Raw genomic sequence first — 243,793 nt, forward strand, 5'->3', positions numbered from 1 at the left:
AGGCATCCGCACATCCAGCACGCCGCAAGAATCCACAATGGCTCGATAGGATCACTCGACATCTTGCGGATAAGGACGAAGCTAAATTGGTTCTCAGTCAGCAGATGACAGAAGCAAGCAACATTTGATTGCGTTGTGAATATCAGAGCATGACACGTTTCTTTGCTAATGTTTTCTTTTCAGTCTTGCTGACATCCCCCAGATATTTGATGTACGCGACGAAAGCGTGTTCCAGCAAGTCGAGCCTCTGATCATCCACATCACTGAACGGACGGCAATCATCGTTGTTACAATGAATGTACTGCTGGAAATTGCTTATGTTCATTAGGGTAAACCATTTCTGCATCGCTTCCAGAACGTGGATTGTAGGCACTGCCGATGCTAACTCAATGTCCGTATTGTGCCCTGCTTGGCTTTCAAAGATTTGAGGGCTCCAATTACTGAGGCCGATAGCAACTACACGGCTAGTTTCATGTTTATATTTTCAATATTGGACGGGTCGATGTGCTTTCGTGTGAGGAACCTGACTGATAATGTAAAAAAAATGAGTAAGGCTTGCACAAACGGACACAAGTGTCCACTTCTCTTGTGTCCGTGCCTGCACGCCTTACCCCCTTTTTGCATTATGAATCCTCACCAACTAGCTCTGCTTTCTGTCGTTCTGAACCTGATTGGCCTTACTACACTTCACACTTTTCTAGCCCTCTATACAGCTAGCTGTGTTATATCTACGCTTTGGAATTCACAGTCCTTGCACCATTGAGAGCTTATTACGATTGTCTTGGCGCTCTGTGCAGCTCCCGCCTCAAAACGTGAGTGTCGGCAGTGCAGCGGGCCTGACAGGCGGCGACGAGGCAAGGCATCAAAGTCCCCTCATGGAAGACCTGATCCGGGGTCGTTAAACTTTGCCGGACGTACAATACCGAATTACCCAGAGGCTGGGTAATTTCCTAGCTGAAAATCAAACACAGAGGCATCCCTCCAAAATATTTGAAGACCTTCCTTTAGCTGCGCAGTTTTGCATCTAGTTGGACAAGTTCCAAAAGGAAGCCATTATTGAGTCGCACTGCCAGGTTCATGCGTAGGGTGCGTAGGCCATCATCAGCAGTCATTCCTTTCTTGATCATCAAGTAGGCAATGGCTATGGTTGCAGACCGCGTCATTCCCATGGGGCAGTTAGCCAGCACTTTACCATTGTGCTGAAGGCAGTCATTGATAAAGTTAGCACATTTGGGGAAGTGTGCTGCGATGTCTTCCTGTGGTATGTCAACAAGACGTACGCCAAAGTAAGAAATGCCATGGCTATTATAAACTGCCTGGCTCGTGTCTACCTGCCCAAATTGGGAACCGTGTGCTGTGTTGAGAACATCGGTCACTCCTAGGCCACGTAGGTAGTGCTTGTTGCATGCGGCACCTTCGTCACCGACGACACAAACGCACAGAAGGCCTTGTACTTTGGCACGATTTATTTTATTCGCCGTGTTCGACACCAGAAGCGTCTATGTACATTGGCTTGCAGGCAAGCAATGTCGTTAACATTAGTTATTTGTGAATAGATGGCACAGTTGTGTGTACACATGCATCCTTTCGCAGAACATATTACCAAGTATACAAAGGAGACAGAAGTTCAAAGGCAAATAGCACCTTGAAATGACTAGTAGTGGAACCTAGCGACGATTCTCCGCGCCGCTATCGCGATACCTAATAATAAGCAAGCTGGCTGTTTCTATATGCTTGAGAAAATGTCTGAGGTTGCCGTAGGACTGCTCACAGCAGATATTCTAGGTGCGCCTATTGTGTCAAGCAACAACACGCCTAACGTGCAACTATCAAAATTACTAAATCATAGCCCTCTTCGCCCTGTTTTCCCTACATCATAACCTGCCACCATGCCCTCTGCCGTTCCGTTCTTTATTCAAGATGCACCTGATTACCATCTAATTATAGATTCCGATATAATAACACAAACTTCCTTGTCAGACCATCTTTGTAATTTTGATTGTCTGAGCCCCGTACACGAATGTACCTGTACTGAATGAATCGAAACGGTGTCGGAATTATACAGATCGCAAGCACGGGGAACCCTTTGACGTCTACCTCTAATTACTCGAGGTAGACCTTACTGTTAACTATTCGGAAATCAGTTCCACCTGCTAATTAGATTTTCGCCACTACTATTTAAAGCCCTTTTGCGACAATACATACATATCTTTATGGGAAAGCAAGAATCAAAAATATTTAAAAAAGAACGAATGATTCTAGAAGCCGCGTGATTACGCATTCCGGTCTGTCGCCGGCGCGCTTGAGCCGTGCCGACCGACTGTTTGTCTAGATAAGTCTCGTGTTTCGCAATGACGTTTGTCGAAGTGTTTCCCTTGTGGGCAAGATATTTCTGTAGGGGCACCGAAACATCCATTTCCTTGTTTGTTGATCAGTGACAACAATTAAAATTATGTATGGCTTTACCTGGTGGCAAGTTGCTCAGTCAAACCCTTGACTAAATAAGAAGCCGTTAGGTTACGGGATTAAGGCATGTTGGAAACAAGAAATCTGGACATTAGCGCAACTTGATAGAAAAAGAGTCATTTTTTGTAGTGTCTCGTCACCCTTCAATGAAAATGTTTATGGTGAAAATTATGCTTATATTAGGAACTGAATGAAGTATGTTGTGATCACTTTGGCGTCTCATTAAGGCTCTGCAGCATCTCTTCCCCACGCAGTCATTTCTACAGCCAGAAATAGGTGACTTCAACTAACTGGAATAACTTCCGCAATATATTTGGATGAGGTAAATGCATATTAGCCTCAACTTCCTTCGCACCTCTGTAAGTTCTGATACTCGCAGATCAATTGAGATCGTAAACAGACTCACTGCGGCATTAATTTAATCCATCAGAGAGAGGTCTGCGTCTGTGAACAGTCGGGGTGCCGTTGAAGGTGTCAAAACGGGGCCCCACGATCAAGCAAGATGTCGGCAAATAGGAAGACAAGAAACCTGCAACACGCAAAACGAGCTATGTATGCTTAGTGAAAACACCAGTACATTTTGGTCAATCGTAACTAGATAAGGGCATTAGGCTCTGAGTTGGCATGTGGTGCAAAAACTCAAAAAAGAGATTCCCTGCTGCTTCGAACGAGACCTTCGATCGCTTGCTGAACTTCATTTCTCACGAGAGCAGAAATACGACCTAGTGCGCTGAAGGTGGCAGCAGAGCCGTTGAAGCTCATCACTCACTACAAAGCGGATAATGTCTCGAAGAAAGTCAATGTTTCCAAACGGAATCGGGTCTGTCGTTGACGCAGCGTTCGCTTGCCCGTCATACGGAGCTCAGCGCTGGTCCGTCGGAGATACAGCGTTCACTTGCCTGGAATACAAAGTTCAGCGCTGCTGTAGCATCTTCACCATCGTGGTAGGTTCGGTCAAGAATTCAGTCACGGTCTTCAGCGGGTTTTGTACAAGGCCAGCGAATAACTCCTCGCATAAGATCGACGTACGACAGCACGCTCTGACGTCACGACGTAGGACATCACGCACATAGATGGACGCGGGAGTGAAGCGCGCGTTCGGCTTGTTCGCGGCCATCAGCAATGGAGTTGTTCTCCAGCACGGACTGTGGAACTCGACTCAAGATTTGATAAGCCTTTCTCGGTTCTCGTACCAAGTACTAGCACCGTCCTCCAAGCTGATCTACACGTCTCTCAACTTCGCCGCGCCGCTCCACTCGTTCATCTATACAGCGCGCTCAGACTGAGCCAACCAGTCTTCTACATCTTCAAAGGCGTTTGGTGTGTTGCGACACCACGTACCCGAGCACACGAGGGTTGGACCCTCCCGCGTGTAGCCGTGCGCGGCTTAGCCGTGTCCGGAGAAAAGGGGATCCTGGGGGTTGAGCCAATGCCGGGTGTTTGGACCTTTACGGCCCCTCGGCGGTGGCAACACATCCCTTTGGCCTCGGCTTCACGTAGACTGCACCCTCGGACTGACCCACCCGGGGGAAATCGGTAGTTGCCTTTCCTGTCCCCCCTCCACTCTTCGTCTTTCTTTTTCACTTTGAAATCTTTCCTGTCTTCTACTCACTTCAGTTTACTTCTCATTTTCTAGGCAGCAAGGGTTAACCGTGTGTGTCTACCCAGCCTTGGGTACATATATTAGGTTGTAGCGGCGTTCTATAGCTGACGTCTACAGGTATGTTCCTAACTTCGTAGCGTCACCTTGTTGGGCTCGATGGTGGGTGGCTACTATCGCTGCTGAATATTCTAAGAATGACATGGCAAATGCGTTCCCCTCCCCCCATTTCAGGTCGTCCTAACAAAATAGAGCGCACCGAAGCAATTTTTTATTTCACTATAAAAAGCAACGTAGAAACATTCCCACGCTACCATGTGATGCATAGTGAAGGATCTGTGCCAACTAGAAAATTATCCCCATTCATAGTAGCAAAATGCCTTGTACAAAAACCCGTAAAACAATACAAAGCTTCAAAGATTTCAAGTGGGACCTCCTCCTTGAACTCAAAACCAAAGACCTAGTAGAAGAGCTCGCTGATCTCGCCAGTGTCGGTGACATCAAAGTGACAATCTCAGCACACCGTTCGCTTAACACAAGCAGGGGCGTAATATCAGAAGAAGATTTCTTAAACCTGAGCGATGAAGAACTCCTGGAAGGTTTCCAAGAACAAAATGTAATCAAGGTTCAAAGAATATCTCTCCGAAGAAATGACGAACAAATCCCGACAAAACACGTGCATCAAGTGTAGTAGGTACAATACTGGTACCTTAGGTACCAGTATTATACCTACTACACTTGATGCACGTTGTACGGTCGATATACGGTCTTACGTTGATCTTAAGATCAACGTAAGACCGTATATCCCAAACCCGAGGCGATGTTTCAAGTGCCAGAGGTTCGGAAATGCATCGCAAACATGCAAACGTAAATCGACATGTGCAAAGTGTAGTGCCAATGACCATCAGTCGGAGAACTGCAATACTTCTCCACACTGTACAAACTGCAAAGGAGATCTTCCAGCATATTCACGATCTTGCCCTTGCTGGATGAAAGAGATAATTGCACTTACGGTGAAAGAGAAGCTTTCCTTCTATGAAGCAAGAAAGAAATTAGCACACTTACCTCAAACAACCTACGCCAGTGTGGTGCGGCAGGGGACAGCACCGCAGTGGTCGCTGGAGTCTACAGGGACCGCAGTCAGTGGCCCAGTAGTAACTCCATCCGTACCCTTGGCGGCAGCAACCAGTGCTGCTCCATCATCACCATCACAGACGGGCCTGCAGACCCCGGTTCCACAGGGCCTCAGGCTAAATCCAACTCCCAGACCTGAGACGCGCGTCTCAGCGACTGGTTCTCGATCATCCAGCGCCCCGGAGAAGGCTATGGAGGTCGACACCAAACCTCCGACGTCATCGACGCCAAAACATCAGCGCTCTCTGGAGCGCACTAAGAAAGACAAGCTCACAATAACTACGCGAACTGAACGGTTACCGTTCTTCCAACAGTAGATTTCCGCTAAGAAATGTCACCTACGGTTACTTAGTACATATATATAAATTAACATGCTCAATTATGCCACTATGGCTGTTATCATGCATTGGAATTGTAGAGGACTGATTCACAATTTAGGTGACCATTAAAGACATAACAAATAACTTTTCGTCAGTCGCATTTTGCCTTAGGGCCCACAAACTTAGGCCCTAAACACAGTCAACTCCTTAGAGGCTTCACCGTTGTCCGAAGGGACCGCGAATGTTCCAGCCGTTTGTCTAGTGGAGTGGCTATAGTCGTGCAGGGCGGCACTCCTATCCGATATGTCCAATTAAATACATCTTCAGAGGCCGTAGCTGTCACCATTGTATCCTACCATCCCCGTTTGCTCATTATATATTCCACCCCACACACATTTTACTATTAAAGACTTAGAAAATCTAACAGATCAGTTAGCGGAGCCATTTGTCTTGGTAGGAGATTTTAATGCTCATTGTACTCTTTGGGGCAGTGTCAAAACTGACCAAAGAGGGCAACTCGTATAAGATTTCATGCGAAGCATACTAGCCGCACTACCACGCTCTTCCTTGCTGCGCCGCGCGCGGCCGCGTAGCTACCATATGGCGTCATAACAGCTGCAAAACGCCTCCTCGGCACGCCAATGGGCGCGCGTCTCCAGCAGAAGCGTGGTGTGTTGTCAGGAGCGCCTCCCCGGCGCAATAATGGGCGCGCGTCTCTCGCAGGGGCCAGTACGGTTGTCTGGAACGCCTTCCCGCTCTCCCATTCGGAGGCTCAACTCGTGCGCTCGCTTGCGGCCGCGTAGCTACATAGCCGGGTCTCAGCTAGTGCGCTCGCCTGCATGAGTTGTTTATTCGTCTAGCCGAACCAAATATAGCCAAGCAACAGCAGTTCACCAGGCTAAACAGTGGTTCAACAACTAAAATAAAGGCTAGTATGCTTCGCATCCTGGGCTTAACCTTAGCTAAGCCACAGCCATTTTTATTCTGTCTAATGATATCTGTCTTTTAAACTCAGGTGCGCCAACTTATTTCTCATCGACTTCACGCACATTCACTTGTTTAGATTTAGCTTTTTGTTCGCCCTCTCTTTTTACTGATCTTAAATGGGAAGCTCTCGACACGTCATATGGCAGCGACCACACATCAAACTCCTACTATCACCACAAACATTAGTAACTAGACCACGCCGATGGAAATTACAGCTCGCTGACTGGCAGGTTTTTATGGAGAACGCGAAACTGGAAAATGTCTTCGCCAGAACTCAGTATTGATGAACTTAATAAAAAAATCACTGAAGTCATAATAACAGTGGCAGGAAAGGCGATACCGCAGTCATCCGGTATCGTGCGCAAGAAGCTAAATCCTTGGTGGACAAACGATTGTACTGAAGCCAAAAAAGAACAAAATAAGGCCTGGGGAATCCTACGGAGGTACCCAACTTAAAACAATCTGCTAAATTTCACACATGCCAAAGCCAAAGCATGATTTATCGAAGAAATCCGGAGAAACTATCATGGCGAAAATACATAACTTCAATCAATAGTTTAGTAACATCAAAACGAATGTGACAGCAGGTGAGGAAATTTACAGGAGAATACTCGTCATACACAATACCACTACTTACATGTCCAGGCACACAAACAACACTACAGGATCAGGCCAACTTATTAGGTGAACATTTTTATAACATATCCAGCTGAGCAAACTATTCAAATTCATTTTTATATATAAAGAATCGGCTGAGAAAGAGAGACTGCCTACCACTGAAATGTACAATAACCCGCTCACAATACGTGAACTGAACAGTGTTCTCTCTGCTGGTAAAAAAAACGGCAACAGGTCTTGACCGTGTGCACTATACAATGCTGGCACACCTATCCCAAGCATCGGTAGGTGCACTTAAATTTTTCAATAAGATTTGGGAGTCTGGGGTAATGCCCACAGATTGGAAAAAAGGGGTAGTAGTGCCTTTTCTAAAACCTAGTAAACCCGCAACATCCCCTAGCAGCTATAGACCCATTGCACTAACAAGTTGTCAAGCCAAATGCTATGAGAGCATTATAAACATAAGACTCACATTCAACCTTGAAACAATAAGCCTAATAGACAAGCACCAGTGTGGTACAAAAAGAGCTGCTCCACCACTGACCATCTCGGGCGACTAGAACATGAAATACGTGACGCGTATAAGCAATACTGCCTCGCGGTTTTCTTTGATTTTGAGAACGTGTATGATACCACATGGCGATATGTAATTTTGAGAGACCTGGCTGACATGGGAATTCACGGAAGAATGCTAAATTGTCTATGCGATTTCATGTCAAATCGAACATTTCAAGTACGTCTCGGCACAATACCTCGCGCATATTCACACAAGAAAATGGCGTTCCACGAGGTTGCATTCTGAGGACGACGCTCTTCATAGTGAAAATGAACTCTGTAAATAAGATCATCCCACCATCTGTTATGAACTCAGTATATGTCGACGATTTGCAAATGGCTTGCCGTGCCTCAAACTTACCCACCTGCGAACGACAACTAGAAATAATGATAAATAATCTTACACAATGGGCTGACAAAAATGGTTTCCTGTTCTCAACACACAAAACTGTTACAGTTCTCTTTTCGCAGAAGCGGAGGTTACACTGCGCTCGAGGTCTCACATTGCATGGAACAACGCTGCCGGTCAAAGAACACTATAAATTTCTAGGCGTAACGTTGGACACTGAACTGAACTTCGTGGCCCACAATAACGCAACTAAAATTAAAGCAAATAAAGCGCTAAATATCCTCAAGATTTTATCACATAAGCACTGGGGATCTGACCGAACATGTCTACTACGTATATACCGGTCCCTTGAACGCAGAATCCTCCACTACGGCAGTGTAGTTTATGATGCAGCTAGGCAGTCCTACATTAAGCGACTTTATCCCGTTAATAATCTCGGCCTACGACTGGCAAGTGGTGCTTACAGGACATCGCCTGTACAAAGTTTATACGTTGATTCCAATGAGCCTTCATTACAGCACCGCAGAGCACAACTTACACTTTGCAATGTATTAAGAATTCGGTCATCACCACAACATATATGCTACAACATCGTAACACAGTGTAAATCACGAATACACTACACAAATAAACCAAACATGATTCGGCCAGTCATCTTAAGACGCGAACAATACTGTCAGACTTATGATGTCTCTCCTGAAGCCCTTCAGGTTGCCGAAAGGCCACCAAGATTGCCCGCGTGGTGCACTTTTACACAACTATGTGACTGGACGTTAACACATGTAAAGAAAAAAGACATTCCACAAGAACACATAATACAAGAGTTCGGAGCTATTCAAGAAAAATACAAGAATTACACTGAATTTTACACTGACGGCTTAAGACACAAGAACACGTAGGTGTTGGGATCGTGACGAAAAATTGGGAAAATAGCATTCGGATAAATAATTTTTCTTCAGTGTTTACCGCCGAAGTTTATGCGATATGGATGGCAGTTAAGAAAATTACTTATGACAAGCAGAAGAATGCTATTATTTATACCGACTCGTTAAGTGCTCTAACAGCCCTAAAGTTAAACTCCGCGTCTGAACCCCTGCTTGGCGATATTTTAAACATAGTACTTAAGAAATACGAAGGAACCATACGATTCTGCTGGGTTCCAAGCCATGTTAGGATACCAGAGAATGAAGCAGCAGATAGGAGCGCGTCCATGGCAGCGCAAAAAAGCATAACACACATAACACTTCCATACAAAGACAGTATCCGAGCGGTTCGTAAGGTCCTAGCATAAAATGGCAACAAGAATGGAGCTTGTGCTTAAATAGCAAGTTACATATCACTAAACCCCTGCTTCGCGAGTGGAAATCATGCATTCACCAAGAACGGTTCTATGAGGTAATGTTATGTCGACTTCGAATTGAACACGCGCATCTAACACAATTGTTTACTTCGAAACGAAAACCCACCAACATGTCAGAAATGGCATGAACTGCTTACAGTAACCCACATCATTATATCATGTCCACATACTGAAACGCAGAGGCGGAACAATCTCAAAAATTTGAATCACTTAGGCATACCATTGCATCCTGCCTTAATATTGGGAGACGATCCACTAGTGCCAATCACTAACTTGTTCGAGTTTTTAGCTGAAACCGGTTATCTGCAACGACTTCATGATGATGCTGCAGTAACAATGGATCTTATACTGTCTTGTGACTGGCGCAGCATAGCCTTATTCGCCTTTGCGCCATAAAACCCGAATTACCTAACTAACTAACATCTTCAAAGATATCTCCGTGGAACACTTTCGGCACTCGTTTATTTTGAAGTAGACATTGAGTTGCCGTTGTGCCTGTACTTTGCATAACGGTCGGTGCACACGTACATGTTCCTTCAAAAAGAAGCCCTTCCGTGCGGGCCCCTGCGGGAGCCGATGTTCTTGGGAGATATAAATCCCACTCTCGAAGCAATCCTGGGTTTCGCCTGCTGACTCGTTGGAAAGGTGTGTTCACTAGTGCATGGCTGGTTGGTAGACCTGCTACCAGGAAGGGTTTGTGGCATCTGATGAACTGTACCCCGTACCTCTACCAGTAATGTCGCAAAATGACACTTGAGAATGTGCACAGCGTCGGCAAGACAGGTAGCTGGACCAGATGGCGTGGATACGCCGTAGCTTCCATTCTCAGTTGCTATTTTCTCTTTTTGTGTGCCTGCATCTTGCTTAGCGCGTCTTAGTCGCAAGTTCTTTCTGAGTGCTGGCTCGTGACACGTAGCTTGTGGCAATATAGGTATAGGATCACTCATTTAGAAACACCTTTATTCTTCTGCGCATACCTGCTAATGTGAATGAAGCGAATAGTCAATTTAACATAAGCATCAAAACCCGGCTACTCTTTTTACACAGGCAACGAAAAAATGCCTGCAACACTTGCAAAGTGTGGTTCCTGAAAGGAGACAAAATAAGTGAAGAGTGCACATTAACACTCTGAGGCTTTGAAGTTAGTTGATCCAGTGAGGGCAGGCTCTAACTCAAAAGCTTCTAAAAATGTCATCACAAATTAAGTTCTGAAGGAGGTGCTGATAACATGGGCAGTTTTATCTACAGCTATCGTATTGAAATGGTGGACTCGCCAATGTGCGCTAAGTGCAAGTGTGAAGAGTCCATCAGTCATCTTTTTTCTGTGCCACTGTTCTCGCTTTGATAACCAACGTAAGACTCTCCAGTGTGCCTTGAATGAACTGGATGACAGGCCATATACAGAAGCAAAGATCGGGGGAGCCTGGCCTCAGTTCATTACCCCAGAAAGCAATTAGAGCGCTTCTTCACTACCTGAAGGTAACAGACTTGAGTGCCAGACTCTAGACATCTTACACCTAACTTAGTGCATGTGAAAGTGCAGTGTAGACTCATGTTTTCTCTCTCTCTCTCTTTCACTGCCTATTCCCCTCCCGATCTGTAGGGTAGTAAACTGGACTTAGTCTGGTTAACCTCCCTGCCTTTCCTTCTTCCCTTCTATCTCTTATCGACAGCAAGGAAACATAGCACATTGAGTTACGCTAGGGATCTCTAAATTACGCTATTTCTTAGACGCCAAAGAGTTTGATAGGGTGAATGGTTAAAACAGACGTTACCTTCATGAATTCCGCAATGCAGCTATAGTCACCACGGGTCGTGCCAGCCAACCGCAAAAACCAGAATGAAGGCATCTCCACTATTCTCCTTATTGGCCGCATGACGGCGAGTTTATTGAAGCTTCACAGACTTATCACTAGAGCAAAACGAACTAGCCGTCTCCTGTGCTCTAGAACACGAAGTGACACTGGTTTCCTATTTGGCTGACCAGCCGTGCCCTTTGCTTCATCCCACGAAAAAGGGACTGCGAATAATTTTGACCTCGACACATTCGCAACACACATCCGATGGGCTAGATGTTGACCTAAATCAAGCCTGTATGACCAACGCCTCCTGTGAGGCGTTGGTATGACTCGCCGGCCAAGATTTCTGGTGCGACAAAGCTTAGTGTCCCGCAAAGAGTTCTTTATCCTGCCGTCCTATTTATTACATGGGCGTTGATAACCCGAAGTCGGCCACTTTAAGCTCCATTTGTTCGTTGAGCAGAAGGTTCTGCAACTTCACGTCTTGGTGAATGACCTTCTGCTCGACCTGGTAGTGACAGCCGGAGAGGAGCTGGTGCAGGAAGCAACGCGTTTCACGTTCGGTCAGCATCTAAGGAAGACAATCGTCACATATGTGGAACGCGACAGTTTAGTATGATATTTATTTCGCACCAATTTCGGGCCAATAGAGCAAACGGGTCCATTACGTCAAATAAAAACACAAAAAAATTTCTTTCCTCACGCATGAAATAAACTATACTGTGCGCAAGAAAGATTACCAGAAGCGAAAGCCTCAGTCTTAAAGGGACACTAAAGAGAAGAATGATTTCTTCTGCATCAGTACATTACTTTTCTACAAAGCCAAAAACACCACTCTTACCCTAATAACACGCTTGGTAAGCCAGAAAAAGCGCTAGAGCTAAATGCGGGTGGCCACACCTCCTTGATGTTCCGGCACCTGGTCGCTGGGACGTCATGGATTTTGATGGCATCTTTTAGGACCTACTTATATATCTCGGTACAGAGTGATTATATTGTGTTCTACAGGAACCAAACATTCAACAAAGTTCCGGGAACCTTCACTCAGCCAACACGGCCAGAATGCAAAAACATACTTTGGAATCCCTGACGTCACACTGACGCACCGGTGTCAGGATTTCGGCGCGAAATTCAAAGTCTGGTATATCGATTTTCATTTTCTCATCTAATAATTAAGCTAATATGTCGAAACGACCGCCTTCAGGGTTGTCAAATAATGGTTTATTAGTCTTGATTAGTTCGCTTTAGTGCCCCTTCAAAGATAATCTTAGACTTCGTGCTCAGGATAATGTTATTGCGAGACGCGTTCAGCTTAATATACCGCTGTGCTAATGCCAGTTTTGAGGTAATGTACAGTCGTACATTTATAAAAGGCACCACTGTACATTCTAGAGATAGATTATATTCAAATTACGGACTGTCGAATACAAGATAACGTAGTCGAAAATACGCGGGCGGAACGTTTTTCGTGGACATCAGCGTGAATGTTTATAACGAACATCGGAAATAATGAAAGTATTTTGGTGACGAAGTTTCCCTGCATCTTATGACAAAATATTTGTCTAAAAATTTGATGGCCGTCTTCCAAGTTGTAACAGTTTAGCGCTTCTTATCATAATTAATTGTACTAAATACCCTAGGGCGACAAAGTTTAGAGGAACATCGACAGACTAGATAAGCTTATGCATGTGGCGCGCTGAGCATATTTGCCTTAATATGGCAAAATAAGTGTTTGAAAACACAACTTGTGCGATACTTCTGGCGTTTGCATGAAAATGTCTATTTAAAACATTTCTTTCCATCAGATATTGTTTACGAATAATGCGGGATTGCACAAAAATGCACAAAGAAATTGCCGCGTGACTGACCGCTCGGGGTACTTTGCGTGCACTCACGGGCTTCTTTCGTGTAGCCGTGCGCGGCTTAGCCGTGTCCGGGGAAAGGGGGATCCTGGGGGTTGAGCCAAGGCCTGGTGTTCGGACCTTTAAGGCCCCCCGGCGGAGGCAACACACCCCTTTGGCCTCTGCTTCACGTAGACGGCACCTCCAGACTAACCCACCTGGAGGAGATCGGCAGTCGCTTTTCCTGTCCCTCTATTCAATCTTTTGCTTTCCCTCTCGCTGTCTCTTCTTTTTTGTCTTCTTATCACTTCTCCTCACTTCCGAGTTTCAAGGCGGCAAGGGTTAACCTGGTGTATGTATCCAGCCTTGGGTATATTATATTAGGTTATAGTAGCTACGTACAGCTGGCGTCTGCGTTTCCTCGCGGACTCGTGGCGTCCCTTTGTTGGGCTCGGTGGTTGGCAGCTGGCGTAGCTACCGAAATTAAATTATTCTGCATGGCTAAGACGTCATTCCTCCCCCCTCCCCTTTCCCATCATCCTCTTTCAAAAAAAAAGGGCGCACCGAAGAAACCTTTCAGCTATTCAGCCAGCGCAAAGAAACTTGCCCCCGCTTTCATGTAATACTTAGTCAAGATTCCGAAAAGGCAGTCAGAACTATCTCACCTTTCATCGTAGCTAAATGCATTACCGACACACTAGGTGCTGGCTACAAAGCGACAAAAATGAGCAGTGGCGACCTTCTTCTTGAGGTTCACGACACTCAACAGCATGGCAAACTCTCAAATCTCCTAGGATTCCGTAAGGTGGCAATCACCGTTACCCCCCCACCGACCACTGAACACATGCAAAGGAGTCATCTCTGATGAAGATCTGTTGAGCCTAAGCGAGGAAGAGCTCCTGGAGGGCTGGAAAGAACACAATGTGATTCAGGTGCAAAGAATAAAGATCAAGTGAGACAAGCAAGATATTCGAACTAAGCATATCATCCTTACCTTTGCATCGAGCGTGCTACCAGAGACCTTAGAAACGGGATATACCAAAATTAGAGTCAGGCCTTACTTCCCAAACCCCCGAAGATGCTTCGAGTGTCAGAGATATGGCCATGGTTCGCAAAGCTGCCGTGGCCGACTTACATGTGCAAAGTGTGGCGAACACGAACACGAATCCAACAACTGTAATCGCACACTTCACTGTCCCAACTGTGACGGTAGACACGCAGCATACTCTCGAACCTGCCCCACATGGAAAAAAGAAAAAGACACAATCACAATGAAAATCAAAGAAAACATCTCATTTCAAGAAGCGCGGAAACGTGTTTCATTTTTTCATACCTCAGGGTATGCTGGTGCTGCGCGCAATGGGGCAACGTCGCCGCAGACTCCGGCCTCAGCCCAGCCCACAACGAGTGTGGTTGCGGCCTTGCCACCAGCCCCCCTGGCGTCAGCAGCCGGCGCTGCTGCGCCGTCCCTAAAGGAGGGCCCATCGACTTCCGGGTTGGTGGCCTCCAAGGCCCTGCTTTTCGAGGCAAGGCCTACGGTGAAAACATCCCGCTCGTGTGAGCGGAAGTCCAGCGGCACCCAAGCGTCGATGGACACAACCCCGAGCGAGACAGTGCATGCAGCGCCTCGGGAGCGGCGTGAATCTCGCGACGGCTCCAAAAAAGACAAACCGTACCATAATCACGGGGCCTGAAACGGCTCCGTAAGTCATTTCTCTAACTTAACTCCTCTTGACACACAGCATAAAAACACGAATAATATGGCTACACAAATAATACACTGGAACGTTAGAGGTCTTATCCACAACCTCGATGACATTAAAGAACTCTTAAACAAATATAACCCAAAGGTGCTGTGTGTTCAGGAGACACATCTTATTTATTAATACTTTCAACCCTCATAGAGGGTCATAACAGAGAGGACAATAAAATTACATACATCAAATATGTACAATGGAAATGTACGTAAAGTAGCTCAACACATGTCAATTCACAGTGAATAAGATGTTCACTTGAATGATGTTCAGCACACTTCTGACCTCTATCAAAGTACTTACAATGAACATCAAGTCGCACATATCACTTGGCACTTCAAAGCTAAATTGGAAACTCCCGTAAATACGCCTCAGCAGCATTTTCAAAGTTGGTGGCATCTTTTAGGCTAACAATAGCGTTTGGCAATTGGTTCCACATTTCTATTGCATCCGGGAAAAAAGAGTATCGAAATGTATCTGTGTTGGTACGGTACGGCTTTATGACATAGTCATGGTTAGTTCGCGGGTTTCTTTTGCCTGGAGCGTGTAGATATTTGAGCTTATCAATCTCAAGTTGACCCTGCATTATTTGATAAAGCATCTTCAGCCTATATTTCTTTCTACGTACTTCAAAAGATCCAAGTTGCAACATTGTAACATAAGCGTGACTGATTCCTTCCTTCGGTACGTCGAACAAATGAAACGCGCCGCCAGTCTCTGTATCCTTTCCAATTTTCTCTTAAGCGTCACTTGATGGGGACTCCAAACAATGGCTGAATATTCTAGTATCGTCCTAATGAAGGTGGTGCATGCAATAAGGTTTACATTGCGCGATGCATGTTCCAGTTTTTTTCTCAGAAAGTATAACTTTTGATAGGCAGTCGTGCAGACGTTATCTATATGTTGGTTCCATGTCAAATTTCGTGTTATTGTTACCCCTAGATACTTGAACTGGTGCGCATTCTCCAATAAATGTCCTCCAATGCTATAAAAAAAGGAATAGACAGTTTTCTTTTTGGTGATGTGTGTGTATGTAGATTTGGGATAATTTATTTCCATTTTCCATTTCCTACACCAATCGTCTAAATTTTGCAAACATTTTTGAATTTTAAGCTGGTCATCAAGTTTAGTAATTGTGGTGTAAATTAAGCAGTCGTCTGCGAAAAGCTTAACCTGAACACCCTCTTCTGCCACGCTAATAATGTCATAAATATAAAGGAGAAATAATAGTGGTCCCAATACTGAGCCTTGGGGCACTCCTGAGAGTACAGCTAATGAGTCTGATACATAACCATCCAGTTTAACTACCTGCGTACGGTTGGTTAAATATGCTTCAATCCATTTTATTATCACTTCATTTATTCCTGCATTACGTAATTTGAAGGTTAATTGGACATGAGGTACTTTATTAAAAGCCTTCGCAAAATCCACGCAAACCACATCAACCTGTTGTCTTATATCTACTGCACCCGCAAAGTCATGAATTGTTTCTATTAACTGTGTAACAGTTGATAACCCGGTCCTAAAGCCATGTTTATAAGGATATAGTAAATTGTTCTGATCTAGAAACCTAAGTATGTGTTTTGCTATTATATGTTCGAAGACTTTGCAGGTAACTGAAGTAAGTGACACTGGACGGTAATTTGTTGCCTGTCTTCGATTACCTCCTTTAAATACAGGTATCACGAATGCGGTGCGCCAGTCTTGCGGCAATGAGTGAGTTGTATAAGATTTTCGAAATATGACAGTTAGATATTGTGACATCCATTCTGCGTATCGTTTCAGGAATACTGCAGGTATATTATCGGGTCCGCTCGATTTTTTCGTATCTAATTCAAGTAGTTGCTGAAATATTCCTTGCTGGGTTATTTCAAGGGTCTCCATTGGAACAGTAGGGGAAATATGTAAGGCCTCTTCCAAATTCACATTAGCTTCTGGGACGTTAAATACAGATTGCAAAAATGGTTAAGATTGTTTGCTATTTCACCCTTTTCTCTTATAATGTCGCTTCCATCATGAATTTCGTCAATCGTTTCTTTCCTGTCGCTAAAATATCGCCAAAATTTTTGAGGTGAGGACCTAAGGAAATCGCTGAGGTTTTTTTTCAAAGAATGTTTGTTTAGATTTAGCCAAAGTACGTTTGAGTTCAGTTTTTAAATTGGCCAAGACCACTGGCGACTTGCTCCCTTTACGCCATCTCTTAATTTTTCTTTTCATATGAATTATATCTCGGGTGATCCAAGGACTAGTCTGCTTTGTTTTTTTAACCCGTGATGTAACATATTTGTCCATGCAATGATTTATAATACATTTGAATTCCTGCCATAATTCTTCTACTGTTTTTAGACCAGCGGTACTCTTGAAAGTATCAAATTGAATCTCCAAAAAATCAAGAAGCGAAGTGTCATCAGCCCTAGCATAGCCCTTAATTTTTACTGGCACATAGCTCTTTATTTGCCTAGTTGCTCGGATAGGCACATCGAGACAGATCATCCTGTAATCCGATATACCATCTTCTACCGTCACATTGTAATCATTTAGTTTCTTTGATAGGAACACCAAGTCTAGTATTGACCTTGAAGTCGGCGTAATTCTGGTATCTTCTAGCACTACTTGTTTCAAATTGTACGCAAAGATAATGTCTAGTATTTTTTCAGCGCTTACTGATTCCACACCACTATACGAAAAATTTTTCCAATTTATGTGTGGTAAGTTAAAATCTCCAGTCATTACCAACCTAGTGTTCCCATTTACATGAGAATATAAAAACTTGTTCAGGTTTTCGAGAAACTCAGGGGAGCTTGAGGGTGGCCGATATACAACTCCGATAAGGAAAACAGTACTTTTACAAGTTATTTTACACCAGAGAGTTTCTGGTACTTCACAATCAATCAACGAAGCATTCAGAGAATTTTTAACTATTATACACACCCCACCTCCACGTGAATCTCTGTCGTTTCTGAATATGTTGTAACCGGGAGGAACAGTGCAATCATTCGGTACATTTTCATGCAACCGTGTTTCAGTTATAGTGGTTATGTGAGGATCATGCAAAAGCAATAAATACTCAAGATGCGTAGTCTTATTTACTATACTGCGCGCATTAAATGAGAGCAATCTTAGCTATTTTTTTGGTGTCTCAAATGAGGTGCATGAGCTATCAGATTCATTTGACTTAGTTGATACAACGCGCTCACTTCGCTTCATTTGATCAGTATCACGTTTGCTCGAGTGCAAGTAACGCTTGTCTCTGACGTCATCCCATGCGTATAACTGATCGTTTATCCGAAGTTTATCGTGCACAAGAACTACTTTTGCACCTGCGTCCCTGTCCAAGGCAGCACTATCCCATAATTTCTTTCGGATCTACACTGTTTCCTTCGCATAGCCATTGCTTATCCTGATTGAAGTTCCCTTTCGCTTTGCGCCGCTTTTGAGGACGGTATCCTTTTCCTTGTAGTCATAAAATTTCAAGATCACAGGCCTTGGTCTATCAGGATTTACTTTGCCAATCCGGTGAATTCTTTCCACTGTAGAGACTTCTGTTCCAAGAACTTTAGAAAAAATATCATTTACGACGCGTTCTTTTAACACTTGTGCAGACTCGTTGGTGCTTTTAGTAAGACCGAACACCATGAGATTATTTCGTCTGCTTCTATTTTCATAATCGATTGATTTTTCAGATTGTTCTCGTACGGTGGTTTCCAATTTATCGATTCTATTTTTCATTTTGTCGAACATGGCTATTACACTTTGCATCTTATCAGTTTTAGCATTCACTTCAGCAATTTCTTTGCTAATATCATCAATCTTGCGATCCAATGCATCTTGATTTTCAAGAATTTCCTGCAAGATTTCAGCATTTCTTGGGCCTGGATTTTCCTCAACATCCCCGGCCATTAGCAGCAGCAGCAGTATTGACCAGCAATCCACCAAAATAGGACAACATCTACGAGGGCATGGCAGGACTAACAAGCATCTATTATCACTACGATACGTAGAGCAGTAACTAACCTGCAATAGCAGCAACGGCGTTTTAGGCATCATGCTTGTCAGCCAAGTGCCATGCCCTCTGAAGGCGATGTTCTCGCGTTGTCCCTTTTGTAGACTGGTCGCTGGTGACGTCACACCCGTGGCAGCGAGTCCGGAAAATGCGCACTCCAAGCTTGCATTTCTGCAAAGTTGCGCATCGACGATGAAAACGAGGCATCCGTCGTCCCTGTCCGACATTCCGACGAGAAACCACGGCAACATCTGAAATAGCAGCAACGGCGTTTTAGGCATCATGCTTGTCAGCCAAGTGCCATGCCCTCGCTTAAATGTACACAAAGACACTTTCTTCGTCAGTACACCTTATACCGCAAAGACCGCAACGAGGCGAATACCTTGTCTGGCGGTGTAGCAATAGTTGTGGACAAGTCCGTAGCTTGTCACCATGTCGCCCTTCAGACGTCCCTCGAGGCAGTGTCACTTCGGGAGATTCTTTTTAATAAATTGACCACTGTATGTTGCTTATACATGGCCCCTAATTTTAATCTGGAAAAAATTGATTTTTATAACCTAATTGATCAGCTTCCGGACCCTTACATACCCGCAGGCGATTTTAATGCCATGTGGGGAGACTCGCGATGTGACGCGAGAAGTCGTCGTTTCATTGAAAATTTTCTTATGAACTCCGGTGCATGCCTCTTCAACAAGGAGCCAACTTATTATAATATTCATAATAATTCGTATTCATCAATAGACCTGTCTATTGGCTCGGCTTCAATTTTCCCGGACTTGCAATGGCATGTAATCAAAAATCCCTATGGAAGTGACCACTTCCCTGTAATGTTAAATTGAATGCGTCAGCCGAATGCCCCCCACATACCCCCCGGTGGAAACTAGCCTCCGTCGAATGGATTCATTTTAAAGAATCAACGTACTTATCACGAGATCTTATCACTGATTTCAACATGGACAATGCAGTAGCATATTTAATTGTTTTATAATCGACGCAGCTGAAAAGTTCATTCCCCGAACACAAGGTCTGTCTTGTAAAAGACGGGTACCCTGGTGGAATGAGCAGTGCAGACTGGCACGAAAAAACCAAAACAAAGCGTGGGGTTTGCTGCGTCGCTCCCCGACTGCAGAAAACCTCACTGAATTTAAACTGGCAAAGTCACAAGGGAGGCGCACGCGGAGACAGGCAAGGAGAGCTAGCTGGGAGAGGTTTCTCTCGGGCATCACTTCCTTCACCCAAGAGTCCAAAGTATGGAACGGCGTACGAAAGATAAAGGGGTAACAAATCCACCCTCTGCCCTTAGTGGACGACCAAGGGACTACCTTGGAGCACCAGGCGAACGCTCTGGGCGAACACTTCGAACATGTATCAAGCTCCACACATTACACAAAATCATTCCTCAAATATAAACAATTAGCTGAGCTTGAGACACTTGATCGTAAATGCCGTCCGGATGAACCATATAATCATCCTTTTAATATTGCCGAGCTTAAAGCTGCATGAGCACATGTAGAAGCTCTGCGCCGGGAGCTGACAGAATCATCTATGACATGATTAAGAACTTGCACGAAGACACACAAATGACACTTCTGGCACTTTTCAACTCTATCTGGGCTGCCGGATACCTCCCGTCCTCATGGAAGGAAGCTATAGTTAATCCCGCCTTGAAGCTGGATAAAGACCCTTCCTTGGCGGCAAGTTATAGCCCATAGCTCTTACAAGTTGTCTTCGTAAGTTATTCGAAAAAATGAATAATCGTAGACTAATACATTTCCTTGAACTTAGGTTTCATTAGGTTTCTGGCCCCCTGTAACAAAATCATGCCGCACAGATGCCCTATTCTGTCGTCTAAGAATAGGACATGCATTTGGCACGCATAACTTTTGACTTAGTGGAAATGAGCCTCCAACCTGTGGGAGATGCGGGGAGAGGCTGACCGTCCTCCACGTCCTCCTGGAGTGTCGGGAAGCCGAATATGAAAGAAACATTTTCCCTTGGCATACCGGCAGCATATCCCCCTTTATCCCGTTATGTTACTCGGTGCAGAACCGTTCTTTGATACCAACGCAGTCCTAGGTTTCCCGAAAGATGTTGTGTTACATGTAATTAGCCCCACACGTTCGTAGCGGCTCCTCTCTCCAGAGGATAGCGCTGTGATAGTTGTTTCGTATAGCACATGCCTCTCGGCCCTTGGGTTCAAGGGCTCTGGTGAGGCAGTAGTGCTCTTAGACAATTTTAGCATGTCGCATATTTTGTATATTGCATCATTTTTCCCAATGCATTTTAGTGTTCATAGTACACGTCATCAATCATTGCCATAATTTTATTACGCGCAGATATTATGCCATGTGCAGCAACATCTCTTAGGCCCCTTTACAGCCACGTCACACTAGCTTCACAGATCCTATTAGACCACTACAAACTCATTAACACTAGACTCGCGCTCTTTGGCCATACCTGGCCCTTTCGTCATTAAACATCAAACATTCATTCATTCCGCCCCGTACTACGTTCACATGTCTGTGCTATATTTTGTGATCCCGATGCTAAGCAGCTCCAGGTTGCACGTTGGTCCCCGAGGGACGCCGTGGTGATGGGCTCAGTTTGTTTTCGCCACCCGTGGTTGCTTGAGGCATTTATTTAGGGTTCCGGTTATGGTTTAGGCTAATACATACATACATGCGTACACGCATACATGCATGCGTACATACATCGTTACGCTGCTAAGCACGAGGTCGCGGGATCAAACCCCGCTCGCTGCAGCCGCATTTCGATGGGGCAAAATGCAAAAACGTCAGTGTATCGTGCATCGGGTGCAGGTTAAAGGTCCCCTCCCCCCCCCCCCCCCCCCCCCCCTTCAAACTACCTAGCGTGTGCCACCTCGCGCCGTCGGTACGTTGTTGTCGCGATTTGGTACGGTTCATTCGAGCGTCAACTCGCAGGGAACCAAGCCATAGGTTTTGAAGGAGGCCGAGGTGCCTTCTCTTTTAAAGAGGCGGAGAACGTTTCGTATTCTTTTGTCTTTTCCCTATAATTTGGCACTGCTGCTGGCTGCAGCTGCGGTCGCTGTCTTGCACGCTGCGTCGCGGGGTGGTCGAGAACGCGTATAATGTACATACATACGCGGTGGAGACGCAGTAGAGACGTCTGAGCCTTCGTGGGCGTCGCCAGAATACCCTCTCTTAAAGAATGGGTGTTTGATAGGGTGGCTCGGTGTTGTGGAGGTGCGCATTGTGCGAGAAGCGACGGAGGAGGCGCGGTGGATGGATGGGGGTATGGATGGATAAGGTTCAACCCTCTAAATCCGGTGCCGGCTCGCGCCACCTAGCCGTGACCAGTAATATCAATTTGGAGACGCTCGACTACTTGCTACCTCATTGCCCTGCCTTCGATGTGGAGCGCAGGGACTTGTGTACAGTCTATCGCCGACTGGGAGTGACTTGCGATACGGCGACCGCGCTGCTATTCCCTGCAGCACATTCGTCCATCGTGAAGCACGCTCTTTCGGCACTGCTAGACTACTGCAATGCGACGCACTTGAGAGCGCCGCTCTGAGCTCCGCACTCACATTTTTTTCCCCTTGCCACGTTCGTCCTGTCTTTCTCTCCTTCATCTTTTTCTTCCCATTTCCCCTTCCTCGTGCAGTGTTGTTGAGGTGTCCTCCTGTGACAGAGTTACGGCACTGCACTCATCTCTTCCGTCTCCTTTTCTAAAATGACTTGACAAACACGCACACACCAGTAATATCATTTGTACTTAGAGGAAAGTGAAATTTCACTCTTGCCTTGATTTTAGCCACCATTCAGATAAGCTCTGTTTGGTTATTTCTACCCGTTTCAAGTCTATTTTGACTGTCTCTAAACGCCATTGCTTTGAGAAAAATCAGCCCCGTTGCTTTGACCTGTACGGCGAAGCCCTTTACAGAAAAATATCGGGTATTCAGCTGTTTCCTCCTCCTATCCACACGCACCGCATAACGTGCCTATCCCTAGTTGTTGGACTCGGTACGTCCTAGTGCGCAAAACTCCCGTCCTGGCTTCAACCAACAAAGAGCTTCCCCTAGATATCGCGGATATGTTATTACGCAATTTTCTGCTGGAAAGTTCTGTGCGTTCCTAGTGCTGATTTCGTCTGCATCCCTATTTTCCACAGACCCCTCTGTTTCTTTAACCTTTTTCTTAACCGATGATTCTTAACTTTTCTCGAACCTGTGATCTCATGCCCAGAACCGCATTGCCGAAAGTCAGACAACGAACCATCACCCATCTCAATATCTCTCTCACCACTTCGTACCTTTTGTAGTTCCACGCCGCCCAATTTCTCATAATAGCTGCACTCCTGCTATCCTCAATCGTTACATATTTTTTATTGCTCATTTAGGTACTCTTCCCCATTGTTTATCCACGCGCCAAGATATTTGTACTTATCCACTCCTTCCAGCGTAACCTCCTGTATCGTATGCTCGCCGCCCTGATTATCATTAACCGTCATGACTGCCGAGTTTACTGGGTTTACTGGGCCACACTAATGCCCTCTGGGGTTCTCTGGTCCTTGTCAGACTGCTCTCTGAAAACTCCCTGGCCATCGCCCGTTATATCTATTCACCCGTTAGCCCCGGGTAAAAGCATTGCAGAAGCTGCAGCGCTTACATTTGTACATATGCAACAGCCCAGAGGGGAGATAGTACGGTAAAAAGATCAGACAGAGAATTTGTAAAGCCAACGCCCCAATGAACCGATAAATAATAGCCGCTCCTTGCTCGTGGCAGCTTGCATGCCATGCTCGCGGGAGAAGGGAAAGGCGCCGTCGGAAAGTATGCTTTGTTTCGGGTCTCGTCATTAAAAAAAACGCTACTACTAGACATGGCAACAATTGCGGACAAACGGTAAGAAATTTAATTCAACCTATCATACGGACGCCTCTGCCGCTATTTCTGAAATATAAACGCCTCGCATGTTTGTACATTCGGACAACTGACGCAGGGCGCGCGGACGCGAAGCTGCACTGAAACACGGCAGCGTCAACAGTCAACACACAAGCGGCTGTGCAGCAATTCAACGCTTCAGTCAAGGTGCGATGAGCCCGTGCTAGCGGGGGCATCGCGGAATGACAGTGTCATTTTCTCGCAGGCTACGAATGATGCCGCATAACAATGTCTCGAGCAAACACGTCTGCTACGTAGATAAACGCAATCAGTGCACGCACGGTAGCATTTCTCACCACATCACGACTGTCGCAGGACGTCAACATCACCGCCAAATATCGTCAATGAACGCAAACAGCGCAGAACGCTTTGCTTACATCTGTTACCACCGTGCGTGGGATCTGCGCAATTCTTGAAAGCCTATTTCTCCATTTATTATATAACGGATGATTCAAGATAAAAGTGATCGTTCTTGGAATGCATGCCAGCATTCAGAGCAATGGCGCGCGTGAATAAATTGTCTATGAATCGTCTTGACACTTCGTAGCAGCCTCCAGTATCCGCAGTACCTGACTGCATCTTGGTTGCAATGGCTCTGCGTCAATCGACGGCGCTCGACTGTTGCGCAGTCTGGTGTGGATGGGCGCTCGCAGCCCTTGCGCGCGTCATCCTCACTATCCTCATCCTTCGGCGCACTGCGCGTTCTCCCTCTGCACTTTGCTCTCTTCCTCTGCTCGTCGCTGTCATGTTTTCTTTTTAAAGGGGATCCCACGCGCCGTGCCAGATCGCCGCCCACTGTCCAGCCATCCAACGTAGACGAGGTAGCTGAAGGAAGCTGTCGCTAGAATAAATAAAAGTTAACAAACATCGCTATGTATTTTCTGCGTCTAAAAAGCGCCTCGAATCTTCACTTCATCAGTGACCACCGCTTAGGTGCCTCGCGCTTGTCGCATTTGGTCCACACTTCGTTTTTGATCATCCACGGGCAAGCACCCTATTACCGCTGCCTTTCTCCCTTATTATTATTATTATTATTATTATTATTATTATTATTATTATTATTATTATTATTATTATTATTATTTATCGACCACCCGCATGCAGCCTTTCACTGTTTTTCGTAGAGCTTGATGAAACTGCGGCAGTGGAGCTCAGTGGACCAATTCTGTTTGATCGGAGACTTTATAACAACATGTTGTGCCCCGAAAAAGTGTCTGTGTGTGATTGTCTATCTATGTTGTCCGCTTATGGCCTGGAATGTACAATTAGAGCTCCTACTAGAGCGGAATTATTAATAACCTAGTCTATCCTGTATGGATCACATGGCGGTCAGAGCTCCCAACTGTTCATTTAGGTCATGTACTATTCTACAAAGGTTGGCTGACCACTGCTTTGTAGTATGCCGTCTTGTATCACCAGACGCATCTGGAACGCCGTCGGTCAAAACTGCATCTGGGCAGTGCAGGGGGGCGATTCTGCAAGAGTCCACCTAGTGGACTGTCCACTTCGGCCTGACGTCATCAGATGCGCGTTCTGTTGTTCTGAACTTCGGCGAGTGCTGACGTCATCAGAGGGGAATCCGAAATTGCACTAAAATGAAGTGGAAGACCGCGTACCCGAAGAGCAGAGTGCCTGGGGCGCCCTGGAACTCACCCGTGACAACGTAAATCGAATGAAATGCCGTTCAGCCGTTTGCTATTAGTTTCGGTTGTGGTTTGCCGAGTGAAGATATGAGACGGGCTTGGCTGCGTGACTGGTAACAACGTAATGTGTCTGAAAACTTTATTTTCATCATCTTTTCGTACGGTATAGCGGCGTTTCACTTTTTTCTGGCATTGTAAACTGCAATTGCTAGTTTGCCACCAGAGGGCCACGTATCGAACCGCAACTCAAGATGGCAGCTGTTTGAAATGAATGAAACAGCTGACCGCAAACCGTCGCTTACCGAGCATCCCCGTAAACTGACGGCAGCAGTATGTCTTGTTGGTAGTTGCTGTCTTGGTGCACTCGCTGACACTAGTGTTGGAACTGAAGCGCAAAGTGACAGCGTCTACGCTTGCAATGAATAGTTGAAGTAGGATCGTCGGCTACTGAGCGTGGGTAATCCCTGTAATGTAGCGGCGGCAGTATTTCGTGTTGATGGTTGCTGTCTCGGAGAGTTCCCTCATAGTAAAAGAGTCCAGTGGCGGTCTGTACGTTTTCCTGAATATTTTCTACCCCTCTGCAGTCAAGCTTCCAGACGACAGTGTTTGTCCATCACAGCGCCATGGCACCACGAGACATTGGCCCTCACATAGACCATCGGCAACAGGAAATTATAATCAACTTTATGGAACGAAATCCCCGCTTAGTTAAATCATCCGGAAGTCTGGACCCAAAATTCACCGCTCAAAGGAAAAAGGAAATGTGGGAGGAGCTCGCCAATTTTCTAAATGATGCCGGCCCTCCCACAAAGCCCGTGGTGCAGTGGCGTTGCTGGTGGAATAGGCTCGTAAGTCGGGCCAGGGCGAACGCAGGCAACCTCTCCGCCGAGATGAAGTAAGTAAAGCAGACGTGCACGCTTTGCGGTAACGTCTGTTTCGAGTGTTTACGCAAACCACATTGCAGGTCTACCGGCGGTGGACTTCTTGGGGGCGCCAAGGGCCGAGTGCTCGCCCTACTCGGCCCTGCGAGCACCGTACCGGCGCGGCCTGCGCCCTTCATGAGCAGCCACTGTGAAGTGAGAATCTCCTTTGTATATTTGGATTCCTTTAAGGCCAGGATTGGCAGTTAGAAACCTTCACCTGTCCTGTTGCCTTGTGTAACTAAACAGTAAGGAAGGGCGTAATGAGATTTTGTAAATAAAACTAGTAGGTAATAAACAATGCTGGAGCACAAGTTTCCATTACAAATGAAAGCCTTGGAGGCAATGCTGTACCTAAAAGTGCAAAGCCTACTGCATTGCACAATATGCTTCACGTTTTGTAACTATTGTGACCAGTGTCTGCATCTCTTAAGCTTAACAATTTGTTTTTTTTTAAACGCAGAACGACTCCCAGCAACCACACACCTCAGCTGTGACTGAGGTGTCACAGCCAGGCGACACCTCAGCCTCTGAGCAGCGACCACCATCTGCGAGCACCGGTGTTACAGGAAGAAGGTGTACTGCCAGCCGTAAGTGTGTGGTGTATGAACGTGTATGAAAGTGTGTGGTGTATGAACGTAATTGCGACCTCACGCCAAAAATGTGTGGATTGAATGTCAACATAGCTGTAATAGTGATATAGAAGTTCCTTGTACTGGTCACTACAGATGAAAGGCACCTTACAGTACTTTATGCATGTGAGACAAACATGTCAAGTGAAGAAAGCAAACCACACTGAGAAGGTATACTCAAGAGAGGTACTACAACCAACTGATTTTATTGCTGCTTGGTCAGTACCAGTGTACACACAGAAGCACAGCAAGGGAAAAAAGAAAGTAAGCACAAAAACCCTGAGCATGTGTTGGTGGGCTAGTTGGTTAAGCATGATTACAAAGACGGCGCCAAATAAAACAACACACGAAGGGGGACGTGCTGTCTCGTGTCCCCCTTCTTCGTGTGTTGTTTTATTCGGCGCCGTCTTTGTAAACGAAAACCCTGTAGATCACCAAATAAGTTAACGTGGCATTTGCTTCCTGCGTGCACATGTTGACATTTTTCTAGCTAGGAACCTATACCTCATGACACGATTAAACTACGCAAAGGTTCTGTGTGTACTGTGTGTGCACAGCAAATGTGTACTGATTAGGGGTATGTCAAAAAATTGCAGTAACCTTCATAGCGGTGTTGTGATGAAGAGACTACGCAAAACCTATTTTTTTAAAATTCGGGACACGATAGATTGCATGTAATGCCCTGAAATAAAAGATGCAATCGTTACAAAAATGAGAAAGGAAGACACACTTTTCACATGTGTATAATGTTGCTTGTCCCCGTCTCCCACGGTGTTATCATACATTACTTACCGATATGGCCAATTATACACGCTTCATAGCAAGTGTTTAAATGTGAAAGGCACGTAAAGTTCATTTGTCCACGTGGCGTATTGGTTAATACGAAAACCGTACGACTGAACAAGGAGCACTTGTTCGGACAGCACTGTAACCTAGTGGAACTGCTCATGAACGCTATACACACAGACACCGAAACAGCACTTAGGAAAAGGTGTGTCAGCAAGGCATGCCATACATTTTCAGCACGTATATTTGCTATTGCTTTCCTGAAGCAGTAAGATGTGCACCTACTTGTAACGATGCATATGCGGTACGTCGTTATGCTGCAATATCAGAATTTCCCACCATGGCAGTGATTTGATAACCCAGTCTTTTGCCTTTTGGGGGATCAACTTTATGGAACAGGACATGTATTAACGCACCACTGTAAACTGGTTGATCACTAGACGCTTGGTAAAGGTCCAAGCATTCGCATTGACAAGGCAGTTATGTTTGGAAATTTCACCTGGAGCCCCACATGCTTTTTTCATTTAATGTAATTTCCTTACAAACCGCAGAGTAGGAATATTACGTAAAGGGCAATAACATTTGAACAAATCAAGCCTGCTCATATATGAACATGCTGTGCGATGGAGGAGCTCATGTGGATGTAAAATGCAATTGGGTGAGGCGTCTGAGTAATGCATGTAAGAGTCTTGGTCATTTGTGGGTATGTTATATGCTATGCGTGGGCTTGAGGCAACTTCATGTTTCACCTATTCGCAGCTGTGCAGCAGAACGTTTAGCTTTCAGTTTTAATTGGAGTGGTGAAGAGTCAAACAAACTAGGATATAACTAGGAACAAACTAGTTTGGATATTTAGTAATGAGGCAATACATGAATAAAGAACTTGTACAGAAAGGTTTTTAACTTTGAGCAGAACAAAGGCCACTGTGAAAAACCGTTTCGAATGTATGTAGTATTATTGTTGGGTAGACAAACCTAACGCATGGGAGATGCCCACAAAAAGGTAACAAAAATTGAATGAAGGCAACAACGACAGCACACTGTGAATGTACACCTGCATGCTATGCATTCGTTGTATGTTTGAAAAAATATTGCACACTTTCAGTCATGCATGTGCGATTACCTAGTGGCTTGCTAACAAAGCTCGCCTATGCATGAAGCTAGGAGTGTATTCTAGGGGGTCAATGTCAATTCTGTTAACTGGCAGAGCTTCATATGGAAAAGTAATTTTGGACAACTTGCACAAATCTGAAGTGAAATTGTCAAGACTGAAATGCAACAAATGTAATTATGCAAATGCCATGTCACACAACACATTAATACAGTCCAGCCAAATGAATACTTGCATGACATCATGTAATGTGGTTGCTGGCTGAGCATTCGTGAAAGGCTGTTTCTCTCTACGAGGGGTACGGAAAATAAAGATTAAAAAAGAACTAGAAACTTCCTATGTACCTGAACTGTGCATGCTATTATCGACTGTTGGGGAATAGGATTTTGTGGGAAGTCGACATAACACAAGAAAGGTTAAATGCACAATGCAAACACTGCACTCCACATAAAAGAAACGATGAGCTGCATTAGTAATGTGGCTGTACAAGGAACTGTAATTTCCAATTTAACACGCTTCTATAACGATTCCTAGGTTTATGCTCCTCAAGTGAGACCATGAAGTATTCCTGTTTCAGGTATGAAATGTATGCATAGTGAAGTACAACATGGAACCTGGTGTAGATGAATACTTGTATTGCGTTTTGCTAATGCTGCCATAATTGCACCGCTATTCCTTAAACAGCATAGTTACATTTTTATAGTCGCGCAGCTTAGAAGCTAGTGTGCTTCCAAAATTATGCAGGGCCTCCAAGAGCTACTTTAAGAGGCCGCCTGCTGCAGCAGGCTGTGATTGACACAGCGAAAAGGCTCACCCTTGCAGGTGCACGAAACGAGCTGTCAGAAAAATTATTGGAGGAGTCCCGCAAGGTGAGATGGTAGTGCTGATAGAGTGCGTATGTGTAATTAAACCCGAGCGAATGAATTTTTGCCGCGGCCGAGTACAGCTGTGTAGTTGGTGAATAGAAATGAAATCAGGGAAAACGTTCCTACAATTTAGCATGTTAAGCAAACTAGTAATTCTCACAATTCACACTAGTAACTCAAATGCAGAGGCAAAAATAATGTATGTTACGAATGTATGAATCTTCATTATGTACGTAACATTTGACATGAGAAGTATTATTGACCATTGCCTAGGGGATTCTGGAACGTGTTGCGCTTTTCCAGACGGTATGAACATAATGTGCAAAACAAAGTTGCTCATCACATGCAAGTTTATGCCCTAAAAAGTGGGATTGAAGTCTTGCAACAAGCAGCTTGTAGTGCTTAGGCAGCCGCAATACCTTTTGTCACATGTAGAGCTGTTCAATACATCGTTATTCATGTACGCATAGCTAGCATAATATGTACTGATTTTTGCCATACAAAGTGATGAACCCTTTAATTGTTGTTTTCCCCTTCGGGCATGAAACACCCCGAGCGGTTTTTCTTTCTTAGATATTGCAAACAAAATGCCAGTTTATTTTTGCTTGTGCAGAAAGAAAAAAATATGATGCCACCTACAATGGCAAATCCTCCATTTCTGTGGTCCTCAAATCACTGTCACACAAAAGCAATGTCAAAGCAACTCTTGTGGGAAAGAAACGCAGAAACACCTCAGTACGTCGACGGCACTGAAAGGGTAGAGAGGAGTTCATGCTGCGTTCCTGAGACTTCAACCAATTCAACGTACACTGCAGCCATCGGCGCAGTCTGTGCGACTCTACGAACCTGCCTCAACTCGCTGGCGAACCGTGTCACGTGACACTGCCTGCAAACATCGTTTGGATTTTGATCGACTCTAAATATGAAGCGTGTCTTTAATCAGTTCGTCCCCCGAACCGCACCGCTACTCCAGGCTTCGTATATGTCGCAAGCTGCTCTCCTGTAATCGGGGTTACGCGCGGTCTGCCTTGTACGTTGTGCTCTTGTCGACAACAAGTTCGGTCTTGAACGTGGCCGCACAAATAATTCCTTCGCGAGCACTGGCCACGCGTAGCCCTCGAAAAGTACCTCGACTTTCTCCACATATTTTAGCGCGAACGAAGGAAAAACTAGATTTTCCACCGGGTCTACTCCGTGGTCTGATACTGCCGAAAACAACAAATCGACATCGTTCGTGTCTAGACTGGAGACCCGCCCGCGCTGTCCTTGGTGCTTTTTAGCTGGATTTAACGCTTATCGCGCGCAATGGTACCGCATCAGGTAAAAAATAGCACGGTATTGTCAAGCGGAATCAAGCTAGGAGCAAAAAAGTGCAACGACGTATACGCCAACGTGTACGTGGCGTATACCTTTACACTCGTTTTTTTTTTCATCCAGATGCAGTGCGGCAATAAGATTTAGTTTAACTCAGGATTATCCAACTTGTTCCATTCTTTATGGTAAAAAAAAAAAACAGAAAGGATACGTTTTCACTTAGCGATCTGGTGCCACCAGACCGGATCATGTTGGATTTTTTCGTTTAACAGCCGTGCCTTCTCGCACAAAATTTTCGCGGCGTTTTTCGAAATTGAACCATGGTCGTCAAAAGTTGTTTCTTAAAACATAGCTAGCACTTACGGTTCACAGGAAAGCGGCGCAAAGTTTTCTGGCATTTACTACAACAAGCGTACGTATACTTGCCCGAGAAGTGCGCATATTTACTCGCCAAGGCAGTCATGCGGTGCGTGTATGGGGCGATATAAAAGGTGCGGCGCACCTGCCCTCATGCAGGTAACGATCGAGCAGTTGGGTAGCGTGTTCTTGCAAGTCGGCTGCTCGCTGGCTGTGGCCGAGCCCGAGTTCGAGCACCGGGACCTCCACTGCGACAACGTGCTGGTGAAGCCCACGGAGCAGGAGCTCGCCGAGTTCGTGCTGCACGGCCGGAAGATCCGGGTGCGCACTGCTGGGGTCAAGGCGTCCGTCATCGACTACACGCTGGCGCGGACACGCATAGGTAGTCCACCCTGGGCGAACGCTTCGGCCGGCTTTGCTTGCGCTGTGCCGGGATCTTTAAAGACCGAGGCGACCCTCGCTGGCTGTGGCCGAGCCCGAGTTCGAGCACCGGGACCTCCACTGCGACAACGTGCTGGTGAAGCCCACGGAGCAGGAGTTCGCCGAGTTCGTGCTGCACGGCCGGAAGATCCGGGTGCGCACTGCTGGGGTCAAGGCGTCCGTCATCGACTACACGCTGGCGCGGACACGCATAGGTAGTCCACCCTGGGCGAACGCTTCGGCCGGCTTTGCTTCCGCTGTGCAGGGATCTTTAAAGACCGAGGCGACCCTCGCTGGCTGTGGCCGAGCCCGAGTTCGAGCACCGGGACCTCCAGTGCGACAACGTGCTGGTGAAGCCCACGGAGCAGGAGTTCGCCGAGTTCGTGCTGCACGGCCGGAAGATCCGGGTGCGCACTGCTGGGGTCAAGGCGTCCGTCATCGACTACACGCTGGCGCGGACACGCATAGGTAGTCCACCCTGGGCGAACGCTTCGGCCGGCTTTGCTTGCGCTGTGCCGGGATCTTTAAAGACCGAGGCGACCCTCGCTGGCTGTGGCCGAGCCCGAGTTCGAGCACCGGGACCTCCACTGCGACAACGTGCTGGTGAAGCCCACGGAGCAGGAGTTCGCCGAGTTCGTGCTGCACGGCCGGAAGATCCGGGTGCGCACTGCTGGGGTCAAGGCGTCCGTCATCGACTACACGCTGGCGCGGACACGCATAGGTAGTCCACCCTGGGCGAACGCTTCGGCCGGCTTTGCTTGCGCTGTGCCGGGATCTTTAAAGACCGAGGCGACCCTCGCTGGCTGTGGCCGAGCCCGAGTTCGAGCACCGGGACCTCCACTGCGACAACGTGCTGGTGAAGCCCACGGAGCAGGAGTTCGCCGAGTTCGTGCTGCACGGCCGGAAGATCCGGGTGCGCACTGCTGGGGTCAAGGCGTCCGTCATCGACTACACGCTGGCGCGGACACGCATAGGTAGTCCACCCTGGGCGAACGCTTCGGCCGGCTTTGCTTGCGCTGTGCCGGGATCTTTAAAGACCGAGGCGACCCTCGCTGGCTGTGGCCGAGCCCGAGTTCGAGCACCGGGACCTCCACTGCGACAACGTGCTGGTGAAGCCCACGGAGCAGGAGTTCGCCGAGTTCGTGCTGCACGGCCGGAAGATCCGGGTGCGCACTGCTGGGGTCAAGGCGTCCGTCATCGACTACACGCTGGCGCGGACACGCATAGGTAGTCCACCCTGGGCGAACGCTTCGGCCGGCTTTGCTTCCGCTGTGCAGGGATCTTTAAAGACCGAGGCGACCCTCGCTGGCTGTGGCCGAGCCCGAGTTCGAGCACCGGGACCTCCAGTGCGACAACGTGCTGGTGAAGCCCACGGAGCAGGAGTTCGCCGAGTTCGTGCTGCACGGCCGGAAGATCCGGGTGCGCACTGCTGGGGTCAAGGCGTCCGTCATCGACTACACGCTGGCGCGGACACGCATAGGTAGTCCACCCTGGGCGAACGCTTCGGCCGGCTTTGCTTGCGCTGTGCCGGGATCTTTAAAGACCGAGGCGACCCTCGCTGGCTGTGGCCGAGCCCGAGTTCGAGCACCGGAACCTCCACTGCGACAACGTGCTGGTGAAGCCCACGGAGCAGGAGTTCGCCGAGTTCGTGCTGCACGGCCGGAAGATCCGCGTGCGCACTGCTGGCGTCAAGGCGTCCGTCATCGACTACACGCTGGCGCGGACACGCATGGGTAGTCCACCCTGGGCGAACGCTTCGGCCGGTTTTGCTTGCGCTGTGCCGGGATCTTTAAAGACCGAGGCGACCCACTATGGCGACCTTGGCTTTGCGACAGCCCGTCGCGTGTTCCGCCAGTATTCGTGCGCCCGTAGGAAAGTGGTAGCCGCTGGCATCTAATCCCGGCCGCGGAGGCCGCATTTCGATGGCGGCTAAATGCGAAAATACTTGTCTGCTTAGATTTAGGTGCACGTTAAAGAGGTCCGGGTGGTCCGAATTTCCGGAGTCCCCCATTACGGCGTGCCTCATAAGCAGATCGTGATTTTATTTGCTTTGCGGGCGTTACAAAAAATAAAAATCGCTGCGTGCCTTATGGCGACTGCAAAGGTGCCCGCATGTGTCTAGGGTGAGGGTAAGCCGGTGTTTCTCGCCAATACCAATTCGTCTGGCACTGCGTTTTCGAATTTCGCTCCGGAACAACAGCGCCGGTGAGTTGGTGTGACGTCACGTACTTCTAAGGATTTTCGCAACTATGGGACCACTACTTCAGATAGTCTTTGGTTACTACTAGGTTAACTCTTTCCTTTATTCACGCGGCAATGCAGTCCTTCCTCGTACAGTCTAGCGAAAAAAGATTAGCACCAGTGAGTGGTGACAGGAGTGGCGAAATTGCCGCGCGCGGCGCTGTTGTTCCCGAGCGCGCCGATGGCGGGAGTGCGAGGCACATTCCATTTTGCAAGGGAACGCGCTTTACTGCCGCGGCCGGCAGAAAGTGTATGAATAAAAAAAAGGGCAATCGTCAAGAGAAGACTGTACACATAACGAAGCGCACGGTAAATATAAAAGGAAGAGAAAATGCAGTTGAACAGTGTGTTCGTTTCCGAGTTTGCGTTCTTGTTTTGTAGTTCTACATTGACAGCGAGTTATGAAAAATATCGAGATCATGAAAATTAGCATTGTTATGAGATCAAGTGTTCCTGGACAGCTGAGTGTTGATGACAGGCAGGAAACATGGAAAGGTCTATATTCCATGGTGAACTTGCGCGGAATGCCAAACATGATGCAACTTCAGGAGTACGAGGCAGGAATCCCATGATGGAGTATGACAAGAAACAAGGTTAGCGCGATTAATAATTATTCTCGCCACTTGCACGGCGCTCTCGGGCCATATATGGCCCATACACCACACATAATCATTAATAATAATAATAATAATAATAATAATAATAATAATAATAATAATAATGTGCACATACAATGCACATTTTCGAATCTGTGCAGAGCGAAAGTTATGTGAAGCGGTTAATTAAGTGGTTCGAAGCTGCTTTCATTCAACACGTCTTGCAGCATAGCGAATACGTGCCTGGTGGGGAAGTTAGCATGACATGTCTAAGCTACGTTCGTCAAGACAGCAGTAGCAACGGACAGCAAATTTCGGGGGGTGCGGGGTTCGCAAAGTAAGCTTCGCTTTGAAGCGTTGTAGAAGACTGGTTATAACTGGTTTGTCTAAGCCAAATTATCGCCTTTGAGGCTAGAACCCTAACGAGTGATTTGATCTAATTTTCGTGTCAAGTCTCGTTCCCGCCAGGTAACGAAAAATATGCACAATCAAATATGCAGTTTCGTTTTTAGACACAAATCAATGATTCATTCTTTCATGGGGCTTATGTGTCCCGAAGCTACACCGGGGTTGCGAGGAGTGTCGTTAAAGGAGTAGTCTATACAATAGTTTTTTTTCTCCTCACTCGAAATGCGGCAGGGAATGTCGACGCTCTTGACCGCCTTTGCGGGTTGCTAATACAAGCGACGTTAAAATGAGTACTAAGCAATACGTGTGCGGTTTTATTTTGCTTGTTACAGTGCACAGCAGGCAAAACTGTTTACAGAAGCTTGGCCAGAAGGTTTGCAGCCATAGTGGTTCTGTAGACGGGGAAAACTGCAAGCGATATCGAACCGTTCTAGACCCATTGGTAAAGACGATTGGGTCTAGAGCATTTGGTGACCTAATACGTCTTTCTAAAATTTATTTATTCATACCGTAAGCCTTCTAAGGCTCATACAGGAAGTGGGTACAGATAATAGATAACCGTAGTGGGTACATGAACAGTGTCAGCACAGTGCAAAAAATTGATATACAGAAGAGCATAAAAAGTAATAAAAAAACTTAATGCTGACAGCGCAAACTGGTCGATGCAATAAGACATGGAAATCGTGCCCACAATAAAACCAATTCACCAATCTCGCAGTGGTTAGAGAAGTATTTAGACATGGTCAAAAACACGCCAACGTTCAGAATATTTGGGAAATAGTTCTTCCAAGTGTTACACCGTGCGATAGATGCTCGAATGCACTTGTCGTGGTTGTTTCGACCAGAATTCCGCCACGGTTGCTTCGGGTAGTCTTCCTTATCAATTATGATGCTTGCGTCATAAGGTACAAAGGAAAAAAAAGCTTCATTGCAGCGATATTCTGCCGAAGGGACAAATGCATCCCTTCATATGTAAAGCAGTCGCACTAACGTGACGTGAATACTTACCGCACTTAAACGTGAGTGCTTTATTTTGTACTTTTTCAAGCTTTTTGAGAAGCTCGACAGGAGTCCCAAACTATACTTGCATACTCAAGAATTGGCCCTACTAAGGCTTTGTAAGCTACTTTCACCCGTGGTGGTGCCACTTCTAATTTGCGGAGTGGAAATCCTGATTGTTTGAATGCCTTGGTGCATGTGGTCTCAGTGTTCTCCGCCCGTTTTAGGTACTGTATAATTTACTTCTAAATATTTCAGTCCGTACGCTTGTGTTATATCAGTACCCGATATTTGGCAACTGAAAATAAAGGCGCTTTTTTTCTGGTTACTCTGAGCAACCTTGTTTACTTGACGTTTATTTCCATGTCCCAAGCCAAATACCAGTCAGCAATTTCGCGTAATGAAACGTTGAGCCTTTCCTGGTCCTTCACGCTCGAACAGTAGAGTAGATCACGCAGTCATCGGCTAATAACATCAGCGTCACCCCTGGATCTACGCATGAATAAATAATAACATAAGTTAGGAACAAATGAAGGTCCCAAAATCGATCCCTGTTGCACACCTGGTAAAACATTAAGATGGCTAGAATGGACATTGTTTATTGAAACATACTGCACTCTGTTCGAAAGATATGCTTTAATCCACGTGATTGTTTCGGGCTGAATATCTGTTGAATTCAGCTTTTCGATTAACTTGCAATGTGTATCGTGGAAGCAATATCAATCAAGATTGCGTCGGCTTGCAGGGTGGGGCTAATTACCATGGCAAGCCATGCATAACTTCAACCAATTGGGTTACATGTTTCCGGGTATAAAGTAAGTTATTAACTTCTAAGTAGCGTATGATTGCTTTATTGATGGCATGTTCTAATATTGTACACTTCCTTAAGGCTATAGGCCGATATGTCTCTACCAATAGTTTGTCGCCGTCTTTGTGAATAGGTAGGAATTTAGAGCATGGAAATGGCCTGCAGGAAGAACACCCGTACCTAGCGATACTGTGAAAATTACATATGTAACACTGACGAACGCTTTTTTCTGTGTATCTTTTAAAAGAAATCTTTTGAAATATTTGGGACGTGGGTCTTTTTTACGCCAAAAAGTAATAGGAACTTCGGATGCCCGGTCTTGTAATCTGCACAGGTTGTATAAAGCTGCGTAGTGGTGAGAAATCAACATTTGTTTGTGGAACACGTGTGAAGGCAATTGACAAACGAATTGAAAATGGTACACGCGTATTCTAACACATGGTTTGCGATCTTTAGCTTCGGTATCGAACTATATGCATCCGATATTTATCGCCACAATTTCTATGGTTTTTCTAACAAAGTATGTCGGTGTTCGAAATTTGTTTATTTATTTATTTGGCGCATTTGATGTCTGTCTTCAATTTACGAGCAAGTTCACTTATTCCCGTGAGATTTCTGTTGCTTTGCAATCGCTTTATGACATGAAATGTGTGTGTAGTAGTTCACGGCGTCTCACGCTTTGTTGTTTTGAATTTTCCTGAGGTGAGAGTTTCCTCTCACACTGCGCAATCGCTGCCTCGAGTTTGATCCAGCTAGACGTCGTTGGCGTTAACTTTATAAGCTGGGAAAAATGTCCGAAAGGTCTTCGAGGCAATAAATGACGCTTTCATCATCGGCCCTGTTAAAGTCTTGAATGGCAATGCGCGAAATAACACGACCATTTCTAACGTATTTATCTATTTGGTGAAACGTTAACGACAGCCTCTTGGGATGCCATCACCCGCCGTGGTTGTTCAGGGGCTATGGTGTTGGGCTGCTGAGCACGAGGTCGCGGGATGGAATCCTGGCCGCGGCGGCCGCATTTTGATGGGGGCGAAATGCGAAAACACCCTTCTGCTTAGATTTAGGTGCGCGTTAAAGATCCCAAGGTGGTCGAAATTTCCGGAGTGCTCCACTACGGCGTGCCTCATAATCAGAAAGTGCTTTTGGCACGTTAAACCCCATAATTTTTATCCTTGTGTTTGTGGCAGTTGCGCAGAACTACCATTTTTCTGTGAAGGAAAAGCAGCGCAATATGAGGACACGCATCCTGTTGATATTTTTTCGGCGAAGAGGGTGAGTACGCTCAACTGTTTTACGTAGACATCCGACCATACCCTTGAAGATATCGTTCTCGACTTTTTATCGAAGCTGAGTGGCGGTTACGCTTCCCTCTTCCTTTAGCCCAAACATATCAACGTTGTTGCGAAGTCCCCTATTTGCCAAGTCATTTACTTTCTCGGTCGTGAGTGAAAGTCCTTTTTGCATGGCATTAATATAACTTTCACAAGTCTGAATTTTCGCTTGGCACTGTTTAAGAGAGTCATGTGAGCTTTCAATGTCGGAAAACCTCAGTTGAACGCCTTCAATCTTAGTCTGCGGGCCAAGTTGGGTGTCTTTAATTTCTTGAAGAGTGCTCGGAATATAGTTGTGTATCTTATCGTTAGGGCCCGGGTTTTACTCAACGCAGTCACTGAGGTTTCGCAGCAAAGAAACCGTTCAGCGATAGCATAGCAACATAGTATCGGATCCCGGCCACGGCGGCAGCATTCCGATGGGGGCGAAATGCGAAAGCACCCTTGCACTTACATTTAGGTGCACGTTAAAGAACCCCGTTAAAGCTCCCCGGATGTTGACGTCACGCCGAGGGCGGAATCCAATCTTATTGCAGGCGACCATCGTCCTCTGCTCGATGAAACTGTTCTGTTCGGCTTAAGGAGCATGGAGGGGACATGGAGGAAGGACACGTGCTGATGTCACCAAGACAGATCAATGGACTTTGCTCAATGACGCTGCGCACTGCAATGGCTTCACGCGGGAAGGGTGGCTCGCAGTTCGCGGTGACCAACGCCAAATACCGATGCCTTGCCACTTTCACGTGGCAGACGAGTCAGGCGTCGAGCAGAGTTGATTCCTCAGAGTAGCGCCTGGCCCCGTTGGTGTCGCGGCGCGCGGACGCGTAATCGTGCGGCTATTTTCGCATTTCGCGCGTTTTCCTTATAAGGCGGAAAAAAAAATAATTACGGGAGACATAGCGCACCGAAAACAACTGAATGGGGTGTTTCTAAAAGGCAATTGTTGATCTTCTATGAAAATCCGCGCCCTCCATCCAGTAATTAAATGGTTCGTAAATAACTTATTTATCCATAGTTATGAAAAAAGAATCCTCCTGTTGCGGTACGTCACTGCTGACGGAATACCATTGGTTGCGTCCTAGTTGTATTCTACATCTTATTTTTAAGAGCTTGGCTAACGTTAGCCTTGTATCTGCTGTCATAAGGTGTTCCCGCGGATGCCGGACTCGCGTAGACGTGGACAAAAAAAAAAAGGCGCCTAACTTGGCTAACGTAGGTTGCTGCGGTCACCGCGTTCGCTGTCCCATGACGACTTGATCTCGATTTGCGCTCATCGGAGGCAGCCGCAGTTACGCGAGTCCGATGCATTGCGTGTGCGGTCGTGTCCAGGGTACGTAATTGTATGCGTACGTATGGTTGTGAGAACGCACTGAACACAGATAAAACACCACCGTAACTGCGATTTTCTTTGATTTTGCTTGAATTATCTACCCGGCATATATTATAGTTAACGCGCGAATGCTGATGAACGCACTTCAATGAGCACAGCTTCGATCCTGCTGCTTTCATGCGTTGTGAAAGTGTGCTATAAGCTATCCACGCGTTCGCATTTGCACAGCCCGCTGTGGCGCAGCTTTTTGTCAGAGCTGCGCCACAGCGGGCTGCGCAAATAGTTCAGCTGGAGCAGTGGTGATTCCCGCAGAGTGCGTCACCCTCAAGTTCAAGACATATGACATTACATCATCGACGGCTGCAGAACTCGCAGCTATCCGTGCTTCTCTGGAGTTTATTGTTCACAAACCATCACATTCATGGTCCATCTTATGTGACTCAAAGGCAGCTCTTCAGTGTCTGATGTCCCCTTTCAACCATGGACCAAATGAGCAACTAGTCGCAGACATCCGACTACTCCACCATCACGCAATCAGCATGGGACACAAGATGATCTACCAGTGGATACCGGGTCACTGCGGAATTTCAGGAAATGACAGTGTGGATGACGCTGCCCGGTCGGCTCTTGATGGTGCCCAGATTATACCCATACCGCTGTCAAGAACAGATGCAGCCACAAGTCTTCGCTCCCTCGCCCGCGAGCTTACACAGAATCTGTGGAACACCAGTGAATTCACGAACGCACGTCTCCACAAATTGGATCCACGTCTGCGACTCCGCCTACCACCAGGGTTGCCACGAGTGGAAGCAACACTTCTGTGCCGCCTGTGGCTCGGCGTGGCATTCACGAACTCCTATTCATTCCGCATTGGAATGGTCGACAGCCCTACTTGTGACACCTGCGGCTGCGAGGAGACGATTGAACACCTCCTTTGTGACTGTCCCCGTTACGCAGTGCGAAGAAAAGTGCTCGTGACCGCTCTCGCAAAACTGGACAATCGCCCCATTTACAGACGAAAAAGTTCTAGGACATTGGTCCAGACGGGCTTCGGCACTCAAGGCCTTAAGGGCTTTGTTGAAGTTTTTAAGGACATGCGAATTGTGCGACCACCTTTGAACGTTGTAGCGCGTAGTTTCGCGTTACTGTGTGAATTTTCTTCTTGCCATTTTTTCCTCCTCTTCTTTCTCCTTTTATTCCCTTTACCCCTTTCCCCAGCACAGGGTAGCCAGCCGGTACTTACACTGGCTAACCTCCCTGTCTTTCCTCTCCTTTGTCTCCTCCTCCTTCTTTTCGTCACAATGCATTTTCTTTCTTGCAGCACTGCTAATCATACAGCAACGTGCGAGAACTCCGTGGCAACTAAACCACTGAAGAATCCGAGCCAGCAGAGCGCCTGCTGTGGCGAAGTCAGCACTTACTGGACGTCAGGACGTCCAGTTAGTGGACGTCCTGGGCAGACGGACGTCTTGGACATGCCAGCTGGCGTTTCCAACCCGAATGAAAACTGACACGTGCCTCGCTTTATTGGATGCTAGAGGCCGGGCCTTTGCCCGCTACGCGGGGTGCTCCGTCTTTTCAGGTGCATTCGCACAGACGCAGAATCCCTCTTCATTTAACCACTGTCGTAGGCGCCTACAACTCTGAAGGCCGCCAAACTGGAGCCGCTAAAGTTCCTGAGCTGCGCCATGTCGCAACAGTCGACTAAATAGCGCCGCCCATCGTCGGACCAGTCGAGTGCGACGACGGCTTCGGCGATATTCTGAGCGCTGGCAGCGCTCTTTTTTTTTTTCACACTAAATATTTTCTGGCAGTTTGACAACTTTCAGTGCAATAGATTTCAATATCCGAAGATGTGAAAATACAACCATGTGCTCGAAACTTGTTCTCAATAAGCGTAACAGCATGTGCTTTATTGATTGGCCATGGATAACAATATGGCGTCCTTCAGCCATCAGAGCGCAAATGTTGACAGGCATGGACGTCGATCAGCGAATCTGATTATTAGGTCAATAGCTCCATCAATGAATGGACGTATAACGTTTAGTTCAGGTAGGTAGATTGAAAGCATTTCCTTCCTGGCTGCTTCATTTCACTTTCGTATGGCCCGAAACGCTGATGAAAATAACTCAAAATAAGGAAGAAAACTGTACTGATAGGCACTGAAATAAATAAAAATGAAAATTTGAACGTGCATCTTTCCGATGTCAGAAAGGTGATAAATGGCGATGCAAGGAATAGCGCAAATAGAAACACGAACGGAAAAAGCAGAAGGCAAACGCGCTAACTTGAAAGTATCGCATGTCGGTGTGGGTTTATTCGTGTACCCTGCCGCCTGCTTTGTTTTTGCGCTGCGCCTAAAGAACTTGTTTTTTGCAGACTGTCCATTTTCAAGTTTAGTAAACGAATCTACGACGCACACCTTACTCGCTCTATTGCTTCTTTTTTTTTTCTCCCAGTGATGATTGGGAAGCCTTTCGGCAGGATACCAACGTGCTGCGGCTTCATTACTAGCTGAAGAAGTTACTCCAGAAGCTTCCCAAGACGAAGCAGGTCGCGGAGGTCGTTGAGCCGTCCACTTCTCGCGGCTGACTTGCCGCCTGGATGGACGTGATACTGTCTTTCCCGTCGGCCGAGCAGGTTGTGGTCGAGCAGGTCCTTCCACACATCGAACGCGACGCTGAGGCACCGCGCAGAGCGAAGCGGCCGCAGACTGAGGAGCCGCACACCATGAACCTTCGGGCGCAGCGCTAAGTGCGACATCGTGCACTTAGCGATATATAAATACATAATATGAAAAAAAGGCTACAAACTTAAAAAACCGTTATCTATCTATGTATGTATGTGTGTATATATATATGTATATATATATATATATACATATATATATATATATATATATATATATATATATATATATGTTTTTTTTCATGCGAAACTGCATGGTTGTTTAATTTATCGGAAAAGAAGGTTGATATCTCTTTGTTAATTCTATGTAGAACCACATAAACTTATTTGTTTCAAAAATTGCGTGCCGCAGTTCAACTTTGCGACCTGTACTTCTTTAATTGTTTCGTCGAGTAAAGATGTTCTTCTGTTGTTCACTTTTATGTTAATTTTATGTTTTAGTTATTTAAATATTGCGATTTTATTTATTCATGGAATAAAAATCACATGGATGCTCCGAGTGCTTGGGAAAAATGACCGTTGAATATCGAATCGAACATTTGCAATTTCTAATAAGGTGAAACTTTTTGTGGATTGCGTTCAGCAACGAAAAAAAAAAAACTTGTTTGCATTATTTGGTACAGGTACACCGCGACGCAGTACGATTACATCAGGTTAACGATGACCAATATAAGTAATGAAAAAGAAAACTGAAAAGCGCGTGCCAAATGCATTTAGTAGATTGTAGCGCTCGTTTAGAAAGCTAATAAGTGCAGTGCTAAAGTGCCGCGCATCGCTTTGGAGGAATCCAAACATGGTGAGATAGGTCACATGATAAATCGGTCTGTCTAAATCGAGACGGCGAATACATGGGCTGGCCAAGACGAGACATGCTTGCCAACGGCTGGCTGCTGCTGTGCATAAGCGACCTGCTCCGCGCATTTGTTCAGAAACTCGATAATATGCGCGCAAGTCTTCTGCTAAAGCAGAGTGATTCGGGCGAGTCTCCATTTGCATCAGTCTTTCTCCCTGCACGCAGCAAGGACTGTTGCTGTCCCTCTTAACACTGGAGCAGACAGACAGTCGCCTACTTAGTATAGAGGATTCTCGAATCGAGTAGGAATAGACTAGCAAAAAACTATTCAATCGGTATTTAATAGTTGGAACATTTGCGCAACTCTATTAGTATAAGCGCCTGGATTTGTGAGCACGAATTGTCGCGGTCATAACCTAATTTCCGTGCTAGCTGCACTCGTTCAAAGCGCGACGCGCGCCGCAATTGGATAAACTGTTCGCGCCGCCGCCGTCGCCAAAGTCGCAGTTACGGCGGCAGCGCGAAACGTTTATGCAAGCTGCGCGCATCGTGCTTACAAGGGGAGCCATCGCAGCGATCTTACCGGCGTTTTGTTTTTTCGAAGGCGTGCTATTCGAAAGCAGGTGAGACGGCTTCGTACGAATGAGTAAAGACGTATTTCCTCTACAACGGGCAGCTTAAGATTCGATTGCGCCGATACGGAGAAATTTTCGTGCACACTTATCGCATAGCTAAGTAGCGAGATTGCCTGTGTACGCATGGGGTGGGCTTAGCTGCCGCACCTCGCCAGCAGTATCGTCACTTAACTTTCCTTTCAATTAATTACTACTGTATTGGTGGTAGCAAAGTAGCATATGATAATGCGCAGGATGACATTGTATTACGTAAATTGCAACTCGAAACTTCTAGTAAGAAAGAGACCAGCGAGTGATACATTGCTCGGGTTTCCACTATATCTTTTAATATAAAAGCAGGTGCTATAAACTATTGATGCCTATAAACTATGGGCGACAGCAGGTGGTACTAAACACAGCTGCCCACAAAAGCTCTCCACAAAGTTTGTGTAGACAGTTTGCTTGAACATGTGGAATTCCCGAAGCCTTTCGTTTCGAAGCCTTTCAGGAAGAAATGTTGCATTGGAGAGCGCACTCTGCTAACTTACTGGATAATGAATATCACTATTTCTGGAGGTTACGCGTGTTCTCGTACATGTCCATACGCAGTTCCACCCGTTCCTTTCTTCTCTATCCTCTCCCCTCATTGCGCTTATATACCCGCCATGTGAACAATAAATTGCATTGTGCGCTGTGACCTCGATCTCGCCTGCTCCCTTCCACGTTTTGCGCGCCAGAAAGAATTTTTCCTTGTTTAAATATTGTGTGACGATCTTACGCAACCGCACGTGACGCATACGCTTGCGCGTACGAAGCGCAGATTAAAAAAAAAATGTCGAAATCGCGCATATCGTGCCCAGGAATCATTTGCAGAAATTTAGGAGCGTTGTATACTCTGCTTGTATGCGCCGAACGCAAGTTGAACCATGGCTCGTAAGAAACAAAAATATTGTGCCGTTTACAGTCATTGTTAGCGCGCATTGAGAAGGTAACTACACCCGGCGTGGTGGCGTATACTGCACTTCGGCGTTTCGCTGCTAAGCCCGAGCGGGCGGGATCGAATCCCGGTCGCGGGGGCCGCATTTCGATGAGGGCGAAATGCAAAAACGGCCGTGTCCCGGGCATAGGGTGCACGCGTTGAACCCTAAGTAGTGAAAATTAATCCAGAGTCCCCAACTACGGCGTGTCTCATAATCATACCGTGGTTTTGCCACGTAAGACCCCAGAATATAAGGTGGGGACATTTATTAGCGACCGTGGTGTAGTTAAAAGAAGACATGCTGACGAACTAGTTGGGTTTCCTTTCTTCCCTTCTCCGGCACACCTTCTTTCTTGCTTTGCGTGTGTCCTGGCGCCCGCGTTTCAAATTTAGCTGTAACTATAGCGAGCTGGTTTGACGGCCGGATTGGGATCTTGAAGAGAAACGGTTATTCTACATAGCCCTCGAAAAAAAATTTCAGCGGCGGAACACAGGCCGCATATGGATGAGTTAAGTGCAAGCATCTCTACCTAGGTGGTCGTACAGTTGCCAGCGCACACGCCAATTCTCGTACATAACCCAACTAGTTAGTCGTAACGATGTGCTAGTGGCGTGCAGCGACTAAAAAAAAATCTAGTTTCGATAAATCGCTGATTCATTGAGCGCCCGTTTGCGCCCTTTATACTTGAACCGTTTCGTGCCGAAACTGTAACCGCTTATTTTTTTTTCGGTACAGTTCGGGTTCAGGTACACTATAAGAATATGGGTTAGGGATCACTTCCCGCAAGAATTCAGGTACGGTTTTTGGTTCGGGTTGAGAAGACAACCCGTTAATACAATCGAAAGCTACTTGTCGAACCGTACTTTCCGTTGAACTGATCTCTGTAGAACACCAGTATTTACCAACAACAGTGCACAACTGCAATATTGACAAGCAAACTTTGTTGTACTATTATGGGATCTTACATTCCAAAACCACCATATGGTTACGAGGCACATTGTCGTGGGGTATGTTGGATTAATTATGACTACCTGTCATTCTTTAACGTGCACCCAATGCCCGGTACATGACCATTCTTGTATTTCACTCCACCTAAATCTGACCACCGTGGCTACGATTTGATCTCACACACTCGGGCATAGCTGTGCACAATGCTTCAGCATGGCTATGGTGTTAGGCTGCTGAGCACGAGGTCGCGGGATCGAATCCCGGCCATGGCGGCCGCATTTCGATGGGGGCGAAATGCGAAAACACCCGTGCACTTAGATTTAGGTGCACGTTAAAAAACCCCAGGTGATCGAAATTTCCGGAGTCCTCCACTACGGCGTGCCTCATAATCAGAAAGTGGTTTGGGCACGTAAAACCCCATAATTCATTCATTCATTCAATGCTTCAGGAGAAGACTGGCCAAATCGGACATGTAAAACTCATACCATAGAGATGTGCTTGCTCAAGTGGGTTAATTCAGTAATGAAAATTCGCACTACAGATTTCATATATGAAAGCTGCAAATATAGAAATTTATAGAAATGTAGCAAGTGAAAAAGTATGTTTTATGAAAGTAAAATATCTTCCTTGTTAAACTCAAGTTTGACAGAAACATCATTTCAGACAAGAGAAGGCATGATTGTAATAAACTTCATCAATGAGTACAGAGCGAGGCTTTGCTACTTTCATTACTCCCTAGCTGTGCTGGACTGTCTGATTGATGCACATGTGCGGATTTGCTAAATGCCTTTTAGCAGCAGAAATCGCGAAAGGAAGTGTGCCTCATTTTCTTTCCATTGCTTAACCTGTAATTAAAATACAAATTGCTGGGCACGTGAAGTGCTGCATGCACTGCCGGCTTTGTGAGTAACACGCCATTTGCTCCTATAGGTGTTTTTGTTACCTCTTCGCATAATGGTAGTAATTATAGCCTGTATACTGCAACCTATAGATAATTTAAGGCCACTCAAAGCTAGAAGACACCTGCCAGGTTATGTCTGTCTGCCAGAACATACCATGCAACACCTACAGCTCCATGTAACATGGTTTTGCTGCAACAAGATAATTTCTTTGACACAAGTGGTTGCAGTGTTTGTGACATGCACAGTTGCCCACAAAATTTTCTGGATCACAGAATTTGACAAAAAAAAAATTAATATTGTGATGCAGCAGTTATCATGACGTTTATTACGCGTTGGAGATGTGGCAAACCGACCACGCCCAAACCACGGATCACACACGGGCGAGCCCCACAAGCGATGATGAAGAAGAACCCCATATGAATCTCACATGATGATGATCATGTACAGATGACAAAGTATAGCTTATAAATTCCCACACTTCATGTTTTTGGAGCAAAGCAAGCAACTGTTTTGACTGCGAACGTGTCAGGTCGGAACTGATGGCAGCTGCAAGGGCTGGAGGAGATGCGTCCTGTCCAGTACAAGGAATTTCAGAGGAAGCTGCTTTAAAGGAAACAACAGAGATAGACTCCGATTCAGTGGCACAAGCCAATGTGGTGTATTTAGGGATGAGAATCTTTTCGGATGTTGGGTTTGTAGCGCAGAGCCATGATCAAACCGAACCAGCCCTGATGCAAAGGCTATCCTTCTTGCGAGACAGCGTGCAGATGGTAATACGAGCACGTCGCCGCAGTCAATGACATCAGAAGCGATATTAACAATGCTTTGATGGCGAGGTAGTAGCGCGGTATCTTCTCCAGCAAGCAAGTGAATTGGTGCGTCATCTGTATGAAGTGAATAGGTTTTGTCGGTCATGTGGAGAACGCGTTGCCTGCAGCAGAGGGAGGCGGAGGCCGTAAAAAGGAAATTCCATCCCAATATGAGCTATTGGGCACACGAACTTAACACTGCAAATTGCACGTAATGCAGAAGTCCGTCCATAGAAATACGAGCAGTGCGCATGGCGGTAGGTCGAATGGCGGCCCCTTCAGCAGCGAGTAGCGTAGGTCCATCGTAGGGGGGTTGTAACTTTCCGGAGTTTCAAACACAATGCACTATGAATAACTGAAACACTAGCACCAGTGTCTGTCAAAGCTTCGACTTGTGCACCTTCTACTACAACCAATATCATATCGCACATACGTGATGGAGGAATTCCTGTCCTGTCATTCGATGCAGCTTTTCCTCCAAAAGGTGCATAATTCAGTTTTCTTGACGACGCTCAGCGAATTGAGAAGCTGGTCGAAGTGGGCGTACGGCGGCGAAGGGGTGACGGCGAGCGGCATCTCGCAGGACGATACGTCGGAACCGTCTTGGATGCTACAGTAGGTGATGGAGAGCAGCCGCGCGGTGGAGCATACGGACGGCATTGGTAATGCAGGCTCCCTAGACGTTGGAATGTAGCTCCGGGCGAAAAGTCATCCCATTCACATGCGTCATATCCGGGACGCTCGTCTTGCTGGCGCTTGCGGCAAAAACGTGCTATGTGGCTACTATAGCCGCAGTAGTAGCAGATGGGACGAAGAGGACGCCACTGCGGATAGCTGGTTTGGGTAGGTGCGCTGGTAGTCATGGAAGCCATGTGGGCCGGCGTCAGTTTTTGAGGCATCGGTGGAATGATGACTGGAGTGACTGCGGCTACTTGTGCGTACGTTTGTGGGGCCCGAGGGGTTAGAGGGTCCGTGTATGCTGCACCAGCCATGGACGCCAATTCCTCCTTGACGTCTCGCAGGTTGGTATCCGATACATGAGAAGGCATAGGCCCTGCGGCGAAGCCAAGATACTGTAGCTCTTCACAAATTATTGCGCGGATCATTGCTCGTAACGTGGGGTCGTAGGCGGTAGTGGTTGCAGTGGTGTCTGGCTGAAACCGTACTTATTCGAGTTCGTCGACGCGCTGGCAAGTAGCAATGATATCAGCGACGGTAGCAGGGTTCTTGATGGCTACGGCATTGAAAGCGACAGCTCCGATGCCTTTGAGGATATGGCGAATCCTGTCTGATTCGGTGATGGCCGTGTTCGCGCGTCGACAAAGAGCAAGCAGATCCCCGAGCAAGATTCCCCGAATTGTAGCTTGCGAGTGTCGAGCGTCTTTTTTGCGAGGGCGGAACGAACAGCCGGTGTGCCGAAGATTTGGCGGAGCTGCTGTTTGAAAGCACTCCAGTTCGTGAAATCAACCTCATGGTTGAGAAAGTCTTCGCTACTCCTGTGAGATAAAAGGCGACGTGACGTAGCATGGACGCATCGTTTCAACGGTTAGCCGAACTCACTCGGTCGTAGTCGTCCAACCAATCCTCGACGTCGTCTCCGCGAAGTCCAGCAAACAGATGGGGATTACGCTGGTGCCCACTGACAATCCAATACCGAGAGGCTGGGGTAGCCGAGGCCGAGATGGTTGAGGTAGAAGTGCCCGTTGGCTCGTCCTGCGACACACTGGCGGACAGCTGGCAAAATCGGCGACCTGATCGAAGCTCCAGGAGGTTGAGCGGGGAGTCGGAGGACGGAGGACCGAAAAGCACACTCCACTACTTGTGATGCAGCAGTTATCACGACGTTTATTACGCGTCGGAGATGCGGTGAACCGACCACGCCCAAAGCACGGATCACACACGAGCGAGTCCGGAGTAGCATTTCCGCGCCAGGGTGGAAGCACACAACGCGGTGAGAGTCATCGTAATGCTGTTCGATGTACATAGCTAGCATGTCTGATAGCGTGCGATGAAATCGCTCTGTTAGGCCGTTGGTTTGCGGATGGTAACTGGAGGTAGTCATGTGGGTGGTTCCGGAGGCCACGAGTACTCGTCTACTAGTTACGAGAGGAATGCTTTTCCACGGTCGCTCAGGAGGACGCGAGGAACACGGTGACATTAAGGCTTGAAGTATGAATGCAGCAGCTTCAGACGCTGAGGCAGAACTCACACAAGCTGTTTCGGCGTAGCGTGTCAAGTGGTCAACGGCTGTCACAATCCATCGTTTACCGGTGGGAGTCACAGGAAGAAGACCATACAGGTCAATGCCAACGACTTCAAATGGTTGCGACGGACACGGAACCAGTTGCAGTTGTCCGCTTGGAGCTGATGTAGGGAGCTTTGGACGCCAGCATAGGGCGCAGGAAACATACCTCGCTACACTGGCGGACAATCGCCGGGCCAGTAGAAGCAACCTTTGGTGCGGTCAGAGGTTTTCTGGAAACCAAGGTGACCAGCAGTCATGTCGTCATGAGAAGCCTGCAATATATCTGCATGCTCACAACAGAGCCTGGTGTTTGCGTTTCCAGCTGCCACTAGTATATGCGAGCAACAAAGTGATGTATGGTTTCAGCATCATCATCACCATCATCATCATCAACAACCTATGTAGGACGAAGGCCTCTCCCTCCAAACTCCAATTAACCCTGTGCTGCGCCGACCGATTCCACCTTGCACCTGTGAATTTCTTAATTTCATCACCCCCCGAACCCCCTTCTAGTCTCTTGCCATTCTCGACTGCATTTCCCTTCTCTTGGCACCTCTCACCGTCCACCGGTTATCTAATCTATGCATTACATAACCTGCCCAGCTCCATTTCTTTCTCTTATTGTTGATTAGAATATCAGCTAAGCCGTTTGCTCTCTGATCCACACCACTCTCTTCTTGTCTCTCAACGTTGCACCTATCATTCTTCGTACGGTCGTTAACTAGTTTACTAGCTTCATTTTCAGTCTCCAAGTTTCTGCCCCATATGGTAGTACCGATAGAATGCACCGATTGTACACCTTTATTTTTAGTGATATAATGGTAAGCTTCCAGTAGGGCTCTGATTGTGTCTGCTGCATGCACTCCAACCCAATTTTATTCTTCTGTAAATTTCCTTCTCCTGATCAGGGTCCCCTGTAAGTAATTGTCCTAGGTAGACATATTCCTTCGCATACTCTAGAGGCTGACTGTATGCGAAATTACTCACAGGGGCTCCTGACTATGAGAAGAAAATTTACGGAAGAATAAAATTGGGTTGGAGCTGGATGTATGCAAAGGAATACATTTATACCTAGGACAATTACTCACAGAGGACCCTGATCATGAGAAGGAAATTTACAGAAGAATAAAATTGGGCTATAGCGCATACGGCAGACACTCTCAGATCCTTACTCGAAGCTTACCATTATATCACTAAAATGAAAGGTGTACAATTAGTGCATTCTAGTGACGCTAACATATGGGGCAGAAGCCTGGAGTGATTTGACTTGCTACTTTTACTTTTAAAGGCTGCTAGGAAATCCAATGTTTTATGCGATCTTGTGATCTGTAAACTTTTGTGGGTGACTGTACTATACCTTGAGCACATGAGCTGTGATCTGAAGAGTAAGGTTAAGTGTGTCAAATCAACACGGTGAGTGGGCTTTAGTCCCTGAATCAATGGGTGTGTAAGCCAAAGTTCAACCAGTCAGAGTTAGAATCAGTGAGTCCTAGAGTCTGAGGGGCATTGAGTCCAGTGATTTTATACATATGAGTAAGGTCAGCGTCTTCCAGCAACGTTAAGTTTTGGTGTGAGTAAACCTGATATCCAAAATATATTTTGTGACTAAGCCTGGTTGTGCTTCGTTCATTTTGCCAAACAATGGCTTTATTTCCAGCCTTATTCAAGTGTAAGACGAAATACATGCACAACAATTGTCTAATCTGTTCATGCGGACAAATAAGTTACTTCAATGGTTTTGTTTAGCCAAGACGACAGCAATAGGCTGCACCTTCCAAGGTTAAAGCACCAATTAACAAAACACAGGCTTTGGTATCACTGCACTTCAGGATTAGTCAGTAATGAGAAGGTACAGTAAAAGAGTAAAGTACATACACAGGTGAGTGCGTTAGACATACATAGGCATATATAATACAAATTTCACTACACAATAATAAAGTGAAACAATGCAACATATCTAAAAGTACACAACACAATACTGCAGCTTCAACACTTATTATACTGGCATATACAAGGATACAATGCCATCAGTATCACAAATCAGTACAGAACAATGCAGTCACACAATATTATATACATTTAAATGGTGCATGTTCGTTAGGCATTTCAAAAAAGTGTAGCTCAGGTACATATGTATAAGAGAAAATTGTGAGAAGATACAATCTAATGCACAAACTAGTTCAATGGTTTATAAATGATGTGGTGTCATTGCAATTGGCTCACCAGTTCTCCCATTCAGGAACGATGTTGCCATTGCCATAAATGTTGAGGAGAGGGTACTGAAACTTATCTGCAGGAGTGTGCATCGTAAGCTCATTGGACCTTTTGACACAGTAGCAAAACCTGTGTCGATCAAAGCCCTCTATTATTAAATATCTCTCTAAAATATGAAGACTTCCCTTTGGAACAAAGATAGCTTCAATTTCGTGGAACTTAGGGGCATCACCACTTTTCTCAACGAGTACGGCTCCATAACTGTAGCTGCAATGGTTAACTGTTGCACGTTTCACTTGAAAAACTGATTCTGGCAGGACATCTTTTGCGCATTGTAGTAAGAACGGCAAGAAGTTTATGCACACCTCGCTTAGCACCCAAGAGATTGACAACTTCAATTTCATCTGAATAAAACAAAAGCATAATTGTGTTTGTGCTGCTCTCTGATATGAGAGATTGTAGGTGCTCTCTATATAGAAGACCATCAGTGTAGTCTATAAAACAGGCGCGCCCGGTTCAAACTTAGGAGTTGTGAAATGGGAGGCAATGTCGGGAACATTGCAGAGTGCACGGAGAAGCTTTGGCACAGGTACATAATGACACTTTGCACTTTTTCCAACTATATGTTGCTCAGGCGCAACAAAAGGAAAGTTCTCCTTTGCATATCTCTCACGCTTGCGTTTGTCACTAAGATCCTTGAAAATGTCATGCAAAAATTCACATGTCAATAGATCATTTACCACTGATGATACTTCTGCCGTTTTCTTAGAGTGCACAATCTCATTTGCATAGGCCTTTAGCACAATCTCAGAAACGAAGTGAAGTTCTGAAAAAAGCTTTTCTACAGCCGCATGTGGCAGGTTGTGACACTCGGTCACATTGAAGAAGAACCTCCATATAGCAGATTTTACTTGCTGAACGAAGGAGCAAAACCCATCACTTGGGGAATCAGTCTCCTGAAGCATTGAAGTTCCTTCATGATCGAACAGGGGACTGCCAATAGGCGTTGAGTTCTCTTCCACCATGATGCTTTCTACCAACACTGGATCATTTTCCAGTGGTGCCAAAGATTCTTCACTTTCCTGTGATTGGTGCGTCCGCTGGAGGCTTGTGCCTTGCTCCTCAAGCACACTTCTGTGCTGATGGTACAAGTGCGAACGGTATGACGAAAAGTTGGTGTAGGTATTGGCACAACCATCAATGCCACAAAATATTCGAAAATTTGGCTCCCCACTATGTGTCACAGCTATGTTTGTGACCACTTTTGTAAACTGAAATGAAAAATATGGGCACCTTGGACAGTACTTAGCTTCCATTACTACATGTGCTATGTCAAAAATATATTCCTGCCACTAACACGCAAGCATATGCCCAGGAGAGCAGTCTGTGAACTGAGGGTCATGCATTATGTGCATCCTCCTGAGATCCGGCTATGGGGATTTGTCCAATATATTGGACATTCAGAAATGAGGCAGTACTCCTGTGGCAAGGCTTTCATCCTCCTAGAACCGCGCTGTCCAGCTTATTGGACACCTGCTTGCGCCATCTATGCAGCATTAATGAAAATACATTGTTGAAATTCCCGCCGAAACAGTTCCACAATGGCGGCATTCTGCGGCGCGGCGTTTTACGGCAACTGCCGGAGAAGCAAGCACGGTTACTCGTATTTCTACCTGCTTTCAGGGCATATATTTGATTTTATATTAAAGTTAATACAACAGCGTACGCGCAGAATACGGAATTTAAACTGTTCGCGCGCTTGCTTTATCTTACGCTTCCTTTGATTTCGCGTGTCCATTACGTTGGACGCTAGGACTCAACCCGGTTTCTTTTACTGCGCTTTTGTGATGGCCTTGTTATGAACAGCAGACGAGTACTGTTAGCATTTAGTGGCCTGTGGACAAAATCGCGTCTCTTTTTTTCTTTAGGGGACCGGCCTCGCGTGTCTGATGAATTAAGCCGATACTTTTCTTTTTTCATTCCGTGGCTGGGACCCACAAGACACCTGTCGCAGGTGGTCTCGTGAGGGAAAAACATATCGGTATCCCTCTACCAGATATTGTGCGCATGTACAACGTCAACATGGGCGGTGTTGACAAGGCAGACCGAATGAAAAGTTGCTACAGGATAAAAGCACGCCTCAACAAGTGGACAATGAGATTCATCTTTCACCTCTTCGACATTGCCCTCATCAACTTCTGGGTGCAGTACCCGCGGGACATACGCTCCCTAAAGAAACAGTGGAAAGAAATACTCAAATATATGCAGTTCTGCCAATCTGTTGATGTGACTCTCGTGGCTCACGGGAAGAAGCAGGATAAAACGGAGAGAGAGAATGAAGCCGAGTGTCATCCACCATCAAAGCAGGCTCGACTGTCTCCTCGAGAACCCTAAGAAAAGAGCACTACCCACTGCTCAATGCTGGCACACTGCAAACGCTGCCCATCGCAGACTATAGGCCTGCGACATGAAAACACAGTTTTTTTGCACCAAATGTCGGCTCTTCTTCTGCTTCACCAAGGACACAAAGGTGTTTTGAAATTGCCCACAGGAAGTGAACACAAGAGCAAAATTTTCGTTGAGCAGAGGAATGCTGCTTTTATGTACTTTATTCACTACTTTGCCTTTCGAGTTATTAAAATATTTTTGCACACGAGTTTGAGCGCAATATCTGCGGTATGTCATTACATGCGCGCTGGGTGAAAAAAAGACCGGGTAGCATCCCAGTGTCCAATATATTGGACATCGCGTTGAGCTGAAACTATCAGGGCTGTTGAAAAAATATTTAACACTTTTCCCCTTCTCCACCTTACTGACTTATTCTGGAAGTTTGGGAAAAATCCGTGCACCAAAATACATCCCGGGTCTCAGGAGGAGTGCAGTAATGCATTTTGTGACGGCCAGAAAGATGGTGTAAAAATGGCGCACGTGCCCACACAAACTATGTCCGCACGCGCGTCCTCACAGACACGCACACGAATTTTTCGGCGAAGTCTTATGCACATAACCATGCGCTAAGGCGGCAAGAAGAGAATGGTTTACACCGAGCGTCGTTTTCGTGTGCTTCGCGGCCCACGGCTACAGCTGCAGCCAAGTGCAGGCACGAACACGGGAAGTCGAAGAAATAGCGGAAATAACTTTATTTCATTCGATCATCGCGCAGTTGGCGCAAGCAGATGAACAAAGCGAAACTAACTAGCCGCGTGTAAAACTTTATTATACGCACCATTATACGTTGGGAAATATGTTTAAAAATATGAAATATTGAACACATGGTTTTTGTGTAGTTTATGGTGCTGCGATACAACAAAAAACGTGAAGAATTAGTGCATCACAGACGTTCATATATCGTGTGGCGCCCCGGTTCCGTGGTGAGCCAACCCCGCAGGCCCGGGGGTGCCTGGGATAGCCCGCCTAAATTTCTACATTGCCAGCACGGTACGCATGTCGAGTTACCGTCCTGCACGCTTCTTTGTGTTTGCGCGCTTTTGGCGCATATGTTCTTCAGATCCTCCCATGCACTGTCAAAAGATCTGCCTCTTCAGCTGGCAGCGTCACTGGGTTACCATCGTTGGCACATTAATAACTTGTAGGCAACAATGTAAGCATGATGAAGCACGTCACTGGCATTGCCTCTGTAGCGTGACGTGGTCAGGGGGGAACATGCAAGCACCCACCGTGTTTGCTCAGTGGCTATGATGTTGGCCTGCTGAGCACGAGGTCGCGGGATTGAATCCCGGCGACGGCGGCCACATTTAAATGGGGGCGAAATGTGAAAACACTCGTGTACTTAAGTTTAGGTGCACGTTGAAGAATCCCACGTAGTCGAAATTTCCGGAGTCGTCCATTACGGCGTGCCTCATAATCAAAAAGTGGTTTTGGAACGTAAAACCCCATAATTGAATTTAACATGCAAGCAATGCTCATATCATGCCTGAACATGCGTACCACCATACACAATACACATATATAGAAAAGCTAAATGCCGACTGGAAAACGGTAGCACTGACTACCGCTAGACAGCTGAGACCTCTCGCGTGTGTGAGTGATGATGATAACCATAATTATAAACAAGCGGTGCTCTTCTTTAGTTGGGTGCTGCAATGTAACAGTGAAAACCGTGATGTAAAGGCGCCTTCAATCACGGAGGGGCCTATATAACAGAGCCTATAATTGCGGCCTTTGCTGCGGCTGCTGCGCTGCCCACATGGCAAACTCTCGGAGCTGGCATCTGTAGGCAAAGACAGCAACCAAAATTTTGGAAATAAGCACGTCTTATACGAGACAAAATATGGTGCACAGCAAACTAGTCGTACATATCGCATTGGGACACATTCGCACCCTTTCCACCTGAACTCGGCATGTTCAAGAGATTTTATTTGAACCAAGGCCCATGCAATAATAATTCAGCAGATGTTCTTGAGCCTCGTCAGAATTAGTTGCTGCCACACATAAAATGCTGCAGTGTCTATAAATATGATGAGCTCATGCTTGTTTCACCTTGCAGATATCTTAACATGCGAGTTCATTTACTTGCAAGGGTATCTTCACTTATTGCTATTGCTTTTAAAATCAGTGCATCTAACAAATTGTGTCACTCTGTATTTGCAAATTCTTTCTTCGCAGGTTAAGAGCACTGCGCACGGAGTGCCTACTGTGATATGCAGTGTTGATGCATGGGACTCGACACCCTTTACGGTCTCTCTGGAGGATATTGCGATTGAAGAGAACACGCTGCCAGAAGCCCTGTCAACATTGTTCACCCTTTATTGGGCGTTCGACATCGTGTGTGCAAAAGGGGTGCACAAAACGCTGGAAGTCATCGCTAAACTTTTGGATGTACCAAGCAACACGCACATGTCACCCCTAGCGCGTGTTGCGTACACCGTGTTAAAAGCATGCTTCAATTGAGAATTAAGCATGTCATTGCATACATTCATTTATTTACCTACTTCGTGGCCAGGCGTGCATTTTAATAAGGCTCTTTTATTTTTTTTGCCTGTCTTGTATATTATGTATCAATAAAACATATTTCATTGCATTTTTCATTATAGTCACTTCTTGCCTCCTATTTCCGGTGTGTGCCGAAGTAGCAGAACACTTTGCAGATATTCATAGCACATTTTTAATGCAGAAGTTGCATTGCACGTCGTCGTATACAAGGCATGCCGAGGGACAAAATGGCAAGTTTAGTCCTCTAGGTGTAATTCCTGAACTTGATCCCTGAGGATGGACAAATCATCCCAAATGGATCATGCTCGCTGTTGATCTGTGTGCACGAACCGTTCATATCGTGGGGTGCAATGGCATGCGGACTAACCGTTCATCTCTTGAGGTGCAACGGCATTGAGACTAATGGTTAAACCTGGTACTGTTAGTCCATTGAGACTATCGATTAGACATGGCCCCGTTAGTCCCAAAAAGGATTAATGGTTGTGGCAGCTCATTTAGTCCCTTAAGGGATGAAGCACACACCCATTTGACTTTCTTTCGCCTTAGAGTGTAGGTATAAGTACCACTGGGAATATCTGCCGCTCTACAATGACGGAAAATATCACCCCGTACAACACCACAATGCACTGTACAGTGTTTATTCGGATGCTGTGCCTGCGCTGATGTTTGCGTGATCTGCGCATGTCACGTTGAACATCGTGTGGCATGTTTCGCGTTGATGTGCTTGTGCTTTGTGTTGCATAGATCATCTGCGTAATTTTTAAAGAAAACAAACGTACCCTATGAAACAATAACATTTCCTATATCCGTATCGTGCAGTGTATTTGTCACAATTTGTACAATGCTGGTTTGTGATGCCTTTATCGCAGTATGCTCTACGCACGAGCCCGTATTAAAGAAGTAACACTACTCGAATTGAATGTGGTTAGAACATTTCTGTAATCTCTTCACACGAGAATATTGCATAATGCATTTGGTTAGGCTATACATACGTCGTTAACTTCCAATTCTATACATAAAAATGTTTTGGCGTTGCCATGCCTACAATATTCATGTACTGACACCTTTCTGACGGTGTAGAAAAATATTCTGGTGATCATAGTGCACAATGTTCCTGGGACAGCTTTGCGAAACGTTTCAGCCGATCTAAAACTGAGTAAGCCTCAGGCCCAACGCGTAAGTGTGATTTCTCTGGGCGCTTTCCAGACACATCCTTGGACTCAGCGCAAATGCGGGACTGGCGCCGACTACAAACCCGTACATACCCACACCTACTCCTACTACACCACATACACCCCACCCGGTATCCCAACACTTGCCCTTGGTGCGGAGGGCGACCATCTCTTGACCATATCACATGGTCGTGCCAGAGTCGGCCACAAGAAATCCAATCACCCCTTATGGGGCAAAACTCCAACAGTAGGCAGTGGGAGGTGTGGCTAGCCAGCACGGTGCGGGAGGACCAATTGGCCCTTCTCGACCAAGCCCGGCGTGCCGCGATCGCCAGTGGGGCCCTGGACTGAGGGACCCACCCACTGGACCTGAATGTGATTTTTTTTCTTTTTTTTTAAATAAAAGTTTTATACTACTACTACTACTCTCTGGGCGCTTCAGTGATGTAAGTGTTTGTGAGCAAATAAAATCTACAATATTTCTCTCGCGAAAATTATTTTAAATGTGAAATAGTCTAGTCGCTCATACTGTGAAATATTTATGCATGCAAATTCATCTGATGTAATGCTTCTTTTTAGTACACACTAGACACGTTTTTAGGCTGCCAGTTAATTCTTGTGAAAAAATTGGAGGACGCTTAAGCTTCGCCTTCACGAGTGAACGCGACAGCGTTCCCGTCGACCCGCCGAGAGGTATAAGACAATGGGCTACGGCGCAGCGACTACGCGCCCCGCATCGGACGCGGTGAGCGTCGAGCAACGCAGCGTTCGGCGCGGCAACAAAATGTGTGCCTGAGCAAGCGACGCACGCCTGAGCCTTACCCCCGAATGCAGAGACCTAACTTGAATCGGGCTTGGACTTGACTTGACGAAGTCGGCCCGAAGCAAGAAGCGTACTTCAAAACGCCCAAGTCGGCTTCCGCGTTTCATAGACGCTCAAGCTGACTTCCTTCGTCAAGTCAAGACTGTGCTTCAATGTAGAAGCCGGTTGCTCGTCTGCGTTCGAGGTTAACAATAAATTTATTAGTATAAGGCACGTTGTACAGTAAAAAAGTGTGTATCTTTCCAAATTTCTATCAGGGCATAAGTGCTGAAGTATAGTTTGGGTGATCTGACGGTGTCCGCCGCCGCGATGCGCAGTGTTGCTTGCAGAAAGCGACCGTTACCCGCGGGTTTAAGTGGTCTTCACGTTTCGGTGTTCCGGCGCGCTTTTTGAGTTGCAGGTTTCACCATTTCTCCAAGTCGGTGCTCCGCTTTTACGCGACAGTGTACTTGAGTGCAAATTAAGAACCTTTATAGCCACATTTATTTCGGTTTTAGCTTTTTTTTAACCAAAAGGTCTTATTGCACGTTTGTAGGAATGGCCATAGAGAAGCGAACGAAATGGTTGGTTGGTATGGTGGTCTTTCAACGGCTTTTGTTCTCGGTTGCCGCAAGGCGTTCGTGCGCCGTCTGGGCGGGCAACCGGATGCAACAGGCCGAGATGAGGCCTATGGTCGGTTTCGGGGGAGCTCGCGCGTCCCTTTTCGCCTATAGGCATTCCAGCAGAAGGGCAACGGCCCTTGTTCTGGTCCGGCTACGTGACCCTTTGAAGAAAAGAGCAATCTATTCGAACGCGCTAGGCTGGAGTCATAAACAAGAACAAAACAGCAACATGCGCTGCGAACGAGGAGTACCGAGCGCCGTAGAGTCCCCTGTCCGGACCCATATGGGTGACAACACCCGATAAAAAACTAAATAAATAAATACATAAACAAAATGACACGTGCAAACGATTTGCCGCATGGATGGTTTGTCGAGAACAACGAGAGGGAGATTGTGGCACAGTGATGGACATAGCAAATCGCCAACGCGTGTCGTCTGCTAGGAAAGTGTCGTCTGTTAGGAAAACAAGTGGGGCTCGCGCGCCGCATTTGCTACGAAGTTGTTGTCCTGTCAACAAGCTCACGTCGCACTCACGTACGCTCATGTCGCACTCACGTACGCTCTCCTCCGAAGAGAATGCACCGCAACGCAAGACGGCACCTCGTTTTACTGAAGACGACAAAAGCCTACTGACCGCACTTGTCAATGACTGCAAGCATATTGTAGAATGCAAAAAAAAACTGATGTCGCATCATTGGCAAAGAAGAACGAAACATGGAAAGAAATAGCTAAACAGTATAATGCGAACCACGGGATTAAGCGGCGTGACCACCTCCAACTGAAGAAATGTTGGAACAATCTCAAGCAAAAGTGGGAAGAGGAAGCTGCGAAAGAAAAGCGAGAGCGCCACAAAACTGGTAAGCGCACATGTTCTGTATGACTGGCTCATTCGGGCTACTTTTTATTATGCTCGCGCACTTCTTTTGTGTTCGGTGGATTAGTGCGTGACAGTTTGGCATGCTGAGCGTAAATATGGTTGTGAGCGCTAATAACTAGTGATGGCATGTGTAATCATTGGAGATGAGAAAATACACTCGTAATCACGTTTTCCGCAAGCTGTTGTCTTATCACGAAAATTGCAGGCACATGTAACCTGCCTCACACGTTAAAACAGTCCTCGAGTAGTTTCTCGCGCCAAAGCGACTGCTAGATATGCAAAGACTTTAGCACAATTCAAAAAGACAGTGCCGTGACAGAGACACAGGACAGCGCCAACTTTCAGCTGACCTTTATTGAAACACAGAGACAGATATATAGCGAAGCAGGTATGAAAGATTTGTATCTTTTGCACCTTTCCATACCTGCTTCGCTATATATCTGCCTCTGTGTTTCAATAAAGGTCAGTTGAAAGATAGCGCTGTCCTGTGTCTCTGTCACGGCGCTGTCTTTTTGAATTGCGCTAAAGGCTTTGCCATTATGAGTAAACCGTACCAACTAGCTCAAGAATCAGCTTTGTTGGACTGCTAGACATCTTTGAGCAGGACTTTAACTAAAGCAGCGCATATGAGGTCGGGCAGGCGTGTTCTGCGTATTCCTTCGTTATTATTCTGGTTCCGGTAAGCCAGTTTACACTCCAAAGATAAAAAGTGGCGGAGTACAATTATTTATTGAAGCAGCTATTGAAGAGTGCGTCTATTTTGTGCTGAAACTACTTTATTTCTCGTTAGGATGTGGACCGGCACCTTCGACTATGGCCCCCATCCACCAGTTGGTGGGATCGATTGCTGGCCACATAGCAACGCGGGTAGATAACCCTTTCGATTCAGATGGGACCCAATACCAGCCTCCCGTCGAAAGTCTAACTGTGGTGAGGCTACTCCAACCAATGGTCGATGGGCAAAATGAGCTGGACTTTGACTTTCAAGGTAGGGTGTTTTGCATGTGAAATGCACTTGGGTCATAAGAAAGGAATTTTCTTTGCTGCGGAATGTGATTTCTACGTAGACATAGAGCGATGTACGCTGCATTTCGGGCGGGCACTTAACCCCAAGGTGACAGGAAACACTACTGTAAAGATGCACTGTAGATACGGCTGTGCGACTATGAAACTATAGAATGACTGCATTGGTGGGATGTCAGAAGGGTGACCTACCTCAAGCTGTTTCTGTACTGGGTAGCACATTGCACATGTTTGTTTTTTTCAACCGACATGCGTGCATTTGGCGTGAAGTTGTTTTGCAGCAGAAGGCATGGGCAAAGCTCTTGTGAGGTGGTAGTGAGCGGTAAAGAATGATGTATAGCTCAAGATCGTCAGAAGGATACAAGAAAAGACAGATCGTTAACTTCCAACAACCTTTATTTAAAGAAACAATGGTTCATGTACATTTAGGCGACATCACGTGACAGCGCAAATCACCTTTTTATGAAGTCATTCTCATTATTAGTCAGAAGCAATGACGGAGTTCACAGAGTTACGGCCAAGACCTAAAATCACATTGGCTTCCATAATTTAGGGTTTCAACCGTTTGCGATCCTTGCAGACAACAGTACATGTGTCAAATGAAGTCTTGGATCCACAGCTTGTACAGTTAATCACCATCCAGCCATCACGATTATTTTTCACCCAATTTGCATACTCACGAACGCGATCGTTAAGGCAGTGACCCATCTTATCTATATACAGCTTACGATATCAAAGCGAAGCCTTGTAAACCGCATTGTAGATACAATTGGCAAACTCCACTCTGCGTTTTTAATTATACCTACTCATACAATCAACACTATATCGTAAACGACACAAATTACTTTGTTTGCATGGAGCAAAGAAGTTAGCTTTGGAATGGTTGCCTAGCTTTCTGAAATTATGGAAGAAATTGTGAAGGTGAGGAATCACTGGTACATCGGCACATGTGTTCACAGCCCTAGGGCTCCGCGGAAACTAGTTTGGAATCCTAGGAATCATTACCATTTTAAGTGCACATGCTCTGATATTCTCATCTAATTGGTGATTGTTTTTTCACGTTTCTAGCATTCTCAACTTTAAAGTTTTTCCAGCTGTGAACAGTTTCAATATGTAGTTCCCAGAAATGTATAACTTTTCTCTGCATGCAATGATGGACATCACTGCCTGCGTCATATAGTGCTTCCTAATTAACGTTACACCACCTTTCGTTTATTACAGATGATCAGTGGGATGCCGCGAGCCTTGCTGAGCAGTCACAGCCACCAGCAGGTACTGAAGCAAATGAGGACAACACCTCCTCTTCGATCGTGCAGCCCAACACCGAGCAAAACGCTCCTGCAGCAGGCCACACCGACAGCTCCAATGCTTTTGGAGTTGCTGTTAGCTGCAGTTTTGCTGCTGCAACTGCCACTGGGGACGTCTGCAGGACTCCAAGGGGGCGGTTGGCCCTTTTGGAAAAGACGTTGAACGCTGAAAACGACGTCCGTTCAGAGCTCCTGAGGGAGGAACATGCTGTCCGTGTGCGGCTGCTTCAGGATAACCACGCCGCCATGCTGCAAGAACGAGCAGAAAAGAGGGCATTTGAAAAACAAGTAGAAGAGCTTGAGCTTATGAAGCAATAAAATGAGCTCGAGAAACAAAAGCTGGCCATAGAGATTCTTCAAATAGAAAAAGAAATTAAAAACGAACAGCTCCGCAGGCTGCGGTGTACTGAGACACATGAAAAATAAAAGAATCTGTCAGCAAAAATGTGATGTGCTGAAACCACGCAACAGTACGTTTAGATGCGCCCATTGTTCAAAAGTGCATGGCCGGGTGTAGCAGTCTTGAGAAACTTTTGCATGCCTGTCAAGCAATCAATTGGACCACTGATATGCACGGTGATCAGGCAGCACGTTTTGGAACAGTAAAGATCAGGGAAAATGTGATGCAGCTTCGGTAGCCACAGCAGCAACAGAGAATGGCGGAAGCAAATATTTCCTCAATAGCATTCACTTTCTGGAAGATCAATACAGCATTCTCGAAGAATTATCAAAGCGAACGTAATAACAAATGCAGCAGCTTGAACTTGATAATTTTAAAGGAAAAACATCTCTGTGAGGTGCAACTGGTTCGTGATTCAACAGCCTCCCAAACTAAGGAGAAAATAAAACACGTTCTAAAAAATGATAGGATGTCGGTAGTCGTACACGTAGGTGCACTTCGCAATTATGCTTGAGTTCAGATGTATGGCACACTGTGGAGAAATCTACAGTCTTTACCTAAGTGAAGCTCTTCTGGATAAGTAGCTTCCGTGCTTGCATTCCTGAAAAGCTGTCAGTGAGGCGATCAACTGGTGGCAAGTGCAGTGTTGGATTTGCCGTTGTCGTGCTGGAGGGGCTTGGGGGAACTCTCTGAACAGGAGGCTGCGGCTCCTTCAGCAGACAACCCAAGTTGTGCAGTGCTGCACAGGCTGTTATAATGCGGACGACGTTGCAGCCCCATATCCAGGCAAGGAAAGCGGCGCTTCCAGACGCCAAACGCCCTTTCAACAATGTTGCGTGTCGTTATGTGGGCTTTCTGGTACCTGTTTGTATAAAGGTTTATTGCACGTTATGCCACAAGCATTACGATTCGATGCCACACCTCAACAACGTGGTCCCCATGTTTCCGTCATGCAACGTCACCGACATGTTAACTTACCTTCCTTGTGGTGTAAACTTTTTTAAAACAGGGTTGAAGTGCCTCAGACAGCCTGTCTGAGGCACTTCAACCCTGTTTTAAAAAAGTTTATACCACAGTGTGCCATTCCATCTGCCAGCCCCTTTCTTGTTTTTGGACTTCCTTGTGGTGTGTGTGCTGGGCCAGGATCTGAGGGCGGTGTCAGCAAGAATGGCTGACATGCATACCCCGCATCTTCCAGCAACACTCCAGGCACCCTGCTCTCCTCGTAGAGCACCCGCAAGCGGGAATTGTCAAAAATTAGGCTATCGTGCACCGAGCCTGGCCAGCCGGCAACGATGTCAAAAAATTGCAAGTGTGGTCCGGCGGCAGCCTTCATCAAAGCAGCAACATATCATTCAGTAGAATTAAGGCGCATATACTTCGTGAGTTCGGGATAAACTACCCGTTTAGTACGGATGCATGTTGTTGCACACAATCACTGTCGATAAAATCTTTCGATCACAAACCGCAGACAGTAGTCCTTCTTTAAGAACCCCCGCGAAACCCGCATTAATGGGCAAGCAGAAAACAAAAAAAAGAAAGAAAATAAAGTGTTACTATGTTCTAGTCATGCACATTATAGGAAACGAAGGTACATTCTAATACAATCACTGGGTTTAAAATAAAATGACGGACCTCGAGCGCAGCAGAACATGCAACGAAGGTACAAGCTCCGAGCCCCTACATATTAGCTGCGTTAATATACTCCGCTTGCGCTCGATACAAGCGAGCTATGAATGTACGTCCCGAAAGAATAATAAAAAAGAAAAAAAAAGCACAGCACATGCAGTACACGAAATACAGGCGAGCTAAACTGTCAGAGTGTTTCAATTTTCATTGCTTACCTGCACATTGATGGAGAAAAAGCCCTTGCGGTTACGGAAGACCTCCGCGTCGTCACCGCCGGGGCTTTTAATGCGCACGTGTGTGCAGTCAACGCATCCGGTTACGCCAGGAAATTCAGCCACTTCATAAAAATCCCGCATCACTTTGGGAAGTCTGGCCGACAGCGGGAAGCGCACCAGCATCGGGCGCAGGTGCTTCGCGATGAGCGGAGTCATCTTTCCAACTGCGCGGCGCACTGTTGACTGAGGAATGTGGACCAGATCCCCGGTGACTGTTTGAAACGTGCCAGCACCGTAAAACCTCAGAGCCATCAGCAACTGCAGCACGGGAGGCACAGGCTGTCCTCTGTTGTCTCCGCTTTCCCGGATAGGCAACATAGCGAGAAGCTGTCGCACGGCGTTCTTCGTGAATCTGTAGCGACCGAGGAATTGTTGGTCGTCGTACAGCTCCATCGGATTCCCTCGGTCACGTAGGGCGGGTCGCGGAATTCTCGGCAAGGAATGCGCCTCTGAAAATGCTGTATCCATGGCGTGGCAAGCAAACTCGTAAGCAGCTAACCTCCGCGCTACATCCGTTCGGGAGTCTGCCATGTTGGAATACCGCACGAAGTCAGTTTCAAGCTAGCCCGAGAGCAGACTTGAAACGCGAGCGGACTTCGACCCAGCCAAGTCGTTCGCAATTCGTCCGCAAGATCGAGAACGATTTAAGACGCGCGGCGGAGCTGTCTTGAGACTGCCAGAAGTCAAGTTCGAGCCAAGTTAGATCTCTGCATTCGGGGGTTAGAAACAGCCCGTTTCTAAGGCAACACCGCATTCACTAGAGGCGCTTTTGTACCGCTTTGAAGCATCGAACTCGTGGCTCAGTCACTTCCTCTTCAGCCACCGAGGTGAGCGGACGCGGAATGTCGCGCTCTTCACGAGCGGTCTCAGCGGCCCACCCGGGACGCGGTAACAGGATGGTAGCAGACGACGACCAGGATTTTGAGATTATTTTGCCGCATTTGCCAACGGGACGCGTCGTTTTGAACACATTGTTCTTGCACGGAGATGTACGAGCGCGGCCATTCAGGGTCGAAGATTTCCGGGACGCCTTGCACAAGGAACGGCTGCTCCCTGACGTTGTGGCTTCGGGTGCCTACCAGATCAACCATGTGTGGGCCGTGACATTAAACAGCCCAGAGGCGACGAAGCAGTCGGCTAGATTGAAAGAACTTCAGGTCAAAGGGCGACGCTGTCTCGTCATCGACCCGCAGGAGCAGCAGGTGAGGCTTCGGCTTCATTGGTTGCTACATGGCGTGGCGGACGACGACGTGCGTACTGCATTGGCGGCGTTTGGCAAAGTGACCGAGGTTACTCGGGAACGCTGGCGTGTGGAAGGAATGAACGAGAAAGGTTCGACTACTCGGACTGTGCTCCTGAAGCTCAAGAGTGGTCTAAAGGTTGACGACCTGCCACACCAGATTCGTGTTGCTGGTGAACTAGCGCTGTTGGTTGCACCAGGTCGGCCTATGCAGTGTTTGCGCTGCCATGGTTCGGCACATGTGCGTCGCGAGTGCAAGGTGCCACGTTGCTCACACTGCCGGCGTTTCGGTCACATCGACGCCTAGTGCGTTCGTTCCTACGCCGCAGTGACCGCAACAGCCGGTGATGAGGATTCAACGGTGCACATTATGGATGTCACCGAGGCGGAGGACGCAGCGAAAGGTAGCGGGGATGTGAGCACAACTGGGCCACATTGCGACGCCTCAACTCCAGGAAGACCGGTCAGAGGCAGTACACAGCCCGCCGGACTCTGCGGCAAGAACGACTGAGGGAACAGACGACTCTGCAAAAGAAGTAAGTACTCAAGTGGCCGAAATTCCCACACACGAAGTGTCTAAAAGGGGGGTCGTGAAAAGCGTCCCTCGTAGTTCAAGTGCGGACATGGACGCTTTCGGCGAATCGCCGCACGCCAGTGGCGTCGCGGGGAGTACTGGCGTCAGCTCGGCAGTTAAAAGACCCCTGGAAGACGCCACAAGCCAAGGAGACAAGGTCGGCGCGCGAAGCATCGAGGGACCGCCTGCGAAGGCACCAACGGGTAGACGCACGAACCTCAGGGCAAGACCTGGGGGCACGACGGATAGGAAAGTTGACGACAAGCCACTTTCACAAAGTGGTGAGACCGTCGCACCGGGCGGTCCCGGAGGCGTCTAGCATTGTGCTAGACGCGCAATGTAAGCGCAGCGCTCCGGGCCTACCGTTTCCAGAAATCAACGATGGCTTCTCCAACGTCACTTACACTCGCCACTTTAAACGTTCGAGGTCTCGCCTCTAGGAAAAAACAGTCAACTGTACCGGTTGTTAATGGAAGAAGATCTGGACGTTTCGGATGTGCAGGAGACGAAAGTGGAAGGAGAAGAGGAGACGGCGAACATGCTGCGGGGGTTCGCAGCACGGTACCACGCCGTTGTGAGCCACGCTATCGGCAGGTCTGGTGGGTGCGTCCTCCGTGTTCGACGGAATCCAGGACTGTCAGTGCAAAACGTTTCTTCGTGCTCTTCCGGTAGATTTGTGCTGTGCGATTTCACATATAGTGATACCGCATGGCGTGTTATGTGTCTATATGCTCCAAGTGTGGCGCAGGAACGCGTTAATTTCTTTTCTAACCTAAGACAGTATTTGTGCATTGATAAGCAGCTTGTTTTGGTTGGAGATTTTAATTGCGTTTTGAACTCAAGTGACAGGTCAACTGGAAGAATGGTTAGAGACAAGAGCAGTGATGTGTTGTCACAAATAATTGCAGATCATGAGCTAGAGGATATTGCAGAGTGCCTGGAGGGCTCCCAAGCTGTGAAGTACACTCATTTTCAGGGCAACAGCCATGCCCGCTTGGACCGACTGTACCTGTCAGTGGATACGATCCCAAAGTGCCGCAGTTATGGTGTTTCGCCAATTTCTTTTACTGATCACTGCCTTGTAAAATGTCAAATAGAATCAAGGAAAGAGAGCAAGAGTTTTTCATGGGGCTAATGGAAATTGAATTTCAATTTATTAAGGGATGAATCTTTCAATGCAGCTGTGATTCGTGCAATTAAGAATAACCATGAAGATAGTGGGGAAAGAATACGAGAGCAGTGGGAAATTTTTAAACAACAAATAAAAATTAAAGCAATAGAAAGATCCAGCATTTTATTGTTTGAAGCCAAAAAGAAAGAGAAAGAGCTTAAGATGATTTTTGAAAAGCTAACAGAGCTTGAATGCGAAACGCCAGGTGTGTATGCCGAAGATCTGCGTAGTATCAAACAGAAACTGGAGCTTTATGATGAGAACCGTTATCGCGGAGCGCAAGTGAGAGCAAGGGTAGACGCGATGGCTATAGATGAATGTCCAACAAAACGCGCACTTGGACTCGAAAGAAGTCGTGCCCGGCGGAACCATATAGATGTCATTGAAGATAACGGGATAGTAATGACTGACAATGACAGCATAGGACGTGCTTTTGCTCGACATTACGAAGCGCTTTTTGCTTCTAGACCTGCGAATGCAGAGAGGTTTAAAGAAGAATTTCTTGAGAGAATGCCACGACTGCAAGATGACACCAGAACAGAGTTGGAATCGCCCATATCACAAACGGAAGTAGAAAAGGCTGTAGATAACCTGAATCTCGGCAAGTCCCCAGGGCCTGAGGGTCTGAGCGCTTCGTTTTACAAGACGTTTAAAAAAGAATTGTCTCATCTGCTTACAGTCCTTTTTAATGAGGCTTACGAACTAGATGTCCTGCCCCGGTCTTTTGGGGAAGCACATACTGTATTAATACCGAAGACAGAAGAGACAGAGAAGTTAAAATTCGTTTCCTCATACAGGCCTATATCATTAACTAATTGTGATTATAAAATCTTGATGAAAGTGCTAGGAAGGCGGCTACAGAAAGTAATTAAGGAATTGGTTGGTCCTCACCAAACGTGCAATTATGGGGCGTTCGATTGTGACTAATATACATAAGATGCGGTGCGTGATGGAAAGCTGCGACATTATGCAAGCAGGGGTGGCAATTCTACAGCTCAATCTCGAGAAAGCGCTTGATCGTGTACCTCATGGTATTTTCCTTGACATCCTAGACCACAATAATGTCGGATCCATCATTAGAGATGGGGTAGCTTTGGCGTACCAGAACTGCACTACGTGATTCATTGTTAACAAGTCAGTGGGGGCACCCATTAACCTAAAGCGTTCTGTACGCCAGGGCTGCCCACTGAGTCCCCTTCTGTTCAGTATATACATAGAAACAATGTGCCTAGCGATCATTGAAAGCAGCAACATTCACGGCTTCAGAATAAATGCATCGGAAGTTAAAATTCTGGCGTATGCGGATGACGTCGCAGTTTGTTATACAGATAAAGAGAGTGTAGCTGCAGCTATCGCTGTAGTGAAGGGCTTTGGCAAGGTAACTGGAAGCATGGTAAACTGGGGAAAGTGTCTTGGCTTCTGGCGCGGAGAATGGCCTTCCACCCCGGTCACTTTCGCCAATGTCAAGTGGCTGACGACACCCGTTAAATATCTAGGCGTCCCGCTGGAATATTACAAAAATAACGATGAGTATTGGCAAGATCAAACAAGAGACACACAGATAAAAGCGAAGAAGTGGAAAGCTGGACATCTGTCCATGTTTGCAAGAGCTACAGTCTGCAATCTATTTTTTGTCGCAAAATTATGGTATGTCATGCAGGTATTGCATTGTTCAAGGGTACATATACAGAAGTTGCACCGAGTATTCGCAATATTTGTGTGGGCTTCGAATTGGGAACGATGCAGTCGAACGAATTTGTTCAGGCGAGTTAAAGACGGAGGTTTGCGAATGACGCACCTTTTTATACGACAGGTAGTAAACCGGTTTTTATTTTTCCGCGACTTCAGCGATCCTTTCTTGCGCACGGTGTGCCAAGTGAGGCTAAGGAGTGCGTTACCTGGCTATGTAGTCTGCACAGACAATATGAGCGGTCCTGTTTGTGGATTTCTTAAAGAAGTTATTTTGAGTGTACGGTTTTTGTCCGTTAGATGTTCAAATGAGTACCTTTTTTCAGTGAAACGTAAAACATTGTACAAAGATGTATGCGATGTAGTTCTCCCTGTACCAATGTACAGGGCCATATACAGTGGAGGTCAAGGGCAAGACGTGCTTAAGCGGGTGACAAGAATGCAAGTAGCGCCAGAGAACAAGTCTTTCTTTTTTAAGCTTCACACGGGTACGTTGAATGTCAAAACCTTTTTAGAAGAACGTGGGTTTTGCTTACCCTGGGGCTCGCATTGCTTGATCTGTAAGAAACCAGAAACTATAGATCATGTATTTCTAGATTGTTGGGCGGGTGTCTTCTTTTGGGATGTACTTCAGAGGACTATCAAAAAAGACTTTCCTTTAGATCCACAGGGTATTAGATATTTATCTATAGAAAACGATGATGGACTGCCATTCGACCTTATTATGCTAGTTGGCCGTCACTGTCTATGGCGCGCCCGTATGGCGGGGTATCACTGCGACCCGGATGCTCGGCCTGCACGAATGCTTTTCCCAAATGCATGTCGAGATTTGTGGAAATTCATAAAGCACAAGATTGTGTACCTGCGTGGCTGTCAAGGGTGGAACCCTTGACCGCGCTCAAAGAATTCTAAAATAGTCAGCCCTATAAGGCTGACACTTGGTGCTGAAAACTTGCAAATTTTTCTTGTTTTCTCAAATGTCATTTGTTGTTTGATATAGAAGTACAAAACAGGCAATAAATAAAAAAAAAACTCGTGGCTCAGTGGTAGCGTCTCCGTCTCACACTCCGGAGGCCCTGGTTCGATTCCCACCCAGCCCATCTTGCAAGTTGTTTTTTATTCATGAAGTGCCTGCTGGGATTTATCGCTCACGGCCAACGCCGCCTACGCCGACACCGACAACACCGGTTTTTCTGCGACACGAGCTCCTTAACGCTGTCACGTTAATATGGGGTTTTACGTGCCAAAAGCACGCCGTATTAGGGGCGGGCGCTCCGAAATAATTTGGACCACCTTAGGTTCTTTAACGTGCGCCTAAATCTAAGTACACGGGCGTTCTCGCATGGCGTCGGAATCGAAATGCCGCCGCCAACGCCGGGATTCGATCCCGCGACCTTGCGCTTAGCAACCCAACACCATAGCCACCAAGCAACCACGCCGTGTTACTACCATCCGTTGGTATTCGCTCTGCTGAGTTGTTATGCTTTGAATAGGAAAGCTAGATTTATTTATTTATTTATCTATTTATTATTGTGCCCTCAGGGCACACAAAGCATTAGAGAGGAAAGGCGCTAACATCGCATATGTAAGGAGAAAAAAAGAAAGAAAATAAAACAGGATAACACAATGAGAAATTAAGCAAAAATGTCATAAAATAAAATCTTAGCACAACTGAAATGGTGTTTTCAGACATACAAAAGCACAAAAACAAACAAAAGAATACGTAAACTGAACAGATATAAGTTTTCAGCTAGCCTGTGGTTGTTTGTATCGGTGTCAGTTCCTGTCGTGTGTTTTTTTTTCTTTTTTTTTGGTGCCATACTTCCTTCCTCACATACATTTATTGGCATTCGTATTTTTATTCGCCTACTGGTATTTTTCTTTACAAAACAATGCATGCGCCGTGCAGAATGTGGCATATATGTGCCACAATCGCCCCTACTTTTTCTTGATATCAGTCTATGACGGTTAAGCTTAACGTAATTACAATGAGAATTCAAAATTCAGAAAAATTGAGATAATTCACAATAATACTTTCCAAGAGTGGCTTGGATACCTCGATATTCGGCGCCATGGCTTCACTCTTGTCATGCATAGATGTTCGCTTGACCTTTTTATGACGACGAATTTCCGCCAATGGCCACCTGAATCTTATCGGCAAATGGTATGTGGCACTGTTGTGAAATTGTGGTTTAAACAGTGCTTTACGCGCAACTTAGATCTTCGTTAAAATGCTTTCCCTTACCTATCTGCTATTTATGACCAAAGAAGCGGAAATAGCGCGGATAAATAATTTATTGGTGGTTTCTTGTAGGTCGGATCCATGTGCAACAGCAGTTTCAGCGTAAACGAAACTCAGCCAGACGCAAACAGGAATAATTGGCTTCTGGCACAGTCTTTTCTTCGTCGCATTCTTGTACATTATGAAAGGAAGTGTAACCAAGACATCGAAGAGTTGCGAAGTCATTGATGCATACAAGACAAATTACTAGGGCATTGAAATCCCGCTTTGCAACGCCAACAAGCCGCAGTTGCTTCTGCTGCAAAATTTTTCTACGCTATACCCGAAATCAAGAGAATATAGATGGCCCGGTAACTTCTGGAACTTCATTGCGGCACTGTTGAACTGTTGATTCAACAAGAAGTAACATATGGGCGTCCGCACACCAAGCTTCATCCTAGACGCCAGCGCTCGTCCATTGTAAACAAACAAACGAACAAAAAAAACACCCAGATGGGCGTTTTTTGCTTGTCCTCTAGCGCATTCCCTTTTGTACAGGCTCGTCCACTCTTAGGGTGAACACGGCTCACCGTGGTTGCGCTCCGCGGGGCGCCAGTGCTTCCGGCGCATCGAAGCGAAGCGGGCGCAGGCGCACATGCACCTAGGGGACGTCGTCTGCTAGAGCTGTAGCGCGCCGCTCTGGCTTTGGTGCGAGTACACGTTACTAAAGACCTTAAACGTTACCAAACGCAGGCGATCGAGGTGGCTTGGTGGGGAAGCGCGCCTCACTTACTGGCGCATTGTCCCGCTTGTTTCCTCCACAGCTTGCGAACAGCCTGCTTAGGCAATGTGCATGAACAGAAACGAGCTTCTCACCACATAAATCACCTAGTATTTTCTTATAAGTGGTGAGGGTAAAAATGCAGTCATTTCTCGCGCTATTTATTAGGCTGGGGCAGTTTTATTTTAGTCTCACAGCACTTTGGTGTAGTGCATACCGAGAAACCTATTAGGCGCGCTCTTCTTCGTTGGGGTCATCGCGCGATGAGCCTAGCGCGCCGTGTCGCGCATGTCTTGATGCAAGAACGAATTTGCTTAATTGACTTAAAAAAACGACCGAAACCTGCAATAACTTTCGCAGAAAATTAGAGAGCGATTGTTCAATCATGCATAATCATGTCTGCCATTGATTTTACCATTAAAGAGGGCAAGAATATTACTTCGACAGCAACTAAGAAGTGACGTCATCTGCTTCGCGACTTTCTTTATTGACGCGTTAATGTCACTGGTAGAGGTGCCTGGAGCGCTTTACGCGATGTAGGAAAGTGCTCTCCCCGGCATTGCAACTGACTTGGCGGCAACTTTACTCCCCCTTTTCATCTTTCTACATCACATAAAAAAAAAATCACTTTTCTTGTCACAGTTTGGATAAAATCACCGAAGCGGTGCCGGTCCTTTGACGGCTACCTGACGCGAGAAGTCGCATTCTTATTTAGAGGAATCGTCGGCTGCTCAACTGAGTGAATGGCCGCTATTCTCTACGCGTTATATCGGAGATGACAAAAAGGCCTATGGAAACTATGAATGACAGCCACTGAAAACTGTGAAGTGAGATGGTGACTTCACTGAGTTTGTTTTATGACTGAAATATTCCTCCCGTCTACGTGGAACTTCGCCACATGTTTTCGTCAAAGTTTTCTTTCATGTCTAACTTAGCAGAAATGTTTTGGTTAATACGCTGTTACGCCGTAAGCAAGAGTGACGCGAGTCAGAAGACGATTTGACTTGTAGAGGTGGAATTGTTCTCGGCAGCCATCTTGTTTATGCATCGTTGTCTTTTTCGTAAATATTATAGCGTAAAAAGTTGTCCGCTACTTCTTCCGCGCCGGAGAGATGAAGCGAGCACACTGGAGATCCGTAGACATTTCCTGATTTGATTTATTTGAACTTGGGTTAACCGAATATGAGCATTTACGCACTTGTACAATTCATAACTGCGACATCTCAGCAGCACTCGCTGCGACCTCGTCCCTCGTTGTCTCCGGCGCGAACTGCCCTGGGACCCTCGGGAAACGTCACAACATCCCGCCCGAGAGCAAACAGATCACCAATACCAACTCTTCGTTGAGCAGGGCCAATCAGGCCGCACAGATTCAAATCCTCACAGCTAATCGTTGGCGGACTTCGCCGAGTTTGAACTTGACGACAGCCGCTTGCCTGAAGAATTATGACCCAAAGAAAAGTAAAGATGTACAGAAAACTACAGATACATCCGTTGGGCTTTAGACGAACTAGCGGCGTCTACAAACAGAAAGCGCACAAAAGAGTCCAGAAGCATCCCCAAACAGTTTGAGGAATTCGGAGGCGCCGCTTCCGTCGCCAGTACAAGGGGGGGGGGGGGGCGTTTTTCTTGCCGTGCAGCAAGAAAAACGGAGTGAAGCCGGTTGTCTCCTGTTGTGAAGAGTTGTAACCGAAAACAACATAAGGAAGGAATTCGTCCCAATCCCGGTGGTTTGCAGAAACATACATGCTGAGCATCTCTGCAAGCGTGCGGTTGAACCGCTCGCACAGGCCATTTGTCTGTGGATGGTAGGCGGTAGTTGGGATGTGGTTACTCCCCATTACTTTGAATATTTCTTCGATCAAATTGCTGAGAAAATGCTTGCGCCGGTCAGTGATTATCTTCGCCGGTGCTCCTTGTCGCAGAACCACTTCCTCCACAAAAGCTTGGGCTGCCTCAGTGGCCGTTGCAGCGGGGCAGGCGACCGCTTCTACCCATTTTGTGTGGTAGTCTGTCATCACAAGGACATAGTGATTGCCGCCTTTACTCTTCACAAATGGCCCCAGAAAGTCCATGCCGGTTTGCTCAAATGGCCGCCCCACAGAGAGATAGGTTGTAGAAAACCCATAGGTTTGCCGGGTGCTGGTTTTCTCGTCCTGGCAGTCTGGGCAGGTCGGTACATATTTTGTTACGTGCGAAAACATTTTCGGCCAGAGGTAGCGGCTCCGCACCTTCTCCCAAGTCTGCCGAACTCCGAGGTGACCTGCCGTAATGTCATCATGACAATGTCTTAAAACGTCAGTCCTCAAGCTTTTCGGGAGAACAAGCGCCGAGCGGTCTTCGTCGAAGCCCTTGGCTCTTCGGTACAGCACTCCATCAATGAGCCGGAAACAACGCGCGGCTCTTTTCATTGTTCTTGCGACGGGCCTGTCGGGATTCTCCAAATGCTCTATTAACTGCCTGATCCAAGTGTCATTCCTCTGCTTTGCACCGACGTCCACATAATCCAGCGCAAGTAGCGGTAGTGCGTTTTCTTCGCTGGTCGGCGGAGGTTCATGGGGCAATCGGGAAAGCGCGTCCGCGTTGCCGTTCTTCAAACCTGGACGGTGCCTCATTGCCATGTCATATTCCTGCAGCAGCAACGACCATCTCATGAGCTGTCCATTTGGATGCTGGACTCTCATCAGCCAAGCTAGACAAGCCTGGTCGGTCACTACGGTGAAGTGGCACCCGAAGATGTAAGGGCGAAACTGTCTGCAGGCATAAACGACGGCGAGACACTCCTTCTCTGTCATGCTGTAGTTGCTTTCAGCTTTGTTTAGGTGGCGACTGGCGTAGGTAACGACGCGTTCCTGGGAGCGCTCCTTCTGAACGAGCACCGCACCGATTCCGTAATCGCAGGCATCTGTGTGAATTTCAATTGCTTTGCCCGGTTCGAACTGACGAAGCACCGGGGCCATGGTTAATTTGGCTTTGAGCGTTCGCATAGCCTCCTCACATGCCATATTCCATTCAAAAGTTTCGTTTTCTTAGTTAACGTTGTCAATGGCCGGGAAATCTGCGCGAAGTCCTTAATAAAGCGTCTGTAATAGTTAGATGCCGAGGAAGCTCTGCACCTGCTTTTTACTTTTTGGTGTCGGAAATTTCTCGATAGCAGCTATTTTTTGTGGATCACGGGTTATAGTGTCTCCAGTGATCACGTTTCCCAGGTACCTAATCTCCTCGCGGGCGAAGGTACACTTCTCAGGTTTTAGCCTCAAATTAGCTTCTTCGAGGGCAACAAATACCTTTTTCAGATTGTCCAAGTGGGCTGCCATTGTCTTTGAGAAAATAACTTTGTCGTCAAGGTACGCCAGGCATACCTTCCAGAGGAAACCACTTAGCACTTTCTTTACCATCCTCTGAAACGGAGCCGGAGCATTACACAGCCCAAAAGGTACGACATCGAATTCATAGAGTCCTCGCCCGCATGAAAATGCTGCTTTATGCTTATCCTCCTCTCTAATTCCGATTTGCCAGTAGCCTGATGTCAAGTCCGATGTCGTGAAGTAGCGGGATCCCTGCAGCACATCAAGAATGTAGTCGATTCTCGGCAAAGGGTGCACGTCTCTTTTCGTGACGGCATTGACTCTTCTGAAATCGACACAGAAGCGCCAGCCGCCGTTCGGCTTCTTTACTAGAACCACGGGGGACGACCAAGGGCTGTTACCCTCGTATTCATAAACGCACCTTAACTTGAAGCCACGACTTGACTTGATCAAGTCCGCCATAAGGCAGCGCCTGACTTGAACGCGACTGAGACGAGCATTGCGTTTCATAGACGCACCAGGTGCCTTCCTTCGTCAAGTCGCCAAGTCACGGTGCGGCGCATCTGGGAGCGAGAGTACAATACTAACTCGAGAAGAATATCTTTACTGTAGTCACAGAAAATTACGCTAACCAAAAAGCGTTTGAAGTGCGCGTTTTGACCACCCAGAAACTCGAAAAGAAAGAAATGACCTCAGAGAAAGTATAATTCAACGTGCGCAAATAGTCTCTAGCATCCTAGCCAATCCACACCAGCTCCCGCAAGCACAGAAGCAAGCATGGAGTCAGAACTCGACGTTGCGTCCTATGCCTCTCGGAAACCGGCGCCGCGATTCACGGCAGAAGAAAAATCGATGTTGATAAGCTGCGTTAATACGTACAAGAAAGGGATAGAGTGCAATAAAACAGATGTCGCGTCTCTGAGTGCGAAGACACAAGCATGGAAACGGTTGTGCACGGAGTACAACGCCCAGCACGGCGTAACTGCGCGCGACTTCAAACAATTGAAGAAGTGCTGGGGAAACCTAAAACAGAAGTGGAAGGAAGAAAGGTCAGAAGAGAAGCGGAAGATTTTGAAGACAGGTAAGCATTCTCAAAGCAATATACTACACAGTTATTGCATAATTTTTTTTAAAGTGGAAATCCACAACAGCTTTTGTACGGTGACTTCATTGAACGTATCAAACGCCGGCAAGCAACGCGTTCTGCGTCGGAGTCCTGAAGCGGCAGTATGACGGCGTTCGTAGGCAACACGCTGTTGGACGCATGGCGTCGTAGAGTTGTATACACTTCAGGTGTTATGAAAACTTCGCAGAGGATATAGTGAAGCTTTTGAGAAGTCTTGTGTGTATTTAAAACGGTGCATAGCAGGCCCCTGGGACTTCGGAAGCATAGAGTTTCCTACAAACATTACTAGAGGGAACTCTGGCACTGCAGTCGTTGTCCTACCATGGGAATGATGGGAAGTACATGGATTTGTCTGATCTTCGTGCTTGTGAATTCAGACGTTCTTGTCGCTTTGTATATTACGCTATATAAATGTTATTGTATATTTCAGCGCACTCAATATTCTTCGAAGTGCAGAAGACGCTGGGAACGCGTAGAATTGCTATTAATTGCAACGATTGAGCTTGTCCAGGTGGCCATATCGAAACGCGCCAAGCTTGTCAACGCACTGGCGTGTCCACGATAAATTCATGAGGGTGTTTCATTCGCTTGTCGATACATGCGTCCGCGGCTTAATTGTTTCAATATCAGGCTTTTGTGCTAGAGTCCCTGTGTTGTAATCCTGCCGTAGGACGATTCTAATGATGTTTATTTCATTATTTATTACGCTGCACACTGCTGAAAATGACGTGTTTACAAAGTCACAAGGCCGTTTGAGGCCAGAGGGACGAAGTTTAGGCAAATTCATGTATTTACATAATTCCCGTGCTGGTACAGCCGCTCCCATTGCAGCTCCCGCGGAAACTAGCGCCAGAGTTCCCTCTAGTAATTTTTGTAGGAAACTCTATGTTCAGAAGGGTGTGAGGATCCCCTCATAGCACCTCAATGTCGTTGATGTATGAGTCGCACAAACATGTAAAGATTTATTCCATAATGACGTGTATCTGTACTAAAAGAACACGTTTGTGTTTAGGAGGAGGACCAGCCCCTGCCGGCATGACTACAACGTCCGTTTTGGTGGGAGCTGTTGCGAGTCATATGGCCACCAGAATACGAAATGACGACGACTCGGACGGAGCAGTGTACCTGCCGCCGGTTCAAAGCGAACCAGTCATCCGGCTGCTACAGCCGATGATTACTGGCAACGACGTGCCTGTTTCGCAATACTACGGTACAGTAATACCTACGTTGTGTCACTACGTATTTGAGTCATCACATTCCTGAGCCCAATGTCAGGTGGTTGCGATGAGCAAAAACCATAAAGAAATTCACTCAATTTTGCCTGGCATATGTCGCATACGCTGCTTCTGTTATCTGACTAGTGTATTTTAGTTCTAATTGCTTTTCAATTAAAAAAAAATGTGTACCAAAAACCGGTACTCGTACCATATTTACGTACGCATCCGAATGTTTCACAAGTATTACATCAACTGCAAATCTCTTGATTAGTGATTTAGAATGCAAGCACTTGTCATATGATTATGTGCCGCACTTTCCAGATAGAGAATTACGAGCTTTGAAACACGTGCAGCTTGGTGAACATTTCATTTTTATTGCCTTATCCTTACGCTTAGCTACCACTTCTTTACAGAAGAGCTGAGCAATCCTGACAGCCGGCTGCAAGATGCAGTAATGGAAACAGGAGATGACGGCACAACCACCCCGCAGCCTCCTGATTCAAATGAAATGCCTGGTGCGTGCGCAGCCAATGATGCCTCAAGCCAGCCACCCCATGCTCCTTGCAGTGCTGGCGCAAACTCCACCAGGAAAGACAGTGCGCCACTCGACGCTGTGCAGATTCCAGTTGCTACTACAAGACCATCTAGTAGCAGAATGGCGCTATTGGAAAAGACACTTTCGGAGGAAAACGACATTCGCGTCAATTTAATGCGCGAGGAGCATGGACTCCGAATGAGGATTTTGCAGGAGGACCACGATGACGTATTAAAAAAAATAAATGAAAAGCATAAATTAGATATGGAGATTTTGCAAGCGCGAAAAGAAGCAGAATTGCGTAAAGTGGTGGTGTTACGCGAGCAATAGACGTGGAGTGAAGCGAGTGCCGTGCAAGGAAAACGGGGGGGGGGGGGGGATGCACTCCCGCTACCTCGGGAGGAGAGGGGAGCAAGCAGGTGCTGGCGCGAGTCTTTCATGCCAGATCGCGAATCACACAGAAATTACTGTGGGCTAGATGCGCTCCTGCGTCGCAGTTCTTACTTTCGAGGCCGTGTGCCGAAGTGCAATCAATCCAGCGAAAACACGGGGAACGCGGTAGGTGTAAATTTAAGACGATGAGCAAAACGAAAATATAAAAAAAGAGAATTGCGGGGAGGGGGGGGAGTTATACAGTAGAGAATCCTGCACTCTCCGCGTTGTTCATGCCTCTTTCACGAAAAGGGAAACCTACAGCGACACGTGAACCGGATAACACCACGGCGCTACCTTACATTCCTCCACAGACATTCAGTAGCACACCTATGTTTTCAATTCTGCAAACTCGCCGCTAACAGACTCTCGATTGTTGCTAACCCCCTGTCCATTTTGAAAGCACCATACCTATGTGCACTGTGTCAAGAGAGCATATGTCACCTTGAAAAAATATAAGTCCACTTGTCGGAACGTTGGCTCCTGTTGTTATGCTGTTACCGAGTTGTTTGGGTCGTTGAAGTCAATGAAGCTTTTCATGCTATTTTTTTATTGGAGGAGATCACTCGTTTTTACATTTCTTGACCAGAGGTACCTTGGCGGATGGTACAGTGTACTACCTGTTCTCTCGATTTAATTTTACTGCAATAAAGATAAAATATATTATACGACTATTTCTTGAGCAAAAGTACGCTCATTTGTGCCAGTTATTACACGGTGCGTGGGACAGAATGAAAGAAGGACCAACGAAGTGCTTCGTTTTCCTTCCTCTCTCTCTCTCATCCAATCCCACGCACTGTTACTCAGCTTGCTTCTGGAGGTTCGGAAATAGCTGCAGTGAAGCGTATGCCCTTTGCTGCATACGCAAGGTGCACTTATAATCTTCCTGCTGCACGAGAGTGGAGAGCTGGACTAGTTCATACCGTGAATATGTGCGGCACACCTAGCCTGCACTATATGAAGTTTACGAAATGTTTCGAAAAATAGTAGCACTAAGCACATGTTTCTGTAAATCGTCACAGCGTGCACCATACTTCAGGAAAAGCTTCTGTCTAAACAAGTTGCCGCGCCCGCATGCCGGACACATCGACTGCCACACGATCAATAGGTGGGAAATGTTCTTCACAGGTGTTTCGTCCCATGCGTCTGCATCGACTGGTTGACGGATGATGCTCCGGTGGTTCGACTGGCTCGGGTTCTCTTAGAGACAGTGCCAAATTATGTAGAGCTGCACAAGCGGTGATGATGCTTGTAGCACTGCATGGCTTGTGTTGCAGTTTCATGTCCAAGCATGGGAAGCGTCGTTTCCAAACACCAAAAGCCCTCTCCGCTGAGTTGCGCGTCTTGATGTGGGCCTTGTTGTACCTGTAATAAAAAAATAATGCAATTGCTTACTTGCACAGTGTGCGTGCTCAACACAATCAGCAATTTAATTAGTATACCTCTGTTTGTATTTGCTGCGTCAATATTGTGAGAATAGCAGTGTAGATTAGCTTTCTGATTCAGTTAACAAACGTACTCTAATTTTAAAAGCAGCTTTTGCATTAGGGCGAATTTGGATTTAGTTACTTGCCTTCCTTCTGGAGTATCTGCTGAACCTGGGTCTGCAAGGGGGGTCATTAGGAATGGGAAACACGCATAGTCCATATCTCCGAGAAGAATTCCTGGCACCCGATGTTCTTCGTAAAGAACTCGCACCCGGGAGTTGTCAAATATCCGGCTGTCATGTACAGACCCTGGCCAGCTTGCAACAACGTTGAAGAACTGTAGCTGTGGGCCCCCCACAACCTGCAGGAATGTTGCGCTATTATAAGAAACACCAACAGTTTGAAGTACCGCCATCATATATCATGCACCAATGAACATAAAATCACGTATAAAACCTTAGATAGTTGCACATTTAACATATTTGAAGTTAGGCTATCTCTACAATATCGTTCGCAGTTCCCACACTAACTACAGCGAGCAAAAATAATTGGAAATTGGTAGCTATTTGAGCTGGTAGCATATGAAATTGGTAGCTATTTATTATAATAATGTAGCACTAACAAAACAAATGAGGACAGAAGTCAAAGGTAACACACAGGCGCTGTGTGTTAGCTTGCATATACGGAGTTTCATAAATAAAGGCAAGAGCTTTGAGCGACATCGAATAATCACAGCCCTATCTATAGTGAAGCTGTTCCTTTAGAGCTGTTTGAGAATTCCATTTGCCTATATATGACCTCGGTAACCTTCGCGATATAAATTTCTTTACCGCTTTGGTTCTTGTAGTGAAGCTGGAAAAATGAGCAAGTGCTCATTTTTCCAACTTTTTCCAGCATTTTTCCGGGTGCGAGTTCTTTATGAAGAACATCGGGTGCCAGGAATTCTTGGAGATATGGGCTATGCGTGATTCCCATACAGGCACATAACGAGTGTTTAGAAATTAGTGTTCGGCTCCTACTAAACTCATACGCTTACATCTTTTTCTGCGCATCACCCCTACGATGTCCTACATTTCTTCTAATGGTCAGCTTTGCGAATGATTTTTTTTTAGTTTTCTTTTAGAGCACCGTGACAAAGGCATGAAATATTATTAAAAACTTGTAGTCGCATTAACAGTGTTGATGTAAAGTGTTCTCTTCGAAAGTAGAGCGGTATTAGGCAAACAATCTTTATTCATGTAATCGCTACCTTTCAGGTTTACTCATGGCCTCCGTAAAAGATATGTACTATTTAGGTGAAGATATCCGCCAGCCGCGGCCGACCAGATAAATTAGCAATGGCGCGCATCCAGCTGTCCGGTGGCGGCAGTGGATACCTATCGGCGGGACGACGCCACTTGAAAATACATGCGGGAGCTTGTGCATACAACGAACGCGCGATAAACACAAGCAACCACAAAACAGCATCTGCAAGCGGCGTCGCGTCGCCGTATCTGCTTTGTCGAAGCCGATAGCCTGTTCGCCACGCTGTACCCTCACCACGGTGACCTGCATGTCACTCAATAATTTCGTATTTCCCGCGGAGCGTCCGCCGATGTATCAAGGGGAGATAACCTTTTCTGTCTCGAAATTGCGTCGTGCCGCCAATAGGTAGCCGCTGCCATCACTGGATCGAGGGACATTCATCGTTGCAAATTTATCTGGTCGATCGCACCTCGAAAGCAAGCTGAGAACTATCCCCGCCGAAAGAGCATATGTATCATGCTCAGGCTCAGACGCGTCTGGAACGCGGAGATCGTTGTTATCGGCCACTCGATGTACGGCGTCCGTGTATAGGGCCGGAGGAAACGCTGACGAAATGTATCGCGGAAAAAAATCTTGCATAACGCCGGTTACTGTACTTTTTCCTCCACATTTATATTTCTGCGCAGTGCACATTCATCCTACTCGCGAAACTTTGATACTACAATAATTGTTGTGAAGCACATGTTTAGTTGACTCAAAACTATTATATTCTTACAATGAATCGCTTGCGGCCAAAAAGCAGTGCACTTACCTGAACATTCACAGAAAACACACCCTTGCGGTTGCGGTACACTTCAGCATCGTCACCACCGGGGCCTTTGATTCTCACATGTGTGCAATCAATACACCCGGTCACTCCGGGAAAGTGAGCAATCTCGTAAAAGTCCCGCATCACGCTGGACATTTGGGAGGCTCCTGGGAAACGAACAACCGCTCTGAACAGATGTCTGGCGATAAGCCGGGTCACTTTTTTCACGATGCGACAAACTGTAGGCTGCGACACGTTTACCAAGTCTCCAGCGACAATTTGGAAAGTACCAGCACCGTAAAACCGCAAGGTGACCAACAATTGCAGCACTGGTGGCAGCGGTAGTCCCCTATAGTCGTCGTTGGCTTCAATCGGCAGAAACGCCAGTAGTTCTCGGACTGTTCCCTTCGTGAAACGATATCGTGCGAAAAACATGTCGTCTTCATAGAATTCCATAGGGTTTCCTCTGTCGCACAACGATGGCCTTGGTACACAGGGCAAAACATACGCAGCCCCGAATACAGCATCACAAGCTCTGCACGCAAACTGAAAGGCTGACAGTCTCTCCATAAGGCCGCGTCTCCTGAAGTACGCTGCGTCTCTGCGGAACGCTGCCATGCTTACGCCTTCGAAGACTGATTGAAGACTGCTTTCGACCAGACTTGATATCTTCGTCGACTTCACCGAGTCAAGCTCGCCGCGAGGGCGCGTTTCTAGTTAAGGAGGATCTCTGAAACGCGTTTGCGCTGTCTTGAGTCAATCGCAAGTTCAAGTTAAGGCGCGTTTATGAATACGGGGCTTAGACTCTCTGATCACTCCGTCACGAAGAATCTCATGAACCTGCTCGCTTATCACTTCTCTTTCGAAAGCGGAATGTCGGTAGGGATGCTGATGAATTGGAGCCGAATCACCTGTATCTATGACATGCTCCGTTACGTCAGTTCTTTGAATTGGGCTGTGTTTTCCGGTAAACATATGGCGGAACTTATTGACAAGTGACAGCAGCTCATCTCTTTCAGGAGGTTGTAAATGGGAGCCAGTGTCGACTTCGAAGTCGCTGCTACCGGCTGTGCAGTGCGGCGCGGCGACGCCCAGCTGCGCGTCATAAATGGACGTAGCCCAACCAAGCTTTGTGCCGCAATGCAGAATCACTGGGGACATAGTAGGGTTGGCCACGCGGACAATGCCGCCTCCACTCAACACATTGGTTATGGTTCGTGCAACTAGCAACCCGTTTCTCAAAGTCACATTTGGTGGTGGTGGAAAAACTTTATTAATTATTGAGAGGGAAGAGGGGAGTAAGGAGGGTAGGGTGGGAGGGAAGCGGTTGGGTGGGTCCCTATTCCAGGACACCAGTGATCCTGGCTACTATCTCCGCCTGGTCCAAGAGGCCCCTTTGGACCCCCAGCCCCGGCCGGGCGAGGAGGATCTCCCACGGCTCCCTATTGTAGGCAAGCATCTCAGGCGAGTTCGCTTCTCGTGGTCTTTTTGTACATTCCCACGTCACATGTGGCACCGACTGCCACGCACCGCACCATGGACAAGCGCTGGCATGTAGTGTGGGATTTATGTGGTGTGCTCTTCCCAAGTGGGGATAGGTGTGCGTCTGTATTCGTCTGTATGCGCGGGCTTCTTGTACCCCCAGTTGCCGATGCGGGGGGGCAAGGCGCTCTCTCGTGCGACGTTGGTGTTTGAGGATGTCTCGGGCTGTAAGTGGACAATCTTGGAAAGGGCTGTGGTTCCCCGCTCGGTTTGTTAGTTCTCGAGCTAGGGAGTGTGCCCTCTCATTGCCTGGGATGCCCTCGTGTCCTGGACACCATATGATTGAATGCTCTTCTTAGAGCGCGTCGCCTAAGATTCTCAGCGCGATTCGTGGCAATCTGCCTTGCACGTACATTCTGCATGCTGCTTGAGAGTCGGAGATAACCAGTGCCGAGTGCCCGGTGCTGTCGCTGTGTTTGATTGCCATCGCGATTGCTGAAGCTTCAGCAGTGGCTGTGCATGTTGTATTTATTGAGGCCGTTATTTCGGCTCTTTTCTGCTGGGTGTTGCGAACTGCTACAATGACGTGTCCTCTAGCAGTCCGAGCGGCGTCCGTGTATTGCACTTCTTGATTATTCCCAAAGGTTTTGATGAGTTGCTTGGCTCTGGCTTGTCTTCGGCCTTTGTGGTATTCGGGATTCATGTTCTTTGGTATCGGTGGTGCTTGTATTTGCTTCCTGATGTGGCCTGGTATCTGATGGATTTGGTCACTGCAATATTGCGGTTTCACCGAATATCTTAGTTCAGTCAGTAGTTGTTGTCCGGCTTGTGTGAGACACAGGCGCTCTGTCTGATTTATCATAACCGCTGCCTTGAGCTCTTCAAAGGTGTTGTAAACTCCTGTGTCGTGTAGTCTGTCATTTGCGGTGTTCACCGTTAATCCTAGCGCCACCTTGTACGCGCACCGTATGATCTGGTCCACCATCTTGATTTCTGTGCGATTTAAGTTTTGATAGGGAAGAGCATATGTTATCCGGCTGATGACAAAAGCTTGAACGAGTCGTATCGTTTCGTTTTCGTATAGGCCTCTCCCTTTCTTTGTGATTCGTCCTATTAGTCTTGCTATTTGCTTCGTTGTCGCTTTCAGGGTGGCGATAGTGTGATCCGCTCGCCTGTTGCTTTGGATCCAGAGGCCCAACACACGAACCTTGGTGTTTTCTGGAAGCATTCGGTTCTCTAGTTGGAGGTGTAGGTTCGGCCTGTTACGGTAGTTTCGTCCATGGACTCTGACCCATTCCGACTTTTCTGGTGCACAGGCCATGCCGTGTTCTGCCACGAAGTTTTGAACGGTGTTGATGGCTTCTTGTAGGGTGGTTTCTTTGTGGCCTAACGATCCCTTGTGCATCCATAAAGTGATATCATCCGCATAGAGCGCGAATTTGAGATCTTGGATTTGATGCAACCTTCTTGCCAAATTGTTCATGCCAATGTTAAACAATAATGGTGAGAGTATAGCTCCCTGTGGAGTTCCTTTGTTGGGGCGATTGAGCTTGGGTGATCGCATATCTTCTAAACATATCGTGGCAGTCCTACCAGTTAAGAAGGATTTGACGTAGGCAAAAATTCTCTTGCCGCATCCCATTTTTTCTAGTTCCTCCATGATGAGCTTATGCGACATAGTGTCGAATGCGCTCTTTAGGTCCAACGCCACCACTATGTTTTCTTCACCAGTCGCCACGTTGTTTATTACTTCGTCTCTTAGCCCAAGGAAAACATCCTGTGTTAACAGATGTTTGCGGAAACCATACATGTACACCGATAGGAGGTTGTGACTTTCGATATAATAAGTTAACTTGGTGAGTATCACTTTTTCAAACAGCTTCCCGAGACATGACGTTAGTGAGATTGGTCTCAAGTTCTGAATAGTTTTCTGTTTTCCCGGTTTAGGGATTAGGACTATGGTGGCTTCCTTCCACTGCTGTGGAATGGTACCAGTTTCCCATATGCCCTTGTTGAAGTAGTCGACTAGTCGTCCGAGTTGCTCATTGCTGAGGTTGCGCAGCATTGCATTGGTGATGCCGTCCGCTCCGGGTGCTGTGTTTCGTCTGATGTCCTGCGCCGCTGCATACAATTCGGCAACCGTAACGGGCTCATCTAGAGGTTTGTTTGTCAGCCCTTTGTAGCTGAGAGATTCGACACTATCGCCCCCTGTGTTAATGTATTTCTCCCTGAGCGCTTGGATCAGTTTATCGGTGTCACCTTTGTATTCACCTACTAGGGTGCGTATCGTTCTCGCTGTTGCCCCTCTTTGTAGAGTCCGGGTCTATCATGCTACGTAAGATAGCCCATGTCTTAGCGGTGGATAGCGTCCCTCTCAGTGAATCACAAAATTGGAGCCAATTTTCCGCTTGCAGCTCTCTGGCATACTCATTTGCTTGTTCTGTTAGCGTTGCTATTCTTGCCCCAAGTTTTCTGTTCAGTCTTTGAGTTTTCCAGCGCTTGGTTAAGCTGCGCCGGCCCTCCCACAGGTGCAGCAGATGTCGGTCTACTGCAGGTGTTTTCGCGTTAATGGATATGTTTCGTGTTGTGGCTTCGTGCGCGACTTTGAGTTCCTTTGCCCAGTCCTCAGCTGTGTTGGGGGGTGTTGTGGACTACTGGATATTTTCTGTATGCCGTCCAGTTTGTGATTCTAGCCTGCTTTGGTGGAAGTTTGAGCCGGGGTGTGGTCATTGAATAGCTAATAATATAGTGGTCACTTCCCAGATTTTCGTCTAAATTTCTTCATTGCCCATCCGCTATGTTGAGCGTGAAGGTTAGGTCGGGGTAGGTGTCCCCGCACACGCTATTTCCTAATCTAGTGGGTGTTAGTGGGAGCGTTACTAGTTCTAGATCATATTTGTCTGTAATTTCTACCAGGCTTCTGCCTTTGGGGGTATCTCGTCGGTATCCCCAATGGGTATGGGGAGCGTTGAAGTCGCCTAGGAGTACAAATTAGTCTTTTCCTTTCAGGTGGCCTAATGCGTATTCCATAATTGCCGCAAAGTCCGGTCGACGTTCTTTGGGAGGACTGTATACGTTGCAAATAAAGGTATTTGCTCTCCCTTTCTTCGATGTGTGTATTTTGATGATTTTGTGCTCGGTTGCGCATTGAGCGACATAGTGTGAGCTCACCGCTATTCCTTTGTGCACTAATGTAGCAACCCGCGGGTACTGCTGATTCGTAACTTTGTAGTAATCCCTTAGCTTGACTGTACCCTTTCCTACTTCTTGGAGGCATATAATATCAGGTTTGCTGATGGCCGAATCGATGAAAGTCTGTAGCGCTGCCGCTCTTCTTTGGAAAGAGCGGCAGTTCCAATGCCATATCTCAGCGGTGTCTACGATTCTGGGCGTTTTACTGGGCATTGTTGATCACGCTTTTGACGTCTGTCGAGTCCGAGATTATGCCATTCTTGGCTTTTCTAGCGGACGGTGCGCTGGGGTTGCTATTCGCTCTTTTACGCAGTGGTCTTTGTCGGGCTAGCGTTTCTTCCACGTATCCTTTAAGTCCCTGTAAATCAGCGTATAGTTGTTCTTGGAAGTTTTGGATGCTTTGCATCTCTTGCACTAGGAGTTGTAGTGTTTTGTCCTTAGTGGGTGTCGCTTTCGTGTGTTCTTGTTGTGCCACATGTGTGGGTTTTGCTTGTTCCGCCTTAGCTGTGAGTTGGCTTTTAAGAGCGGCGATTTACAGCCTAAGTTCTTCTAAGCTTCGCTTGAGTTGCTTATTTTCTAATACAATTTTTTGGTATTCTGGGTTCGATGTTATGGGAGCCGTGGTACGAACCATCCCCGCCGAGCTCACCTTGTTGTCGGTGGGTTCCTTCTTCCTTGTTGGAGTGGGAGATCTTTGCCTGGACCCTGTAAGAATGGGCTGGCGGTGGGAAGTGGGGTGGTCTGAAGAGTCAGAGTCCTTATGTCGCCTTCGTCGCTCTCTTTCTTGATCGGGATCGCTGTCGTCGTGGCGACGCCGCTGGTAGGTCTTCTTGTCGCTTTAATGGTGGCCATCCGTCGTCGTCCGTTTCATCCGTGTCGTACCACCGTGGCCTTGGTACAGACTCCTTGATCGGAGTTTTGAGTAGTCTGGAGGAAGACTTCCTATGCGTTTTGTTGTTCTGCCGTGGCTGTTTGTACCGTTTATTTCAGTCCTTCGAACCGGCAAGATGCTCCTCTCCACAAGTGGAGCAGGTGGGTTTACATTCGTGCTCTGGCTGTGGCTCCTTAGTGCCACATTTGCTGCATACTGAGGTATGGGGTTGAGGGCACACGTCCGTTCTGTGGCCTGTTTGCATGCAGGCGTTGCAGAATTGTACGGTGTTCTTGAATGGGTAACAGGGCATTTCTCCTCCCATGTAGTAGACAAAGCGTGGTATCATGGGGCCATAGAAAGTAATGACCGCTGTCTTTGTTTCCCCAAGCATGCGCGCTCGTAGTATCTCCACTCCTTGCGTTCTGATGCGCAGGTTGGCTTGGAGTGTTTCCGGACTCGTGTGCGGTGCAAATCGGTGTACTACACCTTTCTTTGTGTCTTCTCCGGCCGTCACGTAAGCGTTCACTGCGTGTTGTTTGCCGTTGATAACGAGCGTCGTTATCTTCCTGACCATATCTGCTACCTCTTGTTTGGGGGTAGATATGATAAAGATGTTTGATCCTGGCTTTAGCCGTAAAAGGAAGTGTTCCCCTCTCACCTTCCTTTGTGTGGCCATGATGACCGCTTCGGAAATCTGCGGAGCCGTCAAGTCTTTAATTGGTAGCCCTTGATGTGGTCGGACTATTATTTTGAAGTCTTCCTTTGGTAACGGAGGTAGTCTGTTGACTCGTGGCTTTTTCTTCATCGGCGGCTTCTTGGCTGGCCCGAGGTGCTGGCTCGACGAGTCGTGGGCACCCCCTGCTCCCATGGTTTTTCTTCCAACTCTAGCGAGAGCCTTCTTCTGGCGAACAGTTACCACCGTTTGCCAGTCTCCTTTGTGCTCCTCCTGCCCGACGCGTGTGACGGGCGTATCGGTGTCTTGTAGGATGATACTATCCCCTTCGTCGGTGTCTTGGTACTCCATTTGTTCCCGGTCCTGGTCCGAGAGCGTCGCTCGTACTTTTAGTGGTTCGTGCGAGCTTGAAGCTTCAATGTAGTTTGGTTTAGGCGTGCTCGTCGTAGCGTTCGTCGCCCCCGTGGGCGTCGCAGCTCCGGATGCAGCCGGCGTCTCCATCTGTTGCGGCAGCGCGCACGGCGTCTCCCGCGCAGCGGCCACCGCCGCCGTAGTCGGCGTTAGTGTTAGCAATCCGCACACGTGTGGCCGGCGCGTCCTGGCCCGTGTTTACGAAAATACGAAGCGCTCACCGCTAACGCTGGTGTGTGCAGAGTCCTCAGATGTTCCCGAGTCACGTATTGCACACGAAATTCAGCACATCGTAGGAAAAACTGGTCAAAAGATAGAAAACCACGGAGCTCCATGCAGAGCCAACCACTCCGCTCGGCTCCACCTTGGCGTCTTATCGTCACATTTGGCTCGACAATGTGGACGCCGTCTATAGGAATTGCTACAGCCACAACAGCCTCGGTGCGCGGCTCTAATCGGATCTGCTCTTGGCATCGCGCTGGAACATCACCATGTGTGGCACTCTTCGACTCCACTTGAAGATCGAACACTTCCTTTCCAACTTGCAGTTTCTCCGCAGAAAAATCTACAAGTAACCGAGCTGCTTGGCAAAATGGGAGGCCACCGTGCAGCTCGTACGGGCAGTCCTTTACCATTAGAAATTTCTGAGAGATTTGTGTGGCGCCGAATTGAAGAATTATTTCCGCTTCCCCCACGGGCGAGAGGACATTTCCTCCGATTCCTCTTATTAAAATTCCACTCTCTCTCAATTTTTGAACTGAAGCGATCTTGAGCGCGAGATCTAAGGAAACGACATTTACAGAGGAGCCCGTGTCTACAATTAGTTTGCCGCTTGTTCCATTCGCCCTGACAGGCACAGAGATTAGTTGGTTTTCTGACTGTGTGCATATTGAACGGCCAGGCGGGCCCCCTATGCCCGGCCGTTCCCGTTTCCCGAGTCAAAGTGCCGCTCCCCGTTACGACTCCCCTCGTAGCTTTGCTGCCGCTGTTGGTCTTCGTACTGCCTCTGGCATTGACGCGCGATGTGGCCGAGACGATGGTAATATTAGCACCGAGGGCGCCCATCGTCGCCGCGGGACGTCCTGAGAGGCCATGGTGCAGGCGGCCGGCACACCTGTGCCTCTACAGCTTTTAGTCGGTCGGCAAGGGAGCCAATAGACTCAGCGATGGCCTTCATGTCCATGTTACCCGTCGAAGCGCCTTGTCGGTGATGGTGGGTGTCCGCGCCGCGCATGTCGACACGGAGTGTTGGTGCTCGTGAACGGGGAAGCTTACCAGAGAGTGCTGTGCTGCGGCGGCGACGACGGCTGGGCCGTTTGGCTCCCTGGGAATGGTCGCTGTCCACGGCTGCGGGCCAGTGGGAGGGAGGGTAGCCCTTCGAAGGCGTCAAATGGGCACGGGCCATCAATGCAGCGTGGTTTATACGCTGGAGAGATTGCATAAATTCTGCACAGGTTGTGGGATTAGCAAGAATCATCTTCTCCAGCGTATCGGCCCGAAGACCGCGCAAAAGATGACGCAAGCGCTCTTCCTCCTTCATGGCTGGGTCCAGTCGGGCACAAAGTTGCAGCACATCGTAGTGATATTGCTATGGGCTCTCAGACGGCAGCCGCACTCTTTTCCAAGCGCAGGTACGCTATCTCTGCTGCGTGGCGGCTACTGAGGGAAAATTTCAGCAGCGCAACCCACTTCTCCCATCTATTTGGGGCACCGGTGAAACTGTTGGTGGTGGTGTACCATTTTTTCGCGTCATCCTCCAAAGCCAAATAAAAAAATTTCACCTTGGTGTCATCGTCCCAGGCGTTGAGTGATGAGACGTGCTCACAGCAAGTTAGCCACTCCGAGACTGATTCTTCAGGGGTACCCTTGAAGAGTGCGGGTCCGATGAAGGGTCTTGATGTCGCAGCAGTTGGAAGGTGGGCCATTGTCGCAGCGTTGTTCGTACCGTTCTGGCTTCTCAAGGTTGGGCTTATCACCGTACAGGGAGTCTTTGGTACCCCGCACCTCCACCACTTTGTAGCGTAAAAAGTTGTCCGCTACTTGTTCCGCGCCGGAGAGATGAATCGAGCACACTGGAGATCCGTAGACATTTCCTGATTTGTTTATTTGAACTTGGGTTAACCGAATATAAGCATTTACGCACTTGTACAATTCATAACTGCGACATCTCAGCAGCACTAGGTGCGACCTCGTCCCTCGGTGTCTCCGGCGCGAACTGCCCTGCGACCCTCGCGAAACGTCACAACATCCCGCCCGAGAGCAAACAGATCACCAATACCAACTCTTCGTTGACCAGGGCCAATCAGGCCGCACAGATTCAAATCCTCACAGCCAATCGTTGGCGGACTTCGCCGAGTTTGAACTTGATGACAGCGGCTTGCCTGAAGAATTAAGACCCGAAGAAAAGTAAAGATGCACAGAAAACTACAGAGACATCCGTTGGGCTTTAGACGAACTAGCGGCGTCTACAAAAAGAAAGCGCACAAAAGAGTCGAGAAGCATCCCCAAACAGTTTGAGCAATTAGGAGACGCCGCTTCCGTTGCCAGTACAAGGGGGGGGGGGGGGGGGGGCGACGGCGCAGTCGGCCGGCCGAACCATCAGGCGGAAGGGGGGGGGGGCAGCCGCGCGTGAGATTCCCCCCCCAACCGGCCTCCCGACTCGTGGGCGAAAAGGCATTTTGAGAGAAAAGCGGTAAGAAAGAAAGGAACACTGCCACACAGCACAGACAACGAAAAAAACGTAAAGAAAGCTACGCGACAATATTGTGAATACGCATTTGTATGCGACTTCTTCAATGAAGCAATGTGTCACGCGTTTATTTCCTCTATAGCTTCCTTGTCTTGCATCTTTCTCAAAGAAGAAAACCTAATGTATGCTAGGAAACTGACGCGTCGATTATAGATGTTTTACTAATACCGTCTATCAAAATTTGACAGAAACAGCATTCGCATGTTGCGTGCTGTTTCTCTAAGGGTACACAAAAGAAAACGTCGGCGCCACATGTTTTACTCCACCTAATCAATGTAATCAAATAACTGACAGACGATACCTCTAAATGAGCATGGGACTTCTCGCGTCAGGTAGCCGTCAAAGGACCGGCACCGCTTCGGTGATATTATACAAACTGTGACAACAAAAATGAATTTTGTTCTATGATGTAGAAAGATGAAAAGGGGGAGTAAAATTGCCGCCAAATCAGTTGCTATGCCGGGGAGAGCACTTTCCTACATCGCGGAAAGTGCTCTTTGCACCCCTACCAGAGATATTAACGCGTCAATAAGAGTCGGGAAGCAGATGACGTCACTTCTTAGTTGCTGTCGAAGTAATATTCTTGCCCGCTTTAATGGTAAAATCGATGGCAGACATGGTTATGCATGATTGAACCACCGCTCTCTAACATTCTGCGAAAGTTATTGCAGGTTTCGGTCGTTCCTTCAAGTGAATTAAGCAAATTAGTTCTACGATCAAGACATGCGCAACACGGCGCGCTAGGCTCGTCGCGTGATGACTCCAACGAAGAAGAGCGCGCCTAACTGGTTTCTCGGTATGCACTACACCAAGTGCCGTGAGAGTAAAATAAAACTGTGCCAGCCTATTAAAGAGCGCGAGAAATGACTGTATTTTTACCCTCATCACTTATAAAAATATGCTAAGTGATTTAGTTTTTTCCCGTGATTTGCTGGGAAACGTCACTCCCATTGCCACGGCAATGGAAGTGCAGTCGGCAGAATGCCGAGGCGACGCGACTGCTTCGGCAAGAACCAGCCCGAGGAAGAGAAATTGCCCTCCTAGTCAAGCTGACAGCGAGGACACTGTGGTGTACTCCTGCTCAAGCGACGACGCCTCACCTAGAATATTTTCGAACCGCAACAAATTATTAGGCAGGAAGTCAACAACGTAACGTAGACGAAGATGAAAACAGACTGGAAGGAGAAGCGGCAATAAATTACACCCGGAAAATAACAGCCGAATTTTTCCAAGGCAATGACGAGGTTGTACTTGAAGGAAAAAAAAGAGCATGAAAGAGATCCAAGTGGAAAAGGAGCTCGTGCTGACAAATTTCAACTGGAAGAAAGCGGAAGAGAAAATTCCTAAGCGCACAGCCACAAAGCTAGACGAGGTTCCGGTGAACTAGGACCAAAAAGTAAGGAAGCTCTGGTGAAAGCAGTGGAACAAACTTTAAAGGATAGACGAATACCATACAGTTGGCGACAAACGAGAATGAACTTAATTTATAAAGACAAGAGGGAGAAAGATAGAATTCACTCGTATAGAACGTTGACCATTACATCGGTAATATACAGGCTAGCAATGCAGGCAATCAAATTAAAGCTTCAAGCTTGGGCAGATAATAATGGCGTTTTGGGCGAACTTCAGAATGGCTTCAGAATATGTAGGCGTTTAGATGATAACTTATTAGTTCTTACTCAGTGTATTGAAATATCAAAAGTAGAAAGCAGACTGTTATATGTGGCCTTTTTAGACATTACAGGAGCGTGTGACAACGTTGACCGCAACATTTTGTGGAATATTCTGAAAGGGGAAGGCTTAGGTGACGATTGTCTACAGCTTTTGAGAGAGATTTACCTAGAAAATACCGTTTGCGTTGAATAGGAAGGGACGAGAAGCGAGGAGAAAGTTCATATCAACAAGGGACTGAGACAGGGGTGCCCTTTATCCCCGCTGCTGTTTATGATGTACACGGTGAGGATGGAGAGGGCGCTAGAAGGAAGTAATATCGGGTTCAATATCTCATACAGAGAAGCGGGTACAGTAGTAGAGCAACAGCTCCCAGGTTTATTTTATGCGCATGACATTGTGTTGGTAGCTAACAAGCAAAGTGAGTTGCAACGTCTGGCTAATATTGGTGGACAGAAAGGCAACAATTTAGGTTTTAAATGTAGTGTTAGAAAATAAGCTGTTATGGTATTCAATGAAAACAGTGAACAGACACTGGAGATACAGGGCCAGGAAATACCTCGGGTAAGAGAATATAAATACCTTGGTATATGGATAAACGAGGGCAATAGATATATGGAAACACAGGAAAAAACAATAACAGTGAAGGGGAAGAGAAATGCAGCCATAATGAAGCACAGAGCGTTACGGGGATACGATAGGTACGAGGTCGTCCGAGGTATTTGGAAAGGTGTAGTGGTTCCAGGACTTACTTTTGGAAATGCGGTTGTTTGCTTTAAACCAGGCGTACGATCAGGACTCGATTGGAACCAAAGGTCAGTGGGTCGCCTCGCATTGGGCGCTCACGGGAAGACTACAAATGAAGCTGAGCAGGGTGATATCGGCTGGACTAGTTTTGAAGGGAGGGAAGCTCGCAGTAAAATTCTGTATAAAAAACGGCTGAGGAATATGGAAGATAGTAAATGGGCTGGGAGGAGAGTTCAGGTATCTGTACAGTGAAAACATTGATTCACTGTGGAGGAAAAGAACTTCGGAGCTTACCAGCAAGTCTGTGGCCTGTAGGGTGGGCAACACAGCAACAAAGACGGTCAAGCGGAAAGTCAGAGAGGCTGAAATAATCTCATGGGTGGCGGCGATTGAAAGGAAACCTGCCATGAGTAACTACTTAAGAGGAAATAACGAGATCAGGAAAGAAACAATTTATGTTAACTCAAAGGGAAGCTCATTACTTTTCGAAGCGAGATCGGGATGCCTTAGAACACGCACCTATAAATCGCGATATAAGAAGGAACAAGAAGCATGTGCTTGCTGCGGTAAAGCTAGGGAAACTATGGAGCATGTTTTATTAGAATGTGAGGACGTCTACCGAGCGGTCGATTTAGGCACCACTGGCCTCCTTGAAGCCCTTGGGTTCAGCGGGAGCAGTGGAAAAGTAAACATGTCCGCAATAGGCATTAGTAAGAGGCGATTGGAGGATTGGTGGACGAAAAGTAGGGAAACTACAAAAAACGGAGACGTACAAAAGGCACAGTTACCAATAGGGGATCAGAAAATTTGAGTGTGGGAGTTCATAGTGTCTATTATTTTTTATTTTTTATTCTTTAACTTAGGTAGGACATTAGGCAGTATAATAGCAAGAGCTTGGTGGCGCAACCCACCGCCCCGTTCCAAAGGGAACGCTCATAACATCCATCCATCCGGAAGCCTGTTCTTTTTGGGCAAATTTCAATATGGCCGCTTTTTGCCGGTAGTGCACGCTGGTACGCGCCGTGCTTGCCCTGCCGGCTGTGCGGCGTGCCTCAATGCCTTGGCTGCCGCGTAGCTGGTGCGTTCTAATTGCCAGGAGACCAAATAGCCTCTACTGACGCCCATACAAACAAGCCACAAGTGAGTGAACGGAACGTGCGACTTTATTGGCAGAAGACAAGCTGTGTACACTCTCGTGCAATAGCAGAAATAAAATTTGCATTTGAAATACGCTGGAATCATTGACGCGAGCTCGTAAATGGCTCACCGTCGTCGTCGCACATGGCAGTCTTGTAACGAGCGACAACCAGCGGCGCAAGCAGATAGGACAGTGTTCCGCCTGTTTGCAGCGGCAGTCACCATTATAGATGAGTACCTTGCAATTAGTACATGACCGGGGTAGTTGGAGAAGTATGGGAGAGGCCTTTGCCCTGCAGTGGGCGTAACTAGGCTGATGATGATGATGATGATGATGATGATGACCTTGCATTGGGATGCTATCGGGTGATGCAGGCATCTGCTGCCGCAGCCAACACAGTGACATGGACTGCGCGGCATTTTAGCGTTGACTCCTTTCCAATCTGCACGTTTCTTTTCTTTCGCGGGCCACTAATGTGTGGCTCACACTTGGTATCCCACATTGTCTCAATATAGACAAGTCGCTTTCGTCGGCATCGTCTTGATCACCGAGTTTTGCGAGCCTGCACGTCTCCGTTCGTGCTTAATCGCAGCCGAGAAAGGCCACAGGTGCAATTCTCCCATGACTGCAGCAGGAAAAGGTGAACGGGGAGCACGAATCACGGCGTGCGTAAATTGAGAGTCTATGTCGCTGTGCAGACTGCAGGAGCAAATGCTTACTTCGAGAGACTGCTTCCCAATGCAACTGACCAGGCCGCAATATTCGAAAAACACAACACGGCGACCGTAAGCAAGTGAGATAACAGCAAAATTAAACAGCAATCTATCACCCCATGAGGTTCAGACAATACTATATACATTGGTTACGGACCACATGGCAACAGTGAGCATTCACATAGGATGCATTCAGCCGCCTACTTACAGGCGTAATGCCTGCCTTCGTCGCATGTGGTGGTCTGGTAACGAGCTACAACCAGCGGTATAAACAGATTGGACAGAGCGTCGCACCTGTTTGAACCGACAATTGCAGTTGAAGATGCGCAACTTCCATTGCGAAGCAATCAGGCGACGCAGGCATCTGCTGCCGTAACCAACACAGCGACATGGACTACGTGGCATTTTTGCGTTAACTTCTTTCCAACCTGCATCTTTATTTTCTTTCGAGGGCCGCTAATGTGTGGCTCACACTTGGTGTCCCACTTTGTTTCAATGTGGAAAAGTCGCTTCTGTGGGCATCACCTTCCGGATCCATTTTTGCGGGCCTTTCGACCAATGCGGCTATCAACTTCATACACTTCGAAATATGTAAGCACATATGCTGGTCTCCGTTTTGAGCAAATCATGGCCGATGTAGGGCACAAGCATAATTTACTCATGGCTGCAGCAGGAAAGAACGAACGGGGAGCACCAGTTACGGTGTTTGTATTCTGCGAGTCTATGTCGCTGTGTGAGGAGCAAATGCTTACCTCGAAAGACGGCGCACCAATGCAACTGACCAGGCCCCCACATCCGAGAAACGTAACATGGTTACCACAACCAAGTGGGGCAGCAAAGCCAGATTCTCCAATCAATCACTTCAGTGTACCTTGCGCAAAGACCCAGGACATCGAGGAAGAAGAACAATCATCAACGAGACTAGGAATATGGAAAATGAGAAAGCTTTCATTCAAGAAAGAAGCCACTCTGCTCTGCAGGCATTGAAGGCTAAAAACATCAAGAAAAGTAAAATGTTGCATAGGTTAATGCAAGACACATGCCGATGCTGCATGAGCTATTTCAGGAGAGGAGTTGTGCATGACAACGTGCACTAGAGTATACTGCTACAGATATGTTAGGCTACTAGACATTGACTAGTATTAAGTATCAGCGAATAATCGGCTGACCATTATGTTTGGATGAGGATGAATGATCACTAACGAGAATGGGCAATGAAAAAGCTTGCATTTATAGAAGAAAAATTAAACTTGGCACAAATGGAATCGACAAGGCCAGGAAGCTGATTAAGGGCAAACTGACGGAACTCTTTTGGCCAGCGTCGTCCGTGCTTGGTCAAAAGTTGCAGGTGCATCTGAAGACGAAGAATTTCTAGAAGGTCCTTTTTGAGTTACCTGGATGACTCAGCCAAATGTCTGTGCTGGTAAAATGGTCGCTGAACCTCTTTTCAGTTCTGAAACAGACCTCTGCAGACTTGATATCTCATCCAAATTCTTCTGCAAGCGCTTCTTTCTTCGTGGTGTAAAAGCCTTGCAATTCGGCGCCAGCCCTTTCCTTTTGGTGTAGAGAGGAGCTCCTGTGATGACCAAGATGTGCTTGGCATAGACTCTGTTGGGGCAGAACGGTGACACATGCGATACAGTAGAGATTAGCCAAACTCATCTGTGTTTTCTCTTATGTTCGAACCAATTATACTGAGCCATAAATATGAACAAACATTCATATATGCTGCAAACAGCAAGCCAGTGCAGCATATATCAAACATATTTATTTCTGAACAAGTGTGTTGTTTACCTTGTAGTAGCAACCAACGTCCACAGAATGGCGTTGTTGTAGCAGGCAGCAGCTTCTCTTTAGTGCGTGGAGTGTGTTGCTTTATACTGGTGCCGTCCTCATTATTGCATGTCTGGAACAGAAATTTTGACTGAATCACAAATTTAAAAAGCTAAATTTTGCAGTATAATACGCAATAAGTGTGACATATATGTTGTATAGGTTTGCGACTGCAGAACACATGCAAATGTACACTGTCTGTTCTAGGGTGCTTAAGCAGCATGTTAAGTAAATATTGCTATTGTCCGTAAAATTGATGTCTGCCTAACTACAATGCATGTCAACAGCTTAAGTATTAATAGGATAACAAATGAGAACATTCGTGCGTTGATTTATACACTAGAAGAGATCACACTGCTGGTTCCACAAGCAAATTCATGAAAGTCATGAAGCTCTTAGAACTGATGCATTATTTTTCTGCACGAACGTGATGCACTGCTTCATTACTGCAAAAATAAACGCCCTACTGTTAACCAAACTGAACAGAAAGAACATTTGGAACGAACAGGTACGAAATATGGGTGAATTATCATGCTTGCAACTGGGGAATACATTAAATTCTGTACTTTCACTTCATTTTACCGAATGATTATTCGATTTTGTGGGCGAGAGAAGTTGCCGGCGGACTCGAAAAAAATTTTATATGTATATTGATAAGGCTACTCAGTCACCTACGACCACAGATACAATAAGATGAAAAATGAGACGCGCGTTCCGATATCGCTCTTTCTTTCCTGATTGTGTGTGTATAACGACAGCCTCGCAAGTAAAGGTTTATTTAGGCGGCCATGGCGGCCGCATTGCGATGGGGGCAAAATGCGAAAACACCCGTGTACTTAGATTTAGGTGCACGTTAAAGAACCCCAGGTGGTCAAAATTTCCGGAGTCCCCCACTACGGCGTGCCTCATAATCAGAAAGTGGTTTTGGCACGTAAAACCCCATATATTATTAAGGTTTATTTAGGAAACAGCAACTGAGAACATGACTGCCCATATGTAATGCAGGTTCTAGTTCGTGAACTTTTCCCCGCCTGCAAGTTACTGTGACGACCATTATATAACGATTCAAGCAGCGGTGTGAAACGAATCACCGTTATCGCCGTTGTCAGCCGCAGCAAAAACCAGCTCCCGTTTCGATGCAGACGTGTTCCGAATGGCTCACGACCGAAACCCGACTTTCGGGCTTACATGTCCGCTTGCAAACACGTCACTTCACCCCAAGTTAAATAACGCGAGACATCGAAGCGCAATAAACTAGTTTTAGAAACAAAGAAGCAAACAGTCTAAGTGTACGAACGAATGAATCCCGGCCGCCGTGCACTCGAAAATACCGGTAAAAATTTTAAATTCAGGCCAGAGGTCACGTCCATGTTCGGTGATGCTAAACGCTATTTGCGCTTATAATGACTAAGAAACAATCAGCTTACTAAGAAATGGTACAATACCTAATTAGGAATGATAATTCTGCCTTGTTCTTTATGTAACAAAAATGCTTCGGTAATTGTAAGAGAAAGTGTGTAAGATAAAATGGATGGATTTTATGAGCGTCCCCTTTGGAACGGGGTGGTGGGTTGCGCCACCAAGCTCTTGCTACTATACTGCCTAATATTCTACCTAGGTTAAACAATGAAAAAAGAAAAAAAAAACACTGTGAACTACTACGCCCAAATTTTCTGATCCCCTATTGTGAACTGTGCTTTTGTACGTCTCCGTCTTTTGTCGTTTCCCTACTTTTCTTTCACCAATCCTCCAGTCGCCTCTTACTAATGTCTATTGCGGACATGTTTGCTTTACCACTGCTCCCTCTGAACCCAAGGGCTGCAAGGAGGCCAGTGGTGCCTAAATCGACCGCTGGGTAGACGTCTTCACATTCTAATAAAACATGCTCCGTAGTTTCCCTAGCTTTACCACACCAAGCACATGCTTCTTCTTCCTTCTTATATCTCGCTTTATAGATGCGTGTTCTAAGGCATCCTGATCTCGCTTCGAAAAGTAATGAGCTTCCCTTTGAGTTATCATATAAAATTGCGCTTAAAACGGCGCCTCTAGCGGGAAATGTTGGAACTAACGGAAGCATCCCGAAGTGATTCTACTATGCTGGTTTTGTTAGCAGTGGCGCGCGGTCGATCTTTTCGCCCTCTGTGGCCATTTGTTGAACTTGAGAGTGTGCTACCCCTGAGGCCGGTACTGGCCGGTGTCGGCAGGGCAAGAGCGCCCTAGCAGGAAATTTAAGCCCACTAGTTTGAACAATGGCGGACGTAAGTGGCTGAATTTCCGGGCATCTGCCAAGCTGCTCTAGGCTATCTATGTCGCGTTGGTCGTAAGAGCGGATGAAAATTTCCTCTCAGAGCCAGAAGCAGAACGTTTACAGCGATAGAACGAAGGCTGAAGGTAACTCCGACAAGAACGCCCAGTCAAGCACATGATTCGTTTTGTTTGAGAAGTGTCTCAGAACTCCTTTGGGAGCGCCGCGAATAGCTGGGATAGCGGCGCTATGCCGTGCTTCATAAAAGGTTTGAGGAGACAGCTTCTTTTCCTCTGCAGAATCATTGTCTATCTTGGACAGAATGAGCGTGATCTTTTGATATTCCCCATATAATTTCTGATACATTTCCCAGTTGATGTCGCTCATAATGGCACCCGCTTGAAGCTAACCTTGACCCTATGACACTTATACGTCGACACTAAACACTCGTAGCCAAACTGAAGTCCCGGTCACGAACTACAAACACAGAGATACGTTGATTCTGCTACTGGAATCATGCCGCACAACGCAGTTCCAACTATCCAACATTGTTCCAATATATTTTGTCTCAGACCACGACGCAATACGGCCGATGAGGGCAGCATTGCCATCGTTGATATTTGTTATCACCTGCAAGCCATGACAGTCTGATTTATATCCTTTGATTGTTTTTACGTTTGAAAACCTAATAATAATACTTCCGCACTATCGTCGTTCATTAACTGCCATAGCGCAAATTCGTGTGCAACTCGGATGCGCGCCGCCCACGAAGTGGCCATCGTAGGAACTCAGTGTGCAGGTTGCATCAAAGAAATCCCACTTCAAAATTTAGTATTACCTTTAAACAGCACTACTATTCTCTCCCTTGGAGCAACAGTCTTGGGATACAGCCACAGGAACATATGCCTAGCCATTTGTAATTTTCTATGTGGCACAAAAAGAATGCCTTGTTAATAGTTCTTAGTTTCCACAAGTGATTTACTTCTACTTCGGTCTACGAAATTCAAAAAATTTAAAAGCACAAATACACAGTTTAAATCCTTCTAGTATTGTTGTTCAAAGATTTATCTTACCCAAGTTTAAGTATATGTTTCTTTTATTAATTTAGTATTCCTATCAACGCAAGGTTTACTATAGTATTGATAACTAGTTTTACTCAGGTATTCACAGTTTATTTTTCATCTTGGATAATATATTTATTTTACTTTTTGTGTTAGTTATTTATTAACCAAATTATTTTATTCATTCAATCATATTACCACCCGATTCGTGGCCTATCCCCCATAGTGGATTTGTGCCATTTGTTGAGGATTCATCATCATCATCATCATCATCATCACAATCCTATGTGAAAGAAGAAGAAGAAGCAGATACGCGGTAGCCTGTGCCTTTTCACCACCTTTGACGATGCGCAAGAAAAATAAGAAGACCAAGTTGCCTTCGCCAAAGACCAGGGCGACGTCACCCCAGCAGCCCCCGCTTATCACAGGGGGGGAAGCAGCGGGCGCCCTCCCTCAGGTTCCCCCCTCTAGTCCGACGCAACCCTCGACAGGTGCCGATGACAATCCTTGGCGACGGTTCCTGGCGCTCGGAAAGGGCCTGCCCACCGACACCGGCAATGCGGTCGCGAGTCCTCCGGTGCTGGTAAGTCTCGCAACACGGACCTAGTGGCTGTGTATTCACCTTCACTTGAAAACGGCGCGATGCTAGTTGAGTACCGAGGAGGAGGATGAAAAAACTATTTAAGGCTTTAAGGCTCAGTAAAGAAGAGCGCGTGCTCCGCTAAGGATCGTTGTTGGTACGCCGAGTCCGAGTGAAGCCGAGGCAGTGGCCGCTCCCAACTAAAAAGTTTTAGTGATTCCATTTATATGAAAGCGACCGTCCATGTAGCGACCGTCGTATAATTACAGTGTCGCAATGTTTTCCCTAGGTAACCACCTTCCTCGTTTCTCCGAGATATGCAGCATTGAAAAGTAGACGCTAGATAGTTTTCTGGTGGCCGGCACATTAAAAATAAATGTATAGAGCCTTAGGAGAAAGTTACAGGACATGGCCTAAAATTCACTTCTCTGCTAGCCCAGCTTTACAAGCATGCGTGTAAAAGTGCATGAACGTGATTACACAGTGGAATACAAGGCAGGGCATGACAAATAGGCATGATACAAGATTATTCCGTTCGCACTACTAGTTCGTTTCATCGTACGTGACTTTACTATGCTGCATCGCGAAGTCATGTATTATATGGCCAAACCCAGTATCCTCATGAGTACACGACACCATTGGCATCGTGCCTGCTTGGAATGCTGTGCCTGTTCGTTATTATTGCCATAGAAATTACAGACTCAAGCCGCGTTCGGGCCTAGCGTTGTCGTCCGTTCCCTATCTACGGCGCATGCAAGGTACGCGCGCGGGAGACTGAAACGCCTACAGAGACGCGAAGTGTATTTGGCTGCAAGTTCTAACGCGATAGCGTTAAGGAGCTGGTGTCGCAGAAAAGCCGGTTTCGTCGGGTGTCGGCGTCCGCGGCGTTGGCCGTGAGCGATAAATCACGGCAGGCACTTCATAAATAAAAAGCAACTTCCAAAATGGGCTGGGTGGGAATCGAACCAGGGTCTCCGGAGTGTGAGACGGAGACGCTACCACTCAGCCACGAGTTCGATGCTTGAAAGCGGTACAAATGCGCTTCTAGTGAACGCGGTGTTGCCTTAAAAAACGTGCCGTAGAAAGTTATACTGCGGTGTATATCGGTAATTATGAGCATGTAACTTACAGAAGTCGCATTTACACGAGTAGCGAAGTACGTTTCCGCAACATTTCTTCTGCGCTTACCGCACACGCAGAGCCATCTTGCGGCAAACACAGAAGACCCCCTCCTCTCAATGTACGGCGCTGCCCCGACAGGTGGCGCGCCATGCGCGAATTGGGGCTGTGCTGTGCGCGGACCGGTGCCAGGCGCGTTGCGGCTCCGACTCCCTCTCCCCTGACGACGCTTCGCCGTGCTCCCACGCGGGTTGCAGAATCAAGCGCCGTTCCTTTCTTTAGATTACTATCTGTCTATCTCTCTGCCCGTGCCGATCACGACGTTTGGCTGGCGTAGATCGTTTCCCCCTCCGAGACACCGAGTTCTTTGGTTCGTTCCGTTTGCTCAGGCGCACGTTTCGTTGCCGCGCCGAACGCTGCGTTGCTCGACGCTCTCCGTGTGATAGGTGGGCGCTAAGTCCGATGCGGGGAGCCTCGTAAGTGATCCCTGCGCCGTAGCGCTTTATCTTACACCCCTTGGCGGCTCGATGCGAACGCTGTCGCGTTCCACTCATGAAGGCGAAGCTTAAGCGTCCTCCAATTTTTACTTCCACGTACCTAAACACTTTGCGAATGGAAGCGCTCACGTGCCAGCGGTGCGCACGCGCAGAACGCAACGGGCTTGCTTGAGTCCTGCGTGGGTATGTGATACTGGAAAGTTTGCGTGTGTTCCTGTGGCACCTAAAAAATGGCTGTGGCTTAGCTAAGGTTAAGCCCAGGATGCGAAGCATACTAGCCTTTATTTTAGTTGTTGAACCACTGTTTAGCCTGGTGAACTGCTGTTGCTTGGCTATATTTGGTTCGGCTAGATGAAGAAACAACTCATGCGTTACTCTGCTTCGCCTTCAAGAGTGGAACGCGACAGCGTTCCCGTCGACCCGCCAAGGGGTGTAAGACAATGGGCTACGGCCACGGAGTAAGACATATAGGAGGTGAAACTCCCGTCAGCGCGAGCGAGCGCGGGCGACCAGATAAAGTCACAATCGTTGCATGCGCCGACGCTACCCTATGCAGTGGCGGCACCATGCGGCGCGTCGTAGAAGCCGCAGCGGGAAAAAAAAAAGCAGCGCCCGGCAGGCGGCTCGGCGGCTTCGGCAGCTCCGGCGCTCACTCCGACGGCGCCCGCTCAAAGCAGACGACAACCAGAAGCTACGTATCATCTTATAGCTGTCATGGAGAACGCGTTTCATTTTTTACTGTGCTCAAATGGCTGAAGCGTAGCAGCAGTTGCTCTTCGGGCTACAAGCGGTAAAGAAGCGCGCGAGAGTGCCCTCAGTAGAAGTCAGGCGCGCGCGGCCGAACGGGAGCAACATGCTCGACCGGTTGCCCTGGCAACCGAAACGGCGGTAATTCCTTCCCATGCCGCCAGGTGCCGCCAGCATGAAAATATATCCGCGGGCGTGTGACATTTTCTGGTCGCCGCAAACAGCGGAGTTTCCACTCCTAAAGATTTCTTGCTCCGTGGCTACGGCGCAGCGACTACGTGCCCCGCATAGGACGCGGTGAGCGTCGAGCAACGCAGCGTTCGGCGCGGTAACGAAATGTGCGCCTGAGCAAGCGACGCACGCCTGAGCCTGAAACAGCTCGTTTCTAAGGCAACACCGCATTCACTAGAGGCGCTTTTGCACCGCTTTGAAGCATCGTACTCGTGGCTCAGTGGTAGCGTCTCCGTCTCACACTCCGGAGACCCTGGTTCGATTCCCACCCAGCCCATCTTGCAAGAGTTGAGCCAAAGCCACCTAGAAAATCAGTCTCTGTAGCACGCCGCAACCTTCGCTTCTCATTCCAACGAACAGCTCTGTCTCCAGGAGGCATCTCACCTCGTGAGTGTCTAGCAGAGGCAAGCGCAGCTGCTTATATACCGCCGCGACGCCGTGAGCGACGGGGTGAGTTGGAGCCCCGTTTCTCCTCTGTCGTGACGTCACGGTGTCACGTGGTATTGAAGGCGACACCGCTGCGCCTGAGGAGCTGGGTTGAGCTCTCGTAATATGCTTCGCATAATAAAAAGAAAACTCCGCGCGGATGCCTCGCGAGATCTCGCAACAGAGAAGATCGCCATTGCAAGATTGCAGTCAAACGTTGACAGAATGAGTACGGCAGCTCCGCGCCTTCGTTTTTTTTCCAAAATATGACGACTTGCGTTTGTTGCGGGACGTGATAAAGTACAACGCCTTCGAGCACAACGTGCAATATACTGCTCGGTGGGCGGAAATCTTTGTGCGCTTGTCAGAGGCAAGACAAAAAATGGCTGTGGCTTAGGTAAGGTTAAGCCCAGGATGCGAAGCATACTAGCCTTTATTTTAGTTGTTGAACCACTGTTTAGCCTGGTGAACTGCTGTTGCTTGGCTATATTTGGTTCGGCTAGACGAAGAAACAACTCATGCATTACTTCTTCGCCTTCAAGAGTGGAACGCGACAGCGTTCCCGTCGACCCGCCAAGGGGTGTAAGACAATGGGCTACAGGGCAGCGACTACGCGCCCCGCATTGGACGCGGTGAGCGTCGAGCAAAGCAGCGTTCGGCGCGGCAACGAAATGTGCGCCTGAGCAAGAGACGCACGCCTTAGAAACAGCTCGTTTCTAAGGCAACACCGCATTCACTAGAGGCGCTTTTGTACCGCGTTGAAGCATCGTAATCGTGGCTCAGTGGTAGCGTCTCCGTCCCACACTCCGGAGACCCTGGTTCGATTCCCACCCAGCCCGTCTTGCAAGAGTTGAGCCAAAGCCACTTCTCCTCTGTCGTGACGTCACGGTGTCACGTGATTTCATGGTCACCGCCGCGCCTGAGGAGCTGGGTTGAGCCCTCGTAATATGCTTCGCATAAAAGTGTTGAGCTAACGCAAGGACTTGCTGCTCGCGTAGTTTGCAGACAGAGATAAAAACTTCCGCGGGTAAGTCGCTTTGTCGGTTCACGTCAGTGCAGAGCACCGTATCTAAACAGGAATGCACAGTACAAACTTTTCCTTGGTGCGACCTCTTTTAAGTCTGGGCCGACGAAGAATACACTGAGCTGGACCAGCTTCTTGAAGAAATAATCACCATCGCCAATCAGAACGGTTGTGAAATACCACTGTCCCAGAAGTCACCAGTGAGCTCCGGCAGCCGAAGGGCATCCACTGCTGGACGACGTGGAGAGGCGCGTGCGAGAGACGTCGCAGCGGAGGCATACGCTGTAGGGCGAGCCTCGGCAGCAATGCCGATTTAGGTGCAAAATGTAGGCCTGTGCCATTACGTTTTTCTGGTGTCGCCCTTCTTTTTTTTTTTTTCGTCGACGTCCCTTGATTTAGACACGCTTTCGTCGTGTTTAACTGTTTTTATTGGCGCGATTTTAGGCGCTGGCGTAACAACGCCCACCCAGTTGTTCGCGCACATTCTAAACGGATACGATCATGAGGACACCGTCCCGGAGGAACATCCACTGCCTCAACTCGGCACGGGCGATAATCCGCCTCCGCTTATCCCACGTTCGGCCACGGAGAGCAGTGGAGCGTCTTTCTGGAAAGCGCTAGCAGCCCGTTTCCCCAACTAGTCAGTTGTAATTTATTGGCTGCTCATATTCGACGGCTGGTCTCTTTTTCCACTTTAGTGCATTTTGACTTCAGCAGATGCTCTTAATGAGACAAGTTGACTCGAGGAGCGGTTCACAAGGGAGCTGCTCAGTAAGTAGTTTGGATTGAAACTGAGCTCCCTATCGAAATCTACCTCGGTGTTGTATGCTATATGCCGCGTTAGAGCTTGCGCAAAAAGCTTACGTGCAACATTATTTTTCGTTGATTTTGTTAGAGACTTCTCATTTTATTCTTTACTTCATCCATTGCCTTTGCGGGCTCACACACACAAACGCTTTAGGGCCCTTTCGTTGCTTTTAGTCAAGACAACCGCTCACTCATAGCGCCTGTTCTTAACTTGTCTGGAGAAGGCTCGCAGCACCACTGGCTCCTTTGTTCTCTGCGTGTTCTACAAAGTGCAATCCCCTACCTTGCAACACTATACCGTAAGGGCATTTCAAGCTCTTTGTATTCCGTTTCGGCGGTCAACCCTCCATGATTGGTCAAACAACTTTTTGGGCCACTGTCACTTCACCTGACTGTCACGCGACGTGACGAAATCCGTGAAACTTCCCAATCTGATATGACGTGTACACACTCAGTACCACGATTACACCAAACAAAAGAAAAGTATTTCCAATGCTAAGCCTTTTTCACCATTAGGCCTCCGCTGTTAGTGAAAAGCCTTCGGGCGGCGCTCACTTCGCCTGTCTCTCACGCGACGTCAAAAAACCACAAGAACATGCCACGTCAAACTGACATGTACACATTAAACGTGCATTATTGTGCCGAACGAAATAGAATATTTTTCTTAATAGCCAGAGACTGCCTCAATGCGAAAGGAAGAGAAAAAGGCTGCCCACCAATCGCTCTGGCACTGGCTATTCGGAGCTGCCGGGCGAATGAATTTTTCTCTTTGCGCATAACTGAAATTTTCGCGTGGCACTACCTCGTTGTCCAGCCGTTTTGGCACGTAGGAAACATCGCTTTGACAACTCTTATTCGCCAAACACGCGTTTTAGCCTGCAATAATTTTGGTTATAGCGGCCTTGGTCAGTGACAAGACGATTTTGGTCACCATGGTTTTATAGTTCGCAATGCCACAATGGCAGTGTGAACGAGGAACACGCATGAGTAATTGTCAATAAGATTTTCACGTTGTCAGTGACCAGAAGTTTTTTTTATATTTTAGAAGATGCAGCATCACCGGCGGAATTTTCACCGAAGTCCACTATGTAAAGTTCAGGAATGTCGACGGTAAACGTGTCTGTACAACATACTGCAATTCATATTGCAATTTATATACGTGCCGTCAGTGGAAGCTGCAGTCAAGTATCACCTGGGCCTCAACCCAAGTTCTGCTCAACGAGAACATTGCGAATAAAAGAACACCGTATGGTTTCTGAAACGTCAATAATCTGGGTAACATTACGATACCTGACAAACAATTTTCGTTGAATTTTTCACATTGTCCAGTTTAGTAGTCTCCGACTGTGCCGCTTCAACTTGAACGAGAACGCGCCTAATTTAGTGGACACCCGCCACGTAATTCGGTTTCAATTTGAAATAATTGCTGGAAGCAGTGTTTAATTTACCGGCGTTCTACTCTGACGACGGGTGCGTGTGGTGGGACCGCGCGGGCCCTCTCTTGACAGATCTGCGATGAGGACTGTGCGGCAAATGATGATAGCTTCGTGTGCGCTGTTTTCACCCCGTAGTTCGCGCTGAAAGGAGAGCCAGCACGAAGGTCAATTCGCTCGCTGTTGCCGCGATTGATGTTTTGCGCGCGTGACACCATGCTTGTAAATTTAGTTACTCAGGGAATGTTTGCAAGCTTGTGCGGTCGTAAAGCTGCTATGCTTACTTGATGCAGCCGTCTACCCATTTGCTGTCGCAATCGATGCTTCGCCTTTCGGGTGAAACTGCGACTTTTCTTTTTCGCACGGTTTGGAGTTGAGGTGCGCATCAGGAAGCCCTGCTGTTAATGGAAGGCTCGATAAAGCGCCCCCTTTTATGATCATTGTGCAGCCTGGAGACAGGTGGATGTGCAGATCCATCAGCCTGAGAGCCAACCAATATAACTGTTAGCACTCCTGCAATCTGTTGGTCGCTTTCAACCGCTCTGACGCCGTGCTTTGCATTCAAGTTATGTAATTACAATTCCCCTGGGGGCGTGACCCAAATATGGTGGTATTGAGATTGTGTGGCAGCAGCAACTTACATAATTGTCTTCGGCATCTGCCGTGCCTGGTAGGCGCCTCGATTGTCCGTAATGTTCCTTAAGAAGCAAAATGGACTGACCTCTTTCCGATTCAGGTCATCAGTTAATCTAGCTAGCAGCTCTACGCTGAGCTCGGGTACACTTTCTGTAGCTGCTATCTACATGGGGCTCCTCATCATGGCAATCGAACGCAGTAGCAACCAGTTGAATGTACTATAAGTGAGTATGTAAAGGTAAATCTAAGGTATGTAGCACGCTCTGTGTCTACGCCCTGAGGTGTCGGCACCGTCAAAAGCTTGTAAAACTCATTCTGTTTCAGTTTGGTTTCGTGCACGGCATAGGTGATGTCGTGAGTAAGGAACCTGTAGGCCAAAGATGCACTAGACTGGCGCAGTATACGGTTAACTCGAGATCGCTTGAAGATGCCTTGGTTGCGCAGTGGATATATACTTGGATTATAGTGATGAGGATCATGATGCTAAATATGGAATTTGTCGCATGAGCGCGTGCCTGTGTCCACTGCATCGCCGCTCGAAATCGAGAAGAGGCAATTTTATTGCTGGAAATTACGAATTCACAGGTGAAGCTGCATGAGACGTCAGGACGCAGCGCACGTACCTTTTCTTTATACTCGTCCTTCTGTGCAGTCCTTTTTTTCCCGTCGACTACACACCAAGTAGCGGACCATAAATTTATTCACTTATTTGGCAGGACATACCGAAGTTGGATGGCACAATGTCGCCCCGGGCTTTGGTGTCACCCAGCAGTACCGAAGGCGCCACTCCAGCGCACAGAACGCCGGATTTCGTGGCGTCACCACTTCAGTTGGAAGGCGCGTTTCCGGCCGGCTCCACGGGCTTCACGCCGCAAAGCCCCAGTTCGCTCCAGTGGGACTCGTTGCACCCCAGTGGCTGGAGTCCCGGGCGAACAACGCAGCCAGCAACCGCTACTTCGCCGCTTGTACGTTGCATCATGCACTAGCGCAGGGCTCAGCGAATGCAGAATTTCGTTGAACAGCGGTGTGCAATAACAGGCCGTAAGCCGGTTCATAACCCCGTGAAACACAATACACCAACCCACTACTCATTACCCGAACCATACTCATATTCTTAAAGTAAACGTATAGTACTCGCCTGTACCCTCTACCAGTACTAGCCTGTAGAGCAGAAGAATACAGGACAACAGCGTAAAAGGAGGCTGAAGATTGCAGGACCCCCTTTATAGTAATAAAAAGAACAAGCTGGAAGTTAAGAGATACAACGCTGAAGTCTGATAACACCGGGAAAGTCTGGTAATGAGACTGTGTAGGTGAGACTTAGAAGTTCAGTTTCGCAAGTCATTAAGGTGCAGATAAGTTTAGCGGTGGTCCGTGAAAGTAGAAGAATGGATTAACTGGAGATGTGCACGTACTCGCGAGTGGCAAGAGAAAGAAGCAAGGACAGTATGAAATTTCCTGGCGTAGGATGGCTCTTGCTAGTGTCTAGGAATAGGCTTGTTCCGCTGTGAGCTTATATGTGTGCTTTTCGCCGTTCGCACCTCAACAATATAGCTTCTGTGTATAACGAAACCTCCTTCGCCTTGAAGGCATGGGCAATCCCGGAGGTAGCATTGGGTCGTACAGATATGCTGTTCTCAGACATTTGCGAGAATTTTCCAGAACTCCTTACTGAGTCTCCTGCAGAACATATCGGGAATGATATTCATGACGTCACCTAATGCGAACTTAACTGCATGAACCGCGACTAGCAGCACACAAACACGTGTAAGGGAAGAGCGCACAGCAACAATTCTGGCGCTAAATTTCGAACTGATGTCTTAATAGAATGAACAATACATGTAGTATCTAGTGTTAATGGGAGCCGTAAGTATACCCTGAATAGTCGACTCGCTCGTTCGCAGTAAAATTGTGCAAAAGGTAATACATGGCGTGTTGCGGCTTGAGGTACGTTTAGGCCAGGAATTTTCCCGGGACATTGATGAGTACGGTCGGCAGTAGGAATGAAGTAAAATGGGTATATTTTACATTATTTACACTGGCTACAGATCACAATGGCCACTTCGTGTAGCGGCATGTTAAGCGTCTGCGTTCACGCCAGGGCACGTCAGTAGACCTCTGTGACTGCACCAAAGGACTGCGCCTTTAATACAGTCGTCTGGCATAGGAGACTAGACTAGCGAATCTGATGACTGTATCTTGACCAACCGCAATGGTCGAATCGGTCGCAATATTCCTCCCATGATGTGACACCGTTGCGCCTCCTATGTTGCACCTTCGCCCCCGCATATGGCGCCAGCGCGTAACAATCGTGAGAAACCGAGGTCGAACCTGTTCCCACGGTACCTTCGACGTTGGCCTCTTTAGTCCATTAGTTTAGGTTGTCAGGATCGGGTTTAGGTAGATTGACCTTCGTGACAGTTGTCTCTTCGAATTGAGCTCCTCTGTTAGCGCGTCGCAAACTATTCCGGATGGTGCGTTGAATTTTCACGGTTGGTGTTTCCGTTTGGACGCCGGTTAATTTCCATTTAAAAGTGAAGAGAGAACCTAGCAGTTTTTGTGACTTTTCACCAAGCAGTAACGATCACGGCCTTTGATATCACACTGACGTCATGGGTGTGGCGGTTTGGAACTGCAACTTAGGGTTGTGATTCCACCCTTGACTATCCCTGTTAATTAGTGAGCACTCACTTCCGTCGAATAAAAAAAAGTACTGCTGAGAAAATACGACGCTGACACACACTAACATCTTTTACTGTATTTATTGTTTGTGTCAAAGTATATTATCAGAAAAGCTTTATCACGTGGCTTCACATGAACAGGGACACAAACACTCACGCATATATATATATATATATATATATATATATATATTGACAGAAGATACTGTGGACATTCTAGTGAGGCTCTCGCTTAGCTGGTTGTCGGGCACAAGTTCGCCCAACGTACAGTTATTGAAGTAGCGTCACTCAACTGTGCGTTACAATATATATATATATATATATATATATATATATATATATATATATATATATATATATATATATATATATATATATATATATATAATCTCATATCATGTCTATACTTTATATAGTGATTGGTTGGCGCGCTTGTATGTGCATTGCAAATTTGCTCGCTTCATGCCCTTAGGGTTGAGCGAAACTCAAGATAAGCTTTTCAGCCGCATCCTCCGCTTGCCTGTGTAATGGTTACAAATGATTTGTGATTAGATAAATGTAAACTAGGTTGAGATATGGAAAACGTGTGCAATTGTTTCTAGGCTACATAGTTCTGGAAAGCTTTATAAACGGCTTAAATGCGATTAAGCTCGCTCTTCCTTTGTTCACTTACATTTGTGTAAGATCGCGTCTGCAAGGTTTGAGTGGCAGCCCAGAACCTATAGTTAAATGTTTGGTTCAAATTTGGGAAAGATAGGTCTTCCGCCCCGAGTACGTTTTAAATCTGCTTACTAAATGCATTTTTGTCGCCTTATATTTTGTCGTACACAAATTAGTAACATGTGTGTCCTATCGCCGGAAACTGAATATGTATATCATTATTTTTTAAGAATGCTTGTAGTTCACCTATACTGAAACAGTTTTATTGAACTCCATGTAGGATCAGTACAGACCGCAGGAAGGAAGATATCGAAATATATTGTTTTCAATCTCTTCATTATTCATTTTATCCATCCGACTCAAATCTCAAGGCGATGTTTTCCCAGAACACCAGTCATTTGTGAAAATGCAAGCAAAATCAACTTGAGCACTTTTGTCGAAGAATCCTTTAGGATACTTCAGTGCTAACAGGACTCCGCGCGCAGAGCTCACCATCGTCGCCTACTGAAGATGGCGCTGCCGCTGCCTGTGCTACCAGTGCCAGAGATTCCGAAAAGACAAAGACGATGCCGCACCTGAGTCTGATGTGGCTTTCGGATGGCACCTGGTCTGTCGCTGTAGTAGTGGCCTCGGTGGCGCTGCTGACGATGGTGTTGCTGTACGTGGCATGGGAACTGAACCGGACCCGTACCGTCCGCAAGGAGCAGCGCTTCTCAATGACGGTGTGCAGCACTGGTGACTGCAACCTGCACGCCACCAGTCTCATGGACGCCATCGACAGGTACCCGGATGCGCATTTTTCTAGGCGCTGAAATGGAGACTAAACGGTAACACTGAAACAGTCTCGCGCGATGAATGAATCCCACAATGCAAACAGGCAATCTAGACCTTGGCCTGTGTAAGGAACTCGCAGAACGAGATCATTTGCTACGGAAATCTGTCATGTCACGACGAGCCAGGCCAGGAACCTTGCGGTGTCGTCGCCACCTATTTTGTCTTGGTGCGCCTGTTGTGGCGTATGGAACTACCTCTCTCGTTAATCGTGGCTGCTCTTTTGCTGTTGCGCAAGCGTGCTCTACTAGTAAGGCCTAACTTACTGAGCGTACCTTTAGCGAGCCCATTAACTACCTTCGAGAAGCACTGTTTAAGTAAGCAGGTGCATTGCGTGCGGAATATTGTGTCGATCATTTTTGGCGAACATGGCAGCACTAAGTGCCTAAGGAAAGGGACAAAAAACGAAAAGAATACCATACTCACCACCCGGGCTTTTCATGTCCCGAATTCACCGGGGCCATGCGCGTCGCGTCGCCACTGCAAAAGCTGTTGGTCGGTCGCTCGGTGAGTGACGACAGCGCCAGCATGACGAGAGGCGTCTGTGTGCTATAAGCACGGAAGCTCACTATGCACTAATGATCATTCGGCGAATCTGACATTCTGTTGGCGTTGTGCGTTGGGCGATTGGAGGCTATCTTGCGGTGGGGCACGCAGTTGGTGAGAGTACGCGGCGAGGAGGAGAGAGCACCTATGTGGAAGGTAACGGAGTCGAGCGCGATGGCGCAGCGGTGGTGTAGTCGTTCATCGAATACCATTAGCATTGCTACTGCGCATCATTTGTAAAGGTATTGCGGCTGTGTTGTACTGCACGCTGCTCATTAGTGGTCACTATAAAACAAATTTACGAGTTATGAGTAATGTAGCGGCCTAAATTACCCGTAGCTCCTTCAGTTAGACTGTCGAGTGCGAAGCACGTGCATTTTGTCATTCCAGAAAGCGATACGACGTAACAGGAAATTAGCTTTCAGTAGCAATGCAATATCTCAAGAATATGTTTTCGTTGTGCATTCTCCATTTTCTGACAAATTTTGTTTTCATCGACATTTCTCGCAAACAGCAGCGCCATGTCAGTCTTGCGGCTAAAACTGAAGTGTACAGGCTTGTTTAGTCAACTTACTCTACTGGAAAAGTTCTTAAAGTTCGTAAGGGTTAGGGTTAAGGTACCATACGACGCAGTGTAATCTTTCTTGTCTATAACGTCCAAATTAATGTGATGCAGCTGCTGTACAGATGCGTGTAGTCACGAGCAGTCAGTATTCAGTGCACCAATTACAGTATAAATTAACATCCTAACGTGGCTTCACTGCAGGGCGCGTCGCCTCAAGCAAGGCGACCTCGAGAAACCCCTATTAGTTTGTGACTATTGCGTTATTTTTGCTTTCGCGCATTCCTTGCCATAATATCTGTTGGAGCAAAGAAAGAACAGCGTTGAACTTCTCAATAGTCCCTATTTTAACCAAATGCTTTGAGCACGAAAATTTGTGCTCCTGGGTTCGATGATGGAACCCAGGTTTAGGGCCCTTACAGGGAAGCGTCCGACAGACTCTCGGTAAGCGTGTGAAAGTTAAATTTAGATCTTACAGATTAGATTCTAAAGACTCGTATATTTAGGATTCTAAAATTGGAAGGAGGCGCAATGATAATTTTTTGCAATATTTGCATATCATTTCACGTCATCACATCGGTTTATATACACGTCACCGACGTTGGCGAAGACATTCTTGTGTTCAAGGTGCGCCAAACGTATGAGTTGAACAGGCGCCTGCGCCTTTTCGCGTGCCAAAGGCTGTTGGCCGGCATAGGCGGCTTGGACGGGTGCGCCTTTACGACACGTTGTGACGAAAGAGCGACTTTACGTTGTGTAAACGTTGTGATCACGTTTGCTTTTTTTTTGGCTACCAACATCGCCAATGACCTTGCACATACTCTCCACTGTTGAATACTTGGAAGCAGAGTTACGGTCTGTGGGTCTTCAGAAAGAACGAACGACGATGCTTGTCGAGGCGTCGGCCCGTCGTAGCGGTTCAGCGTATTGAGGAGGAAGAGCTTTTTTTATCAAAGACAAGCAGTGTCTTCCACGACTGATAAGTTGATGTTGTGGAATATTCTGCACTGGACTTAAGGTCATTGCTATCGTAGTTAATGGCAAGCCCTAGATAAAGGGCTGCGGTTGCTTACTTCAACACATCTACCAAGCTGTTTGCCTTCTGTGTTAAGGTTGCCGGGATAGTGACAACAGTTTGGGAATGACTGATATCGGTGCTCTGCATTGTAAAGAGGAGAGGCTGCTTTCTTCATCTGATGAGGCTTCGACTTGATGCAGTACATTCAACTGCTGCAGCTCACGGTTTCATGTTGCCACTCGCCGAAACATTAACACGAGAGTCTGCTGCTTCGGCAAAAGGGGTGGCCAAAAATTTGCCTTAGCCTTTTTGATTGGTCGACGTGACTTGAAAGTGACGCCGCTGGGATACTTCATCAGCTCTGCGATGGGTGCAAAGCACGTACAAATGGCACGACATTCATGGCGCGAGCTGTAGCCTCATAGAGGAAACGTACCACGGGCTAGCATAGGGAAGACAAATTTATCGTCACCTCACCAGTGCTGCTGCTTTGAAACGCCGACAACCGGAACCGGTTGAATCGGACGGAGTATGACATGCAGTAGTTTTCAGGCCTATAATTCGAATGAAGGATTGTATCAGCGGTTCTCAGCCCTGTAAATGCCTGCTAGTTCGGGAATCTCACCATCGGGATCCCTGGGCACGAAGACTAGTGCCACTTTGTAAAAGCGGCACGAGCTAAGACTGCTGACGAAAAACGCCAGTCCGAGTTTCATCTTCCGTAGAGAAGCATATGTTTGTCGTCTTAGCGGCCAGTTGCGTCCATTATTCTTTGTAAAGTAACTTCAACAAAGCTTGGTTGGAGGTTTGGTGTACACGGTGTGTCACAACAGGCGTTCAATTCGAAAGTGACAAATATTTCAGCCATTCTGATAACGGTGTTCGGAGCGAAATCCAAATTAAGCAGGCACCAGTGCATGCATGCAAAACGTTGAAGCACAACAGCAAGCCAGCAACCAGAAAGTGAGACGCCATAGTCTTGCTGACATTGCGCTTGGGCACATTTCCGACTAGATTTACTTCACAAAATAATGAACTGAATATACATGGTGCTACCTGTATTTACCTAAATTCCGACCATTGAAATCCATGTTGAAAATGATGATATTGAGGATATGTTGAAATTATAAAACGCCGAAATAAATACAACGCCGAAGCGCAGTGTTTTCACATAACCTGCCATTCGTTATTTTGGTGTTTTTTGGTGCTCTTTGTCCATAGCTGGCCGTCGCGCCAATAAATACCACACATTCTCACTGTGGTCGTACATAGCCGTGTCGAAAAATCTCGCATGAGACGTATACCGCATATCCATTAGTCTCGTATGGTCATATGAGAACACGTTTTATACGCGTTGTTATATGATCATACGAGAATATGGGATATGTGGCCTACGTGTCATATGCAATTTTTTCGGCAGGAAGCGAAATGACTGACTCCTAACGGCTTAGCATGTAAAAAAGTATTAGAAAAGAAAACAGGTGTGGGTGCTTGGTGGCTATGGGGAAGGGCTGCTAAGCACGAGGTCGTGGGATTGAATCCGGGCCACGGTGGGCACATTTCGATGGGGGCGAACTGCGAAAACTCCCGTGTGCGTGTGCATGTTAACAAAACTGAGGTGGTCCACATTTCTGGAGTCCCCCACTACGGCGTGCCTCATAATGAGAGCGTGGTTCTCGCACGTCAAACCTGATTTTTTTGCCATAAAAATAACAGTGCTGTGGGTGAATTTCTCGCATTGAATAATAGACCGCGCAATGAAAACGAATGGAGACGCGTACAATAAGCAGAGTGATTCAATACGCCGAGCTCTATATATATATATATATATATATATATATATATATATATATATATATATATATATATATATATATAGAGAGAGAGAGAGAGAGAGAGGGAACTGTTTTTTCATGTCTACGCAAATGCAACACGAAGACAAGCATACAATGCTTATGCGATTGTAACGCGATGGCACAAGTCCGACACAATGTGAAACGTCCGATTCAGCTTCACACAAATCGATAATTGTTTTTTTTTAGATTGGAGGCACGTGTCGGTTTTCACACCTACCGCCAATCAGAACAAGCTCCTCGTTCACGTTACGCATCGCCTGACCGGTCAGTGTTTGTAATCGTCGGTGCCAGTTCAACTAGCAGAATTTACCCCCGTTCCACGGGCGCATGAATAAAGAAGATGCACCGAATCTTGCTAACAGCTTCAGAGTGCACGAATTCACACTTAGATACATGCACTCATGAACACCACCTTTTAAGAAAGAACCTACCACCCCACCCTTGGCTGACTTTTGCTTGATAGTTGTTCGCCACTGCTATTCGCAGATCGCCACATTCTTCTGCGAACACCAATCGGCTTGTCTTGTGTTGGCTGCTATTCTACATAGGGATGACCATGTGCCTACTGAACGAAATGCAGAGCCAGAAACGACACTCACTCTCTGCCGATGGCTACCACGTGTCGTGTTTCGGGCTTGCGCTTCTGGCTGTAAAGTTCACCGCGCTTCTCGCAGCTTGTGGCCACCGAGCGTTGTGCTTTCTTTCCTCTTCGCGATTACGAGCCAGCGTATACGATCACTATCTCTGCATTGTGGTCTTCGTAGGTCGGGGTTCTTTGTCTTCAGAGTTTCTCTTTAACCCTGTGCCGTCTGCCATAAGGTCGGTGCAACCGTGCGACGACTTCGAAGGGTTCGCCTGTGGCCGCCGCGAGCATCCGCCAGCGCTACGCAGCTTCCACACGCGACTGAAGCGCCACTGGCATGTGGTGGACGCGAACCTCATGCTCACAAGGGGACGCAACCAGACGCTGCACTTCGCAGCGTCGCGCAAGGCGACCGCCATGTTGCGAGCCTGTCTCTGGCAAGGCTCCCTCCGTGAACAGCGACTGGGAAGGCAGGTTCGTAAAACATGTTTTTTGCTCTATTTATATATATATATATATATATATATATATATATATACCCGCCGCCGTGGATCGAATCCCGGCCACGGCGGCCGCATTTCGATGGGGGCGAAATGTGAAAACACCCGTGTACGTAGATTTAGGTGCACGTTAAAGAACCCCAGGTGGACGAAATTTGCGGAGTCCTCCACTACGGCGTGCCTCATAATCAGAAAGTGGTTTTGGCACGTAAAACCCCATAATTTAATTATTTATTTATTTATTTATTATACAGCGACATGAAATTCCGGATACTTGTTGGTATGTGACGCATGTAGTTTCTGACACTTCATAAATATATGTAGAGTTATTCAAAAGTTACGATTTAAAGTGGAAACTGATAGAAATATTGCGACGGAACTATTCTGCACGAAAGTGAGAAGCACGCAAAATACAAACGTTGACGATGATAGGTCCTCCTATCGAAACGTTGTCCAGCCTGTTTGAGGTACTTCATCCCTGTTTACAAACTTTATATCACAGTGAGCCATTCCATCTGTCAGCCCCTTTCTTGTTTTTAAACGTTTATAGAGCAATTGCTTACTGCGAAATATTCGTTTGAAGTTCAGAAAACACACATCAATCCAGGTACATGAGCAAGTGTACCACAACGACGACGAAATCATTTTCGGTTATGAGTTCTGCGAGTTCTGCCTACATACATTATTTCACTTTTGGACTGTGATAGCGACGTATCGTAAGACAATTTCTCGTTTTTGTTTACATAGACATGCTCCAGATATATCAGGTATTACAATGTCCTTGCGGCTTCTTAAGACTCACACATTCCTAAAGTGTGACGTTTATCCACATGAAGAATTACCCGGGCTACAATGTCTTCAACTTATTTCTCACCTCAATCATTCATGCTGCTTCCTGTTCTTGCTATACACATACGTCGTATGTCAATAAATCTTGTAAATTCTTCCAGTGGACCACTGTTTATAAATCCGGCGCGCGCGCGCTTGTGCGTGTGTGCGTGACAGTCCGTCATGGTTCGATTTCCGTTATCTGCAGTGCAAGCGCATCACGTTCAGATTTTTCAGTGCAGATCACACTATCGATACACTTTGGCGGCTTGCAACACAGTCTGACAACCTAAGGTAACCTAAGGTAACCTAAGCCTAAGTTGGTGATGTAACTGGTTGTTGTTCATTCCAAACACGAAATTGGCAGTGCGAGAAATGGGCAACTTCCGAACAGCACTTTATCACAACTTCCGATTGGTCGACGTACCTTTCGTCGCAATTTTTGAGGCAAACGGCGGTTGAGTAACGTATTGAAACCCGTGCCTGGTTGAAGTAAAGCTGATGGTGCACAATACGGCTCATTACGAGGCAGAAGTGACACGCAATGCGAGGTGCAAGGCATCACTGCGCCTTTAACACTAAAATCCCGAGTCAACAACTTCTGAACGTTTGTTTCCATTGAATATTTTTATTGTTTTCCGTTTCATGAAAGCTGGACGTACCAACTGGGTCTTGTTTATTTACTATAAAGTCTGGTTCTCAAACCAACCTTTTGGTAAACTTGCCATTAGAGGTTTTGTGAGGCGTGTCAGTAGAGGTAGATATTACCGGATTACTTTTTCTGTGGTACATTCGGCACATCGTAATGAACGGAAATGTTTTCTTTCGTGCATCACCGTATTAAACGTTTTCGGTTAAATGTTCAATGCCGGCTTATCTATCAGCGTTAGTAATTCCATACATTATAAGAATTAGCGAAAGAACTCTAAGGGCGGAAGCAAGCGGACAGAAAGACGTTGGTCTATCATCTGATGTTTTTAAGGCGGGCAAAATACGAAAAGCAGAAGGAAAGCTATCGCTGGACAATCAATGCCATTTGCGTCATTTATTGTGTTTTCGCTGGGAAATCTTATGATGCTCTCAACGCTGAACCAACCACATCCAGGCTTTAAATTTTGTATTTTGTTGCCACCTGATTCAACATTTTATGTTTATTGAAGTGATTTCGACAGCTAAAATCTGACTCCCGAAGATAGCTTCATATTATAGGCATTCGCCAGCTGCTTCGAGTTCTTGTCGTTGTTGCAGGACTTATTCCATTGATGAGAAAGTGATTTCGCCATGTCATCGACTGCTCTGGGCACAATATCTTTTATATGCAGTGCCCGGTTGCCTGCATTAGCACAGCCGGCTAAAAAGGATGCGCTGAAGGAGAGAATGCGTTCCTTCCTAGAAACCATCTGCGTTCGTTACATAATTGGTGTCAATAGACTTAGACGAAACGCCACGGTAATGCGATACAAAGGTATGACGGTGCATGAAACCACGAAGGAATGAGGCAGGTTGACTTCTACGGATATTCAGCGCGGCTGCCTCATATTCTACGTATTGAATGCGCACATCCCTTACTCCTTTCTAGGCTGACGTTATATCCGATATCAGATAACTTACCGTTGTTCTTTATTGCAGTTTAACCCTCAAGATCCTCTTTTATCTTTAGACATCCTTTTACAGCAACATATTTGTATCCCTAATTTGGATCGTTGACTGCCGTGGTATATTTCATGTTGCACTTCCAAAGGGTGTTGTCCCAAAATTTAGTTCCACCATTACTTGTGCTGCGCAGACTTGCCCGACATCAACATCCTCCAATAGGCGGTATAACTGTGTCTCGGACTGGCTGTCTAAGTCTATACTTCCTTCCGCGTCAAAATAATAGAAATAAAAGAGAAAGACGAAAGGGCGAGTATTTAATGGCGCTCTAAATTTAGCATATGAATTTACTTGGCCGTTTCATTGTCACTTAATAAACGAGCGAATCAACGTTATTACTTACTACGGAAAATGGTTCAGAAGCAATAAGCTTAACCACCTTTTTTTAACCATACAAAACAATAACCTTAGCCAAATTTCAGCGATTGCTCATTGCAGTAAGTGTCGGGATGACACTTTAGGTACTGCCAACACGTTTTGCGACTACTTCACATCACTGTGTTTGGGTCATTTTCACCTCATTATGCTGTGCTTCTAACTCGCTGCGGGAGGTTAACAGCGCTGTAATTATGGAACTTGAGCAATAAATACTGTGGCAAGTGTGCTACCATGACAGTTGAAAAACGCTCCAATTTGGGCTTGTGGAGCGTTTAAAGTTTTATTTCTGGAGCGATAGAAAGCCCTCGTTGTTTGTCCCAACTAGCCCGCATTCGCTTCTTCAATCCTTTCTTTTTTACACTTCAGTGGTTTGCAAGGCGTGTCATCAGTTCTCGACCGACTGCCTGCTTTAAACGACCCCATCATAAAATTATTCTTTCCTTTGATTAGAGTATTTGGCCCTGTTTTTAGCTTGCAACTAGCGTTACAACTTGCAACTGTTACACGCTTGCATTGCCGCCGGTAATGTACGCACTTGTTTTGTGTACTGATGGCGGTTGTCTTGCAACGATACCAATACAAGGAGGGCCAAACTGTTTCCTACAAGCTCTTTCTCCTTGTTGAATGGCAGTGCATAATAATTTATGTTTGTGCGATGAAATAAATGTTCACACTCAAACTATACTGCACAGCGTCACCTAAATGTAAACATCTTGGTTAGTGGCACCAGCCCGCTGTCTGCTAAAGGTACGCATTTTTTAATAGCATGTACAGGCTGCTGTGCTCATTTCATAAAGCTCCTTGGAGGTTGCCAGACTTGCTGTTTATTTTTTTGTAATTTGGTAGGATTCAGCGTAAACCCACGTGCACTACTTGAAACGTTCTTCGCACTGTAGATGACGTGTTTTCTGGCCATTGAAGGTGTTATTTTTATCTTCATGTCTGCCTTTCTCCGTCACACACTCTTACGTGCACTTTCGGTTTCTGGATAGCACTCGTTACGTTTTTACAATTATTCCATAATTGATGAAACATAGATATTCTTGGAATAAAGTAATCGGCTTGCATCCCAACAGCAACACAGAAGCAGCGATGATACATTCAGCGTTGCATATTTTTTTCTACTAGATGCCCGCTACGACATAAGAAAGGCTAATAGAATGAATACATTTCCCGCACAACGTTGAAACCTCCTGTGTTGTATAGGTCCCTCGGAGAACATTCCGCCTTCTCAAGGTAACTTATCATCTCACCTACCACATCATGTCGCAACATTTCGAAGACGCCAATAATCTTTCACGAATATACACTCTTCACAGGCCCTGATAGAATTCATGCGAGAACGGGGCTTGTCATGGCCCGAACCGGCAGGTCCTGCTCCTCCGTCCAAGGGCCTCCAAGTGCTGCTGGATCTATCGATCAACTGGGCGGTCGACATATGGTTCCGCTTGACCTTCGTTAGGCATCATAGCGGCAACAAGTTCTACTTCAGGTATCCGGTCTAAAAGTTTATTTTATTTTTTGAGGACCATGCGTACTTCTCATTTCAATATTGTATCATGGCCTACGTCGTCTATTGCAATCAATATTCATTAAAACAAATTAACGCGACACTAATACTGTGCCTAATACTATGCCGTTTGCATCAACTTAACGTATACTTAACTACACTCTAGCGATTGCCAGTGTGACATTTATTCCATCGAATCATGAATACTTTCCGATATCCTATGACGGCCCGAAGAGCCGTCGTAGATATCCTAGGGACGGGCCTTGAGGTGAGAATTGACCGTCGTGGGATTGAACTTCTGATATTTGAATGTCACCACGTGGCATGAAATATTGTGGCGAGTGAAATATCGCGAGTGCTGCCCGAGTTTTAAAAGAGCATGCATGAGCCTTCGAGACATCCAGTGTAGAGGAACGTGCTACGACCAAGGTTTCAGAGGCCATGTTGCAGATACAGACTTGCTATTAGGACGTGTGAAGACGCGAAACAACGGGAATTGCGACAAGGACAGAACATTTTCTTGCCGCATTCGGCCTTATCGTACTTAACTTTGGTTTGCATCTTATTATGCTGCTCTCACACGGGCAAACTAAAGTGCACTTCAGCGCGCTGAGTGTCATTTTGGCGGCGCGCTGCTACACAAGCACGTGTTCTTCCAGGCTGGTGGCAACGGCGATCGTGAGGCAACAGGCGAAGCACATATTGGTTAACTTAGAATTTCGCGCACGAAAACAGTTTGTTATCGTTAGTAACAGCCTTCACAATCAAGTTGTGAACGCTCAACTCGTGTCAATTTTGTACAAACAAGCGATGGCAGTACCAGTCGAAGCGACGCGTTCAGCGTGACGACTGCGCGGCCGTTACCCGACGTGGGCCGTAAACAGCCCGAGAGAGAGAGAGAGAGAGAGAGAGAGAGAGAGAGAGAGAGAGAGAGAGAGAAACAACTTCATTGAGCCGAGCTCGACATCTTTTTAGACGCCGTCGATGGAAGTGGTTCCCTCTTCAAGGCACCCATATGCTTCCCTAGCCGCCTGGCCCCTGGAGATCAGGACGAGCTGGTCTTTCAGGGCGGTGCTGGTAAGCAAAGTCTCCCATCGCTCGGTAAGGGTGGATGAGGGATGGGGTAGAGTAGCGGGGCAGGTAAGAGGTGGGGGGATCGCCTTGATGAAATCGCATACTCCAATGACTTGTTGGAGCGTGCCTAACTGAGTTTTGCAGAACTTACAATCCTCCTCGTACTTTTCCGGGTTCATCTTGTTTTGAAGGTAAGGGTGCCGGAAGGATCCTGCCTATATTTGCCTGTAGATCGCTTGCTGTTCTCTGCTAAGCGATTTGTGAGGATCGGGGTAACGGCGCCACTCCGTCTTATAATGGTTCGTAATGTTTCTGTAACAAAATATGGACTCTGGGCTGGAGGGCAACGAACTTTTCAGTTCGCCCGAGAGATGGAACACTGGGTTGAGGAAGGTGAGCCACAGTCCATATTTAGTTACAGAAACAGCCCGAAAGCGAGAGTACTTTCTTGCTGTTTTTTTCTCTTGCAGTGTGGCAGATACTGTTAGCAGTGTGCACAGGACAGCGCTCTGTCCTGTGCGCTTTACTCGCTTGTCCTGTGTTGCGCTGTTCCTGTTTTTAGTGTAAAGATTATATTACCTTGTCATGTTACGAATTTGGCAAAAATATTATTTTCTGCTTGCAATGTTACTTCACATACTTTTTACTCATTGCAAAGGAGGCTGCATACACCCTTCGCCACCGAACACACCCGCTGGCAATTGCGCTCTGCAGCAAGCTTCACTAAGCGTTCCCGTGTGTCAGCCTGTGAACCACACTAGCGACGCAGCGCGCTCGCTCAAAGTGCACTGAAGTTTGCCCGTGTGACAGGAGTATTAAGAACATGGAAAAAGTTGGCATAGGCACTTTAGCCTACGCTAAAGAGGATGAAGGCGAAAGCCTGCCCGCTCACGAGACATTCACTTGACAGTTTCATTCGAATGACTTGTTACTTCCTATTGCTTGTTTTCTCCCACCAAAGGTCGTGGGTTCGAGTGCCTTAACTTACTCTACCCTAATTAATTGTGCCTTAATTCGCACTAATTAACACCAAAGGCCGCAGGCGCGACTCCCGCCAAACGTCGTGAACTCTGGTGCCATCATCAACTGTATCCTAATTAGGTTCGCCTTAACACCAAAGATGGTGGCTTCGACTCTCGACCTTCACGATGTCAACTGGAATTCAACTTCGAGATACGGCCGGTTCGCCCATATCTCAAAGTTGGGCCGTGGTTGACGATACAATTTGGTTCTTTCGCACACATACATACTCTGTTATGCTGATCCGCCTAAGCACAATGCTCTTGTTTGGCAGACCATGCAGCTGGCGGTTCCAGCGCATACAGTTCAAGTTTATACGCCGAAAATAACATATTAATATTTAAACTGAAAGAAAGAAAAAAAACTTCGTGCACTGTACATAGCGCAATGAAACAGAAATACATACAGAGCATACTGACACAGTTTTATGTACAATGAGAAAAAAACATAAATTGTATCATTTCAGGACAACGTTGAGGTGATTTATGTAAAAACTACAGTTGACGCACATCAGTTTCTAAGACTTGTTAACATTCTTTTTTACTGTTAATACAGTAGAAGCTATCATCAAACTTGTCAAATACAGCTGGTACATAGAAGCTTCTCGTGCACTTACCGTAGTGTGTAAAAACACCCGATTTGACATAGCGCACTCTCTTGTGCAAAGTGACCTCCTTATTCAATGTGGTCTTGTAGTAATGGCGTGTAATTATCGTGGAGCTAAAACGTTCACGGCTGGGCAACACTCCCAGCACGCTCAGTTTATCTTCTATTGTGGCTTATTGCAAATAGGCGCCGTAAGTTACAGTGTTAACTGTTCTGCTTATGACAGAATTTAAAGCTTGAGCCTTATAATCCGAGCAGTTACCGTATAGCGTGATTCGATACGTAAGAAGGGGTTCTACCTATGATTTATAAACACCTAAGATAAAGCGGGGATTTCCCTCTAAAACGGTACATCATGGCAGCCATGGCTCTTGTCTTTTTAACAAGCTGAATAACGTGATGATTCCACGTCAAGTGCTGATGCCAGAAAATACCGAGGTTCTTAATAACTAGTGCCACTGGCAGATAAGCGTATCTACAAGCGTAACAATTCGATTAGTGCAAGAATAATGGTTTTGGAAACGTTTTGGAACTCGCTCTATACGGATTCCTAAAACATACGCGTTTTGTTTGTTGAGGTTACTGGGAATCGAATTCTGTGAGAACCAGTAAACGACGTGGTTGATATCAGCCTGGAAGTTCCTATATCCGTTCCTATATCACAGTTCCTATATCCGTTCCGTTCCTATATCACAGTTACTAGCCTCAAGTACTAGCGCTGTATCATCCGCGTATTAGTCTATAGATGTCAATGCCAGTATATCCCATAACCAGAAAACTCTGAAACATACACGTTAAAAAGTAAAAGATCAAGTGTAGTTCCTTGTAGTATACCAAATTTAATTGAGCTGGAAAAACCTTATATGGCATGAATTTTAACACTCTGGAGCCTATTGGTCAAATAATTAACAAAAAAACTTATTCAACTGACCTCGAAATCCTAGCATTGTTTGATTTTTCTAGTAACAAGGCAGGTCGACCATATCAACTGCATTGTATAAGTCTAAAAAGAGGGCTAGCACAAAGTTATTCTTTCCTATCGCAGCGTGTCGATGGGCGCACTTACGTTTGGTGTTGCGGTTACTGCAGGCAAGCTGTTGCCCGGGGAACAAAATGTGGCTGTAGGGCTACTGGAACATGAGTAACCCGCTCGATGCGAGGTGTTAGGCTTTGGCTGGCTGGCCATGACATACTTGAGTTGGTAATGTGGATCGCACTTGCACGGGTTTTCACACACCCCCAGGTTGAATCTTCGCAGTTTGAATCTTCGCAGTTTGAACTACATCCAATGTAGCTGCGGAATCACGAAGCACTCGGCACTCTTTCCAGTTAACGAGGAGGTGTCGCATGTAAGGCTCGAGAAGGTTCATGTTCTCGTCATTGCTGCATAATGACAAAAACACGACTTTTATTTTTGTTTCTGGACACTGCGCCGAAAAGTGACCCAGCTTCTGGCACGTATAACACACGCGCGCTTGCCTCGTCTCGAACCGCTTTCTGCGTTCGGCTTCGGCTGGCGCCGTCTCCTTACGTTCGGTCGGACTGCTTTCACTCGCATGCGCACTACGTGTGTCCCCGCTTGCTCTCATGGGCGTTAACTTCGGCCTCTCAAACTTGGAGCCAAATTCACCCTTTTGGCCGTCCTTAGCTCCGCCAGCCCAACGCGTCACAAACTCCTCGGCTACCTCAGCGGCTTTAGCCACCGTACTAACGTCTGGCCTATCCAAGACCCAGTACCGCACGTTCTAAGGTGACCGACTATAAAACTGTTCCAGCCTGAAACACGGCAGAACTTTCTCGTGGTCACCAAACGCTTTCTCTTCTTTGAGCCACTCCTGCATGTTTGACATAAGCCTGTAGGCAAACTCTGTATATGACTCACTTCTGTCTTTCTCATTTTCCCGAAACTTCCGACGGAACGCCTCCGCTGACAGCTTGTACTTTTTTAGGAGACTCGATTTCACTTGGTCGAAATCCTCTGCCTCCTGTCTTTTCAAGCGAGCGACTACGTCGGCCGCCTCGTCGGGTAACTAAGTGAGCAAGCGCTGTGGCCACGTTTCCCGAGAGAACCCCTGCTTCTCGCACGTTCGCTCAAAGTTAACCAGGAACGAACCAATGTCCTCTTTACGCTTAAACGGCCGCATCAGGTTAGTCATTTTGAACGATACTCATTCTCCTGCACCGTGTGCCTGACTTCCATTACGAGCGCGTTCCACCTCTACCTCGAGACGCTTTATTTCCAAAGCGTGTTGACGGTCGCGCTCCTCATTCGCTTGTTGCTCTCTCTCTTTCTCTTTTTGTTCTTTACGTTCGCGCTCCTCTTTCTCTTTTTGCTCTTTACGTTCGCGCTGCTGTCTTTTTGCCGTCTCCCTCTCCTCAATGGTCTCAAGGCATTCCGACAGCTCGTCATCCTCAGCTCCTAACTCAAGAATAGCCCTTAGCAGTTCTGGTTTTCTGAGTTTGTCTGAGACATGCAGACCCAACTTTCTTGCAAGCTCCAGCAATTTCGGTTCGCACAACGACTTCCAATCCATGGCTGCTCTGAATGCTGCTTTCTCTACTGCCTACTATTGTCTTGCCGCAAACTAACCCGGCAGCAACGACAACCAAAATTACCAGCTCTGTTTCTGACACTAACAAAAGCCTGGCAAAACTCAGAAGAAGAAAGTCCCGCACTCACCAAACCTCGTAGCCAAGAATTCAGCGCAGTCGTTCCGCTGCAGGCAACCAGTCATCACACAGGGCTCGTTGCACTGCTCCCGGATGGTCGTTGTCCTGCTCAGCATGCAGTCGACCGCATATCTTTGCTGCTGGCCTCCGTTGTCGCGATCTCACCGCTGGCAATCAGTTGTTGCAAATGGGTCGCAAGCCCCAAGGGTAGCGTTGGCCTGGCGGCCTGGGGCACAGCTTGAAGCATCCGAAGGTCCTGGCAAAGGGTGAGTCGACTGCTAACAGAACAACTTGTTTATTCTAGCATCGCAATAGAGCGGCCGGTCAGGTCGACCGAAGTGGAGAAACCGGAGACCACGTTACTCGACTGAATAAATCGAAGCTTCTCTCTTGGCGTACGGGGGCAGCTGCTTTTATAATCTCGGAGTCGAGGGCAAGAAGGAACGGCTCGGATGAGGCGCATGTGACGGCGGCGCACGGACTCGTTGTGACAAGAAGTGACGTATGCGCCGGGCCGGCGCCGGTCAGACCTCCTTGCTTCACCGTTGGGGAGCTCCTCTCCCCGGCTGCCGCGCTTTGACAAGCGTGGGCACCAGCATGCAGACACACACACGCGCACACACGAAGACACCTGGCATTGAAACATGCCTGGACGCGCTTGGCAGGAGGCGTTGCGCCAGCGCTGAACTGGCCAAAATGTCCGTCGCTTCGAACGAAGTTCCAGCGTCCGTTGCATCCGCGCCGGCTATACCGCTCGTCGGAGGCGAAACGTAACAGCAGCTAGGCGTCAGCCATACCCCACTATTGGATACAAGCCATCAGCCGGCCAGCCGGTTGGCGGCCAGCCGCAAGGCTTCCAGTCCGAGCAGAATAATCGCCTCCAGGTGCGTAATACAGCGACGAACGGGAACAGAAGACCTTCACAAAAAAGGGCCTCGCGCGTCAGAACTATGATGACCCAACCTTTTCGCCGAAAGCAGCAGGATCGAAGTAACCACCGAACAAGGCAAGCTGACAGCCTACGTGCTGCTCTGGCGTAGGACTGACTGCCTTGCAAACGATGGCCACTTCAGCAACCGCTTGCGTAGTCCACCTTTCTTGTTTCGCTTCCACTCTTGCTCGCTGTTATGATATTATGATGTACATTCTAATGCAACCGCGTTCCCTCTGACTTCACCAAAAGTTACTCTGGACCATCGCTTCCTTCACCGTGCTGTGGAAGGCGACCCGCCGTTCGGGTGGCACGTGCTTTCTCTGGCTCAGATCTGGAGCTTCTTGGAATCCGATTTGGAGCACCGGTTCGAGCACCCGAATTTCCCACTAGTGACACAGTTGTGCATTCACCATTGGATTAGCTCGACATCTGGAGTCCATTTGGCTTGACAGTACTTTAATGTTTTTGCACCTAGAACGCACCGTATATGTTAGCGTTAACGTTCTGCTCGGTTTCGCTGTCCTCAAAGACTAGTTTTGCGCCACGCAATGTAGTGTATCTTAACGCTAGTGTTGCATCGCGCGCTCACGCAATCATATTGCGCTGTAATAAACTGTGTACTATCGATGTAGCAGTAGCATAAGTAGGCAACATCAATTGTAGGTTCTTGTTCGCGTAATTTGGTCACGCTGAAATGTGGTTTGTTTCTGTCGTAGGAGTATATTGATGTTTACATGTGGTGCGCTGCACTGTCGTCTACGCACAGGGAACCCACCGTTTTTGTGACGGCCATAAAAGAGCTACGCCAGCAGGACGGGCCGGATGGTGGCCGCGAGCGGGTTCGTTCCACGCTACACCAGCTGCGTAACGCCAGCCAAGGGTCCCGCGCCATCGAGCACCAAGAAGAGGACGACGCCCTCGTGGACCGGCTGCTGACGGATGAGGGCGATGTGCTCGAAAGGCTTCAGGAAGCGATGCGAAGTTCGCCGGACGAGGGAAACACCCTCGACAAGCTGCCCCTCAAGCTCATGGTGTCGGTCACAGACGCGTTACCTGGTGAGCGCCTTGGCTGTGGCCAAGTACGCGTATGTGCTCTCAACGCGATAACATTTATAAAGGTGACACTTTCACATGATGTGTACAGCTCGCGCTGTTTCCCTGAATATTTGCAGCACGCAAGCAAGATTTGATGTTTCGTTTTAGGGTTACGCTATCACGGACATTATTGAAGCTTGCTGCGGCAGTGTACGGTTTACTAGATCTGGACGCGCCAGGGGCGCCATAACAGAAAGCTATTCAACTCTCTGTTCAAGGTACGCCGTCAATTGCAGAAATAAGCGCGTGCAAAAATAATACGCCTCCATAAAATGCTGCGGCCCGTCCGCGGGAGCCCAGGACAAGAAGCGTGCCGTGCGCAGCCGGCGGGCGAGGGGAATAGAGGAGGAAAGCGCCCCGACGAGGAGAGTGTCGCTACTTTGCGCGCGTCGGGTTCCATTGCGCGTTCGCAGGCAGCGGCGGGCAGGCGAGAGTTCTCGCGCATCTCTCGAGATGCCGCGGGAGCCCGCGAGAATCCACCTTATGCGATGCATTATGGCGCCATCGTGCGGTGGCCACGAGAAACAATCTGGCAGGCGCTGCTGCGCGCCACGACAACCGCCCCACGCGAGCCTCGCGACCGAAAAAGCAGCGTGTGAGGCAAGACCGAAACAACGTCTACGCGCCGTCATATTTTGTCATCGTCAGCCAGCCATCGAGCCCGCTGGTGAATGCTTTGTACCCGGAGGTTTCTTTAGCGTGACGAACGGCTGGAAGGAGGAGCTTCGGCAACGCTTTACATGCTCCTCCTTGGCCTGAAACTGATGCGCCTGTGGCGTAAAATGAATAAATAATAGAACAGTATGAGTACGCACAAGAACGCATGACTCGAATAGGGCATGAGGTGTAGCTCTTAGAGCGAGTACCTCGTTTCAATACTGCATGTCTTTCTTTATGATGTGCCATGTGCTAGGCGTACATACATACACAGGTATTGAAGAGGCCAACAGAATGACAAGTTGCATACGTCATTTACCCACATAAAGTGTCTGTACATCTGTAAAAAGATCAAAAATGGTCAGAATTACCAAATCCGTGAAACCCCTGTTTGTGGGGCGCCTGTAATGTCCACAGGGCGCTCCGCGGTAGGAACATAACCGTCGACCGCGTACATTTTTTTTTTTTGAAGTGGTGCGTGTACACAAACAGCGTTGGTATTGTCATGTAGTAGTGACGGCAAAGAACACAGTAGCAATACTGTGAATGACGAAACTAACTTTTACTGGCCGAACCTGTGCCCACAAAAGCAAGCTACCCTTAAAGCACAACGAACACAGTGGGCGATCGTTGAAATCTGATTTGCGGGTCAAGTAGAAAGAAATTTAACAAGAGGGGACACTCGGCGAAAACTGGCAAGCGGAAACACGTCACGCCTTGTGTCAACTTCACCCGTTAGTCGACGCGAGCATCGGAAAAAAAAGAAAAGTTAGTGAAATGAATTTACAGACAAGGTTTTATCTTTTTGTAGTCTTTCCCGCTAAAACTAAAAAGCTTTGCGTATAAATGAACTTCGCGAGTCATTTTTCTTGCGTTGCCTAGCAACAAGCACGGCCGCTGGATGTTTTATCCAGCGGCCACGCAACCAACTATCGGCACGCCAGACGCGCGTGCCTACATCATGCGCCAGACATGCCACAGGAGCGAGCGAGGCCAGCTGCGCATGTGAAGCTCGCGTGCTCGACGGCCGGTCTGTTTCGGAGGCAGCCCGTTTCTTCGGGCTCCCGTTGTTGCATTCCGTCTGCGTTTAGGCACGGCACCGCTTCACTACTGGACTACAGCGAGGTGAGAAATTTTATTTGACAGTCTGCGACGCAGTTAAAGCACATTTAGGCTTACAGTACTGCCCAAAACTGAACCTATATAGTCAGGCAGTTATCGAAAAACAGCTCCGCCGTCCAGGCCTAGTTAATTTGAGTTAATTACGCGTACTGGGAGATGTTTTTGGACGCTTTCTATGAGCCCAAGAATTATTACAACTTATTTCTGTAGCTTTTGGGCACGCTCGCCGAACCTGGCTATGTCACGAAAAGCACCTCGGGCGTGGGACGCAGTTTCGCGTGAACTGAATCTTACCGGAGCAAGTTTTGGCGCTTTCTCTGACCCCGGACATTATGGTAAATAATTTTGCTACTTTTTGTGGTGCACTTCCTTCTTGTGGTCGTCTGTTTGCGCTGTTAGCCGCATATGTTTCAGTTGTACCCACCGGGTTGCAATGGTACGAATACAAAATGTTCAGTATTCGAAGTGCTCCGCTCCTGCGTCATGGAGCGGCCGTGCCCGCCGTCTGCCTTCGACGACGTTCCGTGGGACAAAGAGTTCGCGAAAGCGCGCTTCTTTTTTTTTTTTTTAGGGGTGTGAAGACGAGAAGCGATCAAGCACAGTGGTCGCGCACGGCGTATTGGCGCAGTTAGCGAAAAGCAGCTCGGCTGTGTGGCACAGTTAGTTTCGCGTGTACTAAATCTTACTGGGAGAAGTTCGTGACGCATTCTCTGACCCCAAAAATTATTGCAATTCATTGCTTAACTTTTTGGGATACTTTTGAGGCATGCTCACCGCGCCTGGGGTTGTGAAGCTGTTGGCAAGAAAGCAAGCCCGCCGTGGTTAGTTAGTTTTGCGTGTACTGAATTTTACTGGGACAAGTTTGTGACGCTTTTTATGGCCCTGCAAGAACATATACCTTATTTCGGCACTCACGCTTATCGAAAACGCGATGAGCGATTGCCGAGAGTGACAACACGGGAGTGTGTTGCTTGCGCCGGCAAGACGCGTAAAAGATACCGCCGAGGAGCTCAAGAACGTGACATTTCTGTCTTCAGAGCTGCTGAAAACAGGCTTTGCAATCACGAATCCGTCTTGAGTGCGACTGGAAGGTTTTCTGCGAGCGTGTAACAGTGTCTGGCTGAGAGCCTGTGTTGTAGCCACCCCTGTGTACTTGGCGTACCATAGCGTCGACTGACGCCAAGCTGTTTTGGAAACGCACAGTCACCCGTGTATTTGTGCTCTTCAAGTGCAACAAATGATGCCCGAGAACGGAGGCATGCTTGAAAATCGTACGTTTTCTCCAGATATTATGACATTGTTTGTGAGCAGTCTATTTGCTACGAAATGTATGTGCAGTGCTCACGGATTGAAATAGAACATTAGGAGCGCGTGGATAGATGGATGGATGGATGGATGTTATGAGCGTCCCCTTTGAAACGGGGTGGTGGGTTGCGCCACCAAGCTCTTGCTATAGGCCGTCGCTACATGCAGTGCCGCCCGTGGATGCTTATGCAACTAAGGTGCTGCATTGTGGAATAGCACGAGGGGGAGGTTACTACAAAGCAGGATTGCTCCTTCCGGTGGCCACCGAGCCGGCCTGTGGTTTACCACACTGCCCGCGTGGCGCTGCAAGGCTTGCGTGCCTTCATGTGCCGACCGAAATGGTTCGGCGGTGCGCACTGCCCGTTTTGCGGGCAGTGCTCTCGTTACACACGTTTTGGCGGTGCGGCACGCATGCTGTGCAGTTAAGACACAGGATTCAGCTACGAGATAGCGCCGTACGTGCCTTCGTAGACATGATCAACACTTGCACAAAAGAAAAGAAAGTTTATTTCGGCCGTTTTGTAACGACAGAAAAAGAATCAGTCACAGGCCTGCCCTCGTGCAACATTTAAACGAAGTCTCAGTATTTCGTTGGTTCGCCCCTAACAGCGAATACGGCGGCCATTCCGCGTGGCAAGCTTTCGTAGAGGCTATCGGCCAATGAACGCGCTAGCTTCTCCAATTCTTCTCGAACAGCTGCCCACGGGTTGTCCGAAGAACACCTGTGGAGATGCCGACGAGACAGAGCATTCTTTATTTCAGCCCATACATTCTCAATAATATTGATGTCCGCACCTTGCGGAGGCCAGTTCAACACCATCACACACCTGTCTTCCAACAGGCGAGTCACGGGTGCTGCGGTGTGAACTGGGCTCCGGTCGTGCTGGAAGCAAAACAAGCCGTCCTTAAATGGGCCATCCAGGGCGTACGGCATAAGGACGGTGTCGAGAAGTTCTAACTATGCTGCGGCATTAAAGCGGTCGTCCAGGCATACAAGCGGACCCAAGCCGTCTTTGTAAATACACCCCCACACGTTGACGCTACATCGACCGCTGCTTGCAAGACAATGCAGACTGGGGGCGTCGAACCTGGGTGAAGAAAGCGGAAAGAACCGAAGGCATTATTTTACTTCGCTGCGATTGATAACCGCGACGATAGGGGGTCCTGCTCTTGAATGTTGGCAGAATGCACTGCTTTTTGTGACCATTTCTACGAACTGCTTGTGTCCAACGCACGAAACAAGGCGCCGGTGAAAAGTTTTTCGGCGTGCGCTCTCTCCTCGCGGTAGCAGAGTGCACGGAATATGATACGTAGTTTCTAATGAAAACGCATACCTAGCCGCCACATACCATCCATCCTATCTATCATGCACTACGGGAATGTAAAGAAAGACAAACGTTGGCGAATTTTTTTTAGAGAAGCTCTGTAACGCTCGAATTTGTGAAGGAGTCCACTACTCGTGCTTCGTGTCCTCCACACTCGCTGCTGCTGGTCCCATTTTGATGTGAACGTGCTCTAGTCCGTAAAAATGACATTCTGCCACTCTTCCACTGTCCAGGACCGATACTCCTGTGCAAACAAGTCTTTTGATCCTGTTTTCTGAAGAGATGAAGGGCTTAATCGCCGCCACACAACTACGAAGGCCACCCATGTGAAGGCGTTCGCGTACTACTTGTGTGCTGGCTGCGAGCCCCAGGTCGTTTCGTATTTCTTTCACCGTCATCTTCGGGTTTCGTATCGCTGCTTCAACTATACGGTCGTCGTCAGAGTCGGTCGCCACCGTCGGTCGGTGTCCTCTGGGCAGGTTTGTCAAGCGAGCATCCATCCTGAAAATCCGCACAATCCTCACCGACAAGCGGGGGCATCCGGTCATATCGGCGATTTGTTGCTACGTTAAAGCTGCTGCAGACAGCCACAATCTACATCCGTTCCGAGATGGGTAAGCCTGGCATTGCTGCTCGTGTCTGAAACGGAGGCGCGTCTTGCGTACGCCATATATAACTACCTGTGGCTCGGCGTCTGCTGACGTCAGTAGGACCAACAATGCCGCGAGTTATTTCGAGGCTGAAGTAAAGAAGGCAGTTTCTCGTCCGCTACTCCACAGGTGTTCGCACTACATAAGCTAATCTTTTGTGCAGATGTTTATCATATCTACGAAGGAGGCACGTAAGGCGCAATCTCGTAGCTGAATCCCGTGTCTTGCTCGCACAGCATGAGTGCCACATCGCCAAAACAAGCCTGTGGCATGTGGCGTGTTTCGCGTCCAAGCCTAGGGATGGCGCCACCATCGAAACGATGACAGCGCACTGCCGGCAGCGGTAATCGAAACACCAGCTAAGCCTTCATTATGTAAACTTTATTTGCAACGTATCAAACCAGCTCTTACAGAAAAATATTTCTATCTGAAATTATAAATTTTTCGAAACAAATTCAGCTTAAACGCCGAAAATCTTTGACGTGACTTCTCGAATGGTTAACTGCGAGAGAGCAGGCATACTGGACCAGAAGTCGAACAGTCGCGACAGAATTCGCCCTTGTGAAAGCTACGTGTTTCTGCTCAAACAGGAAGCACTGGCTCAAATCAAGTTGCAGTTTATGAATATTGTGAACGAAGTGACGTGACATCTTCAGCTACAAAAGTGGAGGAACTTTAGCAACATACCAGAGTTCGACGGCATTATGTGGTCGGATGTGTTTCTTCATTCAGCGGTTGAGAGCTTGTGTACACCAGAAATTTGTGGCGAGACTGTACGTAGTACTTTTTAGCACATAAACAATTATGCATGTTATACACCAGTATATCTTTGAAACGCTATTCATGTGCTTTTTATTTCATGTAAACATCGATGATGTTATAATAAAGCTGTTTATTGGGAGCAAGTTAGTGTGATTAGCGTCCTGATTTCTCTCGGCCTATGCAGTAGAGCCAACCTTGAAAGGTAAATAAGAATATATACATAATGGGATATACCTGGGCAAAGCAAGCGGGCAGCGCAAAAGCAGACGACGATGTCGGTCGTCTGCTGTGCGGTATTCCTCACAAGCGTCATTGCGCTTTCGATACGCATGTAACTTTCTAAGCAACTAGAAATTATTCAGACGTCACCTGTCATTTTTAAATTTAGATTGGAAGGGAATAATATACAAAACATCATCTATTATTAATAAGTAAACATATTTCTGGTATGAGTGCAACTACCGTTAGAATCCAGGCGGCGCTAGCGTCGCCTGCGAAAATCGGCCCCGTTGGCCCTACGGGAATGTCCCGGGCCTGGCCAAAGCGCGTGTAACGAAAGCGTCGTCTGCTCGCGCAGGTGTGCACCGTCGAGCCGTTTCGGTCGGCACACCAAGGCGCTCAAGCCTTGCAGCGCCACACTGGCAGTGTGTTAAAACACAGGCCGGCTCGTTGGCGACCGGAAGGAGCAGTTATGTTCCGTAGATGTTCTCCCCCTCGCGCTATACCACAACGCAGCACTTTGCTTCCATGAGCAGCCACGAGCGGCGCTGAATGTACCGAATGACCTATTTCAATCCGTGAGTACTGTACAAGTGAATATATCTGTAATCTCGCTCATTCACCACTTACCCACGTTTCGCCTCTACACGCAATCTTCCTATTAGGTCAATATACCAAAATTATACATGCTTGTAATTTAGTTTCTTTTTTTCAGCTGATGGCATCCGGTGTAGCTTCGTACCGCAACGGCTGCTGCTTACCTGGTGCCACAACTTTGGTTGAATGCACAAAAAGCACGGAACGAGCGTTTATATACAGCAAAATAAACATTTTACCATTTCAGAAGACGTGTAGGGTTTTCTTTATGAAATTGCACTGACATAGATTAGGTGGAGGCTTGTAAAGATCGTTCGCAATCATTTTCACTAAATAACAAAACGATTCCGCGCCAAGGCCGCACGTGCTTCAGCAGTAGAAGCGAAAAAAAAATGCCGCGCCGATCAGCGGAGCCGGCCTGGCGTGCACCAACTGGGGTTCAAAATGCGCGGCCCAAAACCAAAACCGGAAGGTGTTAGTACCATCCGCCTGGTGCGCTACAGTAAATTCGACCGCTAGGCTGTATGGGAGTATCCGCTCTTGTTGAAATTGCTTTGTCTTTGGGGCAAGTGCGTCGGCTTTTATACATGAGCCATCGAACATTCGAGAGTAATCGCTCGTGCCCGCGTGTCTTCCAGAAAGTTCTACACCATTCGCGTCGCGCATATATGCAGTTAGATTACGCAAGGTTAGGCGACGACACACAGCGGCTAGAACGACCGATAATATTCGAGAAACTTCCGATACACGTGGGCGTGTCCCGCTCTGAGCGATAACATTTGTTTGATGGTGAAAAGCGGTCACTCGCAAAAAATAAACAAGTGCACGTGTCAGTATGAAATTCCGATGTCTGGGCGACAGCGAAGGCGCCCCTGAAATATGTCAGTTACAGAAGAAGCGCAACTCGACTACAGAAGAAGCTGGACAGGAAAATGAGCCCAGTACATACCGTACTACATCCCGATTCGTTAAACGAACATAAATCTTTCTGCAAGTAAATATTACTTGTTGCCGACAAGAATGACGAAACGACAAGTAGCAACGATTGCGAACCAGCACTATCAGCTACTTCCACAGTGCAGGCGAGCTTGGCTCAGCCGGATAACTACGCCGAGATAGCGAGCATTCGCTGAGCGTTTACAAAGCTGCAAGTGCGCACGGTGTGAAGTTGCGAAATGGCGGCGTTTTAGTGACGGACGCACAGAGGCGATAGAAAAAAAAAATACACTTCACGTTTCACTCAACCAGGTCGCGCGAGCTCGGACATCGTTTCCCTAGCAAAATTTCCCAATAGAAAAGCCAATAGCCTATTGGGTTATTGACATCTATTGGTTTTGTATTTGCCTATTGGAACTATAATTGCCTATTGGAACTTTATTGGGCTATGGGTAATGTATTGGCTTTGTACTTGCCTATTCGATCATTGACACTTATTGGTCACGTGTTTGCCTATTAGAATTAGTCTTGTATAAGTGTGTCGTTGGTGTCCGTCTTCATGCAGAGGGTGTGCAATGTGGCAACACCCCCTAGTATAATAAGCAGAGTGGATGATTGAGGCATATATCTGTACAATATATTCTCCATATCAAAATTATATATGTTTCTTCTGGCCTTTCATGATATCTGCGATCTTACAGGCGGCTATTTTGCCAAGGCAACTTTGTCTTGTTGCATTTTCTTGCACATTGCTGCATCGGCGCTCAAGGTAGTGCCTCAAAAATGCTGAAAATAGGATAGGGCCAAGAAATGAGAAACTGAAGCACTTTCTTTTAATCTATCAAAGCTTAATTTCGATTGCAAAGTATTAGTATAGAAAGTTGGGAGCACAGTGAGAAATTATCTAGGCCTTTATTTCACTGCAAATCTGCACAATGTTGCAACAGATTAACTACAGAAAAAGATTGCATGCATGCACCAGTTATAGCATCTCAAGTGGGATAGAGCATACCTGTCAGAACGTCATATTTTATTGCATCCAAGGGTGGCTTGGGCTCCGTTTTTGTCCTATTTGATGCAGCGCCAGCGGCACTTCTGTTCATGAGGCCTGCAGTCGAAAATATTTGCACGCTGGCCTCACGAACAAAAATGCCATCTTTTGGGCGCTGCATCAAATGTTCATAGATTGACTTCTGCAGCCACACGCCACTACCCAGGAACACCTGAAATGATAAAACAATCGTAGCAATACTGTCACATACCAGCATTTACTACTGCAACGAAAAATTAAACGATGCGATACTATTTTTCTTTAATGCTTTATGTCATTGCAGTCGCTAGATTATGCTGTAATGCAATTACCAGTCAACATAAAAAGCAGCTACTTGTAGACATTTGCATGAAGCGTCTTACAGTTATCAAGTGAAAGAACGTTGGCCTTGGCTAGTGTGTGCAGGCAAACGAAACAACAAAGAAACAGTTATCAAGGGAAAGAACGTTGGCCTTGGCTAGTGCGTGCAGGCAAACGAAACAACAAAGAAAGAAAAAAAAGTAAAGCGAAAAAAAAGCTTGAGATGAGTACACAGGTCTAGCGCTCAGTTATGAATAAACTCGCCCCAAAAGATGTTTTGCTAAGAAACAACAGTTACATGCAGTTAAATATTGGCACCAACTACTGACCTTGTACGATAAGCACATTCTTTGAGCTCTGTTGATTTCTGTAATTACTATTTGATTCCAGCAAAATGCTTTGCTAGGCTAGAAGTGTTCTATCCTATCACCCTTCATTTTTTTTTCTTCTGCTTTCCATCATATCCTTGTTTCATTGTATGGAGCTACACAGCAAACAACACACAATTCTCACCAAAACCAAGGGCAGCAGAATCAAGTACAAGTTATATAAATGACAAGGAAGATCGAGCATGTCAGAGTAAGAAATTGCCTCAATATTTCAGTACTAAAGCACCAAAACAGAGTAAGAGCAGGCCAACTGGCCATTCATCACCAGTACTTTGAAACAAATGAAATTCAAGTGAAGTTTAAAGAGCACAAACCTCGTTCCCAATCGGTGAATAGAGCTTTGTACCTTCCACCTTCTCACTATCAGCACCCTCCCAGCTTGCTTCGGCCTCTGCTGCAGACTGTGGCCTGGTGGGTGATGACTGTTCAATTGTGGGTGCAGCAGGTGACATGCTCTGTTCCCTTAGGGGAAACCTGCACCTGTGGTGGTTTCTTGTGTGCGGAGCATTTCGCAACCACTGTTGTGCAGGAGCCGGGTTGATGCTCCCGAGACAGCATGCGGTTTTCTGTGCAAAGAAACACATGGTGGTACTTAATGGAAAATAACATTCATCATCATAACATTCATCAAATTCATCAATAACATTCAAATAACATTCATCGTTTGTCATCTCTTTCAATATAACTGAAAGATATGACAAACAATAGCCAAATATGCGCTTCTTAGTCGCTAGCAATAAACGTTTACCGTTGCAAATGCAATAAAAACTGCTATAAAATGCAAACCTGTCTTAAATATCTTGCTACAAAATGCTTTTTCAAGCATTTCTACTCGTTTGTTGAGGTTTTCCTTTTCAGTTTTGAGCCGGTCATTTGTCGCTTTCAGCAGGCTATTTTCCTGCTCCACCCTCTTGGCCTCAGCTTTCCAGTCTGGTTCACTATGGCCAGTTGTGGCAAACAGTGCCTCCATTTGCTCCTGCTGAAACGCTGCCTCGGCTTCTCTCTTCTTTGACTTCAACCGCATCGCAGCCTTTTTCATTACCTACATTTAAAACGGCAATAGAGAAATGTGACCAGGTAATATCTACTCTCCTTTACAGGGCAAAAACTTGAATAGAGAATTTGTGAAACAGAAAAAGTACAGCATGAGCATATGCATAGCATTCTGTTATGAAAATATAGTCATTTTCCCAGTAGAAGCAAATTATTTGATACGTCAAGATGTCCTAAAGCTGCTACATGGAGAAAGAAACTGTGGTATCTTTCAGAAAACTCTTTCATCAATGAATTACAATCACTGATATGTTCTTTTCCGGGATGGTCATGTGACTATCATACCGTACGCATGCCACTAAATGTCAACCTAAAGATGGCCTAAAATAAATTAAGCTAGGGCAGTTTGAGGCAATCAGATATACATTATGCACACCGTTGTAATTTTTTAACGATATCACACGATCGTCGACCGTACGGCGTGCAGCGGCCTAGTAGCGGCGAGATAGGTGGGATTGCCACCTTTGTGTGCGGTCGTGCGAGACGAATTGTAGTTCGAACGTATTGTGCTGTGTTCGCTTCAGGCGTGCCCCTCACCACTTGAAGGCCACTGACACGCCGTACGGTTGATGCTCGCGCGATACCATTAAAAAAATGCGAGGGAGATCGCATTCAGTAATGAAATAAACATATAGACATATTAGTTGACCATCATGTGGCTCTTGTAACGATACCTTTAACAATAAGATGGAGAAGCTGCTTGGCACGCACTACAACATATAAATCGTATCGACTAGAGTGTTATTATTAGGTGATAAACACGTTTTTGACGTACAAAAAGAAAAGGTTAGCGTGACTTGAAACAACGCTCACGTGCAAGGTGTGTCCTTGAAAAGTCTATATTTCTGTTGTTTATGCATGCTGACAAGCACAAAAACAAACTCTAATATTATATGTGCACAAATTTCCAACCTCGGCTAAAGAATCGGCGCTTGAAACCGAGGCGTCGCTGGCCTCTCTGTCGTCGGACACAGGAAGTGGAGGGCGGGGGACACGCTTTCCCGGCCTTTCAGCTTCCTCCCTTGTTTCTAATGGGGAAAAAATGAAATCAGACAAATACGAAACATGAGCAAATCCTATGCAACAAACAATCGCAGCACTTAGGCCTTGAAGTACTCTTCTTGTTGCGCGTCTTTCCTGTATACTTGCTGCCATTTTGTTTTGTCGAAATCGAAAACGCTTTTCGGTGTCAAATTCTTAATCAGGTCGACATTGACGACGACCTTCATGTCATCGTCGCGGAAGCGCACAAAAGCAAACATAATTGATGCTTAGTGAAGTATCAAGATACCAGCCTGTGCGTGCAGTGAACGCGTCAGTACACAAAGCGACAGAACTGACGGGGACTCAGTTTAACAGGGCGGCCGGCTGGGCTTGTCTTCGATCGGCCGAGCGTGGATAGCGCGATAGCGGCCGACGATGCGCCGCATGGTGGTCGGCCGCGTTTGCACATTCACATTTTCTCCCACTGTATACTTATAGAACAATTTATATTGCTCAGCGTAAATGGCTTTCAGATGTTCAATATTATAGGAATTTTCTTTTAGTTTGGAACTTGGCTGAGCCACTTTATCCAAGGAAGATGTTGGGAAAAAAAATTCAGATATGCAGTGTTACTACACTGTGCACCGTTGCACTTTTAATGTGGACTCACTGGTTCTTGTAGGTTGTGGTCTGTGGCGCACTTGTGTTTCCTTCCCAAGCACCGTGCCCGACGTGTTTCTGCAAGTTTTCTCTCATACACCACGTGCGTCTCGCCGCCCTCGCTGCATTATCTTCGTTTCAAAGCTATATATCGATGGCTGGCGGTGATCCAGAAGCTGAGTGCTCCGCTCACCCTCGCTTAATGAAGCGGAAACAGCATTTGGAGCCTGGTGAACCTTATGTGGTTCCACGAACAACGCTCCGGTTGCAGGCAAGCGGCTCCAGCACGGTTTGAGCCCCTCAACAGACTCGAAAGGCAGAGCCAGCAGATTGCTGCTCGGCGAGAGATGGTGCACTTATTTCAGAAGAGTGTGATGATTGTCAACATCAGCCAACGCATTGTGCCGACGATGCATGCGTGGAGGAGCGAGCTAGCACGCACAGCACGGACTTTGAAGACTATGGAGTGGCTACGGAGGACGCTGCCTACGGTGCAAGCCTTGAAGACACCCCAAGTGATGAAGACACCGCAAGCAATGTGGAGGACTTCCTGAAGCTGTTTTCTAATAAACGTTTGCCGAACTCCGAGTTAAGTGTTGCCGATGCAATAGTCGTGTTAATGGCATATTCGGCATCATCTGGTTTGAATGAGTGATATGGTGAAGCTTGTTCACGTGATGAACTTTCTACTGGGAGCTCACCTGCTGCCGTCATCGTAGTATTTGCTGCAAAAGGCCTGGAAGAACTGGCAAGGGCAGGTGGTTAGACGCCACTACTTCTGCACATCGTGCAGTACTCCTGCTGCACATCCGACTCGGCGAGATTTCGTTTGCACAAACTGTGACGCTCAGAATTCAGCGCACAATTTCTTTGCATTATTGAACGTAAAAAACAAATTGAAGTTTTGCTTTCAAAGAAGGAATTAGCCGTGGCACTGCTGGATACTCTTCGCAAGAAAAATCGAGGCGGGAGCCCACCACGGAGAAGTTCTGGCGATGCAACTGTATTAACGGACATCACGGATGGTACCTTGTACCAAAAGCACATGGAACGCTTCCAGTGGAGTGATATATCCATCACTTTCAACACTGATGGCACCAAAGTATGCAACTGTAACAAGACAGCCTTGTGGCCCATCCAGTGCGTAATCAATGAGCTACCTGTAGCATTGCGTTGGAGAAATATTTTACTTGGTGGTCTGTGGTTTCGAAAAGGTACCCGGAGATGAGTAAATTTTTAGAAGTTTTTGTGAAGGAGGTGTTTGAGACAGGTTCCATAAAATGGCGATGCGATGAACAAAAGCTTGAGTCAAGGATTGAAGTGATTTGCTGCTGTGTGGATGCACCAGCACGTGCAGCAGTCCTGAACTCAAAGCGGTTAATTAGCTACTTTGGATGCAGCTTTTGCCTACACGAAGGTGAAAGACACAACGGTAAGTCATTGCTACGTTTTTCGTCTATATAAACGTTGCTTACACTGTTTGCCAGAGAAACTAGCAACATTTTTCTTCTCTATAAATGCTGCTAACACTGTATGTTAGAGCAACTAGCAGTGGTTCAGTTTCGGTATATTGGTCATTTAGCGCAAACTCAATTATCTGAATTACGCAGCTAACATCGATTCCCATAGTATTTGTTGTTACTGAGTAGCCTGTTCTCCTTCGTGTGAATTTTATGTCCAAAAAATAAGTATAAATTCTCCGCCGCCTTATATATAGCACAACCAGGGGGTGTAGGTGCTTGGTTGTTCGTGTTTGGACCGCTTCCCCTGCCCGAGGCATGCAAGCTCTCAGTAGCGAGAGTGCAACAAGCCCCCCTCTGCCTCTGAAGGCTACTCTGGACCTACGCCTGCCTTAGCTGTATGCTGTCAATCGTATATACTGCAATCAAACTGATGTTAAGACTGTCATTTTGTGCTGTTCTCTGAATAGTTTTTGTGCTGTTCGCTGAATTTCAGGGTCCATGAAGTATCCAGTGTTGGGAAGTCAAGTGCCAGCTGTACGCACTACAAGTCAGGTCAAGTCGGACGTCCGAGTGGCCCTTTCAACTGGTGAACCTTCACATGGTGTTAAGGACCCACACCACTTGCACAGCTTCCAAAATTCTACTTAGTGTGGGGAGTATGCCCTGATTTTATGCATGCAGTCCTTGAAGGGGTTACCAAACAAATTGTGGAAATTTGTTTAAATCATGTCCAGTCACCAGCATACGTTGGGGAGCGATCAAAGTGTCAAAGAGTGACTGCACGACTGTTGCACCTAAGGCCACCTCAATTTTTTACACGACTGCCACGTACACTGGATGACCGCAGCATGTGGAAGGCTAGTGAATGGAAGTGGTGGCTTTTATTCTATGCAGTTCCATGCCTTGACGGTATACTACAAAAACAGTACCATGAGCACCTGTGCCTCCTTGTCAATGGCATTTTTCTTTTAATGAAGGACAAAATTTCTAAAAATGACCTCAAAGGAGCCATGGATAACCTATCCAAATTCGTTTAGAAGGTTGAAGAGCTGTATGGAAAGTCAGCTATGACATTTAATGTCCATCAGCTGCTCCACCTTCCGCAGAGCGTACGGCAGCTTGCGCCTTTGTGGTCTCATTCAACATTTTTGTTTCAATCTGGAAAGGGCACATTATTAAATTTGATTAGTGATGTGAACGGAGTGCCACTGCAGGTTCTCGAACGTTTTGCAATGCGCCTAAAAGTTTCGCAGCTGCTGCAATCCATGGCTTTTTCTGAGAAGGCACGGACATTGTGCCAAAAAAATGACTGCTCCCTGTGCTTTAGAGAGCCCGCCAGACAAGTCACTAGGCAAAGGCTTGTTTTCAATAGAAATATCAAGTGCAGAGACTGTGTTCATTGAAAAATTGGGCTACTGTCCAAAGAATGTTGTGGAGCACAAGAGGGTACGCCTGAAAGGACAAGTTTTCCATGTGCGTACCTACCAAAGGACAAAAAGAACATGCAACTCGTATTTGAAATCTGAAAATGGCGAGCGCCACATACTGAACAATGTTTTAGTACTGGAAGATGGTACGTGTGTCCTTCTGTGTCGGAAGCTTATATGTCGAAAGTACAAGATAGAGAACCACATGCACATCTGTACTGATGTTTGGGATGAAGTGCTTTTGTATGGTGCCGAAGTGGACCGAGTTTGTGTTGCGATGAAAGTTGGTAAAACACTTTACATTGCTGACAACCCTAACATGCATGAACGGGATTAAGCGCAACAGTCTCAGAAATTGCAGCATATCTGTTGTTACAGCAGTACTTTTGATCGGCTCACGCCCCTAGACATTTTCGCATCTGCCAGTGTTCGCCGCTAGAATTCCAGAAGGCATTGCCAGAATTTTATCATCATCATCATCATCCTGGTTACGCCCACTGCAGGGCAAAGGCCTCTCCCATACTTCTCCACTAATTGCACTAATTGTACTAATTCTGGCCATGTTTTTCCTGCAAACTTCTTAATGTCTTCCGCTCACCTAACTTTCTCCCGCCCCTTGCTACGCTTTCCTTCCCTTGGACTCCAGTCTGTAACCCTTGATCACGGCCGGTTATCTTCCCTCCTCATTACATGTCCTGTCCATGCCCAGTTCATTTTCTTGATTTCTACAAAGATGTCATTAACGCACGTTTCTTCCCTCAGCTAGTTTGCTTTTTTCTTATCCCTTAACATTACACCCATCATTCTACTTTCCACAGCTCGTTGCGTCGTCCTCAATTTAAGTAGAACCCTTTTCGTAAGCCTCCAGGTTTTCCCCCGTACGTGAGTACTGGTAAGACACAGCTGTTATACACTTTTCTCTTGAGGGATAATGACAACCTGCTGTTCATGATCTGAGAATGCCTGCCAAACGCACTCCAGCCTTATGATCCGGATCCGCGGTCACTACCTGCCCTAAGTAGATGTATTCCCTTACGACTTCCAGTGCCTCGCTGCCTATTGTGAACTGCTGTTCTCTTCCGACACTGTTAAACATTACTTTAGTTTTCTGCAGATTAATTTTTAGACCCACTCTTCTGCTTTGCCTCTCCAGGTCAGTGAGCATGCATTGCAGTTGGTCCCCTGAGTTACTGAGCAAGGCAATATCATCAGCGAATCGCAAGTTACTAAGGTATTCTCCATTAACTCTTATCCCCAATTCTCAATCCAGGTCTCTGAATACCTCCTGTAAACATGCTGTGAATAGCATTGGAGAAATTGTATCTCCCTGCCTGACGCCTTTCTTTATTGGGATTTTGTTGCTTTCTTTATGGAGGACTACGGTGGCTGTGGAGCCGCAATAGATATCTTTCAGTATTTTTACATACGGCTCGTCTACACCCTGATTCCGTAATGCCTCCATGACTGCTGAGGTTCCGACTAAATCAAACGCTTTCTCGTAATCAATGAAAGCTATATATAAGAGTGGGTTATATTCAGCTCATTTCTCTATCAGCTGATTGAGAGTGTGAATATGGTCTATTGTTGAGTAGCCTTTACGGAATCCCGCCTGTTTCTTTGGTTGTCAGAAGTCTGAGGTGTTCCTGATTCTATTTGCGATTACCTTAATAAATACTTAGTAGGCAACGGACAGTAAGCTGATCGCGCTATAATTTTTCAAGTCTTTGGCATCCCCTTTCTTATGGATTAGGATTATGTTAGCGTTCTTCCAAGATTCCGGTACGCTCGAAGTCATGAGGCATTGGGCATAAAGGGTGGTCAGTTTTTCTAGAGAAATCTCCCCACCATCTTTCAATAAATCTGCTGTTACCTGATCCTCCCCAGCTGCCGTCCCCCTTTGCATAACTCCCAAGGTTTCTTTATTTCTTCCGGCGTTACCTTTGGGATTTGGAACTCCTCTAAACTATTCTCTCTTCCATTGTCGTCGTGGGTGCCACTGGTACTTTATAAATCTCTATAGAGCTCCTCAGAATTTTATAAAGATATTAAAAAAATATGCAGGTCCCACGCATATTACAATAATAAAGCTGGTATAGCAAAAATTTTTTCTTTTTGAACACCATATATTTTTGTGTCTGTACCCTGATACATGTGCTCTCTGCATGTTTAACATGCTTGTTGCTGAAATGTCTTATTTAAATATATGCAAGGAACTAAAAGTTACTTGTTCACGTTCAGTTATTCCTGTGTATAAATGCTGTTTTTCTCTTTTTGGTATCTCCAACACATACTGGAAATGATGTGTGCTATCCTTGCATAATCGCAACCCTTCACTGTGCAAGTGACATGAGTATCTCTCTGAATGTGCATTTGTGCCCATATAATAAAGGTATTTCTTTCTTGTGAAGTTTGATCGTTGTACGTGTCATTGCCAGTATTTTTTGGCAGCTTCTCGTAGAATGTAACATTAGCTTGCCTGTGTCTGCATGATGCCGTTGCTTTTGGGATACTACTTAGACAACATGCACTTGTAGCTAGGAAGCACCACGTAGTGACGGAACAAGAATATACACATTCCAGCCTGTATTGTTGCAACAAGCAGCTGCCACCTGCGGGACCATGTTGATTTTTTTATTTGTCCTATAACAGCTACTAAATCCATCACCTACATGGACTTTGGCTATGGACTACATGGCTGTTGGACTGGCGCACCTTCTATCGGTTCAGCAAGACACAGATAGGTGGGAGTTATCGGACTGATACACTCTCTGTTATTCCGATAAGAGACGAATAGGTGGCAGCTAGTGGTCTAATACATTCTTTATTGATCCAATAAAAGACCAATAGGTGGTACCTATTGCACCATACAACTTCTATTGGTGCTATAAAAGACTAGGAGGTGGCACCTATTGGTCCAACACAACTTCTATTGGTCCAACACAACTTCTATTGGTCCAACACAACTTCTATTGGTCCAACACAACTTCTATTGGTCCAATACAACTTCTATTGGTCCAATAAAGGACTGATAGGTGGACACTATTGGTCTCTATTGGTTCCAATAGAATTCCTATACAGCCTATAGAGCTCCAATAGATTTCCCATAGATCCTATAGATATTTTGTATTGGACCAATGGAAAATCCCATTGGTATTTTTGCTAGGGTTGTTTCGCTAGCTCAAACATACATTTTCGTCTTCGTCTAGGTTATTCGTATCAGTCAGTAATGCCAAAAACAGAGAGCTAAACTGCATATGCCAATACGTACCTGTCACAAAGTGCAGCCCTAATTTAAGCTTCACGGCGCTGTCGATCGCGTTTTATCGACGGATATCGGAAAATCCGCATTGCCTTGCTGGGATGGTCACAGGAGTAGCAGCCATAAACGAGACACGAAATTGGCATCGCGCCGAATTTCGATGGCAATAAAGTTCGAAAGGCGTTGTGCGCGTGGCTGCGAGAATGGCGAGGCTGACAAGTGAGTGAAAGAACTTTATTGGAGTTCCGGCGGGGAAGCGAACTCGTCGCGCAGCCGGCTAGTGCCACGTCGGGACTGGAAGGTCTGGCCCACCGGCCCGGTCACGGGCACGCCGGACAGCCAGGGTTTGCTTGTCTAGAGCGATGCTACGCAAACGCGAGTTCCACTCCTCCTTGCTGGACTTTGGTCACCTGAACTTGGGCACTCCCGGAGCATGCGTGCTAGAGTGGAGGTCTGCCTGCAGGAGGAGCACGCGTCGTCGCAATACACGTCGGAGTAAACCATGTAGAATGGCAAGACACGGATGTACCGGTCTGTAAGAGTAAGAAAAATGGCTGGCGCCCTATTCCACTGAGAAGTGCAGCGCCTGGAACGGCCTTTGCGATATGTAGAGCCATATTTCGGAAGCCGTTGGGCTGCAAAACGGACTTGACAAGTGGTCTCACTGGCGGGTGTTTACCTGGAAGCTTCACTGTATGTCGCAGGACGGCGTTTTTGTGCGGTCATGCTGCGTTCTCTAATAAAATGTGACACATCCTACTTTGTGGCCCTTGAGCAGATAATGCACGGCCAGACAGACGCGCTGAAAGATACGCTAAACAAAAAAGCATGTAATGTTTTTTCATGAAGCCACAATACTAAAGGGCCTTCACATACTTAAACGACCGTCGCCGCTTTTTTAGAGTTTTTTAAAGCGAAGCTTGCTTTGCCAACCACCCATGCACCTATTGCTGACCGTGGCTGCCGCCTGCTGCTCCCGTCCCGTCGAATAGCTCAAACTCCATGAATTGGATTTTTTTTATGCGAAGCATATTACGAGAGCTCAATTCAGCTCCTCAGGCGCGGTGGTGTCGCCTTCAATACCACGTGACACCGTGACGTCACGACAGAGGAGAAGTGGCTTTGGCTAAACTCTTGCAAGATGGGCTGGGTGGGAATCGAACCAGGGTCTCCGGAGTGTGAGACGGAGACGCTACCACTGAGCCACGAGTACGATGCTTCAAAGCGGTACAAAAGCGCCTCTTGTGAATGTGGTGTTGCCTTAGAAACGAGCTGTTTCTAAGGCTCAGGCGTGCGTCGCTTGCTCAGGCGCACATTTCGTTGCCGCGCCGAACGCTGCGTTGCTCGACGCTCACCGCGTCCAATGCGGGGCGCGTAGTCGCTGCGCCGTAGCCCATTGTCTTACACCCCTTGGCGGGTCGACGGGAACGCTATCGCGTTCCACTCTTCAAGGCGAAGCAGAGTAACGCATGAGTTGTTTCTTCGTCTAGCCGAAACAAATATAGCTAAGCAACAGCAGTTCACCAGGCTAAACAGTGGTTCAAGAACTAAAATAAAGGCTAGTATGCTTCGCATCCTGGGCTTAACCTTACCTAAGCCACAGCCATTTTTTTGTATCTCGTTTCAAACGGACGCGGAAAAATCATCGCCTAGCTTGCTTCAGTTACTCAGGTATGCTATGAATGCTTTTCCTTCTAGCATTCTTGTATACAGATCTGTAATCCTCAGGTGAAAATATTCAACTGGAATCCAACTTGCATTGACTGGGACCAACTGGATCAGGTAGGAAACCATCTAGTGCCAGTTGCAGGCCAGTCGGTCCCAGTCTGAAACCAACTGGACCGCAACTGGTTCCAGTTGGGATCCATTTGGAACCATCTCCAGTTGTACCAAGAACAAATGGTCCCAGTTGGGATCCAACTGGGACCATTTGAACCAGCTGTATTGGAAGCAAGTGGTACCAACTGGAACTTTGACCAGTTTATAGTAGGAAGTGGTAGTTATCTTGATAAGTACTCGTACAACTGGTAACATGAATACATGAATACATGATTTAAGTGATATAATGCTACAACGAGTGCAACATTAGAGATGGGTTTCATCCGACACAAGATTTATTTGTTTGAATAACTGAATCATGCAGGATCCTATTGCTCATATATGGAGCACATTGCATTGACACGTACGCGTGTTTTAGTTTCAGCGCCCTAAATTTGTGCAGGGTGGCCCAAATATTTAGTCGTCCAGGTTTGTCGTATGACACTAGGCTGCGCGCCTGACCGACACCGCAGTGTTCGCGGTGTTACGGTAATGTTGCACCAACTTTGTTCCGCTGATGTCACTGTCTCGCTAAGCGCTAATCAGCTGAATGGTATTTAGTGGAAACAACTGGTGTTTACTTCCTTACGACAAAATAGTAGTGAAAATGGTCCACAACGCATAGAGCTACATAACGCACGCTTACGAGAATGAACTACGGGTCCATGACCACAACAGCCGCCATTAAAAAAAAAACATTAGTTGCGTATCTTGTCATGATGGGCTCAAACCTCTATGGCTCAAGCAATAATAATAATATGACAAGCAATTGAAATTATATGAAATAAAAGTAAAGCAACATGGCTACCTCACATAAACAACGTCATCTTTATTGATAGCTGTAGCAAGGCTGAATAGGTGCTACGTCACGCTTATATGTATGCACTGCGCATGACCCACTGCGGCACTACTTTGTATATATATCCCGTTCATTCTTGCAATAAAGTTGTTCATTGCCTGACCCCGACTCGCCTACATGGTGGCAGCGGTTCACTATCGCTATGTCGGCCCCGTCAACGCTGCTTCCCCCGCCGAAACCACTGGACCCGTCAGCAGACGCATGGCTTGGATGGAAAACTTGGAAATGTGAGTTCACATTGTTCTCCACGCCTACCCAGTTAAGTAAGCAGCCCAAAGAAGTCCAAGCAGCAACGTTACTTGTAACAGTTGGAGAGGAGGGCAGAAAAGCTTACAACGCCTTCAAATTCGAAAATGAAGCGGATAGGAACAACGTCGACATTTTGCTTCAGAAATTTGAAGAATTCTACAAACCAGTGACGAATTTGACGTTTAATGAATTTCGTTTCGGATCAAGAGACCAAAAGCAAGGGGAGTGTTTCAATGATTGGCTAACCAACCTCAGGCTTTTAGCAAAAAACTGCGAGTTCGGGGACGTAGAAGACCGTTTGCTCCGCAGCCGAATCATTCTGGGACTGCGAAACAAAAGCTTGCAGGAAAGGCTTATTTCCGAGAACCCGTCATACAGTAAGACCATTGAAATTTGCCGGGCCCAGGAACTGGGAAAAGAGCAATTTAAAGAAATCGGTGAAGGCGCAGAAGCAGCACGTGCCACAGTAATTCAAGCAGTCACCAAAGAAAGGAAACCGTGTGGTCATTGTGGCTATACCGCTCACCGTGGCGAAATATGCCCGGCTGAAGGGAAAACATGCAAGAAGTGTGGTAGGCGTAATCACTTCGCCCAAGCATGTAGATCCTCAGTGCGACGACAAACCAGAGGCGCTAAAAACGTGCTGCGCGAGGTACAAGCGGAAGACGACGATTCCTTTTTGCAAGCACTGACTGTCAGTGCAGTTGAAGCGGCAGATCATTGGAGTGCAGCAGTTGACATTGAAGGCCGTAAGTTTACGTGTAAGCTAGACACAGGTGCTAACTGCTGCGTCATTTCAAACAAGGATGTCAAACTGCTGCCGAGCAAGCCACAGCAAACCTGCCACGCCACATTGACCGCTTTTTTCGGTCATAAGACTACAGCGAGAGGAAAAATTCGGCTGCGACTGTCAGCTAACAGCAGAGTGCACGAAGAGTCGTTTTTCGTGGTCGAACAAAATGTGCCCGTGACGCTGAGTGGATCAGTGGCGGAACGCCTCGGGTTTCTTTGTCGCGTGCAAAACGTTCACGTCGAAGAGTTATACCCGGCAGCACAACCTTTCGCAGACGTTTTCAGTGGACTGGGACAGCTGAAAGGCGAGGAGTACACAATGCAGCTGAAGCCAGGAGCCGTAGGAGTCGTCGTGCCAGCCAGGAGAGTTCCAGTGGCCCTTCAAGACAAAGTCAAGGACGAGCTTCTGCGCATGGAAGAACAAGGCGTGATAGCAAAGGTAAAGGGCCCGACAGAATGGTCGAGTTACATGGTCACAGTCATTAAGAAATGGGACGCCAGACTAGGACGCTTCTACCAGTCCCTACCAGCCACTTGGAACCACGGACAATTCCCCCGGACGTGGTCCAGGGCCGCCTTCAAGAAATACGCCAACGACAGAGGACCTACTACAACCGTGGCAGCAGGAACTTGCCGCCTGTGATGCCAGGTCAGCAGGTCACAGTGCACGATACCAACCAGCGGACCTGGTCTCCCGCCGTCTTTCTCCGACCAGCCGATGAACACCGCTCAACGATAGTCAAGACTGAAGACGGCCGGGAACTTCGGCGCACACGAGAGCACCTCCGCCTGGTAGACCCACAGCCGGAAGCGAGCCTCCTGCCCGAAGACGTATCTTCCACAGAGCCCCCGCAAGAACTACGTCGAAGCACAAGACGTCGACGCGAGCCCTGTCGGTACCCTCAACAAGAGACACGGTAACCACGTCTTAAGTTCCCCTGTAAAAGGGAAGATGTAGCAAGGCTGAATAGGTGCTACGTCACGCTTATATGTATGCACTGCGCATGACCCACTGCGGCACTACTTTGTATATATATCCCGTTCATTCTTGCAATAAAGTTGTTCATTGCCTGACCCCGACTCGCCTACAATAGCGAGAAACTGCATCACAAAGAGGGAACTGGAAACGTGACGGCTATTTCGGCATCCATGTTGACATCACGCTGGTCGAGCGAGGTGTGTGCGGTTGTAAAGATTTTTCAAGAGGAACCTGAGGTGTCATTGCCTACGTAACCTCATTTATGTAGTATTAGTGTTGGACATTTTCACCTTTGGAAGATGGCATGGTTACAGGCCTACGGATGGCACCTGTTTTTAGCACTGACTACCTGGCTTTGTGGGCACATCGTGTGTGGATTGACGTGCGCACTTTTCCCAAGTCTTGATTCTGCCATTTGGAGGTATTTATATATTTAACTTATTTGATGTTTCGAGTGCAAGCGGTTCTTAACCACAAAGGTGTAAATACTGCAGCACAGTACTATTGACTCAAGTGCTCCACTATGCGAGGTTTGTACGCATCAATGCTTGCGGGTTTGGTGCTTGTTTTGGAGCCTCATTATCTCCGAGTCAAACGCGTTGGTTTTTTGCATCAATCGCCAAAGGTTGCGGTGTAATCGATGGTGCCCGCATTACTTCCAGAAAGTACTCCACAATTCTTGTCGCGCATACAATGTGATTACTGTGGGTTCGGAGAGAATACATATACACAATAGAATTAACGATAACGTTCGAGTAAGTTACAATCATGCTAACGGGTGAGTGCAGTCCCCGAGAAAAGGATAAACCAGTACACGTCTCAGTATGAACCAGTGTCGTGCAAGACTTGTGCTTTGTATAGCACATAGAAGTACGAAGCGTATACTAGCGCGTATAAGTAGCTCTGTCTTAACATGTAACAGAAGCGCATCAAGGGTATGTTGCACTGCAAGTGCATATTCCCAAGCTTGTTCCGTATGTAGGTTCCATTAAGGCAAGAAAATAAAAAAAAGCTCTAGCATAATAGAGCCATATCTAAGCATAAAGATGAGATGGTGATGTGCAAGAGCTCCAAAACATGAGACAGCTCACAGGTTGTACGTCTGAATTTTTTTATTAGAAAAGATCAGAGCACAAACTTTGCTGATAGTGTTAGTAATGCAGAATTCATGAGCATTAGCGTCGGATAAAGCATGGTCAGAATAAAAAAGATTGCAGCGCAAGATTTTCGCTTCAGTTGTAAATATGAAAATAATGAACACTTGTGTGTACATGCAGCTCTGCCCACTGTTACAGGCACATTCGATGAAGGCGTGCTCATAATGAAACTTGTTTTTAGTTACGTAAGCAGTCAAAGTTGTTCAAAACATTGATCGCATACAAGGCCACATGAAATAGGACCTCACACTTCTGAATACTTGATGAGAAAAATGATTCTTGCGAGTTTCTTGATATATAACAATGCTAGCACAGCAGTCAATTGTGTCAGAGATTACTCATACTAAAAGCCGCAATTACTGCTAAAGAGGAGTTATTTGGCATTGCGTACTCCTTATGTGGCCAATAGCTTCTACTCAAGGGCAGTTCTGGCTTTACATCAGGTCACGCTGTATTATGTCTATCAGAACTACCCATACACTAGTATCTATACGAAGTAGAAGCAATATTTTTGGTAGAATTGCTTGTATGAAGTAGTGATTGCATTTTTACTGAATGCGCATATGATTGATTATTTCTTTCAGATGGTGATGCGCCAGAGCTACGAAATGTGTAAACGTGTGCCGCGTCTTCAGGGGAGCATTCAAGGTCTTTTATCGCTAAACACACGCTGCAAGTGTTCCAATAAATGTCAAGCTTAACACTACGCTGCTTCGGCTGCATAAAGTTCAATGAACTGGCTGGTTCTTTGTGACATGCAATGGCAACCACAAGGATGCATACAAGCTATGGCCAGCTTGAATCCCATATGTATGTATATGTTTACCGGTTGTTCCTGCTGGCCATGGCTCATTATTCCTATAGCATAATCGATACCAGTTGCATTAGGAACTGGAACCTCTTCCGGTTTGGCCGAACTGGGACCAGTTGCAATGGGTACGAACTGGGATTAGGTTCAATGGGGGATCAATTGGGACCAGTTGCAATGGGGGATCAGTTGGGACCAGTTGCTATGGGGTCCAACTGGGAATTGTTCCATTAACGAGTTGAACTGGAACCAGTTGCATTCCCAGTTGCAAATTTTCACTTGGGTCTGTATCTGCCTTGTACCGCTGCCTACGCCTGTGATGGATCCGGTCGATCCGATCTTCTATGCTTTCTTTTTTTGCAGCGAAGCTGTTAATGGCTAGGTTCTGGCAGATCTTGTCTCCGCGGACATAGACAGATAATTTTTCATGCGTGCGCCAATACCAAGGATAGTGCAGTACTAGGGCGACCCGCAGCGGAGGTCAAGCAGGTGTTAAGCACTCCCCATACGTGGGTCGATCCCGAAGATAGTACAATACCGGACGATCCCGCGGTGGAGGTGAAGCAGGCATTAAGCACTCTCCATACGTGACCGATCACGTAGATATTACAATGCCTGGCCGACCCGCGGCGGAGAGAGAGAGAGAGGGACAGGAAAAGGTAGGGAGGTTAACCAGAGGCGAGTTTCCGGTTTCCTACCCTGCAACCCGCGGTGAAGTTGCAGTTCGCCGTTAAGGGGCCCACATTCACAGCTTTGCTGGACATCGTTATTCATATAGCGGAAGGGCACTGATTTTTTTCCCCACCAATACTGTAAACGTCTCTTGAGTATCTCGACTACTGATCGGTTGATACTTCCGTCTATTTTAAATACAACTGCTTCTAGGAGTTGTGCGTCACCTACTGCTCTCGCTTCGCGAGGTGCACTCCTTCGCATTCCATTAGGATGTGGTGAGTGATCTTCGGATTTTTGCTGCAACCTACCTCACCTAATTGCAAATATTTGCTCCGGTACGTTTTTTGTCCTTAGGCAGTGAGCTGGAGCCTGAAATATCAAAGCAGTTCGTGGTATTATGCAGATTTTCCCCTCTATTTTTTTTCTCATTCTTGTAAATTTTCATGCTCTTTTTAGCTTCCATCCTCTGCATCCAATATGCGGCCTCTGCTCTCACTTTCATTGGAATTACTCCTGCTTGTCTACCAACACTTTCAGTTATTCTCTATCTGGTTGCCAAATTTCTCGACCTCTTTCTTCAGTCTGTGTCCGTGATTTTTGGGTACAGACACTTGTGCACTTTAGTCGCCCATTTATTTTGATCTATGTTCCTTAGTCTCTCTTCAAAAGTAATTTTGCTCTCGGCTGCGAGACGGCAGCGCCACCTAGGAGCGATAGCTCGCTATACTCGCTCGCTATCGTAGAGGGAAGCCGGCGCAGGCAAGCAGCGAATAAGTTTAGAATTTCTGTCAGCAGTATTTTCGTTCAATAATATGAAGTCGCTGCTACGCTCAAGAATGACGACGCGCGTGAGCGGACGATTTAGTGGCGTGCGTATCAGCAAGGGATTTTGCGGAGGATCTAGCTGCGGACTTGCCTGGATGGACATTTCATTAACACCTCGTCTTCATCGGCCCAACTACAACGACATAGCTCGTAGTTTGGACGCTACACGCTCAATTCAGCTCTATTACCTTGAGTGTAATTCAGCGCTGCAAGCTCAACTACACAAAAGCTTATATACCAACCGATAGTACGCAACCATGCAATTTCTCTCCCTTCGTATATGTTGCTTCACGTTCACTTCTCATCCAGCCACGTACACCTCGGTGGACTGCAACTGTGTGCCCCAGGAGGCATCAGCGACCACTTATAATACACGTTTTCATACAGCGCTAGTTACAGATCGTTTATGGAGCATCTAACAGTAGTTGTGCTGTTTTCCTATTATTTTGTTTTATAATTCTCATAGACTTCACATCAGCAACTCTACCCGGCAAAAACGGGCAAGATCAATATCTTTATAACCTGTAATAAGAATATTTGCTTTTTTTTTACTAGAAATCTAACGTCAGAAACATCCAAAAAAGCATTCGCCGTGCTTGCGATAAGCGCCACATGTCTCGCAAGCAAGGAAACCTCCTGTGCTCGCAATGGCGGATCACGCAGGCACCACATGGCAGAAAGTCCTTCGGTCCGTGCTCAACGGCACAGGCGTCCCCGTTGGTGACAACGACACGGTGTTCATCGACAACGCCAGGCTGCTGTCGACGCTCGGCGATATGGTGGTGAGCATGCGCGGCCGCCTGCTAGACCAGCTGGCCCTGTGGTTCTTGCAGCTGCACGCGGACCTGCTGCCCATACCCCCGCGTGACTGGCTGGACAGGACGCTGGCCTGCCACGCCGCCGTCGAGCTGCGCTTCGGCCTCGTCGTGAGCGCCGAGCACATGGCGAATCAGGTAAGCTAGCAGGTGATCGCTGTTTTGTGCGACTGCACATAAACCTGTTATTTCCGGAGCGGCCGAATAGTGTCAACTTCCATTTGTTTAGTGCTACCACACGAGAAATGCGGGCGTCTAGTCCCGAAATGAAAGCCGAAAAACGGCGCTGCATTTACAAGCAGAAGAGTGAAGAACCAAGTAGCGGGCGTCGATTCCAGCTGCCTGCGGGTGTTTCGGCGGGGCGAGGTGCAAGAGCGTGTGTGCACTGAACTTTGAGCGCATGGCAAAGAACCATTATACATTTACGATGTCTCATTCCGCATCATCAGTAAATTGAGCACTAATGAGAGTACTAATCTGAAATTTATTGGTAAACCATCCTTGTACAAAGCCAGAGCCTCTCTAACCGCGACAAAATTATTGCTCAGCCAAAAAAGAATGCTTTCATGTTCTCATACAGCCTGCCATCATTTCATGAATTTTTAGGGCGTACGATATGGCCTAGTTACATTTTTCTTCGTTAATATGGACTGCGTTGTATTCTAAAGAAGCCATAGAGCCAACTTAGCAATTTCTAAGAACTTTTGCTGAAGCACAAAAGCATAAATGAAAAAAATGGCTGTGGCTTAGCTAAGGTTACGCCCAGGATGCGAAGCATACTAGCCTTTATTTTAGCGCGACAGCGTTAAGGAGCTCGTGTCGCAGAAAAGCCGGTGTCGTCGGTGTCGGTGTCTGCGGCGTTGCACTTCATGAATAAATCGTTGTCGCGCCGAACGCTGCGTCGCTCGACGCTCACCGCGTCCGATGCGGGGGCGACGCCGCGAGCGACGGCGCGAGTTGGAGCCCCGTTTCTCCTCTGTCGTGACGTCACGGTGTCACGTGGTATTGAAGGCGACACCGCCGCGCCTGAGGAGCTGGGTTGAGCTCTAGTAATATGCTTCGCATAAAACTTTGCGAGCTGCGACCTGACGCTGATGGCCGCCGCTCCGGTGCGAAAAAAAAAACTGTTTAATATGCCTTGAACATGCAACCTGTTACTACTGCATTAAAGGATGTAGAGTTTTGAAAGAATACTTTGTCAGTATAAATTGACCTGCAGATGTAGCGTGCATGTGCTTACGTGGTGCAATTGCGTAAGTACATGTAAACACATATCTGCAACAGCAACTTGTATCAGAATGACGCGAAACGAGGCAGCGACTTCCGACGCTACACGATGAGTGAACCCAACTCTTCTTCCAAGGCGGGAACTTGCCGAGCCGCCGTCAGAGGCGCTGGCTGTAGTCACGTCATAGTCACTCACGGAAACTGCTCGTGTTCAGCCTGGACGCGGGGAAACGCGGATGGCGAAGGCAGTAGTCCTGTCTTTCGGTGCGTTGTATCGTTGATCCTGCTACGTAGGCCCCCAGCTAGTCAAGAAGCCCGGTGAAGCTATCATGAGACATGATATCTATCATGAGACACAGCGGAGCGTCAGGTTTTGGGTGAACAAGGAGGGTGACATCTGCTAGGCGTGTCTTAACTGCCTCGAAAGATATGCTTCAGAGGAACTTCAGTTTGGCCTAGTTGGTGTTTACTGCATATCATATTTACCAAAAATAAAGACGGGGAGAGCGGAAGGGGACCTAAAAACGACACTGACTGTAATTTTTTTAGCCGGTGTCGTTTGTGTGGTCTCTTGCGCTGTATCCATCTTTATTTGCACTCCATATGACATGCAGCCTCAAAAGAGCTGGACGCATTCTCAGGCCACGTGGTGGGAGTAGAGTTGTCGTTGTTTCCCTGGGGCAGATCAGTAAATGGACGAATCAGGTGACCACAGCGGCGGATGAAACACCGATAAAAATCGATCCCTTCCAGGAACTCGCGTTGTTTACGTACGGAAATGGGCTGAGAAAAGTCACGAATGACTTTCGCTTTGTTAAGGAGCGGCCGAATGCCGCGGCGGTCAACATAATGTCTAATAAAATCTAGATTAGGCACGCCGAACGTACACTAGGGTTTGTTGGCGATTAGGTCGTACTAGGCAGGGCGTTGGATAAGCTGTTGAAGGCGTGAGAGGGGTTCGTCTTCATCGCGGCTGTAGTTGAGGAGGTGAACGATGTAGGCAAAGCAGAAGGGAAGAAATCGGGTGAATGAGCTCACAGAACGCTGGAAACATTGAGCGGCGTTGCGGAAACCAAAGGGCATCCGCAGGTATTCAAAAGGCCTCATGACGCAGTCTTGGGAATGTCCGAGGATCGACAGGTATATGACGATACGCTTTGACGATGTCCATCTTTTAACAGACGGTTGCTCCATGCAGCTATGCTGTAAAGTCCGCGAACTTAGGGAGGGGTTAGAGCGATCGGGACTAGTGGCGTTCTTGCAGTAGTCACCGCAAGGCCCCCAGTCATCTCGGGACTTCTTGGACACAATGTGCCGAGGAGATGCCCAAGGACTTTCTGATTGTCACACAATGCCGAGCACGAGCATATGGTCAAATTCGGCTCTGGCAACCTTGAGTCGATCGGGTGCGATGCGTCGTGAACGACTGTGGACAGGTGGTCTCGTGGGGTTAAGATGGCGCGTGGCATCGTGCTTGATTGACATGACACGTCAAATTGGACCAGAGAAGTATGTTTGGAAACTCTTCGAATAAGTACTCATAGACCGATCAAGGTGACTAGTAAACAGTGATAACCCCGGCTGTTAACAGCCGGGGTTACCTTGCACTGTTAGGAGTGTCGCAGTATCGACGAGACGCTTGTGGGCTATATCCACAAGTAGGTCAACCCGACGAAAAAAGTCTGCACCAAGAAACCGGTAAGCCATGTCCGCTACGAAAAAAACCCATCGTAAATGACGCCGAAGTCCAATGTGCAGTGCGACGGCGCGTTGACTGTAATTCACGATGTATGTCTTGTTGGCGGCTTGCAGCATAACTGCAGATAGGCGATTCTTAGGAAATGCAGGCCAGGCTGGAACAACGCTAACTTCGGCTCCCGTGTCCACTAGGAAACGGAGCCCAGACGCTTTGCCAAAAACGAAAAATAAGCAGCCCCTTTCTGGACTTGCCGCTTCTTGTGGTGAACCGGAGAGTTTCCCGAGAAAGTGGTGGGAGACGCGCAAATTCGACTGGCTGCGCCGAAGTCCTGCTAATACCAGCACTCGCCGGGACGCGGCGATCCAGATGAGGAACGCCGGCGTGACGAGGAGAGCCAGCACGATGAGTATCGAGAGCGTGCCGATAGGATGGCAATCTGCGCTGCTAGACAGTCTATCTGGTGGCCGAAGTCGTTCGGAAGTGCCTACAGATCAGGTGGCGAGAGCCAAGAACACTCATTTGTTGCGGAAGTCGCCGCGATAAAAAAAATGGCTGTGGCTTAGCTAAGGTTAAGCCCAGGATGCGAAGCATACTAGCTTTTATTTTAACGCGACAGCGTTAAGGAGCTCGTGTCCGAGAAAAGCCGGTGCCGTCGGCGTCGGCTCAGGCGTGCGGCGCTTGCTCAGGCGCACATTTCGTTGTCGCGCCGAACGCTGCGTTGCTCGACGCTCAGCGCGTCCGATGCGGGGCGCGTAGTCGCTGCGCCGTAGCAAAGCCACCTAGAATCAGTCTGTAGCACGCCGCAACCTTCGCTTCTCATTCCAACGAGCAGCTCTGTCTCCAGGAGGCATCTCACCTCGTGAGTGTCTAGCAGAGGCAAGCGCAGCTGCTTATATACCGCCGCGACGCCGCGAGCGACGGCGCGAGTTGGAGCCCCATTTCTCCTCTGTCGTAACGTCACGGTGTCACGTGGTATTGAAGGCGACACCGCCGCGCCTGAGGAGCTGGGTTGAGCTCTCGTAATATGCTTCGCATAAAAATGTGTGAGGAGGCGACGTCTAACACGGAGGGTGCTGGACGCATTGCGGAGGATGTTGGACGCAGTTTCGCGAGATTCGCCGCAGGTAAGGCTGCTGCATCGGCGAGCATCATGCGGACGGTGGAAGCCAGGCGCTGCAAGAAGAGGTCTCGGAGTAGGTCTTGACCGAAAGAGGCAGCCTTATCACCGAGGAGCTGCCGAAGGCGGCGCAACAGCCGTGAAGGCTTGCGGTCGTCTAGTTCTTCAGCTGAGAGTATCTGCTGGGGTTGTTCCTTTTTCGACGTCCAACTACGCTTGAAGAGCTCAGCTGACAAAATGCCATAAGGGTTTGTCTCGGCCAGAGTAAGAATAAGGTCTCTGATTTCCCCGGCAGTCTCCGGAGGAAGGGCAGACCCAACGCGGTGAATGAAGTTTGTAATTTTGCGTTGTTGGGAAGCCACGAACTGGATGTTGACTTGTGCCAGCCAGAGGGGTGGGGGGGGGGGGGATCAGCTGGCCAGCATTTCCGAAGGCGCAAAGAAAAAGCGGAGACTGCTTGAAACGCGGCGGGGTCGGAGGAAGATTGTGTGGAGTCGCCCGTGGATTCCATTCTCACCGTAGTCAGCAAATGGTCGCAAAGTGTCGAAAGACCGTGGTGACCAATATTGTAGATGTAGCGTGCATCTGTTTACGTGATGCAGTTGCAACGACGCAAGTAAACAGAAGTAAACACAGATATACAACAGGAACTTGTATCGGAAACCTTGCGAGGCAAGAGAAGGCAGCGACTTCCCACGCTACACGTCGAGTCACTCCAACACTTATTTCAATGTCGGCACTTGCCGGGCTGCCGTCAGAGACTCTGGCTTAGTCACGGACACTGCGCACGTTCGGCGTGAACGCGGGGAAACGTGAACGGCGTCAGAAGTAGCTCTGTCTTTTAATGTGTTGCCTCGTTGTTGCTGCTACAGACCCTTTAGCGCCTAACGTTCCCCCAATCTTCGCAACTTCAGAATGTAGCTATAGAGGCTCGCTTCTCACACTCAGTAATTTTATACGGCACTGTAATAATGCGTAGATTTAAACATGGGCGCCAGAAACCTACGGAACCCTTATCGTCTCGCAGCCCATGTTAATCATGTGGTCACATTTTATTCACTTCTCAAGTGCTAGGCTCTTTTGTCAGTCTTAGAATGATAAGGCTAAGGCATACGACAGTAATTTACAAAGGGAGAAGCTTTATTCATGTGATACTCGTGGAGTAACCGTCTCCACAACATGATGTCAAACATTCCTTGTTTCACGCAGCGTCGACACGGTGCGGAACGCGACTACAGCTAGGAATGGAAGTCTAACGAAAAGGTCTGATTAACCAAGCGCGTTTGTGTGTAACTTTATTTCGCACCATAAAAAAAAAAGGAGGAACTGCCGTGGCGGTAGCAAATGCATCGACAATCCGCTTTTGTTGCTGAAGAAAGCATCCATTTAGAACTAAGAGGAAGAAATTCACGCAGAAACTCCTTTGGGAACTAGTTGTATAATTCTGCATAAGCATTGTGCCACTTGCTCACGTCCAAGCAGCCTGGTGTTATTAATGTCACGAACTGCTGCCGTCGGCGGAGCAAAGTCTGTTGACGCAAACTACCGCAGGTGGTGGCGCCAGGTGCGCTGATGGCTTTCCCATCACATGACGTCATTATCGGTCTTTAGCGCCTTATTCATCAGCGTCGAACCATTATCAACCGTACTCAACCGTACTCCGGCAGCCGCAGCGTATGGCCCGGCCGCGCGGGCCTATCCGGAAAGCGATGTGCGATATGCTTCGTGGTAGCTTCGTGCGCGCTAGTTCTCGCCGCTTAGTTCGCATTGAAGCGAGGGGCAGCACTAAGTTGAATTCGCTCGCTGCTGCGGGACTTACCTATAAAGCGATCGTCTTACGTGAAAGAAGGACCGCCCTGTTGCCTCCTTGGGTGGGCATAGAAGTGCTTACGCACGTACACACGAAGTGCGTTAGGGTATGTATGGAGCCTTGATGTGCACGTGGAAGCCCATTAGTGTTACGTGCGTGTGCGTGCTCGTTAACTGCAGTGCATGCGTATTTAACACGTTTTTCTGGAAGCTTAGGAAGCGCGCATAAAGTGAGCTTAAAAAGGCGATGATAATTGAAGCGTTTCAGGGAACTGCTGGCAGATTCATGGTCGTTCAACGTGTTAGAGTATTAGTGTAGGGCAAGCAAGAAGAGGGGACACAAACGTGAAAAAGAACACAGAGACGCCGTGCCATTTGTTATCACGAGACTGGTTGAGTTCGTTCCACACGACCACTGTAGCTCTACAGAGTCGTTATAAATCCGCTAGAAAGATAAAAGATGACATGTATTGCGATAATACTGCTGTCCTGAAATATATAATCGAGCTTTGTTATACATTAGACCCTATTTATACCGAATCCATCTGGTATATAAACGACGTCGTCACAAGTGCTATTGTGATAGAACCGAATATGCTTTGATGTTCGTAAAACGCATCTAGTGGCAGTTCGCCCCTTTTATGAACAGAAGTCAAAGAACGACACCTGAATGTCTGCAACGATTGCAGTCGGGGCTTCGACGACTACTGCAAATGATGGTGCTGTAAGCCCGCTCCACATCAGCAAAGCGAAATGCATGCTAACGCGTCAAATCATCGAAGCCTCTTACGAGGAAGACAGATAGGTTGACAGGCCAACACATTTTTATCGCGAATCAATGCTGAATTGATAAAAGAACGATTAAAATTGATTTTCAATCTAATTAGTGGTTGTGTGCTTAGCATGCAATGGGAAGTGATTATTATATATGTGCGTTACCCGAAATGTTCGTGCTACGAGTCCGCAAAGATGTGTGTTATCGAATGGCGGGCCTGCTTTCTGGCTCTACGCGCTTGAAAACTCACCGATGAGCTCGACTGAGCGCTGTATTGATGTACGACCATTCAGACAATTGTGCATTTGTATTTCAGACCATATTTTGTGTTCGCCATTAAGATAGTCAAATAGATGAACAAAGCATATATCAAGGTCCTTGTCAAATCGAATGGAAGAGTAATTCATCAGATGTGACACGCCTACGGAAAGCAAATCGCTAAAGCAAACAACTGTGTTCTGGTATGTTCAGTGGTATCGGGAAGGCTTTGAGGACACCGACAAAGACACCGTTACGTTCCTACACCTCACGCGAAGTTGTACCAAATAAACTAAATTTTGGTGCATGACGTGCTTGAACACGATCTCATTATGATGCATGCCGTACTAAAGAAACCCCGATTATTTAGGACCACCACGGGTTGTTTAAAGTTCAACATAATCCAATCAGGCGAACGTTTTGCATTGGCAACCCATTGAAATGCGGCCGGGATGGGACCACTTACTTCGAGATCAGCAGACCAAAGCCGTATCCACTGGGCTCGGGTCACTTGTAAATATCTATTCTCTGTTTCGGTTTCAGTGAGCGCCGAATGACTTGTCACAAACGCTTGGTTCAAATCTGAAACGCTCGGTTTGGGAAAGGCCTTTGGTCACAACAATGATACGGCAAATGGGCCACTCAAAAGGTTAGCGCCAAGACGGCACCTACTGGAACAGCATAATTTTGGGCGATAGTTGCGCGCAATCGAATGTTGGCTTAATTAGGAAATATTAGACGAAAGTCATCGACTTTTGAAGGGTCATTACCATCGAAATATCTCGGCTTTCTGGAAGAAATAAAAAGTGCGGTATAGCATTACGATATTAGTCGGATTAACCGTGTTTTTCGGCTGCTATAGAATTTCGCATTTGTGCCTGAAGCTGACGCTGTCAGCGCAGCTTTCTAGGTGAATTTTTGAAGCGTCTGAAATACCATGTACGTCGTGGGTCGTCAAATTTATCGAAACGATGGCACTGGATTGCGCAGCACGAGAACGCCCATGTGCACGGATCTTGACGACATCCAGAAAATGAGTATGAGCTTTGTCAATATCATGGGCGTTGTATACGTTTCTGCCGCTGAAAGACATTGCTGGCTGGCCCGTAATCGAAAGTAGATGAAAGCATGAAATGGCAACTGGCAAAGTTGGAGACGCCACTAGCTACAATCTTCAAATGAGCGTGGTGCATGTTCGCAACGGCGCACCCACCACACCACACCGCTCCATGCCATACTCTGCACAGGTCTATATGGACGCTGCCCCGCTAGAAGGGAAAAAAGACTGGCTGAGCAAATCTCCTGAAGGAAGCGTCACGCAGTGTGGCGCCATCTCTCGAGGTGACGCAAAGCCCGTGCTGCGGAACTCGCGGACCGCTGGCGTTCAGAACATGACAATGAAGTGTATGGTACCCTGTATCTGCCATGTGAACGTCGCTATTAGAAATGACATGAAACTTCAGCGTACTAGAAACTACAGCTTGAGTGATATTGTGAACAAACACCAGAAAGAACTTGGCAGAAATATTTTTCGAGACTTGTTTGGGTAGTAACTAGCGTCTGTAATGCGATCCTCCGCAAAGGCATGAGGGTCAAAGACCGCATTTTCCTCAGTTTTGACTCGTTGTCCGGTTGGTGTCGTGTGAGTACCCGGATAACGGCTTTGGCTTTTGGCCTGGGGTCACTGGAAGGTTGCCGAAAAATGTAGTTAAAAGTATTGTATACTTAAAAACGCAGGTATGCAGCACTGTATTGGAGAATATTTCAGGCGATGGCAATTTGGCGTTGTGTGCGCTAATTCCTATCCAGTCTGAGTTCACGCTCACACACCACGACACGTTTACGAGCCGATACCACACCGAAGTAGAGGGGTGCTGTGGGTTTCCTGCGTTTTGCAAAACCTGGCCGAAACTCAGCGCTTGCATGGTGGTGTACTCTTAGACGTGCACTAATATATACACGAATGCGTGCACTCGCAGTTCAATGACGGTCAACGGCAGGAAATCGAGGCCATGACAAGCAGCCTTATGGATATCATGAAATCTATGCTGACGAACGAGTCGTGGGTGCCTCGGGAAGCCAAGAAGATCGCCGGCAAGCTGGACAACATGACGGTGCGCTTCGGTTGAGCTTGCGTGCTGTTTATATATGTATATATATATCGCTTCTTTTATTTATTTTGTGCTCTCGGAAGAGATGCAGATACCCTTTACACAAAGTAATATTCGCTCATATACTTAGTTTCGAGGTGCAAGTCTGTTTATTTTAGCTCTTTCTATGACAGCCGTCCAGCGAGATGGAGGGGCACACTGCAATGCCCCAAGAACCAGTAGGTTAGAAACAAAAGACGCCATGGAGCTTCATGTAGACCGCAATGAAAACAAATAAAATAAAGAATTCGCGAAGCGCAATGACCAGCGCCTTGGTTTTTCGGGCCTGAACTGACCGCCCGAGTTTCAACAAAAATACAGCAGCAAATATTCTCAGCAAGTAGAGGCATGCGCCTGCTGGAATTCGCGGAGCGTTCGCTTTGCGACAGGCGCGCACGCTCCTTGTTTGTGGCGTCCATCTCGCCAACATAGTGACCAAGGTCGATCCCAATAGGTCGCAAACCTCCTGGCGAAAAGCGGTTCAGAACAAGTTGACACCGACATAAGCAAGGGTGGCTATGGGAGTAACGATTCAAGCGCGACTATTTGTCGAGGGAACAAACATTTGTAAACGAAAAGGCGTTTTTCAATTAAAAGTAGAGACATTTATATTAATTCAAGGAAAATAGAGTTTCTATTCAATTTTAATGCCCGTGACAAGAAATGACAGCTCGATTTTACTTTACTGTTGTGAATAAATATCTTTTTTCAGCGCCCACTGTGAGAGGGTGATTGACGCCACTATCACTTGCAATGTAATGCATGTCTTGAAGTGTGCAGAAAGACGCGCTCGTAAAGTTCGCCTCTTACAATACGCCTCTCTCCCACGTTGTGTTTTGCTTGCCTAGGTTTCTCTGATTTTGATAGCGCGGGTAGTTTCATCATTTATTAACCTTTTCAGTGCAACGCAGTGAGTTACGGCCGCCAGATAATTGTGTAGCTGTTTTCGTGCGACTGCGCTGGCCGACGGGCTTGGAGTCCAACTATGGTACCAGCACTCGACACCCACAACTTACGTCGGCTTCCTAAGGACGTATGTTCTCTGCAGGGGCACGATTTCGGCATCCGTACGGCTGACATTTTGTCACATTGCTTTCCGCGCTGAAAGCTCAGGACGCCGATCAAGTCGAATGGCAGGGAATTTGAATTCGCAGCTGTAAGGGCAGGCCACCATGCAAAATTTCGCGCCTTTTAGCATAACTTCTGTGTTTCATGGATATAATATTTTAACATAACATATAATGGATATAACATAAAATTTTCTTCCGCCTGAAGTGTTCCCTCCTCGCAGATGACGCTAAGACCCACGAACTGCCGATGAACCGCCATGTTTTTAAACGTGTGGGCTTCAATGGAAACTTCGCTACCAGGTATATTTACCTTGATAGTGACCGCGAGTGCTCCTGGTCATGTACACTCAGTTTATTGCGCCTGTGAGGGCGCGGGATGTCGCTTGATTAGCCAGTAAGTGAATGTTACTTGCAGTTTATGCTGTTCAACACAAAGCCTTTCGTTTAATAATCTAGTACTTAGTTGTTGGCTGTCTATGCTTCGCCTTTTTTTTCTTCGCATCGCCTACTAGGTTTCTCGATTCTTCCTTGCTGGTATCTTCGCGGGAAGTATGAGGTGTCTCAGTCTGGCGGTGAACAGCAGCATGCGCAGTTAAGTTGAACTGAAAATCTGAGGGCAATGTTCAGACTTTCTGCGAATGATGGCAACGGAGTGTCCTTACGAAGCACAAAATTATCCATAGTACAGCGAACCTGTACATGGCTAGCCAGGGCCGGATTAACCTGAGCTAAGGAGGGTGCAGCCCCCCCCCCCCCCCCCCCCCGTTGGCCAAAACAAATGCTGCTCTCATGGAAAATGTTTCCTTGAGGGGCTCCTCAAAAATTTCAAAAGGTCCCTCAGCAGGGCCTGTACGAAATTTGGTCATACGAACTTCGTCCAGGGAACGTCGTACCACGAGAATTTTCGAAAAGGGTTTAATAATACAGCCTAAAGAGAAGCCAACTATCTGTGCTGTGACGAGGTGATATACCTCGCCTACACAGCCGCCCTTTTGCTTTTCTCAACCAGTGACCGCAATCGACCTTCCTCTGTTGTCTTCTCTCTTACGCAAAGTGGTTCACCTGCCAGTGCGTGCACTCTCTGGTAGTCGCCTTGATTGTATGCCACACTTACAGAGCAGTTTGTGTCCATTCATAAATAAATGTTTTTTTTTTTACAACATGCGCTTCTCTCTTTTTCTAAGTGATGGCAGTGGAGTGGTTCGAGGATATGTGAGCAATTGCACGGTTAAAATGGTAGTGACGTGCCCCTTAGACAATAACAATTACCCGCCGTGGTTTTTCAGTGGCTATGGTGTTGGGGTGCTGAGCACGAGGCTACGGGATCGAATCCCGGCCACGGCGGCCGCATTTCGATGGGGGCAAAATGCGAAAACGCCCGTGTGCTTAGATTTAGGTGAATGTTAAAGAACCCCAGGTCGAAATTTTCGGAGTCCTCCGCTACGTCGTGCCTCATAATCAGAAAGTGGTTTTTGCACGTGAAACGTCGCAATTTCAAGACAATTGTTGTTCAATATTTATTGATTTGCGCGTTGTAGTAATTTTGAATTATGCACTCCTCCTTTTTTTGTCTATTACATTTCCTGTGCTTTGAAATTGTGCTTGTGAAACAGTGTTTCAATTTATATCTGCCACTCTCTATGCATTATTTAGAGGTGCTTTACTCATTATGCGATTGTACGTTCTATTAAATTTTTTCTGGAGCTTTCTTTTTTTTACTCCTTTGTCAATCTATTGTTTTCTTTTTTTGTATGTACCTTTCCCCTCCTGCCTGGGCCTTCTAAGGCCTGCAGTATTCCTAAATAAATAAATAAATAGACAATAAATATCAGAGAACAACCCAAGAGAAGAAAACAAGAACGTTATCTCAAAGCAGAAATGTTGCAAACGTTATATCAAGATAGAAGCTGTCCTCTTATGCTCGTTTATAGGCGCATAACCTTTTATCTGCGAATACAATCGAATACAGCGGACGAAACCTGTAACAGTCTAAATATTTGGCATCTCAATCGATCACCATTATCGTCGTTGTCATCATCGCTCGGGCCCTGAGGCAAATTTCACCCCTGGCTGCAAAATATCATAATCCATCTCTGTGGCTGGCCGATTCGTCCATCCGCACTTCCGTCCGTCTGTCAGTCGCCTATACGCCGAAAATGATCTGGCGCAACCGCATGCGTGAAAAAAAAAATAAGGAGCGCAATCATAGCACAATGCCTGTTTACTCCGATCCATCACGTTACGCTACCTGGCGCAAAATTTACATTTACAAGGCTGGCTCGATGAAAGCGGTGGCGTCAAAATCACTGTTGCCCACTCGGGAGCATCCCCATTAGATACTACGGCAGTGGGACCAGGTAACATGACGTCATGCATTAGAGTGAAAAGGCGTTGTGCTATCTAGGTGGTGTTGGATTAGCAGCGCCAGTAGCGACGTCGCTGCTCTCTGTCGCAGCCGAGCGCGCGCGCAGCAGTTTCTCTCCCGGCTCCGAATTGAGTAGGCCACGTGTTATACGTACTCCTGAGGAGCAGGCAGCTTTCGATCAGCAACGCCATGAATAGAACCAACAACGAGCTCGTCTATGCCGTGCCGTTGCTGCAGCACGGGCACAAGAACAGGCTCGTGCAGCCGAGCGCAAGCAGCTACTGCGTACCGAGGTAACGGCAGCCTACCAAGACTTCGTTTAATGAACCGTCGGTATTAACCCAGTCAGTGCTTAACACCGGGGCCGCACGTTTCTCCTTCGCTGGTGAACGCTCTGTGGGGAGTGATTGGGCGGTTATTTTTAAAATTATACTTTTCCTAAATACCACGAGACGTTGAAAACAGCCAGCCGCGCTACATTTGTAGTGGCGGTCATGCGGAACAGTCAGCGTTACTCCCTTTTGATACGAAAGGGTGAAATGGCCCATTGAGCACAAAAGTCGGCGTCTGTAGCAGCTTATCGGCACCTCAATTCTCATTGGCTGTGACGCCCCACCACGAGGCCGCCTCGACGCAGTAGTGTAGCGACAGCGAACACCTGCTGCCACGCTGGAGCGCCAGGTGTTTTTTAGGGGACTGCCGCACCGCACGTCACCCTCGCTCTCGGACGCCTGTGTTATCCGCGCGTTCCTTGAGCGCGCTAGATCTCGCATGCCTTCTAACTACGCGTCGGCAATCGCTATTAAAAAGAATTATTGTACAAAGAAACAAAATAAATTCAAGAGGAAAAACGTTAGCGCTGGGGAGTTTCGAATATAAAACTCCACGCTCAGAAGCCGAGTGTCTTGCGCACTAAAAGAAAAAAGAAAACTAAACTAGCTGCTCCTCGATAGAAGGCCGGTTCACTCTCCTTTATGACTACTTCGAAATTTCCATTGCCAAGCCCGGCCTGACGAAAGCCTTGACGTCAAAAATCAGTGCAGCTTACTCGGGAGTGGCTCCATTAAATTCTATGACAGTCAGGCAAGGCGGCATTGCTTTACGGATTCAAGTGCAGCGGCCTTGTGCAACTAGGAGGCGTTGGCCAAGCGTCTCAACGCTTTCGCCTGCCCACGAGGGAGTGGATAACTCATAAGAATACTCAGCGGCCTTCAATTGGGCGGTAATGCTTTCGCATTCACATCTTATAAAAGTACACAGGCGTCCTAGGATATGTTTTAGTGCCTTATCCGTAATAGTTTCCTTTTGCACTGAGACCACGAAGAGAAATGCACTTCGTTTGCAGATAAAGCTCTGGCCAAGCAGCCAGCTTAGCGACGCGTGGTTAACGCGGCTGTACGCTGATTTCCCCGACCGTGCGCCGTCGTACGTCCAGTTCTGGCTGGCCGCAGGCAAAGCGCAGCGCTCGCTGCAGCTGGCGCCTGCGAGGAACGCTTCACCGGCGAACACCACCGTCAATGCTGGAAGATTTGACCGGTGGGTACCGTTTATACACTGGAGCGGAACTATTCAAGGATATAACAAACCGTTATGAACGAAGCTCTCAATATGCTACCGGACAACGTGATCCGCTTCGCATATTATAAAAGTGTTTCTGTTCTTGTCTTTGCCCTTTTTCGAGTGAATTCGGAAACTACTTAGTACTTCATTGCTATAGGACTGTTGCTATAGAACTTGCTTTGCGGTGGTTATCACTGTGGTGCCATAAATTTGTCTGGTCATCGTGCGTATGACTATATTATAAAGGAAAGCACAACAAACCATGCTCAGTGTAGGGCCATATCTTGTAGGAAATATATATTTCTGCTCAGTTCTCATTCGTCGCATCAAGTGGCGGGTACCACCGAAAACGGGGACGCGGAGTCTTGCAAGACAGGTAGAAACAGTTGAACTACGAAGAAATTTTTAATTGTTGCAAAATACATCCCATCGCAGGATCAATGGCTTCAAAACGATCGTTGCTTAGTGGAACGAAAATAATAGCTGTTATTTTTCAAGCCACATGATCATTATCGATATACGTGCAAACCGACACCTGCTGCGGCATATCGTCACTGGAAGGATAGTTACTCCGAAAAAATTTTTTTTGCTCCCTGGAAGGAGCCCTAGACCACCGCTCGGGCTTAACGTAGTCCGCGGTACGGCATTTAATGCTGTGAACATCTGAGCCCAGTTTTGCTCTCGTACGCGGTGCTTGGAGCTCGCAAGCGGAGCGCCAAGTCAGCTTTTTCTCAAACGCTTTCTTTTATTAAGCCTGCTCCTCTTTCTCTTCTGGGCGCTTTGTTTCGTGATAATGCGGAATCCCATACGCGGCTGCTATTGGTATCTATGGTCTGCTACGTAGCGTAGATACCGCAGCCGCCGTGGGGTGCCGCCACGAGTCCACTGGCTAAGCGCACGGCGGCTCGCTGAGGATAACCCAGTTTGGCTTATATCTAGCGCCGTAGGCACCGAAATCGGAAGTGGTGGCGTCTACGTTAACGTCCAAAATGAAATTCAATCTGCGCGTCACGGTGACATTTAGAAGGCGGATCGTTGCGCGCACGCCCCGCTGCACCGTAACCTTCGCAGTGCAAGGCACAGAAGAATGAACAGGAGCACCGCGGATGCATTTCTTTGATGGTCAATAACCCCGCTTCTGCTACAAGAACTGAAGTACTTTCTGTGGCCAAGTGTTCCAGAAATGGCCTGTTTTTATTTTAGATGCCTTTCTTCACTTCGATAAAAAGTAGTTCAGCGCCCTTTAAGCCGCGGCGCAGCGGTGTGGTGAAGCAGAGAACACTAGTACACTGCCATTCCAGTTATTGGAAATTTCTCTTTTGATTTTATCGTTTATGTTGCGGTATAGTTGCATAGCTGACTTCCTGAAGTTTATTTGGCAGACCAATCTAAAACTGGAAGAAATTTTAAAACTCAAAATTCTCGAGCGCACACCAACCAGGGTGTGTCTATACCTATCTTTCCGAGCAGCATTTTGCAGGCCATCGCCTCTAATTACATGTATTGCGACATTTTAAGTTTCTTTCAGCCTCAAAACATGCTCAGTCATTGATTAGGTGTGGGACGTATGCGGAAGAAAGACGTTAATAATATTCCTCGGTGTTTCCGCCTTCTTCATATTTTTAAGGCTAGCAGTTCTAATAAGGAAAAATAAATGACTACCTCAATTCGGTAATGTCAGTCGCCCTTTAATATGAAACATTTCATTTGAAGATAAGTCGGTCCTGGTACGGGGTTCGTACCCTGGAACCGCTGTCTTGATGGTGAGTGTAGCTGTACCAAGAGATACGCGCTGCAGTGGCTGTTGGGTTATGATGACCTGCTGCTCAGAACGAAGCCGTGGGCTCGGTTCTCAGCCGACGCCGTTTGTGTGTAACTGTCTGGCCTCCCACAAACGACTCACGCCAGCTCGCATTTACGCTGTTACTTAATGAGTGCTCTAATATGCTGGATCTGAAGCTGACGCACTTTAAGTCTGCGCAGTTGCGCATTTACTGCCGCAATACGCGTTGGCAATGGAGCACTTACGAAAGTGAGTGTGCGTCATTTGACCCTATTATGAGTCTACAACAGTATGCCTGTCGTACTCAATAAACTCGAGCAGTAGGACGCCACGACGAGCAAGCTTTCTTATCAAGCTCCTAGCTTCTCGGTGCCGCACTCAAATGCGCATTTCTCTTCGTAGGGGCACCGACGTCCTATGGTTTTCAAACGCCGCTCGTGACCCGCCTTTCGAGTACGACTACTGGGCCAACCGCGTGCTGCTCAGCCCGGCGGCGCTGTATGCGCCTCTGTTCTACGCCCGAGGCACCAATGCCATGGTGTACGCGGGCCTGGGTGCCACGCTGGCATGGCTCGCGGCCAAGGCGTTCGACGAGCGGGTCAGTGAGAGCATGCTTGAGCCGCGCACATATATAAACGCTACGAATATTTTCAGTATTTTCCTGCGAATTAGTGAAACGGGGCCCTGCCAACCCCCCCCCCGTTTTTTTTTTTTTTTTTTTTACCGGAGAACGCACTGTGGTCAAGGTGATGCACTTAGTGAAATTATTGTCGAAGGAAGTTTTCGAAAAGTCCTGGCAGGAACGCACATGTACAGAGTGCATTATTTGCCTTGCCCATTACTCCTTCAGGTGGCCATGCAGCAGTCTTTAATGAAATCGCCAAATGTACTGCTCATTGGAGGACACCATTTCAGTAGCATATTTTAAAGTGTCGCTCACCAGGTATAGTCATATTGAGCTGACAAGCCCACGCCATACAATGCGCGCTAACGATCGCGCTTGCAAAGAATTACATCGCTACGTGTCTCAATCCGAAAGCCGTTTTCCCTTCTCGCGGCGACCGCGCTCCAAGCCGGATGGTGACGTAGTCGCGTCCGTTCGCCTACCAGTCGTGTCCTCAGTGTGACGGCGCTCGTAGTGACACGTGACTTCGAATATTATTCAAGACATCTGTTATTTGTGTGATGTGTTGCTTGAATGGACGAATTGAAGGTTAGAGAAATACTAACACACACAAGCGGAATGTCTGCGTGTTTCTTGTTTTACTTCGTACCGAAACAAGAGAGATGTATGTACTTCCGCTTCGTCTACTTGTTCGCACGGTCGTGCAGTCACGTGCGCAGGTACCGAAACTATGCCATTTTCTACAGTGTTCCAGCGCATGATCATGCTCTGCGATCCGCTTGTTCTGCGCCAGTATTCGTGTAGCTCTGAATTATACTGCTGGTCATGTGTCCTTGTGCGCAGAGTGCAAAAACCTGCGCGGCGCGAAACGAGACGTCACAACAGCTCGCGCGCAACGCTGTCAGCTGAAGTGCGCAGCGTTATAAAAAAATCGAGCAGAACAAGAATGAAGGCGGCGCCCGTCACGTAGGCGTCACGCGATCCTAGAGGTCCGGCGTGGGAGAACGTAGGGATGGAATTTCGCTTGCGGACGCCAGACTGGGCGAGTGGAGAGAGTGTCTCGGTATGCAGTGGAGCTCGCCTTGTGAAATCATGTGTTCGCGGCACTGAAATATTTATATTTCGGCTAATAATGAGCCGATTTGAAAAATGTTTGCGATAGAACACTTCCTAGAGGACACGTAACAACTTCCAGCGTATAACCGAAATTTGCTATGGGACCTGGTGAGGGGCCGTTTAAGGAAAATGTAACTGAACGTATTCCGTAAAAGGGGTCGTATCGTCGAAGAGCCTTTCATACCCGCCTCGATTCTCTTGTTCCTTCTTCAATGGCTTCCTCTGCGGTGGCAACGGCACAGCGAAGTGCCCATAAAGGTCACTTCGCTTACATAAGTTACGCACACGTAACTGCGCAAAACTCTTTCATATGGTGTGTACATTACCGAGGAAATTATGGCAGAGGACGGGCTGCTCAAATCCTCACATGATAGACATCTGCGTCTTTCACATTCCCCAGTGGCGCCGTCGGAATGGCTATTTATGCAACGTTTTTCTGCCGAATGAGAAGTAAGTGCAAGTATAATGAAACCAGACCGAGCGTGGTAACCTACTGGTCGCCGAAGTCGAAAACGAAGCAGTGCGACCAAACGAATCAGCAAAAACGAATAACACTGAACAACCTCAGTTTCTGTGAAAGTGACTGTTCGCAAGACAACCACTCAACATAAATATAAGGGTGTGAGAATATCCGAAGTTTCGAATACACATATAATGCTCCTTATTTGATTCGCTCGTAATTTAGCATCCGGAATTGTCGGATCTTTGGCCTGTTCGAATATTCGAGTCTCCAAACGCACGCACGAGTCTTGAGAGAGGGAGATGGACAGAATATATGGTTGCTTCGAATGAATTTCATGCACGGTGTCCCCGGTCGTCGCGCAGAGGGAACAGTTTCAGTATAGGACCGTGCAGTACAGGCAAATTCTGCGGAATAATTTACATTCACTCGAGAAGAATGGCTCATTTTATGTGGCCTTATGGTAATTGCGAATATTTATACCGGACAAACAAAATACCTAAATCAAGACTAACTCCGTTTGCATATCATTAAGAAATGTGAGGTGCGGCTGTAGTAAGTATCTTGCTTCTTTCCTTTGAGGAATACTTTAGTGACATGCTGTTTCTTTGTTTCAATATTGTGTTTATCACGCACGATCACGCATCATCCGACTGACTGCAGTTGTCTACAAGCTCGTTAGTGGACTGGGCGCCCGGTTCGCAACACCATTATATGCGGGCATTACGTATCCAAATACAGTGAAAGCTCGTTAATTCGAACTTCAATAATTCGAATTTATGGATAATTCGAACTGTACGATTTGGTCCGGCCAAGCTCCACAGAAGTGTATGTATAAAAAAGTCCGTTAATTCGAACGCGAGAAGGTTCCCTCACGGATAATTCGAACTACGCTCGCCTGGCACACGGCCAGAGAAACGCGCCTACTGCCTACACACAAGGCTGCATTGCCTCCGAAACGGAGAGAACGGCGAGAGAAGGCAAAATCGGAAAGAAATCTAACCTACGCGGGGTCAGCCAGAAGGCAGCGGCGGCTGCCGCCTCTCCGTTCTACGTAACCTCCGAGACTTCTTGCCCGCTGCGAATCTCGGAGGCTTCGCAAATCTTGTACAGCTGCTAATGCTGTGCGGAGATGGTACGGCAAGCGCGATGGTACGGCAAGCGCCAAAACACAGCGAATCAAGTACGTCGCAGCTGCGCTTGCAATCAAGAACCCACGAATCAGGGCCTTCGCCACCTTCACATGTTCAGCGTCTTTGTCTCGGCAGTCTTCATCGGTTGTGCACCTCGGTTTTCAGCTTAGGAGGCATCGGCCGTCGCGATTCATTGTGATGGTGTTAAGCCTCGGCTAACGTTCGTTTCATTGGACATCGGTGGTGTGGCACAGTCGGACCCAGAGCTTCGACTCGAAGATGGCGTGTGCCCGCGGCACACGCCATCACTTTCTCACTCGCCAAATTTCTGACATGCCCTACTGCTTCCAAATCGCAGTGCACTATTGCTCTCCTTCACTTTCGTTAGTTCGAACTTTCGTTAATTCGAACTGAAGCGGCTTCCCCTTGCGGTTCGAATTAACGAGCTTTTACTGTAACCGTCTCTGCCTTTTTTTTTATTAAGGGCTCCACGGAAACGTAACAATTCGTGGGGCCGCATCATCCATGTGGGGACGGATTACCAGCGAAGCTGTTTAGTCTGCAAACAATGTGAAGTCATACACACTTCTTTTTTTTTTTAAGGCACCACACTACACCGACACAAGTGCCGCCGCGGTTACCGCACCTTCAATGCATCTTCCGCAACCGCTGCTGCAGCCGCGCCGGCACGTCGGACGCGCGTGGACAGGCGCCGTCGTCACACTTTCCCTCCTCTCCCCTATCCGTCTCCACTGCTGCAGAGCCACCGTCACACACTTTCCCATTCCTGTCCACGCGCCCTGAAAAGAATGTACGAGGTGAACAGCTTCGCTGTAATATTTCACTCCGTTTAGAAATAACATAATATAGTCGATGTTCGATTACATATTCTGAGGTCGTCTTTTCTTAAGCATTTGTGTTCGAATTGATTCGGAGATTTTACTACTCGAACACACCGGTATGAAAATCGTAAGTGGTTGGCAAAATGATTTTAAATGTCAACGTGCGTGACACCTAGAAGAGGTCTCTCGTTAATGTGCGGCGGCCGTTGCGTCCGGGTGCTTATGGATCGAGGCCTTCAGATATTAGTTTTAGAATTGGTGACCCAAGGCTCTGGGTCCCCAAGACCGTAAGCTGCTTTTGCGTTTAGAGGAGCAGCAGGGTTCGAGAACAGGGTCAAGCGCAGACAGCCTTAGGTCAAGCGCTCAGGACGCCACAGTTGGGAAAATAAAAAGGTGCTTGAAAGCAAAAAAAAAAGCTTTTTTTTACAAGTGAAAACAGAATGCGTTTTCGAGCAAACAGGGCAAACAGTAACTTGTAAAAAAACGTTATTACTGTGTTAGTGCTAACAGCTGAGTATGCTGTTTTAAGACCCAAGACGGCTGGGGGACCCACGTTAGTTTTCGATGTTTGGGCCTTGGGTCAACACGAACGCAAGAATCCAAGACGGGCTTGGATTCTGCGCACTCACACTTGCAGCCCGCAATTTACTTAAGTTCCACAAACCGATTGAGTCCCCAATTCTAAAACTCTCTCGTATAACTTTCACGCCGTCAGAGCCCAGTCTGGTCGCATGGCATGCGGTACACAGTTAAGAAATTTCATTGTCCATATCACACACGGGCAACAACACAAGGCAAACAGAGGGCACTATATACCGCATGGTCATGCAATCACAGGCACCGTGAGCGGGACGATGGTGCTCGGCACACTATTAAACAAATGTACTGCACACCTTTCGGTCGTATCTTGCCATACAACAATATTCGCCATTTGTCTTGCTTCCGTTTCCTTTCTTGAAAACGCTGCGCTCGCTACTTTCCTGTCGAGAATGCTCTGTCATTGTGATAACGCGCATCGTCAATCCGTGTGCGGACGCCCAAAAGGCGGATCGTGTCGCAAAATTCGGTGCACGCTGAACCCGCACGAGCAGATCGCACGCGCACTCCTATTGGGCGACGCGGTCTGTTGAAAGCCGGAAACCATTCGGCGGAGGAAGCTTGTTCAAGGTTGGCAGCCATTTTTGACAGCAGGCAACACTGGCATATTTTTGTAGATTCAAGATGAAGTTTACTCGTCAAGGTGAAAACGCGACTCAAGGCTGTGGCAGCCATTTGGCCTGGCAACGAGCAAAATGTTTAGAATATTTCTGTTCCCTGTAGACCTCTAGTTACTGTTTTGACTCGGGCAGCACCTGCGCCATCAGCATCAGTATCGCGCCCGCGTATTTTCAGTGCGGTGTCACGATGTCAGCTGCGATGCTCGCAAAGCGCGTGGACCTTCTTCTGTTGGGAATGGCTCATCGTGTGAGTAACTCGACAATACACTTTTTGTTCGCGTGCATCTCCAACACGACTGAGGCAGACTGGACGCGGGTATCTCTAATGGTGGCCGCAAATATGCTGAACGAGCAGTGGCGGGCGAACAAGCGCAAGCCTATTTAAATGACCTTGAAGCAACGGCGTAGGTTGGGCGAATATTTCACCCTTGACCGTGAAGTGCGTCTTGCAGACGGCATGTACTTCTTCGAGTACTTCCGTATGTCCGTCGAAAGGTAAACATTGATGTTTCTGTTTTCCTAGTTTGCCTGCTTGTTCTGTTTACACGCTTTCCTTGCGTCAAATTGTGGTATCGCAACAAGTACCAAAGTGGAAGGTATGGGTATGTTCGCCAGCCATTGAGTGTGTGTGCATTAGGAACATTCCAGCATTTATCTTCTGCTTCGTTTTGTGTCTGCGTGTCTGTGTTGATGTACCGCTGCTTGTACCACCCGTAAGCTAGAACTCTGACGCTTGCAAGAACCGGCGCTGGGTGCTGTAAGTTTGCGGCTTGCTTTGGTACGTTACATCAATTGCACCAAAGTGTCGCCAAAGTGTCGCAAAGATGACATGTCATTTCACGTGTTAGAATCGGCATTTAGTGCGCGTACCGCGCGCGCATTCAGCCACCGCGGTTAGCCGCATAAGCAAACGTTTCTTGCACCTGTTACCAGTTGCTGCGCGTTTTTAACTCGCGTATTTTGTGAGGATGTGTTTCAGCGTCTCGTTGTACCTACAGGTTTGAACTTCTGGCGCTAGTAGATCCACTTATACGGCCAAAAAGGTCACCTGCAACACTTTGTCATCAGGCGAAAAACTGGCATTCACGTTGCGGTAGGTGTTGCGTTACGGATATACGGCGATTTGTACACGCACGCACGCACGCGCACACACACACACACACACACACACACACACACACACACACACACACACACACACACACACGTGTGTGTGTACAAGCCGCCGTATTGCGTATTCGGCGTATTGAATGTTTACATTTTTTGTGTTTTTAATGACTATTGCCAAAGATTGCGTCGCACAAATCATTGTATGTTTCTCCTTTGTGGGCTACAAGTGGAATAGTTGCAAAAATGCCCAAATATAATTTTTTGGAGAGAAAGGTAATGTTTTGTTCTCTGGGCCCAAAAAATCGGAAATATGTGCACGTCCGACAGACATGTTGCAATCTCCGTGAAGCGCAGCTGTAGTCTGGTGGTTAATGAAACTTTAGACAACTTCATAAGATGGTAAATTTCAGTGTGGATATAACGAACACTTGCTACAGAAGATGTGTTTGCTATATAAGAACAATGCGAAGGTTGTGGGCTCGGTTCCAACCTGCGGCAAGCTGTTTTTTCATCCACTTTAATTTCCATTAATTTATTGTTTTTTTATTTCATTTATTAAGCACAAGTAATTTCCCCTGTGTTGTCCTTGGTGTCAGTGTTTGTTGGCTTCTCATGATATGACTAATAAAAATCGGGACTCTCGGTTAACCCCCTCTCTTCTCGTTTATTACATAATGAGGGTCTCGAATCCGGCAACATTGATGCCTTCAGGTAGCTTGTGTGGGTTTATTGACCAGTTGCCTTCACCGAAAAAGATCACGTTCTCGTGACGCCTGCGGCAGAAAAGGACGTTCCACGTCCGCCGCCAAGGTATTTGAGTGATAGCGCTGGCTAACACTCCCAGAGTTCTACTAGGACACAAATACCCAAGAAAGTGGATGGGGAAACAGCGCCGCGGTAGCTCAATTGGTAGAGCATCGCACGCGAGATGCGAAGGTTGTGGGTTCGGTTCCCACCTGCGGCAAGTTGTTTTTTCATCCACTTTAATTTCCATTAATTTATCGTTTCTTTATTTCATTTATTAAGCACAAGTAATTTCCCCTGTGTTATCCTTGGTATCAGTGTTCGTTGGCTACTCATGATACGACAAAGAAAGAGGCTCACAAGTGCGGCCTTACTGGCTAAAAATTATGCGCAAGGTGCCTACTCTGGCAAACCGTCATTCCATAATTACTTCAGCGTTTTCTTCTGTCTGGAAATATCATGGAGTCATGTCCGTGACTGCCAGATTCACTGCCTAATTGTGATTGTCGTCTTCAAGCATGTTTGTTCGACATGTTGCCACTATCACTGGCATAGACTAGAAGAGTTGTTTGTCGGTATAGTATTGCTTAATCAGTAGAGCATGAGACTGAAATGTCTCCTTCCCAATATGAACGTGCTCAGCTTCGGTCCTTATATGTTTTAACGTTTCATTTCAAAACACAGTGGTCACATCATATACCGTCCTGGTGTTAGCGCAAAACGTAGACGGACACGAGACGAGACGGCAACGCCACAAGCGGTGCCTTTCAACAACGTTTATTTGAAAGAAACACGGCTTCTTATACCATTGCCCACACGTGTTGGAGTCACGTGATCGCACATCATGTGAAATACGCACTTTCTTGCACTCAAGATCGTGGTTGTACGTGCAAAAGCTCGTTCTTTTTTTGTTAGTAGTACGGAAGGCGTGCTAACGCATTGATCACGAGGTCTGGCCATCACGGCTGCCTGAATTATCTCCCGAACCAGCTGGTCATTGTGTTCTTTCAGCACATCACAGCGTCTGAAGTCTTCGGCACAACCTTTAGAAGGGCAATCCCTGAAATGGATTCCTAGATTCCTGTTAGCCTGCTCGACGCTAAATTTATATTCCTTTAGTCTTTTGTTTGTGCATCTTGAAGTTTTCCCTATATACTCTTTCCACATTTCAAAGCTATTGAATAGATCACGGCTTCTGCGCAATCCATAAAACGGCTCTGGTGATTTATCATGCACCATTGCTGCTTTATTGGCTTTTCAGCATTAAGGTGTTGGCAGAGGCTTTTCAGTTTTTCCGGAGCAGTAAGCGCTACATTAACTCCAGCTTTGTGCCCAATCTTTTTCAAGCGGCGAGATAAGTTGTGTAGGTATGGCAGGGCGAAGGTCCTGCGCTTTTCTTTCATTTTTGACTTCTCGCCAGCTTGCTCGCCATGGACACCCTCGAGTTTAAAGGGACACTAAAGTGAAAAGTGATTTCTTCTGCATCAGTAAATCACCGTTCTACAACACCAAAAACACCACTCTTACAACGATAAGACGTTTGGTAAGCCAGAAAAAGCGCAAGAACGAAATACGGGTGGCGACGCCTACTTAAGTTCCCGCACCTGGAGGCTGTGACGTCATGGATTTTGATGGCATCTTCTAGGGCCTACTAATTATATATAGCGGTACAGATTGACTACATTGTGTTCTAAATGAACCAAATGTTAAACATGCCAAGTATCGGGAACCTTTATTCAGCCAACGCGGCCCAAATGCGAAAACAAACTTCGGAATCCCTGACGTCACGCTGACGTACCGGCGCTGGTGTTTCGGCGCAAAATTCAAATACTGATACTTGGACCTTCATTTTCTCATCTAATATTCAAGCTATTTTCTTGAAATGACTGCCTGCAGGGTTCTCAAACAATGCTTTATTAGTCTAAACTGATTTATTGTTTCCCTTTAGTGTCCCTTTAAGTTCTTACCAATTTGTTCCGCAACAAACACAAGAAGGTGCGACGGGTAACCAGCCCTAGTAAGGCGGTCAACCTGCCGAAGAAAACTTTGTTTTATCGCGTGGACGCACGATTTTCTAAGCGCATTTGCTAGACAAAGGTTTGCAATGGCTCTCTTCACTAGTTTTGAATGCGTGATTGGAATGCCAGTGGCGCCTTGCCGCGTCTGGGTTCATGGGTCCAGCACGCTTTCCCCTTGGAGAGTTCCAGTTTGGGCAAGATACAAATCACTAAGTTCTGGCGCAATACATGACCCTATACCGACGCCGCGTTTCTGGAGGTACAGTAAGATAGATTACTTCAGAATGCCCTAACCAGAACAAGCGTCCGGAAAGTGGGCTTCTTCGATTTTCCACTTCTGGCTGCCCGCGGGCTGCCAGAGCCAGCCAGAGCGTCTTCGTCTTTCGCGGGTTGCTCCGCCCACCACGCCACGCACTTCCGCCGGGCGTTCGTTTTGCACGGGCTGGATGGTTCTGGCTGCCCGCGGGCTGCCAGAACCTGCCAGGATGGTTTCGGTCTGGCTGCTCTCTGGTAGTTTTCTGGCTAGCAGACCACAAAAAGAGGCGATGAGCGTTCGCTGCAATCTTAGTGGGGACTTTATGGATCGCAGCGCAGGCGCTAAGGACCTTTTCACCTCGCTCAGCACGTTATCTTATAACGTTCTAATGCATCTTACCGCCTTACGAGGTGGTGAAATGCGAGAGGCGGCGAGCAATGGAAGTTGTGTGTGTGTGTGTGTGTGTGTGTGTGTGTGTGTGTGTGTGTGTGTGTGTGTGTGTGTGTGTGTGTGTGTGTGTGTGTGTGTGTGTGTGTGTGTGTGTGTGTCGTAAAGCTTCTATCCGTGCACTACGCCGCGCTCTCATGTGTGCATGTTATTTTCGCCGTGTTCCACGCAGATCGCAGACGTTGCATTCTCACACGTTGCGGTGCCGCAAATTTACCGACATCCTGTTTTTCCTCGTCTACTCAAAGTGTATGATCAGAGCGCGAAAATAGCTAACGCCGGCGAGTGACGTGGTCGATGCGAGCTTTCGGAGGTATGATCATTTTCACGTGTGGAGTTTTGTCACTGCGCGTGTATCGTCGTTATCTTCTGAACTGTGTTCCAACTTGTGAGATGGTGCGACCGGCGAGGCGGCGAACATTTAACTTACTTGTCAGCGCTTGTCTCCTTCCCTTTTCGCGTCCTGTGTATCATCATCATCATCGTCATCATCATCAGCCTAGTTACGCCAACTGCAGGGCAAAGGCCTCTCCCATACTTCTCCAACTACCCCGGTCATGTACTAATTGTGGCCATGTTGTCCCTGAAAACTTCTTAATCTCATCCGTCCACCTAACTTTTTGCCGCCCTCTGCTACGCTTCCCTTCCCTTGGAATCCATTTCGTAACTCTTAATGACCATCGGTAATCTTCCCTCCTCATTACGTGTCCTGCCCATGCCCATTTCTTTTTCTTGATTTCAACTAATATATCATTAACTCGCGTTTGTTCTCTCACCCAATCTGCTCTTTTCTTATCCCTTAACGTTACACCTGTCATTCTTCTTTCCATAGCTCGTTGCGTCGTCCTCAATTTAAATAGAACACTTTTCGTAAGTCTCCAGGTTTCTGTCCCGTACGTGAGTACTGGTAAGATACAGCTGTTATGTACTTTTCTTTTGAGGGATAATGGCAACCTGCTGTTCATGATCTCAGAATGCCTGCCAAACGCACCCCAGCCCCTTCTTATTCTGATTATTTCAGTCTCATGATCCGGATCCGCAGTCACTATCTGTCCTAAGTAGATGTATTCCCTTACCACTTCCAGTGCCTCACTACCTATCGTAAACTGCTGTTCTGTTCTGAGACTGTTAAACATTAGTTTTCTGCAGATTAACTTTGAGACCCACCCTTCGGCATTGCCTCTCCAGAGTAGTGAGCATGCATTGCTGTTGGTCCCCTGAGTTGGTGCTGTGCATACATACATCTTACTTGTGTCTCTCAGGCTGGAAACCAAGTGCTTCTACGCTGCGGCGCCTTTTGCGGCTTCTGTGGTGGTATCTCTCCCTGTATCTAACGGGTTGTATCCTTCTTTTTTTTCTTTCTACAATTAGCGAAGTCGTCGCGGTCACAACTTCCGATTCCTTGTTCAATTCGCTCCGTACGTTGGAGGATGTCTTTACGGGTGCTCCGCGGAGACGAAGAAACCGAAATTTTTCCGGCCGTCAATGATGACGGACTTCCTATCGTAGAAAACGGCCACCCGGTCTACATTACCGCAGGTACAGTAAACTATTCCTCTCATGATGGCGATATTGCTTGTGTAGCTTCTCAATCTTCGCGCAGCGTGGTTTTGATGTTGCAGGAGGCGTGCAAGTTCGAGTTCTTACTGAGGCGACAGAAGATGCAGTCCCAGTCCCAGGTCCCTCAAAGGAGCGGGCAGAGGAGAAGTGGCCCGAGCCCAAAGTTTTGTTCCTTATTTAAGTGTACCAGAAATATCAATCCGATTCAAGAACTAGGAAGAAATCGAAACGACAGGTATGGGAAATGCTGGCCGACGCAATTAATCAAAGTTTGAATTGCGAAATGGTTTTCTCGCAAATAGAAAATAAATGGAGAGCGCTGGAAAAAAAGTACAGGCTAGTGAAGCAACATAACCGTATGTCAGACGACGCAGGCGCTCCTTCCCCGGCATTCGATTTTACAAACTACGGGTCGTCTTGAAATTTCAGCACACCTGACTATGACGCCATTTCCTCTCTAAACCGGAACTAGCTGGCTGCCGTCTGGCTGCCAGCGGGCTCCCAGAACTCCGAGAATAGAAGAGGCCCAGTGTTTCTGTATGTTCACGACTACTGAGTTCTGTGTGATGGCTGTGGCGCGAATTAGGATGACGCAGTTTTGGAGGTAGTAACGTGCTTTAGACATGCGCTTCAACATCTTGCCGTTACTCACGAGGTTCCCACTCAAGGGCCTTTGAGGTTCCTTGATCTCAGAGTCGAGCTCTATAGGGGGCAAGTCTGCCGGGCCTATGAACCCAGAGGCGGCAAGGCGCCACTGCCATTCCAATCAGCGCATTCAAAACTTGTGGAGAAAGCCATCGCAAACCTTTGTCTAGACAATGCGCTTAAAGAATCGTGCATCCACGCGAGAAAACAAAGTTTTCGTCGGCAGGTTGAGCACCTTACTAGGGCTGTTTACCCATCGCACCTTCTTGAGTCTGTTGCGGAACAAATGAGCAAGAACCTAAAACTCGAGCGTATCCATGGCGAGCAAGTTGGCGAGAAGACAAAAACGAAACAAAAGCGAAGGACCGTGGCCCTGCCATACGTGCACAACTTATCTCTCCGATGGAAAATGATTGGGCGCAAAGCTGGAATTATTGGAGCCCTTACTGCCCCGGAAAAACTGAAAAGCCTCTGCCGACGCGTTAATGCAAAAAAGCTGATAAAGCAGCAAGGGTGCATGATAAATCACCAGAGCCGTTTTGTGGATTGCGCAGAAGCCGTGGTATATTCAATAGCTTTGAAATGTGGAAAGAGTATACAGGGAAAACTTCAAGATGCACAAACGAAAGACTAAAGGAACATAAACTTAGCGTCCAGCAGGATAACATGAATCTAGGTATTCATGTCAGGTATTGCCCCACTAAAGCTTGTGCCGCAGAATTCGCACGCTTGGACGCGCTGAAAGAACACAATGACCAGCTGGTTCAGGAGATAATTGAGGCAGCCGAGATTGCCAGACCACGTGATCAATGCGTTAGCACGCCGTCCGTGTTACTAAAAAAAAAATGAACTTGAGCTTTTGCACGTATAGCCGCTATCTTGAGTGCCAGAAAGTGCTTGCTTCACATGATGTGCAATCACGTGACTCCAACACGTGTGGGCAATGGTATAAAGAAGCCGTGTTTCTTTCAAATAAACGTTGTTGAAAGTCAGCGCTTGTGGTGTCTTCTTCTCTTCTCGTGTCCCGTCTACGTTTTGCGCTGTTAACACCAGTATGGAAGACCAACAAGCCCAAGCTGCTATTCTGTCATATACCGTGCTACATAAAATTATACGCTGATCACTGGTGCATTAATGGATGCAAAGTAGTAATAGCTCAGACAGATTTTCGAGAGTTGGTGTGTGGAACCTTAAAGAAGCATCTCAAATCTGCTATTTTACGTATAAGTACAGAGAGTAAAAAAATCTGATATATACAAAATCTGTGCCTGGATTCCTACTTACCAAATTTCGCAAGTCAGGCCATTAAAAAACATAGGCACATTTCTTTCTTTCTTTATTATTTCCTCAGACACAGTCTAAGAGGGGGCCGAGGCTAAAGGTGACAGAGCGCCTGACAAGGGCCCCGGCCCCCTTGCACTATATACACAGACAAAATACATCAACAAAGTTCAGTCAGACAGAGATAGGTTCAGACAGTGGGCAATATTAAAAAGGGAGACTAGTCACTGCTCGAATATGAAGTCAGCAAATAATTGGTACAAAATATTTACATACGCAACATAATGTCTGCAACGTAAATACGGAACACAGCAATTTAGTTATCAGTCAGCACGTTCAACAACATCATTCATAGCCATGGCACTCATCACAAAAACCAAGACACAATAACCAAGCACAATTTCACAGCCGTGTATAAAAATTGCACTAGTTGAGAGAAGCATGGCAAGGGAGAACAAATCGCACTTTGTGAGGTAATTTACAATAATGAAAACATATCACTGTTCACAAGAAACTTCCTACAGTATTTCTTAAATGTATGTACATTTTTATTAAAGTCGACTGGCATATCTCTTCTGTTTAGAGCATTGGTTATTTGAAAAGATAATGCTTGCCTTCCGTAGTTGGTTCTAACTTGCGGCATTTTTCGTTTTGGGTTTCGGGTACTGTATGAATTTGAGCAGGGTACTGCGGAAATATGTAACTTGTATTTATTGATCCATTGCAATAGCTTAGAGTAGTACACCTGGTCAGCCTTCAACATGTTATATTTGGTAAATAACGGCTGTGTTCTCAATAACTGCTTGTTGCCTTTAAAATTTTCCAGTATGCGCAAAACTTGCTTTTGTAATACATTAAGTTTGTAGTAGTTAGTAGCCGTTGTTGTTCCCCAAGTCAAGATTCCATAGCTCATTCTAGAGTAAACCAGTGAATAGTATAGTGCCTGCTTTAAACGTTTGGGTATTAGATGTTGTACTTTGTAAATGCACCCAATAGTGCGAGAAAGGCTTGATTTTACGTGAATAACGTGGGTATTCCATGAGAGATTGTGGTTAAACCAGACACCTAAAAACTTTTGTTCAGTGACCTGTTCCAGCAAGCGTCCTTCAAATCTAATGTTAACCGGGTAGCAGTCATGTTTATTGATTGGCTTAAAAATGACGTACTTTGTTTTATTTATATTTATACTCAAGCGATTTCTTTGAAGCTATGCAGATAACTGTAATAAGTAGTCATTAACAGACGTCTCTAAAGATTGCATGGTTTCTCCGGTGAAAAAAACCTTGGTATCGTCTGCATACATTATTAATTGCGGGGATCCATGTATTGCTATAATATCATTTATATAAACAAGACAAAGTAGGGGTCCCAGAATAGAGCCCTGGGGAACGCCCTGTTGTACTTCGACTCTGCTGGAGGACCAATTGTTAACACGTACGTATTGATAACGTTTCTCTAGATAACTCCGGATTAGTTTTATTGCTACTCCTCTAATACCATATTTTTTTAATTCTCTTAACAATATGTTATGTTGAACAGTGTCGAAGGCTTTGCTGAAATCTATAAATAAGCCAAGAGTGAGCCATTTTTTTCTATATTTTCAATTATCTTTTATGTCAACGAGAGCAATCTCTGCTGATTTGTTTGCTTGGAAGCCGTACTGAACTTCTGTTATTACTCGGTGTTTATTAAAGAAACCGCTTAGCCTGTGATAGATGACATATTCAAATATCTTTGAAAACACTGTCAGAACTGAAATGGGCCTATAATTATTAATGTTGGTCTCACCACCGCCTTTGTAGACAGGTGTAACTTTTGCGATCTTCAAATCGTCTGGAAAATCTCCGCTAAGAAGCATCTGATTTATTATATGCGATAATATGGGGCTTATCAAGCATACCACATGCTTAATAGGCAAAACTTTTATCCCGTCGTCTCCACAAGCGACTTGGTTCTTTAGATTTCCTATTATTGTTTCGATTTCATGAGACGTTGTAGGGGCAAGCATGATTGACTCCATCAAGCTATTTATATGTACGCAGTCACTGGAAGTGCCGTGCCGCCCTGAATAAACACCTACTTTAACGAAATGCCGATTCATAGCTTCTACTAAATTGTTCCCAGTTAGAAGCACATTGTCAATGCAGATTTCCTTCACACCACAGTCAGCTTGATTTCTTGCTAATATGTTGTTTAGTAGCTCCCATGTCTTTTTGCCGTCATTTTGAACATCCTGGAATTTAGTTTGGAAATAATTGGACTTTGCGTATTTTAGATCCGAGTTCAATTTGTTTCTCAGTTGTTTGAATTCATTCAGTACACATGGATCTCGGGTTTTAAGAAACTGTAGAAATTTTCGGTTTTTCTCTTTTATTCTTCTGTGCAGCTCCCTAGTAACCCATCGTTTTCTAATCCGTCTACTTTTCTGAGTACTTTCTCGGAGTGGAAAGGCCAAATCGTAGCAATGTTGAAATTTCATCAAAAAGACCTGGTAAGCCAGTGTGGCGTTACGTTGCTTGAACACGTCATCCCAGTTCTCTTCTGCTATATAGTTATGAAACGTCATCAAAGTTTCATTAGTTATTGCTCGATACAAAATTTTTTCTTGAGGAAAAACATTATTTTTCTCGGAAGGAAAGCCCACGCAGAACACTGGCAAATGATCGCTGATGTCATATCTGAGAGCACCAGCCGCAACATTTGCATCATATATGTTGGTAACACACACATCAAGACACGTGGCAGTATCTACTGTGACCCTGGTTGGCAGTGATATCAGATTAGAACAGGCATAGAAATTTAGTATGTCATGAAAGTCTCTTGCGCATGGAATATCTGATATGGTGTCTATGTGGACGTCACCAAGAAGCATAAATGATTTTGTTAGTCTGTAAATTGCGAAGAGCATTGTCGATGAAGTCGATAAATTCCATCGATTTGCCTGCTGGCGGTCTGTAGATCGCACCAACAGTGACGTTCGACAATTTGACAAACAGGCTTTCAATTACTTGATCGCATCTAGTCAGGTCGCTCAGCACTTCATAATGTACACTCTCCTTTATAAAAATTGCTATACCACCGCGCCTTTTTATATCCCTACTAAGGCTTACGCACTTGTAACCAGGAAGATGCGGTGCCATGTCTGTGTGTGTTAGCCAAGTTTCTGTTAATACTATTGAAGAAAACTTAATGCGTAGGGACCGAAGAAGTATCTCAAGACTATCCACTTTGTTTTTTAGGCTTCGCATGTTTATATGTATAACTGAAAATTGTATTTTGTTTGACCTGTACTTTTGATTAAAAGTTTGGCAATCGTAGTACTGGCAATCATTTTGTCGTGCCATCATTTTTCTGAAGTGTGTCGAACAGGTGGGTGCACCATTATCCTTAGTTTATGTTCTCCAGATCAGACTGTTTAGCAATTCTGATAGCAACCGAGCCCTCGTCTTTTCGAGCAAGAATTTTCCCTCCAGAGCACCACACGAGCTTCCATCCTGCAGACTTTTTCTTGGCGATCGCAGCCCCCAGAAGCCTTTTGTTTAAGACAGTCAAATGTTCATTTAATATACCGGAGAAGCTTCTCCTCCGTAGTCAAGGTCTTTCGTAGTTATCCTTTATTTTTTGCTTTTTTGCAGGATTACATTTCGCTTGGTACGCTGTACAAAACGATCTACTATGGTTTTCTCCTCCGAGTTGTGTACAGCGACGCGATGACAAATGTCAATATCTGTGTCAACGATTGGCTCACCCAAGAAGACGCCAATTTTCTTAACGACCTCTGTAGCATCTCCTTCTGTTGGCACACCCTTGATTTCCAGATTGTTAAATGTGTGATGGTGTTCCATCTTTTCGACTCTGTTGCTCAATTTGCTGTTCTCGGCTACAAGTTCTTCATTTCTTTTCACTAACCCTTGAAATTCTCTTCGCAATTCCTTTAACTCTTGCTTGATATCATTTACACCATCACATGTGTCACTGCAGAATTTCACACTTTCTTTCAAAGCCCTTAGGTCAGCCCGAAGTTCGCGCTTCAAGTCATCAAGGGCCTTAAAAAAATATTTGGCGTCCTTAGTCATAACTAGGTCGAAAGCGGGCAGCTAAGAGAAGTGGGGTAAGGATACAAGGACAGCACACAGTAGGCTCTCGATCAACGAGAAACAATACGACACTCGTGGCGCACGTTGTGTTCGGCAACAGTGCAAGGATAGTAAGGATTTGTTTGAGGATAGCAAGTAGCCTCACCTGCAGAGTAACAGGAAAAAATTAAGTCCGTGTTCCCTGTGCACTGTCGCCGAACTGTAGTCGCAGTTGGCTGTCGTCCTCCTTAAGTACACTAGCGTGGCGCCGCCGTCGTAGCCAACTTCTCTATGGAGCACGCATGCGCCACGTAGCCACCCGAACGATGTCCGAAGATGATCAGATAGCAGCCGTCTTTGCTGGACGAATCGGCCCTTCACAGCAGTCGATCCGTGGCAGGGACTGCAGAGTAACAGGAAAAAATTAAGTCCGTGTTCCCTGTGCACTGTCGCCGAACTGGCATCAATACTATACATAGTGATACCCATGCTATGCGGGAAATCAGCAGCTTTGCAAAAGAAATTGGGAAAGTTCTTATGGTGCAGCAAGCATCTGTTTTTACTAATTCCAGCGGGCACCTGGTTCAATTTTATGTGCACTGTATTGTTTGTGCGCGAAGCAGTGGTCATGTCGGAGAGCATGCAGGAGCCCGCTCATACTTGATTATTGCATTCGATCAGCTTTCTTGTGCATGCAAATTGGTCTAATGCATGTTCAAAAGGTGCTACTTTATCCAAGTGCTTTGTTCAGTTTCTGTAGAGTAGTGTACAGTAATTTAGCGTTCTGCACATCATTATAAAATAATGAATAAGGGCACCTGCACAGGTGGTGTTCAAAATGTAAGAGGTTGGACTGCTAGTCAAGTTTCACACGAATGTTGGTCGGAAATTGACTGCATTCTATTGTGCAAAACCTCCTCACGATAGAATATATCGCTCGTAATAATTTGTACGTGCTCTGTGAAAATGCTGATGGATAGAAACTAACCAGGGGGGCAAAACAAAGTGCAGTTGATATTACGTTAGGATCGAGACTCCTTTCGAAATCGCTACCCACGCGTGAATAAAAACAACACTGGAACTTCTCTATCGTCGCTTTCTCAGAAACCCATACCCGTCGTGGTTGCTCAGTGGCTATGGTGTTGGGCTGCTGAGCACGAGGTCGCGGGATCGAATCCCGTCCGAGGCGGCCGCATTTCGATGGCGGCGAAATGCGGAAACACCCGTGTACTTAGATTTAGGTGCACGTTAAAGAACCTCAGGTGGTGGAAATTTCCGGAGTCCTCCACTACGGCGTGCCTTATAATCAGAAAGTGGTTTTGGCACGTTAAACCCCATAATTTTTTTGCAGAAACCCAACCCCGACACGCGTCAGTCATTGTGGAAGTTGGATCAAACCTATGGAATAAAGAAGCATGGACGGCAGCCTATCAATCTTTTCTCATGCACTGATCTTGAAAAAAGTGGCTGCAAAAGCCATGGCCTGTGCCTAGACTTGTCACTGTGGATGTTTGGGCCAACACATTACACAAAATATGCCCTTGTCACGGGATGGTGGCCGGGAGAAGACACGTTGACAAGTTTGGGCAACATTGTTCAATAGCTACACCATACTTGCATTTCTTAGCGTCACATTTGGGCACTGCACAGGCGTTATTTTTAGGCAAGTTCCCTACTCGATCCTGAAGGTGCCATGCACTGGCTCGGATGGCTGGTTGTTAGAGTATAGAAGGTAACTCAATTTTCTGATTTACATAACTGCAAGATTTCCAAAGCTAAACTTGCTTCTTTCATGCTGTACTTATTGCTTTCAAAATTTTAGAATTTCTGTAATTATTACATTTAAATGATCACATTTCCTTGCATGCTGGTGTCTCCACATTCTGTGGTTACTATCCAGGACCTTTAGTTGCCTCGTGTAACTGCGAATGGTGCCCGGTTTTGTTAGTGTTAAACATATATGCATATTTTTTCCCTGCTGCACTTCTTTTCTTTGCAGGTAACTTGCACATGGGTCTAACGTGAAATCATAGCAAAGTGGTATCACATCTCCTGCTTCGCGCTCGGCCAAATGTTTAGGCAAATTGCTTGGCCTTACGTCACGTGCAGCCGCCTATCTGCCTTGCTACGCCAACAGCTCAATGGCAGAAAATAGCCAGCGATTTTGAGTCATTATGGCAATTTCCTTATTGCATTGGCGCTATGGATGGAACGCATCTGCACGAAAGCTCCAGCAAACACTGGTGCATTGTTTCACAACTACATGGGTCATTTTAGTACGATCCTGCTTGCAGTGTGTGATGTCAGGTATCGTTTTACCATGGTGGACATTGGCGAGCATGGTTCATGTGGTGATGCTGGCCTATTTGGAGAATGCCATATAGGGCAAAAGCTGAACGACGGACAGCTCGATATTCCACCAGACAGCGAGGTGCCAGGTGCACCAATGAAGTTGCCGTCTGTGTTCGTTGGTGACCAGAGATCTTCTTTACGGAAAAACCTCATGCGACCATACCCTGGCCGTGGCCTCGATGCTTAACGTAGGGTGTTCAGCTACAGGTTGAGCCGAGCTAGGCGTACCGTTGAGAACACCTTCGGCATCCTTGCTAACAGACGGAAAATCCCACGTGGGGACATCTCGCGTCTGCACGCACCTCATTGTGTGGGTGACAGCACTTCTGCACAACTACTTCAAGACATTTGCTGATGAAGTCATCAGTTGTTTTGGGTATTGTTGTGACGATGATTTGATAGAGTTGGACCTGATCGTCAACCCATTCCTGGTAAATGGAGATCAGGACTTCCAGGAGTCGCATTTACACTGGCCATGCAAAATTAGTGCGAGATGCCTTGAAGGCACCCGTCCACTCCTCTCCTTAGGGGCGTGCCATGGCAAAGGAACGTGCTGAATGCTGGCTTGTGAAAGTGTGCAGCCTCTCTAGCGTGCTCTCAATTTCCAAGAGTTAAGTTGACCTTATGGCAATGCTGCCGTTTGTTGTACTGCCTTCAGGATTACACCTTTGTAATGTCTTTACCCATAAATAACGTCGCGAAGGCCAAGGAACACAGGCTTTTCAGAACATTCTGGTTGCCATGGCACAGGCATGCAGTGCTTAATACACTTTGGTGCTTGTGCATATATCTAAAGGGCCATACCGAGCATGATGTAGGGCCCAAATGCATGCTGCATAGTGATTTTGGCACTATGCACAAAAAAAAATAGTCCATTCTGCTTGCTCTCACCGGGCCACTGCCTGCGCCAGCATCCGTATATCCACAGACTAATTGCATGTGGTTGCACAGGTGTTGGTACAGCCCAGTCACAAATATCTCGTTCCAAGATCAGGCTGCAAAATCATTTAGTGCTGCGAAAGAGAAGTTACTCCATTGTCTGACCCTTGCATGAATGTTTCATGTGTGTTGGTAATTTTTTGTTTATTTGTTATTTGCTTGCTTGTTTGTGTTTTGCTTTCTTTTTGTTGTAGACTCAAATAAACTGCATTTTGGAGTTGCTGCTCAGTTGACCGATTCTTTTGCATGGCTTTGCAACCATGGTGTTGGTGCTGTCTTACTCGCATGTACTTCCTTCGATCAAACGGCTGGAAAACTAGACCATTGCAATAGCACTCTCGGCAGCAACAGCCTGCTAGAGAGCGCGGTCTCCAGGTGGCGGATGGGGGACCTGCTGTTGCGCATTACAACAACGGCAGTGGTGCTTGCACATCGCGGACCAATAGGCCTTCTTTTCCGATTCCTTTAGGTAGCCCAGCTGAACTTGAGTTGCAGAACCAGCGTAAATTGTGGAGCTGAATAAACGTGCTGCAGTCGTGTTCCCTGAAATCGTCTTCTGTTGCTTGTGATGTTGACACTGCCATGTGGGTGCTGCACACCTCGCCAAAGCCAATACACTTGCTTGTGCACTGTGCTAAATAAGTCTTGGCTTCACTTTATCTCTCGACTACATATTTTTATTTCACGACAGTAGTTATCCGCGTAATAATATTGACGAGTACGTGCAATTGCATGGAATATCACATGACATAAGGTAGCAAAGGTAACTGCCAGTTATGGTTGCCGCTTGGTCTTTAGGGCATCTCTACACCTTGACAGCTGGTATGTAGCCTGCTGCACCTTAGCTGCCTGCATCTCAGCTTATTTTGCTCTGCATTGTTGCTGGAAGCTTTTTACGTCAGTCACCTTTTCTGTTTAACTTATTTACCACACTGAGACATTAAAATAGAACTGCGGAACGCGTGTGGAATTGTTTTTTTGCTATAGAAAAGCTGCAGCACGGCTCTGGCACGACTTCACTTAATGTGTTATCCACAACTAGCAGGTGTTGTATCAGCCCACCTCTCCTTTTTTTTGTGCTGTGATAAAGTGCTCTAAGACCCGAATACAAATACTAAGTCGACTTGGACTCTTTGAATACCACTCCAGAAACCTCTTAACACTCGTTCCGTGCAAAGAAAAGACTTCGTTTACGAGAAAATTGCATCTGAAGGGTCCGAATACCTTTTTCGAAACTCTAATGCCCCGCCACCGGTGGAGTGGTGACGTTGCATATGCCATCACCGCTCTTTGCTGCCGTCGGTGAGTAAAACGGCGCCCGACAGACGGCTGTACCGAGCCAACACAGAGAGGCGGCTTCGCCGCTGCAGCTGCCTTTTGGTCAAGTGACGTAGACCGTTCCGGTATCCCGCGATATCACATGGAAATTGAATTCTCTGCTAGTGGAAGTCTGTGCGAGTTTCGCGAGCCAGCAAAACCAGCGCAACACTACGCGATGGCTACTGAAACGCGAAAGCGCGGGCGGCGCGGAGTTGAGAGCAAACAAAACCATTCGATTGCCAGCATCGTTGTCAAGGGTAATTTCAATGAGTTCTTTTGTCTAAAAATAAAACAGATCTGGACAAGTAGCATTTTATTATGTCCTATAATACAATACAAGGATGTTTTCTGCAAGGAGGAGTTGAATTCTAGTGACAGAATTTAACTGAGTGCTTTCGTCATCGGGCAAGTACTTGGATTTCCGGGGGAGTCTCTAATCATGTCCTGCATTTACCTCAATTTCTCGATTATTAAGGCTCTGTTCACGATATTGACGTCTTAGAGATTCTCGAGCCCTAGTCTATCATTTGAGCTTGACTTAATGTTCGGCTTTAGGGCCCCTTTAAACTGGCAACCCCGTGAAGGACGCTCCTAAGAACACACTACAGTTGTTGTGAAATGCACATACTGGTACCAGGCACTCTTATGCCAAGAATATTTTTATTGCACTGTGGGCAATGTTTTGCAACATGTAATCCAGTGTACAAGCCTCGGATTACTTTAGCCATGCATTGCATATGGTAGCTTACGTGTCTACTTCAGAAATGTATTTCAATGTGCATGCTCACCCACTGACGTAATTTACCTATAATCTGGGACATCACTTGCTATCCTGCACGACCGCAAGAGGAGATTATGCATTTCTTGCAAAAGTACCTGATAATGTTAGGGCTATTAAATTATTTCTCTATAAGTCAAGCACTGTTAGGGAAAGCCGTCATGACTCATTGAAGTTGAATGGCAGGTATTTGCAATGTCTTTGGTAGTTCTGCCACCTTGTGGGGTACATTATTTTGAATATAGATTGTCTCGCCGACTGGCACATTAGAAAGCATGCACCTATGCCGTTACACCCAAGAATGGCTGAACAGCTCATTATTTTAGGGAATCTTAGAAATAGTGCGCCCAAGCATCATTGCATACCCAAACACCATGCTCTGCTTGCACTTTCTGTAAGCCCAATGTCTTTTTCGTATGCCAGGGCAATGGATGGCTGGCATACGTGTTGACGTTTTAAACTGTGGAATGCTTTCGCGATGTCACAAGTGCACTGATTTTCGGTATATAAACAATTCGATTGGTCTACTACGGGAAGGAGCGCAGCCGCTTTCTCAGCAGTAGCGGGCTAAGTGAGAGTATGGCAAGCCCTTTGCGTACTTGTTGTGTTCACACAAATGCAAACTCACAATTGTGTTTTAGACCATTTTATTGTTAATCGAGGGGGAGTTTGAGACAACAGTGCTGGCTTCACTCGCTATGCGGAGACTAAAGCTACCCAGCGGAGCGCACCAGCGGAAGCAGCTCAAGTTTACGTCAAGAACATTGTCCTTATGCACAGCAGCCCAGCGGTAGTAAGTACAGACACGAACCAAGTTCACCAACCAACTTGTAGATACAGTTCTCTGACTCAGCTGTACATACAGCTCACTGTAATTTCCGAGAGCGGGGACATAAACAGAAGAAAATGACACCCAGAAGAAATGCCATTTGAAATCACCATTATTCTACTTTTGTGATCGAAATAGCAAAATGAAAGGCTGTGTTGCATGCATGCAAATACAAAGTAATATGCTATCATAAACCATTACGGAATAAGCACAACCCAACATGAACAGTGCCATATAATACAGAAAGCAATAAATTAAAAGCAGACTTTTCTGTCCGTCAAAGCTGAATGTCTGTCATGCATCTGAAGCAAAATAAACATGTTTCCTTTAGAATATGTTTTTTAGCAGAATTCTTTAACACAATTGAAACTTGGGCGTTCATTTTCTAAAATTATCTTGCAATCAATGATGACAGTTACATTTTAGTTTTCATTCGCAAAAAGCCCATTATATCTGAATTAAGGGAAACGAGACTCAGCTGTAAACCTAAAGAAAGTTTTTCAAAAATGTTTCGTAATGAAAGTAAAAGATCTTAGCAATTGATATCTAAAGATCTTAAACAGATTTCCCTATTTCTCTGTAATAGTTGGCATGTTACGCAAGCAAAGCCATTAAGAATCCAAAAACATTTAGACTCGTTTGCATAAACCACAGTCAAGTTACAAGCAACCCAAGTTGACAGCATTTGTCCACTCCTATTCCATTAAAGAGCAACTGGAACAAAATTCTTATTTTCCTGCAGTAATCATGTATTAGCGGTAATCTGTATATACCATTAAAGCAATCTTGGCAAACATGCTGTCCTACTAATGGTCTCACATGCTCATAAGCAGCTTTGAAATAGTACCTATGCAGACAACGTGTGCACCTTATGGTTAGAAGACATGACCTGAGTATAAGCATATTTCATTCAAGACTTTTCTGTATGCAGCAGGCAAACCTAATCTCTGTGGATATACCAAAGCCCTGTGTTTCTGCGATCGTTTTGCGGTGTGCTCCATTTCCCTCAAGCAGTAATGGTGTTTTCTGTTTCAATATCACAGCTACGTCTATTTCTGCAAGACCTTCACAAAATTTTTTCTCAACAACCACTGCACAGGTTTTCTGCCATTAAATGAAAGCAAAAAGATCGACTGAGAGTAAGAAGCTGCTTTTTTGTGTAGGACATGAACTTCGTGAAAAATGGCAGGAAACTGAAAAAAGCTTAAGTGCCAAGTTTACAACACTATGATTCGGCAATAAAACCCGATATCACAATTTTTTAAATCCGCCTAATAAGACATCTCGTAATGAAAACATTTCTTTATTATACACTGCTGTGAGAATAGCCTCTAGCTAGTGAGCAAGAATTTCACAAAACCCTCATAAACGTAACAGTTGCACTTATGCAAAAGGAGCAGCATTTTCACATTTGTTTGTGCCAGGAGCTGTGACATATGGAGTCCACACAAGCGTGATGTCTGTTTTTGGTGCAAAGATACATGCTTGTTAACCTTGTGCTTAAATTGGTTTCAAACTAACCAGTTTTCGGAAATTTCTGCAAAAATTCTAGATAAATAAAACGTCTGCTTGCTCGAGTCACTACAATTTACCTATATTACAAAAGCCAACAAATCAGCTCGTTCATTACAATTTACCTATGTTTCTCACATGCAAAAAATCTCGTTCAAATTGATCCAGTGGTTCTCTCATCAAAGCATTCCTGTGTTTTAACATATTTCAATAGTGAAACTGGAGTTTAAACCGAGCTCAAGCTTCCTCTCAAGGTTTGGAGTCTCTGGGGCTGTGCATCTTTAAAAAAAAACTTTCACACTGGCGGCTAAAATGGCCCTTAGCCTGGCAGGCTGCACATCATAGAAGTTTGCAAATTTGAGCTGCAGTCTTGCTGCCACATGGCTCCCACTGCTTTCTGAAAGCAGCTCTGACAGCAAGACTCAGCGCCCTGGTCAGGGCCTCTTTGCCCGCTTTCCGGGATGCATCATACCTGTCTGCTCCATAGAATGTTGGCTGCTTCGCTTTGAATTTTCCGAAGGATCCTGCTCTACAATTGTAAACAGTATTTATTAGCACTTCCGCTAGCACATGAACATTTTGAAGTTAATCTTACCCAACGAAATGAATCAAGTAAGGATGCTGACTTGAGCTGATCAACAGTGAGTAAAGAAAGAATCTGTCAGTGGAAGCAGCGTTACACTAATGGTAGTTGGCTTCTTCAAGGCTGCATTAAATTCCATTGTTAATACCTTGTTCCTCGTCTCTCGCAATTCTAATTGTGAGAGATAAACGTTCTCAATGGTTCGAGGTGCTAGCGCTTTCACTTGAAATTCGTGGAAAGCTGCTTTCAAAATTTATGGCTTGTGTCTTCCTGTTTCGTGCACATCAACGCATTTAGAAACCTCTCATCTAACTCTGGACTTCCTTCATGCGTTTTCCTCCTCGTCTGATCTTCTGCTGAATAACTGCATGCTTCTGGTGTCTCATTTCTTCCTGTCATCAATGTCAATTTCTCTTGTAAGGGGAGTTTCTACCTGTCACCTCTTTGTTGGCTACCATTGTGGTGCAACAAGACGCGCAAGCCCTGTCTGTGAAAACCGCGAAGCTACGTCGGATGCCGCCTAGCTGGGAGAGGGAACCGAGCGCCGGAGGAGGAGCGTGCCTGGAGGTGGAAAGGAGGGCGCGCTGGGGAAGTTACGGAGAAGCGCCCGGCCGTGCTTGGGAGGACAAAGGGACAACGGAGCTGAAGTGTCGCGGAGGAGGTAGGTAGGCGGAGATGCTCTGCGTTCACCTCCGCAAGCAATGGCTACGGGCTCTGTACACGCTACGAATGTACCGGGTTTCGTTTGACGCTCGAGCGCCGAGGGAGGCAAATGGCGCAGCAATGCAAGCAGCGGCAGGTCGAGCGTGAGTCGACCGACTCTGAAGTCGTGGGCAAGCGCCGGGCACGAGCTGAGCAAGACCGGTAAAAGGCACGGGCTAGGCGTGCCAAGGGAATTCCCAAAGAGCATGCTAGGCGGCTTCTCAGAATGCGGGTGTGTCATAGAAGACTGCAGAGCATAGAATCAATGAAACAGCGCCCATATGTTTGCTCGTGACCCGCGTTCACGAAGTGAAACGTCGGTATATTTTTTCCTCATAACTCGGTCCTCTGGACTACCTCCGACTCACCATTTAATTTTCTGGGCCAATAGCTTAAACAATATTGCTAGTTCCGTACGGCATGCAGTTAGGTAGCTGATATTCTGCACCTGCTTGTGTGCAGTGTTGAAAAAATCTAGAGTGATTTGTAATGATTTTGATGAAATAAAGGTTAGTTGGCTAAAGATGTTACGGTGAAGCGAAAGAATAAGGTGACATGCACTAGAGGTACGAACTGACGCGAGATGGTCATGGCATCGGCGCTGTCCTGGCTCAGCGTCAACAGGGCCAAGACCGTGTCATCGTTTACGCCAGCCGCCTTCTTTCCACGCCCGAGCGAAATTACTCCATTACTGAGATAGAATGTCTCGCGCTCGCGTGGGCGGTCGCGAAATTTCGACCGTACCTTTTCGGTCGGAGCTTCTGCGTCGCAACCGATCATCACGCCCCCTGCTAGCTCTCCTCTTTGAAGGACCCAACTGGACGACTTGCAAGTTCAGCATTGCGTCTACAAGAATAAACATTTTCCATTATGTACAAGTCAGGGTGCCTGCATAAAGACGCCGCCTGCCTGTCCCGCAATCCGGTGGCTGAAACAGATGATACCGATGCAGACTTGTTTACCAGTGTTCTATCCCTCTTCAGCTTCCCCTATATTGGCGACGAGCAACGTGAAGATCCTGTTCTTCGAACACTTATAGAACGCCTAAGCTCCTCGCCCAATGACCCGTCCCTCCGGATGTTCACATTGCGCGAATGGAACTTTACACCGTCGTAGCGTTCGGCCTGATGGCCCGCAGCTCCTCCTAGTCGTTCCCAAGCACCTTCGACTGACCGTGCTCCAGCAACTTCACGAAACTCCTACTGCTGGACAGCAGGGCATCACACGTACTTACGACCGCCTTCGGCGCCGCTTCTTCTGGCCGGGCAATTATCGCTCTGTGCGCCGTTATGTCGCTTCTTGCGACCTGGGTCAGCGCTGGGAAATGCCTGCTAATTCGTCCTGCTGGTTTGCTTCAACCAGTTGATATCCCTACAGAGCCCTTCTTCCGTGTAGGCCTCGACCTCCTTGGCCCCTTTGCAATTCCCAACAAAGGAAACAAACGGGTCGCTGTAGGAACAGATTGTCATCGCACGAGCGCTGCCAACCAGCTGCGCTACAGATGTCGCCGACTTCTTACTATACGACGCCATCCTGCATCATGGTGCCCCTCGCCAATTACTCACGGATCGCGGCCGCTACTTTCTATCGAAGGTCGTCGATGATCTGCTGCGCGCCTGTTCTACAGGACACCAGCTTGCTACTGCGTACCACCCTCAAACGAACGGCCTCACCGAGCGACTCAACCGCACACTAACTGAAATGCTGGCCATGTATGTATTCGACGATCACCGCGATTGGGACGACGCTTTACGAAACATCACTTTCGCATACAAGTCGTACCGTCACGACACTGCCGGATTTTCACCATTTTACCTCTTGCAGTGCCGTGACCTCACCTTGACCTGGTTACGCTCGCGATGCTATTGCCTCAGCCGCCCAGGCCCGAGATGTCGCGTGTCATCGCCTCACAGTCTCGCAAGCTTCTCAAAAGCGATGCTAGGACTTTCGGCACCGAGATCACAATTCTTCACCTGGTTCCCTTGTCCTTCTCTGGACGCCTTCACGTCGCGTTGACTTGTCAAAAATACTACTTTCCCGTTATTATGCTCTGTACCAGATGTTGCGTCAACTGTCCAGCGTGACATACGAGATCGCCCCAATCGGTCAGCCTTCAGTGCCTTCCAACGTCACCAGCGATGTTGTGCACGTCGCCAGGCTCAAGCCATATATCCCCCCAATAAGTGAGGTTCTAAAACTTGCACCGGGACGGAGCTAACCCCGTCAGAAGGGTGATGTTACGGTGAAGGGAAAGAAGAAGGTGATATGGACTAGAGGAACACTAAGTCTGGCAGTTGCCTGAACGCCTTAAATACCTGTTGTAAATATACCTTATTTTATACTCGTGGGCCTGCTTTCCTTCTGCAACAATATTGTGTATTGATTACTTTATATTGCTCTTTGTGTCCGGTATTATGAAAAAAAGGTTACGCTTAACCGTTGGCTATCTTAATGGATTGGAAAATATCCTACCTGGAAATGGCCGTCTTTACATTCTTGTCGTGTTTTCTGAATGTCTTTACACGGTTAGAAATGGAAGCAGAAGTTATAGAAAGTAGTCTTGATTACACGACCTTGATATCTAATCAAGGTCGTGATTCTCGGAGTCAGCTTTTGGCCATCAATTATGGAGTTGTCTAAAGTCATGGGAAATGGCTGTTCTACAACTATGTCAATAATTGCGCCTCCTACTGACCTGGCAACGTGAGGCTTATAGCGCGTTAAAAAAAGACAAGGACGAAGGTGAGACGTGACACACACAGGCGCTAACTTGCAACAATCTTTATTTCGAGCAAGGGACCCATACATATATACAACTTTTTCGCGTACATCATACATGCGCTGTTTACAAAATACCTTTACACACTATTGCGCAGGTACGATAACTCTTTGTGGGAAAGGACAATGGATGGTTTGGACACACAGTTATCGCCAAGCCTATCAATCATTTCTGCTTCTATAATTTCGCGAGTAATCCTACCTCGGGCTTTTCCCACAATGGAGCAGTCTTTGTATGCTGGAGCACACGTCGAATGGTCGCCATCATCCACCCCGGCAACAGTGTAGCTGCAATGCCTGCAGTGGGCGTCAAGAAACCCGCCCCGCTTTTCTGCTACATTGTACCGGTGTTCCTTTAAACGCTCGTTGAGGCACCTTCCGCTTTGCCCGACGTAGTTTTTCCCACACTTTAAAGGAACGTTATAAACAACTTCTTCTACACATTCAACAAACGGTTCCTGGTGTTTCTTTTTGCACGTGCGCTTATCAGAGAGGCCTGGTCTGGTCAGTCTGCACAGGCATTGCAATTTTGTAGCAGCTGAAAACACAACTTTGACATTCGCACGTTGGCCTATTTTCTTTAAACGATGCGATAAGCCGTGGATATATGGGATGACAGCAACGCTCCTCTTATCTACACAAGGCACGCTAGCGGAATTATTTGATAGCTTCGACTTCAGCAGACCCTCAGCAACGCTAATAAGCACGTGTGTAGGGAAACCTGCCAATTGAAAACGGAGGATCTGATCCTTGATGCTTTCGGTCATCAGCACCGGGCATGACTTACACAATGCGTTTGACAAGCATGTCTTTGCTATTCCCCTCTTAACCAACTTACAGTGCGCCGACTGATATGGGAGCAGTGGCTTGTTCGCGCGAGGCTCGTACTTCCAGCGTACGTGGTCAGTGAAAAATAAAACCTTAATGTCAAGAAATCGGATACTTCTGTCAATCGGCAGTTCATGCGTTATTTTTAGAGGAGATAAACCCTCGCGTATAAAAGAAAGTGCATCAGTAGTTAAAAAATCGAAACAGTTAGAGCTGCAGTCAAGTAGAACTAAAAAGTCATCGACGTATCTCCTCTAAAATGTGGGAAAAACTACGTCGGGCAAAGTGGAAGGTGCCTCAACGAGCGTTTAGAGGAACACCGGTACAATGTAGCAGAAAAGCGGGGCGGGTTTCTTGACGCCCACTGCAGGCATTGCAGCTACACTGTTGCCGGGGTGGATGATGGCGACCATTCGACGTGTGCTCCAGCATACAAACACTGCTCCATTGTGGGAAAAGCCCGAGGTAGGATTACTCGCGAAATTATAGAAGCAGAAATGATTGATAGGCTTGGCGATAACTGTGTGTCCAAACCATCTATTGCCCTTTCCCACAAAGAGTTATCGTACCTGCGCAATAGTGTGTAAAGGTATTTTGTAAACAGCGCATGTATGATGTACGCGAAAACGTTGTATATATGTCTGGGTCCCTTGCTCGAAATAAAGATTGTTGCAAGTTAGCGCCTGTGTGTGTCACGTCTCACCTTCGTCCTTGTCTTTTTAACGCGCTATAAGCCTCACGATGTCTTACCAACAAGCCCAAATCACTGCTTGACCTAGCAAGATCAAATTATTGTGTCGTATTACAAAATGAAATTTAGGAGAAATTAAAATCTCAGAAATTGGACTGCACAAAAAGCAATAAAAATCTGTTTTCTAGTTAAGAAATTTCATTTTCATTACCTTCGTTATTATCTAATAATTACACTAAAATTGCACCAATTTATCTTAAATTGCGATTATCGTGATCGCGATTACCTTATGCAACGTTAGAGACCAAGTTGCGTAGCATAAAAACTTGAAAAGCCCCTTACCTACCATTGCTCCCCTGGATGGATGGCCGGACGAGTGCCACTAATAATAACTAATAGCGTGGGCGATGATAAACCAGGTAAATAAAATAAATTTAATGCCCGACCTACTGCAGCAAGGTATCAAGACTACCAAATTCTAGGAACATGAACTGGTATGCCTTCAAAAGAAATTAATTTGAATAAAAATAAATAAAGGGCAGGGTCTGGTGAAACCACATCCGAGGCAGTGGATCAGACGGATTTATTGCACCTTTTAGAAGTGACCGATGAAGTTTTCTGATTTTTACAGAATTTCCGAGACAGGTCGGGAGAGGTCCTTTGTCCTCCTTTCTTCACCATATATCAGAAGGGCAAAAAGAGGATGCCCAACCTGCACCAATTTGTTTTTACAGTAAAGTTAGGCTTCCTTAATAAATGAAATAATCGAACGGAGAGAGGAGGCTCAGTAAACCTGAAAAATCCCAGTATGGTAGACCGCTACCTTGATGATCTTGCGCTAGCCGCCCTTGATCTTGCAGGTTCGTACATCGCTTCCTCGGGATTTGTTTCTCTTTATGGCAGAATTACACTGCGTCTTAAAAGTAAAAATCTGTACATAGGTTCAAACGAGAAAAAACATGTCGAAATATGTAACGTCATACCGACGCACTGATGTTGCTGTTCGGGAACGAAATCGGAAATGGCAAACCTGGGGCTTTATTTTCCCGTCGACTAGTACCCGATCTTTTCCCGGTGAGTGAGCGCCGACTCCTCAAAAATTATCCAAATGCTCTAGCCTGCTGTTGCTTCGTAAATTCCTTGAATAGTTTCTCATCTTGAGCCCTAACAGCAACGAGGCCAGTAAAGTTGCGCGTCCGTAAGTCATTGCAGAGTACACAACGTCCGCGCAGGGCATTGACGTGAGCGCCGGCGAGAACCTCATTGTCTGGCTCTCGGGCTCGGCGCGCCAGCAGTTCGTCCACCGCGCCAAGTGTCGGCAGCCCGCCTTGAAGGCCGCCATTACAGGCTACAATCGCACGATGCTGCGGACGGGCGGGGACGTCGGACTGCACGTTGACCGTGACTACCCGCCGTGGCAGATGTTCTTCCTAAGCTTCTGTCAGCCCCTGTGTGGCCTGCCCGCGGATATCGATGGACCCCGGTGCGTACATGAAGTTCAAAAAGGCCTTAGAAGGGGCTAGCTAGGGACTGGACTGTTCATACTTTTTTCTACGATGCGCAGGAATGCTGGGACAAGAAAACGCAGACAAATAACATCTCGCGCACCATTCGTTTGTCCGTATTTTCCTATTCCCTGTCTTTTCGTACATGGCGTAGGAAGAAATCATGAACATACATAGAGCGGCGGCAGGGCGACTTGGATTGGCAAGGCGCTGCTATTTCTGAAAACGTGGGAGGTGCGGCCTGTACCTATACCAGGTGATTGTTTTTAAGTTATACGGAAGTTTTACGAATTGCCTGTGGCAGACAGCATAATTGCAGTCGTTGAGCTGCATTCTTCAAGGAGGTAGACATTACTTGCTCGAAAAATCGAAACAGGGGCTCAACTATTTAATGAAAATTAGACGACCTCGCGAACTCCTACTGATACAGAGGAACGAGAAAACCGTATTGTACTCCAGCAATTTAACTGAATTTGTCAAGGCCTTAAAAATATTTCCATTAAAAATTGCATTAAAGATATTTACGGCTATTAGATTTTTGAACGAAACTTGAGATCGCATTAACTGGAAGTGGTGAGTGCTACAGAAACAAAACAATGAGCATAGTCTTCGTCGACGATTACGTTCTTTCTGTGAATATATAGCGACAGTCATATTAACGCCTTCGGTGAGACATTGCTGCTATATGCAACTGGCGTAAATTATGGGCAGTGGAACAGCATATTAATAACTGCACGGTTTGCGTGTCGTGTGAAATGGTTTCTCGAGCAGCGTTTCTCTGGAATGCACCAATTCTTATAAGTACACTGCGATGTTTTGTTATGTAATTTCACTCACGGCTTTGCCTACACGCTAAAGCTAATACTTTAAAGGCATCAATACGAAAAGAGCAACAACATGCTGCTGCAGTATGACAACGCACTGATGCCAAACTAATGATTGCTATAAAGTTTTGCAAAATAACAGCGCCTTTTATGCTCTATGCCTATAATCGCACTGCGAGCATAACAGCCATGAAGACTAGCTTTTCCTTACAATCTGTAGCAGCTCGTCCAATTTATTTAATAAATTGCACCATCATACATGCCATCATCATCATTTTATCACAGGCATACATGTTGCATCGCATTTCTTTTTGTCATAAGTTAGACGTTCCAAAACTGTAAAGCAAGAACATGTTTTGGTACATTTCTGCAACGCACGTCGCTTGATTCCACATTCCTACTTATATAGCATCCATTCGAGCTACATGTTATATAAAGAAGCATAATTTGCGCAGTCTAACTGTCAACACTGTGCAGATTGTATTTTGTACCACTAGCCATGGTGTCTCGTACACACGTTGGAGGAAAATACGGTGCTCGCATGCACCCACATCGATCCAAATCCACGCTTATAAATTGCTATGCACGCCAACGGCAAGAAATAAATGGCTAAATCAGCCATCCCTTTAGTCTGCTGAAGGCCGGACATCAGGTAACTTTTCCAATTGCAATTGACATAAGCTTTCTGTTTTCACGCCACCAGGTTTTCAGACAATGTGGAGGTGCAAAATACGTTTGATTTCATGTTACCTGACGGCGTCACAGCATGATCTATGGTATTGCGTTGTCTACAGGAAACGTTTCCAGAAGCCGAACTGTGCACTCTATTCTTTAACGCAATAGCGTAAAGGGCCCCGTGACGCGGAAAAATCCGGTGTCTGCGTCCTGTGAGCAAACATTGCCGCAAATATGAGTATATGTATATGCCAAGTCTTGCCAGTACTCTGTCACTAAAGTTGCTCCTACCTTATCTTACATTCTTGACGAAGTTATTCCTCGGAATTTTGAGAATGACAGCCCACAGACAATTGTCATTAACCGAAACGCCTAGTGCGCCATGCCTTTATGTTATATCTTTTGAGACTGAAATATTAAAAGTGCGGAACAATAACAGAAACCTGAAAATTATGTAATTTGTATTGGCGCACGCAAGAGGCCGCGTTTCAACCAAAAAGCGCGCCTTTGACCATAGCGTTCGCCGCCAGCCTTTCCCAGTAAACATTACGGTTACATTAGCTGCAGTTGCCGGGAAGCGTGAGAAGCAGTAGGGGATCTCTCTGAATGCTATAGCGTTCCTATTTTAAAGCAGAAGCTTAAGCGTCCCCCCCAATTTTTTTTATGTGATGTATCACCGACGTCGTTGTCCGCCTGCCTGTTTGGACCGACAGCCAGTCGTACAGCCGCTTCGGGTCTGAAAAAATGAAAGAAAAGGATGCTTGAAGCAAATTGTACTCTTTCTGACAAGCTGCGTTTGCAGATCCGAGGCTGCGAGGTATGGGAACGAAGGTGCTTGTGAAAAGTAAATAGAATTTGCATGTCTGCTCTTACTCCGCATTTCGCCGGTGTTCCGCAACAACGGATAAGGCTGGCCCTGCGGATGCTATCGGCGTCGGTAGCAAATTACAAAGCGCACACGGATAGATTTTGATGTTTTCGCTTTCCTCACTGGCCGAGACGCCTGTGGCTTCCACAGAGCTGGAGAGAAGCTTTTGATGCAGTATACTAGTGCATCGCTTGCCTTTTTATGCAGCTGCCATGGTACACTGGATAGCAACAGCCTATGTCTACGCAACAGCTACGCCATTTCCTTCCGGCCAAAATGCGACCAGATGATTGGCCCACGCACACGACGGGTTTTTTCCCGCTCAGTTTCATCCAAGCGCCATTGAATATGATCCCAGTACCAGCCAACATTTGTAATTCAAGTGCCAATAATTTAATCCAGGCGCCACCACGTTTAATCCCAGCACAATCTGAAATAATTGGCATGCAAACTGATTAATCCTTAAGCCGACCGCATTAGGGCAAGTGCCACTTATTTTATTCCCAGTGCCAGAAAATTTAATCCTCTTGGAAATTGATTGAGGAACGAATTAATATTGCATCAAAAGATAGTACGTAACAAGCGTCATAAACTCGGTCTATTTATTAACGTCATCACTGTATCTTTGTCAGCGCTATAGGAACACAGTTTCCGCCGCCAGTGTCGTCATCTCAGATTCACAAACATTTCCGTCATCATTATCATCATCAGCAGCAGCTTCTTTTATGTCCACTGCAGGACGAAGGCCTCTCCTTGCGATCTCCAATTACCCCTGTCCTGCGCCAATCGATTCGAACTAGCGCCCACGAATTTCCTAATTTCATCGGTCCACCTTGTCTTCTGGCGTCCTCGACTGCGTTTCTATTCTCGTGGTACCCGTTCTGTAACCCTAATGGCCGAACGGTTATCTAACCGGCACATTACATGCCCTGCCCAGCTCCATTTTCTGCTCTTGATGTCAATTAGAATATCCTCTATACCCGTTTGCCCTCTGATCCAAATCGCTCTCTTTCTGTCTCTTAACGTTATGCCTACCCATCTTCGTTCCATCGCTCTTTGTGCGGCCCTTAACTTGTTCTCAAGCTTCTTTGTCAGTCTCCAAGTCTCTGCCCCTTATGTCAGCACGGGTAAAATGCACTGATTCTGGATCTTCCTTTTCAATAAGCTTCCAGTTAGGAGCTGACAATGTCTGCTGTATGCTTATCCAACCCATATTTATTCTTCTATGAATTTACTTCTCATGATCAGGGTTCCCTATTATTAATTGACATCGGTAAACGTACTCATTCACATATTCAGGAGGCTGACTGGCGATGCTGAACTCTTGTTCCTTTGCCCGGCTGTTCATCATTATTTTTGTCTTTTGCATGCTAGTCTTCAACCCCACTCTTACACTTTCTCTGTTAAGGCCCTCAATCATTTGTTGCAACGCGTCTGCATTGTTACTGAATAGCACAATGTCATCAGCAAACTGAATGTTGCTGAGATATTCGCCGTCGATCCTTACTCCTAAACCTTCCCAGTTCAATAGCTTGAATACTTCCAAGCAGGCAGTGAATATCATTGGAGACAGTGTCTCCCTGTCTGACCCCTTTCTTTATTTGTATGTTACTGCTTTTCTTGTGCAGAATTAAGGTAGCTGTAGAACCTCTGTAGATATTTTCCAAAGTATTTACGTAAGCTTTCTGTACTCCTTGATCACGTAATGCCTCTATGACTGCTGGTATGTCTACTGAAGCAAATGCCTTTTCGTAATCTATGACCCAATCGATATCATTCTGTCGTTTGGCAGAATCAATATATAGTGTTACACTTCACACGATTACAAGCGCCGGGAACCTGTATTAACCTGACTGACTAGAGTCGGGGGTCTACTCTGGTGGTCTGTCGGGTGAACAAGTCCGGACCTGTTCATCCCGTCTTACCATATCACAGCGAAGAGGAAACGATAACTGCGTGTTTATTTACATGACAAGAGTAGTCGAAAACGACACAGAGTCCGTGGGCGTTTGGCGCCCTCTTTTGCACTAAATTAACAAGAGGTTTTTGTGTACACACGTCAACAGAGCCACTGATCTGGACGTTGTTGAGATGCTCCACCACCGCATGCGGCAACGCTTCCCACGAGCTTAACTATAGAGGCTGCCCCCCACACCACTGCCGTAGCCTTTAGACGCTGTGCCGTCAACCACTCGGCGCGAGGGCCGCCGACGTGATGGCGCTCGAATAAAACGCAGAGAGGGTGTTGGGTGCGAGGCACTTGGTGACGTACCCCAAGGGATGATGCCCAGCACGACGCGTCGATTATAGGGATCGACCACGCCGATGGTTACATTATACATGCCGCGCTGCTCCTTGGCGCTAGCGCTACAGACAGGCATAGATGAGGGGCGTATCGACAGGGGCAATTCCTATTACTACGACGATTGAAATGACGTCACCTTCGGTTAACACTTAGCATGCACTCTCACATTAACAGGCGGCATTTATATAGAAATGAATTATTTTTAATGGGCAACACACGCAATTATTTAGTCGCACGCATTTATTACAAATGGATTGAAGCGCCGTGAAGCGTTGTTCTGTTACGACCAGCAATATGTTTATGCTACCCACCTGCATACCAAAGTTGCAATTCAATGCAATAATATTTTGTTGGTAGCGGTGGGTTAGTTGAATATAAGTGGGAAGCTTGAGACTAGCTGAATATCAGATATGTGGGATTGGGTATGTATTCCTCACTTACAGTGTTCAAGGGTGGATTGCCAGACGGTCACCCGCAAAATACCGTCGTGATGTGTTCAATGAATTGAACTGAAATTGGATAAGGAAAGGGTTGTGGAAGCAGGTACGTGGGGCACCTAGTCCAGGGCTCCACTGGCCTCTTGGGCCCCCTTTTGCTTGCTGGCGAGCCAGATCTCCCAATGCTCCCGTTCAGAATTTTTGCGCCAGAATGATTGATGGCCTGAGCTCGCGCTCTCGTGAAATGTGGGCGAGAGTTGGCTGACCTCCTCAGCACGAGCAAGTGCCCACTTAAGCGGTCGCGTGGATGGCATGTTTTAACCGTAGGTGCAGTATGCATTTGTCTTCAGGCGGGCTCACTCATACAGACGCTTCCCTTATACCTAACTGAGGGTGTGGTGGGGTGTAGAGCTGTCTTTCATATGCTCGAGCAGGGAGCAAAGTTGCGCACTGGTCCGCCATTATGCTCCAGCTCTGCAGTGAAGCCACTCCTCGCGAGCGCAGCAGGCAACGCAGCGCGGTGTTCCATTTGCTTTTTTGCCTGCTGGTCGCGAGCGACATACCGCAATTGTTCTCAAGCGCTGAGCAAGATGAAACTTTTCAATGCTGGCTACGCTCGAACGATTAGCGTAGCCGGAGGGGTGCCAACCCCAGACATGTTTAGTTTGTATGTACATATACAGACGTACATGTACAGACGCACGTGCGAACGTATATATAAGGAGTAGGACTCCCTTCGATCCCTCGCAATAAAACCCTGACTGAGCCCGTGGCTCAAACAGCTGAAAACTTCGCGTGCAAACGCACATTGCCTTGCAACAAAAAGCGGTGCAATGTTTTTCAGCATGCATATTAGGTTTTCTCGCGGAGGTCGGAAGGCAAGAATTAAAAAGGGTGTTTACAGAAAACTTCACATATGTGTGGTGGGCAATTATGTAAGCACATTTTGGCTGTGGAAGCCAGACGAATGATGATCGTCACCAAGAGAACTATCGTGCCTGCAGTTATGTCAGTGACCGTTAACCGTGAGTCATTGATCGCTCACCGTCGTTCACAGCAGCTGCACGTTTTCGATATTTGAGGTACAGGCACGTAGATTTAAACGCATATCAAATGTCCACATGCGCCCATTTTATGCGAAGCTTATTCTTACGATTAAAACCGCGAGCTTAACAGCTGCTTCATAGCAGCAAGTCTGCAAATGGATAAAGATTCAAGATGCACGAGCTTCTGGATCAAATTTATTTCGTACAAGGGTATTGTTACGAACTCCCAACCGGTGCCACCAGTATTACGAACTTCCAACCGGTGCCGCCAGTGTTACGAACTTGTACCGCTGCACCACGATTACGGCTTTGTGGTCCCGTAGCGCTCGTCACCCGTTTCGTGACAGAGCGTTGGTAGCGATGACTCCGAGCCTGGCGTCGATGAGAATAACAAAAGGGACTTTATACATTATATACAGGTTATCATACAGGACATGAACGGGTCGGCACTGGGGCCGAGTGCTCACAACAAACGCGACTGTTCTCGCACGACGACGTCCGGCGAAAACGCGTTACACATCTCACCCCAGTCGGGACGACACTCTCTCCCGGTGGGGTCGGCAGATCCTGTTTTTCAGGCGGCTTGTCACTGCTTTTATAATCCCCGAGGCCCATTGTCACTCAACCGGCCCAATACAAAGTCAGCACACGACGGTCGTCCGAGGGGTCCAACCAGCGACCGCGCTGGCCACTCGGTTCAAAGTTCGCGCGCGCGGTGACCTCCAGGCAAGGGAGGTGCGGCGCCGGGCCGTCGGGCACACGCGGGCACGTCAAAACACGCTGCTCCGCCGAGGCTTCTCCCGCACGAAGGCGCAGCATCTTGACTTGTGAAGGGAGAATTATGGCGCTCGCAGGATAGATTCTGCATCTTGCAGATTCGGGATCCGGGCTTGTGGTAATGGCACAACAGCATCCCCGCCCTCAGATAAGGCGCCGGGAAGACGAGCTGCCTCCACGTGGCTCGGATGCCAGGCGCGCACGTTCGTCAGGCTCGTCCAAGTTCACGTCCAGTGTCGGGACGCCAGGTAACCTCACGTGCCCAGGTCCGACTCGCCAGGACAGGAGCTCTGCTCACCACGTCGTCGCCAAGGCACCTTGACCAGCTCCGCTCGGGTCGTTCCTAAGACCTTGCTTCTCGCCACTGGTCCCGCTTGGTCGTTCTGCAGCTTGCAAAACCGACCGGCAAAAGGCAACACCCAACACGAACAAGTGCCCTCTGTCTCCCGTCAAACACCAGACAAGGCCATAATTCAAATCAACCTAACTAAATTGTTTTCCCCTTTTTTCTCCCGCTGCAACAAGAGGCAGGTGTACGATCTAGCACACAAGGCTTAAACAATCAGTTTTCAAATCATCAACACAACAAAATAGAAACAATTATTAATCAGCAATAATAATTACAAATAGAATGGTCCCCTTGAAATCGCTTTGGACCGAAAACATACTTCTGAGGAAGCAAATGAGGTCATTCATTTTTCCCGGCGATATTTTCGCGGAATCCGAAGCTGCTTATATTTGCGACCCTGCTTATCCGTGTAGCGGTGGTACAATAAGCCAGATTCCTTGCCAAATGAAACCCCCTTTTCTTTCACTCCCCGTTTGACGCTCTTCCTCAGATCGGCTAGTGAACAATCTTCCTGTTGTTCGCGAATCAGACTTTTTCTTTCAACTGCAGCCTGCTCCTGCCGGCTGGCGGAAACCGGAGCGAGTGTGGAGCCCGCGTCGCCTAATTGCGGCGTCGAGTCTATATCGCGGCTAGCACTGCACGCGTCACTCCCACTCACTTCCAGGACCCGCTCGTCTAGGCCAGCCTCCGAGCTCTGCCTCTCCCGTGACTGCTCGCCACTCAAGTTACCCTGATCAGTCCGTGTGCCGCACCGCCTTTCGCTCACCGACGCTAAGTCAAGTTCCCTCGACAGCGGGCGCGCTTTGGATCGCGTGGGGGCCATGTACGCCACGTCGGCAAAGAATGATTTGCCCTGATCCCTCAGCAGCTGCTCCGAGCTATTTGAGAAGAGGTAGGAAAATTGCTCCGGGAGGGCGGCTGACACAGCGGCTTCGGTGTTAAGTTTCCCAAATTCTCCTTCAATGCTAACCGTTGCGATCGGTAAACAGACACTCTCCTTCTCGGCCACTTGCCGTATCCTAACGCACTCTCCCGTAAAATCACTCGAGGAGACGAAAGACGGGTGAACAACGTCCATAGTTGCTGCAGAGTCCCGCAGTGCTCGGCACTTCTTGCCGTTTACCTTAATTTCCTGCACATAGGGCTCCAATAGACGTATGTTTTTGTGAGTTTCCTGTATCGTTGCAAAAGCAATTCTCTCTGGGCAGCTTGCAGCGATGTGCCCTTGCTTTTTGCAATTGTAGCAGGTTAACGGTCTCCGTTTTTCAAAAGAACGCGTCATTTCGTTTCGCTGTTTCGGACCATCGTCATCATTCTGAGATGCATTCTGTCCATCCCTTACAGTTTCTTTGGGAAGGGACTCGTCGTCCCGAAACTCGCGACGCGTGATTTCCTTCCGTTCGTCGGGCTTCCCGTAAAACCCATCTCTTCTATCTGCTTTTTCTATGCGCACTGCCTTGCTGTGCAAGCTGCGGCGGGTGTAATACTCTTCCGCTAACTCTGCTGCCTTGTTTAGCTTAACCTCCTTTAGCCTATCTTGCAGCCAGAGCCGGACATCCTCATCAATGCAACGGTAGAACTGCTCCAACGCGATGCATTCGACAATTTTGTCGCGGTCGTCGTAAACCTCTTCGCCCTTCAGCCATTCCACCAAGTCGGCTTTTAGACGAAACGCGAAGTCAACATTCGACTCCTTACCCTTTTTTGCATACCGGAACCTCTGCCGGAAAGCTTCGGGCGACAATTTGTACTTCCGCAGTAGCGCTTCCTTCACATCACTGTAGCTCTCAAACGCCTCTTTCGATAAGCAAGTTATTACGTCTGATGCCTCCCCAGGAAGCAACGCTAACAGATTCTGTGCCCAAAGGGATCGCTCAATGCTATTCCGTTCACACACGTGCTCAAATTTCACGAGGTATTTGGCCATATCCTCTCCGACGACAAAGGGTGGAAGTTGATCGCGTATTCTTGGAACATTAGAAGTGAGACTAGGCGCTGGCGAGCTATTTCGGGTCTCCAACTCTTTCATTTTAAGCTCGTGCTCACGAATCTCTCTCCTTTCCTCCATGCAACGTTCCTTCTCCCTCTTTTCCTCCTCGCGACGTTGCTGTTCTCTCCTTTCCTCCTTTTCTTCCTCGCGACGTTGCTGTTCTCTCCTTTCCTCCTTTTCCTCCTCGCGACGTTGCTGTTCTCTCCTTTCCTCCTTTTCCTCCTCGCGACGTTGCTGTTCTCTCCTTTCCTGCTCGCAACGTTCCTTCTCCTCCCTTTCCCGACGTTCATTGATATCCGCCCAGGCCTCAGCGGCCTCCTCAGCCGTTACGTCCCCAGTCCTCATGACCTCAAGGATCGCATTCTTTCTTTTGGTTGAGCCCAACTCAATGCCCAACTCCTCACAAATTTCGAGAAGTTCCTTCACCTTGTACTTCTCCATCGTTCACACTGTCCTCCTGCTGTTTACCCTTTTTGAATATACCTGCCGTACGCTACTATAACACTACTAGTAAGACATATGCAAGTATATCACACACTGCCCTGTTTACCCCCTCAGCATCCCCTGGTTTTCAAAACACTCTTACTAGGCTTGAAACACACAAGGTTATCACAATGCAACACCAAATCCTTCCCTAAGCTACTATAACCTGTGTCAGAGAAAGTCTGGTGTTTGAGGTAAACTTCAGGCACTCACCGCGCCGAGGTAGCTGATGCCGGTCAATCCCACCGCTGCCACCAGTGTTACGAACTCCCAACCGGTGCCACCAGTATTACGAACTTCCAACCGGTGCCGCCAGTGTTACGAACTTGTACCGCTGCACCACGATTACGGCTTTGTGGTCCCGTAGCGCTCGTCACCCGTTTCGTGACAGAGCGTTGGTAGCGATGACTCCGAGCCTGGCGTCGATGAGAATAACAAAAGGGACTTTATACATTATATACAGGTTATCATACAGGACATGAACGGGTCGGCACTGGGGCCGAGTGCTCACAACAAACGCGACTGTTCTCGCACGACGACGTCCGGCGAAAACGCGTTACACATCTCACCCCAGTCGGGACGACACTCTCTCCCGGTGGGGTCGGCAGATCCTGTTTTTCAGGCGGCTTGTCACTGCTTTTATAATCCCCGAGGCCCATTGTCACTCAACCGGCCCAATACAAAGTCAGCACACGACGGTCGTCCGAGGGGTCCAACCAGCGACCGCGCTGGCCACTCGGTTCAAAGTTCGCGCGCGCGGTGACCTCCAGGCAAGGGAGGTGCGGCGCCGGGCCGTCGGGCACACGCGGGCACGTCAAAACACGCTGCTCCGCCGAGGCTTCTCCCGCACGAAGGCGCAGCATCTTGACTTGTGAAGGGAGAATTATGGCGCTCGCAGGATAGATTCTGCATCTTGCAGATTCGGGATCCGGGCTTGTGGTAATGGCACAACAGTATGGATGAGCAATGGCTGGTGGAAGCAGCGCATGAGTGCTGGTTCTTAGAGGCTTGGGGGGAAGAAGTCAAAGCCACTGGGAAGGCAACAGGTTACTAAGAGTAACAACAGGGTAGTTTTATTGCACTAATCACTTAAGATGGCAAACTTGCAAACTAATTATTCACATATTGCAGACTGTAATATGAAAACACGTTTTTTTTACCTCTTCATACTACTCAGATTAATTTACTAGAACACAACGATTATTAAACGTAAAAAACAATTTTACATTCCTGACGTCGACTAAGGTTCATCGAACAAGTAACATATTGCGGGCCGTAAATGCTGAAGCTATCACTGTTCTCTCGTCAGCGGAAGCGCCCGAAGTTTTCGCTTAGTACAAGACAATGAACATGAGTACATCAACCTACCTTACATGAAAAATCAGAACGCCGACAAAAAATAAAAAGAAACAGAGTAGAGAAAAATGAGAGTGCAGCGGGCAATTGTATCTGCTAGCACTTACTCTGTTTTGAACACACTGTTCTCGAGCCGCATAGTCAGAACAATCGTACAAGCAACACACCTAATTGGGCGAGTTGGCAAGTTTACGTTCTTGGCGTGTATCTGCAGCGCGACACAGACGTGTCATTCATTCTTTGTCCCGCGTCGATGTTGCGCTGCACATATACACCAATAATTGCACAAGTGAACCACCTCTCATGCCAGGCGTACGCATTTCAGCCTGTACAGTAGTATTAATCGAGATAAATGCTGTGTTAGTGTAAACAAACTGAACTAACCTCTTTAAACAAGCCGAGCGGAACTTGCATATCCTGGTTCCTTTCGGAGCCGGCCGGTCTCGTCCTTCCGCACGGCACCGCGTAAAAGCTTTGCCACCTTCCGTGCGGTTTTTCCACTTTGGTGCGCTGCACCCCATCATACTGGAATATACAAGTGTCAAAATGCTGTGTTTCGTACCACTTCACCAAAGAGATTAATTTAATATCGCCGAATACCGTAGCTACAGCCTGAAGCCGATGAATGCAACGCACGCTCGAAGGTGCGCTGATTGCAATTTCGATGGCTCTGACGGAAACGAGTTGGCGTCGCGCCCGTAAAGTTGGCTTCGCAGCGGTGCAGTCGAACATTCGACGTCATTTTGCACCACGTGATAGCGCTCCGCGAATATTGGTGCGAGCGGCGCCGGAAAAGTTATGCGCAACTCTGCTCCCTGCGGGAGCACACACAGGAACACTAATCCTGGCGCGTGTGGGGCGCTTAAAACGGGAGAAGGATGTCTGGACGGGGGACACTCCCTCGGTGAGTCACAGCTCGAGCTGCACGGTCCGCTCTGTCGTCCCGCGTGGTTGCGATGTTTCCCGGGCACCATGTGATTCCGCGTTTCCGATGTAATGTTGTTCCTAAGAGACGGGTGACAAGTTGGAACGCGACCGCTTGTGAAATAACGGCATGCTGTTTGAGAGTTCGTGAGGGTATACGACCCTTGTTTCATGGCTTCTTTGTCTTTGACTGCGGGGACGGCCGCTAGCGCTTCCGCCGTGTCTGCCGAGCCGGCCTTCGCTGAGACGCAGATGACTAAACCTGTCTTGCGGGCGGAGTGAACGATGGCCAGCGGAAAGCCATGTATGCCACAGTGGGCTGCGTCCGTGTAAAGTGTGTGTGTCAATTCGTACTTCGGTGTCAGTTGCTTGGCCCTGGCGTTGCGACGCGCTCGGTAGTAGAACAGATTCATGTTTTACGGTATAGGCGCGGTGTGGATTTGATTTCGTATGCTGGCGGAAGGGGGTACAAGTTCTTCGCCACTGTATTGTGGCCGCACGGAATATCGTTAAGCCACGTAGGTCCTGCCTACCCGTGGGCGTGAGGCTGAGTATTTCTTGTTGCGACATGAGGACCGCGGGCCTCAGCTCCTCAAAGACGTTGTAGATCCCTAAGGCTAGAAGGCTGTTCCTGGGTGCTCGTTTTGGTAGTCCGAGGACAGCATTGTAGGCGATACCGGTGAGTGTATCTGCTTGTTCGACCTCGGCCTCAGTAAGTTATGGGTAGGTGAGACCGTACGTGACTCGGCTAACTACAAAGGCGTGGGTTAGACGGAGCGTATCAGCCTCTCCAAAGCCTTTGCGGTTGTAGGTTACTCTCTGTACCATGCGTGCAATTTCTAGCTGTCGTGCAAACAGTTTTAAGTGTCGTGACCCCGCGCCTATTACCCTGTACCACGAGAGCGAGCATGCGTGCTTTGGCTGCCTCGCGTATGTGGTGGTCACGAACTCTCAGGTCGAAAGGGTGTTTTACTTTGTGACCTTTGCCATACAGCCGCACAAATTCCGATTTTTCCTAGGAGCAGCTCATACCATAGCCCACCGCAAACAGGTGTACTGTCTGTGCTGCTTCCTGTAGAGTATGTTGCTTGTGTCTGACAGAGCCTTTGTTCACCCATATTGTGATGTCATCGCCGTACAGGGCATAACCGAAGTCTGCTATAGACTTGAGCGGTCGGGAGAGGCGAGCCATACAAGGGTTGAAAAGTAGTGGAGATAATACGGCTCCTTGAGGAGTTCCTCTATTGGGCATAGTGAAATCAGATGACCAATGTCAAGGTGTTCAATGAGACATCTCCCTCGGCACCAGATGCGGTGGCGTCTCCAGAACGAAAACATACAATTTATTCAGTGCGGCATTTGATTGCGCAAGAGACCAGGGCACTCGCTCGATAGGTTTACACGACCACACAGAGCGCATCCGGAACAATAAAATAGTTGTGTCTATCGAATGCCGCGCAATCCACGCGTTGAACAAGCGGCATTGCGAGTTGTGCAGTATTCACAAGCAAAGTGCGCCTGTGCTCCTTTTGTTTGACTCCTTGTGTAGTCACAAGCATTCGTTGGCGTCGATCACTGAGGTACTCTAACTTGAGATTTGAACTTGGAGGAAACTTGCCCAATTGGATTAAAAAAGGACTCTATGGAGGCATCCCCTTCATGGAATCGTTCAAGGTGACCAGATCTGCCTGTTCTGCACGCTTCTTAGCTGGAGCGCTGCCGAAAATTAAGGCAACATCTGTTTCCGGCTCTTCAGGGTCAACCTGGGCATGCACGTCGCCGAGAATGCATGTCAAACGAACAGGAACCATTAGACGCTTTCGGCAATTCGCCAGTACAGCACGGTGTTAGCCAACATGCAGGCGATGATCTTGACGTTTGTGCCCTTCGTCGAAGTTACTGTCTGGAGTGCTGCAGTGCCCTTTATAGAGCGCAGCTCTTAGACCCGCATTCCTGCGTTGCGCGTCGGCGATAGCGAGTGAGCGAGGACGGCAAAAGATGGAACAGCGAACGCAGCGCGCAGCGGGAGTTGAAAAACGGCGAGAGCAAAGTGAGCAAGAGGAGGAAAGGACAGGAGGAGAGTGACGCGGAAGCATGAGGAGGAAAACAGAGCAGCTCAGTATGGCGAAAGGGCGAGGAGAAAAGCGTAGTGCAGCACGAGACGTGCTTTACGGCGGCGACCAGGCATAAGGCGAGCGCGTCCACCGGTACCATATATGGAAACGAAGCGCCGGGGTGGACTTCGGACCCACTGCGCATGCGCTACTTCGCCTGGGCCGCCACCGCTAGAGAACCCGCTCTGCGCAAGCCACGCGTTCCCGTGTCAACGCTTTCTTTCAGAACAATGAGCGACGCAACCAGTGGAAATGTTTCGTCTGCCGCTGCTTCTTGACGAGCTGCCTGAGTAGGGTTCTCTCGGCTCCGCGCCGCCTTCGAGAGAACCCTGTCATTCAGGACCATAATTTTTCCACAATGTACCGCGAGTTCAAGAAGTCTGATCAGCTGCGCTCAAAGTTCGCATTAGCGAGTATCGTAACTGTCGGAGACTATTTTTGCGCGCAGCCGAATTTTCTTGAACACCATATATTGTAATTTCTTTCGTGAACCTAAAAAACGGGAAACTCGGGTCCCATTGTTCTGTAGTTATTGCACAGACTCTTTTCGCTTACCCTTCACATGAAAGCGGTTGCGGTCCACCGTCGTTGAGTCGCTAATCTTATGGAGTGGGTACATGCGTAGAGGCGGCGGCCATCTGAACTGGTGCTAATTCAAGACTCCCCGTTTGGCTAGTTGGAATGTTGGATTTCTGGCTAGGAAGAATGCAGCTAAAAGCGAAGCGACAGAGAAAGGAAGTGCACATCACGGTGCTGATTGTAAGGTTAGGTATTTGTTCTTGAATGACTCGCTTTATCTGTTTCAGCGGGAACATTGGGTTTTTGGGTTCTTACCCATTGTATAAATCTGATTGTCCACTGGTTATCTGTGCTACGCATAACATCGCCTGTCATGCTGTTTTTTTTTATTTTATTGTCAAATAGAACAGTGGCTATCCCCGTTTGCTGTCTGATCTATACCTCCCTCTTCCTGTCTCGTAACGATATGCCAAATTTTTTTCATTCCATCGCAATTTGCGCGGGTTTGTTCCAGAGCTTCCTTGTCATCCTCCATGTTTCTGCCTATGCTATGGGTTCGTGGACCCAGGGGCTCAGCACACAGTGAAGGAGATGTCGCTACTCGACATTCTCGTTATCCGCAGTATATCTAGGCGCGACGACATTTAAACATAGACAAAAGACTCGAATGCATGCAATGCTTAGGCAAGTCTAGATCCGGATTCGCGGTGAGCATCTTATTGTTCGTGGCCACGCGAGAGTTCGCTGGCTTGAAGTGTCTGCTCCCACTCAATGGGCGACTCATCCACTGGTTGTACAACGGTGGGATACCGAGAGTATGCCGGCTGACCACGGCCGTGTCGTCGGGCGAAGCTGCCGCGCCCCTGCACCAGGGAAGTGAAAGTCGCTTACCGCCCTGAGCTCTTGGAGCGCGACTGGCACGTTGGCGGCGAGCTCCGTTGCCTCAGGTCTACTTACAGTAGTCAGCACAGCTGGCGTTCACACGATCTGCAGCGTTGTATGGTTGCGGCGGCGGGCCTTATGCGGGACCACAGGCACGGCCAACAGGGCGGACTGGGAGCCGCCAGAGTCGTCCCCAGGTACCAATGAGCTTCGGCCGGTTGCTTAGCAGAATGGTAGCCGCTCGTAAGTTGACCCGCGCAGCCTCCCACCCGAAGCCGGCCGACGGAGGGGCCTAGCGCCTGGGAGGACGACGCAGTGAAGTTGGCGGAGTCGTTTCTTCCGTATGAGAGGGTTTGAGCAACGTGGTGTTTATTCGACTTATATCGCACTTGAAGGACAGGTTGCATGATGCCATTGGCTGTAGCACAAACGGCGTGATAACACCCGGTTGGCCTAATGAATTCTTACAAACGCACAGACATGCAGGTCGCGGCTGCGTCGTACGGACATCGGAGATAACAATAGTAGCGAGTGCTGCCTATCACACCAGGGGACAGCACGATACAACATCGTCTCGCCTGCGAGAATTATTGCTTCCTCATATAAGCTTAGATATCAATGGACCCAAATAACTATACACTGGAAGATGTACACTTTCCTTATGTAATGTACGGCATGCAATAATGAGTTACTTCTGTAGGAATACTTAGAGAATAGTGCGCATCACATGTATGCAGTAGGCATATGCAGTACACTTCCTTCTATTAGGCGAAAATTATCGAGGCATTTGAACACGTAGTAGTACAGCTATGTGCTGCAGGTACTGCTATGCATGAAGATTACCTCTATTATACATGAACTAGAAATGAGCTTGTGCGGAACACCTCAGAGCTGCGATTCGTAAGCGAGTTCTCACCATATATTACTAACGCTGCAGACGAGCTGAAAGGTTCACTCATTTAATGTATTATGTATGTATAAGTACTCGGTTTAGAGCAGTAAGCACAGTGCAGAGCTTGCATCTTTCGCCCGGAACTTTACAACGTTTTGAAAAACGAAAGACCCGTGTACATAGAAGAATGATACAAAGTGTAAGACAATAAACATTCAATGATACGAAACTGTATATCTAAGCACACTCGTCAGCATGCTGACGAGTGTGCTTAATACAACAGGAAATACAACAGGTACAACAGAATACAACAGATAATTGAGAAAATCTAGTCAATGAACTTCAACTCACAGCAATATTCACACTGCACACATCACACATGTCCACTGCAGCTAAACTACGAGGCCTCAAAACAGTAGAGCCTCAGGAAACGACAAAGCGTGTCAAAAATCCAGGCCGGGTGTTTTCGCATCCTCTGTAGCCGACTTGTGTCTGGATCGGGAGTAGTGCTTGGAGAGTTGCGTCTAAAAGTAGAAAACTTTGATATCCCTCTCCCACCATTTCCCTCCTCCTGTTGAAAGATTGTGTACCCTCGGTAGACTGTACGTCACGCTGTATGAGGAGGGTTACACAGGAAGCTCCCGCAGAAGTCCCAAATGATGGTCCTGGAGAAATACAGTTCTACCTCTCGATGATGAAACGCTTCTGCTTGCGTGAAATTCTGTCGCTCTGTTCACTGTCAACAGACCGCCTAGCCATCTGCTGACCTGCAGTGGCAGTATTGAAAAGAGTAAGATAGCGTCAGAATGTAAGTAATCTCTATTTGGCACCAGCTCATAGCTGTGTGTCGCAGTATGAGATGTCGATTTCGTAATGCGCGTCAGCTTTGATGCGCTCCATTTATTTCTCTCACTAAGCAAAATGAAGGACAAACGTTTTCCTTAACTGTATGTGGCTTACTGTATTTCAATGGCCTTCTATTATGCATCTTTCACCGTATCTCCTACTTTGATCTGAATCGGTTTGGCACCTATACGCTCATCCACATTCAGCTTAGTCTGTTGCTGCTTCTGGTTGACCTTCCGTCTGACTTCTGTAGGAGAGGTATTCTGCAAAGAAGATAGCTTAAGCTTACTGATGTCTTTGATTGCTGTTGTCCACCATGCAGTAAGACGGCTGGCGAAGTACCAGTTGTAGCATGCAGCGAAATCTTGTAACAGCCCAAAAACTCAGTACTGCTGCTATAGACATTTTTCCCTTCCAGATTAGCTACTTGTATGTGTTCTTTAAGAACACGGTTAAACATTTCTGTTAAACCGTTGGATTGCGGGTAATAGTTTGACGAGATATGACTGATACCCCTATCATTCAAGTAGTCATGGAATTGGAATTCTTTAGACATGTGGACCATTATCTAAGTATGGTTTCCGGTAGTCCTTGTCGACTGAAAGCAGCAGTCAATAGCTGGATAACTTCATTTGCCAAAAATAGATTTTGTGAAGAGTACTTCAGGCCATTTTGAAAAGAAATCCATCAAGGTGATGACATAAGTTGGATCTGGAGATGCACTCAATGGACCGACGTTGTCCATACCCAACTTCTGCCATGGCCCTTCAGGCAACTGTATTCGCTGCAATGGAGTTACAGTGGGTTCAGCTGATTTATCAGCAAGCTGACAGATATCACGTTGTTTCACAAACTCTTCCACACAGCGGTCTAGCCGGGGCCCCCAGTGACGCTTCGCAGGAGCTGTTTATTGCGAACAATGCCCTGATGAAACTCGTGTGTTAACTGCAAGAAAGTAGGTATTAGCACGTTGGCGATGACTGCGCGTTCGCCCCGCATCAGTAATCCGTCTGCAAAGGATAACTCCTCCTGTACATGAAAGTGTGATATGAACGATGAGTATAGAACTTTTCTTCTGCAGCCAACCCTTAGTTATATGATCGATGACCCTTTTCAATGTCTCAGCTGTAGCAGCAGCTGCCTGAACTGTGTTTATCAACGACTGTTGTAACGAGTGAAATTATTTCTTCCTGAACAACGGAATTGTATTCCTGTAGGGGAAGCCTGGACGATGTATCAGCTACAGTTTTCTGTCCCTTTGCAATGCTCTATTTGGAAGTTGTACTAGAGCAGCCTCGCTGGCCATCTGGAGATACAGATAGGCCACCTATTCGAGTCACCTGCTGCTAACAAAGCGACTACTGCTTGGTGATCTCTTCTATTAGTAAAGTGCCTTCCCCAGAAGTAGACATGACATTTCTCACATGCGGATATTCGCGCTGGAGCTTCTGGCTCCCTAACCGAGTATTTTCTTTCAGCAGCAGTAAGTGCTCTTGATGCAAATACTACGGCTTGTAACTGGGAATTATAATATGGCTATTGCAACAGTGCAGCCAACACATCAGAGGCATTCGTCGTTACAACTTCAGGCAGTGAAGGGTTGAACGCTTTTATAACAGAAGTGCTCGCGAGGCGAGCCTTCAATTGTTTTAATCTGCGATGCGGTTCCTGCGACCATCAGAAGTTTTGCCCTTGTCTGAGCATGTTTCTAAGTGGCCCGACAAGATGGGCGTAGTGATGCAGAAATTTGGCGGAATAGCCTGCAAGCCCAAGAAAGGACTGGCGGGATTTCAAGTTTGTAGGACGAATAACATTCAGTATTTGTGTTTGCTCACCATAGGCAATATGCCTTCTGCTGAGATCTTATGTCCCAGGAATTTTAATTCTCTAACTGCAAAGACCCATTTCTTATTCAAGTTCATTTCGCTCTGCGATATGCAGGCAAGGACGTCCTTCAAGGTCGCGTCATGCTGGGACTTGGAACTTCCCCACACAAGTATATCATGACCCGCCGTGATTGTTTAGTGGCTACGGTGTTGGGCTGCTAAGCACGAGGTCGCGGAATCGAATGACAGCCAGGGCAGCCGCATTACTATGGGGGTGAAATGCGAAAACACCCGTGTACTTAGATTTAGGTGCACGTTAAAGAACGCCAGGTGGTCCAAATTTCCGGGGTCCCTACTACGGCGTGCCTCATAATCAGGTCGTGGTTTAGGCACGTAAAATCACATACTTTACTTTTTATTTAACAAATAAATAATCCATATAACAGACTAGTATGGTACATCCCTGCAAGATATTAGACATCATTTTTTGATAAACAGCTGGTGCAAAAGCCAGATCAAACACCCTTTTGAATCTAAAAAGGTGCTCATGCGTAATGAAAGTTAAGTCCAGTTTTGAAAAACGAACATGACGCACCATATGACGCGTGAAACAGTTCTACACCGCGTAGCCAGTAACCGTCGATGACGATGCCCTTGTTCGGTTAGCCTTGCCGGATGGCCCCGTCCTAGTTGCGGACCACAAGTGGTGACACTCAGTCGGCTGCCGACACTTGCTTGGCGAGGTCGTAGTGCTGGAGTCGGCGTAGCTCGTTGGCGTCCTGCTGTCCAAGAACCAGGGGTAGCCGCCGCAGTTTGGCGGACACCTGCACGATGCCCTGCCGCCACTTGTTCTATTGGACGTAGTTCTTAACGAGCACCAGCTCGCCATCGAAAAGATGTTCCTACCCCAAAGGTGGTCCTGGTAGAAGTTGTGAAGATAGTGTGTCGCCAATCGACAGGTTAAAGTAGTGCCGTCGATCTGAATCCCCAGTTGCTGATAGCGATGAGGCCCAAAAAAAGTGAAGTCCCATGTGGAGTCACGTAGAATGTGACGTTGGCTTATTTTCCTTGGTGTATGAACACCTGTTTGAAGACAGCCAAATATCTCGGTACGACATTTGGAGAAGTCCTCAAGTTGGACCCAAGTTTTCATAAGTTGATACTTCTGGTCGAAGAAATTGTTGAAGTTCTCTTTCGTCATGAGTGGCACGGCAACGATAGTATCCATTAGAAGCTGCATATGTATGTCGTGACCAACGATCACGGGAACACGTGTCCATCGTGCCTGTAAGTGAAGTATTCGCGGAGAGAACCGATGCCGTTTGGACGTTTGCTGCTTGCCCTGAGTAACATTCTGAAGTGACGATAGTCTGGTTTCCTTTGATGTAGCAGAAGTTGCAAGTTTTGTTCCTGGCCGGACAATGACTTAAAGGCGCTAAGTGTCCATAGGCGTTACACCGATAACATCGACCGATTTGATCCGTAGTCCTTGAATCCCTCGTTCGAACGCCGTCCTGCTGTCGTGTCTGGCAGGTGTGCGAGCACGCGCAGCCACCTTGGCTACGCCGTTCCATACTGCCGGGCGGGAGGCCATGACCATCTTGACCTGGACGCCGCGCCGCCTCGACGCGCTGAATGATCTAGGCATGGCCGCATGATTGGCGCTTAACGCTGCCGGTGTCGCCAAATGACTGCTTAGATTTCTGCATCGCTTCCAACCCACAACCGATTTCTTCGGCTTTATCCAAGGTGAGATGCTTGCCGTAAGACGGTAACTTGCTCCGGACATGTCCGGTCGTCGTCAATAGCGCCTAATTTGTAAGCGAGCTATTGTTCCTTGAGGGCGGTGGCGTGTTCCATGAAACTCTCACCCGGCAGCGGCTTTGGGCTTGTGAACACATCTCTCCCCCACGACATTTGTGATTTCTGAGAAGAGCCGATCGAATAGTTTCAGTACCTCCCCGCACACGCTTGTCGTAGCCGTGGCCTTACAGTCGAGATACTGGGCGTATGCGCCGCATCTCGTCCCCCCTCCCCCCTCCAATCGTAGTTGTAGTTGCTGCGGGCCGCTGACCTGCTCTGCTATAGAAGCTGATGAGCGCCGACGCTCGAAGCTCGCCCTGCCGCCTTCAGGTGTACCTGGCAATTTTTTTCCATCCGTCCCAGGAAATAGGAAGGTACCAGGTGAGTCGAGGAACTGAGGAAGGTTCGGAAAGAGAGAAGCCATGCGTGAGGATTGCAAGAAGTAGGGCTAGGGATGCTGATGGAAGAAGACAATATGGCGTCGCCGAAGATGGCGGTAGACGAAGAAAGAAGGCTGAGGCGCACGCCAGCTGACGCATTCGGGGAGATACCGGAGTCATGCGAGGAAGTAGAGAAGTGATGTAGATAACGCTGTCATTTAAGACACGTCAGGTACGGCAGGTTCTTCCAAGTCCTCGTCACCACTCTGTACCCCGCAGGGGCGTCTGCATCAGCAGGCGTTTGGTGTGTTGCGCGACCATGTACCCGAGTACACGAGGATTGGACCCTCCCGCGTGTAGCCGTGCGGGGTTTAGCCGTGTCTGGGGAAAGGGGGATCCTGGGGTTTGAGCTGATGCTGGGTGTTGGGACCATTAAGGCCCCCCGGCGGAGGCAACACACCCCTTTGGCCTCTGCCTCACATAGACGGCACCCCCGGACTGACCCACCCGGGGGAAATCGGTAGTTGCCTTTTCCTGTCTCTCTGCCTCTAACCTTCGTCTTTCTCTGATTTTACATCTTTCCTGTCTGCTTCTCATTCCTTTATTACTTCCGATCTTCCTGGCAGCAAGGGTTAACCTTGTGTGAGTAGCCAACTTGCGTTATGTTATATTTGGTTATAGTGGTAGCGTACAGCTGGTGTTTGTAGGCCCTGTTTTACAGGCCCTGCAGCGTCCCCCTGTGGGCTCCATGGTGGGTGGCTGGCACTACAGCCAAAAAATACACTCCCACTTATGGCTAGTTCTTTCCCTCCACTATGTGATCGCTCCCTGAAACGGGGGCGCACCGAAGAAATCTTTGAATTTTTCGGACGCCAAAAAGAAACTTTCCCGCAATTTCATGTAATCCATTCTGAAACACAAGGAACACAAGCACGAACAATCTCACCATTTGTTGTTTCGAAAACCCTAACTCTGGCATTTGGACCAGGTTATAAAGCATCAAAGATGGCTAGCGGTGATCTCCTTTTGGAGCTCCGTGACAAAAAGCAACCCGAGAAACTGCCTAACCTTGTATCATTTGGAGATGTCCCAGTGACAGTGACCCCGCACCGCACGATGAACACCACCCGTGGTGTAGTTTCGGATGATGACCTGATGGAGCTTACGGACGTTGAACTATTAGAAGGCTGGAGCGATCAAAACGTAATCAATGTTAAGAGAATTCTGGTAAGGCGCGATGGAAAAGAGATTAAAACAAAAAGTCTAATTCTTACCTTTGGTTCAAGTGTGCTCCCTGAGAGTATTGAGACAGGATATGTGAAGCTCCGGGTCAGACCATATGTCCCAAACCCTCTCAGATGTATTAAATGCAACCGATTTGGCCACAGCTCATGGAACTGCCGCGGCCGCCAAATTTGTGCAAAATGCAGTGCTCATGAGGACTCCGCTGAATCGTGTGAAAACACTCTCCACTGTGTGAACTGTGATGGGGAGCACGCCGCGTACTCGCGGTCGTACGCATCTTGGAAAAAAAGAGAAAGAGATTGTAACGATCAAAGTAAAGGAAAATATAAGTTTCAAGGAGGCACGCAGGCGGGTATCCTTCCTGCCAAAGAACACCTTTGCCGAAGTGGCGCGTCAAGGGGCAGCGCCACTACGGTCTCCGGCGGCTGACCGTCCCACACTCACTGAGGCTGCAGTGACGCCATCAATCCGCCCCCCGGCGACTGCAGCCAGCGCTGCTGCGCCAACCCAGCAGACGGGGCCATCTACCTCCGGGCAGGTGACCTCAAAGGCCTCGTCCAACGTACCGAGGCCTTCACGCCAAACAAAGCGCTCGGAAGAGCGCGTGTCCAGCGCCTCGCAAGAGGCGATGGACACAACGACCAGCCAGACGGCGCCACCAGCGCCTAAGGAGCGGCGAGGCATTCTCGATCGCTCTGAAAGAGACAGAACTCCCGTCATGGCGCCTGAAAAAGGCCCGTGAGCTAATCCTCGTCTCTTGAACACACAGCACCCAACTCATATAGCATAACGGATACACAAATACTACAATGGAATGTGAGAGGACTTCTCCATAACCTCGACGACATTAGAGAATTCCTACACAAACACAATCCCAAGTTGCTGTATTTTCAAGAGACACACCCAAAATTAACAGACATCAACTTTCTAAGGCAATATGCCATTTTCCGGAAAGACCGTGATGATGCACTCACCTCGTCAGGGGGTGTAGCCATAATAGTCGATAAGGGCGCAGCATGTCAGAAAATAGATCTCCGGACCCCCCTCGAGGCAGTTGCAGTACATGCTGTGCTATTCGGTAAGCTTATCACGGTTAGTTCGATGTACGTCTCCCCTTCTTGTCATCTTACTGAAACAGAGTTCGAAAGCTTCATCGATGAACTTCCTCCGCCAAATATAGTCGTTGGTGATCTAAATGCACATAGCCCCCTGTAGGGTGACACGAATTCCGAAGCGCGTGGGCGCCTGATAGAGAATTTTCTGTTTTCTTCAGGTGTATGTTTATTGAACAAAAAGGAACCAACGTACTACAAAGTTACACATAAAACATACTCGTCCATAGACTTGACCATAGCTTCGAGCTCATTATTTCCGTACCTGGAGTGGTCTGTTCTCAAGAACCCCTATGGGAGTGACCACTTGCTAATTACATTAAATCTAACAAAACAGGATACATGCTCGCCCCATTTCCCTCAATGGAACCTCGAATCAGCAAACTGGGAACTGTTTCGAGAACTGACATATTTAGGCGAGGACGACATTTATGATCTTAATATAGACGATGATGTGGCATATGTAACTGGTTTTATTATTGATGCTGCAAGGAAATGTATTAAACAAGTTAACGAACTGGCAAATAACCGTCGCATCCCATGGTGGAATGACGAATGTCGAAATGCACGCAAAAATCAAAACAAAGCTTGGGGATTGCTTCGCAATTCTCCAACAGCTGAAAATGTCAATTTTAAACAGGTCAAATCACAAGGCAGGAGAACACGTCGACGTGCAAAGAGAGAGAGCTGGGAGCGTTACATATCTGGGATAAATTCTTACAAAGATGAGGCAGAGGTGTGGAATAGCATACATAAACTAAAAGGTCGGGAGACGAACCCCTGCCCTTATTAAGTACCGAAGGAGATGGCCTGGAAGACCAGGTAGACTGTCTGGGTGAACACTTTGCCTATATCTCCAGTGCATCTCATTACACGCAATCATTCCTCAAGTTCACAGAACGTGCAGTGCGGCAGCCCCTTGATAGGAAATGTGGTCATTATGAAGATTACAACCGCCCGTTCAGTCTAGCTGAGCTTAAAACCTCTCTTGCATGTTGCAACACCTCAGCGCCAGGTGGTGACCATATCCAGGCACGTACCCAGGATTTTTTTTCGGGGGGGGGGCACCACCTCCATCATCATTATCATCATTATCATCATTATCATCATCCTCCTGTTTTATGTCCACTGCAGGACGAAGGCGTCTCCCTGCGATCTCCATTTACCCCTGTCCTGCGCCAACCGATTCCAACTAGGGCCCGCGAATTTCCTAATTTCGTCGCTCCACTTGGTGTTTTGGCGTCCTCGATTGCGTTTTCCTTGTCTTGGTACCCATTCTGTAACCCTAATGGTCCAACGGTCATCTAACCGGCGCATTACATGACGTGCCCAGCTACATTTTGTCCTCTTGATGTCAATAAGAATATCGTCTATACCCGTTCGCTCTCTGATCCAAACCGCTCTCTTTCTCTCTCTTAACGTTATGCCTAGCAATCTTCGTTCAATCTCTCTTTGCGCGGTCCTTAACTTGCTCTAAAGACTCTGCCCCATATGTCAGCACTGGCAAAATGCATTGAATGCACACCTTACTTTTCAATAATAATGGTAAGCTTCCAGTGCGCAGCTGGCAATGTCTGCCGTATGCGATCCCACCTATTTTTATTCTTCTGTGAATTTCCTTGTCATGATCAGGGTTCCCTGTGATTAATTGACCTAGGTAAACGTACTCCTTCACAGTCTCTAGTGGCCGACTGACGATCCTGATCTCTTGTTCCTTTGCCCGGCTGTTTATCATTATCGTCATCTTCTGCATAATAATATTCAACCCCACTCTTACACTCTCTCTGTTAAGGTCTCCAATCATTTGTTGTAACTCGTCTGCATTGTTGTTGAATAGAACAATGTCATCGGCAAAGCGAAGGTTGCTGAGATATTTGCCATCGATCTTTACTCCTAAGCCTTCCCAGTTTAATAGCTTGACTTCTTCTAAGCACGCAGTGAGTAGCTTTGGAGAAATTGGGTCTCCCTGTCTGACCCATTTCCCTATAGGTATCTCCCTGCTTTTCTTGTGTAGAATTAAGGTAGCTGTAGAACCTCTGTATATATTCTTACGCGAAGGACGAGTCAGTAAGACCAGAAACTATTTACAGATTATATTTACAACAACGGTTGCAGCGCTGACCGGTTTGATTCACAGCGCTAGCCAAGTTCGTTCTTCCTCCTCTTTTCTGGAGTGATGGCGCCCACGCACCTCGTTCAAACAAACAAATACCACACTCATGTAGCAATACTTTTCAAGCTTTTTACGTAAGCGTTCTGTAGTCCTTGATTACGTAGTGCCTCTAGACTGCTGGTATCTGTACTGAATCAGATGCCTTTTCGTAATTTATATAAGCCACATAGAGAGGCTTATTGTACTCTGCAGATTTCGCGATAACCTCATTGATGACATGGATGTGATCCATTGTAAGGTATCTCTTCCTGAAGCCAGCCTGTTCCCTTGGTTGACAAAATCCAGTGTTGCCCTTATTCTATTGGAGATTATTTTGGTAAATATATTATATAATACTAGGAGCAAGCTAATGGTCCTATAATTTTTCAATTCTTTAACGTCTCCTTTTTTGTGGATTAGTATAATGTCTGCATTCTTCCAGTTTTCTGGGACCCTTGCAGTCGATATGCACTTCGTATAAAGAGCCGCCAGTTTTCTAAGCATTATGTCTCCTCCATCTTTGATAAAATGGACTGTTATTCCACCTTCTCCTCCGGCTCTTCATCGTTTCATGTCTTGCAGCGCCCTTCTGACCTCATCGCTAGTTATAGGAGAGTTTCTGTATCCTGTTCATTACTGTTTCCAAGCGAGGTATCGTGACTCCTCTGGGTACTGTATACAGGTCAGCTTAAAATTTTTCCGCTGCTTTTACTGTATCTTCGAGATTGCTTATGATATTATCCCTCTTATCTTTTAGTGCATACATCATGGTTTTTACTATGCCAGGTTTCTTTTTTACTGATTTCAGGCTGCGTTCATTTTTTTACGGCTTCTTCAGTCTTTCACATGTTATAGTTTCGAATATCAGTTATTTTTGCCTTGTGGATCAGTTTTTACAGTTCCGCGAATTGCGTAACGCTGTGCGGCCGCCAGTCCCATACAACCGCGTAGAGCGCAGGACTCTGTGATTCTAGACGTACTGCGCTCACCGCGAAAGGTTAGAAAAACATCCACATAAGCACAGCAGAGAAGTGGCTACGTGAGGCGGTTCGACCGATAACTGTAGAAGCGTCATTCAAAGCAAGTAATTATTCTCCACTTCCGGCGGCGTTTTCTCTACGTCCTTTTTAAATAAAAAGATGTTGATCCATAAATATTCTCATAAACAACGGTTAACAGTTTTATTATTCGCTTTTGCTTGCAGTTTGGTTGTTGCGTTGGCTCTCTCCCTTAGTAGATCGCTTAATTTCTCAACTCCTCGCGATTTTTGTTTCCGGTTTCCAATATTGCACCAAAAGTGCTATACAATTAACGAAAAACAGACGAGGTAACTGGCGACAGTCATCTTGCTTATGGGTTTATGGGTTATTGCAGGGTTTCATGATAGACGCTCTTTCACATTATTTTATTTCCCAACTTATCTAACCCATATCACGTGTATATGGTTCCGGGCATCTACTAGCGTCGCGGCGAGCCGTAACTCAAGGAAATAATGAAGCAAAGGGAAAAGTTAAACGCAATTGGTGTTTTCTCCGGCCGCAACTCGTTCCATGAGAGCACAGACCAGCTGAGTAACAGCCGCATACCTCTCCTGGTCCCAGGATCAGCCTAAACAAAGAAGGTTGAACTAACAAAAGCAACAGCTATGCGGGTGACGGTTGAGTAGAAGCTGACAACTGAGCGCATCTTGAGTTAATCGCGTGGGTGCGGAATCTATGAGAAAACTGTCCTTCACATTACAAGAAATGCCGATGACTACCGCCATCTAAAAGGAGTGAAAAAGGCAGCATAAGGCTGACCGATGAACAGCTGCCAAGTCTCAACATTAATCTGGCGGCGCTGTAGGAATGTGTGAGGAGAGGTGGCGTGGGTGGGGAGAGGGGGGGGGAGTATGCCACTTGATTTCGGTCAGGCACGTACCCCCCTGGGTACGTGCCTGACCGTATCATATATCAAATTAACAAGTCCCTCCACCCTGAAACACAGAAAACACTCCTCTCACTTTATAATATCATGTGGGCGGCTGGATATATTCCATCTTCTTGGAAAGAAGCTATAATAATACCTATACTCAAACAAGGTAAGGACCCGTCCTTGCCTAGTAGTTACAGACCTATCGCTTTGACAAGCTGTCTTTGCAAGCTTTTTGAAAAGGTGATAAACCGGCGCTTAGTATATCTCCTTGCGAGCAACGGACAATTAGATCCTTACCAGTGTGGCTTTAGAGAAGGCACGTCGACCGCAGACCACCTGGTCCGTATTGAGGCAAATATAAGGGATGCATTCATACACAAACAGTTTTTCCTCTCCATATTTCTTGATTTGGAGAAAGCATATGACACCACTTGGCGCTTTGGTATCATCCGAGACCTTTCCGTTATGGGCATCCGCGGCAGTATGCTGAGTATCGTCGAAAGTTACCTTTCTAACCGCACATTTCGTGTAAGGGTGGGCCATGCCTTGTCGAGCTTTTTCACCCAGGAAACTGGTGTTCTACAAGTTGGTGTGCTAAGCTGCACACTCCTTATTGTGAAAATGAATTCTTTGGCCATGGCTATCCCACGAACGATGTCATACTCTGTATATATGGATGACGTGCAGCTTGGTTTTAAATCATTCAACTTAACTATCTGGGAACGCCATGTCTAGCATGCCTTAAATAAAGTGGCGAAATGGGCTGACGAAAACGGTTACAGGATGAGCCCACAGAAAAGTACCTGCGTTCTTTTTACGAATAAGAGAGGAATAGTGCCACGTCCTGCTATTGAGCTCTCTGGTAGCAGATTACCTGTAAGCGCCGAACACAAATTTCTCGGCACCATACTGGACTCGAAGCTGACATTCATCCCGCATATTAAATACTTGAAGGCTAAGTGCCTCAAAACAATGAACTTATTGAAAGTTCTATCAAGTACAACATGGGGCTGTGACAGGTAATATCTGTTGAACTTGTATAGGTGTCTTGTCGGCTCACGTATTGACTATGGCGCTATAGTACATCAGTCCGGTATACAAAGTGCTCTAAAGATGTTGGATCCTGTCCATCATTCAGGAATCCGCCTCGCGACTGGAGCCTTCAGGACAAGCCCCGTACAAAGCCTTTATGCAGAAGCAAATGTATGGTCACTCCATCTTAAGAGATCATATAGCAGTTTTACATATTTCTTCAAAGTAAATTCAAACCCTGAACGCCCCTCTTATTTTTGCGTAAATGATATGACCGATGTCATGCTCTTCAATAACCGACCTGCAGTGAGGAGACCGTTCTCTTTGCGTGCACGGAACCTCAGTGAGAAAATGGGTGTTCCGGTGCTTGAACATTGTCTTATGGCTCCAGCGAAACTTAGCGCCATGGCAGTGGCAGCTAATAGAGTATGACACATCCTTTGTAGACGTCACTAAACATGCGCCAGAGACACATATCAAAATGCATTTCTTGGAGCTCCAGTACAAGCACTCGTGTACAGAGTTCTACACAGACGCTTCTAAGTCGCATGCCGGGGTGTCCTACGCAGCCACTGGTCCATCCTTCTCGGAATCCGGTGTGCTGCACCTTGAAACAAGTATATTTACGGCTGAGGCCCATTCACTGTTGTCGGCTGTGAAACATATCAGAAAATCAAATGTTCAAAAATCAATTATATTTACAGACTCCTTAAGCATCGTAAAACCCTTGAAGTCACTCTGTAAATACAAAAACCCTGTCCACACTGAGCTCTATTCTATTTTCTGTAGAGCGTATATGTCTAACCAGCATGTCATTATATGCTGGGTACCTGGCCATAGAGGCATCGAGGGGAATGTACTAGCTGACGAAATGGCTACATCAATCACCTCGCAACCTATTATACCTACGGCTGCTGTCACTGTCACAGATCTGAAGCCTCTCTTACGGAAGAATCTGCGAAGCCACTGGCAATGCTTGTAGGACGTGGAAACTACGGATAAACTTCACTTGATTAAGCCAAAGTTAGGTTTCTGGCCCCCGAAAACGAAAACACGATGAACTGATGTCCTGTTCCGTCGACTCAGGATAGGCCACACCTATGACACCCACAATTTTTTACTGGCCGGAAATGAACCTCCAACGTGTGGTAGGTGTGGTGAGAGGCTGACCGTTCTCCACGTCCTCCTGGAGTGTTGGGAAGCCGAAGGTGAGGGAGAGAGACATTTTCCCCTTGTATATCGCCAGCACACCCCTCTCCATCCAGCAATGTTTCTTGGTGAAGAACCGTTCTTTGACACCAAAGCAGTTCTAGGTTTCTTGAACGATATCGACTTGCAAGTTTTTAGCCCCAGAAATTCATAGCACATCCTCTTTCTAGAGGATGCCGCTGTGATGATAGTCTTGCATAGCACGTGCCTACAGGCCCTTGCATCCCAAGGACTCTGTTAAGGCAGTAGTGCTTATTAGAAAAAGTGTATCTGTGAGGTATTTCATTAAATCATTCTTTCACAATGTGTATTTCGTGTCCATTGTACAGCCAATTAACCAACGGCATAGTTTTATCCTCTATAGGTTTTACGCACTTTAGAGCGACTGTTTTTAGGCCCCTTTACAGCCACATCTGCCCTTCGTTATTCATAGCTCCATTGCGAACGCATTACCACCGGTCTGGCGCTCTTTGGCCACATTTGGCCCTTGCGCCACAAAACACCACATTCATCATTTTTCATTCAAGCCGGCCGACGGAAGGGCCTAGCGCCTGGGAGGACGACACATTTAGGTTGGCGGAGACGGTTCTTCCGAGTGAGAGGGTCTGGCCAGCGTGGCATTTATTCGACTTGTATAGCATTTCAGGGACAGGGTGTATCATGTGATTGGCTCTTACACAAGTGGCGTGGTCACATATGATTGGTCTGATGAATTCGTAAAAACGCCCAGGCATAGACGGCTCGGCTGAATCGTGCGGACATTGCAGATAACATTGGTAGCGAGTGCTAATTATGACACTAGAGGACAGCTCGACACAGCAATCCCGCTGCGTTCCAAGAACAGGCAGGCATCTGTACCGCCGCTGCACGATGGTCCAAGCCGTCGCCATCCCGCGCTCTTTCTGCCCAGATGTCCGAATTTGAATCCCGGCGTGCGCTCTCGCTTAGCGTGCCACGCCGCCGCGCACCATAACACACCACTTCTTTGTTCATGCGTGCGTTCCGCGCTCTCGTCTCCACTCGTCACACTGCCCTATATGTAAGCACCAATAGGCTGCAATAATTGTACACTTTTTTTTTTTGATCGAGAAACAGTGGTAATCTCCCAGGCAAGACTTGGTAATGCCTGTCTCGTGCAAACCAACTCATTTGTATTCTTGTGTAAATGTTCTCATGGTAAGGGTCCCCGATGACCTCTTGACCTAGCTAAACGTATTCCTACAAGGTATGTAGAAGCGTGAAGTCTTGTACCTTTGCCAGGCTATTGAACGTTAACTTTGTCTTCTGCTGCGAATAGGTAAGCTCCTCAAGTGACAAAGGATCTAATGAATGAATGACCAAGCATGAAAGTTTCTAACTGAAGAGATCGGAGAGAATTCGCTGAATTGTCAAAGCTTATAAACAAGAAGAAAGTAAGCGATATTGGAAAATATAACGTGGGAGATATTGAGGTAGCAGTGTAAAATGACTATGCCATGAAATCAGTGAGAAGGAAGAATGGGATATGACAGGCAAGGTGTACTCATTAAAGCTTAGACAGAGAATGTAATGAGTACTTTGGATGATATAATAAAAGGAGTAGACGTTGCATATACTGACCTGTACACTACATTGTACAGCCAAGGAACCTTGATTGCAAGTATTGGTGAACAGGGTACAGAGGCTCCTTCTGCAAATATTGATTAAATTAGATCTTACCACAGATGTCCCGAGGAAAAGCGGCAAGCACAATGTAATGAGCCTGGAATCATGCAGATCGGGCGCACATCGGCTTGTCGATTGTATTTGTGAGAAATCGACAGCAACATACATATGGAGTTAGCCGGTCATGCTTGTCAAAATTGTGGGCAAGGCAGATTTAATAGACGCGCAGGTATAACCTACCCTAGCAGGCACGTACCCAGGATTTTTTTTCGGGGGGGGCCCACCACCTCCATCATCATCATCACCATCATCATCATCATCCTGTCCACTGCAGGACGAAGGCCTCTACCTGCGGTCTCCATTTACCCCTGTCCTGCGCCAACCGATTCCAACTAGCGCCCGCGAATTTCCTAATTTCATCGCTCCACTTAGTGTTTTGTCGTCCTCGATTGCGCTTTCCTTCTCTTGGTACCCATTCTGTAACCCTAATCGTCCAACGGTTATCTAACCGGCGCATTACATGACCTGCGCAGCTACATTTTTTCCTCTTGATGTCAATTAGAATATCGTCTATACCCGTTCGCTCTCTGATCCAAACGGCTCTCTTTCTCTCTCTTAACGTTATGCCTAGCAATCTTCGTTCGATCGCCCTTTGCGCGGTCGTTAACTCATTCTGAAGTCTCTGCCCCATATGTCAGCACTGGCAAAATTCACTGATTGCACACCTTACTTTTCAATAATAATGGTAAGCTTCCAGTCAGGAGCTGGCAATGTCTGCCGTATGCGATCCAACCTATTTTTATTCTTCTGTTAATTTCCTTCTCATGATCAGGGTTCCCTGTGATTAATTGACCTAGGTAAACGTACTCCTTCACAGTCTCTAGTGGCCGACTGGCGATCCTGATCTCTTGTTCCTTTGCCCGGCAATTTATCATTATCGTGATCTTCTGCATATTAGTATTCAACCCCACTCTTACCCTCTCTCTGTTAAGGTATCCAATCACTTGTTGTAACTCGTCTGCATTGTTGTTGAATAGAACAATGTCATCGGCAAACCGAAGGTTGCTGAGATATTTGCCGTCGATCTTTACTCCTAAGCCTTCCCAGTTTAATAGCTTGAATTCTTTTAAGCACGCAGTGAATAGCTTTAGAGAAATTGTGTCTCCCTGTCTGACCCATTTGCCTATAGGTATCTCCCTGCTTTTCTTGTGTAGAATTAAGGTAGCTGTAGAACCTCTGTATATATTCTTACGCGAAGGACGAGTCAGTAAGACGAGAAACTATTTACAGATTATATTTACAACAACGGTTGCAGCGCTGACCGTTTAGATTCACAGCGTGAGCCAAGTTCGTTCTCCCCCCTCTTTTCTGGAGTGATGGCGCCCACGCACCTCATTCAAACAAACAAATACCACAGGCGTGTAGCAATATTTTTCAAGCTTTTTACGTAAGCGTTCTGTAGTCCTTGATTACGTAGTGCCTCTAGACTGCTGGTATCTCTACTGAATCAAATGCATTTTCGTAATCTATATAAGCCACATAGAGAGGCTTATTGTACTCTGCAGATTTCACGATAACCTGATTGATGACATGGATGTGATCCATTGTAAGGTATCTCTTCCTGAAGCCAGCCTGTTCCCTTGGTTGACAAAATCCTGCGTTGCCCTTATTCTATTGGCGATTATTTTGGCAAATATCTTATATAATACTGGGAGCAAGCTAATGGTCCTATAATTTTTCAATTCTTTAACGTCTCCTTTTTTGTGGATTAGTATAATGTCTGCATTCTTCCAGTTTTCTGGGACCATTGCAGTCAATATACACTTCGTATAAAGAGCCGCCAGTTTTTCAAGCATTATGTCTCCTCCATCTTGGATTAAATGGACTGTTATTTCACCTTCTCCTCCCGCTCTTCATCGTTTCATGTCTTGCAGGGCCCTTCTGACCTCATCGCTAGTTATAGGAGAGTTTCTGTATCCCGTTCATTACCATTTCTAAGTGAGGTATCGTGATTCTTCTGGGTACTGTATGCAAGTCAGCTTAGAATTTTTCCGCTGCTTTTTCTGTATCTTCGAGATTGCTTATGATATTATCCTTTTTATTTTTAGTGCATACATCATGGTTTGTCCTATGCCAGGTTTCTTTTTTACTGATTTCAGGCTGCGTTCATTTTTTTACGGCTTCTTCAGTCTTTCTCATGTTATAGTTTCGAATATCAGTTATTTTCGCCTTGTGGATCAGTTTTGACAGTTCCGCGAATTGCGTAACGCTGTGCGGCCACCAGTCCCATACAACCGCGTAGAGCGCAGGACTCTGCGATTCTAGACGTACTGCGCTCACCGAGAAAGGTTAGAAAAACACCCACATAAGCACAGCAGAGAAGTGGCTACGTGAGGCGGTTCGACCGATAACTGTAGAAGCGTCATTCAAAGCAAGTAATTATTCTCCACTTCCGGCGGCGTTTCCTCTACTTCCTTTTTAAATAAAAAGATGTTGATCCATAAATATTCTCATAAACAACGGTTAACATATTTGGTTGTTGCGTTGGCTCTCTCCCTCAGTAGATCTCTTAATTTCTCAACTCCTTGCGATTTTTGTTTCCCGTTTCCAATTTTGCACGAAAAGTGCTATACAATTAGGGAAAAACAGACGAGGTAACGGGCGACAGTCATCTTGCTTATGGGTATAAGGGTTATTGCAGGGTTTCATGATGGACGCTCTTTCACATTATTTTATTTCCCACCTTATCTAACCCATATCACGTGTATATGGTTCCGGGCATCTGCCAGCGTCGCGGCGAGCCGTAACTCAAGGAAATAATGAAGCAAAGGGAAAAGTTAAACGCAATTGGCGTTTTTTTCCGGCCGCAACTCGTTCTATGAGAGTATACAGACCAGCTGAGTAACAGCCGCATCCTTCTCCTGGTCCCAGGATCAGCCTAAACAAAGAAGGTTAAACTAACAAAAGCAACAGCTATGCGCGTGACGGTTGAATAGATGATGACAACTGAACGCATATCGAGTTAATCTCGCGGGTGCGGAATCTATGAGAAAACTGCCCTTCACATTACAAGAGATGCCGATAACTACCGCCATCCAAAAGGAGTGAAAAAGGCAGCATAAGGCTGACCGATGAACGGCTGCCAAGTCTCAACATTAATCTGGCGGCGCTTGAGGAATGTGTGAGGAGTGGTGGCGTGGGTGAGGAGGGGGGGGGGGGGGGTATGCCACTTGATTTCGGGGGGGGCCCGGGCCCCCCCGGGCCCCCCCCCCCCTGGGTACGTGCCTGTACCCTAGTACATCTGGTGAGTCGTCGTCTGTCGCTGCGGTAATGTCTGCTTTGTTCTGTGTTCTCGCAATGTTACATGGGGCACTTGAAAGCTGCACCGGAAACTGTACGCAACAGCCGACATGTGTTTGTAGCGATGAGCAGCAATGACGGGGCTTTCTTATTTCGCTAGAAGTGTTGCATGTCCTTCGACACAATAGCAAATCTGTTCTTTTCATTCGCGCAGGGCTCCGCGCGGACGTCTCTGCAACCAGGTCCTGATGAGCACGCGCGACTTCTCGTCCGCTTTCAAATGTCGCATTGGAGGACATCCAATGGCACCTGCCTCCATCTGCAGTGACTGATGCTCGCTGGAGGTTTCGCACGTCATCTCTGGTTTTGTAGGGCGTAATCCGGGATGGACAATGACTATGTTATCTGCAGTGTGCAGCTTCAAATGTATATATCGAATTTTCACTTCATAATAACACCATATTTTCTCTGAACAAGCACAACCACAGATTTGACTGCACTGACAATTTGGTTTTTCTAGAAGGTGTATTTTTATATATATGTGACGCGAGCGGGAAGCTACGGGCGGAGGTAAACATGGTCGCCGGGCCACTGTCATTATTCTTCCTAATATGCTTCCAGGACTGTCTACATGTGCGCTGCTACAGTATTCCCCCTTCCTCGCGTGAGCTAGAGCAATGTAAATTAAAGGGAACGAGAATAACATTAAGGTATAAATTAACATTAAAATCTGAAGATATATAAGCTTTAAAAACAGTTGGACACTCACAAATGTGTAGTGATCAGGAAAAAGACGGACTTTCAGTTTCGCGTGCTATTATGAGCACACATAGAACAAAATAAAGGGAAAATGTAGTGACGTTTCACTTCGCGAACACGGGTGACGCACAAGCGTATGGGTACTATAGCGCACACGACGCTATTGGCCCTCGGTGCGCCTAAACGCCTACTCTGTCCGCACCACAGGTCGTAATAGTGTTACGTAGGAAGACACCGACGAAAAGCTATTTACAAGTATATTTACAAGGCAATACGCCGCAGTTGACCAAGAGGCAACAGCCCGCGCTAGCTTCCAATCGTCGTCTTCGTCTTCTTCCTGCGCGGCTCTTCGTCAGTGGGAATACGACCCCGTAGCATTACCCCCGGCGGCAAAAGCGCCGTCCCAGAGCGACTAAAGGCTGGACTCGGAAGCAGTGTAGTAGCTCTTGAGCCTACTGACGTGCACGACATCACTGGACGCCAGAGTAGATGACGAGGTTGAGCTCACAGGAGCAATTTCATAAGTCACAGGCGTCACCTGGCGAAGCACGCGGTAGGGCCCTGTGTATCGCGAAAGGAGCTTTTCGGAAAGTCCAACGTGACGACAGGGCGACCACAGGAGCACGAGTGCACCAGGCGAAAACTGTACGTCACGGTGGCGGGCGTTGTACTGACGCTGCTGCGTGGTTTGCGAGTTCGTCAGTCGAGCACGGGCAAGCTGGCGTGCATGATCGGCGAGGGCGATGGCGTCGCGCGCATACTCGGTTGTTGAGGTCGCAGCAGGAGGAAGTACCGTGTCAAGGGGCAAGCTCGGTTCGCGACCGTAGAGTAGATAAAATGGAGAAAATCCGGCGGTGTCATGCCGGGAAGAATTGTAAGCAAAGGTGACGTAAGGAAGGGCAACGTCCCAGTCGTGGTGGTCCTTCGAAACGTACTTGGACAGCATGTCGGTAAGGGTACGGTTTAAGCGCTCTGTCAGGTCATTGGTTTGAGGATGGTATGAGGTAGTCAGCTTGTGTTGAATAGAGCAGGAACGCACAATGTCGGCGATAACTTTCGAGAGGAAGTTACGACCGCGGTCAGTAAGCAGCTGTCGCGGGGCGCCATGCACTAAGATAATGTCACGCAAGAGAAAGTCCGCGACGTCAGTGGCGCAACTGGTAGGTAGAGCCCGCGTGATAGCGTATCGGGTGGCGTAATCAGTTGCGACGGCTACCCATTTGTTCTCAGAGGATGACGTGGGAAAGGGACCGAGGAGGTCTAATCCAACACGAAAAAACGGTTCCACAGGGACGGCGATCGGCTGGAGATGACCGGAAGGTAGCACCTGAGGCGTTTTCCGACGCTGGCAGGGATCACAGGCAGCAACATAGCGTCGGACGGAGCGAGCAAGACCAGGCCAATAGAAGCGGCGGCGGACGCGGTCGTACGTGCGGGTTACGCCAAGATGTCCTGCAGTGGGCGCGTCATGCATCTGAAAGAGCACAGTCTGTCGAAGATGTTGTGGCACTACAAGAAGATCAGGGCCGTCAGGGAGGAAGCTCCTTCGGTACAGAATGCCGCCCTGGAGGACATATCGGCGAACGGATGCGTCGGTAGGTGCAGAGCGCAGACGCTCGATGAGTACTCGCAGCGATAGGTCTCGGTACTGCTCATCGGCGATGTTAGCGAAGGCAGACACAGAGAAAATGCCGTCGGCGGTACTACTGTCGGCGTCGTCAGGCTCGTCTACCGGGTAGCGAGACAGGCAGTCAGCGTCCTTGTGTAGTCGGCCAGATTTGTAGGTGACAGAGAACGAATATTCTTGGAGGCGTAAGGCCCAGCGACCAAGTCTTCCTGAAGGGTCTTTCAATGAGCATAACCAACAAAGCGCGTGATGGTCTGTGATAACGGAAAAGGGTCGGCCATATAAGTATGGGCGGAACTTCGCAACCGCCCAAACTAGGGCCAGGCACTCACGCTCAGTGATGGAATAGTTGCGCTCTGCGGGCGAGAGGAGCCTGCTGGCGTAAGCGATAACACGGTCGTGGCCACGCTGGCGTTGTGCCAGTACTGCGCCAATTCCGTGACCGCTGGCATCAGTACGGACTTCGGTAGGCGCAGAAGGATCGAAGTGGGCCAGAACGGGGGGCGTTGTGAGAAGATCGATGAGAAGCGAGAATGCAGAGGCCTCGTTATCGCCCCACTGGAAAGGGGCGTCTTTTTTCAAAAGCTCGGTTAGTGGTCGTGCTATGGCCACAAAATTTTGGACGAAACGGCGGAAGTACGAGCAAAGGCCGATGAAGCTGCGCACATCCTTGACACACTTCGGAACAGGGAAGTGCGTAACAGCATGGATCTTGCCTGGGTCCGGTTGCACTCCGTTCGCGTCAACGAGATGTCCAAGGACGGTAATCTGGCGACGACCGAATTGGCACTTCGATGCGTTGAGTTGCAGACCGGCTCGCCGAAAAACGTCCAGGACTGCTGATAGGCGCTCGAGGTGCGTAGCGAATGTTGGGGAGAATACTATAACGTCGTCTAAGTAGCACAGGCACGTGGACCATTTGAAACCGTGAAGAAGGGAGTCCATCATGCGTTCAAAAGTGGCAGGAGCGTTACATAGGCCGAACGGCATCACCTTGAATTGATAAAGACCGTCGGGTGTTACAAAGGCAGTCTTCTCGCGGTCGAGATCGTCCACGGCAATCTGCCAATAGCCGGAGCGAAGGTCAATAGAGGAGAAATAGCGAGCACCGTGGAGGCAGTCAAGGGCGTCATCAATCCGAGGTAGGGGATACACGTCCTTTTTGGTAACCCTGTTAAGGTGCCGATAATCCACGCAAAAGCGCCATGAGCCATCCTTCTTTTTTACCAGCACAACCGGTGACGCCCATGGACTACATGACGGTTCAATAATGTTCTTGGCAAGCATTTTGCGAACTTCGGTGTGAATCACTTGACGCTCAGCCGGTGATACTCGATACGGGCGGCGATGAATAGGAGGGGCATCTCCGGTATTAATGCGATGTTTAACAGCTGTTGTTTGGGTGAAAGG

The 243,793-nt window shown here is 47.2% G+C and overlaps 3 protein-coding genes and 1 pseudogene across 5 annotated transcripts; 2 read left to right on the forward strand and 2 right to left on the reverse strand.

The window, feature by feature from the left end:
* Nucleotides 1-63,050: 63,050 nt before the first annotated feature.
* Nucleotides 63,051-64,810, reverse strand: LOC135921736 (putative nuclease HARBI1; annotated as a pseudogene).
* An 11,867-nt stretch (nt 64,811-76,677) lies between these two features.
* LOC135921721 (uncharacterized) lies at nt 76,678-78,921 on the forward strand. Its single transcript, XM_065456020.2, has 3 exons — nt 76,678-76,794; nt 77,852-78,049; nt 78,470-78,921. The coding sequence occupies exons 2-3, from the start codon at nt 77,875-77,877 to the stop codon at nt 78,919-78,921; spliced, it is 627 nt and encodes a 208-aa protein (XP_065312092.1). The 5' UTR covers nt 76,678-76,794; nt 77,852-77,874.
* A 1,154-nt stretch (nt 78,922-80,075) lies between these two features.
* LOC135921720 (putative nuclease HARBI1) lies at nt 80,076-83,142 on the reverse strand. The gene is made up of 3 exons (XM_065456019.1): nt 82,507-83,142; nt 80,597-80,811; nt 80,076-80,388 (listed from the first exon to the last, which is right to left on the reverse strand). The coding sequence occupies exons 1-3, from the start codon at nt 83,119-83,121 to the stop codon at nt 80,076-80,078; spliced, it is 1,143 nt and encodes a 380-aa protein (XP_065312091.1). The 5' UTR covers nt 83,122-83,142.
* Nucleotides 83,143-101,597: 18,455 nt separating this feature from the next.
* LOC135921731 (neprilysin-2-like) lies at nt 101,598-240,799 on the forward strand. 3 transcript variants are annotated; one of them, XM_065456028.1, is made up of 12 exons: nt 101,598-101,875; nt 109,509-109,757; nt 112,619-112,914; nt 117,766-118,003; nt 122,208-122,380; nt 129,469-129,758; nt 156,782-157,071; nt 165,798-165,932; nt 170,749-170,939; nt 173,149-173,344; nt 204,821-205,071; nt 240,212-240,799. In XM_065456028.1, exons 1-12 carry the CDS (start codon nt 101,639-101,641, stop codon nt 240,327-240,329), a joined length of 2,664 nt encoding a protein of 887 aa, XP_065312100.1. In that variant the 5' UTR covers nt 101,598-101,638; the 3' UTR covers nt 240,330-240,799. The 3 variants fall into 3 exon arrangements, with proteins under 3 accessions (XP_065312100.1, XP_065312103.1, XP_065312101.1); XM_065456031.1 differs by lacking the exon at nt 204,821-205,071; XM_065456029.1 differs by lacking the exon at nt 165,798-165,932.
* Nucleotides 240,800-243,793: the final 2,994 nt, after the last annotated feature.

The sequence above is a fragment of the Dermacentor albipictus genome, chromosome 8 (genome assembly GCF_038994185.2).
Source record: "Dermacentor albipictus isolate Rhodes 1998 colony chromosome 8, USDA_Dalb.pri_finalv2, whole genome shotgun sequence".
Taxonomy (NCBI): Eukaryota; Metazoa; Arthropoda; class Arachnida; order Ixodida; family Ixodidae; genus Dermacentor; species Dermacentor albipictus.

Excerpts from the sequence above, each read along its gene's own strand:
- LOC135921721 (XM_065456020.2), top strand. The coding sequence starts at position 77,875 with ATGACTACAACGTCCGTTTTGGTGGGAGCTGTTGCGAGTCATATGGCC. Across the intron at positions 78,050-78,469 it reads GCCTGTTTCGCAATACTACG|AAGAGCTGAGCAATCCTGAC; the intron begins GTACAGTAATAC and ends ACTTCTTTACAG.
- LOC135921720 (XM_065456019.1), bottom strand. The coding sequence starts at position 83,121 with ATGGCAGCGTTCCGCAGAGACGCAGCGTACTTCAGGAGACGCGGCCTT. Across the intron at positions 80,812-82,506 it reads TGTTTTCTGTGAATGTTCAG|GTTGTGGGGGGCCCACAGCT; the intron begins GTAAGTGCACTG and ends ACATTCCTGCAG. Across the intron at positions 80,389-80,596 it reads GCAGATACTCCAGAAGGAAG|GTACAACAAGGCCCACATCA; the intron begins GCAAGTAACTAA and ends TTTTTATTACAG.
- LOC135921731 (XM_065456028.1), top strand. The coding sequence starts at position 101,639 with ATGCGCAAGAAAAATAAGAAGACCAAGTTGCCTTCGCCAAAGACCAGG. Across the intron at positions 129,759-156,781 it reads GGTCACAGACGCGTTACCTG|GCACCACATGGCAGAAAGTC; the intron begins GTGAGCGCCTTG and ends CGGATCACGCAG. Across the intron at positions 173,345-204,820 it reads CCAAGGCGTTCGACGAGCGG|GGCATTGACGTGAGCGCCGG; the intron begins GTCAGTGAGAGC and ends ACGTCCGCGCAG.